The sequence below is a fragment of the Pristiophorus japonicus genome, chromosome 11 (genome assembly GCF_044704955.1).
Source record: "Pristiophorus japonicus isolate sPriJap1 chromosome 11, sPriJap1.hap1, whole genome shotgun sequence".
NCBI lineage: Eukaryota > Metazoa > Chordata > Chondrichthyes > Pristiophoridae > Pristiophorus > Pristiophorus japonicus.
This window is the reverse complement of record NC_091987.1, coordinates 189,562,158-189,850,515: the sequence shown is the minus strand read 5'-3', so window position 1 is coordinate 189,850,515 and position 288,358 is coordinate 189,562,158. Positions and strand designations below refer to the sequence as shown.

The 288,358-nt window shown below is 45.2% G+C and overlaps 1 protein-coding gene across 1 annotated transcript; it reads left to right on the top strand.

Annotated features, from left to right (window-relative positions):
* The first annotated feature begins 62,353 nt into the window (after positions 1 to 62,353).
* LOC139275894 (galactosylgalactosylxylosylprotein 3-beta-glucuronosyltransferase 1) lies at positions 62,354 to 271,981 on the top strand. Its single transcript, XM_070893118.1, has 5 exons — positions 62,354 to 62,555; positions 245,796 to 245,938; positions 250,581 to 251,095; positions 258,653 to 258,949; positions 271,895 to 271,981. The coding sequence occupies exons 2-5, from the start codon at positions 245,827 to 245,829 to the stop codon at positions 271,979 to 271,981; spliced, it is 1,011 nt and encodes a 336-aa protein (XP_070749219.1). The 5' UTR covers positions 62,354 to 62,555; positions 245,796 to 245,826.
* Positions 271,982 to 288,358: the final 16,377 nt, after the last annotated feature.

Here is a 288,358-nt window from a genome sequence, read left to right as displayed (position 1 = left end):
GTTGTTAGCCTGGTCGAGGACACTAATGTTGGTGCGCCTGTCCTCCCAGGGGATTTGCAGGATCTTGCGGAGACATTGTTGGTGATATATCTCCAGCGATTTGAGGTGCCTTCTATACATCGTCCATGTCTCAGATCCATACAGGAAGGTGGGTATTACTACAGCCCTGTAGACCATGAGCTTGGAGTGCCTGGTCTTCAAACACTCTTTTCCTCAGACGGCTGAAGGCTGCACTGACATACTGGAGGCGATGTTGAATCTCCGCATCATTGTCTGTCTTTGTTGATAAGAAGCTCCCGAGATATGGGAAATGGTCCACGTTGACGGTCGATGGTGCGTCCTCCTCCATTTCGGATGCCCCCAAAAGTTTGTCAACATCCTTCGCCTGCTTCACGATGACATGCAGGCTGTGATCCTTACCAACAGATCCATTACAGACCCAATTTATGTCTGGACCAGGGTCAAACAGGGCTGCGTCATCGCTCCAACCCTCTTCTCAATCTTCCTCGTCGCCATGCTCCACCTCACAGTCAACAAGCTCCCCGCTGGAGTGGAACTAAACTACAGAACCAATGGGAAGCTGTTTAACCTACGCCGCCTCCAGGCCAGGTCCAAGATCACCCCAACCTCTGTCGTTGAGCTGCAGAATGCAGACGACGCCTGCGTCTGCGCACATTCAGAGGCTGAATGTATTCACTGAGGCATCTGAAAGCATGGGACTTACGCTTAACATCCGTAAGACAAAGATCCTCCACCAGCCTGTCATCGCTGCACAGCACTGCTCTCCAATCATCAAGATTCACAGCACGGCCCTCGACAACGTGGACCATTTCTGGCTCATTATTGATTGACTCGCCCCCATGTCCAATTCCATAGAGACTGGAATGCCGTTGAATTTAACTTTTAACATTATCGGAGGGCTTTTGGTGGTGAAGGTGCGTATCGCATATACTTCCTCTTCATCCTCAGGTTGAGTTGCCTCTCCTGCTCGTTCAGCGTGATCCTCGCTGGATCGGTCATCCTCTCCTGACACTGCCACGTGGTGAGTCACAGGTCATTTGCACATTCGCTGGAGGTGCCCCATTGTTCCACTGCCCTTGCACACATAGTGCTTGAATCGACATTGATGGGCTCTATGACTGCCCCCGCAGCGCCAACATGGTGTTAATGGATACACATTCACACTTCTGAGTCACCCTAGGTCTGGCCTCTGCGGTCGTGTAGGCCCTGCCATGTACAGTTCTGCCTGATGAAAGCATTATTTTAAGCACAGTACTTGCCGGTGAGCTTCGATTCTGTGAAGATATCTGTTTCATGTTGTCGCTCGTGGATATGAAAGTCTGGGCTATCATGATGGCCTTGCTCAGATCGAGGGATTCGGCAGACAGCAGTTTGCGAAGAATGACCTCGAATGATTCTAAGCACCAAAAAGTCCTGCAACATTTCCCCCAAAGCACTGTCCCGCAAGGCGTCTTAGGTCGGCGACAAAGCTCGCCACGTTCTGGCCCTCGGACCGATGGTGCATGAAGCAATATCTGGCCATTAAGATGCTCTCCTTTGGCTTGAGGTGTTACCTAACCAGCATACACAGCTCTGTGTAAGTCTTGTCCGTTGGTTTGCCCGGTGCCAGCAGATTTTTGAGGAGGCCATTTATCGAAGACCCACCTACAGTGAGAAGAATCGCCCTGCGCTTGACCGCTGTCTCAGCCTTGTCCAGTTTGTTGGCCATGAAGTACTGGTCGAGACACTCAATGAAGGCTTCCCAATCATCACCCTCAACAAATCTCTCAATGGCAGCCATTACCACGTGAAAGTTCGTGATCCGTTACTCGTCGCCAATTGTTATGTTCAGAATAACTCCACAAGACTGTATTGTAAGCTCAAACTGTTGTGACCTTGGTCTCCTTATTCAGACTCTAGAGTGAGGAAGTAGAGTGGTAGATTACCTTTTATATCTGTTTGCCCAGGGTGCACAGGTGACCCTTACGTCTCCCACAGGTGTGCCCCTTGGTAGCAAGTCTTACATATTGGTGAGGTTTACATACATACATAACAAGCACCATTCTGTTCATCACATTCCTGATGCCTGGACAATAGTTAATGACAAGCAATCCCAGATATACCAAAGTGGTTAGATATAATGAATGGACTTCTCAGACAGGGCTCGTTCTACAATTCACAGATCCCTCGTGATTAACATCCTGGGGATCTTTTAAAAGTCATAGGGCTGGATTTTCCCCCATAGGTTTGATTGACAGCAATGTCAGAGGTGGAGATGTGAGTTAGATCTGAGAGGAGTCTTGGCACAATCCTTTGCAGTCACTTTGACAAACAGTTCGGTAGTCAGGAGTTTATATTTGTGGGCTTATACTTGGCAACCTACATTCAGCTCACCATTCAATCTGAGGCTGTCAGGAGTAAGAAGCTGTGTGATAGATTATATCAATATAAAAAGTAATGTTTGTCCTTAAAGGGTCAATTTCATGTTAAGGGTTAGTGCAGAAGTATCTTTACTGTCATAACATTTTGAGAAGAATTGTACAGTTTGTAATGACTGTAAATGTACTGTTTGTACTAACAACTGTTCATTTACCTATTTAATATTCAATACATATATCTGTTGGTTTATAGCCTTGTGAGGTTGAGGAATGCATGTGACATATTGCAGTAAGTCCGACAGTAACAAGGATTGCAAAAGCCAAATACTGCAGATGCTGGAATCTGAAATAAAACAGAAAATGTTGGAAATCTCAGCGGGTCAGGTGATAAATGCTACCTGACCCACTGAGATTAGTAATAACAGTTAACTGTTCGATCTCTGGATCACTCCGCATTTACCACTATTCGAGAGCTGAAGGTACAGTCTGGATCACAAGGGGTGTGAGGTTCGCTTAAGTGAGTGGTTTGGTCAGGGATGCTGATCCTGAGGACAATAAAGAGTAAAGAGCTAAAAAAAAAAGGCAGCTTTAGAATTAATGTACAAGCCCCTTTGTGTAATGTACATATACTGATTTGCACTTGTTGTTAAAACCTAATGTGACATCGAAAGTTTGCATTCAATAAATACTGTTATATTGGCTAAAGTTACAATAATGTATGCACCTGTGAGTATGCTCAGAGGTTTGTAGAGCTGTTGGCAAGTTGTGGCCAAGTGATTAAGGTGGTGGACTAGAAATCCATTGGGATTTCCCCATGCAGGTTCAAATCCTGCTGACTACGGTTAACATTAGAAATAGGAGCAGCAATAGACTATTTAAACAATTGATCCTGCTCCTCCATTCAATCTGATCATGGGCTCTGCTCCCCATATCCTTTTAACCAGGAGAGTTGTTGATTCCCGCTTAGGGAGGGTGGTCAGACGTTGGTGTGCGTCGGCACCCAGCTAGTGACTTTCCATCTACAGACCCTGCAGAGATACCTTTTCGTTGAGCCCCCTTCTCGGTGCTGTGCACTGGCGACGTATTTCTTCCGCCAGCTGTACAGCCTCAATTACGACACGCAGCTCCTGTTTGTGAGCCTGGGGGGCGTCAGGACCACCATGCAGGGGCTGCCTGTCTTTTACCAGGAACTCATCAGGGTCTGGAACAGAGTCTCCACCAAGCGCAGCTCTCCACCGGCTGGAGTGGCGGCTGTCCTGCAGGAGCTGCTGCTCAGGAATCCGTACCTCCACGACCGAGGTATTAGGTGGCAGTCGGACGAGAGGGCTGTGGCTGGCGAGGTGACCAGGGTCAAGGACCTGCTCGATGGCGGAGGAGCGGGCTGGATGGCGCCAGACATGCTGGCACGGCGCCTAAATTCGGCCGACGTCCGCCGCGCGGCTGATGCCATCGAGTCGCTAAAAACTGCGCTGGGCCCTGACTCCGTTAGGTGTGTCGAGGAGGCTCAGGCACGTGGGGCGATCCATCCGAACTGACCCCCGTCCAATGGAATTCCTCATCGGCGCCAAACCCCGGAACATCCCTCGGGAACCGGCGCCTCACAACTTGAACTGTCTCGGGGAAATCCCCTCCGTGCTTTTCAGTTCTGCGCAGAGGGGTTTCCTGTACCGGCTGCTCCTGCACACTCTCAACCTTGCCATCCTCGTCTGCCGTCCGGACACGCCATGGCGTACCACCTTGCCGTCCGGAGTGTCATGTAGCTTACATTATTATATATAACTGTATCCTAACATGCTATACATGACTATAATAAGATATGACCTGTAACTACCAGCATACCTTACCATCAGGGGTGCACTTGCAAGAGACAGGTATATAAGGGCAGGTCTCAGGCAAGTGCAGCATTCCAGAGCTGTGAAATAAAGGTGCAGGTCCAGAGTGACCTTGACTTCACTACATGCCTCGTGTGAATCTGTACTGAGGGGACAGGACTTTACAGTGGCGATGAGGATGGGATTACAGAATCCACAGAATGGCGAACAACGGAGCAGATGAAAAGTACAATGCGGGAGACAATTGGGAGGACTTTATAGAAAGGTTCCAGCAAAGCTTTGTAACCAAAGACTGGTTAGGCGACAATAAGGCAGACAAGAGAAGAGCCCATCTCTTGACCAGCTGTGGCTCGAAAACATACGCTTTAATGAAGGATCTGTTGGCACCCGAGAAACCAGCAAGCAAGTCATTTGAAGAATTGAGCACACTGGTAAGAGACCACCTGAAGCCAGCGAGCAGCCTACACATGGCCAGACACAGGTTCTATAACTACAGACGCTGTGTGGGCCAGAGCATACCCGACTTCGTGGCGGAACTTCGGAGGTTGACTAGTTTATGTGAGTTCTCCGATGAACTGAGGAGAGAAATGCTGAGAGACTTTTTTATTGAAGGAATAGGCCACGCAGGAATATTCCGAAAACTCATAGAGACCAAGAACCTGAACTTAGAGGCAGCAGCACTGGTTGCACAGACATTCTTGGTAGCGGAAGAAGAAACGAGGTCGATTTACAATGCAGGTACGACAACTAACTAAATATTGGAACAAGAAGTTCACAGCACTAAACAAGCTGCTACCCCCACACACAGACAAAACCGGGAGAACAGGTTCTCGACAGCAGGCAGAAGCCATCAAGGGTCACAGAAACGGCCGTTCACACTCATCAACCCACAATGCGAGCAATCAACTACAAACTGAGAGAAGCTCAAGAGAGATCAGCCAGACGCAGCTCATTCTTTGGGAACACTTTGAACAATGGAACAGGTCTGTGCTGGAGGTGTGGGGGTGGGCACTCGGCAAGGGGATATCAATTTCAGCAGGCTGTTTGCAGAAATTGTGAATATACAGGGCATTTGGCCCACATGTGCAAAAAAAATGGCAGCTCGGCTGGTATACGAATCGGATGGATCGGAAAGCGGACCAGAAGATGGTGGGGACAGTACCCGAGACACTGGTGTACAGCGGGTCAACACGATCAATGGCCGCTGCTCCTACAACAGGACGCCTCCTATAATGATGAGGGTCCTATTCAACGGGATATCTGTCAACATGGAGCTGGATATGGCAGCGAGTCAATCTCTCATGGGCGCTCAACAATTTGAACAACTGTGGCCGCATAAAAGAGACAGACCAAAACTCACAAGGGTCGACACCACACTAAGGACCTATACCAAAAAAATCGTACCAGTCCTCAGCAGCGCCATGCTCTCTGTCACACACAAAGGGACAGTGAACTGACTTCCCCTGTGGATTGTCCCCGGAGACCCCCCAGCACTGCTGGGGAGAAGCTGGCTGGTAAAACTAAACTGGAAATGGGATGATGTCCATGCCATGTCATTAGAGGAACGGACCTCCTGCTCAACAGTTATAAAGCGATTTGAACATCTCTTTCAGCCAGGTGTGGGCACTTTCAAAGGGGCCAAAGTCAAAATCTACATCACACAGGATGCTAGACCGGTCCATCACAAGGCCAGAGCTGTACCCTATGTGATGAGGGAAAAGATTGAACACAAATTAGACAGGCTTCTGCGGGAAGGCATTATATCGCCTGTGGAATTTAGCGACTGGGCAAGTCCCATCGTCCCAGTCATGAAGCCTGATGGATCCGTACGAATCTGTGGGGACTACAAATCTAACATAAACAGAGTCTCCCTACAGGACCAGTACCCACTGCCCAGAGCGGAGGACTTATTTGCCATTTTGGCTGGAGGGAAACTTTTCTTAAAATTAGACCTCACATCTGCGTATATGACGCAAGAATTGACCGAGGAATCCAAGCTACTCACCACCATCAACACACATTGAGGCCTTTTCATGTACAATCGATGCCCATTCAGCATCAGGTCGGCAGCTGCCATATTCCAGCGCAACATGAAGAGTATGCTCAAGTCCATCCCAGGGACAGTTGTATTTCAAGACGGCATACTTATCACGGGCAGGGACACTGACTCCCATCTCCGTAATTTGGAGGAAGTACTAAAGCGGTTGGATCGGGTAGGCCTTGGAGTCAAGAAATCCAAGTGCCTGTTTCTCGCACTCGAGGTTGAATTTTTGGGCAGAAGGATTGCCGCTGTTGGAATCCGCCCAACAGCGTCCAAAACAGAAGCAATTCGCCTGGCACCCAAGCCCCGGAATGTCTCAGAACTGCGCGCCTTTCTCGGGCTACTCAATTACTTTGGGAACTGTATGCAGAACTTAAGCATGCTGCTGGAGCCTCTCCACGTGCTACTCAGAAAGGGGTGCGATTGGTTTTGGGGGGACGCCCAGGAACGCGCCTTCAATAAGGCACGCAACCTTCTGTGTACCAAAAGTGTTTTGACTTTCTTTGACCCAGGTAAAAAGCTAGTTCTCACATGCGATGCATCAGCGTATGGGGTCGGGTGCGTTTTGCAACATGTTAATAGTGCGGGCAAATTACAACCCATAGCTTATGCCTCCAGGTCACTTTCGCGGGTGGAACGCGGGTACGGAATGGTAGAGAAGGAGGCGCTCGCGTGCGTGTACGGTGTCAAAAAGATGCACCAATACCTTTTCGGGGCCAAGTTCGCATTAGAAACTGACCACAAGTCCCTCACGTCCCTCCTATCCGAGAGCAAGGCAATAAACGCCAACGCCTCGGCGCGAATTCAACAGTGGGCACTCATGCTGGCGTCCTACGACTATACTATAAGGCATAGACCAGGCACAGACAACTGTACCAACGCATTCAGCAGGCTACCCCTGGCGACCACGGACAGGACTGTGAGATAGTCATGACAATCAATGCCTTTGAGTCCACAGGTTCGCCCATGACGGCTCGCCAAATGAGAAACTGGATGGCCAGCGACCCCACGTTATCCTAAGTAAAAAGATGTGTCCTAACTGGTGACTGGGCAGAGGCTCACGATGCCTTCCCCGAGGAATTAAAATCCTTTCACAGGCGCATGCATGAGCTATCACTGATGTGGGGCAGCCGAGTAGTCATGCATCTGCGAGGCAGAGAGGCATTTGTCCGGGAGCTCCACTGCGAGCACCCGGGGATCATTCTCATGAAGGCCATAGCCAGATCCCATGTCTGGTGGCCTGGTATTGACGCGGATCTGGAGCACTGCGTCTGAAGGTGCACCATTTGTGCCCAACTCAGCAATGCCCCCAGGGAGGCTCCACTGAGCCCCTGGCCCTGGCCTACCAAACCGTGGTCGCGGGTGCACGTAGACTATGCGGGCCCATTCATGGGCAAAATGTTCCTCGTAGTTGTAGATGCATTGTCAAAGTGGATCGAATGCACCATTTTAAACTCGAGCACAATCTCCACCACTGTGGAGAGCCTCGCAACCATGTTTGCAATGCACAGAATCCCTGACATATTGGTCAGTGACAATGGTCCGTGCTTCACCAGCGCAGAATTCCAAGACTTTATAATTGACCACGGCATAAATCACATCAAGACGGCACCGTTCAAGCCGGCCTCCAACGGCCAGGCGGAGAGAGCAGTGCAAATCATTAAACAACGCATGCTTAAAATCCAAGGTCCCACGCTGCAGGGTCGCCTGTCGCAACTGCTGCTGGCATACAGATCTCGTCCGCACTCATTGACTGGGATTCCCCCCGCGCAACTGTTGATGAAAAGGACTTTAAAAACAAGGTTCACATTAATCATAGAAACATAGAAACATAGAAAATAGGTGCAGGAGTAGGCCATTCGGTGAGTTCATGGCTGAACATGCAACTTCAGTACCCCATTCCTGCTTTCTCACCATACCCCTTGATTCCCCTAGTAGTAAGGACTCCATCTAACTCCTTTTTGAATATATTTAGTGAATTGGCCTCAACAACTTTCTGTGGTAGAGAATTCCACAGGTTCACCACTCTCTGGGTGAAGAAATTCCTCCTCATCTCGGTCCTAAATGGCTTACCCTTTATCCTTAGACTGTGTCCCCTGGTTCTGGACTTCCCCAACATTGGGAACATTCTTCCTGCATCTAACCTGTCTAACCCCGTCAGAATTTTAAACGTTTCTATGAGGTCCCCTCTCATTCTTCTGAACTCCAGTGAATACAAGCCCAGTTGATCCAGTCTTTCTTGATAGGTCAGTCCCGCCATCCCGGGAATCAGTCTGGTGAACCTTCGCTGCACACCCTCAATAGCAAGAATGTCCTTCCTCAGGTCAGGAGACCAAAACTGTACACAATGCTCCAGGTGTGGCCTCACCAAGGCCCTGTACAACTGTAGCAACACCTCCCTGCCCCTGTACTCAAATCCCCTCGCTATGAAGGCCAACATGCCATTTGCTTTCTTAACCGCCTGCTGTATCTGCATGCCAACCTTCAATGACTGATGTACCATGACACCCAGGTCTCGTTGCACCTCCCCTTTTCCTAATCTGTCACCATTCAGATAATAGTCTGTCTCTCTGTTTTTACCACCAAAGTGGATAACCTCACATTTATCCACATTATACTTCATCTGCCATGCATTTGCCCACTCACCTAACCAAGTCGCTCTGCAGCCTCATAGCATCCTCCTCGCAGCTCACACTGTCACCCAACTTAGTGTCATCCGCAAATTTGGAGATACTACATTTAATCCCCTCGTCTAAATCATTAATATACAGTGTAAACAGCTGGGGCCCCAGCACAGAACCTTGCGGTACCCCACTAGTCACTGCCTGCCATTCTGAAAAGTCCCCATTTACTCCTACTCTTTGCTTCCTGTCTGACAACCAGTTCTCAATCCATGTCAGCACACTACCCCCAATCCCATGTGCTTTAACTTTGCACATTAATCTCTTGTGTGGGACCTTGTCGAAAGCCTTCTGAAAGTCCAAATATACCACATCAACTGGTTCTCCCTTGTCCACTCTACTGGAAACATCCTCAAAAAATTCCAGAAGATTTGTCAAGCATGATTTCCCTTTACAAATCTATGCTGACTTGGACCTATCATATCACCTCTTTCCAAATGCACCGCTATGACATCCTTAACAATTGATTCCATCATTTTACCCACTACCGATGTCAGGCTGACCGGTCTATAATTCCCTGTTATCTCTCTCCCTCCTTTTTTAAAAAGTGGGGTTACATTGGCTACCCTCCACTCCATAGGAACTGATCCAGAGTCAATGGAATGTTGGAAAATGACTGTCAATGCATCCACTATTTCCAAGGCCATCTCCTTAAGTACTCTGGGATGCAGTCCATCAGGCCCTGGGGATTTATCGGCCTTCAATCCCATCAATTTCCCCAACACAATTTCCCGACTAATAAGGATTTCCCTCAGTTCCTCCTCCTTACTAGACCCTCCGACCCCTTTTATATCCGGAAGGTTGTTTGTGTCCTCCTCAGTGAATACCGAACCAAAGTACTTGTTCAATTGGTCCGCCATTTCTTTGTTCCCCGTTATGACTTCCCCTGATTCTGACTGCAGGGGACCTACGTTTGTCTTTACTAACCTTTTTCTCTTTACATATCTATAGAAACTTTTGCAATCCGTCTTAATGTTCCCTGCAAGCTTCTTCTCGTACTCCATTTTCCCTGCCCTAATCAAACCCTTTGTCCTCCTCTGCTGAGTTCTAACTTTCTCCCAGTCCCCGGGTTCGCTGCTATTTCTGGCCAATTTGTATGCCACTTCCTTGGCTTTAATACTATCCCTGATTTCCCTTGATAGCCACGGTTGAGCCACCTTCCCTTTTTTATTTTTACGCCAGACAGGATTGTACAATTGTTGTAGTTCATCCATGCGGTCTCTAAATGTCTGCCATTGCCCATCCACAGTCAACCCCTTCAGTATCATTCGCCAATCTATTCTAGCCAATTCATGCCTCATACCTTCAAAGTTACCCTTCTTTAAGTTCTGGACCATGGTCTCTGAATTAACTGTTTCATTCTCCATCCTAATGCAGAATTCCACCATATTATGGTCACTCTTCCCCAAGGGGTCTCGCACAACGAGATTGCTAATTAATCCTCTCTCATTACACAACACCCAGTCTAAGATGGCCTCCCCCCTAGTTGGTTCCTCGACATATTGGTCTAAGAAACCATCCCTTATGCACTCCAGGAAATCCTCCCCCACCGTATTGCTTCCAGTTTGGTTAGCCCAATCTATGTGCATATTAAAGTCACCCATTATAACTGCTGCACCTTTATTGCACGCACCCCTAATTTCATGTTTGATGCCCTCCCCAACATCACTACTACTGTTTGGAGGTCTGTACACAACTCCCACTAACGTTTTTTGCCCTTTGGTATTCTGCAGCTCTACCCATATAGATTCCACATCATCCAAGCTAATGTCCTTCCGAACTATTGCCTTAATTTCCTCCTTAACCAGCAATGCTACCCCACCTCCTTTTCCTTTTATTCTATCTTTCCTGAATGTTGAATATCCCTGGATGTTGAGTTCCCAGCCCTGATCATCCTGGAGCCACGTCTCCGTAATCCCAATCACATCTTATTTGTAAACATCTATTTGCACAGTTAATTCATCCACCTTATTGCGGATACTCCTTGCATTAAGACACAAAGCCTTCAGGCTTGTTTCTTTTTAACACCCTTTGTCCTTTTAGAATTTTGCTGTACAGTGGCCCTTTTTGTTCTTTGCCTTGGGTTTCTCTGCCCTCCACTTTTCCTCATCTCCTTTCTGTCTTTTGCTTTTGCCTCCTTTTTGTTTCCCTCTGTCTCCCTGCATTGGTTCCCATCCCCCTGCCATATTAGTTTAAATCCTCCCCAACAGCACTAGCAAACACTCCCCCTAGGACATTGGTTCCAGTCCTGCCCAGGTGCAGACCGTCCGGTTTGTACTGGTCCCACCTCCCCCAGAACCGGTTCCAATGCACCAGGAATTTGAATCCCTCCCTGCTGCACCACTGCTCAAGCCACGTATTCATCTGCGCTATCCTGCGATTCCTACTCTGACTATCACGTGGCACTGGTAGCAATACCGAGATTACTACTTTTGAGGTCCTACTTTTTAATTTAGCTCCTAGCTCCTTAAATTCGTTTCATAGGACCTCATCCCTTTTTTTACCTATGTCGTTGGTACCAATGTGCACCACAACAACTGGCTGATCTCCCTCCCTTTTTAGAATGTCCTGCACCCGCTCTGAGACATTCTTGACCCTTGCAACAGGGAGGCAACATACCATCCTGGAGTCTCGGTTGTGGCCGCAGAAACGCCTATCTATTCCCTTTACAATTGAATCCCCTATCACTATTGCTCTCCCACTCTTTTTCCTGCCCTCCTGTGCAACAGAGCCAGCCACGGTGCCATGAACTTGGCTGCTGCTGCCCTCCCCTGATGAGTCATCCCCCTCAACAGTACCCAAAGCAGTGTATCTGTTTTGCAAGGGGATGACCACAGGGGACTCCTGCACTACCTTCCTTGCACTACTCTTCCTGCTGGTCTTCCATTCCCTAGCTGGCTGTGGACCCTTCTCCTGCGGTAAGACCAACTCGCTACACGTGATACTCACGTCATTCTCAGCATCGTGGATGCTCCAGAGTGAATCCACCCTCAGCTCCAACTCCGCAACGCAGACCGTCAGGAGCTTGAGGTGGATACACTTCCTGCAGATATAGTCGTCAGAGACACTGGTGTCGTCCCTGAGTTCCCACATGGTACAGAAGGAGCATAACACCCGACCGAGCTCCCCTGCCATGAATTATCCCTTAGATAGACTTAAATTGGCAACAACAATGTTAAAAGTTACTCACTGTTACAGAAGAGAAAAAAGAAAAGCTACTCACCAATCACCAGCCAATCACTTCCCCTCTTGGCTGTGACGTCACCTTTTGATTTCTTTCTACTTCTTTTTTGCCTTCTCTCCCCGCTGCAGCTGCACAGGTACACCTCTCGCTGCCGCTGGGCCGTTATAGGCCTCACCAACCACGCACTCCCGCCTCTCTGACTGCCGCCGCCTCTCGCTGCCTCCTTTATAGGCCTCACCAACGCCAGGAACTCCCGCCTCTCGGACTGCTGCCGCCTCTCGCTGCCGCTGGGCCTTTATAGGCCTCACCAACCACGCACTCCCGCCTCTCTGACTGCCGCCGCCTCTCGCTGCCAGACATGGCATGCACGAAATCGTTGAGGCAAAGCGCCGTAAGCTGACTGAGTGCCATGACAGAAATTCGAGGGGGAGATGGAATGAGATAGGGGACAAAGTGTTTGTACTAAACTATGGCAGGGGTCCCAAATGGCTTGCAGGGACAGTAACGGGCAAGGAAGGAAACAGGCTACTGCTAGTACAAATGGACAATGGCAAAACCTGCTGGGGGCATGTAGACCAAGTCAAAAGCAGATTTACCAACAACACTGCAGAACCAGAGGCAGACTACAATGTGGAACTCGCACCACACCTGGTGGACAGACAGAGGGAACAACCTGAGGAAAGGCCAATCCCAACAGACAGCTCAGGTGAGTCAACAACAATCACACCAATCGAAACAGACAGCCCAGGCGAGATACCAGCAACCACACCCAAAGAAAAACAGACACCAAGGCAAACAACTGAACCACAACTCAGACGCTCCACGCGAGAGCGTAGACCACCTGAGAGACTGAACCTATAAAGATAATCAGACCTTGGGAGAGCGTGATGTCATGTATCTTACATTATTATATATAACTGTATCCTAACATGCTATACATGACTGTAATAAGATATGACCTGTAACCACCAGCATACCTTACCACCAGGGGTGCACTTGCAAGAGACAGGTATATAAGGGCAGGTCTCAGGCAAGTGCAGCATTCGAGAGCTGTGAAATAAAGGTGCAGGTCCAGAGTGACCTTGACTTCACTGCATGCCTCGTGTGAATCTGTACTAAGGGGACAGGACTTTACACCAAGGAGGCAGGGGTCCCCGATGGAGTGCACTCTACACGGGAGTCCTCCCACTATTTATCGGGGACTTGGCCTGAAGGGTGGTGCATGGAGCAGTCCCGTGCAATAAATTTTTAAGCCGGTTCACGGGCTCCCAGGCCGCCTGCAATTTCTGCGGTCTGGAAGAATCCATGTTCCACGTTTTTATTGAATGTATGAGGTTGCAGCCCCTGTTCCATTATTTAAAGGGGCTGCTCCTCAATTTCTGGCTGCACTTCAGTCCCACACTCCTGATCTTTGGGCACCCTGTGCGGAGGGGAGCGGGTAGGTCCGAGGGCCTCCTTATAGGACTGCTCCTGGGCACTGCCAAGGGTGCCATCAGCCGGTCCAGGCAGCGGGCAGTCGAGGGGGTCGTTCAACCTGACTGCCTGCCTCTCTTCCACGCGTACATCCGGGCCAGGGTGTCCTTAGAGATGGAGCACGTGGTGTCCACCGGTACGCTCGCGAACTTCCGCGAGAGGTGGGCGCCGGAGGGACTGGAGTGCATCGTTACCCCCGGCAATCAAATTTTAATTTGATTTTATATGTTTTAAAGTTTCATTTGTTTTAATTGCCGGTTTTAGTGTCCCCCTCTCCTTTTATAGGGGGCACTTGTAAAATACAAAAATCACAAAAAAAAACTAAAAAAATAAATAAATAAAGAGGGCAGTTAAAAGTGTCTGGAGTGTCCCCCAGATCGGGGGGCACTTGATCTAATGTTTATTTTGTCCCCCCAAAAGAGTTGTAGAGCTGTTGGCAAGTTGTGGCTGAGTGGTTAAGGTGGTAGACTAGAGATCCATTGGGATTTCCCCATGCAGGTTCAAATCCTGCTGACTACGGTTAACATTAGAAATAGGAGCAGGAATAGACTATTTAAACAATTGATCCTGCTCCTCCATTCAATCTGGTCATGGGCTCTGCTCCCCATATCCTTTTAACCAGTAGAGTTGTTGATTCCCGCTTAGGGAGGGCGGTCAGATGTTGGTGTGCGTCGGCACCCAGCTCGTGACTTTCCATCTACAGACCCTGCAGAGATACCTTTACGTCGAGCCTCCTCCTCGGTGCCGTGCACTGGCGACGTATTTCTTCCGCCAGCTGTACAGCCTCAATTACAACACGCAGCTCCTGTTTGTGAGCCTGGGGGCGTCAGGACCACCCTGCAGGGACTGCCTGTCTTTTACCAGGAACTCATCAGGGTCTGGAACAGAGTCTCCACCAAGCACAGCTCTCCACCGGCTGGAGTGGCGGCTGTCTTGCAGGAGCCGCTGCTCAGGAATCCGTACCTCCGCGACCGAGGTTTTAGGTGGCAGTCGGACGAGAGGGCTGTGGCTGGCGAGGTGACCAGGGTCAGGGACCTGCTCGATGGCGGAGGAGCGGGCTGGATGGCGCTAGACACGCTGGCACGGCGCCTAAATTCGGCCGGCGTCCGCCGCGCGGCCGATGCCATCGTGTCGCTAAAAACTGCGCTGGGCCCTGACTCCATTGGTGTGTCGAGGAGACTCCAGTACGTGGGGAGACCCCATCCGAACTGACCCCCGTTCAATGGAATTCCTCATCGGCGCCAAGCCCCGCAACCTCCCGCGGGAGACGATGCCTCACAACTTGAGCCGCCTCGGGGAAATCCCCTCCGTGCCTTTCAGTTCTGTGCGGAGGGGTTTCCTGTACGGGCTGCTCCTGCACACTCTCAACCTTGCCATCCTCATCTGCCATCCGGGCACACCATGGTGCACCATCTTGCCGTCGGGGGTCCCCAATGGAGTGCACTCTACGCGGGAGTTCTCCCACTATTTATCGGGTACTTGGCCTGGAGGATGGTGCACGGAGCAGTCCTGTGCAACAAATTTTTAAGTCGGTTCACGGGCTCCCAGGCCGCCTGCAATATCTGCGGTCTAGAAGAGTCCGTGTTCCATGTTTTCATCGAATGTGCAAGGTTGCAGCCCCTTTTCCATTATTTGAAGGTGCTTGGCCTCAATTTCTGGTTGCACTTCAGTCCCACACTCCTGATCTTTGGGCACCTTGTGCTGAGGGGAGCGAATAGGTCCAAAGACCTCCTCCTAGGACTGCTCCTGGGCACGGCCAAGGGTGCCATCAGCCGGTCCAGACAGCGGGCGGTCGAGGGGGTCTGCCTCTCTTCCATGGTTACATCCGAGCCAGGGTGTCCCTGAAGATGGAGCACGCGGTGTCCACCGGTACGCTCGCGGCCTTCCGCGAGAGGTGGGCGCCGGAGGGACTGGAGTGCATCATCACCCCCGGCGACCAAATTTTAATTTGATTTTATATGTTTTAAAGTTTAATTTGTTTTATTGCCGGGTGTTAGTGTCCCCTCTCTCCTTTCATAGGGGGCACTTGTATATATTTGTGGTTTTAGTGCCAAAAAAAAGCACAAAAATAAAACACAAAAAAAAACAAACCAAAAACAAAAGGCACTTGTAAACTGTTTGGAGTGTCCCTAAAGGGGGCACTTGATTTAATTGTTTATTTTTGTTCACAACAAAAGAGTTGTAGAGTTGTAGACTCCCGCTTCGGGAGAGCGGTCAGGCGTTGGTGTGCGTCGGCACCCAGCTTGCGACTTTCCATCTTCAGACCCTGCAGAGATACCTTTACGTTGAGCCCCCTCCTAGGTGCTGTGCGTTGGCGACGTATTTCTTCCGCCTGCAGTACAGTCTCAATTACGACAGGCAGCTCCTATTTGTGAGCCTGGGGGGCGTCAGGATCGCCGTGCAGGGGCTGCATGTCTTTTACCAGGAACTCATCAGGGTCTGGAACAAAGTCACCACCAAGCGCAGCTCTCCACCGTCTGGAGTGGCGGCTGTCCTGCAGGAGACGGTGCTCAGGATTCCGTACCTCCACGACCGCGGTTTTAGGTGGCAGGCGGATGAGAGGGCTGTGGCTGGCGAAGTGACCAGGGTCAGGGACCTGCTCGATGGCGGAGGAGCGGGCTGGATAGCGCCAGATGTGCTGGCACGGCGCCTAAACTGGGCCGACGTCCGCCGCCCAGCCGAAGCCATCAAGTTGCTAAAAACAGCTCTGGGCCCTGACTACGTTAGGTGTGTCGAGGAGGCTCAAGCACGTGGGGAGATCCCGTCCGAACTGACCCCCGTCCGGACGGAATTCTTCATCGGCACCAAGCCCCGAAACCTCCCTCGGGAGCCGGCGCCTCACAGCTTGAGCCGCCTCGGGGAAATCACCTCCGTTCCTTGCAGATCTGTGCGGGCTGCTACCTGCACACTCTCAACCTTGCCATCCTCATCTGCCATCCGGGCACACCATGGTGCACCATCTTGCCATCCGGAGGAGGCGGGGGTCCCCAGTGGAGTGCACTCTATGCGGGAGTCCTCCCACTATTTATCGGGGACTTGGCCTGGAGGGTGGTGCACGGAGCAGTCCTGTGCAACAAATTTTTAAGTCAGTTCACGGGCTCCCTGGCCGCCTGCAATTTCTGCGGTCTGGAAGATTCCGTGTTCCATGTTTTTATTGAATGCACGAGGTTGCAGCCCCTGTTCCAGTATTTAAAGGGGCTGCTCCTCAAATTCTGGTTGCACTTCAGTCCCACACTCCTGATCTTTGGGCATCCTGTGCGGAGAGGAGCGGGTAGGTCGGAAGGCCTTCTCGTAGGACTGCTCCTGGGCATGGCCAAGGGGGCCATCAGCCAGTCCAGGCAGCGGACGGTCGAGGGGGTCGTTCAGGCGAACTGCCTGCCTCTCTTCCGCGCTTACATCTGAGCCAGGGTGTCCCTGGAGGTGGAGCACGCAGTGTCCACCGGTACGCTTGTGGTCTTCCGCGAGAGGTAGGCGCCGGAGGGACTGGAGTGCATCATCACCACCGGTAACCAAATTTTAATTTGATTTTAATACTAAAGTTTAATTTGTTTATTGTGCCGGTTTTAGTGCCCCCCCTCCTTTTAGCCAGGGGGCACTTGTATAATTTCTGTCCTTAGTGCCCTCCCCCCCAAAAAAACAAGGGGGCATTTGAAAAGTTTTTGAAGTGTGCCCCCCTCCCCCTTTAATCAGGGGGTACTTGATTAATGTATACAACTAAAATAGTTGTAGAGCTGTTGAGTTGTGAGTGGCTTAGCCAGTCACGTGATGTTCACAAGACTCAATAAAACTCCAGCCAGTTGGGTTCAGGAGATCCACGGTGAGGCAGGTTGTTGTGAGCCTTGTAGATGAACTGGTAATGTGTAGTGTGATTGTTAAACCTTTGCTAATAAACCAACTAGTTCTCAATAGCAATGTGTTGCTGTGAAATCTTAAGCAAAGAACCCATGAAACCAATACATTACAGTTACCAGCTATTAGATTGGAGTTATACTCCAACAATTAGGAAGCCCAGACTGTGTGCAAGAGCTTACTCGAGGGGTATCATACATAGAAACATAGAAACATAGAAAATAGGTGCAGGAGCAGGCCATTCAGCCCTTCTAGCCTGCACCGCCATTCAATGAGTTCATGGCTGAACATGAAACTTCAGTACCCCCTTCCTGCTTTCTCGCCATAACCCTTGATCCCCCGAGTAGTAAGGACTTCATCTAACTCCCTTTTGAATATATTTAGTGAATTGGCCTCAACTACTTTCTGTGGTAGAGAATTCCACAGGTTCACCACTCTCTGGGTGAAGAAGTTTCTCCTCATCTCGGTCCTAAATGGCTTACCCCTTATCCTCAGACTGTGACCCCTGGTTCTGGACTTCCCCAACATTGGGAACATTCTTTCTGCATCTAACCTGTCTAAACCCGTCAGAATTTTAAACGTTTCTATGAGGTCCCCTCTCATTCTTCTGAACTCCAGTGAATACAAGCCCAATTGATCCAATCTTTCTTGATAGGTCAGTCCCGCCATCCCGGGAATCAGTCTGGTGAACCTTCGCTGCACTCCCTCAATAGCAAGAATGTCCTTCCTCAAGTTAGGAGACCAAAACTGTACACAATACTCCAGGTGTGGCCTCACCAAGGCCCTGTACAACTGTAGCAACACCTCCCTGCCCCTGTATTCAAATCCCCTCGCTATGAAGGCCAACATGCCATTTGCTTTCTTAACCGCCTGCTGTACCTGCATGCCAACCTTCAATGACTGATGTACCATGACACCCAGGTCTCGTTGCACCTTCCCTTTTCCTAATCTGTCACCATTCAGAAAATAGTCTGTCTCTCTGTTTTTACCACCAAAGTGGATAACCTCACATTTATCCACATTATACTTCATCTGCCATGCATTTGCCCACTCACCTAACCTATCCAAGTCACTCTGCAGCCTAATAGCATCCTCCTCGCAGCTCACACTGCCACCCAACTTAGTATCATCCGCAAATTTGGAGATACTGCATTTAATCCCCTCGTCTAAATCATTAATGTACAATGTAAACAGCTGGGGCCCCAGCACAGAACCTTGCGGCACTCCACTAGTCACTGCCTGCCATCCTGCCATACCCGTTTACTCCTACTCTTTGCTTCCTGTCTGACAACCAGTTCTCAATCCACGTCAGCACACTACCCCCAATCCCATGTGCTTTAACTTTGCACATTAATCTCTTGTGTGGGACCTTGTCGAAAGCCTTCTGAAAGTCCAAATATACCACATCAACTGGTTCTCCTTTGTCCACTTTACTGGAAACATCCTCAAAAAATTCCAGAAGATTTGTCAAGCATGATTTCCCTTTCACAAATCCATGCTGACTTGGACCTATCATGTCACCATTTTCCAGATGCACTGCTATGACATCCTTAATAATTGATTCCATCATTTTACCCACTACTGAGGTCAGGCTGACCGGTCTATAATTCCCTGTTTTCTCTCTCCCTCCTTTTTTAAAAAGTGGGGTTACATTGGCTACCCTCCACTCCATAGGAACTGATCCAGAGTCAATGGAATGTTGGAAAATGACTGTCAATGCATCCGCTATTTCCAAGGCCACCTCCTTAAGTACTCTAGGATGCAGGCCATCAGGCCCTGGGGATTTATCTGCCTTCAATCCCATCAATTTCCCCAACACAATTTCCCGACTAATAAAGATTTCCCTCAGTTCCTCTTCCTTACTAGACCCTCTGACCCCTTTTATATCCGGAAGGTTGTTTGTATCCTCCTTAGTGAATACCGAACCAAAGTACTTGTTCAATTGATCCGCCATTTCTTTGTTCCCTGTTATGACTTCCCCTGATTCTGACTGCAGGGGACCTACGTTTGTCTTCACCAACCTTTTTCTCTTTACATACCTATAGAAACTTTTGCAATCCGCCTTAATGTTCCCTGCAAGCTTCTTCTCGTACTCCATTTTCCCTGTCCTAATCAAACCCTTTGTCCTCCTCTGCTGAGTTCTAAATTTCTCCCAGTCCCCAGGTTCGCTGCTATTTCTGGCCAATTTGTATGCCACTTCCTTGGCTTCAATACTATCCCTGATTTCCCTAGATAGCCACGGTTGAGCCACCTTCCCCTTTTTATTTTTACGCCAGACAGGAATGTACAATTGTTGTACTTCATCCATGCGGTCTCTAAATGTCTGCCATTGCCCATCCACAGTCAACCCCCTAAGTATCATTCGCCAATCTATCCTAGCCAATTCTCGCCTCATACCTTCAAAGTTACCCTTCTTTAAGTTCTGGACCATGGTCTCTGAATTTACTGTTTCATTCTCCATCCTAATGCAGAATTCCACCATATTATGGTCACTCTTCCCCAAGGGGCCTCGCACAATGAGATTGCTAATTAATCCTCTCTCATTACACAACACCCAGTCTAAGATGGCCTCCCCCCTAGTTGGTTCCTCGACATATTGGTCTAAGAAACCATCCCTTATGCACTCCAGGAAATCCTCCCCCACCGTATTGCTTCCAGTTTGGTTAGCCCAATCTATGTGCATATTAAAGTCACCCATTATAACTGCTGCACCTTTATTGCACGCACCCCTAATTTCATGTTTGATGCCCTCCCCAACATCACTACTACTGTTTGGAGGTCTGTACACAACTCCCACTAACGTTTTTTGCCCTTTGGTATTCTGCAGCTCTACCCATATAGATTCCACATCATCCAAGCTAATGTCCTTCCGAACTATTGCCTTAATTTCCTCCTTAACCAGCAATGCTACCCCACCTCCTTTTCCTTTTATTCTATCTTTCCTGAATGTTGAATATCCCTGGATGTTGAGTTCCCAGCCCTGATCATCCTGGAGCCACGTCTCCGTAATCCCAATCACATCTTATTTGTAAACATCTATTTGCACAGTTAATTCATCCACCTTATTGCGGATACTCCTTGCATTAAGACACAAAGCCTTCAGGCTTGTTTCTTTTTAACACCCTTTGTCCTTTTAGAATTTTGCTGTACAGTGGCCCTTTTTGTTCTTTGCCTTGGGTTTCTCTGCCCTCCACTTTTCCTCATCTCCTTTCTGTCTTTTGCTTTTGCCTCCTTTTTGTTTCCCTCTGTCTCCCTGCATTGGTTCCCATCCCCCTGCCATATTAGTTTAAATCCTCCCCAACAGCACTAGCAAACACTCCCCCTAGGACATTGGTTCCAGTCCTGCCCAGGTGCAGACCGTCCGGTTTGTACTGGTCCCACCTCCCCCAGAACCGGTTCCAATGCACCAGGAATTTGAATCCCTCCCTGCTGCACCACTGCTCAAGCCACGTATTCATCTGCGCTATCCTGCGATTCCTACTCTGACTATCACGTGGCACTGGTAGCAATACCGAGATTACTACTTTTGAGGTCCTACTTTTTAATTTAGCTCCTAGCTCCTTAAATTCGTTTCATAGGACCTCATCCCTTTTTTTACCTATGTCGTTGGTACCAATGTGCACCACAACAACTGGCTGATCTCCCTCCCTTTTTAGAATGTCCTGCACCCGCTCTGAGACATTCTTGACCCTTGCAACAGGGAGGCAACATACCATCCTGGAGTCTCGGTTGTGGCCGCAGAAACGCCTATCTATTCCCTTTACAATTGAATCCCCTATCACTATTGCTCTCCCACTCTTTTTCCTGCCCTCCTGTGCAACAGAGCCAGCCACGGTGCCATGAACTTGGCTGCTGCTGCCCTCCCCTGATGAGTCATCCCCCTCAACAGTACCCAAAGCAGTGTATCTGTTTTGCAAGGGGATGACCACAGGGGACTCCTGCACTACCTTCCTTGCACTACTCTTCCTGCTGGTCTTCCATTCCCTAGCTGGCTGTGGACCCTTCTCCTGCGGTAAGACCAACTCGCTACACGTGATACTCACGTCATTCTCAGCATCGTGGATGCTCCAGAGTGAATCCACCCTCAGCTCCAACTCCGCAACGCAGACCGTCAGGAGCTTGAGGTGGATACACTTCCTGCAGATATAGTCGTCAGAGACACTGGTGTCGTCCCTGAGTTCCCACATGGTACAGAAGGAGCATAACACCCGACCGAGCTCCCCTGCCATGAATTATCCCTTAGATAGACTTAAATTGGCAACAACAATGTTAAAAGTTACTCACTGTTACAGAAGAGAAAAAAGAAAAGCTACTCACCAATCACCAGCCAATCACTTCCCCTCTTGGCTGTGACGTCACCTTTTGATTTCTTTCTACTTCTTTTTTGCCTTCTCTCCCCGCTGCAGCTGCACAGGTACACCTCTCGCTGCCGCTGGGCCGTTATAGGCCTCACCAACCACGCACTCCCGCCTCTCTGACTGCCGCCGCCTCTCGCTGCCTCCTTTATAGGCCTCACCAACGCCAGGAACTCCCGCCTCTCGGACTGCTGCCGCCTCTCGCTGCCGCTGGGCCTTTATAGGCCTCACCAACCACGCACTCCCGCCTCTCTGACTGCCGCCGCCTCTCGCTGCCAGACATGGCATGCACGAAATCGTTGAGGCAAAGCGCCGTAAGCTGACTGAGTGCCATGACAGAAATTCGAGGGGGAGATGGAATGAGATAGGGGACAAAGTGTTTGTACTAAACTATGGCAGGGGTCCCAAATGGCTTGCAGGGACAGTAACGGGCAAGGAAGGAAACAGGCTACTGCTAGTACAAATGGACAATGGCAAAACCTGCTGGGGGCATGTAGACCAAGTCAAAAGCAGATTTACCAACAACACTGCAGAACCAGAGGCAGACTACAATGTGGAACTCGCACCACACCTGGTGGACAGACAGAGGGAACAACCTGAGGAAAGGCCAATCCCAACAGACAGCTCAGGTGAGTCAACAACAATCACACCAATCGAAACAGACAGCCCAGGCGAGATACCAGCAACCACACCCAAAGAAAAACAGACACCAAGGCAAACAACTGAACCACAACTCAGACGCTCCACGCGAGAGCGTAGACCACCTGAGAGACTGAACCTATAAAGATAATCAGACCTTGGGAGAGCGTGATGTCATGTATCTTACATTATTATATATAACTGTATCCTAACATGCTATACATGACTGTAATAAGATATGACCTGTAACCACCAGCATACCTTACCACCAGGGGTGCACTTGCAAGAGACAGGTATATAAGGGCAGGTCTCAGGCAAGTGCAGCATTCGAGAGCTGTGAAATAAAGGTGCAGGTCCAGAGTGACCTTGACTTCACTGCATGCCTCGTGTGAATCTGTACTAAGGGGACAGGACTTTACACCAAGGAGGCAGGGGTCCCCGATGGAGTGCACTCTACACGGGAGTCCTCCCACTATTTATCGGGGACTTGGCCTGAAGGGTGGTGCATGGAGCAGTCCCGTGCAATAAATTTTTAAGCCGGTTCACGGGCTCCCAGGCCGCCTGCAATTTCTGCGGTCTGGAAGAATCCATGTTCCACGTTTTTATTGAATGTATGAGGTTGCAGCCCCTGTTCCATTATTTAAAGGGGCTGCTCCTCAATTTCTGGCTGCACTTCAGTCCCACACTCCTGATCTTTGGGCACCCTGTGCGGAGGGGAGCGGGTAGGTCCGAGGGCCTCCTTATAGGACTGCTCCTGGGCACTGCCAAGGGTGCCATCAGCCGGTCCAGGCAGCGGGCAGTCGAGGGGGTCGTTCAACCTGACTGCCTGCCTCTCTTCCACGCGTACATCCGGGCCAGGGTGTCCTTAGAGATGGAGCACGTGGTGTCCACCGGTACGCTCGCGAACTTCCGCGAGAGGTGGGCGCCGGAGGGACTGGAGTGCATCGTTACCCCCGGCAATCAAATTTTAATTTGATTTTATATGTTTTAAAGTTTCATTTGTTTTAATTGCCGGTTTTAGTGTCCCCCTCTCCTTTTATAGGGGGCACTTGTAAAATACAAAAATCACAAAAAAAAACTAAAAAAATAAATAAATAAAGAGGGCAGTTAAAAGTGTCTGGAGTGTCCCCCAGATCGGGGGGCACTTGATCTAATGTTTATTTTGTCCCCCCAAAAGAGTTGTAGAGCTGTTGGCAAGTTGTGGCTGAGTGGTTAAGGTGGTAGACTAGAGATCCATTGGGATTTCCCCATGCAGGTTCAAATCCTGCTGACTACGGTTAACATTAGAAATAGGAGCAGGAATAGACTATTTAAACAATTGATCCTGCTCCTCCATTCAATCTGGTCATGGGCTCTGCTCCCCATATCCTTTTAACCAGTAGAGTTGTTGATTCCCGCTTAGGGAGGGCGGTCAGATGTTGGTGTGCGTCGGCACCCAGCTCGTGACTTTCCATCTACAGACCCTGCAGAGATACCTTTACGTCGAGCCTCCTCCTCGGTGCCGTGCACTGGCGACGTATTTCTTCCGCCAGCTGTACAGCCTCAATTACAACACGCAGCTCCTGTTTGTGAGCCTGGGGGCGTCAGGACCACCCTGCAGGGACTGCCTGTCTTTTACCAGGAACTCATCAGGGTCTGGAACAGAGTCTCCACCAAGCACAGCTCTCCACCGGCTGGAGTGGCGGCTGTCTTGCAGGAGCCGCTGCTCAGGAATCCGTACCTCCGCGACCGAGGTTTTAGGTGGCAGTCGGACGAGAGGGCTGTGGCTGGCGAGGTGACCAGGGTCAGGGACCTGCTCGATGGCGGAGGAGCGGGCTGGATGGCGCTAGACACGCTGGCACGGCGCCTAAATTCGGCCGGCGTCCGCCGCGCGGCCGATGCCATCGTGTCGCTAAAAACTGCGCTGGGCCCTGACTCCATTGGTGTGTCGAGGAGACTCCAGTACGTGGGGAGACCCCATCCGAACTGACCCCCGTTCAATGGAATTCCTCATCGGCGCCAAGCCCCGCAACCTCCCGCGGGAGACGATGCCTCACAACTTGAGCCGCCTCGGGGAAATCCCCTCCGTGCCTTTCAGTTCTGTGCGGAGGGGTTTCCTGTACGGGCTGCTCCTGCACACTCTCAACCTTGCCATCCTCATCTGCCATCCGGGCACACCATGGTGCACCATCTTGCCGTCGGGGGTCCCCAATGGAGTGCACTCTACGCGGGAGTTCTCCCACTATTTATCGGGTACTTGGCCTGGAGGATGGTGCACGGAGCAGTCCTGTGCAACAAATTTTTAAGTCGGTTCACGGGCTCCCAGGCCGCCTGCAATATCTGCGGTCTAGAAGAGTCCGTGTTCCATGTTTTCATCGAATGTGCAAGGTTGCAGCCCCTTTTCCATTATTTGAAGGTGCTTGGCCTCAATTTCTGGTTGCACTTCAGTCCCACACTCCTGATCTTTGGGCACCTTGTGCTGAGGGGAGCGAATAGGTCCAAAGACCTCCTCCTAGGACTGCTCCTGGGCACGGCCAAGGGTGCCATCAGCCGGTCCAGACAGCGGGCGGTCGAGGGGGTCTGCCTCTCTTCCATGGTTACATCCGAGCCAGGGTGTCCCTGAAGATGGAGCACGCGGTGTCCACCGGTACGCTCGCGGCCTTCCGCGAGAGGTGGGCGCCGGAGGGACTGGAGTGCATCATCACCCCCGGCGACCAAATTTTAATTTGATTTTATATGTTTTAAAGTTTAATTTGTTTTATTGCCGGGTGTTAGTGTCCCCTCTCTCCTTTCATAGGGGGCACTTGTATATATTTGTGGTTTTAGTGCCAAAAAAAAGCACAAAAATAAAACACAAAAAAAAACAAACCAAAAACAAAAGGCACTTGTAAACTGTTTGGAGTGTCCCTAAAGGGGGCACTTGATTTAATTGTTTATTTTTGTTCACAACAAAAGAGTTGTAGAGTTGTAGACTCCCGCTTCGGGAGAGCGGTCAGGCGTTGGTGTGCGTCGGCACCCAGCTTGCGACTTTCCATCTTCAGACCCTGCAGAGATACCTTTACGTTGAGCCCCCTCCTAGGTGCTGTGCGTTGGCGACGTATTTCTTCCGCCTGCAGTACAGTCTCAATTACGACAGGCAGCTCCTATTTGTGAGCCTGGGGGGCGTCAGGATCGCCGTGCAGGGGCTGCATGTCTTTTACCAGGAACTCATCAGGGTCTGGAACAAAGTCACCACCAAGCGCAGCTCTCCACCGTCTGGAGTGGCGGCTGTCCTGCAGGAGACGGTGCTCAGGATTCCGTACCTCCACGACCGCGGTTTTAGGTGGCAGGCGGATGAGAGGGCTGTGGCTGGCGAAGTGACCAGGGTCAGGGACCTGCTCGATGGCGGAGGAGCGGGCTGGATAGCGCCAGATGTGCTGGCACGGCGCCTAAACTGGGCCGACGTCCGCCGCCCAGCCGAAGCCATCAAGTTGCTAAAAACAGCTCTGGGCCCTGACTACGTTAGGTGCGTCGAGGAGGCTCAAGCACGTGGGGAGATCCCGTCCGAACTGACCCCCGTCCGGACGGAATTCTTCATCGGCACCAAGCCCCGAAACCTCCCTCGGGAGCCGGCGCCTCACAGCTTGAGCCGCCTCGGGGAAATCACCTCCGTTCCTTGCAGATCTGTGCGGGCTGCTACCTGCACACTCTCAACCTTGCCATCCTCATCTGCCATCCGGGCACACCATGGTGCACCATCTTGCCATCCGGAGGAGGCGGGGGTCCCCAGTGGAGTGCACTCTATGCGGGAGTCCTCCCACTATTTATCGGGGACTTGGCCTGGAGGGTGGTGCACGGAGCAGTCCTGTGCAACAAATTTTTAAGTCAGTTCACGGGCTCCCTGGCCGCCTGCAATTTCTGCGGTCTGGAAGATTCCGTGTTCCATGTTTTTATTGAATGCACGAGGTTGCAGCCCCTGTTCCAGTATTTAAAGGGGCTGCTCCTCAAATTCTGGTTGCACTTCAGTCCCACACTCCTGATCTTTGGGCATCCTGTGCGGAGAGGAGCGGGTAGGTCGGAAGGCCTTCTCGTAGGACTGCTCCTGGGCACGGCCAAGGGGGCCATCAGCCAGTCCAGGCAGCGGGCGGTCGAGGGGGTCGTTCAGGCGAACTGCCTGCCTCTCTTCCGCGCTTACATCTGAGCCAGGGTGTCCCTGGAGGTGGAGCACGCAGTGTCCACCGGTACGCTTGTGGTCTTCCGCGAGAGGTAGGCGCCGGAGGGACTGGAGTGCATCATCACCACCGGTAACCAAATTTTAATTTGATTTTAATACTAAAGTTTAATTTGTTTATTGTGCCGGTTTTAGTGCCCCCCCCTCCTTTTAGCCAGGGGGCACTTGTATAATTTCTGTCCTTAGTGCCCTCCCCCCCAAAAAAACAAGGGGGCATTTGAAAAGTTTTTGAAGTGTGCCCCCCTCCCCCTTTAATCAGGGGGTACTTGATTAATGTATACAACTAAAATAGTTGTAGAGCTGTTGAGTTGTGAGTGGCTTAGCCAGTCACGTGATGTTCACAAGACTCAATAAAACTCCAGCCAGTTGGGTTCAGGAGATCCACGGTGAGGCAGGTTGTTGTGAGCCTTGTAGATGAACTGGTAATGTGTAGTGTGATTGTTAAACCTTTGCTAATAAACCAACTAGTTCTCAATAGCAATGTGTTGCTGTGAAATCTTAAGCAAAGAACCCATGAAACCAATACATTACAGTTACCAGCTATTAGATTGGAGTTATACTCCAACAATTAGGAAGCCCAGACTGTGATACTCGAGGGGTATCATACATTTACTTTGAAATTTAACTGTCAACCTAATCTGCCACTTTCATCTTGCTGCACTCTCCAAACTCCTTGACATCAATACAAAAGTTGCAATTTAATAGTGCCTTAATTTTTTAAGTGAAAAAAATCATGCTAACTATTTTAGTAGAAGGTTCTCCACAAGTAGTCCTTAATGAACTAGGCTTGTCTTAAAATAACCTCCTCAAAACTATTATAGATCCAGCTGAGAGCTTTGTCATTTTAAAAGAAAATTATGCAGAATTCTTTCAGTTGAATTGTAAATCCAACAGACTTTATATCGCAATCTCATTGTTGAGTTTTATTTAACATAGCAGCTAAAAATGCCACAAAGTTAATAATAATTAGCAATATATCAGCAAACTTTTGGAGACTGAACGCACTGTAAGAAAATGTCACACAGGTCGATCTTCAGCTATCATCATTGTAGATAATGCTTCATGTAATGTAGTAAATATTGATCATACAACCGAACTACATCATACATGAGCTAAAGCAATCTGATACTGGCATTAGGTGCAAAATGAGAATGTTTCAATTACACTGTGCAATTGGCTCCCTTAGTGAGCACATGTACTTTCAATGCTTTCATTGTAGCTCTTATAGCTCATTCAAGCACTGTGATATTGTCTTCCATTATGCAAGGTGGACTGTATGATTTATGTGAGACCTGCTCCATTTTGTTGAATCATAATTTATCTAAAGTGGGTTTCTCATTACACTCATAACCCACCACAACTGACACCAAAATGCCACAGTAGACAATGCAATGAATAATACAAATATGAGTTTGCTGTATAAAGTCATGAATTGATAACCAATTTCTTAAAGGAATTTGACATCTCACCCCAAAACAAATGCATCATTTATGAGGGTTCCACAAAGCATGTTAATAACAGGAACAGTATCATCTCTCTCTCGCTCTCTCTCTCCCTCCCTCACTCTCTCTCCTTCATAACATACACACACTTTGAAAAAGACGAAAAAGATGTAATTAATTGGAAACCTGTTGAACTATGAAAATGGCCATTTAGACACTTAAAATTTAATGAAAACTTGACTAGCAATAAAATAGATCACTATAACACAAAAAGCATCAGAATGAATAGCACCATTCAGCTAAATGGTTTGGAATCAGATTGGCTTGATCACACAACCTAATGGCAAAAAGATGTCGGGATGATTTGATTTGTGATTCAACCATGTCAGCCAAGATTATAACCTTGTGCCTTCCAAGTTGCTAAAGGAGGGAAAATAATGATGACAGATGTCAGGTACGCTTAAAGTTCAACGTATATAACAAGTCATAATCTCAGTGGGGGAGGTTATCAGTTGGCAAATCTCATTCCTTAAAGATTCATCTGGAAAGGACTCTGAATTTCAATGGATAACTTAGAGAACATTTCTGCTGGTTTCTTAGCTGCATTGTAAACATAAAGGGAAGATTTTCGCCACTTGCTATTGCTAGCAAAATCAGTAAACCCGTTCTTTTAAAACACTTTAAGATCTTGCCAGAAAGAATAAACATAGGAAATCTTGCTGTATTGCAAACAAATAGCAACTGGAGAAAATCTCCCCCCTTGCTTTGTTCATGTTAAAAAGCTTTCAAGATTAGACTGGATTTCGTTTTCAGATGCAAGGACCTCTCTCCACATCAATGAAGAACTATAATGTACAAAATAGAAGATAGGGAATGTGAAGTACAAAGAATCTCCTATAATTCTACTGGTCAGAAAAATATATGCTATTTGTAAGTGCACAGAATATAAAACGATTAGCACTCAGCAGAACAGAATGTTAAAGTATAGGACTCAGTAAAAGGGCAAAAGATAATAATTCTTCTCGAATAGAAATCAAAAACTTTTTGTACTGACAATAGACACCAAAACTGAATTATGCATCCATGGGGTCTATCTTATCAAGCCGACTTCAAAATCAGTACCTTCATATCCTTAATAACTATACAACCTGACGGAATTTGGCAATATTAATTAACCCAGGAGCTTTAAGAATTGGTAGATTGCATTTGTAAACCTAGGAATATTAGAGTCGATTCTTGTATCCACTGCCTGAGCAATAATCTGGTGGGACGGATTGCCTGTCCCTTATAGAAGCCGACTAATTCTATTGAAATCAGTGGAATTAAAATCAAATGGGTTCCATAAAGGACATGTAATCAACCCCATGAGATTACTGCCCAAAGGGTGAAGCTGAAAAATCTATCCCCACAGAGAGGGAACTATGCCGACTGTAAGGTAATGTGCCGAAAATTACGAACTCATCGGGTCCGTACGGAGTGCGCACCGACCCGGCGAGGCCTTGCAAAAGCTGGTTTTCGGGGTGAGGTGCGCATGCACCGAAAACCAGCTTTTCCGATCTGTCAAGATTTCTCTTGACAGATCCTCCACATCTCTGGGAGAAGGACGTCCGCGGGGGGGAGATTGGGCTATTTGCCCAACACATGCCCAGCGAACGTCCTTCAAACATTTACGCTTGGTAAAAGCAGGCACATAACTTACTTTTTCCAGCTTAAGTGTTTTAAAACATATAAAAATTAAATGTAATCAAACATTTTTATGATAAACCCTGTCCATTAAGGTAAGTTTCTTGTTTTAGGGGGTTATTTTCATTGATAGTAATCGGAACTATCTGGTGGGACGGATTGCCTGTCCCTTATAGAAGCCGACTAATTCTATTGAAATCAGTGGAATTAAAATCAAATGGGTTCCATAAAGGACATGTAATCAACCCCATGAGATTACTGCCCAAAGGGTGAAGCTGAAAAATCTATCCCCACAGAGAGGGAACTATGCCGACTGTAAGGTAATGTGCCGAAAATTACGAACTCATCGGGTCCGTACGGAGTGCGCACCGACCCGGCGAGGCCTTGCAAAAGCTGGTTTTCGGGGTGAGGTGCGCATGCCCACGTGACTCCAGCATTTTCGTGCATATGGGGAAGTCACCTCCTCATACACGGCGCATCGAATGAAGGCCTCCCACCGGAATCAAAGGCACCTCTGGGGCCACCAAAACGTTCACAAAAAAAGTTGGGGTCAGAGGTGTTAGTCCGAAGGAAGCCTCTGACTGGAATTTTCCCCCCGATATTAAAACCTATAGTGCAGAGACCTTGGCACCATATATGGTTTAGTGTTGAAAAGACAGCAGTGTCAATGATTTGAAAGAAAAAGAAAGACTTGCATTTATATAGTGCCTTTAGAAGCTCAGGATGTCCTAAAGTGCTTTACAGCCAATGAAGTACTTTTGTAGTGTAGTCACTGTTGTAATGTAGGAAATGTGGCAGCTAATTTGCGCGCAGCAAACTCCCTCAAACTTCAGTGTGATAATGACCTGATAATCTGTTTTGGTTATGTTGATTGAGGGATAAATATTGGCCAAGACACCGGGGATAACTCCCCTGCTCTTCGTCGAAATAGCGCCACGGGATTTTTATGTCCACCTGAGAGTCAGACGGGGCCTCGGTTAATGTCTCATCCGAAAAATGGCACCTCTAACAGTGCAACACTCTCTCCGCACTGCACTGGAGTGCCAGCCTAAAATTTTGTGCTCAAGTCTCTGAAGTGGGACTTGAACCCACAACCTTCTGACTCAGAGGTGAGTTGAGGGTACAAATGTTGGCTTGATCCAATGAATTTTCCAACATTCCATTGACTCTGGATCAGTTCCTATGGAGTGGAGGGTAGCCAATGTAACCCCACTTTTTAAAAAAGAAGGGAGAGAGAAAACAGGGAATTATAGACCGGTCAGCCTGACATCGGTAGTGGGTAAAATGATGGAATCAATTATTAAGGATGTCATAGCAGTGCATTTGGAAAGAGGTGACATGATAGGTCCAAGTCAGCATGGATTTGTGAAAGGGAAATCATGCTTGACAAATCTTCTGGAATTTTTTGAGGATGTTTCCAGTAGAGTGGATAAGGGAGAACCAGTTGATGTGGTATATTTGGACTTTCAGAAGGCGTTCGACAAGGTCCCACACAAGAGATTGATGTGCAAAGTTAGAGCACATGGGATTGGGGGTAGTGTACTGACATGGATTGAGAACTGGTTGTCAGACAGGAAGCAAAGAGTAGGAGTAAATGGGTACTTTTCAGAATGGCAGGCAGTGACTAGTGGGGTACCGCAAGGTTCTGTGCTGGGGCCCCAGCTGTTTACACTGTACATTAATGATTTAGATGAGGGGATTAAATGTAGTATCTCCAAATTTGCGGATGACACTAAGTTGGGTGGCAGTGTGAGCTGCGAGGAGGATGCTGTGAGGCTGCAGAGCGACTTGGATAGGTTAGGTGAGTGGGCAAATGCATGGCAGATGAAGTATAATGTGGATAAATGTGAGGTTATCCACTTTGGTGGTAAAAACAGAGAGACAGACTATTATCTGAATGGTGACAGATTAGGAAAAGGGGAGGTGCAAAGAGACCTGGGTGTCATGGTACATCAGTCATTGAAGGTTGGCATGCAGGTGCAGCAGGCGGTTAAGAAAGCAAATGGCATGTTGGCCTTCATAGCAAGGGGATTTGAGTACAGGGGCAGGGAGGTGTTGCTACAGTTGTACAGGGCCTTGGTGAGGCCACACCTGGAGTATTGTGTACAGTTTTGGTCTCCTAACCTGAGGAAGGACATTCTTGCTATTGAGGGAGTGCAGCGAAGGTTCACCAGACTGATTCCCGGGATGGCGGGACTGACCTATCAAGAAAGACTGGATCAACTGGGCTTGTATTCACTGCAGTTCAGAAGAATGAGAGGGGACCTCATAGAAACATTTAAAATTCTGACGGGGTTAGACAGGTTAGATGCAGGAAGAATGTTCCCAATGTTGGGGAAGTCCAGAACTAGAGGTCACAGTCTAAGGATAAGGGGTAAGCCATTTAGGACCGAGATGCGGAGGAACTTCTTCACCCAGAGAGTGGTGAACCTGTGGAATTCTCTACCACAGAAAGTTGTTGAGGCCAATTCACTAAATATATTCAAAAAGGAGTTAGATGAGGTCCTTACTACTAGGGGGATCAAGGGGTATGGCGAGAAAGCAAGAATGGGGTACTGAAGTTGAATGTTCAGCCATGAACTCATTGAATGGCGGTGCAGGCTAGAAGGGCCGAATGGCCTACTCCTGCACCTATTTTCTATGTTTCTATGTTTCTATGATCCATCTGAAAAGACTTCAGAGGAGCCTAGTTTTAGTAAGACTGAGAAAGTTGGCATACTTAGGCTGAAAAAGTTAGACAGCCCCACTGAGAGTTGGATGTTACTAACTGCTTGGATTCTAAATTCAAGTATTTAGAATTTAGGAATAACCATTTGGGCAAATAATTCTAACAGTCTTATTTCAAGCTGAATTTAAGAAGCTAGGAGTTAAATTAAAAAATAGGACCTCAAAGGTAGTAATCTCAGGATTGCCACGTGCTACTCAGAGTAGGTATTGCAGGATAGTTCAGATGAATACGTGGCTTGAGGAATGGTGCAAGGAGGAGGGATTCAAATTCCTGGGGCATTGGAACCAATTCTGGGGGAGGTGGGACAAGTACAAACAGGACAGTCTGCACCTGGGCAGGACCGGAACCCATGTCCTAGATGGAGTGTTTGTTAGTGCTGTTGGGGAGGGTTTAAACTAATATGGCGGGGGGATGGGAACCTATGCAGGGAGACACAGGGAAGTAAAAAGGGGGCAGAAGCAAAAGATAGAAAGGAGAAAAGCAAGAGTGGAGGACAGAGAAATCAAGGGCAAAAATCAAAAAGGACCACATTACAACATAATTCTAAAAGGACAAAGAGTGTTAAAAAAACAAGCCTGAAGTTTCTGAGTCTCAATGCGAGGAGCATTCATAATAAGGTGGACGAGTTAATTGCGCAGATAGCTGTTAACGGATATGATGTAATTGGGATTACAGAGACATGGCTCCAGGGTAACCAAGGATGGAAACTCAACATCCAGGGGTATTCAATATTCAGGAAGGATAGACAGGAAGGAAAAGAAGGTGGGGTAGCATTAATGGTTAAAGAGGAGGTTAACGCAATAGTAAGGAAGGATATTAGCTTGGATGATGTGGAGTCTATATGGGTATAGCTGCAAAACACCAAAGGGCAGAAAACATTAGTGGGGGTTGTGTACAGACCACCAAACAGTAGTAGGGAGATTGGGGATGGCATCAAACAGGAAATTAGGGACATGTGCAATAAGGGTACAGCAGTTATCATGGGTGACTTTAACCTACATATTGATTGGTCAAACCAAAGTTGTAGCAATACTGTGGAGGAGGATTTCCTGGAGTTTATAAAGGATGGTTTTCTAGACCAATATGTCGAGGAACTAACTAGAGAGCAGGCCATCCTAGACTGGGTCTTGTGTAATGAGAGAGGATTAATTAGCAATCTGGTCATGCGTGGTCCCTTGGGGAAGAGTGACCATAATATGGTAGAATTCTTCATTAAGATGGAGAGCGACACAGTTAATTCAGAGACTAGGGTCCTGAACTTAAAGAAAGGAAACTTCGATGGTATGAGACGTGCTTTGGCTGGGATAGACTGGCGAATGATACTTAAAGGGTTGACGGTGGATAGGCAATGGCAGACAGTTAAAGATCACATGGATGAATTACAATTATTGTACATCCCTGTCTGGCGTAAAAATAAAACAGGAAAGGTGGCTCAACCGTGGCTAACAAGGGAAATTAGGGATAGTGTTAAATCCAAGGAAGAGGCATATAAATTGGCCAGAAAAAGCAGCAAACCTGAGGACTGGGAGAAATTTAGAATTCAGCAGAGGATGACTAAGGGTTTAATTAAGAGGGGGAAAATAGAGTATGAGAGTAAGCTTGCACGGAACATAAAAACTGACTGAAAAAGCTTCTATAAATATGTTGTTATATATGTAAACCTGTAAATACCTTATTTAACCAACAGAGGGCTCATCCCCTGGAGTCCCAAGGGATCCCACAATCTCTTGGGAGCACCTGTACTTAAGGAGGCCTCACAGGCTGCAGAGGCACTCTGGAGAACTGTAATAAAAGACTAAGGTCACACTTTACTTTGAGCTCACAGTATCTGGTCAGACTCTTTATTCCTACACTACAACTGGCGACGAGATACAGATGATGTACCCCACAGCAACGATGCAAAGAACAGTCGGCATCCTGGACAAATTTTCAGAGGGAGATGATTGAGAAACCTTCGTGGAGCGACTCGACCAATACTTCGTGGTCAATGAGTTGGAAGGAGAAGCGAACACTGCCAAACAAAGGGCGATTCTCCTCACCATTTGCGGGGCACCAACGTATGGCCTCATGAAAAATTTGCTTGCTCCAGCGAAACCCACAGAGAAATCGTAAGCTGATTTGTGCACACTTGTCTGGGAGCATCTTAACCCGAATGAAAGCGTTCTGATGCTGAGGTACCGGTTCTACATGTGCAAGAGGTCTGAAGGGCAGGAAGTGGCGAGCTATGTCACCGAGCTAAAACGCCTTGCAGGACATTGCGAATTTGAAGGACATTTGGAGCACATGCTCAGGGACTTCTTTATACTTGGCAATGGCCATGAAGTAATACTTCCCAAACTTTTGACTGTCGAGAACCCAACCTTGAGTAAAGCCATAGTGACAGCCCAGGCGTTCATCGCCACCAGTGACAATACCAAACAAATCTATCAGCACACGAGTGCTGCTACAAGTACTGTGAACAAAGTAATGTTGTTTTCGAATCGTAACGTACAGGGCAGGCCTCAAATGCCTGCAGCTGCACATCCACAGATGTCTCAGAGTCCACCATCAAGGGTGGTGAATGCTAGGCCATTAAAACCTTGTTGGCATTGCGGGGGTGATCATCGTTTCCGTTCATGCCATTTGCAAGGACTGTGGAACAGTGGGACATCTCCAAAGTATGTGCAGGTGAGCTGCAAACCCTGCTAATCCTGCAAACCACCATGTTGCAGAGGAGAACAGATCCACAGCAGATCACAATGAACCAGAGCCTCAGACTGAGGAAGCAGAGGTACATGGGGTACACCCATTTACCACAAAGTTTCCCCCGATAATGTTGAATGTTGAATTAAATGGACTCCTGGTGTCAATGGAGCTGGACACGGGTGCGAGCCCGTCCATTATGAGCAAAAACACTTTCGATAAGTTGTGGTGCAGCAAGGCCTCAAGGCCAGTCCTGACTCCCATTCGTACTAAACTGAGAATGTATACAAAGGAACTGATTCCCGTAATCGGCAGTGCTACTGTAAAGGTCTCCTACGATGAAGCGGTGCACAAGTTAGCACTCTGGGTGGTACCGGGCGATCGCCCCATGCTGCTTGGCAGGAGCTGGCTGGGGAAGATACGCTGGAACTGGGATGACGTCCGAGTGCTTTCACCCGTCGATGACACTTCGTGTGCCTAGGTCCTAAACATGTTCCCCTCGCTGTTCGAACCAGGCAATGGGAAGTTCCAAGGAGCAAAAGTGCAGATCCACCTAATTCTGGGGGCACAACCCATCCATCACAAGGCGAGAGCAGTATCGTACATGATGAGAGAAGGGTGGAGATCGAGCTGGACCGGCTGCAACGAGAGGGCATCATTTCGCCGATCGAATTCAACGAGTGGGCCAGTCCGATTGTTCCAGTCCTCAAGAGAGAGACGGCATCGTCAGAATTTGTGGTAATTACAAAGTAACTATCAATCGTTTCTCCCTGCAGGATCAATGCCCTGCAGGATCAATACCAAAGGCAGATGACATTTTTGCGATGCTGGCGGGAGAAAAGACGTTCACGAAGCTGGACCTGACGTCAGCCCACATGACGCAGGAGCTGGAGGAATCATTGAAGGGCCTCACCTGCATCAACACGCACAAAGGTCTCTTCATTTAGAACAGATGCCCGTTTGGGATTCGATCAGCCGCAGTGATATTCCGGAGAAACATGGAAAGCTTACTGAAGACAGTCCCGCGCACCGTGGTCTTCCAGGACAACATTTTGGTTACGGGTTGGAACACAGTCGAGCATCTGCAGAACCTGGAGGAGGTTCTTAGTCAGCTTAATCGCGTGGGGTTCAGGTTAAAATGTCGAAATGCGTTTTCCTAATGTCTGAAGTGGAATTCCTGCGGAAAAGAATCACGGCAGACGGCATCAGGCCCACCGATTTGAAGATGGAGGCAATCGAGAATGCACCGAGGCCACAGAACGTGACGGAGCTGCGGTCGTTTCCAGGACTCCTGAACTACTTTGGTAACTTCTTACCGGGTCTCAGCACCCTGTTAGTACCACTGTACACCTTACTGCATAAAGGAGACGAATGGGTATGGTGTAAAATCCAAGAAAATGTCTTTGTAAAAGCTAGAAAACTGTTATGCTCAAACAAATTGCTTGTGTTGTATGATCCATGTAACCATTTGGTACTAGCATGTGATGCGTCGTCATATGGTGTCGAGTGTGTATTGCAACAAGCTAATAAAATTGGGAAATTGCAACTGGTTGCTTATGCATCCAGAAGTCTGTCTGAGGCTGAGAGGGCCTACAGCATTATTGAAAAAGAAGCGTTAGCTTGTGTTTATGGGGTAAAGAAAATGCATCAATATCTGTTTGGGCTCAAATTTGAATTGGAAATTGACCATAAGCCGCTGATATCCCTCTTTTCTGAAAGTAAGGGGTTAAATACGAATGCATCGGACTGCATCCAGTGATGGCCGCTCACGTTGTCCGCATACAACTACGCCATCCGTCACAGGCCAGGCACAGAAAACTGTGCCGATGCTCTCAGTAGGCTGCCATTGCCCACCACGGGGGTGGAAATGGCACAGCCCGCAGATTTAGTTATGGTAATGGAAGCATTCGAGAGTGAGCAATCACCTATTACCGCCCGACAGATTAGAACCTGGACGAGCCAGGACCCTTATTGTCCTTAGTAAAAAACTGTGTGCTTCACGGGAGCTGGTCTAGTGTCCCATTAGAAATGCAGGAAGAATTTCTGCTGCGCAAAGATGAAATGTCTATACAGACAGACTGCCTCCTGTGGGGTAATCGGGTCGTGCTACCAAAAAAGGGCAGGGCATTTCATTAGTGATCTCCACAGTACCCACCCAGGCATTGTAATGATGAAAGCGATAGCCAGATCCTACGTGTGGTGGCCTGGTATCGATGCAGACTTAGAGTACTGCGTGCACAAAAGTAACACATGTTCACAATTAAGCAATGCATCCAGGGACTAAGTTTATGGTCTTGGCCCTCCAAACCGTGGTCTAGGGTCCATGTCGACCATGCAGACCTGTTCTTGGGAAAAATGTTCCCAGTGATTGTAGATGCATACTGCAAATGGATTGAATGTGAGATAATGTCGGCAAGCATGTCCACTGCCACCACTGAAAGCCTGCACGGCCTGCCGATAGTCCTTGTGAGTGACAATGGGCCATGCTTCACCAGTGCCGAGTTCAAAGAATTCATGACCCGCAAAATGTCACATCTGCCCCGTTCGAACCAGCATCCAATAGTCAGGCAGAAAGAACAGTGCAAACAATCAAGCAGAGCTTGAAGAGGGTAACTGAAGGCTCACTGCAGACTCGCCTATCCCAAGTCCTGCGTAGTTACCGCACGAGACCCCACTCATTCACTGGGATTCCACCCGCTGAACTGCTCATGAAAAGGGCACTTAAGACAAGGCTCTCGTTAGTCCACCCTGATCTACACGAACAAGTAGAGAGCAGGCGGCTTCAACAAAGTACAAATCATGATAGCGCAAATGTGTCACGCGAAATTGAGATTAATGATCCTGTATTTGTGTTGAACTATGGACAAGGTCCCAAGTGGCTTCCCGGCACCATCGTGGTCACTAAGGAAGACACAAATAACCTCCCGAAAATTCTAGGGGACCGAGGGTCGAGCGGGAAGGAGGAATTGAGGGAAATCCTTATTAATCAGGAAATGGTATTAGGGAAACTGATGGGACTGAAGGCCGATAAATCCCCAGGGCCTGATAGTCTGCACCCTTAAGGAAGTGGCCCTAGAAATAGTAGATGCATTGCTGGTCGTTTTCCAAAATTCCATGGACTTTGGATCAGTACCTATGGATTGGAGGGTAGCTAATGTGACCCCACTTTTTAAAAAAGGAGGGAGAGAGAAAACAGGGAATTATAGACCGGTTAGCCTGACATCGATGGTGGGGAAAATGCTGGAATCAATTATTAAAAATTAATAGCTGCGCATTTGGAAAGCAGTCACCGGATCAGTCCAAGTCAACAGAGATTTATGAAAGGGAAATCATGCTTGACAAATCTTCTAGAGTTTTTTGAGGATGTAACTAGTAGAGTCGATAAGGGAGCACCAGTGGATGTGGTGTATTTGGACTTTCAAAAGGCTTTTGACAAGGTCGCACACAACAGATTAATGTGCAAAATTAAGGCACATGGTATTGGGGGTAATGTATTGACGTGGATAGAGAACTGGTTGGCAGACAGGAAACAAAGAGTGGGAATAAATGGGTCTTTTTCAGAATGGCAGGCAGTGACTAGTTGGGTGCCGCATGGTTCAGTGCTGGGACCCCAGCTATTTATAATATACATTAATGATTTAGATGAAGGGATTGAATGTAATATCTCCAAGTTTGCAGATGACACTAAGCTGGGTGGCAGTGTGAGCTGTGAGGAGAATGCTAAGAGGCTGCAGGGTGACTTGGACAGGTTAGGTGAATGGACAAATGCATGGCAGATGCAGTATAATGTGGATAAATGTGAGGTTATCTACTGTGGTGGCAAAAACAAGAAGGCAGATTATTATCTGAATGGTGACAGATTAGTAAAAGGGGAGGTGCAATGAGACCTGGTTGGCATGGTACATCAGTCACTGAAGGCAGGCATGCAGGTACAGCAGGCAATAAAGAAAGCAAATGGCATGCTGGCCTTCATAGCGAGAGGATTTGAGTATAGGAGCAGGGAGGTCTTACAGCAGTTGAACAGGGCCTTGGTGAGAGCACACCTTGAGTATTATGTAGTTTGGTCTCCTAATCAGAGGACGTACATGCTTGCTATTGAGGGAGTGCAGCGAAGTTTCACCAGACTAATTCCCGGGATGGCAGGACTGACATATGAAGAAAGACTGGATCGGCTAGGCTTATACTCATTGGAATTTAGAAGAATGAGAGGGGATCTCGTAGAAACATGTAAAATTCTGATGGGACTGGACAGGTTAGATGCAGGAAGAATGTTCATGATCTTAGGGAAATTCAGAACCAGGGGTCACAGTTTAAGGATAAGCCATATAGGACCGAGATGAGAAGAAACTTTTTCATCCAGAGAGTGGTGAACCTGTGGAATTCTCTACCACAGAAAGTTGTAGAGTCCAGTTCATTGGATATATTCAAGAGGGAGTTAGATGTGGCCCTTATGGCTGAAGGGATCAGTGGGTATGGAGAGAAGGCAGGAATGGGGTACTGAAGTTGCATGATCAGCCATGATCATATTGAATGGCGGTGCAGGCTCGAAGGGCCGAATGGCCGACTCCTGCACCTATTTTCTATGTTTCTATTCCTTTCTGCCTTCCATTCATTTTGTTGCTAACAAATCAGTCGGCAAAAAGCTCCTGAAATCCATTATTTGTGAATGCAAACCTTCTCCACCCTGGGACCAGTCAGCTTTCTATTGTGACAACTTTTTAACAGCATTCAATTCCAATCATGTTTAGTTTGATCAAAGACTCTACGAGTTTTTAATGTTGCAAATCATTGGTCTGGGCTGCCAATAATAGTTGTCCTGTTTTAAAATTCTCAACCATGCTTTCAAAGCTCTCCATGGCCTCGCTCCTACCAATCTCTGTAACCTCCTCCAGCCCTACAACTCCCCACGGCCTCCAAACACCTCCAATTCTGGCCTCCTGTGCATCTCCGATTTTCATCACTCCACCATTGGCAGCCGTGCCCTCAGCTGCCTAGGCCCCAAGTTCTGGAACTCCCTCCTTAAAGCTCTCCGCCTCGCTACCTCTCTTTTGTCCTTTAAGACACTCCTTAAAATCTACCTCTTTGACCAAGCTTCTGGTCACCTGTCCTAATATCTTCTTACGTGGCTCGGTGTCAAATATTGTTTGATGACACTCCTATTAAGTGTCTTGGAAAGTTTACTACATTGAAAGCGCAATATAAATGTACGTTGTTGTTGCTGTTGTCCTAGTACATCTGCACTGCTCCACTTAATAATTCTCATATTGTTCCTCTTTTCAGGAATTGCAAAAATTAATAGTTGAAATAAAATGTCATCCAACTTGGTAATGTCTATTGAGATAATATTCTGAGACCATTTATCTCATTTTCTTTCTTTTTCTAAATCCAGATATTCTGACATAACCTTCCTTAATGTATCTTGAGATGGGACCATCTCTGACTTTTCATCTTGAGATTCGTGTAATAGGCTTTAGGATCGAAGTGAGCAATTAGCAATCTGAAATGAATGAATCCATTGGGAGGTGTGAGTAGGCAGTACATCTGGGAGTGGCTGAGAGTTGTCAGCTCAGTGACAGTTGTCCCTCGGGTATTTGTGAAGAATGAGAACTGGGTCTTGAAGTCACAGAAGTAATCAGTGCAAATTGAAATGGTCCCATCACCGTGACAGAAATGGGAAATCTTCATACCTACGCAAGTTATTCCAACTGTACGAAGTAAAAGGAATGTGGTCTCGATTCAAATCTATGTATAGATCTTTGTAAACTGCATGGTAAGCATTGTAGCCCTTAGTCATTAAAAGTAGGGCAACCAGAGGGAATCCTTCCTTGAAGTTGCTAAGTAGAACTGTTGTGTAATTCACAGACAATTGAATGCAAGGTCAGCATTTAATGTAACAGTTATGTTTCTTTACCTTGCAATTCATGACTTACGAAGACATGGGGCTAGATTTTACACTTTTGTGCAGATCGCCCAAAAATGGGCGGTATTTACGGCGTGGGTGGTAAAAATGGGTTTTCAGATCGCCGGCTTGTCGCCCATTCTCAAAACCCCCTAGTCTCCATTTTAAAAATTGGGCGTTACCACAAGCAATCTGAAATGGGCGACAGCGTTAAATCTCTCTGACCTTCTGCCGTAAAGTGTCACCGTCTTTAGCAACGGCATGGCAACGCTCGTTTCCCATTCAGGAGTCAGGGGTTATCATTACATGCGCAAAAGAGAAAACGGAGTGAGAGGGAGCAGAGAGGGACTGAAAGCGTGTGTGGCTGTGGTGAGTGCTTGTTTGGTTGTTGTGGGAGGCACGAGCGAGATTCATCAGCAGCAAAAAGCCTACTAAGCACCAAGAGCATAGTTGGCACCGAGTTTTTGTCCAACAAATAAGATATAACATGGAAGGGATGGAAGAGGCCCTGGAGCTGGTAGCCAGGAGCACTGGTGGCAGAGGGCTCCCAGTGGTCCCAGAGCACCGCACTGCATCCCAAGGTGCTGCACCCCCATTGCCAATCACACATGAGAGCCAGCAGCAACATATTGCTTCTGGCTCGGAGCACGTTCCCACCTCGGGACCGTTCTCTCCCGTATCTGTCCAAACAGCGCTTCGGCCGACATCCCGCCACCCCCCCCCCCCCCAATGAAGCATCGCCTAAGGAGCTCCTCGGCCAGGCAGCTTGGAGTCAGGAGGGGAAGAGGTAGACATGGGGAGGAGAAGCGGGGGGGAAGAGTTGGTTTTTACAGAAATACTTATGATTTCAGACAAATGTTCAGTTTAAATGTTTTTTATTTAAAAAACCTTGTTGCGCATTGGCTCAGATTGCTGCACCGTTACACCCTGGTAATTCCTTAACATCAAAGGGTATAATCACACTTAACTTCAATCAACTTAAACTTTAACTGTCACCAAGGTGATGTCCATCATTGATGTATGACCTGCACACCCAGCCTTATAAATAACACCAAAGTTCTTTCAAGCAAAGCGCTCATTGATGAGCTCCTGATGTAAGGCTCTTGCAGCTATGATGCCACCACGGGCCCTTTCATGCGGTCTACAGGGGGGCGGGGGCATGGCTTCAGCAAAAGCCTGATTATCTGGGCCGATGTCAGCGACCACCTCCTCGTCCTCCTCTCCCTCTCTCTGCTGAGGTGGACTGTCAGACTCATCAGACAATTCTTGTCCCCTCCTGATAGCCAAGTTGTGCAGCATGGAGCACACCACCACGAATAGAGCTACCTGCTCAGGGTGGTATTGGAGCTCGCCTCCTGAGTGGTCCAGGCATCTGAAACGCTCCTTAAGCACTCCAATGGTTTTCTCCACAATATTGCGAGTGGCTCTGCGGCTCTTGTTGTATCGCCTCTCGGCTTCGGTTTGGGTGTCACGCAGTGGGGTCATCAGCCAGATGGCGAGGCCATATCCTTTGTCCCCAAGCATCCAGCATTGAACTTGTGGCTGATTGTTAAACAAGTCAGATACAGTGCTCTCACACAGGATGTGAGCATCATGGATGCTGCCTGGAAATTTAGCATTCACTGCCATAATAATTTGCTGGTGGTTGACAATGAGTTGCACATTCAGGGAGTGGAATCCCTTGCAGTTCCTGAAAACCTCAGCATCCTGAAAAGATGCCTGCATTGCGATGTGCATACAGTCTATTGCTCCCTGCACCTTGGGGAAGTTAGCAATTCGGTAGAATCCTAAAGCCCTCTCAGTCTGAACCTCCCTGGTCATAGGGAAGCTGATAAAGTCCATCCTGCATGCGTACAGAGCTTCAATGACCTGTCTAATGCAGCAATGTGTGGCATGCTGAGACAGACTGTAAACATCGCCAGCTGAGGCCTGAAAAGAACCTAACACATAGAACGACAGTGCGGCGGTGACTTTGACCTCGACGGATAGTACTGATGCTGCTGGCAGGCTGCAGATCTCCCCTTATGAGCTGGCATACCTCAGTGATAACCTCTTTGGGGAAGTCCAGTCTCTGAAGGCAGGTGATGTCGGGCAAGTTGAGGTAAGACTGCTTCTCCCTGTACTTGTGGGGGGTGTAACATCTGGTTCTCCTCATCAGTTTGGCACGTGTTACATTGGACACATAATGCTGTGGAGCATACCTTCTGCTATCTCGAGTCTGTAGCATGTAATTGGTCATCAAGAAAGGGTGAGAAAGGACAGGCCCCATTCCAATAACAATCTGTTTTCCACCGATTGGTCACAAAGAATGAATGTCCCGACGAAGACACCTATTAAATTCCAATCGTTCACAGTATGATAAAAATGTTTGTTCAGATGTTCATCATCAATTCCAAAGACCTCCAGAGTACATCCGAACTCCCCCGAGGTTGAAGCAGAGCAGCCTTTTAAATGATGCGACATGTGATTTAGAACATGGCGTCCATACAGCTATGATTCGTTCAGAACAGTTCCACTTTTTCTGGGCGTTTTTTTTGGGTGAGCGATATTGTGGGCGAAATGTGTGCGAGGTGGTGAAAGTGACACTGGGCGATCTCCTGGGCCTTAGTTTCGGCAAATGTGATCTTCATGACAAAATAAAGTGGGCGGCTGGTATTATTGAATCTCGCCGTTAATTACATGCGGAAAGTAACACTGGGCGAAATTATGGGCATTGGTTTCACCCATTCTGATGATTCTGCCCCAAAAATGTGGGCGGGCGGTATTATCTTTTCCCGGTGTTACACACATGGGGAAAGTAACGCTCGGTGATAAGTGTCCGAAAAATGGGCGTCAGTTTCCATTTTGTGGCTAACTGGGCAATATCTGGGCGTTATACGTCATTTCAGCATTAAAATGGACATTAAGTGGGCGTTATGCATGTAAAAAAAGTGGAAAATCTAGCCCCATGTCTCTGTAGCATATAGGAGGATGGATATCACTAATGCTCTGCAGACCATGAGCTTTGTGACAGTTTTAAGGTTCTGGTCTTCAAAAATTCTCTTCCTTAGATGACCAAAGGCTGCGCTGGCACACTGAAGGCGGTGTTGGACCTTGTCATCGATGTCTGCTCTTGTTGATAGTAGGCTCCCGAGGTATGAAATGGTCCACGTTGTCCAAGGCCTTATTGTGGATTTTGATAATCAGGGGGCAGTGCTGTGTGACCGAGTAAGGTTGCTGAAAGACAGACAGACAGACAGACAGACTGCTCTTTCTCTCTTTCTCTCTTATTCTCTTACTCTATTACTTTCTTACTCTCTCTCACAACCACCGAACGTCTCAAAGCACTTTACAACCAATGAAGCACTTTTGAAGTAAAAACAGAAAATGCTGGAAATCTCAGTGGTCAAGAACATAAGAAATAGGAGCAAGAGTAGGCCAGTTGGCCCCTCGAGCCTGCTCCGCCATTTAATATGATCATGGCTGATCTGATCATGGTCTCAGTTCCACTTCCCTGCCCGGTCCCCATAACCCTTGACTCCCTTATCGCTCAAAAATCTGCCTATCTCTGCCTTAAATATATTCAATGACCCAGCCTCCACAGCTCTCTGAGGCAGAGAATTCCACAGATTGTGGAGAGAAAAGCAGCTCATACAGATGCTGCCTGACCCGCTGAGATTTCCAGCATTTTCGGTTTTTATCTCAGATTCCAGCATCCGCAGTATTTTGCTTTAGTAGTTTTAAAGCGTAGTCACTGTTGTAATGTGGGAAATGTGGCAACCAGTTTGCGCACAGCAAGCTCCCACAATGTGATAATGACCAGATAATCTGGTTTTGTTATATTGATTGAGGGATAAATATTAGCCCAGGACACCGGGGATAACTCCCTTGCTTGTCTTCAAAATAGTGCCTTGGGATCTTTTATGTTCACCTGAGAAAGCAGACGGGACCTCGATTTAACGACTCATCCAAAAGATGGCACCTCTGACAGTGCAGCACTCCCTCAGCACTGCACTGGAGTTTCAGCCTAGATTTATGTGCTCAAGTTCCTGGAGTGGGATTTGAACCCACAACCTTCTGTCTCAGAGGTGAGTGTGCTACTCACTGAGGATGCATGATATCCCCATTCTCATATTGCCTTCCTTCTGTTCCCTCTCACCTTATGCACTACCTCTAGATAGTCCATTACAGCTTCACTAGCCACTCATGCAGGAGAAGAGAGTGCCCAATAATAGGGAGAGGACCAGGTCCAGTGGAGGACCACGCCATCCATGTTGTGACCCTTACCCAGGCAAAGCAACAAGCACTGGAGATTAGTGGGGCATCCAGCATTGGAGATGGGGTGATTGGTGCTTTTCATTTGTACCCCTTCATCTACCACACGCAACCGGAGCGCCCATCAAGACCACAACCAGTATGGTCAAGCATTTCATGTGTTCCGATCCAGCTTCTCATTTCCATCCTAACTCTTCCCCCTTTCTTCTTCCCTCTAGGTCTTTCTCATCACCAAAACCAACTGCTGCCTCCCGCGGAAGAAGGCACCTCAGAGGAAGACATCCACCCTGAGGATCCAGCGTCATGTGTCACATCCGGAGATTGGCACTCTGCGTGGGGTTGAGAGCAAGGGAGAGGGGCCTGTGTCTGGTGAGTCACACAGCACGAGTGAGCAGGAGTGGATAGTGAGCGTCTGCTTTACCTTGGAGAAAATGGTGGACCGAATATATACAGACTTTCAAAGCATTACTCGTGTCCTGCAATGTGCTCTCCCGCAGTTCAGTGGAACTGTATAGGAGAGAGATTAGCATCATGTGCACAATACATGCTGCCCTCTTGGCATTCTTGCCGTTTTCATCTGCCCTCAAAGAAAGGGACCATCTGTTCCTGTCAAATAGTATTCATGTGACCTACCTGATGCACATGTGGCTTTCATACCTAGAATCATAGAATAGTACAGCACAGAAGGAAGTCATTGGGCCCATCGATTTTGCACCAGCTCTTTCGAAGAGCAATCCCGTTAATCCGACTCTCCTGCTCTTTCCCCATATCTTAAAAGAGCTGTTATGTTTTGCCCTGTTGGTGCATTGCAGTGTTTTACTTGGAGCTGGTGTACTTAGTTACCACCTTTGTCCCTTCTTGCATGGCGTGCTTGGCCAGCTCTCCGGGCAGCAGTGGGCAGCCTCACTGATGCCCCTCCCGGCCTACGAACCCCCCCCCCAACCCCCCACTCCCTCCACCATTGTACTTTCCGCTCCCCGGCTGTGGCCTACCAATGCAGGTCTCTTCAGCCCAACAGCCGGGCTGCCTCTCAATCTGGCTGGCTGACAGCTGGGAAACAGAGAAAAGAAATTGAAATGAGGTCCTCGCCATTAGATTCGGCAGGACCTCCGGGAAACCTCCGGGTTTCCCAGCTGCCCCAACAACCCCCACCCCCCCTTTATCTCTCCTCTCCTCCCTGGAAATATCGTGGCCAAAGTATCTATTTCGGATTATTTCATGTTCAGGTTCAGTAAAGAATAAAGTAGTTCAGTTCACGCCACACCTCGCCATATTTTCGCACTATCAAAGTAGATGTCAAAGTTAGAGCTACTGTATCAAAAGCCAATGTTTGAAGTATATATGTTAGTTTTTACACATGTTTCAGTGAGATGGAGGCATCTGAGATGTTACAACACTGTGCTCCTGCCGGTCAACCCCAGCCACGGACAACATGATAGGGAATACCAGTGCACTCCCCCTACTCAATCTCCTGTCCATCACTTGGTTCCTGGCTGTCTGATGGTACGGCATTAGGGTTTGGGTTGGGTGGGATGTTAAAATATTAAAAATTTCAAACGTAACCCCAACCCGCCTCGAACCCACGTCCAGTTTTAACAGAGGTGGAACAAGGGGCGGACGACCAATCTGATCTCAGGAGGTGGGTCGGATGTTAAAACCTTTTGAGGAGGCTGTGTGCCTTCATTTTAACAAGTTTTTTATTTTTAACCACTGTCAGATGGGTTTCCCGGGACTCGAGAAACCCGACAGGTAAAGGGAGACGAGAAGGGTTGGATCCTTAAGGTAAGTGCCTTCACAGCACTGCTTGTGGGCCTGAAGGAGCAGGAGTGTTTAGCCCCAGCCCAACAAGCGTATCCTGTAAAACACCTTCACGATTTCCCCCCGACTCCTCCCCTGATATTTCTCGACCACCACCCCCCATCCGATCTCCCCCCTCCCGCAATCTGTCAACTACCCCACTCCCCCACTACCATCTCCCCCTACCACTAAACCTACCTTCTCTTCGCTTGTGGCCTTTTCCAGAGCCTTCCACATCCGACAGGCAGCCAATCCTATCAATCAGGCTGGCTGTCGGGCTGGGAACCTGGGGAAAACAATTCACACACACCCAGGATGTTAAAACTTCACAGCATTCGGGTAAACCCATACTTCCAGGTTACTCTTCCCCCCCCCCCCCGCCCTGAACAGAAAGAAAGAAAATAAAACTTGCATTGAGATAGCACCTTTCATGACCAATGGACATCTCAAAACACTGTACAGCCAATGAAATACTTTTGGAGTGCAGTCACTGTTGTAAACCGAGAAACACGGCAGCCAATTTGCGCACAGAAAGCTCCCGCAAACAGCAATGTGACAATCTGTTTATGTTATGTTGATTGAGGGATAAATATTGGCCAGGACACCAGGGATAACTCCCCTGCTCTTCTTCATAAATGGAATCTATTACATCCACCTGAGAGAGTAGACGGGACCTCGGTTTAACATCTCATCTGAAAGACGGCACCTCCGACAGTGCAGCACTCCCTCAGCATTGCGCTGGAGAGTCAGCCTAGAGTTATATGCTCAAGAACCACAGTAAATATCGGTGGCATTGTCTCTGTGGTCTTGTGAGAGGAAATATTTGTTGGTAATCTTGGCGGGTTAATCAATGCAAGGCATTTCAGTGCACATTCCCTGCTGGCTTAGATAAACCTATTTTCCCAGGTAACTGTGTTTTCCCAGTGCTCTAGGAAGGCTTGTGGTTCTATGATCACATTTTTAGTTTTGCCTTTATGAAGACCCGCACTTCTGATCCTCAAAGCTGAAGGTATAATCTCCGAATCCTTGTGATAGGTCCTTACTATACAGTATAAATGCACGCGAGGCCCATGCTTGAGAGAAGGTCAGTCTGTGACCTGTCCTTTATTCCTTAGCACTCAAGTGATGAAGGTGGGTGGAGCTTCCCCTTTTGTACCTGAAGGTCCAGGTTAGGAGTGTCTCCCATCTAGTGGTCATTGTTCTCACAGTGTACAACTTAGGTCAGATTATACATGAGTTACAATGCTGGTTGAATACATGACATCACCTCCCCCACAAAGTCTTAATGGGATCACAGGTTGAGTCTCTCTGGTGGTTTACGCTATCTTGTAGAGCACCTGAGTTGGGGCTCCAGTTGTTGGGTGCTGGCCTGAGTGTCTGCTGTTTGCGGTGCCTCAGGCCTATCCAGACTGCCCACAGTGACTGGGCTCTCCTCCCTTTGGTTCCGGTGTTCGGTCACCTGTGGAGGAGTGAACTCTACATCGTGTTCTTCCTCTGCTTCTTCTATGGGGTTGCTGAACCTCCTTTTTGTTTGATCCACGTGTTTGCGGCAGAATTGTCCATTGGTAAGTTTAACTACCAGAATCCTATTTCCCTCTTTGGCAATGACAGTGCCTGCGAGCCATTTGGGCCCTGCAGCGTAGTTGAGGACAAAAACAGGATAATTTACATCAATACATCGTGCCCTCGCATTCCCGTCATGGTAGTCATATTGTGGCTGGCACCTGCTCTCGACAATTTCTTTCATGGTGGGGTGTATAAGGGATAGCCGGGTTTTGAACGTCCTTTTCATTAGCAGCTCTGCGGGTGGAACCCCTGTGAGCGAGTGTGGTCGGGATCTATAGGCCAACAGGAGGAATGATAAGCATCTTTGTAGGAAACCCCCTTGGATTCTGAGCATCCCCTGTTTGATTATCTGCACTGCTTGTTCTGCCTGGCCGTTTGAGGCCGGCTTGAACGGTGCCATTCTGACATGGTTAATTCCATGCCTGCCATGAAGTCCTGGAATTCAGTGCTTGTGAAGCACGGACCATTGTCGCTGACCAAGACGTCCGGTAGACCGTGGGCGGCGAACATTGCCCGTAGGCTTTCTACTGTGGCAGAGGATGTGCTTGAATTTAAAATATCACACTCGATCCATTTGGAGTAGGCGTCTACTACAACCAAAAACATTTTTCCCATGAAAGGACCTGCGTAGTCCACATGGATGCGTGACCAAGGCTTGGCGGGCCATGGCCAGGGGCTAAGGGGGGCTTCCCTGGGCGCATTGCCCAGCTAGGCACACGTGTTGCACCTGCGAACACAAAGTTCCAGGTCTGCATCTATCCCTGGCGACCAAATGTGTGACCTGGCAATTGCCTTCATCATGACAATGCCCGGGTGCTCATTGTGGAGTTCTCTGATGAACACCTCTCTGCCCATCTGGGGCATGACTACGCAGTTTCCCCACAGTAGGCAATCGGCCTGAATCGAGAGTTCATCCCTGCGCCTGTGAAATGGTTTAAATTCTTCAGGGCGTGCCCTGTACGTGGCTGCCCAGTCCCCATTCAGGACACATTTCTTGACTAGAGACAATAGCGGGTCTCTATTTGTCCAGACTTTAATCTGACGGGCTGTCACGGGTGAGCCTTCACTTCCGAAAGCTTCAACAGCCATGACCATCTCAGCAGCATGCTCGGTAGTCCCTTCAGTGGTGGCTAGTGGGAGCCTGCTGAGTGCATCGGCGCAGTTTTCGGTGCCCGGTCTGTGCCGAATTGTATAGTCATAGGCGGCTAACGTGAGTGCCCACCTCTGTATGCGGGCCGATGCGTTTGCATTTATGGCCTTGTTGTCGGCCAAAATGGACGTTAGGGGTTTGTGATCTGTTTCCAGCTCAAATTTCCTGCCAAACAGGTACTGGTGCATTTTCTTTACAGCATATACACATGCGAGCGCCTCCTTTTCTATCATCCCGTAACCCCTTTCTGCCTGGGACAGACTCCTGGAGGCATCAGCTACCGGCTGTAACTGACCCTTGACATTGACATGCTGCAACACACACCCGACACCATAGGATGACGTATTGCACGTTAACACAAGCTTCTTACATTGGTCGTATAGTGTTAACAGATTGTTGGAACATAACAAATTGCGTGCTCTATTAAAAGCCCTTTCCTGGCTGTCCCCCCAGACCCATTCACGACCTTTGCGAAGGAGCACGTGTAGCGGCTCTAGCAACGTGCTCAATTTGGGAAGAAAGTTACCAAAAAATTCAGGAGCCCCAGGAACGAACGCAGCTCTGTCGTGTTACGGGGTCTGGGTGCTCTCTGGATCGCTTCCGTCTTGGACGCAGTAGGGCTGATCCCGTCTGCTGCCACCCTCATCCCCAGGAATTCTACCTCTGGAGCTAGGAAGACGCACTTCGCCTTTTTCAGTCGCAGCTCTACCCAGTCCAGTCTGCGTAGCACCTTCTCCAGGTTGTGGAGGTGTTCTTCAGTACCGTAACCCATGATGAGGATGTCGTCCTGAAAAACCACCGTCCCTGGAATTGACTTGAGGATGCTTTCCATATTTCGTTGGAAGATCACGGTGGCCGAGCGAATCCCGAACGGACATCTGTTGTACTTAAACAACCCCTTGTGTGTCGTGATGGTGGCCAGCTTTTTCGACTCACTCGCCAGCTCCTGGGTCATGTAAGCTGAGGTCAGGTCCAATTTTGAAAAAAGTTTCCACTGGATAGCGTCACAAAGAGGTCCTCCGCTCTCGGTAGCGGGTACTGGTCTTGGAGTGACACCTGATTGATGGTGACCTTGTAATCACCACATATCCTGACCGACCCATCCGCCTTGAGCACCGGTACAATCGGGCTCGCCCAGTCACTGAATTCGACTGGAGAGATGATGCCTTCCCTCAGCAGGCGGTCCAATTCGCCTTCTATCTTTTCCCGCATCACGTACGGCACCGCTCTGGCCTTGTGGTGTACTGGCCTGGCGTCCGGGTTTATGTGAATCACTACCTTGTCCCCCACAAAAGTGCCGATGCCGGGTTAAAATAATGAGTCAAATTTGTCCAGGATCTGTGAGCATGATACTCGCTCCACAGAGGAAATTGCATTGACATTGTCCCATTTCCAGTTCATGATAGCAAGCCAACTCCGCCCCAATAGTGCGGGACCGTCCCCTGGGACAATCCAGAGTGGCAACCTGTTCTCCGAATCTTTGTGGGTCACAACTACAGTGGCGCTGCCTAGCACCGGAATGATCTGCTTTGTGTAAGTCCGTAGCTGTGCGTCAATCGGCGATAATTTTGGCCTCCTGGCCTTGGACGCCCACAACTTTTCGAACTGTTTGATACCCATCAGGGACTGGCTGGCCCCCGTGTCTAGCTCCATTGATACTGGGATTCCATTGAGGAGCACTTTCATCATTATCGGTGGCTTCCTGGTGTATGAACTGTATACATGCTCCATATGAACTCGCTGAACTTCAGCTTCCAGCGATTTCCCCCAGCGTTCATTTCTGCAATTTCTGCAGGTATTTTGCTCATCTCTGCAAACTCCGGCTGAGTGTGTGCCTCCACGCCTCCAACATGAGCTGTTGTTGGAAACAAAAGGTCCCTTGCCAGTCGATCGCCCCTGACTGCCCCTGTGACTGTCCTTGAATGCATCATTAACAGGTGTTGATGGCCCCATCACTGGCCGCATTGTCCCTTGCAATGGCGTGAATCGCCGTCCAACTTGCCATTGTCTCTGTCGAACTCCCCCTCTGGGTTCGACTACATGTTGGGGCATGCCCGATTGCCCTTGTCTGCCTGGAGAACTGTGTGCTGCTTTAACAATGTTGAATCTCTGTCCCAACCATTCCTTAACACAGTACCTCTCGTCTGTTCTGCTGGTGGCCATGCTCGCGTGGTTTAAATCCTAGTTTCTCGTCGCCATTGATAGGTCCTTACTATACAGTATAAATGCACGCGAGGCCCACAGAAACATAGAAACATAGAAAATAGGTGCAGGAGTAGGCCATTCGGCCCTTCTAGCCTGCACCGCCATTCAATGAGTTCATGGCTGAACATGCAACTTCAGTACCCCATTCCTGCTTTCTCGCCATACCCCTTGATCCCCCTAGTAGTAAGGACCTCATCTAACTCCTTTTTGAATATATTTAGTGAATTGGCCTCAACAACTTTCTGTGGTAGAGAATTCCACAGGTTCACCACTCTCTGGGTGAAGAAGTTCCTCCGCATCTCGGTCCTAAATGGCTTACCCCTTATCCTTAGACTGTGACCTCTGGTTCTGGACTTCCCCAACATTGGGAACATTCTTCCTGCATCTAACCTGTCTAACCCCGTCAGAATTTTAAACGTTTCTATGAGGTCCCCTCTCATTCTTCTGAACTCCAGTGAATACAAGCCCAGTTGATCCAGTCTTTCTTGATAGGTCAGTCCCGCCATCCCGGGAATCAGTCTGGTGAACCTTCGCTGCACTCCCTCAATAGCAAGAATGTCCTTCCTCAGGTTAGGAGACCAAAACTGTACACAATACTCCAGGTGTGGCCTCACCAATGCCCTGTACAACTGTAGCAACACCTCCCTGCCCCTGTACTCAAATCCCCTTGCTATGAAGGCCAACATGCCATTTGCTTTCTTAACCGCCTGCTGCACCTGCATGCCAACCTTCAATGACTGATGTACCATGACACCCAGGTCTCTTTGCACCTCCCCTTTTCCTAATCTGTCACCATTCAGATAATAGTCTGTCTCTCTGTTTTTACCACCAAAGTGGATAACCTCACATTTATCCACATTATACTTCATCTGCCATGCATTTGCCCACGCACCTAACCTATCCAAGTCGCTCTGCAGCCTCACAGCATCCTCCTCGCAGCTCACACTGCCACCCAACTTAGTGTCATCCGCAAATTTGGAGATACTACATTTAATCCCCTCATCTAAATCATTAATGTACAGTGTAAACAGCTGGGGCCCCAGCACAGAACCTTGCGGTACCCCACTAGTCACTGCCTGCCATTCTGAAAAGTACCCATTTACTCCTACTCTTTGCTTCCTGTCTGACAACCAGTTCTCAATCCATGTCAGTACACTACCCCCAATCCCATGTGCTCTAACTTTGCACATCAATCTCTTGTGTGGGACCTTGTCGAACGCCTTCTGAAAGTCCAAATATACCACATCAACTGGTTCTCCCTTATCCACTCTACTGGAAACATCCTCAAAAAATTCCAGAAGATTTGTCAAGCATGATTTCCCTTTCACAAATCCATGCTGACTTGGACCTATCATGTCACCTCTTTCCAAATGCACTGCTATGATATCCTTAATAATTGATTCCATCATTTTACCCACTACCGATGTCAGGCTGACCGGTCTATAATTCCCTGTTTTCTCTCTCCCTCCTTTTTTAAAAAGTGGGGTTACATTGGCTACCCTCCACTCCATAGGAACTGATCCAGAGTCAATGGAATGTTGGAAAATGACTGTCAACGCATCCACTATTTCCACGGCCACCTCCTTAAGTACTCTGGGATGCAGTTCATCAGGCCCTGGGGATTTATCGGCCTTCAATCCCATCAATTTCCCCAACACAATTTCCCGGCTAATAAGGATTTCCCTCAGTTCCTCCTCCTTACTAGACCCCCCGACCCCTTTTATAACCGGAAGGTTGTTCGTGTCCTCCTTCGTGAATACCGAACCAAAGTACTTGTTCAATTGGTCCGCCATTTCTTTGTTCCCCGTTATGACTTCCCCTGATTCTGACTGCAGGGGACCTACGTTTGTCTTTACTAACCTTTTTCTCTTTACATATCTATAGAAACTTTTGCAATCCGTCTTAATGTACCCTGCAAGCTTCTTCTCATACTCCATTTTCCCTGCCCTAATCAAACCCTTTGTCCTCCTCTGCTGAGTTCTAAATTTCTCCCAGTCCCCAGGTTCGCTGCTATTTCTGGCCAATTTGTATGCCACTTCCTTGGCTTTAATACTATCCCTGATTTCCCTAGATAGCCACGGTTGAGCCACCTTCCCTTTTTTATTTCTATGCCAGACAGGAATGTACAATTGTTGTAGTTCATCCATGCGGTCTCTATATGTCTGCCATTGCCCATCCACAGTCAACCCCTTAAGTATCATTCGCCAATCCATCCCAGCCAATTCACGCCTCATACCTTCAAAGTTAGCCTTCTTTAAGTTCTGGACCATGGTCTCTGAATTAACTGTTTCATTCTCCATCCCAATGCAAAATTCCACCATATTATGGTCACTCTTCCCCAAGGGGCCTCGCACAACGAGATTGCTAATTAATCCTCTCTCATTACATAACACCCAGTCTAAGATGGCCTCCCCCCTAGTTGGTTCCTCGACATATTGGTCTAAAAAACCATCCCTTATGCACTCCAGAAAATCCTCCTCCACCGTATTGCTTCCAGTTTGGTTAGCCCAATCTATGTGCATATTAAAGTCACCCATTATAACTGCTGCACCTTTATTGCACGCACCCCTAATTTCCTGTTTGATCCCCTCCCCAACATCACTACTACTGTTTGGAGGTCTGTACACAACTCCCACTAACGTTTTTTGCCCTTTGGTGTTTTGCAGCTCTACCCATATAGATTCCACATCATCCAAGCTAATGTCCTTCCTAACTATTGCCTTAATCTCCTCCTTAACCAGCAATGCTACCCCACCTCCTTTTCCTTTTATTCTATCCTTCCTGAATGTTGAATACCCCTGGATGTTGAGTTCCCAGCCCTGCTCATCCTGGAGCCACGTCTCCGTAATCCCAATCACATCATATTTGTTAACATCTATTTGCACAGTTAATTCATCCACCTTATTGTGGATACTCCTTGCATTAAGACACAAAGCCTTTAGGCTTGTTTTTTTAACACCCTCTGTCCTTTTAGAATTTTGCTGTACAATGGCCCTTTTTGTTCTTTGCCTTGGGTTTCTCTGCCCTCCACTTTTCCTCATCTCCTTTCTTTCTTTTGTTTTTGCCTCCTTTTTGTTTCCCTCTATCTCCCTGCATTGGTTCCCATCCCCCTGCCATATTAGTTTAACTCCTCCCCAACAGCATTAGCAAACACTCCCCCGAGGACATTGGTTCCGATTCTGCCCAGGTGCAGACCGTCCGGATTGTACTGGTCCCACCTCCCCCAGAACCGGTTCCAATGCCCCAGGAATTTGAATCCCTCCCTGCTGCACCATTGCTCAAGCCACATATTCATCTGAGCTATCCTGCGATTCCTACTCTGACTAGCACGTGGCACTGGTAGCAATCCTGAGATTACTACTTTTGAGGTCCTACTTTTTAATTTAGCTCCTAGCTCCTTAAATTCATTTCGTAGGAACTCATCCCTTTTTTTACCTATGTCATTGGTACCAACGTGCACCACGACAACTGGCTGTTCTCCCTCCCTTTTTAGAATGTCCTGCACCCACTCCGAGACATCCTTGACCCTTGCACCAGGGAGGCAACATACCATCCTGGAGTCTCGGTTGCGGCCGCAGAAACGCCTATCTATTCCCCTTACAATTGAATCCCCTATCACTATCGCTCGCCCATTCTTTTTCCTGCCCTCCTGTGCAACAGAGCCAGCCATGGTGCCATGAACTTGGCTGCTGCTGCCCGCTCCTGATGAGTCATCCCCCTCAACAGCACTCAAAGCAGTGTATCTGTTTTGCAGTGGGATGACCACAGGGGACCCCTGCACTACCTTCCTTGCACTACTCTTCCTGCTGGTCTTCCATTCCCTCGCTGGCTGTGGACCCTTCTCCTGCGGTAAGACCAACTCGCTACACGTGATACTCACATCATTCTCAGCATCATGGATGCTCCAGAGTGAATCCACCTTCAGCTCCAACTCCGCAACGCGGACCGTCAGTAGCCGGAGGTGGACACACTTCCCGCACATGTAGTCGTCAGGGACACTGGTGTTGTCCCCGTGTTCCCACATGGTACAGGAGGAGCATATCACGTGACCGAGCTGTCCTGCCATGACTTAACCCTTAGATACACTTAAATTGCCGACAACAATGTTAAAAGTTACTGACTAATAAAGAAAAAGAAAAACTACTCACCAATCAGCAGCTAATCATTTACCACGTTGGCTGTGACGTCACCTTTTGATTTCTTTCTACTTCTTTTTTGACTTCTCTCAGCTGGAGCTGCACAAGTACGCCTCTCTCAACTCCCGCCTCTCTCGACGCTCCCCGGACTGCTGAGCCTTTTATAGGTCGCTGCCTCTCTCGACTCCCGCCTCTCTCGACGCTCCCCGGACTGCTGAGCCTTTTATAGGCCGCTGTCTCTCTCGACTCCCGCCTCTCTCGACGCTCCCCGGACTGCTGAGCCTTTTATAGGCCGCTGCCTCTCTCGACTCCCGCCTCTCTCGACGCTCCCCGGACTGCTGAGCCTTTTATAGGCCGCTGCCTCTCTCGACTCCCGCCTCTCTCGAAGCTCCCCGGACTGCTGAGCCTTTTATAGGCCGCTGCCTCTCTCGACTCCTGCCTCTCTCGACGCTCCCCGGACTGCTGAGCCTTTTATAGGTCGCTGCCTCTCTCGACTCCCGCCTCTCTCGACGCTCCCCGGACTGCTGAGCCTTTTATAGGCCGCTGCCTCTCTCGACTCCCGCCTCTCTCGACGCTCCCCGGACTGCTGAGCCTTTTATAGGCCGCTGCCTCTCTCGACTCCCGCCTCTCTCGACGCTCCCCGGACTGCTGAGCCTTTTATAGGTCGCTGCCTCTCTCAACTCCCGCCTCTCTCGACGCTCCCCGGACTGCTGAGCCTTTTATAGGCCGCTGCCTCTCTCGACTCCCGCCTGTCTCGACGCTCCCCGGACTGCTGAGCCTTTTATAGGCCGCTGCCTCTCTTGACTCCCGCCTCTCTCGACGCTCCCCGGACTGCTGAGCCTTTTATAGGTCGCTGCCTCTCTCGACTCCCGCCTCTCTCGACGCTCCCGGACTGCTGAGCCTTTTACAGGCCGCAGCCTCTCGCAACTCCCGCGTCTCTCGACGCTCCCCGGACTGCTGAGCCCATGCTTGAGAGAAGGTCAGTCTGTGACCTGTCCTTTATTCCTTAGCACTCAAGTGATGAAGGTGGGTGGAGCTTCCCCTTTTGTACCTGAAGGTCCAGGTTAGGAGTGTCTCCCACCTAGCGGTCATTGTTCTCACAGTGTACAACTTAGGTCAGATTATACATGGGTTACAATGCTGGTTGAATACATGGCACCTTGAATACTCATCCTTTGCCATTGCCATGTGTGAGATGAGGTAGAAACAGCAGAAACCTGCGTTTTATGGTCTCATTTGTAACACATAGGTAGAAAACTGCAATCCATGGCAATAATTCTGTTTGTTGTTCACTGAATAATTCCATGCAGACATCGGTCAAGGCCAAAATTTTAAATGGGCATTCACCAGAAAAATCAAGGAAACATGCAGGGAAAATAATTAAATATAAAAGATAAAGATTGATTAGATTTATTCAGCATAAAATTACAAATTGGAAAATATGAGTTGAAAATATGACAAGTCATATAAAAATCTTTCAACCAAAGAAAGAGGCCATTGTGATTTTGATTTTTTTTTTAATGTTGCAGTCTTTATTTTCAAACCAACATTGCTCAAGGCAATGTGTGATAAGGGCACCAATACAGTTTTGGTGCACACTTCATTACTCTTGTGGCATAGTACGCTCATTATCACACCGTATAATCCATTATTATCTAATTATCTGTACTCTGATGAATCAGGCATCTTCTGTCACAGTGAACATAGTTTCTAACTTGTTAAGTCTCTTGCTGTGTAATTCTGCAGTTGTACAAAGGTTGTAAATAGGTCCCACAATGAAACAGTGCAGGCAAAAACAATCGGACATAAAGGTAAGATCTGGTCCTTTCAGTTCATGGGCCAGGAGGCAGGACTGGAGAATTTTAGCTATGAGGAAAGATTGGATAGGCTGGGGTTGCTTTCTTTGCAACAGAGGAGGCTGAGTGGAGATTTAATTGAGGTGTATAAAATTAGGAAGGGCCGAGATGAAATGGATAAGAAGGACCTAAGGATAAGGGGTAAGCCATTTAGGACTGAGATGGGGAGAAGCTTCTTCACTTAGAGAGTTGTTAACCTGTGGAATTCCCTACTGCAGAGAGTTGTTGAGGCCAGTTTGTTGGATATATTCAAGAGGGAGTTAGATGTGGCCCTTACAGCTAAAGGGATCAAGGGGTATGGAGAGAAAGCAGGAAAGGTCAGCCATGATCTTATTGAATGGTGATGCAGGCTCAAAGGGCTGAATGGCCTACTCCTGCACCTATTTTCTATGTTTCTATGTTTCTATGACCTATTTCCCTTAGCAGAGAGGTCTTCCAGGGGGCATGGATTTAAAGTAATTTACTTCCTGAAAGAGTGGAAGAGGCAGAAACCCTCATCATATTTAAAAAGTACTTGGATATGCACTTGGACCAAGAGCTGGAAAGTGAGATCTCTGTTTTTCAGCCAGCGCAAACATGATGGACCGAATGGCCTCCTTCTATGATTCTATGATAAACATCTCAAGCAAACATTTTCTCTGTAACATGAGACCTTATTTTATACTGCTGCAGATAATGATGCATTAGATAGGCTTGCTAGCTGCCAATCCAATAATTACCCATTTTACCTTTCAATTGCTATCACTAACAGGTAGAAGATCACATAGCACATGTTCACCCGAACAGGAAAATCTCAGAGGAACTGCCTTATATGAGCCATATATTAGTGAGTGTTCCAGATCAGAGGCTATGGTTAATCACCGAATGCTATCTAGTGAGAAGCTATTCTACTTTTTAATTAGCAAACATTTAATGATTTGACTATTAAAAAAACGACACTCCCAGACAATCATACATCTTTTCTATTTGATAAAAATAGCATTGAGAATATTTGAATTATTGTTGAATCAGAGACGTTACCAGAATGAGGCCATTTGGCACATTGTGCCTGTGTCAGTATTCTGTATCAGAGTTATCTATCTAAACGCCATTTCTCTGCTTTTCTTCATAACCTTTGGTATTTTTCTTTTTCAGGCATTTACCTACTTCAGTCTTAAATGTGATTGTCACTGCTTCTTCAGCCAGTCGTTCCATATACTAATAACCGTCTGTGTGAAAAAAATTCTTCTAACCTACCTTTTCTGATTCTATTAGTAATTGTACATTTATGGGCCCTTGTTGCCAATTCACCAACCACTGGAAATAATCTTTCATTATTTACCCACTCAAACACTTTCACTTAATTGCCAAATTCTCTGGTAATATCCCCTTGACCTTCTCTGCTCCAGAAAATACATCTCTAGTAATTAAATCTCTCATCATAACTATATCCTCTTATCCCTGATATCATCTTACTGAATCTACGTTGCAGTTTCTCCATGGCTCCAATATCCTTTGTACATTCACATGTCTGGACACAGTATTACAGGCCTGGCCTAAACGGTGTTTTGCACAGGTTCATGGGCACCTTCTAGCTTTTATACCTAACATCCCTATCTATAAAATCCAGAAGGCCAATTGCCTTTTGTTCAACCATAATATGTCACACCGGTGATGCGCCATTATTTTCGGAATTGAACAGGAATGTTTAATCTCTATTGGGCTGAATCCTGGTGCCGAATTTCAACTTCGACCTCAGAGGAGGCTCATTTGTAGGTTATTGGAACCTTGCATAACATTATCCGTGTGGCGCGCTTTTGAGTACAGTAACAATGCCACAAGCGTCAAATAGCTAAACTTCATTAAAAAGCTACGATGTGAATATTGACCAAATGTTTGTGCTGCTTGATGTGGAACTGGGCCATTCAGGCCAAGCAGGCTGCAGGTTCAAACCTCGGTCTGTATTGAGTGAGTTGATATCGATTCAGAAAACAATAGGGGCCACTACACACCCTGGTCTAAAGGGAATTGAAAATTCATCAGGGTTCCAGTCTGAACAGGATCCAGTGACCCCTGCTGGCCAGTACCTGTGTGTCACTGTGGGGTGAAGGTAGGTCCAGGTTCAGGTGTGATGCTTCTCTGTGTCATAACCTTCACACAACCGCACACACACCCCGATACACATATCCTAACACACACCCTAACACACACCCTCACACACACACACCCTGATATACACACACCCCGATACACATACACCCCGATACACACACCCTCACACATACCCTAACACACACCCTGATACACACATCCTCACACACACACCGATACACACACGCTGATACACACACCCTCACACACATCCCGATACACATACCTTCACACATACCCTAACACACACCTTGATACACACACGCTGATACACACCCTCACACACACACACGCTGATGCACACACCCTCACACACACCCTGTTACACACAACCTGATACACACCCTAACACACACACACACACCCTCACCCTAACACACACACCCTGATACACACACCCTAACACACACATCCTCACACACACACCCTGATACACACACCCTGATACTCACACCCTAACATAGATACCCTGATACACACACCCAGTACACACACCCTCACACACACCCTCACACACACCCTGATACACACACCTTCATACATACACCCTAAAACTCACCCTGATACTCACATCCTCACACACACCCAGATACACAAACCTTCATACACACACCCTTACACACACCCTAACACAAACACCCTGATACACACACCCTCACACACATACCCTCACACATACATCCTGATGCACACACACCCTAAAACTCATACCCTGATACACACACACCCTCACAAACACATCCTCACAAACGCACCCTGATATACACGCCCTGATACACACACCCTCACACACACACCCTCACACACACACCCTCACACACACCCTGATACACACAACCTCACACCCTAACACACACGTGCTAACACACACACCCTAACACATACACACCCTCACACACACTCTGATACACACAACCTCACACCCTAACACACGTGCTAATACACAAACCCTCACACACACACACTCAGATACACACACCCTAACACACACACAAGCTAAAACACACAACCTAACACATACCCTCACACACACCCTAACACACACACACCCTGATACACACACACACCCTCATACACATACCTTGATTACACACACCCTTACACACACCCTCACACACACCCTCACATACACACACTGATACATACACCCTCACACACGCCTTGAAACACACACCCTCACACACACACTGATACACACTCACACCCTCACACAAGCGCCCTAACACACACATACCCTAATACACAGACCTTCACACACACCGTCACACACCCACCCTGATACACACACCCTGATGCACACATACCCTGATGCACACACCCTCACAAATGCACAACCTCACTCACAGCCTCACATGCATACTGCTCACTGTCCAGTGTCACGAATGAAGAACTCTGATTTGGACAAGATACCACAGCATTGCTGGCACTTTCTGCCACTTGTATGTCACTGGCTTCAGAAAATGTGAGGAGACAATTGGAGCAAAAAAAATTAAATTTTACTGACCCATATAAAAAAAGTACTGAATCGCAACTTATGTATGTGTGAGATGGAGAGACAGAGAGGCAGAAAGAGAGAGAGATCACCAGTTGTACTGAAGTTTTAATTCTAGGGTTTTTCAAGTGTTAATCAAACTCCTCAACAGTGCATTTGAGCACTCCTAATGTTCGAATTTCAAATACCGTTATAGTAAATATGGAATATTTGCATCTGTGTAATTCAGAACGCAAAAATATTAAAAGCAATTATATGGCAAAATCATAATACCATGTGAATGTTTTCAGTTTACAGTCACCATTTGGCTATTTCAAAAAAAAATAGCTGAAATGTTACAGTGTTCAATAAAGCTGCAGGGTCAGACATCTCATTGTTGCTTCTGCAAGAAAGAAGCACAATTTGTGGATTTATATTGCAACTAGCTGGACTATTTCCTGTTAGGTGGCAGGAACCATTCTTTCTCGGGGATAATTGAGCAAGACTTCACTGATTTGCATGCAGCTGTTACTGTGAGGGTACTCGCAGCCCACCCTGGCCAGTGCTTCCCTTTGGTACAGACCATTCGCAGAATAAGTCCCATGCCCCCGTGGGGGTGGGCTCTCGGGGTACCAGGACTGGTTTCTCTATTCAAAAACACACAGATGTTACTCCACGCTTCAGATCATTTTCGCTGCTGCTGAGCACTCTCATTCGTGGTGTCGTCTTGAAGGAACTGTAGGGTGGCTGGGTTTATGTAGAGCTGTGTTTTTTTCATGAGCTGCATTAACTTGGGGGACTGTCAGCAGCTGCAGGATTAGATAAAGGGATGCTTTGAATTCTGCTTCTGTGCTTAAAGAAAGGATTATGACTGAATGGAAGTCAGTTATCAGCATGTGGTGGGAATCTCAGACCATTCACTCTCCAGACCTGAGGTACCTCATTCTCTTTCAAAGTCTGTGCGATTTGTATACCATTTATGAGGCTCCTTGTGCAGTTATAGAGCAGTGCTATTAGACGCTTAAATAAGTCTTTCAGTCAAATGTCTGCAGTATATATTGCCACAGATATGTGTTTTGTACGAATGCAGCTCATCGCTAATCCTTAACTCTTTGAGGACAGAATCGCATTTCTCCTTTTTATTTCTAAGCAGAAAATGCAGCTTTTGCTATATTGTGCAAAAATGCGATCTTTGTAAAATAACAGTGCTTCTCACTAAAGGACAAAGAGAACACAACACAGTATAGACGACGCGCCTCAGAGGAAAATCTGATTTGGTCTAATTTTTGAGGATAGTGCAGAAATGCCGCTTGCAGCTATCAAACGGTTAACAAATTCCCCCCGCACATTTTTGATGAGGCGCGGAAACAAGTGCTAATTCCAGGGTTCTTAGTTTTCACACAGGATTGTAAAGTTGAAATGTTCTGAGAATGATGCTTGAGAATGAGCCGCAGTGTTTTGTTTGCAATGGAAGGGGCACGGAGTGAAAACAAGAGCTCTCTTTCAGCGTGAGGTCCTTTCTATTAGCTGATTTTAATGGGCAGCAAGGGAGTCACCAATGCTTCCGAGTGCTGAAACCACAAATACCCCGGTCGCCAGTACCAAATATCTCGGGCTTATTGTTTGATATCTTCTTCACATAAAAGCCTTTTCTCGAGAACGGGCGAGATGATCACCATGAGGTTTAACCTTTTCAGCACCGTCTTTTCTGCTACAACTTTCCGAAATACATTCATGACGAATTTTGGATCGAATCGGTAGAATTGACTGCAGTCACTTTTGTGATTTTTTTTTAACACTGGTCCAAAAATGGCAGTGTGGCTTTCATGGTTTGTGTATCTATTTTGTTTCAAGCAGCTGATTGTGGAACCAATGCACTCACTTGCCTTAGTCTATCAGCATCATTATCAGATTAGAGCAATGATTGAGATATATTACAGTATGAGGTTGCAGAGCATCTGGATACTCTTAATTGCCAATAGCCAGTGCCACAGTTATCAGCCAGTGACCTGTAATGTGGTATTGTACAGTCATTATGGGCAGCTGTCGTCCCATTTCAATTCATGGTCGGATATCTATTGCTTGATTTTGGGGACGCAGCTTGGTTTTTACTTCAGGTTAGCATTAGTACCTCCCAATGGTTCATCCTTGTCAATTGAAGGGTCCCCATGTGATCGTGGGGCACACGGGCGTGCCTGTGAAGTTTCATTTTCCCCGCTTCTCCTCATTTGGTTGTTGTCAGTAACAGCTGTGGCTCAGTGGGTAGTGCGTTCGCCTCTGAGTCAGAAGGTTGTGGGTCCAAGTCTCATGTGGGCACTAAAACCTAGGCGTACACTCCAGTGCAGTGCCGAGGGAGTGCTGCATTGTTGGAGATGCCGTCTTTTGGATGAGGTGTTAAACTGAGGCCTCGTCTGCTCTCAGGTGGATGTAAAAGATCCCATGGCACTATTTCGAAGAATAGCAGGGGAGTTATCCTTGGTGTCCTGGCCAACATAACCAAAAAACTGATTATCTGGTCATTATCACATTGCTGTTTGTGGGAGCTTGCTTGTGTGCAAATTGGCTGCCGCGTTTCCTACATAACAACAGTGACCACACTCCAAAAGTACTTTATTGGCTGTAAAGTGCTTTGAGACGTCCGGTGGTCGTGAAAAGTGCTATATAAATCCAAGTCCAGTTGTTTATGTGTTGTATACAACTCGTTTGTAAATCACCAAATGTTGTCCACATGAAAAGTATTTTTTTAACAGTATAAGAAAAGACTGAGCCAGCAGTGCCCTGGTGGGGTTTTCTTCAAACACAAGTTGATAGGTAAGTGGGTAGATAGGGGGAAACATCCATTAATATTTGATAACTATGGAGATATTTAACAGTTGAAGCAATATTCGTTTGTATTTGGTTCTCGAACAGTTTGAATAATTGTCCACACACATAGCTTAGCATCAGCCACATTACTCTTGTACTGTGTAGATTATACACTGTTGTTCAGTCAGCATTTCATATGTAATCAATGATTAACATACACATGGACCTATAATATAAATTATTTAATCAATAACCTATTCTGTTACGGCAACTAATGGTAAAAAAAATTGCTACAATCTCGACTTGATTTTTTTTTAAAGCTATTCATGAAAATAATTGGTTGCAAGTTAATTCCTACCAAACTATATTTATATCACATATATAGCACTTTCGCAAAGCGCATTGAGTAGAAGAGAATGAAAGGATCTGGTATAATACATAACATAAATTTTTGGATGAACAGTTGATATCTCAGTTAGAAGCCCTACGTTTCTGTAATTGATAATAGAAGTAGAAATATAACCAATAAATGCAATCAAAACGGTGCCAAATTATGGACTAGTTTAAACAGAACTATTAAAGGAAATCTGAACCATTGCCTATTCTTGTAGCTAGTAAGACTAAGCTTAGTTCCGAGACAGTGACAGATGAAGATTAGTTCTGCTGATTTACTTTTTAATTTATCCTGTTAAGTGAATTATTGGTTGACAGAGGGCACTCATTGTCTTACAATTAGGCCTTGACACAGGAAGCAGTGAGGGTAGTTTGACACTAATTTTCCAATCATGTCAATAGAAACTGGATTGTCTGAAAATCCCAGTGACGTGCCCAGCCTATTATAAGCGTTAACTGTGAAGATATGTGGCTATAAAGAAACATCAACTCTGAATGTACAGCCATTGTAATAGCCCCACATCTTTCATCCGAAGAAATCGTAGCAAAGATTAAGATAGCATCAAGTTACCAGTGATCAGTTTGCCCTTTTGTCGAGTAGTTGCAACTCTACTGAGCCAAGCAGCATACTGTGCTACAGTACATGCTATGTAGCATCTTGTTAAAACTGAACATTGTATTAGTTGCTTTGAATTGTTGACACTGATATTAATTTGCTCAAGTCATGGATTTTAAACCTTGGTTTGAAGAATATACTATTGACTTCTATTTCAATGTGCATTGCTACCCCAGCATAATGTTTCCATTGATTTCCCATTCCATATTAATTCACTCCTAATGTAATGTCCCAGTTTCAGATCTCAGTGCCCTGCCACTCCTTTTATTCCTTACAGATTTTAAATACAGGACCACATTCTCCGCTGTTAATTTGATCCCACAGAGATGCTGACGTATGCTGGGGTCCAGCTCCATGAGGATGGGACAGCCCTCCCATTGCCTCACCCAGTTGGCCTCCCTCCACAGATGAGCCTGCACGGTAAGAGGGTGAAAATGGTCAACAGCAGTAAACGCAAACAGGCTGTTAGCAAATCGGCAGTCCCTTATACGCCGCGCCCAGTGACGCCCATGGAACGAAAATCAGTGTAAAACCGGCGGCCACGTCGCTGTCGGGATGTTTCACGCCGCGTTGATCAGTTTCATCCCCTAACTATCAGTAGGTTATTCAGCCATGTGAGGATCACAGCCCAAGCACAATTCCATCCTCAGCCAACAGTGAGATGTGCGTACGTTCCCGAGGGACCACTGACAGTGAAGAGGTGCAGAAATCGTTGCTGATTTTCCACTCCGTCGCCCAGAGACGCTGAAGTGAATCATAGCACCCTCGTCATATATCAATATTTAACCAGAATCAGTGAAAATATTTGTGTCAGGTTATGGTTATATTTTATTCACAAAATAGTTAGAATTGCTGCCTGTAGTATGGCATGGAACTAGCAATCTAACATTTTTCATAGAATATTGGTCACCTATGCCATTAAATTCATTAAACTTTTTTGTCTCACTAAGCCAGTGATTAAAATAAGAAAGGATCCCTGGTTTCTTTATTCCAACATCTGATTTGCAAACTTTTTAATATATATATGTTGATTTGCTGTGAGTAAAGTTTCAATTGCTTCTGGCTGTTCCGTCTGGTATTACACTGTGTAATGGGGAGAGTTATTAAAAGGGTTTATGGTATATTCCTGCCTCCATTGGTTGTAAATTTGTTATTTTCTGCTCATTTCTTTATCTCCAGATTTCCTCCTTTTATCTTAGGCTGCTTTGCCATTGAACCGCTTCCTTCAGCGTGCGTTTGAATCATAGAGATCTCTATCGCTCAAATCATTGCTGCTCAGGGGTTAGGTGACGTGAGACACAGTTGGAACAGTGAGCCGAACAGGAATGTTTCTTTACCCTCCTCTCTGCTGCATAGTCTCGGAGATGGACTGCCTCATTTTTACCTGCTGTTCCGTTTGAGCTTTCCAGCTGTTCTAAGCTCATCTAACCAACCCAGCCAAAAAAACACCAGTGAGCCTCAGGACTCAGATTGGTGACCTTCTCCTGAACATTCGGGTGTCTAACTGCAACCATACATTAAATACATTTGCATTAGTAGTTATTCTTGAAGTCTGTTTCTGATGGAACAAGTACCAGCTCATTTATCTTTGATGTGATGCTTGGTGCAGTCATGTCGGGTTAGATCATACTGGTATTAGTGTGACGGCACCATTTGTAATGTTGGCTATTATCGCACTTAAATAGGACAAAGGCAGTACCTGCACATTAGACTTGCAATCTTCATTGTGTGCTAATGTGTGCTTTATCCATATCAGCCGTGGCACTGTTGGTAACACCCTCGTCTCTGAGTCAGAAGGTTGTAGGTTCAAGTCCCACTCCAGACACTTGAGCACAAAAATCTAGGCTGACACTCCAGTGCAGTACTGAGGGAGTGTTGTAATGTTGGAGGTGCTGCCTTTCAGATGAGACATTAAACCGAGGCCCCATATGCCCTCTCAGGTAAAAGATCCCATGGCATTATTTTGAAGGAGAGCAGGGAAGTTAATTCTGGACCCCTGACCAATATTTATCCCTCAATCAACATCAGTAAAACAGATTACCTGGTCATTATTACATTGTTGTTTGTGGGAGCTTGCTGTGCGCAAATTGTTTGCCGTGTTTCCTACATTACAGCAGTGACTACACTCCAGATGATCTTCTTTGGCTGTAAAGTGCTTTGAGGCGTCCTGAGGTCATGAAAGACGCTATAGAAATGCAAGTCTTTCTATCTTTTCTTTTAGTAAACATATCTTTTTCATATGGCCACTCAAATATAAAGGAATGGGATTGGCGGAGGACGAATGGGGGAGTGTGGGTGACAAAGCTGTACACGGGAAGCCTGAGAGCAATGAGGAGTCAGGTGATACATTTAACCCCCAGTTTGTCATAGTAGGATTCTGATTCAGCACCAGGATATGAGTTATCTGAGAGAGTGACATGGATCTTGATGACACCACCACTGGTTCAGTACTCAGTCATTTTTGCTGCTTGGCATGGTAAGCAGAGTTAACATCTACAGTCAGGGTAGCTGCAAGTATACAACTGGTCTCAGTGCTCCGCCCTCCGGATAAGGGAGTTGACACAGAACAAGGTGCTCACTCCTGATAGTATCCAATGGCACAGCTAGAAAAGCAAGCGTGATTGGATGTCAGCTCGGGCTAGGGCCATGCTTGATCAGGATTCCTCCCATAGTCAAATATCTTGGCAACAACAATTTGTATTTATAATAAAGCCTTTAACAAAGTGAAATATCCTAAGGTGCTTAACAGGAGTGTTATCAAACAAAATTTAACACTGACCCACATAAGGAGATATTAGGGCAGATGACCAAAAGCTTGGTCAAAGAGGCAGGTTTTAAGGAATGTCTTAAAGGAGGAAAGAGAGATGGTGAGGTTTAGAGAGGGAATTCCAGAGCTTAGGGTCTTGGCAGCTGAAGACATGGCCACCAATGGTGGAGCAATTAAAATCGCTTATGGCCAAGAGGCCAGAATTGGAGAAGCGCAAATATCTCAGAGGGTTGTGGGGCTGGAGGAGATAGGGAGGGGTGAGACAATGGACAGATTTGAAAACAAGGATGAAAATTTTAAAATCGAGGCGTTGTTCAACTGGGAGCCAATGTAGGTCAGCGAGCACAGGGGTGAAGGGTGAATGGGACTTGGTGCGAGTTAGAACACAGGCAGAAAAGTTTTGTCTGAGCTTAAAGTTATGGAGGGTGAAAGATGGGAGGCCAGCCAGGAGAGCATTGGAATACTCCAGCTTAGATGTAACAAAGGCATGGATGAGGCTTTCAGCAGCAGATGAGCTGAGGTGGGACTGAGTTGGGCGATATTACGGAGGGGGAAATAGGATGTTTTAGTGATGGAAAGGAGTTGTGGTCAGAAGCTCATCACAGGGTCAAATACGACACCAAGGTTACTAACCGTCTGGTTCCGCCTCAGACAGTTGCCAAGGAGAAAGATCAGACAGTTGCCAAGGAACAGAGTTTATGGCGGGGACCAAAGAAAATGACGTCGGTCTTGCCAGTATTTAGTTGGAGGAAATTTCTGCTCATCCAGTCTGAGATGTGTTTAGAGACAGTGGAGGGCTTGAGAGAAGTAGTGATGAGGTGGAGCTGTGTGTCGTCAGCGTACACTGTGTTTTCGGATGATGTCACCGAGGGGCAGCGTGTAGATGAGAAATAGGAGTAGGCCAAGGATAGATCCTTGGGGAAAACCAGAGGCAATGATGCGGGAGTGGGACGAGAAGCCATTTCAGTTGATTTTCTGGCTACTATTAGATGGATGAATGAAACCAGGCGAGTGCAGTCCCACCCAGCTGGACGACGGAGGAGAGGCGTTGGAGGAGGACGGTGTGGTCAACCGTGTCAAAAGCTGCAAACAGGTCGAGAAGGATGAGGAGGGATAGTTTACCATGGTCACAGTCACATAGGATATCATTTTTGACTTTGATAAGAGCCGTTTCGTTTCCATGGCAAGAAACCTGATTGGAGGGGATCAAACATGGAGTTCCGGGAACTATGGGTACGGATTTGGGAGGAGACAACACGTTAAGACCTAGAAATTATTGTTGACAATATTAATGGACAAATATGTATTTAATTCATGCGCTACTCTTCTTTCTGCTATTGTTTTATCAATTGTGTTAATGCTTCCACTAATATCTTGCGTATCGAGGCTTCACTGTCTAGACTTACACATGAAGAACGGTCACAAGGATGAAGTGGCAGGGGTTGTTAATTCCTCTGAAACTGTACCCCAGGATGAGTCGGTGCTTTGAGCAGAAGAGTGAAAGGGGAATAAAACTGGAAAGATAAATAAGGGGTATAGAAATTGAAGCTTGGTTTAATAATTCCATTGCAATTAGTACTTTCCCATGGCCTTTTCCATTTTTTACACCCTTTAGGGGAAATTATTTATAGCAAAATTGTAAATGGATCTCTATAAATGTTTCAGATTTCACCAAGGATCATCATTATCATCATCATAGGCAATCCCTCGGAATCGAGGAAGACTTGCTATCACTCTTAGAATGAGTCCTTAGGTGGCTGAACAGTCCAATACGAGAGCCACAGTCTCTGCCACAGGTGGGACAGGGTAAGGGAGGGTGGGACAGGTTTACCGCACGTTCGTTCCGCTGCCTGCACTTGCTTTCTGCATGCTTTCGGCGGTGAGACTTGAGGCGCTCAGCGCCCTCCCAGATGCACTTCCTCAACTTAGGGCGGTCTTTGGCCAAGGACTTCCAGGTGTCAGTGGGAATGTTGCACTTTATCCTGGAGGCTTTGAGGGTGTCCTTGTAACGTTTCCTCTGTCCACCTTTGGCTCGTTTGCCATGAAGTTGTTCCGAGTAGAGCGCTTGCTTTGGGAGTCTCGTGTCTGGCATGCGAACAATGTGGCCTGCCCAGCGGAGCTGATCAAGTGTGGTCAGTGCTGCAATGCTGGGGATATTGGCCTGGACGAGGACCCTAATGTTGGGGTGTCTATCCTCCCAGGGGATTTGTAGGATCTTGCGGAGGCATCATTGGTGGTATTTCTCTCGCGACTTGAGTTGTCTACTGTACATGGTCCATGTCTCTGAGCCTACAAATAGTTCAGAGAGGAAATCCTTCATCTTTGTTTCTTTTCTGTAAGGAAAATATCTTAATTAAAAAATGTTTTAAAATATCCTTAAATATTGTGCAAATAAAATGCAAAGCTCCTAAACTAAAAATTGTACAAATACAGTGTATTCAAATATCAATGTGTGTGAGCAATGTACAGTAAAAGTATCGGACAGTACAACATTGACAAATAGCTGAGATTACCTGCTAACGTAACAAAGTAAAGCGAATCAAACCTCGCTGCAATGTTTTACTACAAACGTCTGACAGATTAAGTGCAGCGCAGTATAATACAGGGTTATATTACTGATGAGGAAGGATATTGCCAGACATGTAATACTGTAGGCATCTGGGAATATCCCTGTGGGAGTTTAAGCTGCACCTGAACAGAATTGATGATAATGTAGAATTCAGCCCAGTCCCACATTGGAACAAAGAACACTCCAAACTGCAGAATTAAATCTGTGGGCAGAATTTCAAGTGACTGGAGGGAGCAGAAAGCTCACAGACTGACAGAGTGACGTGTGGCGAATTTTGCAAGAGAGATTGTGGCAGGATCTGGAGATCCTATACTGTTTAGTTTTTCTGGCTTCAGAAATGAAACAAAAAATTAAATAGCTGCTCTCAGTACTTGGACTCACAGTCTGTGCACTGACATTCATTCTCTGTTTAAGCTTCTAAACTCTGTAATCATCATTTTTCCAAATTGAGTTCAGAAATATTTACTGTTTGTTATCTCAAAAGATGCCAATTATTACGTGAAAAGTCCATTTGAAACCCAGGTTTACGCTATTTAACAGAAATTTACAGATCGCTTTTTAAACAGCGTATAATGTTGCTCTCTTTGTTACAGTAGTGATGATATACAGAGGAATCCTGCTAATACACCAGGTTGTGATGGACCAGCTGTTTATACCAGACTTGCATGTAACAAGAGCAATTACACCAGAGCTGAGCAAGTGTATGTCACAAGAAAATTGGAAGCAGCCAATAGAAACTCCTCGCAGAGCCTCCTGGAACTGACAGAAATTGCTTGCACAGTATCAAGTCCATATACAGATGTGTAAGACTATATCAACACACAACTGTTTACATCGCAACCATGGTCCAATGAGCTTCCCAGGTTGTATTCCAGTGGTGAAGTGTGCTCTGTCCCAGCAACGGTGCTGAGAAAATCAACATTGTTACAATGGTTACCGCCTGCGCTTAGACCGAGGATTAGCTTTCCCTCATGCATCAGAGATTACTAATCATTTTTCAGCACTTAATGGCCGAGAAGTTCGCCTCGAGCGATGTCGCAACTCAGGCGGTATTCATCATCATCATCATCATCATCATAGGCAGTCCCTCGAAGCGAGGATGATTTCCTTCTAAGCCAAAAAGGGATGGGTTCACGGGTGTTTCAATGTTCCAGATCCCTAACTAAAATTTCAGATCCCGAACTACATCCTGAAGGGTGGAAGATGCCTGTGCGTGGATCTTTATAACGTGTGATGGCCGTTGCACACCAGCCACCACACGGGCTTGACAGAGCTAGGTCTTGGTCCAGTGGCAAGGATTACCCAAGACGACTGGAGACCAGCTCTGTTGCACGGACCGAGTGTGCACACATATCGCAGTGTGGGCTGGCCCGTGCTGCCCCTGGACCCTCACCGCTTCTGGGCCCCAGACTCTCACCTCTCCTGGGCCCCAGTCACTTCCCTCTGCAAACTCTTGCCACTCCTTTGCCCCTCCTGCTGTGCCTGCCCACACTGCAATCAACGACCTGGCTTTGTAGCCATCGCCCTCCTGCAGCAGCACGCGCTGCTCCCTGCAGTGGTATGCCCCCACATGCTGCTCCCTCCAATGGCTGGCCTGCTGATGGTCTTGCAGTCCAGGACCGAGCCGATTTCCGGGCCGGGCCATCGCACGCTGCTCCCCACCAATGGCCTGGCCTGTTGATGGTCTGTGAGCGGTATTGGATGGGCCGCTGTTATACCCTGCGACTGATATTCAGTTCCATGGCAGCCGATCCGATACCATCCGTTTTATGCAAGCGCCTGAGATGAATTTCTCAGCCAATGTTTTCAGTGACAATATTCCTGATTAATGAAGTTCGAATACTTGATGGCTTGGAGGTGTTAGCCATGACTCAGTTGGCAGCACTCGTACCTTTGAGTCAGAAGTATGTGCTTTCCAACCCCACTTCAGAGACCTGAGCACAAAATCTAGGCTGGCACTCCAAAACAAAAAGAAAGACTTGCATTCATATAGCGCCTTTCACAACCACCAGACATCTCAAAGCACTTTACAGCTAATGAAGTACTTTTTGGAGTGTAGTCACTGTTCTAATGCGGGAAACAAATCAGCCAATTTGCGCACAGCAAGCTTCCACAAACAGCAATGTGATAATGGCCAAATAATCTGTTTTGTGATGTTGATTGAGGGATAAATATTGGTCAGGACACTGGGAATAGCAATGCTGCTCTTCTTCGAAATAGTACCCTGGGATCTTTGCCGTCCACCTGAGAGGACAGATGGGACCTCGGTTTAACATCCAAAAGCAGACACTGTGCTCCAGTGCAATACTGAGGGAGTGCTGCAGTGTCGGAGGTGCAGTCTTTCGGATGAGATGTTAAACTGAGGCCCCGCCTGTTCTCTCAGCTGAACGTAAAAGATGCCATGGCACTATTTTGAAGACAGGGGCGTTCTCCCTGGTTTCCTGGTCAATATTTATCGCTCAACCAGCATCACGAAAACAGATTATCTGGTCATTATATCGTTGCTGTTTGTGGGCGCTTGCTGTGCTCAAATTTGCTGACACGTTTCTTACATTATAATAGTGACTACACTTCAAAAGTACCTCATTGACTGTAAGGTTCTTTGAGACATCCTGAAGTTGTGAAAAGTGTTATATAATTGCAAGTCTTACTTTCGTCCTTTTTTCTTTTAATGCGCTGCAATTCCTGCCGAACAGAGCGGGAAGATTCCTCTTCTGATCTGCAGTGCATTGAGTCGCAGCATGGGTGGTAGCAGAGACTTCTCTATTTGCCTCAGAGCCCAGGAATAGAGGAAAACCTCCAGCCAGGAGTCACACTCGGGATCTGCTTTATTAACAGTCTTCCATCTGCTGGAGAATGCATGAGTTTGGATATTAGTTGATGTTATGTATCTGCCCCCTTGTAACCTGTATTACAGTACCACCAGAGGGCCTATCTGTTGGAGTCCCAAGGGATTCCAGCATCCTTTTGGAGCACGGTATATAAGCAGGCCACCCAAGAGGTACCTACACTCTGGAGTCTCATTAAAGGAGCTAAGGTCACACTTGCTCTTTGTACACAGTACTCAGTTTCAGCCTTTATTGTGAGCTTATCAATTGGCGACGAGGAAATGAACAACCGCGTGAAAATGCAAAGAACAGTTGGTATCCTGGAGAAGTTCTCAGAAAGCGACAATTGGGAGGCCTTCGTGGAGAGACTCGACCAATACTTTGTGGCCAACGAGCTGGAAGGGGACGAGAACATTGCCAAATGAAGGGCGATCCTCCTTACCTTCTGTGGGGCAACAACCTTTGGCCTCAAGAAGACTCTCCTAGCTCCGGCAAAACCAACAGCTAAAACCTATGAAGAATTGTGTATGCTGGTCCGGGAGCACCTAAATCCTAAGGAAAGCGTTTTGATGGCGAGATATCGGTTCAATACATGTCAACGGTCGGAGGGCCAGGAAGTGGCGAGCTATGTCGCCGAACTAAGGTGCCTTGCAGGGCGTTGTGAATTTGAGGGATTCCTGGAACAAATGCTTAGAGACTTTTTTGTACTGGGCATTGGCCATGAGGCAAACCTTTGCAAACTGTTAACCACTGAAACTCCGAATCTAAGTAAAGCCTTAACGCTAGCCCAGGCATTTATGTCCACCAGCGACAACACCGAACTGATTTCGCAGAATAAAGAAGTTTCAGCCAGTACTGTGAAAAAGTAACGTTGTTTTCGAGCAGGAATATACATGGCAGAACATACACGCCGGCTGCTGCTGCCTGACCTCAGATGACCCACAGTCCGCCATCAATCATTAATGTGAGGCAGTTAACACCTTGTTGGCGCTGTGGAGGTGATCATCGGCCCCATCAATGCCGCTTCAAGCACTATGCGTGCAACGGTTGCAGAACAATGGGACACCTCCAGCGAATGTGCAGGTGAGCTGCAAACCCTGCAAACCCTGCAAACCACCACGTTGCAGAGGAAGATCGATCCACTGTGGATCAGACTGAATCGGAGACTCGAACCGAGGAGGCAGAAGTGTACGGGGTAACACACATTCACCACGAAATGTCCACCAATAATGTTGAAAGTTGAACTGAATGGAATTCCAGTATCGATGGAACTGGACACGGGTGCGAGTTAGTCCATAATGAGTAAAAAGGCCTTTGACAGGTTGTGGTGTAACAACGCACACAGGCCCAAGCTCAGCCCCAATCATACCAAACTAAGGAATTACACCAAGGAACTAATCCCTGTAATTGGCAGTGCAGAAATCAAAGTCTCCTATGATGGAGCAGTACACGAACTCCCGCTGTGGATTGTGCCAGTGGATGGCCCCACATTGTTTGGCATAAGCTGGCTGGGAAAAATCCGCTGGTACTGGGACGACATCCAAGCGCTCTTGTCCGTCGATGACGCTTCATGTGCCCAGGTTCTGAGCAAGTTTCCATCGTTGTTCGAGCCAGGTATTTCTCGGGGGTGAAAGTACAGATCCATTTGGTTCCCAGTACGCGACCCATCCACCACAAGGCAAGGGCGGTACCGTATATGATGCGTGAGAAAGTGGAAATTAAGCTGGACAGGCTGCAGCGAGAAGGCATCATCACGCCAGTGGAATTCAATGAATGGGCTAGTCCGATTGCCCCGGTACTTAAAGAGGACGGCACGGTCAGAATTTGTGGGGACTATAAAGTAATGATTAACTGTTTTTCGCTACTGGACCAATACCCGCTACTCAAGGCAGACGATCTATTTGCAACCCTAGCTGGAGGGAAGATGTTCACCAAGCTGGACCTGACCTCGGCCTACATGACGCAGGAGCTGGAGGAGTCTTTGAAAGGCCTCACCTGCATCAACACGCACAAAGGTCTGTTCATCTATAACAGATGCCCATTTGAGATTCAGTCGGCCGCGGCAATCTTCCAACGGAACATGGAGAGCCTGCTAAAGTCGGTTCCTCGCGCCGTGGTTTTCCAGGACGACATACTGGTTATAGCTCGGGACACCATTAAACACTTGCAGAACCTGGAAGAGGTTCTTAGTCAGTTGGATCGTGTGGGGCTCAGGTTGAAACGCTTGAAGTGTGTTTTCCTGGTGCAGGAGGTCGAGTTCTTGGGAAGAAGAATCACAGCAGATGGCATCAGACCCACCGACGCCAAGACGGAGGCCATCAAGAACGCGCCGAGACCACAAAACGTGACGGAGCTGCGATCGTTCCTGGGATTCTTTAAATATTTTGGTGATTTCCTACCTGGGTTAAGCACCCTGCATGAGCTACTGCGCAAGGGAGACGACTGGGTATGGGGGGAATTCACAAGAGGCTGCCTTTAAGAAAGCCAGAAATCTGTTGTGTTCAAACAAACTGCTTGTCCTGTATAACCCTTGTAAAAGATTAGTGCTGGCTTGTGATGCGTCGTCATACGGGGTCGGGTGTGTGTTACAACAGGCTAACGAATCGGGGATTTTGCAACCGGTCGCTTTCACGTCTAGGAGTTTGTCCAAGGCCAAAAGGGCCTACAGCATGATTGAAAAAGAGGCTCTGGCGTGCGTTTATGGGGTAAAACAAAATGCACCAGTACTTATTTGGCCTCAAGTTTGAGCTTGAAACTGACCACAAGCCGCTCATATCGCTGTTCTCTCAGAGCAAAGAGATTAACACCAATGCTTCTGCCCGCATCCAAAGATGGGCGCTCACGCTGTCGGCATACAACTATGTAATTCACCACAGACCGGGCACAGAGGACTGCGCAGCTGCTCTCAGTCAGCTGCCATTCCCACCACCGGAGTGGAAATGGCAGAGCCAGCGGACTTGCTCATGGCAATGGATGCATTCGAGAACGAAAAGACCCCCGTCACGGCCCGCCAGATCAGGACCTGGACCAGCCAGGATCCTTTACTGTTCTTGGCAAAAAAACTGTGTCCTTCATGGGAGCTGGTCCAGCGACCCAGCAGAGATGCAGGAGGCGATTAAGCCGTTCCACAGGCGCAAAGACGAAATGTTCCTGTTGTGAGGCAATCTCGTGGTCTTTTCCAAGAAAGGCAGAGATACGTTCATTTGTGAACTGCACATCACCCACCCAGGCATTGTAATGATGAAAGCCATAGCCAGATCCCATGTGTGGTGACCTGGCATCGACTCAGATTTAGAGTCATGCATGCGCCAGTGCAACTCTTGCTCTCAGCTGAGCAATGCACCAAGAGAGGCACCGCTAAGTTTGTGGTCGGGGCCCTCCAAACTGTGGTCGAGGATCCACGTGGACTATGCGGGCCCATTTCTCGGCAAAATGTTTTTGGTTGACGTGGACGCTTACTCAAAATGGATTGAATGTGCAATAATGTCTGTAAGCACGTCCACGGCCACCATCGAAAGCTGCCAAGCACAGCCTGCCTGATGTCCTGGTCAGTGACAATGGGCCGTGTTTCACTAGTGCTGAATTCAAGGAATTCATGACCCGCAATGGGATCAAGCATGTCACATCTGCCCCGTTCAAACCCGTATCCAACGGCCAGGCAGAACGGGCAGTTCAGACCATCAAGCAAAGCTTGAAACGTGTGTCGGAAGGCTCCTTGCAAACCCGGCTGTCCCGAGTGCTGCTCAGCTACTGCACCAGACCCCACTCACTCACCGGAGTTCCCCTAGCTGAGCTGCTCATGAAAAGGGCGCTCAAAACATGGCTCACTCTTGTCCACCCTGATCTCCATGATCACGTGGAGGGCAGGCGGCATCAACAAAGTGTGAACTATGACCGCGCAAATTTGTCACGCGATATTGAGATCAATGATCCTGTGTTTGTACTCAATTATGGAAATGGTCCCAAATGGCTCGCTGGTCACAGCCAAAGAGGGAAATAGGCAGTCAGTCGAGGAGGCGGGAGCTCGGAGCAGCGCGAGTCCGGGGTCGGCGAGAGGCCTATAAAGGCCAGCGGGAGTCGAGCAGTTCGAGCAGTCAGTCGAGGAGGCGGGAGCTCGGAGCAGCGCGAGTCCGGGGTCGGCGAGAGGCCTATAAAGGCCAGCGGGAGTCGAGCAGTTCGAGCAGTCAGTCGAGGAGGCGGGAGCTCGGAGCAGCGCGAGTCCGGGGTCGGCGAGAGGCCTATAAAGGCCAGCGGGAGTCGAGCAGTTCGAGCAGTCAGTCGAGGAGGCGGGAGCTCGGAGCAGCGCGAGTCCGGGGTCGGCGAGAGGCGTGCCGGTGCAGCTACAGGGAGAAGGCAAAGATACAAAGGTGACGTCACAGCCTAGGGGGTAAGTGATTGGCTGGTGATTGGTGAGTAGTTTTTCTTTTTCTTCTTATATTGGTCAGTAACTTTTAACATTGTTATTACCAGTTTAAGTGTATCTAAGGGTTAAGACATGGCAGGAGAGCTCGGTCGGGTGTTATGCTCCTCCTGTACCATGTGGGAACTCAGGGACACTTCCGGTGTCCCTGACGACTACGTGTGCGGGAAGTGTGTCCACCTCCGGCTCCTGACGGTCCGCGTTGCGGAATTGGAGCTGAGGGTGGATTTACTCTGGAGCATCCACGATGCTGAGAATGACGTGAGTAGCACGTGTAGGGAGTTGGTCTTACCGCAGGGAAAGGGTCCACAGCCAGATATGGAATGGAAGACCAGCAGGAAGAGTAGTGCAAGGAAGGTAGTGCAGGGGTCACCTGTGGTCATCCCCCTGCAAAACAGATACACCGCTTTGGGTACTGTTGAGGGGAATGACTCATCAGGGGAGGGCAGCAGCAGCCAAGTTCATGGCACCGTGGCTGGCTCTGCTGCACAGGAGGGCAAGAAAAAGAGTGGGAGAGCGATAGTGATAGGGGATTCAATTGTGAGGGGAATAGATAGGCGTTTCTGCGGCCGCAACCGAGACTCCAGGATGGTATGTTGCCTCCCTGGTGCAAGGGTCAAGGATGTCTCGGAGCGGGTGCAGGACATTCTGAAATGGGAGGGAGAACAGCCAGTTGTCGTGGTGCACATTGGTACCAACGACATAGGTAAAAAAAGGGATGAGGTCCTACGAAACGAATTTAAGGAGCTAGGAGCTAAATTAAAAAGTAGGACCTCAAAAGTAGTAATCTCGGGATTGCTACCAGTGCCACGTGATAGTCAGAGTAGGAATCGCAGGATAGCGCAGATGAATACGTGGCTTGAGCAGTGGTGCAGCAGGGAGGGATTCAAATTCCTGGGGCATTGGAACCGGTTCTGGGGGAGGTGGGACCAGTACAAACCGGACGGTCTGCACCTGGGCAGGACCGGAACCAATGTCCTAGGGGGAGTGTTTGCTAGTGCTGTTGGGGAGGATTTAAACTAATATGGCAGGGGGATGGGAACCAATGCAGGGAGACAGAGGGAAACAAAAAGGAGACAAAAGCAAAAGACAGAAAGGAGATGAGGAAAAGTGGAGGGCAGAGAAACCCAAGGCAAAGAACAAAAAGGGCCACTGTACAGCAAAATTCTAAAAGGACAAAGGGTGTTAATAAAACAAGCCTGAAGGCTTTGTGTCTTAATGCAAGGAGTATCCGCAATAAGGTGGATGAATTAATTGTGCAAATAGATGTTAACAAATATGATGTGATTGGGATTACGGAGACGTGGCTCCAGGATGATCAGGGCTGGGAACTCAACATTCAGGGGTATTCAACATTCAGGAAGGATAGAATAAAAGGAAAAGGAGGTGGGGTAGCATTGCTGGTTAAAGAGGAGATTAATGCAATAGTTAGGAAAGACATTAGCTTGGATGATGTGGAATCTATATGGGTAGAGCTGCAGAACACCAAAGGGCAAAAAACGTTAGTAGGAGTTGTGTACAGACCTCCAAACAGTAATAGGGATGTTGGGGAGGGCATCAAACAGGAAATTAGGGGTGCATGCAATAAAGGTGTGGCAGTTATAATGGGTGACTTTAATATGCACATAGATTGGGCTAGCCAAACTGGAAGCAATACGGTGGAGGAGGATTTCCTGGAGTGCATAAGGGATGGTTTTCTAGACCAATATGTTGAGGAACCAACTAAGGGGGAGGCCATCTTAGACTGGGTGTTGTGTAATGAGAGAGGATTAATTAGCAATCTTATTGTGCGAGGCCCCTTGGGGAAGAGTGACCATAATATGGTGGAATTCTGCATTAGGATGGAGAATGAAACAGTAATTTCAGAGACCATGGTCCAGAACTTAAAGAAGGGTAACTTTGAAGGTATGAGGCGTGAATTGGCTAGGATAGATTGGCGAATGATACTTAGGGGGTTGACTGTGGATGGGCAATGGCAGACATTTAGAGACCGCATGGATGAATTACAACAATTGTACATTCCTGTCTGGCGTAAAAATAAAAAAGGGAAGGTGGCTCAACCGTGGCTATCTAGGGAAATCAGGGATAGTATTAAAGCCAAGGAAGTGGCATACAAATTGGCCAGAAATAGCAGCGAACCTGGGGACTGGGAGAAATTTAGAACTCAGCAGAGGAGGACAAAGGGTTTGATTAGGGCAGGGAAAATGGAGTACGAGAAGAAGCTTGCAGGGAACATTAAGGCGGATTGCAAAAGTTTCTATAGGTATGTAAAGAGAAAAAGGTTGGTGAAGACAAACGTAGGTCCCCTGCAGTCAGAATCAGGGGAAGTCATAACGGGGAACAAAGAAATGGCAGACCAATTGAACAAGTACTTTGGTTCGGTATTCACTAAGGAGGATACAAACAACCTTCCGGATATAAAAGGGGTCAGAGGGTCTAGTAAGGAGGGGGAACTGAGGGAAATCTTTACTAGTCGGGAAATTGTGTTGGGGAAATTGATGGGATTGAAGGCCGATAAATCCCCAGGGCCTGATGGACTGCATCCTAGAGTACTTAAGGAGGTGGCCTTGGAAATAGCGGATGCATTGACAGTCATTTTCCAACATTCCATTGACTCTGGATCAGTTCCTATGGAGTGGAGGGTAGCCAATGTAACCCCACTTTTTAAAAAAGGAGGGAGAGAGAAAACAGGGAATTATAGACCGGTCAGCCTGACCTCAGTCGTGGGTAAAATGATGGAATCAATTATTAAGGATGTCATAGCAGTGCATCTGGAAAATGGTGATATGATAGGTCCAAGTCAGCATGGATTTGTGAAAGGGAAATCATGCTTGACAAATCTTCTGGAATTTTTTGAGGATGTTTCCAGTAAAGTGGACAAAGGAGAACCAGTTGATGTGGTATATTTGGACTTTCAGAAGGCTTTCCACAAGGTCCCACACAAGAGATTAATGTGCAAAGTTAAAGCACATGGGATTGGGGGTAGTGTGCTGACATGGATTGAGAACTGGTTGTCAGACAGGAAGCAAAGAGTAGGAGTAAACGGGTACTTTTCAGAATGGCAGGCAGTGACTAGTGGAGTGCCGCAAGGTTCTGTGCTGGGGCCCCAGCTGTTTACATTGTACATTAATGATTTAGACGAGGGGATTAAATGCAGTATCTCCAAATTTGCGGATGATACTAAGTTGGGTGGCAGTGTGAGCTGCGAGGAGGATGCTATTAGGCTGCAGAGTGACTTGGATAGGTTAGGTGAGTGGGCAAATGCATGGCAGATGAAGTATAATGTGGATAAATGTGAGGTTATCCACTTTGGTGGTAAAAACAGAGAGACAGACTATTATCTGAATGGTGACAGATTAGGAAAAGGGAAGGTGCAACGAGACCTGGGTGTCATGGTACATCAGTCATTGAAGGTTAGCATGCAGGTACAGCAGGCGGTTAAGAAAGCAAATGGCATGTTGGCCTTCATAGCGAGGGGATTTGAGTACAGGGGCAGGGAGGTGTTGCTACAGTTGTACAGGGCCTTGGTGAGGCCACACCTGGAGTATTGTGTACAGTTTTGGTCTCCTAACTTGAGGAAGGACATTCTTGCTATTGAGGGAGTGCAGCGAAGGTTCACCAGACTGATTCCCGGGATGGCGGGACTGACCTATCAAGAAAGATTGGATCAACTGGGCTTGTATTCACTGGAGTTCAGAAGAATGAGAGGGGACCTCATAGAAACGTTTAAAATTCTGACGGGTTTAGACAGGTTAGATGCAGAAAGAATGTTCCCAATGTTGGGGAAGTCCAGAACCAGGGGTCACAGTCTGAGGATAAGGGGTAAGCCATTTAGGACCGAGATGAGGAGAAACTTCTTCACCCAGAGAGTGGTGAACCTGTGGAATTCTCTACCACAGAAAGTAGTTGAGGCCAATTCACTAAATATATTCAAAAGGGAGTTAGATGAAGTCCTTACTACTCGGGGGATCAAGGGTTATGGCGAGAAAGCAGGAAGGGGGTACTGAAGTTTCATGTTCAGCCATGAACTCATTGAATGGCGGTGCAGGCTAGAAGGGCTGAATGGCCTGCTCCTGCACCTATTTTCTATGTTTCTATGTTTCTATGTTTCAGGCCAAATTGGCCAATGGACTAACATACAGAAAATATTTGGACCAAATCAAATTGCAGTTCACCAACAGCTATGAACAAACCGAAGAAGACACCACCAACTTTGACCCTCCAACACACACACACACACACAAGTGGCAACTGACATCATGGTTAATCACGAAGCCATACTCACCATCCCCAGCAGCCCGGCAAGGCCAGCTGCCCAACAGCCCAGTGAAGAACTAACCAACTCACCCACACCCACATTTGTACCGAGGCGATCGACAAGGGAGCGAAAAGCCCCAGATCATCTCACCTTGTAAATAAGTGTACTATTGACTTCACGGGGGTGTGATGTTATGTATTTAACCTCTTGAACCTGTATTACACTACCACCAGAGGGCCTACCTATTGGAGTCCCAAGAGATCCCAGCATTCCTTGAGAGCATGGTATATAAGCAGGCCATCCACGAGGTACCTGCACTCTGGAGTCTCATTAAAGGAGCTAAGATCACACTTGCTCATTGTACACAGTACTCAGTTTCATCCTTTATTGTGAGCTTATCAGTTGAAGTCAGGGGTATGGGGTATATCACAGTGTTACAGTGAGGGTTGTTGGATATATCAAAAGTGTTACAGTGAGCGGCGTGGGGTATATCAGAGGGTTACAGTGAGGGTTGTGGGGTATATCAGAGGGTTACAGTGAGGAGTGTGGGTATATCAGTATGTTACAGTGAGGGGTGTCGGGTATATCAAAGCATTACAATGAGGAGTGTGGGGTATATCTGTATTACAGTGAGGGGTGTGGGATATATAGTGTATTACAGTGAGGGGTGTTGGGTATATCAGTGTGTTACAGTGAAGGGTGTTGGGTATATTAATATATTACAGTGAGGGGTGTGCAGTATATCAGTGTTACAGTGAGGGGTGTGGGCTATATAGTGTATTACAATGAGGAGTGGGGTATATCAGAGTTTTACAGTGAGGGGTGTGGGGTGTATAGTGTATTACAGTGAGGAATGTGGGGTGTATCAGAGCGTTACAGTAAGGGGTGTGGGATATATAATGAATTACAGTGAGGGGTGTTGGGTATATCAGAGTATTACAATGAGTGGTGTGGGGTATATCAGTGTGTTACAGTGAGGGGTGTTGTATATATCAGTATTACAGTGAGGAGCGTGGGGTATATAGTGTATTACAGTGAGAAGTGTGAGGTATATCAGATATTACAATGAGGGGTGTGGGATATATAGTGTATTACAGTGAGGGGTGTGGGATATATAATGTGTTACAGTGAGGAGTGTGAGGTATATCAGATATTACAGTGAAGGGTGTGGGGTATTACATCTCATTGTCAGCAGGAGAGAAAAAGGGAGAAAACTGCAGCGCAAACAATCTGGGTATTGTGATTTAAGTAGTAAATGTTTGCATTAGATATTGTTGAAAAGGCGGATGGCAGAGTGACTAAACAGCTATGGTTTTGTGCTTCATATCATGTGTGAAGACCACTGGGGCCTCACTTGACAATTTTGTTATGACAATTTTGAGTAAATGACACATTTCATGCACGCTCCCACTCAGCCAAAACTTTATGTGCAATAATTAACCGTTTTTCTCAAACTCGATGGGAATTGAAAAAAAACAAAGGTTTTTTTTAAAAATCGCTGTTTAAAAACTCCCACGGAATCAACTGGAAAAATCAGACTCCAGTTGTTCAATTTCAAAATCATGCGAAATTAGTGCTGCATGAATTGAAAAGGTCATAACTGAAGACACTCACAACTCATGGCTCAGTACAGATTCGAGCAGGTGTAACTGCCTCTGGTTTTATTAATGGGCTTCAATATGAATGGTAATCTGATGAAAAGCTAGTCTGTCCTCCTTCAGATACGGCAGAACTGCCGGCAGACAAAGAGCAGCTCTGTACTCCTCCTGCATTGTTTGTGGTCACTTAACAGACCTTTTGGTGTGTTGGCTTTTCTCCAAACTGCTTTCAGTTCCTCCCCCCACCCCCACAAACCCCCACACATTTCTACTGTTGCAGTAACGATTAAAGCTGAGATCCTTGTGAGATGACTACAAATATGACTTTTTCCAGTCTTGCAATTATGATTACGCCTTTATCGATGCCAACGCAGGCAAGAAGGACAAAGCATTGCAAAGCCACACACGCATTACAGTTCTGTTACTGTAAAACTCATGTTGCCATTGCTGGATCTAATATCTGGAGAGCTTCTTAATATTATCAAGGGGATTGTTATATCTATAGGTAATTCATTCCCAAGCATGCCCAGATTAGAAAGACAAGTGTGACACATACATGAATGAGCGATCCATTTCTTCCCAATTAGAAATAAGGGTGGCAAGTTTCATACAGTTTACAAACATACATACGAGAAAGGGTAAAAAAAAAACTTAAAGGCACTTTGTCTAAATGCACGTAGCATTTGTAACAAGATAGATGAGTTGATGGCATAAATTGAGACACATGGGTAGGATCTGATAGCCATTACAGAGACGTGGTTGCAAGGTGACCAGGACTGGGAATTAAATATTCAGGGGTACTTGACAATCCGGGAGGACAGACAGAAAGGAAAAGGAGGTGGGGTAGCTCTATTGATAAAGGATGAAATCACTGCAATAGTAAGAAACATAGAAACATAGAAAATAGGTGCAGGAGCAGGCCATTCAGCCCTTCTAGCCTGCACCGCCATTCAACGAGTTCATGGCTGAACATGAAACTTCAGTACCCACTTCCTGCTTTCACGCCATACCCCTTGATCCCCCGAGTAGTAAGGACTTCATCTAACTCCCTTTTGAATATATTTAGTGAATTGGCCTCAACTACTTCCTGTGGTAGAGAATTCCACAGGTTCACCACTCTCTGGGTGAAGAAGTTTCTCCTTATCTCGGTCCTAAATGGCTTACCCCTTATCCTTAGACTGTGACCCCTGGTTCTGGATTTCCCCAACATTGGGAACATTCTTCCTGCATCCAACCTGTCCAAACCCGTCAGAATCTTAAACGTTTCTATGAGGTCCCCTCTCACTCTTCTGAACTCCAGTGAATACAAGTCCAGTTGATTCAGTCTTTCTTGATAGGTCAGTCCCACCATCCCGGGAATCAGTCTGGTGAATCTTCGCTGCACTCCCTCAACAGCAAGTATGTCCTTCCTCAAGTTAGGAGACCAAAACTGTACACAATACTCCAGGTGTGGCCTCACCAAGGCCCTGTACAACTGTAGCAACACCTCCCTGCCCCTGTACTCAAATCCCCTCGCTATGAAGGCCAACATGCCATTTGCTTTCTTAACCGCCTGCTGTACCTGCATGCCAACCTTCAATGACTGATGTACCATGACACCCAGGTCTCGTTGCACCTTCCCTTTTCCTAATCTGTCACCATTTAGATAATAGTCTGTCTCTCTGTTTTTACCACCAAAGTGGATAACCTCACATTTATCCACATTATACTTCATCTGCCACGCATTTGCCCACTCACCTAACCTATCCAAGTCACTCTGTAGCCTCATAGCATCCTCCTCGCAGCTCACACTGCCACCCAACTTAGTGTCATCCGCAAATTTGGAGATACTACATTTAATCCCTTCGTCTAAATCATTAATGTATAATGTAAACAGCTGGGGCCCCAGCACAGAACCCTGCGGTACCCCACTAGTCACTGCCTGCCATTCCGAAAAGTACCCATTTACTCCTACTCTTTGCTTCCTGTCTGACAACCAGTTCTCAATCCACGTCAGCACACTACCCCCAATCCCATGTGCTTTAACTTTGCACATTAATCTCCTGTGTGGGACCTTGTCGAAAGCCTTCTGAAAGTCCAAATATACCACATCAACTGGTACTCCTTTGTCCACTTTATTGGAAACATCCTCAAAAAATTCCAGAAGATTTGTCAAGCATGATCTCCCTTTTACAAATCCATGCTGACTTGGACCTATCATGTCACCATTTTCCAAATGCGCTGCTATGACATCCTTAATAATTGATTCCATCATTTTACCCACTACTGAGGTCAGGCTGACCGGTCTATAATTCCCTGCTTTCTCTCTCCCTCCTTTTTTAAAAAGTGGGGTTACATTGGCTACCCTCCACTCGATAGGAACTGATCCAGAGTCAATGGAATGTTGGAAAATGACTGCCAATGCATCCGCTATTTCCAAGGCCACCTCCTTAAGTACTCTAGGATGCAGTCCATCAGGCCCTGGGGATTTATCGGCCTTCAATCCCATCAATTTCCCCAACACAATTTCCCGACTAATAAAGATTTCCCTCAGTTCCTCCTCCTTAATAGACCCTCTGACCACTTTTATATCCGGAAGGTTGTTTGTGTCCTCCTTAGTGAATACTGAACCAAAGTACTTGTTCAATTGGTCTGCCATTTCTTTGTTCCCCGTTATGACTTCCCCTGATTCTGACTGCAGGGGACCTACGTTTGTCTTTACTAACCTCTTTCTCTTTACATACCTATAGAAACTTTTGCAATCCGCCTTAATGTTCCCTGCAAGCTTCTTCTCGTACTCCATTTTCCCAACCCTAATCAAACCCTTTGTCCTCCTCTGCTGAGTTCTAAATTTCTCCCAGTCCCCAGGTTCGCTGCTATTTCTGGCCAATTTGTATGCCACTTCCTTGGCTTTAATACTATCCCTGATTTCCCTAGATAGCCACGGTTGAGCCACCTTCCCTTTTTTATTTTTACGCCAGACAGGAATGTACAATTGTTGTAATTCATCCATGCGTTCTCTAAATGTCTGCCATTGCCCATCCACAGTCAACCCCTTAAGTATCATTAGCCAATCTATCTTAGCCAATTCATGCCTCATACCTTCAAAGTTACCCTTCTTTAAGTTCTGGACCATGGTCTCTGAATTAACTGTTTCATTCTCCATCCTAATGCAGAATTCCACCATATTATGGTCACTCTTCCCCAAGGGGCCTCGCACAATGAGATTGCTAATTAATCCTCTCTCATTACACAACACCCAGTCTAAGATGGCCTCCCCCCTAGTTGGTTCCTCGACATATTGGTCTAGAAAACCATCCCTTATGCATTCCAGGAAATCCTCCTCCACCGTATTGCTTCCAGTTTGGCTAGCCCAATCTATGTGCATATTAAAGTCACCCATTATAACTGCTGCACCTTTATTGCATGCACTCCTAATTTCCTGTTTGATGCCCTCCCCAACATCACTACTACTGTTTGGAGGTCTGTACACAACTCCCACTAACGATTTTTGCCCTTTAGTGTTCTGCAGCTCTACCCATATAGATTCCACATCATCCAAGCTAATGTCTTTCCTAACTATTGCATTAATCTCCTCTTTAACCAGCAATGCTACCCCACCTCCTTTTCCTTTTATTCTATTCTTCCTGAATGTTGAATACCCCTGGATGTTGAGTTCCCAGCCCTGATCATCCTGGAGCCACGTCTCCGTAATCCCAATCACATCATATTTGTTAACATCTATTTGCACAATTAATTCATCCACCTTATTGCGGATACTCCTTGCATTAAGACACAAAGCCTTCAGGCTTGTTTTTTTAACACCCTTTGTCCTTTTAGAATTTTGCTGTACAGTGGCCCTTTTTGTTCTTTGCCTTGGGTTTCTCTGCCCTCCACTTTTCCTCATCTCCTTTCTGTCTTTTGCTTTTGCCTCCTTTTTGTCTCCCTCTGTCTCCCTGTATAGGTTCCCATCCCCCTGCCATATTAGTTTAACTCCTCCCCAACAGCACTAGCAAACACTCCCCCTAGGACATTGGTTCCGGACCTGCCCAGGTGCAGACCGTCCGGTTTGTACTGGTCCCACCTCCCCCAGAACCGGTTCCAATGCCCCAAGAATTTGAATCCCTCCCTGCTGCACCACTGCTCAAGCCATGTATTCATCTGCGCTATCCTGCGATTCCTACTCTGACTAGCACGTGGCACTGGTAGCAATCCCGAGATTACTACTTTTGAGGTCCTACTTTTTAATTTAGCTCCTAGCTCCTTAAATTCTTTTCGTAGGACCTCATCCCTTTTTTTACCTATGTCGTTGGTACCAATGTGCACCACGACAACTGGCTGTTCTCCCTCCCATTTCAGAATGTCCTGCACCCGCTCCGAGACATCCTTGACCCTTGCACCAGATAAGAAATGATATTGACTCAAATGATAAGGGTGTTGAAACAGTTTGGGTGGAGATAAGGAACAATAAGGGGAAAAAGTCACTGGTGGGCATAGTCTATAGTTCCCCTAACAGTAGCAACTCTGTTGGCCGGAGCATAAACCAGGAAATAGTGGGGGCTTGTAAAAAGGGAACAGCAATAATCATGGGTGATTTTAACCTCCATATTGATTGGACAAATCAAATTGGTCAGAATAGCCTTGAGGAGGAGTTCATAGAGTGCGCAAGGGACGGGTTCCTTGAGCAGTATGTAACAGAACCAACCAGTGGGCAGGCTATCTTAGATCTGGTCCTGTGTAATGAGAAAGGATTAGTAAACAATCTCTAGTGAAGGATCCCCTCGGAATAAGTGATCATAGCATGATTAAATTTCAAATTCAAATGGAGGGTGAGAAAATTGGATCTCTAACCAGCGAACTAAGCTTAAATAAAGGAGATTGTGAAGATATGAGAGCAGAGTTGGGTAAAGTGGACTGGGAAAATAGATTAACGTGTAGGACGGTTGATGAACAATGATGTACATTTAAGGAGATATTTCACAACTCTCAAGAAAAATATATTCCAGTGAGGAGGAAAGGGTGTAAGAGAAAAGATAGCCATCCGTGGCTAACTAAAGAAATAAAGGAAGGTATCCAATTAAAAACAAGGGCATACAAAGTGGCCAAAACTAGTGGGAGGACAGATGACTGGGACACTTTTAAAATCCAGCAAAGAACGACTAAAAAAATGATTAAGAAAGGGAAGATAGACGATGAAAGTAAACTAGCGCAAAATATAAAAATAGCTAGCAAGAGTTCCTATAGGTATATAAAAAGGAAAAGGGTGGCTAAAGTAAATGTTGGTGCCTTAGAGGATGAGACCAAGGAATTAGTGATGGGGAACATGAAGATGGCAGAAACTCTGACCAATTATTTTGTATCAGTCTTTAGGGTAGAGGACACTAACAATATTCCGACAGAGGGGCTAGAGGGGGGAGAGGAACTTAACACAATCACAATCACTAAGAAGATGGTACTCAGTAAGAGAATGGGACTAAAAGCAGATAAATCCCCTGGACCTGATGGCTTGCATCCTAGGGTCTTAAGAGAAGTAGCGGCAGGGATTGTGGATGCATTGGTTGTAATTTACCAAAATTCCCTGGATTCTGGGGAGGTCCCAGCAGATTGGAAAACTGCAAATGTAACGTCCCTATTTAAAAAAGGATGCAGACAAAAAGCAGGAAACTATAGACCAGTTAGCCTAACATCTGTGGTCGGGAAAATGTTGGAGTCCAATATTAAAGAAGCAGCAGCAGGACATTTGGAAAAGCAAAATTCGGTCAGGCAGAGTCAGCGTGGATTTATGAAGGGGAATTCATGTTTGACAAATTTGCTGGAGTTCTTTGAGGATGTAATGAACAGGATGGATAAAAACCAGTGGATGTGGTATATTTGGACTTCCAGAAAGCATTTGACAAGGTGCCACATACAAGGTTACTGCACAAGATAAAAGTTCACAGGGTTGGGGTAATATATTAGCATGGATAGAGGATTAGCTAACTAACAGAGAACAGAGAGTCGGGATAAATGGTTCATTCTCTGGTTGGCAACCAGTAACTAGTGGGGTGCCACAGGAATCAGTGCTGGGACCCCAACTATTTACAATCTATATTAATGACTTGGAAAAAGGGACTGAGGGTAACGTAGCCAAGTTTGCTGATGATACAAAGATGGGAGGAAAAGCAATGTGTGAGGAGGACACAAAACATCTGCAAAAGGACATAGACAGGTAAGTGAGTGGGCAAAAATTTGGCAGATGGAGTATAATGTTGGAAAATGTGAGGTCATGCACTTTGGCAGAAAAAATCAAAGAACAAGCTGTTATTTAAATGGAGAAAGATTGCAAAGTGCAACAGTACAGCGTGACCTGGGGGTACTTGTGCATGAAACACAAAAGGATAGTATGCAGGTACAGCAAGTGATCAGGAAGGCCAATGGTATCTTGGCCTTTATTGCAAAGGGGATGGAGTATAATAGCAGGGAAGTCTTACTGCATCTCTATAAGGTATTGGTGAGGCCACACCTGTAATATTGCGTGCAGTTTTGGTTTCCATATTTACGAAAGGATATACTTGCTTTGGAGGCAGTTCAGAGAAGGTTCACGAGGTTGATTCTTGGATGAGGGGTTGACTTATGGAAAGGTTGAGTAGGTTGGGCCTCTATTCATTGGAATTCAGAAGAATGAGAGGTGATCTTATCAAAACATATAAGATTATGAGGGGGCTTGTCAAGGTAGATACATAGAGGATGTTTCCACTGATAGGGGAGACTAGAATTAGAGGGTACGATCTTAGAATAAGGGGCTGCCCATTTTAAACAGATGAGAAGAAATTTCTTCTCTCAGAGGGTTGTAAATCTGTGGAATTCACTGCCTCAGATAGCTGTGGAAGCTGGGTCATTAAATAAATTTAAGACAGAAATGGACAATTTCTTAAACGATAAGGGGATAAGGGGTTATGGGGAGCGGGCAGGGAAGTGGAGCTGAATCCATGATCAGATCAGCCATGATTTTATTGAATGGCGGAGCAGGCTCGAGGGGCAGTATGGCCTACTTACTCCTGTTCCTATTTCTTATGTTCTTATTGGCAGGCAGGTAAAGATCAGCTGGCTCATCGAGCCTGCCCCACACCATGATGCCCGATCCATCATGGTGAAACACCTCTTTCCTCCCCTCCGCCTCCCACCCGCCCCCGCAACAATGCAATCTCCTAGGAGAGGCAAAGAAAAACATAAAAAAACCTAAGGCCAATAGGGAAAAAATTACTCAGAAAAATTCCTCTCCGACCCGCTCAGGCTTGTGTTCGTTCACCATAACTTAAGCAAGAGATTGCAAAAAATTGAGGAACCATCAACACGAGGGCTGCAAAGGTTCAAGAATGGGTGATACATGTGGCATTAGCAGCATCATCCACCTCCTGAATTTAAGAGGCTAAAACCACTCATTTTTTTGAACAAAATGCAGCTGTTCCTGACTGTAGTCTGAAAGCTCAGCTGACCGAGTGTAAATCTTCATCTGAACTGTCAAATATTTCGTAATCCCTCAATTGGCTGTGGTTGAAAGCGACATAAATTAGTTCGCTAAAATTGACACTTCAATATTCTCCCCCTGAATACACCAGACACATTTGTAAAAGATTGCTTCCAGAACTGTTTTATTTTCTTAGAGACCCTTGTAGCTATGCAAATCCCTGTGTCGAGATCATAGAAGACACTAGGATGAGTAAGCTGCATTGAGGTTTTAAAAGCATTAAAGAAGAGTTTTTTTGTTATGCCAATTGGTTTTCTAATTTTTTTAATTCTGGATATATGAGCATCACCAGCAAGGTGAGCAAATATTGGCCATCCCCAGTTGCCCCTGAGAAGGTGGTGGTGGTGGTGAACTTCTTGAATCGCTGCAGCCCGTGTGGTGAAGGCGCTCCCACAGTGCTGTTAGCAAGGGAGTTTCAGGATTTTGACCCAGCGACGATAAAGGAACGGCGATATATTTCCAAGTCAGGATGATGTGTAACTTGGAGGGAACTTGGAGGTGGTGGTGCTCCCATGCACCTGTTGTTGCTCTTGTCCTTCAAGGTGGTGGAGGTCCCGGGTTTGGGATGTGCTTTTGAAGAAGCCTTGGCAAGTTGCTGCCATATATAATGTAGATAGTACACACTGCAGCTGATGTTGTGACTGGTATTTGTATTTTATGGTAATGCACTGGACGCCCTGAATTTCCATGGGACTAACATTGTTCTCCCGCCATTTACATTGTTTCCTTGGAGTTTCTCATGGTCTCTCGGAATAGTTACTACAGGAGACCAAAGGTAACACCATGGAATTTCACCACCAGAATTTTTACTTATATTTGTGAATTACAGGATCGTGATTTTTTTTAACCAATTTCAGATGGTTGGGGTCTGGGGTTTTTTTAAGAGCCATTAAAAATCAGCTATTTGGAAAGCGGAAGTTGCAGACACATCTCAACTAAAACAACAAAACCCTGCATTTATATTGTGCCTTTAATACACTAAATATCCCAAGTGTGGCGGCCCCGACCTGCGAGAGACCATCAGTGGCAGGTCGGGGCCATAAAAGGAGCGGGGAACGGCAGCTCGGGAGCAGCGTGGCGGCGTACTACTGCAAGGTACAGCGCAAGCTCGTGCAGTAGGGCGACAGCAGCGAAGAGTGATGTCATCAAGGTCCAGGTCGGTGATTGGAGGGTGGACAGGTACAGCAGGAGCGGCGAGGTCGGGGCGAAGGAGCGGTGAGAGAATGTAGAGGGATATGATCAGGACCTGGGAGAGGCGTGAGTTAAGGGCCAGAGAGACGGGGGCCCAGGGGCAGCACGGGCCAGCCCACAGTGTGCGTGCACTAGGCCCGTGTAGCAGAGCAGGTCGCCAGTCGTCTTGGGTAATCCTAGCCACTCGACCAAGATCTAGCTCTGTCAAGCCCATGTGGTGGCTGGTGTGCAATGACCACCACACGTTAAAAAATCCACACACAGGCATCTTCCACCTTTCAAGATGTAGTTCGGGATCTAGAATATTAGGTCCTTCATTGAAACACCTGTGAACTCATCCCTTTTTGTCGTGGAAGCAAGTCATCCTCGTTTCGAGGGATTGCCTATGATGATGATCCCAAGGAGCTTCACAGGGGAAAAACAGATACATGTAAGAAGAGGAGCTCGGAGAAACGTTTGAAAGCATGTTGGAAGACATGGATTTTAAGGAGGTGGAGGAGTTTAGGGAGAGGATTCCAGGGATTAGAGCTGAGACACCTGAAGGCTCTGCCACTGATGGTGAAGAAGAGGGTGGAGGAATTCACAGGGGTCCAAGTTAGAGGACCAAAGATCATAGGTTGGGACGTTGAGAGCTGAAAGAGTTTGCAGTGGAAGGGCGAGGTGAGAGATTTTGAAAGAAAAATTTGTATTTATTTAGGGTCCTCAGAATGTGCCAAACTGTTTTAGAGGCAATAATTTATTTTTGATGTGCATTCATTGTAGGCAAACACCAGACATTTTGTGCACAGCGAAGTCCCACAAACAGCAAACGAATGAATGACCAGATAATCTGTTTCTGTGGTGTTATTTGAGAGAGATATGGTGACCAGGACACTAGGAGAACTCCCAGCTCTTCTTCAAATAGTGTCATGCGATTGTTTATGTCAATCTGAACAGGCTGATTGAGCCTCAGTTTAACAACATTTCCCTCAGTACTGCACTGAAGTAGCAGGAGAGATGATGGGCCCCAAAACTTTCTGACTTAGAAGCAAGGCTGCTAACAACTGAACCAAGCTGACACTCAACTAGGAAGTGGATTTTGAGATCAATGCATTGAAGGGGAGGAAGCTAATGGGGATCAGGAAGCACAGAAGTAATGGGCAAACAGGACTGAATATACAACAACAACTCGAACGGAAACATAGTGGTTAAATTATGGGACGAGTAACCAAGAGGCTTGGACTAATAATCCAGAGACATGAATTCCAATCCCTCCTTAGCAGCTGTGGAATTTAAATGCAGTTTAAAAAAAAATTGAAATAAAAAAATTTGGATTAAAAAAAGCCAGTGTCAGTAATGGTGACCATGAAACTACCGGATTGTTGTAAAAACCCATCTGGTTCACGAATGTCCTTTCGGGAAGGAAATCTGCTGTCCTTACCGAGACTGGCCTATATGTGACTCCAGACCCACAGCATTGTGGTTGACTCTTAACTGCCCTCTGAACTGGCCTAGCGAGCCACTCAGTTGTAACAAATCGTTACAGAAAACAATAATAAAAATAAAACCGGACGGATCATCCAGCATCGACTTCGGCACCGGCTTCGGACACGACAACGGCACACTCAGCCCAGACGACCCTGCAAAGTCCTCCTTACCGACATCTGGGGACTTGTGCCAAAATTGGGAGAGCTGTCCCACAGACTAGTCAAGCAATAGCCTCACAGATTCATACCTTTCAGCCAAGGCGGCAGCACAGTGAGATACAGTCAGGACGGAGTGGTCCTGGGGGTCCTCAACATTGACTCCGGACCCCATGAAGTCTCATGGCTTCAGGTCAAGCATGGGCAAGGAAACCTCGCGCTGATTATCACCTACTGCCCTCCTTCAGCTGATGAACCAGTACTCCTCCATGTTGAACACCACTTAGAAGAAGCACTGATGATAGCAAGGGCACAGAATGTACTCTGCGTAGGGGACTTCAATGTCCATCACCAAGAGTGGCTCGACAGTACCACTACTGACCGAGCTGGCCGAGTCCTGAAGGACATATCTGCCAAACTGAGCCTGCTGCAGGTGGAGAGAGAACCAACACGAGGGAAAAACCTATTTGATCTCATCCTCACCAATCTACCTGTCGCAGATGCATCTGTTCATGACAGCATTGGTAGCAATGATCACCGCACAGTCATTGTGTAGACGAAGTCCCGTCTTAAGACTGAAGACACCCTCTATCATGTTGTGTGGCACTACCGCTGTGCTAAATAGGATAGATTCAGAACAGATCTAGCAGCTCAAAACTGGGCATCCATGAGGCGCTGTGGACCATCAGCAGCAGCAGTACTCCACCACAATCTGTAACCTCATGGCCCGGCATATCCCTCACTCTACCATTACCATCAAGCTCGGGGACCAACTCTGGTTCAATGAGGAGTGCAGAAGAGCATGCCAGGAGCAGCACCAGGCCTGCCTAAAAATGAGGTACCAACCGGGGGAAGCTACAACACAGGACTACATGCATGCTAAGCAACAAAAGCAGCATGCTATAAACAGAGCTGAGCAATCCCACAATCAACAGATCAGATCAAAGCTCTGCAGTCCTGCCACATCCAGTCACGAATGGTGGCGAACAATTAAACAACTAACGGGAGGAGGAGGCTCCATGAATATCCCCATCCTCAATGATGGCAGAGTCCAGCATGCAAGTGCAAAAGACAAGGCAAGCACCTTCAGCCAGAAATGCCGAGTGGATGATCCATATTGGCCTCCTCCTGAGGTCCCCAACATCACAGATGCCAGTCTTGAGCCAATTCAATTCACTCCACGTGATATCAAGAAACGGTTGAGCGCACTGGAGACAGCAAAGGTGTGGGCCCCGACAACATCCCAGCTGCCGTGCTGAAGACTTGTGCTCCAGAACTAGCCGCGCCACTAGCCAAGCTGTTCCAGTATAGTGACAACACTGGCATCTAACCGACAATGTGGAAAAGTGCACATGCATGTCCTGTCCTCAAAAAGCAGGACATCCAATCTGGCCAATTACCACCCCATCAGTCTACTCTCAATCATCTGCAAAGAGATAGAAGGTGTCGTCAACAGTGCTATCAAATGTCCATGCCAGCATGCAGCAAGACCTGGATGATAGTAAGAATTGGGCTGATGAGTGGTAAGTAACATTCGCGCCACACAAGTGCCAGGCAATGACCATCTCCAACAAGCGAGAGTCTAATCACCTCCCCTTGATATTCAACGGCATTACCATCGCCAAATGCCCCACCCTCAATTTCCTGGGGGTCACCATTAATCAGAAACTTAACTGGACCAGCCACATAAATCTTGTGGCAACAAGAGCAGGTCAGAGGCTGGGCATTCTGCAGCGAGTGTCTCGCCTCCTGACTCCCCAAAGCCTTTCCACCATCTATAAGACACAAGTCAGGAGTATGATGGCCTGGATGAATGCAGCTCCAACAACACTCAAGAAGCTCGACACCATCCAGGACAAAGCAGCCCGCTTGATTGGCACCTCATCCACCACCTTAAACATTCACTCCCTCCACCACCGGTGCACCATGGCTGCAGTGTGTACCATCTACAAGATGCACTGCAGCAACTCGCCAAGGCTTCTTCGGCAGCACCTCCCAAACCTGCAACCTCTACCATCTAGAAGGACAAGGGCAGCAGATGCATCAGAACACCATCACCTGCAAGTTCCTTTCCAAGTTACACATTATCCTGATTGGCAGTATATCGTCATTCATTCATCGTCGCTGGGTCAAAATCCTGGCACTCCCTCCATAACAACACTGTGGGAGTACCTTCATCACACGGACTGCAGCGGTTCAAGAAGGCGGCTCACCACCACCTTCTCAAGGGCAATTAGGGACGGGCAATAAACGCTGGCCTTACCAGCGACGCCCACATCCCGGAACAAACTTTTTAAAACTCGCTTGCCTACAGTTCCTTAATTTCAGGAAAGCATCCCAAGGTGCTTCTCAGGAGCATAATCAGAGAAAAACTGATGGAGATATTAGATGGGGTGATTAAAATCTTCATCAAAGAGGTAGTTTTAAGAAGTATTTAAATGAGGAGAGAGAAGTGGAAGTGAAGAGGTTTAGGGTGGGAATTTTTGAGTCAAGGGCCTAGACAGCTAAAGGCAATGCTGGAGTGAAGGAAATCTGGGAGGCACAAGAAGCCAATAGTGGGATGAAGGAAGTGGGGGATGCATAAGAGGTTAGAGTTGGAGGAACACTGAGTTCTAGAAGGGTTCAAGGGCTGGAGGAGGTTACAGAGATAGGGAGGGGTGGGACCATAGAGGAATTTGAAGAGGATGAGAATTTTTAAATTGAAGCGTTGGAAACCAATGTAGGTCAGCAAGCATAGGGTGATGGGTGAATGGGACTTGGTGCGGGTTAGAATATAGGCAGCAGATGTGCTCAGTTTATAGAGGGTGGAAGATGGGAGGTCAGCCAGGAAAGCATTGGAATAGGTGTCTGGAGGTAAAAAGCATGAGCAGATGGGCTGAGGCAGAGGATGTTCACCTCAACTCAGCTTGCGCTCGTTCCTCTGTGTTCACTGTCCTCCTGTTGTCCCTTAGACTCTGCCTCCATATAAACTCTCCTGCTCGTATTTAAGGCCATCCCCTCAACCTTGCCATCTCACGTGTCCTCTCTATTACCATCATCTCAGTCACCTCAGAGGTTGAAGTAGGTGGTCCTTGGGTTGGAGAGGATATGGGGTCAGAAGTTCAACACAATGTCAAATAGGACACAAATGGTCTGGTTCAGCCTGAGACAGTGGCTGAGGAGGGGGAGGTGGAATCGATGGGTGAGGGAACAGAGTTTCTGGTGGAGGCCAAAATGGAGAAATTTGGTCGTGCCTCTATTCCTCTCTTGTGGAGTTGTCCCGGACGGAGCAGTCAATGTTGCACCAGCAAATGGACTCCATCAGCTGCCACAAAATTCAGCATCTGGTCCAGGAGTTTGGAGCGGTGCGCTAAGGGAGGCGTTACACACCTCCTTTAGGGCGCTAGGCCGGCTGAGCAAGTGAAAATCCCAAGTTAAATAGCCAGCCTCGGAGCGCCCTAACAGAGGCTTCGGTGGGAAAAAAAACCTGAAAAAAACACCAAAACCATTACCAATACATAGCTCACGCCAGCACAACATAAATCGCAAAAAAAAACAATCGCACTTACCTGAGGTCGACACTCCTTACCTCACTGCGGCCACTACAGCTCGGAATGCCTGTTTTCCCAGCCATTCCCAGCAGGGCACTCTATGGAGCACTATAGGTATTACCGCAGCCAAAAACTGAGCTGGTGTCACAACCAGGGTCATTGCGCACTGGCTTGCCACTTCCGGGCGGTACTGCTCCGCGCTCTGCTGAAACCGGAACCTAATGCGCTGGAAGCTGGCCACCCGCCCAGACGTGCTTACTGCTGCCATTGCTGTCCCTCCGGGGCGCTAACCAGGGGTGACAGAAGACCGAAAATCTAGACCAGAGGCTTTGGTTTTCCTAATGTTTAGACTGGAAATTGCGGCTCATCCAGACAGGATGTCGGTTACGCAGTCTAACAGCACAGAGGTGGTGACTGGGTCGAGAGAGGTGGGTGAGATAGAGCTGGTGTCATTAGTCTACACCGTTCAACCAGATGTCATGTCTTCCGAAGATGTCGCCGGCAGCATGTAAATGAGACATAAAAGGGAGCCAAGAATAGATCCTTGGAGGATTCTAGAAATAATGGTGTGGGATGGGAGGAGAATACGCTGCAGGAGATTCTCTGTTTATGCCTGGATAGGTAAAAGTGGAACCAGGTGTGGGAAATCCCACTGAGCTGGACAATGAAGGAGAAGTGTTGCAGGAGGATGACTTGGCCAACAGTGTCAAAGGCTGCAGAAAGGTCAAGAGGAATGAGGAGTGATAGTGCACCATGGTCACAGTCATGGAAGCTGTCATTTGTGACTTTTATCAGAGCGGATTCAGTGCTGTGGCAAATACATCTAATTGGAAAAGTTCAAATATGGTTTTACGGAAAAGATAGTAAAGAATTCGGGAGGCGACAATGCATTCAAGGACTTTGGAGATGAAATGGAGGTTAGCGATGGGGTGGTACTTTACAAGGACAGAGGGATCAATGGTGAGTTTTTTGATGGGGTGGTGTGATTGTTGCAGATTTGAAAGGTAGGGGGACAGTACCTGTGGAAAGGGAACCATTTACAATGTCAGCTAACATGGGAGCCAGGAAGGGAAGTTGAATGTCCAGCAGTTTAGTGGGAATAGGATCGAGGGAGCAGGAAGTGGATCTCATTGATAAGATGAGCTTGGAAAGAGCACGAGGGAGATAGGAGGAAAACTAGGGAAAGAGGTGGGGTCAGGACTAGAGCAGGGGGGAACTGTTGTGGGAAGCTTGGCTTGGTGGCTAAGGGGAATGGAAGGTTGAGGAAAAGTCAGCTGAATAGATGGTCTCCATTTTAGTAACAAAGTAGTCCATGAACTCTTCATCGCTAGAGGTGAGGGTGGAGAAGCCATGAAAGATGGGTGTTGTACAAGGGGGGCCAGAGTTGGAAGGAGTTAGCGTTTAACTGGGGACAATGGAATCGGACACAGAGTGATTCGGCAAATCGACAACTGCAGGAGTATTGTAGAAAACAGATGCCAAAGGCTAGACAATTGGGAGTTTGAAATTGCCATTGTAAATGACATGGGGGAGATTATTTTCCAGGAGTGGATACAGAAGGAAGTGGGGTTAAAAGAGGGAAGGGGGAAGTGAGTTGTGAGGGATACAAGGAAGTCATCAGAGATGGCCTCGTCTGTGACTGAGATGATAATAGAGAGTCCACGTGAGATAGTAATGTCGAGGGGGGTGGCCTTGAATATGGATAGGAGACTTTATATGGAGGCAAAGGTTGGGGAAAACAGGATGGTGAACCCAAAGGAGTGAGAGGAAGGTGAGTTGAGATGGAGGTTGAAATCAACTAGGATGTGGAATCACTCAGTGCAGAAGCTGAGGGAGCAAAGGAATAAAATAGGATTTTGTCCCAACAATTGCCAAAGACTGTAAATTTACGGAAATATAACTTGGAAAGGATTATTAGATCTGAATTCTTCAAGAAGAATTAGTGAACTATTGACCAGGAAATTCCTTAGAGCTGCTCCCACTCCAGGGGTATGACTTTGCCACAACTTCAGCGGACATCGCGTTTAATTGCTTATGGGATGTCTGCTGCATTTCCGATGAAGTAATGCAGCGGGGCAGGAGCAGCTCTGAGGACATTTCCGGTCACTATATATATTTAAGTATACAGATTTATATTTAATTGTTACACAAGTCATTGCTCTTAATCTTTAACACATTAGTTTTAGATCTGTAATAAATACAGTGAAGCTTTGTGTGAATGATAACTGAAAAACTGATTATTTTGGAGGCCTCTAATAATGAATTGTTAACTACCACAGTAACATTTCTAGCTGTTCCATGAGGGCTTCCGACAGGAGATAGGTAAAACTCTGAAAATGGCCATTTGCCCCGTCTCTACAGGGTTCCCGCTAATCTTCTGCCAAAAGATGGCAGTAGGTTGTGAGAACCCTGACAAAATTCTAGACCTTCATGTTTTGGACAGGTAAATGTATTTATTGGGGTAGAATTTGCGGTCGGAGGCTTCCTGCGGGCAGATGTCTCCGATCTGCAAAAACTCTAGGAAATTACCTGGTAGCCCGGGAGGTTTGTAGACTTGCACTCCTGGGCCTCTCCGGGTACACGCAGGTAGAGGCCCATCTACCCCAGGGCCGCAGGTGGTTCGCAAGCACTCCTGATATCACATGGGCTGGCCCAACCAATAAAAGAAGGGAATTCTTATTCATACTTATAGGGAGCTGCAGAACTCTCCATAAGTATGAATGGGGATCACTTAAAAAATACGCAAACATAAAAAATCATTTTTTTTAAATGACACATTTAAAATTAGTTAAAAATCCCATTTAATTAAATATTTAAAAAAAAAAATTATTTTTTGGAGAAATTCTTTTTATATGTTTTAACAGGGCTAAAAATAAACTTATCTTATTGGACAGGGTTTTTAATGTATAAATGAGTGATAAAATGTAATTTTTCTATTTTTAAAAACTCTAACACTGGTAAGAGCAGGCCTCACGCCTGCTTTTACCAGGTGTAAGAATTTCAAGGGCATTCGATGGGCAGATGTTGGGCAAATAGCGAATGCCCTTTTCTTTCAGATTCGTACCATCTGTCAAAAGAATTCTGGATCAATCACAAGTTTGGGGTTTCAGCGCATGCGCAGTACATGCCTAAACCCAGAACTTGCTGGGCCACTAAGGGCACGTGTGCACCTCGTACACACCCGTAGGGGCTGCAAATTCAGCCCCATTGTCTTCTCCCTTCTTTATGTCTTCCTGGGCCATATACTATTCCCAGGCCAAGAGGGTCGGCAGACAACGGGTCATGCGCACATGAGCTGCCCACTAAGAGGCGCTGGAGAGCAGCCTGGAGTGGCTCAGCAGGGCATTCCGTGCAACCATAGAAGGGCCAGAGCTGAGATGAAGTGTGGAAGCACCAGTGGAATATTTGCAGTTCCTACACCCGCTTTTGTTATGATTGGCCCTTTTCTCTCAAGTAGTATCGATTTTTAGACAGTGTCATACAGTGGGCAAGCAGCCACTTGGAGCTGGATTCATGACCGATGCAACTTGTTTTAAATGGAAAACATTTTATTCACACCTCTATTAAATCTCATTACAGCATACAGCACTGCCAATGGCAATCCGCTTTTAATTTCACTTTAGACTGCTCATTAGAAGGTAGTTGACTCACTCTCTGGGAAACACTTGCTCCCACTGCTGAGTGCCTCCTCCATATGATGTTTCTAAAATTGGGAATAAACTATATGGGGCTAGTAAGGAGGCCTGCATCCTTTGAGTCTATGATGCAGTGCGCCAGTATGCTACATCATCTGGTTACCAATCCTTATAAATTTAAGAACAAATATTTTTCATATTCACTTTTAAAATTGTCAGCCAAGATGAAAAAACACACATGGAAAATTGATAGCACATCATGTTACAGGTGTGTTACAGGTCACAGGTCAACGTAGCCTTGAAACCTTGTCTGGCACCTGTTTTCTGGATAACCATGTACATGACAAGGGTTATTGAGACAGCTCTAGGTGGAAGTGAGGTGGCTAACCCATGGTAAGGAGGACAAAAAATTACAGAGCATTTGAATTTCAGAAATTCCAATCAGTTAGCTTCAACCACTTTGCCTGCAGTGGAGATTGGCTGGTCATTCCAGCCCATGTTTGCATCCTATCTATAGCGCAGTGCAGGAGAATCCCCTTATGTAATTGGTAAGGGGAGAGGTGAGCCTGTGGCCCCCTGCAGTTCAAGATAATTGTCAATCAACGTTCTACATAAGAACTTAAGAAATAGGAGCAGGAGTAGGCCATACGGCCCCTTGAGCTGCTCTGCCATTTTATACGATCATGGCTGATCCGATCATGGACTCAGGTCCACTTCCCTGACCGCTCCCCATAACCCCATATTCCTTATCAGTTAAGAAACTGTCTATCTGTCTTAAATCCATTCAATGTCCCAGCTTCCACAGCACTCTGAGACAGTGAATTCCACAGATTTACAACCCTCTGAGAGAAGAAATTCCTCCTCATCTCGGTTTTAAATGGGCGGCCCCTTATTCTAAGATTATGCCCCCTAGTTCTAGTCTCCCCTATCAGTGAAAACATCCTCTCTGCATCCACCTTGAAAGTCCCCTCATAATCTTATAAGTTTCGATAAGATCACCTCTCATTCTTCTGAATTCCAATGAGTAGAGGCCCAAACTACTCAACCTTTCCTCATAAGTCAACCCCTCATCTCCGGAATCAACCTAGTGAACCTTCTCTGAACCACTTCCAAAGCAAGTATATCCTTCCTTAAATATGGAAACCAATGCAGTATTCCAAGTGAGCCTTCATAATACCCTGTATAACTGTAGCAAGACTTTCTTGCTTTTATACTCCAAACCCTTAGCAATAAAGGTCAAGATTCCATTTGCCTTCCTGATCACTTGCTGTACCTGCATACTAACCTTTTGTGGTTCATGCACAAGTACCTCTAGGTCCTGCTGTTCTGCAACACTTTCCAATAATTCTTCATTCAAATAATAACTTGCACTTTGTTTTTTTTCTGCCAAAGTGCATAACCTCACATGTTCCACCATTATACTCCATCTGCCAAATTTTTGCCCATTCACTTAGCCTGTCTATATGTCCTTTTGCAGATTTTTTGTGTCCTCCTCACACACTGCTTTTCCTCCCACCTTTGTATAGTCCTCAAGGTTGAACCTTTGGGGATGAATTTTTCCAGGGGTTCTCCCACTCTTCCGCTGGAATGATGTTTACGCTGGGTTCTTTGGCCACTTCCATGGCTCTTCCGCCAAAGTTACATTGAACGAGCGATCTCCTGTGAAAAAGCAAACCCCTTTGACTTTGCAAATATACAAATATTTTACATGACAGGAAGCCAAAAAGGCATAGAGATAACCTGACCTTATGTATTTGGTCTACAAATGCTGTCAGCTAGAGCATCTGCATCTATTATAAGATGGAGACTTGTTTACCTGATGTACTATCAATAAAGTTTACACTGTGTATATACTATGCTGGCACCACTAGAGGGTGCAACTGGTGGAGACCGGGGTTTCCTGCCCTGGTGGCACAGGCTTTATAAAAGGGTAGCCACCATACAGCTGCCTCACTCTGGAGTTACGAATAAAGGACCAAGGTCACTACAGTTTGAGTACAACACATTGCCTTGTGGAGTCATTCATAGGTACATTACAGACATAACAAATGGCGACGAGAATACGGACTTTCATGCGATTATGGCTACCTTTGGCACACTAAAAGACTTCGAAGAGGGTGATGATTGGGATGACTTCATGGAAAGACTCGAGCTATATTTCATGGCAAACGACCTGGCAGGGGAGATGTACGCATCGACGGAGAATCGCAAGGCTATACTGCTGACCAGTTGTGGGCCTGAGGTCTACCGTCTCGTCAGGGACTTGCTGACACCCAGAAGGCCAAGGATAAGACATACGATGAGCTGACTGAACTAATTCGCGACCAACTAAAATCAAAAGAGAGCATCCTCATGGCCAGGCATAGATTCTACACGCACCGCAGACCTGAGGGCCAGGAGATTGCAAAATATGCTGCTGACCTCAGGAGACTATGTTTCTATGTTTCTATGGCCACGAGGGCCTCCTTCACAAGCTATTATCTGCCGACACCACAGTCAACCTGCAGAAGGCCATCAGCATAAGTCAGGCGATCATAACCTCGACCTCCAGCACCAAGCAAATTATTCATCCTGTGGATTCAAACCTGGCAAGTACTGTACACAGAATGGTGCCTTTCACAGGCAAGACTGTAGAACGTGGCTCTGCCCGGGGCAGAGAGCACAGACCTCAGGTTTCCAGAACTCAGAGTCCACTGAGGGGTGCTAATCGAGTAGCACCAGGCTGGCGTTGCGGAGGAAACCATAGAGCTCACCAGTGTCGGTTTGCTGAGTATGTATGCTAAGCCTGTAACATAAAGGGCTATCTCCAGCGTATGTGTAAAAGAAATACGACTCACCGTCTAGCAGAAGAGTTGGTAGATGACTTTGAATCCAGCGGGTAGTATGATGATTTGGCCAGAGAGGCAGCTCAGCCCCAAGAAAAAATGTATGGAGTGTATATCTGCACCACCGATTGTCCTCCAGTGACGATGGAAGTCGAGATAAACGGCGTTCCAGTCTTCATGGAAGTGGAAACGGGAGCGAGCCAGTCTGTGATGAGCCAGGATGCCTTTGAGAGGCTATGGAATGAAAAACGACCCGAGCTGGTTCCAGTACAGGAAAAGTTGCGCACCGACACTAAGGAGCTGATTTCAGTGTAATCCATAATGGCGTGGTGCACAAGTTACCTCTGTGAATTGTTGCAGGTGATGGTCCAACGCTACTCGGAAGAAGTTGGATGGGGAAGATCCAGTGGAAATGGTAAGACCTCTTCAGTCCAGCAATCAATGTCCCCCGTACTCAGAGGCAGAGCAAAACCTCACCTTCGCTTGGGCCAGGCACCAGAGAACAGACCAATGAGGCACCTGAGGCACAGACCGTCCATCACGACTGCATGGCAATGATCCGACCGGAACGACCTAAAAATACCTTCCCGGCTCCAGTGGCAGGACTCCTGGGGAGCAAGATCAAATTCACAGGCACTCTTCCAGCTTTTGTGGCAGAATCGAGGGAGAGAAGGATCAAGGAAGTCGACCTCGAGGACCGAGGCAAGATGGCGTCCCTGCTGCAGCGAGGTGCAGCATGGCTGAAAAGAAAGATGATCGCGGCCAAATTACGAGGCGCAACGCTGAGGGACCAACACGTGGTGTCTAACAAAGGATTTTATTGGGGTAAAGCCAGCAGGGTTCTCTTAAATGAGACCTGCAACCAACTGAACTTAAAGAGACATTGTATTCATGGCAATCAATGTAACAAACCGATTAAGATTGTAAACAAAATGTTGTTGAGATGTAGGTACTATTCCTAATGTAAAGAACAAAATATTGTTGCAAGATGTCGGGAATAGAGTGTCCCCAAAAGTAGCAAGCAAGCGACCTCAGGAAGGTGAAGGCATTCATCCTGATACCCTGCCCCAGGTCTATCCCACGCTGCAGGCACCCGATGGCACTATTCGCCATGGACCTGAAAACAAAAACGGCACCAATACGCACAGTCGGTCGCCGTTAACCACCATCCGGGTGGAGATGGCGCAGCCCCCAAACCCAGTCAGTACCTCGGCCATGTCCGCGAGCGAAAGGTCAGAACAAACGAGTTCCCCAAACGGGACCTGGAACAGCCAGGTTCCCAACACTGTCAGAGAGCAGGGAGAAGATTCTGCAGCCCTCAAAGGAGGACAGGGAGGCCACATACATCTGTGGCTCTGCCCATCACTAGGCAACAGCAAAGGCCCTGAGTCCTGACAAGGTGAGCAAACCAAGCCCACCCCGCTAGCAGGGGGCGCAGCACCGCCATCAGACGACTAGAACCCCATTCGGTTGCTCTGGAACCAGCGTCCTCGCATACCTGTACTGCTACTTCAGTACTGACCATGACTGAACCATGAATGCAATCTACCCAATCCTGGTGCATGACCATAAAACGTAACGAATGTATGTCACTGAACCAAGGTGTCACGATACAAACTGTTTTTTTTCTTCCTTTTTACTTGCACTGTGTCTGATCTCGTATGTTAATGTAACGGGCCAGCTGCATGATCTTGCTGTGGGGGGAAGGTAAATGGATGTATGTAGCCATGGACACACACATGGATCACACCCAGAACTCACTGGAACCTCCACTGCATCATTGAACCATCCAAACTGGTAACCACCACCCAACGTTGTGACAAAAGGACTTGGGGGTTAACAGGAAGAGAGCCAAGCCAAAGCACAGCCAAGGTGCAAGGGCTATTGGCACTTAAGTCTGGGGAGAGCTAAGCCAGAGCACATAGTACAAAGGTAATTGGCACAAAGGACTTGGGGGAGAGTGATGTTATATATGCAGACTCTCTGTGCAGTCACTGTATAGTTGCATAAGATGGAGACTTGTTTACCTGATGTACTATCGATAAGGTTGACAATGTGTATATACTATGCTGGCACCACTAGAGGGTGCAACTGGTGGAAACTGGGATTTCCTGCCCTGGTGGCAGGGGCTGTATAACAGTGTAGCCACCATGCGGCTGCCTCACTCTGGAGTTACGAATAAAGGACCAAGGTCACTACACATTGCCTCGTGGAGTCATTCATAGGTACATTACAGACATAACAACATCCAATATATTGATATATATATATGTATGTACTATGATATTAGCATTCTAATAAATTCTAAAAGATGTCGGAACAAGTAAAACATGTTAACCTACAGTGTCCTACATGCCCTCTGCAGCTTTCGGTACAGACCTTTTATCTGTCCAAAAACATCTGCAGAAGATAATTTCAATGCATTCCAAATCCTTAATATAACTGGAAGTGGAAGAATTTACAGAGCTGTACAGCAGGTCTTCATTGACACTGACTGTAATCTTGTTACATATAGTATTTCATTCTAGTAAAAGAATGCTGTCGTACCCTCTAAAGGTCAGTATTGTTCAGTGATGCAGGTTTAGCGAGTGTAAATGCAGATAACATTATCAAAACAGGCTTCTATGCTGCAAACCACAAACAAAATCTAGTACTCCAAGGATCCCCCTGGACTATATTAGATTTCTTTCTGCCACATACTGCTAGTTTGACTGTCATTTCAGTGCTGAATCATTAAACAGCAAAGAGAGGCTCAGCCACATAAACCTAACAGAATGTGAGGCTTGAGAACGTTACAAATTGTCCTAATCTTTGACAACTCCCATCTGTGGACTTAAAATCCTTGAGCAGATGCTGGATAAATTACACTGTCGTCTGGCTGGAAGCCTGAGAATACACCAAGCAGCGTGCAGATTACCCGTGACACAAGCTGCGGCTCAAGGCCACTGACACGGAGCTGTACTTCAGAACAGCTTTCCGGAGACAGTGGCAGGATGGTTGCCTCCTTCGGGACACAGTTAACCCTAACGCCATGGCTACTGTCACGGAACAAAGACTCGGTCTCCTAAGTGTAAAGGCAGCGATTTAGTGTCTGGGGCAGATGGGGTTGGAGGCAGCGGGTGGGGGAGCGCGGATCATTCTATAAATCAATGCCGGTAACTACCACAGACTGTGCAAACGTTGGAGAAAAAAAAGCTCAGCTTCCCCAATTAATGAAGAAAATAAATTGAGCCATTCCATTCCTGCCTTGTAAAAAATAAATAATATTCCAGGGCTACTGTCAGTCGCTTGATGTATTTTCAAGCAGGCTAAGTTCCTGGAAGAGCTGGAATAGCGGCTGCATTGAAAATATGGCAGCCCACGGCCTACAGTGGGACATTTATGTGATTTAAATGTTTATGATGCATTTATCTTGCTTAAATTTATTATTTATAGCTTAATTTCAAGTTGAAATGGTTGGGTGAGCAGAGACAATTGGAGATGCAAAGATGTCATTACAGCATTGATCATTCGACATACACTGTTGTTTCCAGACCTTCTCTAGCTTTCTTGCAAGACACAACGTCCTCTGGGTTTAGTCTGCTTTCTAGTTGAATTAGTTGGAATTGGACAATATTCTAAATCTCAATCCAATCTGGATTCATCCAGCCATCGTCATCAGTAAACAAGTGTTCCGTTGTCTGTTTTTTATCTTGTCACCTAATCATTGTGAGAATTTGTTCAAGTGCATTCAGTCTCAACTCTCAGAGCAAGTAATACAGGCGAAAAGCTTTACAAACTTATTTTACAAATGACGTTTCTTCTGTTTTTAACTTATTTTATAACACGTTGCATTCTTTCTTTATCTGTAAAATATCGCAATCATTTTTGGTGTAAAAAATCCTGTGTTATTGTTCATAAAATCTGATATTTAGGAGCACTTTTTTAGGATGTTTTCAGGGACAGGAGAGCCTGAACCTATTGCAGCTTCAATGTGAAGATAATATGGACAGTAACATAAGAATTTTTAGGTACAGGGAAAGTATATTAGGCCCAAACCCATTTTTTGTAGATGAACTCTGCAGACCCACTCTCCTACCACACCCCTTAATTCCATCTCTCTGGAAACACATCAAATGACTTATTCACCCTATTTATATGGTCTGCTTTCCTTGGGAACTTGCTCTGCAATTCCAGCACCCTTTGGGTGAGAAGGTTTCACTTGACTTTCCATTTTTTTCCCAACTTGAACCCATGTGCCATGTTATTTCAACCCATTGGTTTAACAGTTTATATACTTCAATTTTGTTTCTTTCTTAATCTTGAAAACTTCAATCAAGTCATCTCAAAATCTCCTCTTTCCAAAGATAACGAGGTAGAATGTCATCTTGCCGGTCATGCAAAATGGGTGTTTTCGGATCGGCGGCCCATTATACGCACCGTCTGATTTTCAGTACCATTGATTGCAATGGAACTGAATATTGGGCGGGGCGTATAAAAGGCGGCCAATGCGATATTGCCCGTTTGGTGCAAGAGCCCAAGCAAATTTCTACTCCACTAAGTCCAACTTCCTTAAACTTTCCCCGTAACTTAAATTCTTGATACCTGGAATCATCCTTACTGCTCACCTCTGTACCATCTCAAAGGTAATACTATTCTTCCTGTCAGTAACTGGCTGGAATTGCACACGGTTCTCTGGATGGTTCTGACTGATGCCTTATGCAGGAACAATACACACTCTTTAGATATGTATTCACTCCCTCTGCTACTACAACCCAGCACCTTATTTGCAGCCATACCCCATGCCAAAGGGGAATCAAGAGATATGGGGATCGGGTGGGGAAGTGGAGTTCAGGTCGAAGATCAGCCATGATCTTATTGAATGGCAGATCAGGCTCAAAGGGCCGTATAGCCTACTCCTGCTCCTATTTCTTATGTTCTTATGTTCAAAAGTTTGCAAGATTTATTTATTATAATCGCTAGATGCGAGGAGTATTCGTAATAAGGTGGACGAATTAACTGCACAAGCAGCAATTAATGAATATGATATAATTGGCATCACGGAGACATGGCTCCAGGGTAACCAAGGCTGGGAACTCAACATTCAAGGGTATTCAACATTCAGGAAGGATAGACAGGAATGAAAAGGTGGTGGGGTAGCGTTGCTGGTTAAAGAGGAAATTAACGCAATAGTAAGGAAGGACATTAGCTTTGATGATGTGGAATCTGAATGGGTGGAGCTGCGGAATACCAAGGGGCAGCAACGCCGGTGGGAGTTGTGTACAGACCACCAAACAGTAGTAGTGAGGTTGGGGACAGCATCAAACAAGAAATTAGGGAGGCGTGCAATAAAGGTACACCAGTTATCATGGGTGACTTTAATCTACATATTGATTGGGCAAACCAAACTGATAGCAATACGGTGAAAGATGATTTTCTGGAGTGTATTAGGGATGGTTTTCTAGACCAATATGTCGAGGAACCAACTAGAGGGCTGGCCATCCTAGACTGGGTGATGTGTAATGAAAAAGGACTAATTAGCAATCTTGTTGTGCGAGACCCCTTGGAGAAGAGTGACCATAATATGGTAGAATTCTTTATTAAGATGGAGATTGACACAGTTAATTCAGAGATTAGGGTCCTGAATTTAAGGAAAGGTAACTTCGATGGTATGAGATGTGAATTGTCGAGAATAGACTGGCAAATAATACTTAAAGGGTTGACGGTGGATAGACAATGGCAAATATTTAAAGATCACATGGATGAGCTTCAACAATTGTACATCCCTGTTTGGAGTAAAAATAAAACGGGGAAGGTGGCTCAACTGTGGCTAACAAGGGAAATTAAGGATAGTGTTAAATCCAAGGAAGAGGCATATAAATTGGCCAGAAAAAGCAGCAAACCTGAGGACTGGGAGAAATTTAGAATTCAGCAGAGGAGGAAAAGGGTTTAATTAGGAGGGGAAAATAGAGTATGAGAGGAAGCTTGCTGGGAACATAAAAACTGACTGCAAAAGATTCTATAGATATGTGAAGAGAAAAAGATTAGTGAAGACAAACAGGTCACTTGCAGTCAGATGCAGATGAATTTATAATGGAGAACAAACAAGTGGCAGACCACTTGAGCAAATACTTTGGTTCTGTCTTCATGAAGGAAGACACAAATAACCTTCCGGAAGTACTAGGGGACCGAAGGTCTAGTGAGAAGGAGGAACTGAAGGATATCCTTATTAGGCGGGAAATTGTGTTAGGGAAATTGATGGGATTGAAGGCCGATAAATCCCCGGGGCCTGATAGTCTGCATCCCAGAGTACTTAAGGAAGTGGCCCTAGAAATAGTGGATGCATTGGTGATCATTTTCCAACAGTCTATTGACTCTGGATCAGTCCCTATGGACTGGAGGGTAGCTAATGTAACACCACGTTTTAAAAAAGGAGGGAGAGAGAAAACAGGTAATTATAGACCGGTTAGCCTGACAACAGTAGCGGGGAAAATGTTGGAATCAATTATTAAAGATGAAATAGCAGCGCATTTGGAAAGCAGTGACAGGATCGGTTCTAGTCAGCATGGATTTATGAAAGGGAAATCATGCTTGACAAATCTTCTGGAATTTTTTGAGGATGTAACTAGTAGAGTGGACAAGGGAGAACCATGGATGTGGTGTATTTGGACTTACAAAAGGCTTTTGACAAGGTCCCACACAAGAGATTGGTGTGCAAAATTAAAGCACATGGTATTGGGGGTAATATACTGATGTGGATAGAGAACTGGTTGGCAGACAGGAAGCAGAGAGTCAGGATAAACGAATACTTTTCAGAATGGCAGGCAGTGACTAGTGGGGTGCCCCAGGGCTCAGTGCTGGGACTCCAGCTACTTACAATATACATTAATGATTTAGATGAAGGAATTGAGTGTAATATCTCCAAGTTTGCAGATGACACTAAGCTGGGTAGCGGTGTGAGCTGTGAGGAGGACGCAGGGTGACTTGGACAGATTAGTGAGTGGCCAAATGCATGGCAGATGCAGTATAATGTGGATAAATGTGAGGTTATCCACTTTGGGGGCAAAAACACAAAGGCAGAATATTATCTGAATGGCAGCAGATTAGGAAAAGGGGAGGTGCAACGAGACCTGGGTGTCATGGTACATCAGACATCAAAAGTTGGCATGCAGGTACAGCAGGCAGTGAAGAAGGCAAATGGTATGTTGGCCTTCATAGCTAGGGGATTTGAGTATAGGAGCAGGGAGGTTTAACTGCAGTTGTACAGGGCCTTGGTGAGGCCTCACCTGGAAATATTGTGTTCAGTTTTGGTCTTCTAATCTGAGGAAGGGCGTTCTTGCTATTGAGGGAGTGCAGCGAAGGTTCACCAGACTGATTCCCGGGATAGCTGGACTGACATATGAGGAGAGACTGGATCGACTGGGCCTATATTCACTGGAGTTTAGAAGGATGAGAGGGGATCTCATAGAAACATATAAAATTCTGATGGGACTGGACAGTTAGATGCAGGAAGAATGTTCCCGATGTTGGGGAAGTCTACCAGGGGACAGTGTCTAAGGATAAGGGGTAAGCCATTTAGGACTGAGATGAGGAGAAACTTTATCACTCAGAGAGTTGTTAACCTGTGGAATTCCCGACTGCAGCGAGTTGTTGATGCCAGTTCATTGGATATCTTCAAGATGGAGTTAGATATGGCCCTTATGGCTAAAGGGATGAAGGGGTATGGAGAGAAAGCAGGAAAGAGGTACTGAGGTGAAAGATCAGCCATGATCTTATTGAATGGTGGTGCAGGCTCAAAGGGCCGAATGGCCTACTCCTGCACCTATTTTCTATGTTTCTATGTTTCTATGTTAGATATTTTTCATAATCAGCTAACCGTACCATTTTTCCTTTTAACACATACTCCTTTTGATTCTTTCTTCCCATACTGATTATTTTATAGTGATCTGCATTGTATTGAATTTCCCATCTCGTTGTCACAGTTACCTAAAAGATCTGAAGCTTTCCGAATCTAGTTGTACAATTCTTTGCGCTGCTTCCTATTTCAGTATTGGCTGTAAACATGGAGATTTAACACACTGTATCTTCATCCATGGCACGAATGGGGAATAAAAGTAATGAGGGTTCTAAGACCAATACCAATAGCAAGGTGTTCCAGGTCTTAACTTCTCTCCAACCTGAAAAAATCCCTTTATCTGGAAACCCTCCATACCCTCTTCACCAGACAATCTTCCAGCCAGTGCAGTGCTTTACGTAATATTCTATGGTTCCTTACGTTTGGCAAATATAGAACTCTTAAAAGCATCTGAAAATCCAAATATATATCAACTGCATCCTCTGTCCATCAAATCAGTAATGGCTTCAAAAAAGCTCCAACAGGCTAACTGAGCATTATTTCCATTTCCTGAATCCATTCTGACTGTCCTTGAACATAGTGACTCTTAAAACTCAAATAACCATATTGCGTGGGTCCTCAAATCTGGGTATCCAATTCAGGCATGTTTAAGTTCCATAATTGAGCTTTATCCTGGCACTAGGCTTCAGAGCTTGTTAAACGTCCCAGCTCTCTTTGTTCTACCTGTATGTAATTTGTATCACATTACTTCCACTAATTGAAAAAGGTGGGCTGGGATTGTTAATTTTACATTTTGACAGGCAATATTGCTTGTTTTGATATGATATACTATATGTTCATTAGTTAATAGCAAGTCATGAATTAAAATTAAAAACACCTCTGTCATAATTTTTCACAACAAAACTTCCTGTTCAGCAGACAATTAATTAATGTTTGCATCTTTAATTTCCTTAAAGGTGAGCAGGGAACAGATTCTTCATGTTTGTCATCATTCTTTGCAACTATCAATTTGAAAAGGGGAAGATTCTTATTTAAAACATTATCACTTAACTGGTTTCTCAAACTGTTCCCCGATGGCTCAGCTGGTAGGATGCATTGCTCAGTGAGAAACTGAGCATTACTAGACCATGAAAATTCCAGGTTCTGTCCCTAGCCTCTGCTGAGTCTCATTGATGAACAGAAAATTGCAGGCTGGTGTAATGTATGCACCTGTGAGTATGCTCACAGGTTTGTAGAGCTGTTGCGTCCCGTGCAATCATTTTTTTAAGTCAGTTCACGGACTCCCAGGCCGCCTGCAATTTCTGCGGTCTGGAGGAGTCCGTTTTTCACATATATGTTCAATGTGTGAGGTTACAGCCTCTCTTCCATTATTTGAAGGGGTTGCTCCTCAAATTCTGGTTGCACTTCAGTCCTATGCTCCTGTTCTTTGGGCATCCTATGCGGAGGGGAATGGGCAGGTAGACCTGGCCTCCTCGTAGGACTGCTCCTGGGCATGGCCAAGGTGGCCATCAACCAGTCCAGGTAGTGGACGGTCGAGGGGGTCGTTCAACCCGACTGCCTGCCTCTCTTCAACGGGTACTTTTGAGCCAGGGTGTCCCTGGAGATGGAGCACCCGGTGTCCACCAGTACGCTCGTGGCCTTCTGCGAGAGGTGGGCGCCGGAGGGACCAGAATGCATCATTACCTCTGGCAACCAAATTTTAATTTGATATGTTTAATGTCTAAAATTTAACTTGTTCACTTGTCGGTTTTGGTGCCCCTTTAATAAGGGGGTATTTGATTTACAGGTGCAACTAAAATAGTTGTAGAGCTGTTGCATTGTGAGCCATTCACATGATGTTCACGAAACTCAATAAAACCCCAGTCAGTTGGGTCTAGGTCATCCATGATGAGGTATGCAGTTGTGAGCCTAGTGGATGAACTAGTAATGTGTAGTGTGATTGTTAAACCTTTGTAAATAAACCAACTAGTTCTTAATTACAATATGTTGCTATGAATTCCGAAGCAAAGAACCCATGAAGCAAATACATTACAGCTGGGAGCCTTCAATGCATTCCCAGTGAGTACTGTCCTCTGCTGGGAGCACCAAAGCCCTGAGTTTGTGTTCAGGACAGGCAGAAAGAAAATGAGGCAAAAAGCAGAAGTAATAACTGGGTGCCTTTCAATTAACCTGTAAGGGGTAATTTTATGCAGGGGACCTTGCTGGCAGTGAGCACAGTAGTGCAGAGGGAATTACAATATTGTAGCCCTGATTTTTGAACCCAGCACCAGAGTATTGCAATAATGTACTAGATCTGTGCTCATGTGGATTCATAAATTGAACGATATATCTGAAGTGAAGTGTATTGTATTATACATTAAAACACAGGAAGCTGTAACATTTCGCATATTCCACAACCATCATTGCACATGCAAAATTCTCCAGTCTCTGTCGATATATGTCAATGCATCCTAAAGTTTATTATTAAACAGTAGTATTCTGCAAAAGAGGTAGCATGTTTCAATATAAAGGTGAAGGACCACAGTGCTGGTCTTTGTACTTGACTGTCTATTATTTGCATTGCTGGTAATATCAGGTTGCATCAAGTCAAGTGTTGCATGGCTCAGGTAAAATCACTACTTATGTCCTGGGAGTGTCCATTAACCACAAATTCAAAATAGAACTCTGTTTCCACCCTACCTTCTACTTCATCAATGTGCCATTGTCCACTGACCCTTGTCCCTAATTTGGTAATAAGAGGCAGGGAACAGGAGACGCTTAGGGAATTGGAGTAACTCCAAAGAGATCAAGGGCTGGGTTTAGTTGGTATGAAATTCTGACCAGGAATAAAAGCTGGTCCTTGGACAGTGAATAAAAAGATAGAGTTAGTTCTGTAGTTTAGTGAAGGCTAAATGCTTCATTATGCTAGATAAACAATGATCTGGTTTCGCTATCCAGTTCAGTGAGTTTTTCCAAATAGAAGAAGTAGTCAGCTGATTCACCCGCAGTATAGATTACATCCAATAATTTCTCAGTAAAAGGTGGGAGCCGCCAATACTTTAAGTTATTAAATTATTAAAGCTCCCTTACTTCTCAATTAAAGTCTTATTGGTCCAAATTTTGCATTACTAGTAATGGTGAGGCTAACAGGGCTCACCGTTATTATGGAGTAAATTGAACAGCAATTTCTGGCGCATGCACATGCATATTTAAATGCAGAAATCCAGAAGTTGGTGTCAGAGATACTCCACTCCTCCATAGGGCGCACTATTCCAGACGCTGCATTGAAAGACGTGCAATGGCATGACTTGGGGTACTTGCCATTAGTCTCCCAATAAAGGCGCCATAAAAAGCTAGGGCCAGTGCATTTAGGAATAAATGAATTTTTAACAGCGTGATAATTGATAATTACTGTCAAACAACCTCTCTGACCTTGAAAATTGAATTCTACAAGTGTGAAGTCTCATTTCTTCAAAAGTTAATTAGTATTTGTGATTTATAGAAAATAAAATATTACTTTTCCTGTCTCTTTTGTATCTTAATCCCATCTGTCTTTCCTAATCTTTAGTTCGCTTTCTGTATGTGATTTAAAACAAATTTAAACTTCCTGCTTTATACTTCCTGGTTTGGACTCTGTGTTTCTCTGTGAGGATTCTTCAATCTGACTGGTTGAAAGGTTTTGTTGGTTCTTCATCTGCTCACCGACGTCACAGATCCCCTGTAGAGGACGCCGTGCTGGATCAGGTGCAGGATTGGAGCAAGTCTCTGCTCTAAAGCCCACAAAAACTTTGTGGGCAGCTGTCAGTGAGGTGAATAGAGAGTGCCGCAAAATGCAGGCCAAAAGTTCTTAAGCTGTGGATGCCCAGTCGTTGAGTATATTCAAGACAGAGGTTGATAAATTTTTGGGAACAAAGGGAATTAAGGGATATGGGGATAGTGCGGGAAGATAGAGTTGAGGTAGAAGATCAACCATGATCTTGTTGGATGGCAGAGCAGGCTCGAAGGGCCAAATGGCCTACTCCAGCTCTTATTTCTTATGTTCTTAAAATTTCTGCATCAAATCTCTTCCCCTGTTGTTCATATTTATACATTTCCTACCTCATGTTGTCAAGTTTGATTGTATAAATCTCTTGCTGCTGAACTGTGAACTTAATCAATTTGCAGCTAATTAAATCTTATCTTATGAGAAAGATGCACTTAACACTTTTTGTGACTCTCTTTCTCATTATGTGCTTATCAAACAAATTTGAATCATACATATTTGCAGCATCCTAGATTATTAAATGTAATAATACGGCACATCATTCAATAATGTCATGTGGCGGTATCTGTCTCTTCCTAGGACTATCTCCTCCAGGACTCTGAAGCATCGACTGAGCAGTTCAAGCACACAAAAGGGAATCTTAGCAGATGCTGCTTAAAGTCATTCCTTAAAAAAATTATATAGCGCCAACCCATTGTTGGGTCCTGTACTGGAAACACACGCGTTTCTGCTTGCGATTCTCAATATTGCCAATTTCTGGCAATCTTTGCCCTATCAGCAGGAGGTGCAAAAAGAGGCCATCCATTTGTTTCAAGAACATCCTAATGATCTGCTTAAGAGACGCAAAGCCAGAGTTCCAGAACTAAGTTACATGCCTAACCTTTTGGTGTAGCCCAGGGGGATTTCAGGGGAATAAAAATGGAAAACGAAAAGGCAAAATGAAAAATAAAAATTAAGGCTCATTTAGGGAAAAAAATTGCTCAAGTGATGATATTATGCACCTCACGTCTGATGGTTGTCACAGAAATTGAGTCTGTCCCACTTGAGAGTTGCAGACAAGTCTCTTGCCAATGAAAATGTCTTGCAAAAGCATAAACTATGTACCCAATTGCTCAGAATGGCATGACAAGCTATAAAGGTTACTTTGTTACCGTTCAATCCTAAACAGCACAAATGTGCAACTAAACAATTATCGTAGAGAAAGAGTATCGAGAAGTAAATTACCCTCTACCATTCCATTTCTTATCCAATGTAATTCACCAAACATTGGGCTCAATTTTGCCCAAGCCCATTTGCTGGTGTATTGCCAGAGTTATGCCTGTTTCTTTAGGTCAGAAATGCGGCGGAAATAATTTGCCAAAGTTTTCCCGATCTATAATTCGAATTTGGTGATGCGCAGCGTGTCCAGTCGCCTCGGGGGGGTGGAGCAGGATGACAGCGTCGAAAAACAATGCCACACGTTCTGTCGTTGCAATGGACGCACATGCACAGTACAGCTCCGAGTTGGCAATCAGCCATTTTTAAAGAGCCAGTTGTGAGTGTGAGAGCATTGGAAAAATTGGAGCTGTAGCAGTACAAGATGCAACGCGGTGCAAGGACCAAGAATTTCTTACAGGAAGAAATGGAGGCACTAGTTACTGTGATTGAGAACAGATGGCAGGAGCTGGACACCAGCAGAGGTCACATACAAGGTCCACCCAAAGAAATGAAGAAACGTTGGAAGCAAGTTGCAGAAGATTACTGTGCAATGGTGACCACCGCGAGATCTGGAGGCTAGTGTAAAAAGAAGTGGCAGGACCCCTTGGTCAAGTTGTTAGTGTAAGTAATATTTTCATTTATTCAATGCAATTGCAATTGTAAATGTGACCAGCTGTATATGTCCCACCTAGCAGAAAGACACCCTCTCCAAAAAGTTATATTTTCATCTTTGCAGAGGAAAGTGGCACACAACAAACGAGAAAGAACCCGAACAGGAGGAGGCGCGGCAAATCTGCATCCACTGACACCATTGGATGAGAGGGTCACTGCTTTGATGGGTCCTGCCTGGAGAAAAGCAATCACCACTGCACAAGCTGGGCCCACACTCAAGGGAGAGGGTAAGACCTGCACATTCCACAATCTGGCTTTGTTAACTGTTAAGTACTGCGCGGGCTAGCTATGCTTCGCTTTCTGGGGATGTGTCCATCGGCTATACTTCAGTTGATGCAATGTGCTATCATTCATCATGGTTCTTCAAATCAGCCTGCTGCCTGCGCTGTGTGAGCCTACTCATGCCACACATCCTGCCCCCTTATCTGCTGCTAATCATTTGTCTGTGTTCTGTTATATTTTGCAGAACTTGAGGCCGACCCTGACGATGTAGAAGAAAATTCAGACGAGGACCAGCCTGAACAGGATAACATTTTCGAATCCAACCCTCCAGACCAAGAACATGGAGGTGAGGGGGAGGGGGAGGGGATGGAGCTCGATGAATCCCCCATTGTTTTACTGACTTTGGAGGAGATGCTGCTCATGGAAGTGACAGCCCCTTCCGTGACTAGTGGTTTGAGTATTGGTGGGGCATTCCATGGTTTCAAACTGTCCGAAGGTGCGGGTCCCAGAGGTGGGGTGCAGCGAGGCACACCCAGGACCCTACCTTCCGAGGTTGCGGGTCCCACCAGTGTGGAGGAGGGGAAGGAGAGCTCGACCGCGCTCTCCTGAGGTGCAGGATGTAACAGATGTGGCTCAGATGATATCATTGAGCGCGGAGAGCATTGACCTTACCTGATCACTCCTGGACGCCATCGGTGGGGTGAATAATGAAGTAGTGGGACTGTCGGGAAAAGTAACAGCAATGACCCGAGAAATGGGAAAGATGTCCAGAACCATCATTGAGGGTATAGTGACCATGAGGGAGGGAATGTCAGAGATAGTGCAAATACTGTCACTGACCGTGAGGGAGGGAATGTTGCAGGTCGTTAGACACTATCAGCGCGCATGAGGGACGGCATGTTGGAGTTAGCTGCTGCAATAAGGGAACACGCCCAGACCCCGTGCCCATTGACAGAATCAACTCCACTCCCGCTCCAATCCCCAGACCAGCCTCTGAAGAGCCCAAAGCCAGGCCCTCCAACTTGCCGCCTGGGCCCTCCAACTTGCCGACTGCCGCTAACGCCCCCCACCTTCTTCAACAGGTGTGCAATACCCGAGATCTTAGACAGAATAAGCTTGGTACCAAGCCCAGAAACACTGCGCCACCACCTGTGGGCAGGGGTGGAGTCACCAAGAACAAGCGCGGCGGGCAGTCTTAGAATAAGGTGGAGGAGAGAATTGTGCAGCCTTTCTTTGCTGCTGCTGTTGTTATTATTATTGTTGTTACTGTTGTAACTATTCTCAAATTAAAAGTTTTTGTAAGTTATGTAAATTTACAAGTTTAAAAGTTTGTAAGTGATCTTAAAGTTTTTAAGTGATCTTAAAGAGTGATCTTTAAGTAAAGTTTGTTACAAAAATAATTTTATTAAAGTTAAGTACAAAAGAACTGTTGAACTTGTTAAACTTTTGAATAAAATATATTTTACATTAAAACTGAATCATTTCCATTATTTGTTCAATTCTTAACATAACTTTTGGAACTGAAGAAGAATCATTTCCATTATTTGTTCGATTATTAAAACAACCTTTGAAGTAAACAAGAATAATTTCCATCATTTGTTCCATTAACACAACACAACATTACAGAACCGCTCCAAACAGTAAACATGTCCATGTGGAGTAGGTGTCGCTGAACCTTCAGGCAGCAGTAAAGCGTTCACGGATGAGCTGCTGGCACAAGGTGTGAGCAATCGTTAAAGGGGCACGATGGCCCGCCCTCCTCCACCATTGTGCTCCGTCCTCAGGCACTTACATGCTTCCTCATCCTCATCATCCTCCTCCTCCTGCTCGTCACCTGCATCTTCCACATCATTATCATAAGAACATAAGAACATAAGAATTAGGAACAGGAGTAGGCCATCTAGCCCCTCGAGCCTGCTCCGCCATTCAACAAGATCATGGCTGATCTGGCCCTGGACTCAGCTCCATTTACCCGCCCGCTCCCCATATCATCAGCCACTCTCATCGCAGGTGCTGCTGCCTCATGATGGTTAAGTTATGCAGCATGCAGCACACAACAGTGAACTGACCGACAATCTCAGTGAAGTACAGCAAGTAGCCGTCGGAATGGTCCAGGCATTGGAAATGCTGTTTCAAGATGATAATTGTCCTCTCTATGTTGTATTCACAGTCAGCTTCCGTCCAGGTTACGTGTAGGGCATCATGAGCCAGGTGGCGAGGCCGTACCCTTTGCCTCCCAGTAGCCATCTCTATCCTTTTGGCTGCTGCTGCTGAAACATAGCAGATATAGTGCTCTTGCGTAGGATGAATGCATCATGGGTGCCCCCAGGGTATCTTGCATTGACTGACATGATACAATGCATGTCATCACACATGAGCTGTACATTAATGGAGTGGAAGCCTTTTCTGTTCCTATACATCTTGGAATCCTCCAAAAGTGCTCGCAAGGCCACGTGGGTACATTCAATACAGCCCTGTAGCCCTTTGAGAAGCCAGCAAACCTGGAGAAGCCCACAGCTCTCTCATGGATTGCTTGGGCAGTCATGGGGAACTTTATGTAGTCATTCCTCCGCACATACAGTGCAACTGTCACCTGGTGAATGTTGACATGTGTTGCATGTTGAGAGATGGCGCACACATCCTCAGTTGTAGCTTGAAATGATCTGGGGGCATAGAATGAAAGTGCAGCTGTAACCTTCACTTCAACTGACAAAGCAGTCCTTCTGATGTTTCTAGGTTGCAGGTTTGCTTTGACCAACTCACAGATCTCAGTTAGAACTTCTTTGCGGAAACACAGCCTTCTGACACAGTCTGCCTCACTCAGGTGCATGTATGAATGCCTGTTTCGATATACCCGAGGTGGTTAAGGCCTCCTGCCCAGCACCCTACGGGCTCTGATATTCCTGATGCGATGACATCGCCTCAATTGTCTCCTACGTAACACCATGATGCGAAAGGCTCGCACAAGGTATGGCATTGTCAGTATTGCCCCCAGACTTAAATTTTACCTTTGCAAGAAGCTCAAAACGGTTGGAAAGCACGCAGGACAGGTTCACAGTTCTTGCTCACGAAGGTTTGTATGGATCGGCCACACCCAAGGTCTTGTGGCTTCTCCTCTCTTCCCCACCCCCCCACTCCCCTTTAACTAATTGCAGTCTTGGGACTTCTCCCCTTCCCTCCCCCACTCCTCCCACACCCCCCGCCCCCCAACTCATTGCAGAAGCCCTCCGATCGGCACCTCGCTCCCTCTCCTGCCCCTCACCTCCCGAACTTGTTTACCAACCGAGCCCTGAGCCCCTGTGTCCGGGTGCAGGGCCAGTATTGCCGGCCAGAGCTACAACCTTCCAGCCCTGCTTCAAGATGTTCGGTGGTGGGGTGCGAGTGAGAAAAAAAGAGAACTTCTGAAATCCAACAAGCTTCCATTTACTACATTGACAGGTAAAAAATTTTGAACTTTATTATTGATTTTTACAGTGTTCTTGACTCCCTCCAAAATCTTCAATTAAAAACAATGGCGTCTTTCAGTGCTGATTTGTCAATGTGCGCTGGCTTTCTTAAGTGCCCAGAAGGCTTTTCGGGAGTGGCCAGATACGCCGACCTAGGAGGAAAATATTTTGTCCAAACTGCAAAAAATTATAAAAACCGGCACAGACATGACGTCAAGAAAAACTGGCCTAGAAAAATCATAACTGTCAGTTACGCTGGTGTAGATCGCAGGGGGAAACTTTGAAAAAAATAAACACACCAAAAAAAACGGCACTGCCAAAAAAACGCTGTAAATGATCCGGGAAAATTGAGTCCATTGAATTGTTCAATAAACAACATCATCATCATAGGCAGTTCCTCGAAATCGAGGAAGACTTGCTTCCACTCCAAAAATGAGTTCTTAGGTCTCTGTCACAAGTGGGACAGACAGTCGTTGAAGGAAAGTGTAGTTGGGACTGGTTTGCCGCATGCTTTTTCCGCTGCCTGCGCTTGGCTTCTGCATGCTCTTGGCGATGAGACTCAAAGTGCTCAGTGCCCTCCCGGATGCAGTTCCTCATTTCCTCCATTCAGGGCGGTCTTTGGCCAGGGACTCCCAGGTGTCGGTGGGGTTGTTGCACTTTATCAAGGAGGCTTTGAAACATTTCCTCTGCCCACCTTGGGCCTGCCTGCCGTGTAGGAGATCCGAGTAGAGCGCTTACTTTGGGAGTCTTGTGAACAATGTGGCCTGCCCAGCAGAGCTGGTTGAGTGTGGTTAGTGCCTCGATACTGGGGATGTTGGCCTAGTCAAGGACACGAACATTGGTGCGTCTGTCCTCCCAGGGAATCTGCTGTATATGGTCCATGTCTCTGAGCCATATAGGAGGGCGGGTATCACTACAGCCCTGTAGACCATGAGCTTGGTGGCATATTTGAGGTCCTGATCTTCAAACACTCTTTTCCTCAGGCAGCCGAAGGCGCACTGGAGGCGGTGTTGAATCTCGTCGTCGATGTCTGCCCTTGCTGATAATAGGCTCCCGAGGTATGGAAAGTGGTCCACGTTGTCCAGAGCCACGCCGTGGATCTTGATGACTGGGGGCAGTGCTATGTGGCAGGGACAGGCTGGTGGAGGACCTTTGTCTTATGGATGTTTAGTGCAAGGCCCATGCTTTCGTACACCTCAGTGAAGATGTTGACTATGACTTGGAGTTCAGTCTCTGTATGTGCACAGACACATGCGTCGTCCGCGTACTGTAGTTTGACGACAGAGGTTGGGACGGTCTGGGATCTGGCTTGGAGACGATGAAGGTTGAACAGGTTCCCACTGGTTCTGTAGTTTAGTTCCACTCCAGCGGGGAGCATGTTGAGTGTGAGGTGGAGCATTGCAGCGAGGAAGATTGAGAAGAGGGTTGGTGCGATGGCGCAGCCCTGCTTGACCCCTGTCCAGATGTGGATTGGGTCTGTAATGGATCTGTTGGTCAGGATCACAGCCTGCATGTCGTCATGGAGCAGGCGGAGGACGGTGATGAACTTTTGGGGGCAGCCGAAACGGAGGAGGATGCTGTATAGCCCCTCACAGTTGACAGTGACAATAAACAGTATAATGTTCAACAACATATTAAATATTTTTAAAGAGTAGTGACAAATATGACATCGATCTGTTCCAATTTAATGAGCCGCTATTCTGATTGATTTCTGGCTGTGGCCTACATTCACCATTGCAGATTAAATTAAACAATAAGCAAAAGATGTGAGAGCTTAGAACATTTTGAGTTGATCTCCATCGCCTGCATCATATAATTTACAAAAGAAAATCCATTCACTGTCCCCTACATTAGAAAGTTGGGTGCACAGTCTCCCATACATGCCAGCAGTGCACTTTATGCCATTGTTTGCCTACACAGACGTACTTCCAATATTGGGAAAGCTCCATCGCAACAATTGTGATATCTTGAGACACAGTAGACACAGAGAACCACACAACATGGCTCCCGAGTAAGAACGCGTGTAGCCCATGACTTTATTATTGTTACATCAGTTGACCACTAGGTGGCTCTACAACAACAATCTTGTTCCTTTGCTGTGTCGATGTTGTCCTGTGGCTGAATCTCCCCTCCACCAAAGAAACCAGCATGTTATGGAACCACTTTCATTGAAAACAGTTTGCAATATAAAGAAGGCATTAGTGATTTTTTTTATTCGTTCATGGGATGTGGGCGTCGCTGGCAAGGCCAGCATTTATTGCAATTGACTAATTATAAAAAAATGTTTAACCATAGTCTTACCGTGACATAAATCTCCTCGCATCAATTCAGATCTATTAATCTATCACAGATTCTACTCAATAATTATTTAACTGCCTTGAGTTCCTTGCCTTTAATATATAAATTATGGATGGGGTGATAGTAATTAATGAGGTTGTAATTGTGCTTCATAGGCTGCGATAGTGTCATATAGAGCAATGTTTTAACAAGATTACATTATAGCCTTTTACTTACCCACTGCAATTTTTATATCATATTTATTTGAAATGTAAGTCCACTTTAACTTAGCTTTGGAATGACAAACAACTTGTTTACTAATACAAAAGCAAAATACTGCAGATGCTGGAACCCGAAATAAAAACAGAAAATGCTGGAAATACTCAGCAGGTCAGGCAGCATCTGTGGCGAGAGAAACAGAGTTAACGTTTCAGGTTGGTAACCCTTTGTCAGAACTGGAAAAAGTTAGAGATGTAACGGGTTTTTAAGCAAGGGATAGGGGATGGGGAGGAAAGAACAAAAGGGAAGGTCTGTGATAGGGCAGAAGGCAGAAGAGATTAAGAGACAAAAGGAGGGATGGTGCAAGGCAAAATGAGATGGTCATGGGATAAGGTAAGAAACAAAAGATGAGTCTAGATAGGGCCTAAATGGAGACGGCATCTTCCCCTTCGCTCCCCTTTCAAGATTCCGAAAGGACCGCTCCCTCCACGATACCCTGGTTCATTCCTCAATCACCCCCAGCACCTCCTCCCCTTCCCACGGCATCTTTCTGTGCAAGCGCAGGAGATGCAACACCTGCCCTTTCACCTCCTCCCTTACTACTTTCCAAGGCCCCAAACACTCCTTCCAGGTGAAACGTCTTTCAGTTTAGTATACTGTATTTGCTGCTCATGATGCAATCTCCTCTACATTGGGGAGACCAAATGCAGATTGGGTGACCACTTTGCAGAACACCTCCATTCAGTCCGTAAGCATGACCCTGAGCTTCCGGTCGCCTGTCACTTTAATTCTCCACTCCCACTCTGATCTCTCCATCCTCGGCCTCCGATATTGTTCCAATGAAGCTCAACGCAAGCTCGAGGAACAGCACCTCATCTTTCTTTAAGGCACTTTACAGCCTTCTGGACTCAACATCGAGTTCAACAATTTCAGACCATAACCTCTGCCCCTATTTTTTTCTGTTTTTTCTCTTTCCCATGACAGCTGTTGATGATTCTGTCATCTCCATTTACACCCTATCTGGACTCATCATTTGTTTGTTAACTTGTCCCATTACCATCTCATTTTGCCTTGCATCATCATCCCTTTTGTCTCTTAATCTTTTCTGCCTTCCGCCCTATCACAGACTTTCCCTTTTGTTCTTTCCTCCCCTCCCCTCTTTCTCTGCCTTTGCACCTACTTAAAAACCTGTCGCATCTCTAAATTTTTCCAGTTCTGACGAAGGGTCATCGACCTGAAACGTTAACTCTGTTTCTCTCTCCACAGATGCTGCCTGACCTGCTGAGTATTTCCAGCACTTTCTGTTTTGAATAATTTTACTATACTCTCCTGTGGACCATGTGACAGGATCCTTCTGCATTGATGTCATCCCAACAACATCTTGCAACCTAGAATCAATGACCCAGAAATGTGAGGCGTCTCATGCCGAGCGGCGTTAATTAGATTTTGTTCCTCATCCTTCAGATCATATTGCTTTTGTGCTGTAAATTGCTGGAAATGTGAATTGATAACAGCACTGTGAGGTCAACAGGATATCTGGGACCTCCTGATCGTCGGCTTGATTAAATCTATCTCCTTAATCTTAAATATAAAGATATAAAAAGAAACAAAGTGAATGCTGGAGACGGAAATAGGGTGAATCAATTAGAGAGTCAAATTAGATGCATAAAGAAAATGAAAGGAAGATTGGATTAAGAGTGTGAGAGACAAAAAAAGAGACAGAAAGGAAAAGTAAGAATTTAAAATTTAAAATTAAAAAAATACCTCTAAGAACAATTTACTGCCTGCAGGAGTGAGACTCCACTACTTCATTTGTTCCCTTTCTGGGCCGGAGAGGTTGAGTTTCAGGTCAGGACCATAAATCACATCATTAACAGGGTCGTTACAGCATGAATTAGCAGTTCTAAAAGTTGTTGGCAAGATTCATTTATAGTTATGGTGCAAATGCAGGAATTTTTTGACACTCACAGGGAGGTTGATGATGAGGCTAACGGTGGAGCGATGCAAATCATCCAGCAATTTTTGGCGACTTGCAACTTAATGCGTATCTCTTCCTTGCCTCAAAGTGTTGGGATTTTAAACGCATTAATAATGCTGTGAACTCACCATTATTTTTCCAGCAATTTTTGGGTCATTATTATTTCAACTCTGTTATTAGCATTGAATTCATTTTGCTGAAACCAGGGTTCATTGTGAAAAAGATGATTAAAAATAGATTTAAAACCTATCTTTTCATCTCAGGATTCAGATTATTTATGAAGTCATCTGACTCCTAATTAAATGACAACCATATTATTCTCTCATAACCATCCATAGTTCTGTACAATGGGGACAATTGTTCCGATGACAGGAAAGGTAATAAAATGGAGCTGAAGTGACATTGACTGAAGACACTGAGAGACTACTGTGCTGAATAATGTCACAGGAGGATTCAACATGTAGACTAATGTATGTTTGAGAGTGAGTAACAGGGCCATAATTTAATCGAGAGCTGCAAGAGATGTTATGAGAGCTTGAGCTGTTTGTGTTTGTTACATAATCCAGGGACTAAATTGCAACAAACACTGTCTGTGTTACTTCCGTCTAATTTACTGCCGATATCATTCAATAAATCTGCAGTGATCTTATTACAGTCGTTAATCCTTAAGGATGGACATTGTCATACATTACCTGCATGGAAAACCTTGGCTTTTGGCATCCGTCTTAATACCGGAGCTTGACTAAAATAAAAGAGAGTGAAAATCAAATGAATTAGTCCTGGCCATTGCACAGTATATTCTACAGAATCAGTAGGTAATTGGGAATTGCTTTCAGATCGCATCTCATCTTGAGCCACATGCTTATTAAAGATAAAAAAAAAAGGCTTGCATTTTTGCAGCACTTTATCACATCTCTCAACAACACCTCAAAGTGTTTAAGATATAAGAGCAGAGTTTATGAATGAGTGCTCCCTGTGCAGAGCTTTGTGCGAGAGGAGTGAGTAATGAGGATTTAGGCATCAAGATTAATTCCCAAATTCCCGATATATGTGTTCCCGTCACACAAAACTCTGAGCCACCAATGCTAATTTGTAAAGTCTACCCCTTAATGAATTATTTTTGAGATGCAGTAACTGTTCGTCTTTAGGCAGGCATGGCATGGCAGCCATGTATCACACAGTAAGATCCCACAAATAGTAAAGCGATCATTTATCAGTTTTTTTTTTCATATGGTGGTTAGTTGAAAATTATGAGGACAGGTTGCATAAGCTTGGCTTGTATCCCCTTGAATTTAAAATATATTGGCATGGATAGAGAATAGGCTAATGAACAAAAAACAGAGTGTAGGGATAAATGGTTCATTCTCGGGTTGGCAATCAGTAACAGGTGGGGTGCCGCAGGGATCAGTGCTGGCAGCCCAATTATTTACAATCTATATTAACGACTTGGAGGAGTGTAACGTAGCCAAGTTTGCCGACGATACAAAGATGGGAGGAAAAGCAATGTGTGAGGCGAATACAAAAAATCTGCAAAAGAACATAGACAGGTTAAGCAAGTGGGCAACAATTTGGCAGATGGAGTATAATGTTGGAAAGTGTGAGGTCATGCACTTTAGCAGGAAAAATCAAAGAGCAAGTTATTTTTTAAATGGAGAAAGATTGCAAAGTGCCGCAATACAGCGGGACCTGGGGGTACTTGTGCATGAAACACAGAAGGTTAATATGCAGGTACAGCAAGTGATCAGGAAGGCCAATGGAATCTTGGCCTTGCTTTGGAGGCAGTTCAGAGAAGGTTCACAAGATTGATTCCAGAGATGAGGGGGTTGAGACTTATGAGGAAAGGTTGAGTAGGTTGGGCCTCTACTCATTGGAGTTCAGAAGGATAAGAGGTGATCTTATCAAAACGTATTAGATTATGAGGGGGCTTGACCAGGTGGATGCAGAGAGGATGTTTCCACTGATAGGGGAGACTAGAACTAGGGGGCATAATCTTAGAATAAGGGGCCGCCCATTTAAAACTGAGATGAGGAAAAAAAAGGGCTGTAAATCTGTGGAATTTGCTGCCTCAGAGAGCTGTGGAAGCTGAGACATCGAATAAATTTAAGACAGAAATAGACAGTTCCTTAAACGATAAGGGAATAAGGGGTTATGGAGAGCGGGCAGGGAAGTGGACCTGAGTCCATGATCGGATCAGCCATGATCGTATTAAATGGCGGAGCAGGCTCGAGTGGCCGTATGGCCTACTCCTGCTCCTATTTCTTATGTTCTTATGTTCTTATGTTCTTATTGAGGGGTGATCTGATCGAGGTGTTTAATGTGTTAAATGGATTTGATAGGGTCGATATGGAGAGGCTATTGGTGAGGGAATCAAGACCAAGGGGACATAATCTTAAAATTAGAACTGGGCCATTCAGGAGCTAATCAGAAAGCACTTTTCCACAGAAAAGATAGTAGAAATCTAGAATTCTCTCCTCTAAAAGACTGTAGATGCTGAGACAATTGGAGTTTTCAAGACTGAGATAGATTGATTTTTGTTAAGTAACGGTATCAAGGGATATGGACCCAGGCAGGTAAATGGAGCTGAGCTGCAGATCAACCATGATCTTATTGAATGACGAAGCAGGCTCGAGGGGCTGAATGGCCTACTCCTATTCCTATGGTAACAGGCTCAAGGGGCTGAATGGCCTCCTCCTGTTCCTATGGTAACAGGCTCGAGGGGCTGAATGGCCTCCTCCTGTTCTTATGGTAACAGGCTCGAGGGGCTGAATGGCCTCCTCCTGTTCCTATGGTAACAGGCTCGAGGGGCTGAATGGCCTACTCCTTCTTATGGTAACAGACTCGAGGGGCTGAATGGCCTTCTCCTGTTCCTAATGTTCCTATGTTCCAGTGAAAGAAAAATTTTAACTGGGACACTGGGAGAAGTCTTCACTCTTCCTGGCTCAAGCCCAAGCTTTATTCTTGTCGTTAATGGTACCTGCATCCTTCATGAGATTACTGTTTGGCAATGGTTCCTTAATATCCATTCTGTCCACTCACTTTCAGTTATGTGTTATTTTTTACAATATGTATTCTAAACTGACTTTTCCCCTTAGTGTATTGTAGTATCGAGGATAGGTTCTGAACTGTGGATTCACAGTTAAATTGAGTTATTCAATTGACAGTTGGTTACATTAGCGCAGACATTCTATTGATTAAATAGTCTGACTGGCTGTTACGACATAATGAAGTTATTGTTTTTGCAGCTGTAAAGCAGAATTATTAGCAATTTAGGAAGTTCAGTATGTATCGCGTATCTTAAATGGCACAGCTTCGAAAACCACAGTGGTACAATATTCTAAAACCATCAGCATCCATTTACACTGTTCCCACGCTACGGATTATTGGTGCCTGCGTGTGAAATGTGAGTGCTTGACTCTAACTAGGCACGGGGTACTCATTAACTTTTTTACTGAGGGACATATTAAAATGTGAGGACTTAATCAAGCTGCACTCCACAAATCCACAAGAAAGATTGAATTCTTCTGATGCCTGCAGGTTTCCCAGCAACACAGCCCTCAGCGTTAACACTTAAACACATGCTTTGAGACAGTGCTTGACAATTTTTACCTTCCTCATCTGAGAGATGGTTGAAAGTTGGTAAGCCTCTGGGGTTTACACGCTGTCGTTTGTCCGCGGGAATGGGCTTGAGTACAGGTCAAACAAAAAGAAAGAAAAAAAGGCTTGCATTTATATAGCGCCTTTCATGGCCACCGGATGTCACAAAGTGCTTTGCAACCAATGACATACTATTGGAGTGTAGTCACTGTTGTAATGTGGAAACGCGACAGCCAATTTGCTACAAACTCCTACAAACAGCAATGTGATAATGACCAGATAATCTGTTTTGTTGTTATGTTGATCGAGGGATAAATATTGGCCAGGACACTGGGGATAGCTCCCCTGCTCTTCTTCGAAATAGTGCCATGGGATCTTTTACATCCACCTGAGAGGGCAGATGAGGCCTCGGTTTAACGTCTCATCCGAAAGACGGCACCTCCCAAAGTGCAGCACTCCCTCAGCACTGCACTGGAGTGTCAGCCGAGATTTCTTATGTGCTCAATTTCCTCGGGCTGAAATGAAATATTGCTGTTCATGTAAGGGTCCTACATGAAATCAATAGTTTGGATGGTCTTAATCTAGTACCTAATGGGCACTGGAACGCTCACAAAATTGTCAATAGTTTAGCACAAATTGCCACAAAATAAGTAAATTCATTCGAAGTTAAGCTTAACTACGGTGGGAAATAAAAATGGAACAGTGCATGGAGAGTAGGGGGTGTAATTTCTGAAGTTATGTTAAGACTATTTGGGAAGAGTAAGGGAGCTTTAATCAGCGTCTGTCTATGCTATATCGACTGTGCATACTTGATTCTGCTAGCGAGTGCTACTGGTGGTAAAGTCTCTGGGCTCCCAGTATTGTGATCCCTCATCCTGATACCGCCAAACAATGACAGCCAATAATAAGGTGGTACCACTGTCTACTTTAAAGGTTTCCTTTTCCTTTCAACTTCCTTCTTTCCTCCAATTTTCTTTACGTATTCACTGCATCTTATTCTGTAACAGCCCATTTCATAATTGCAAACTCACAGTAATGACAGATCATTTATTTGGGAGAGTTGAGTGAGGTTAGAAGCTGTAACAACACAGCTGGAATGATTTATAATCATGATTGAACTCTGTGATGAGATTAATTCCTATCTATTTGTTAATATGTTTAAAATATGGTATGGATTATGGGGCAGTTTTATTTTGTTTTGACTTTTTTTATTATGGTGGATGTAAACATGTAGCTGATACACTCTGATGTTCTCGCTGAAGCATTAAAAATTCTATATGTATCCAGGAGGATCCCAGATCATCTAAATTAAGTGTGCTGGATCCAAATTCCTGGTGTTGTAGCTGCCCTCTCTGAGTATTTTTACATTGCCGCTAAGTTGGGGTCACAGAACAATGATTTTGACCCCCGCATTTACACTGCTAAAACTGGCTTCCTTATCCCAACTGCCAATTTATAAGAACATAAGAAATAGGAGCAGGAGTAGGCCATTTGGCCCCTCGAGCCTGCTCCGCCATTCAATAAGATCATGGCTGATCTGACCATGGGCTCAGCTCCACTTCCCTGCCCGTTTCCCATAACCCTTTATTCCCCTATCGCACAAAAATCTGTCTATCTCCGCCTTAAATATATTCAATGACTCAGCCGCCACAGCTTTCTGGCGCAGAGAATTCCACAGATTTACAATCCTCTGAGAGAAGAAATTCCTCCTCATCTCAGTTTTAAATGGCCGACCTCTTATTCTGAGACTATGCCCCCTAGTTTTAGTTTCCCCTATGAGTGGAAATATCCTCTCTGCATCCACCTTGTCGAGCCCCCTCATCATCTTATTTGTTTCGATAAGATCACCTCTCATTCTTCTAAACTCCAATGAGTATAGGCCCAACCTACTCAACCTATCCTCATAGGTCAACCCCCCTCATCTCCGGAATCAACTTAGTGAACCTTCTCTAAACAGCCTCCAATGCAAGTATATCCTTCTTTAAATACGGAGACCAAAACTGTATGTAGTACTCTAGGTGTGGCCTCACCAATACCCTGTACAGTTGTAGCAGGACTTCTCTGCTTTTATACTTTATCCCCCTTGCAATAAAGGCCACCATTCCATTTGCCTTCCTGATTACTTGCTGTACCTGCATACTAACTTTTTGTGTTTCATGCACAAGGACCCCCAGGTCTCTCTGTACTGCAGCACTTTGCACTTTTTCTCCATTTAAATTATAATTTGCTTCTCTATTTTTTCTGCCAAAGTGGATAGCCTCATTTCCCACATTATCTCCATCTGCCAAATTTTTGCCCACTCATTTAGCCTGTCTATATCCCTTTGCAGATTTCTTGTGTCCTCCTCACAATTTGCACTCCCACCCATCTTTGTATCATCAGCAAACTTGGCTACATTACACTTGGTCCCTTCATCCAAGTCATTAACATAGATTGTAAATAGTTGAGGCCCCAGCACCGATCCCTGCAGCACCCCACTAGTTACTGTTTGCCAACCGGAATAAACCCATGTGTTTCCGGTTCTGCCACTACGATAAGGGAGTTTGTTTTAGCAGTGTAAATGAAAGGAGTTTGTGCACGTACGTTGCCTTACTATAAGCCAAACAATATAAAAGCATCTAGGAGAAGCTCAGTTGTGGTGTTTCCAGTCAACATCGAGAATCAGGATCAAGCACCATCTGGCATTCTCCTGGTACTTCAAGAAAGACTTGTAGTTTATTGCAACTCATCATCTCTCAGAAATATCTCAAATTTCTCACTGAGACGTGGCCTCTGAGTTTGAAGGTTGTGGGCTCCCATTCCTGTGACTTGAACACAAAAATCTAGGTTGACAATCCAGTGCAGTAATGAGGAAATGCTGCGCTCTCAGATGTGCCATCTTTCGGATGAGATGTTAAACTGAGGCCCTGATTGCTCTCTCAAGTGAACATAAAAGGTCGCATGGCGCTATTTCGAAGTAAAGGATTAATCCCCGGTGTTCTGGCCAATATTCATCCCTCAATCAACGTCACTAAACAGATTATTTTGTTATTATCACATTGCTGTTAGTGGGAGCTTGCAATGTGCAAATTGACTGCCGCATTTCCTACATTACAACAGTGACTACACTTCAAAAGTATTTCATTGGCTGTAAAGTGTTTTAGGATGTCCTGAGGTCATGAAAGGCGCTATATAAATGCAAGTCTTTCTTTTTTAAAGCACTTCAAATTGAATCAATTATTTTGAAGTGGAGTAATTATAGTTATGTAGGTAAACATTGCAGTGAATTTGCCCACAGCTCGATTCCACAAAACAGCAATTGGATGAATGACCAGTTAATCAGCTTTAGGTGATCTTGGTTAAGAGAAGGACATTGGCCAAGACACCAGGAAAACTCCTCACTCTGAAACTAGTGCCATGGAATCTTTAAGTTCCACTGGAACATGCAGACAAAGCCTTGGTTTAACGTTTCATCCATCAGTGTAGCACTCCCTCAGTACTGCACTGAAGTGTCAGCATAGAGTATGTGCTCTGGGTCTGGAGTGGGGCATGTACCCACTAACCTTCCGAGTGCTACCATCTAAGCTAAGCTGGTACTCATAGGGTACCTTAAGGCATGCAATTAGAACATAATCAGTACAAGCCTAGCAAGAAACAATAATGTCATATTGGTTATCAGAATGTAGCTGTTATTATCTGATATAGTATATGTTTCTATGTTGAGCTACTTCAACCAGCCACAGCTAAGCTGAATCTAACACACTTAACGGGGGTTAACCCAATTATGTGGTACAAGGTTAATCCATGCCCGTTTATTGTGATGCAGGCGGCATGTTAAATTTGTGCTGCCTGCTGTTTTACTCAGCAGGGGGCCCAATATCACGAGTGGCTAGCACTACTTAAAGGCAGCCTGCACGTCTTAATGGGGAGATGCACCTTGTTGCCCATTCTTAACCCCTTGTGCCTGTAAAGAAACCAGCCCAATTTCCACCAGTATTTTAAATGGAGGGAAATTGGAGGTGTTACTTTGCAGCCGTGCACTCTGATCTGGTCGATTTTTTAATATTCACTTCATCGAGGAGATCCTGTGTCCTGGGCAGAGACCAAGGAAAATCTCCCCTTAGAACACTTCAAATATTTTCTCAGCTGTTTCCCAGAGCTCGGCAGTCTATCCTTCTCACTTCTTTATTTTATCTTCTCACAATGTATCTGCTTCCCATTTTCCCTGATTACTTTGGGTTTTTTTAAACATTTTTTTGTTTCTAGTCTGGAGCTGCACTCTGTCTGGTTTTGATGATAGTCTGGTTTTTGAGTTAACTGGGCAAACATTTGGAAAATGTAAACCAGACACCAGGCGTCTGATTTTAAAAATAGGACTCCCTCATTTCCTACCCATACTATTGTAAGAGGCTTTAATTATTGAGTGTTTCATTTTTATATTGATTTTCAGTAGCAGCAAACAAAACTTCAGAGAGTAGATTTTGTTGATTAGCTGTTGGAGGATGATTGGAAAATTAGCCAAACAGGCCTTAGATTAAGTCTTGTGCCTGATTCCTTTGGTTATATAAAATAGTGTCAGCTGTGGCTCAGTGGGAAGCACTCTGGCCTCTGGAGGTTGTGGGTTCAAGTCCACTCCAGGGACTTGAGCACAAAAAAATCTAGGCTGACGCTCCAGTGCAGTGCTGAGGGAGCTGTTGTTTGGATGAGACGTTACACCGAGGCCTTGTCTGTTCTTTCAAGTGGACATAAAAGATCCCATGGTGCTATTTCGAATAAGAGCAAGGGAGTTCTCCCCACTGTCCTGGCCAATATTTATCCCTCAATCAACATAACAAAAAAACAGATTATCTGGTCATTATCACATTGCTGTTTATGGGAGCTTGCTCTGCGCATTTCCCACATTACAACAGTGACTAAACGCCAAATGTACTTCATTGGCTGTAAAGTGCGTTGAGATGTTCAGTGGCCGTGAAAGGCGCTATATAAATGCAAGTCATTCTTTTCTTTCTTTATGGTTTCCCATCTGGCTACATTTTTGTGTCCTATCTCACTTACATGTCACAATCTCAATAAGGTGCCGGAAGTCTAGCAAAAATATTTCAATCAATACCCGCTGCAATTTTACTACCTTCGCAGCAGTATTGTGCTTTTATCCTTCAAAGCCCATTTTGAATGGCACAAGGGAAGATCCATGTGTGATGGGAGATCTTACAGAGGAACAACCTTTGTATGCTTCTTGTTGGTTGCAATGCTTACCGTACCTTTTTGGTATTGGGTTGTGTTGATTAGAGATTTCCTCAATAATTCCAAAATAATTATTAAAAATATAATTATTTTTGGATGGGCCATTTAAATTATTAATTACATTTGTTTTTTATAGTTCCCGTAAAAGAACAGTGTCCACCATTGTCAACTATGTCACAAGAAACAGGACAAAAAAGTGAAGCATGTACAGGACTTCAGAGCAACAGGAACAGACGAAAAAATGTCTTCCAGTCCTAACTTTCATGGTAGCCGAGGGCACCACAAGACATCCAGCTCCAAGCGGCAGAGCTTGTTTCCAATTGAGAGCTCTATTCTGTTCTTCTGTGTTGTTCCCAGAAATCTTCTAAAAGTAAATTTCTAAATTTAGTATTTGTATTTTAACAATCAATCTGCTTTATTCCAACATTCTCTTACTGACATCAAAACTGAATGGTGATTTGAACACAAGAACAATTGAGAAATTATGAGCTTTCTTGGGATCACCTGATAGTTGACCTTTGACCCATGCCATACGAGGGGCCGTTTTGTGAATCTGCGGCAGCAGTGGGGATCACAAGTGCACATTGGAAAATCACAGGCTCACTGGTCACGATCTTCCGATCATTGGCATTGGGCAAGGTTCCCATGATGCCAACCTGTGCTCCGATAATTACCCCAAGCTGTCAGTGCGCGACTAGAACTATTTTTATTTATGTTTTTGACAGCACTTGCCTATTTTTCAAAGCTTGTGTTTATCACAACACTTTTTAAACATAAAATGATTTCCAAATTTACCTATATCTCAAATCAATCAGTAGATTTTAGATTGGTAAAGCAGACCGGCCTATTACACACTCTCGTTCTGTCCACCGATGATGGGGTTGATAAAGGACATCAAACATGGAGTTTCAAAGGATTAATGATCAGCAAATCCTAGGAATTACAGCACAGGAAGAGGCCATTCAGCCCATCATGCCTGTGCCACATTTAGCTGTTCAACAGGGACTATCTAGTTAATCCCTTTTTCCTAACCTCTATTATTTTATATTTTTCCTTTTCAATTACGAACTCCTTTTCCTTTTAAATGATATTCCTATATCTGCGTCGATAGCCACTTGTAATAAAGCATTCTCTGCTCTAATAACCTTTTCTGAAAAAATGCTGTTCTCATTGTGTGTTCATTTTGGATCTATGCTCCCCGTGTTACTGATTTGCAAGCCATTGGAAACATTCTTTCACTATTGACCCTCTCAAAACCTTTCATGAATTTGAAAACCTAAATATCAGATCTTCACTTAACCTTTTCTGTAAAAGTGAAAAAAGCGTTTTTTCATTACTATAACTTCTAATTCTAGTGCATCTTTGCTGTGTGCTTCCCATGGCTCTAATATCCTTCCTATAATGGGGTCACTCAATGACAATCAATAATTGCAGTGGTAGTCGACCCACTTTTTGACCTAATTTCCAGGTTCCTCAGCTGCCTTTCCAGCCTTTGTGTTTTCCATACCTATTTTCAACCTCCTGATCACAATCAATTGAATTTCAATGTTTCTCCAAACTCCTAGCATTAGTTCCAATGACAAATTTGCGCCTCTCTATCTTCAACAATATAGCAGTCTTCGTCTGGAACTACTTGCATCTTCCCTAGAAAAAAACTTCTATTCAGAAGGGAACCAAATAAATCGCCAAATTTGCCAGTAAAGTGATGGCGATGTGGAAAATATATTATCTCACTTCAGTTTGCGAAAGAAAGTCGGTACTAATTGAACTGAAGCCGAGAGGCTAAGTGTAGCATGTCTCCTGTGTCTTCTCAGTTACATACATTTTTGGTTGCAGGATCATTTTGTGCTAGGCAGACAATATTGCGTCTGTTTTTCCAACAGTTGGGATACTTAATGTTACCCGAGGAGAGCAGCTTCAATTTCACTGCACAACTTTTAGGGAAGTTCAATTTTAAAAAAATCAACACTTCTTTCTTCAATTCCCTTTGGGTCTTCTTTGGGTTGGTTTCAGGCTTCTCAAATATTTTAACTCCTGAGTTCTAAGTTTGGTTTGAAATGTCCCACTGCACATATTTTCCATGAATAAAATTTGAAGGTGGTTCAGTTGGAAAAAACCAGTGTGGTACTGAGCCACGCAAACCAGGAAGGCCCGGTTCAATCCCTGTCGACCGGGGCTCAGTCGGTCAGATTATTGTGGGTTTAAGTCCCACTCCACCGACTTGACTAGGCTGATACTCCCGTGCAGTACTGAGGGAGTGCTACACTGTCGGAGGCACCATCTTTTGGATGGAACGGTAAACCGAGACCCTGTCTGGATGTAAAAGATCCCACCGCATCATTCGAAGAAGAGTAGGGGCGTTCACTCTGGTGTCCTGGCCAAAATATATCCCTCAACTAACATTGCTGTTTGTGGGACCTTTCTGTGCACAAATAGACTGCTGCATTTCATACATTACAACACTTCATAAATACTTCATTGGCTGTAAAACACTGTGGGCATTCTGCAGTCGCAAAAGGCACTGTATAACTGAAGTTTCTTTCATGCCTTTCTTTCTTTCCTTTCGTTCTCTCTTTTCTTTCTTTCTCTCTCTCTCTTACCTTCTTTCTTTCATTCTATTTTTTTCCTTCTTTCTTTTCTTTTGTTCTTTCTTTCATTCTTTCATTCTTTCTTTCTTCCTTTCTTCTCAGTCTAATGATTGGTCTTAGCATCCCAGGGCTTGGGAGGGGAACAATATACTGCTGGAAAGTACAATGTGTGGACACTGGGCGACAAGAAAATTGGGCGTGACCACAATGAACATCATTGCTGAATATCTGGAATGCGCTCTGTCAACTCAACTACAGCACTGATAGCAACCCACATCCATGGACTAATACCCCAGAATGAGTCAGGACTTCAGGAGAGGAGAGAAGATAATTGGGAGGGTAGGGAATTTTTTTTTTAAAAGCTGGAAAAACTTATTTTTCTATCAGCATGGGACGGTGTTGAGCAGAGGTTGGGCAGGTTCTCCATCGTGAGGGCAAAGTGAAGTGTCATTCATCCTGGATCAGGTTGAACATTGCTAGTTGTAGGTTAATGCTCTCCCAGTGGAGATCTACAGCATACCCTCTATGAATCAGCAGGTGAATGGTACAGGGACACTGACATGGGGGGAGGAGAATTATTTTCTCGTTTACATTATCAAATAATTTCTAACGTCAATACAGAAACGTCTCATCAGAATTCAGAGTCACTTACCGGTAGAGATCCACATAAAGCAAACTACTTGTTGCACATCCTTCACATGTTTGGTGTAAAGGCAGCAATTAAGCAATTGAAAAGATCATTTATCTGTCTCTCATTCATTGAGACCACTCAAAAAACATTGTAACTGCAGATTGTGAAGGATCTCTCTGTAACCATTCTGTGATTCTGTAAAATTGCAGGGCTATGGGGAAAGGGCGGGACAGTGGAACCAGCTGAGAGTCGGAGTGCGCTCGACGGGCCAAATGGCCGCCTTCTGTGCTGTAACCATTCTATGATTCTATGATATTTGTGCTTATTATGGTAGATCAAGTACTCATAGCACTTATGTAATTCTATATCTGAAATGTAATATTTTAATTTTTCTGGTCGCCATCAATTGTGCCTTAAGTACCTGGTTCGCTTTGCTAATGTTTTGTATTAGTGACTGCAGGTTCTGACAATGTAGTTAATACAAAGCATTTTCTGCAAGATATATGTGTGGTCCATTTTTTTAATATGATTTTGAGATGAGAAATGTCTCTTTAACCTCCATCTGACTTCTGGGTGTCTGGTAAAATATCGATCCTCTCAGGAGGCATTTGATCCTTTGACCTGGCAGGCTTGTCCTCGGTGCAAATCGAGAGAAGCGACTGTGGTCCTTGGTTACTGGATCTCTCTCTTTTATTGTGAATTTTGTGTTCACTGGGGTGATGCTTCTCTAGGAAGATGGAATATTGCGCACCCAATATCAATGTCATTATCATCATAGGCAGTCCCTCGAAATCGAGGAAGACTTGCTTCCACTCCAAAAGTGAGTTCTCAGGTGACTGTACAGTCCAATATGGGAATTACAGTCTTTGTTACAGGTGGTACAGACAGTCGTTGGGGAAAGGGTGGGTGGGGAGTCTGGTTTGCCGCACGCTCCTTCCGCTGCCTGCGTTTGTTTCTGCATGCTCTCGGCGATGAGACTTGAGGTGCTCAGCGCCCTCAGCACTAAATAATCACAGGGCAGGTATAACATGGTTCAATGTAGTTTCCTCTACTCTGCCCCAGCAATGTGCTTCAGCCCCGTATTCAGAGATCTCCCACTTCCCCAGTGTGCTATTTTTCCATTTCTCACACCAAACATTTAGTCTTTCTTAGTGATACTGTAGGCACTGTAGGCCCATATCCACTAGCAACAAGAATGGGGCCCCCGCAGCCATCAGGTAGATGAAACTTTTATCCTATCAGCCTGAGATAGATTTGAGCCCAGCTTCTAGAGGTAAAAGACCAGAACTTAGCACAGTAGGCCCACTGCCCAACTGAAATTGTATGTAACTTGTGCGGAGTATTGCCATAGAATCCTTTCGAAAACATGTTCCAGTATAAGGGTAAATTCAGCAAACCCATACTCCCAATTTGGAGCTTGACGAGGGCATGGTTTGTAGATTCACTGTTAAGTTGTGTGACCCTTTCTGTGATGTGTTCCTCCGTCGAGCGTTGTCCCCTGCTGGGACTGCGGAATTGCTGAATTGAACCGATATAGTGATTATGGACAATGTAAAAGAGGATGAGACTAAAACATAGAAGATACTGCTTTTTAATGAGGTAACCAAAGTTCAGACTGGAGCAAAGATGTATCCAAACTCATTCAAAGGTCAGTCAATTCCATTCACTTTATCACATGAACTTCAATGCTTGAGTGAGAGCAGTAATATTTTACGTTACCTCTAAAAATATATTCAAATTGTAGTTTTCATTTCAAGTACATTGCGAATAAAGAAATTTGGATGTTCAGTGCTTTGGCCTTATTTTGTTCCTGTGATATTCAGACTACATTTATATCATCTATCAGGGATGAAAAAGCACTGAGGAAATACTGAAGTAATCTGCTATTTATCATCTTTGAGTGTTGGACTCTTGACGAGCAAACCCCAGGTTTCAACTGACATTGTGTATCCCCAAGAGTTAGTCGTGACAAGGTCACTTACAAGAGTAAGGGAAGGAAACTTCCACATGGAAAACCTGCTCAGCTCTCTAAGCTTGAAGCTGATATAGCCACATATGTACTATGTTGCTTGTTAGATGATAATTGTACCATACATGCTCGAGGACTGGAAACAGTTCCAGTGCTCCCAATTCCTATTCTGTACTTTCTAATGCTTTCTCTATATTACCACTCCATAAATCAAAACAAATGAAGATACAATCAGGGAATGGTGAATACCATAAGTATTTACAAACAATAAAAAATGCACCTTTGTTATACAAAAGCAAAATACTGCGGATGCTGGAGTCTGAAATACAAACAGAGAATGCTGGGAATCTCAGCTGGTGATATTTTGATGACATTTGTCTTTGTTACTCAGAAAGTAATTTTTAACCCCTGAAGAAGAGATTTCACAGAGCTCTGGTGTGTTGTTTGTTGCTTTGCTTCCGGTCTGTCTTCTGCGAGGTTCTGCAGTATTCAAGAGGTGTAGGATGCATGCTTAGGGCACAAAATATATAATGGCATTTTCAAGTCGTCTGATGTGTGCAACCTAATTGGCATTAATTAGAGTGATATCCTTAGAATAATGTAACCTGATCCAGCCTGATTTTGATGTCAACATTTTTTTATTCACGATAACTATCTCATTAATATGTGAATGATCTTTTAGTTATAAATGAATTGGTTTGTCTCACGACTGCTGTGATTACTATACATTGGATGTAACTTTCCATTTTTGTGTACTCGTGAGCTGAGAATTGGGTTCTGACTCCTCGTTGCTCCAATTATGACCTGAACGTCACTGTGATATTTTGTACTTAAATCCTGTGTTAACCTCATATTTACTCCAAAATATACAAAGCAGTTAAACAGGCCTTTGCTTTGCCAATCTCCTTTTTGACTATTTTGCTCTCACCGGTCTTATTTTCTGCTTTGCTTCACGACCAAATCACTTATAGTTGGTGGTCTGGTTTCTGAAAGCCGTTCTGTGAAGAATCTAAAACCGTTAAGAACTGCAAAGGCAAAAATGCTGCTGTGACACAGAGGTCAGGATACAAGTGTAACTCTCCTTCTGTCCCGATAAAAAGAGAGAGAAACATTTAGAATGAACTAGCTCACCACAGGGGCAGCCATTGGCATGTGGCCAGCACACATAGCATAAACTGTTGGAAGCCATATATACAGCAGGCCATGCTAGTGCATTATATGGGGCATCAACAGTGACTTGTGAGTAGGTTACCTGACAGTTCCTGCTAAAAAAACCAATGAAGAAAATCAGAATTTTGCCGCGAGTAATAATGCAGTTCACTTGTTCGGGACATGGAATACTTTGTTAGGCTGTTTTGCTCTTCCTGTTAGAAGTGAGACTATCTTTTGCAAATTGTGTGGTAATTGCTAAAAGAGTGATTTAATGAGGTAACTGCTGAGAAACCTCGTTCACCTGATTTATGGCAGTGTGAGGAACGCTGCAACGAGTCGCGCTTCGAGATTGCTTTAGCTATCAGTGTGTGCGCACAGTGATCAATACTAATCCACTGATCCGATCAGGGCCTTGTCTAAAGGTTAGTTGCCTCTTATTGATTGCTGAATTGAGGTGAAAGTGCATGACAGATATAGTTATTAAGACACTTGTGGAAGTGCTCAGATTGTAACCATGTGTATTCCTTTTAAATACCTCCATTCTACATTTAGCACAACTATTTATACTGAATTCATCCACGTTGTAAGTGTAGTGCCGTGATAAGCTGCAGAAGGGAGAAAGCACACATAGTAAGGATCCTCAAACGTGTAGATGTTAAAAAAGCCAGAAAAGATCTTGATGTTGTTCTGAAAGAACTGGGAGGTGCGAGGAGGGGAAAGCGAATGTCAGCTATTAATTATTAGAAAGAGGAAGAAAGGTTTGTTTGTTTTTTATCCCTAATTATTCAGCTAAAAGGTAGTCATATGTATCATAGAGCAAGGCGGGCCATCAACAGCATTAACTTGTATTTATTTGTATGCCGATCCCTCGGGGTTTCTGTTATCTGGCACCAAATCATCAGAGGAGAGATAATGTAGAAATTTCAGAGGGACACCAAAGTGGCTTTGTAATGGATGCCACATAAGCCATTAAGACGCTCAAGTTTTGTTTAAGCAGGGCATCCATTTCCTTCTGAATAGAAGAGGTCTTTTGGAAAATGTCAGCAACCTGAAACTAAAAGCGTTGAATAAAAGCAACTAGCCCGCAATCCCGAGGTGGAAAGAATTACAACATTCAGGGCCTGAACATCCCAGACTTTGTGCAAAAGACAAATTTGAACACTTTCTCAACTGGAGGAGACACTCTTGGTAATGCAGTCCTCAGGAGCAAAGCAAAAACGAAGGTCTATTATATGGCCTCTCTATTAGTGAGAGAGCCAACAATAAATACAGAAAACTAGATGGTTGTCAGGGAGTTACTTGGCGGTAATTCAATTGAGCTGTTCTGAGGATCTTATAAATTGAGGTTTATGATCGACAGTAGATCTGTGAAAGATTAAATTACGGCTTTGAATATTTGTGATATTTATTTTATATGGGCTAACGTTTTTTTTTCAAAAAGCTTCAACTAAGTTCCAAATGGATGTGAGTCCACAGTACAAAAGTACCCCTGGTTAGGTACTAATTGCAACAAAATCGTCAATCTCTCAAAAAGGCCAGAAAGATGCCTTGGGAAGCGGAAACATTGACACGAGGGCAAGGGTATCTACTCTCCATAGCCCGCTTGAAGCATTGGATGGTAATTATAGCGGTAACATTTTGCTCTGGCAGCAGCAGATTGGCTGCCCATTACACATGCCATCCGTCTTCAGATGAGACGTTAAACCGAGGCCCCGTCTGGCCTCAGGTGGACATAAAAGATCCCATGACACTATTTCGAAGAAGAGCAGGGGCGTTAGCTCCAGTCTCCCGGACAATATTTATCCCTCACTCAACATAACAAAAACAGATTATCTGGTCATTATCACATTGCTGTTTGTGGGAGCTTGCTGTGCGCAAGTTGGCTGCCTTGTTTCCCATTACAACAATGACTACACTTCAAAAAGCACTTCATTGGCTGTAAAGCACTTTGGGACGTCCAATGTTTGTGAAAGATGCTATATAGATGCATTTATTTTCTTTCCATTGAAGTCAGTGATAAGGAATATCGGGCAGGGTGTTTAACAAGCACTTGATCCACTTCCGACAGATTTGCACCCTGCCAAAGTTGAATTTTACCCCTATTAAATACATATCTCCATTAATTTGCATACATTTCTAGCTGCTGCTGACAGTTTTTGGTACACTGCTTTAGGATTTATCCACCAATGAGTCAGTTACCATAAAACCAACCCTTTCCAAGCCTCCAGGCCCACAGAATTCCAACAGGGTAAAGCAACACATAAGAAATATAAGCGCAAATAAAACTGAGTATCCTGGCATCGAAGTCCCCAACCTCAGCTATATGCAAATTAATGAAGACATGGATTTAAACTTGATACGTGGCTCCCAAGGCTCCATAGTCTAAAAAGGTTGGACATCCCTATCCTACTGCAGTGGGAATTGTTCCACTTTGCAAACTAGTCATCCTTTGTCTCTTTAAGTGCACTTACCAATTTCCTTGCCGTAGGCTGCAGTTTGGATACGCTTACGTTACATAGAATTACACAGAATGTACAGCACAGAAACAGGCCATTCAGCCCAACTGGTCAATGTTGTTGTTTGTGCTCCACAAGAGCCTCCTCCCATTCTGCATCACCGAACCCTATCAGCATATCGTTCTATTACCTTCTCCCTCTGGTACTAGTCTAACTTTCTCTTAAATGCATCTCTGCTATTCGCCTGAACTACTCCATGTGGTAGCCAGTTCCACATTCTACCCACTCTCTGGGTGAAGAAGTTTCTCCTGAATTCCTTACATATACCCTTGCAGTGAAGGATGTTCTGTTCAGACTTGGAGTAAGGCACTTCGTTAGAACAGAGTCAGGGAGCGTTACTCTGACGCTCATTCCCTGGGAATGCTGCAGTGGTAATACTGGGTGATAAATTGGCAAAAGCATTCCACTGCCAACACTGACGTCCTTCACCTTGATCACCACTGAATTCACCCTAAAATACCAGAAAGTGTGGTCCAAGCTAAAAGATTGAAATTGACGCAACCTCTATGAAGCTCTACACCATAATTGCTGATTCCTAAATATATATCAGAAATGGTGGTATATCAGGAAGCCTTATATGGATACGGGATATGGCTGTCAGTGAGTTACAACATAATAATTAAATCACTGGGTTTTGATAACAACATGAAACAAGAGAGCTGTTATTTGTATTATTTAAACAAAGTGAATTTTGGCTTTTAAAATAAATGCTATTTATCACAGCCAGTTTGTTTATAAGTGCTCATGGGATAGCAGGTTAATGTCAATACTAAATTATGCAAAAAAATTAACTGTTATGAGGAAAGACACAAAAAACATGGGGGATGTTGAAATTCGATTTAGGCGGGCACAAGCCAGGCATAATCTGGAGTTCCACAGCAAAAAAACAATCAGAAGATCTGCAGCACAACAAAGAAACACATTGATAGTGTAATTCTCCTGCCCACCTACTGGGGCCAGGGCATGGTACATCATGGGGACATGAACCTAAAAGGAAAGAGGTCAAAAAACAGGAAGGGAAACAAGACATTGTGAATAATGTGCCTTCCACTGACTGGACTGCAGAGGCTGAGCTTTCTGAAGAAAAAGGCAATTGTCTTTGTTAATTGTAATGTAGATTTATTTTGGACGTAACTTGCCATTGTCAAGAGTTTATACTTTGCAATGTATGAACTCTTTCAGGATAAGACATTACACTTTTGAAAATAGATGCAGAATAAATGAGATGCTGTTATTTTTAACTATTATTTAAATTGGTGTGTCATCTGACCATATGCAAAACAAACACAATTTAATCACATTATCAGCACCATTTAAAATAACTGCAAATCACTATACTAATTACAGAGTATTATTTTCAAAATATGTAAATAATATTTGTAAATAGCTGTAATACAGAGTGAGTGCATTTCCGTTAACTACAGAAATTTATTTTTTATTAACTGATATCCAAAATGAGATACTGTAAAACTGGTGCTGTAGTTCTGAAGGTCTAAGGAGATGACACATCCAAAATGTAATAAAAATCACAAGCCTTGTGATTGTGACAGAGGCTATTACTGTAAATAGGTTAATCAATATTTACAGCATAGTTTTTCTTTATTTGTAACACTACATTATACAGTTTGACTACTTGAGGTGACACTGAATGCAGGTTAAGCAGGAAGGGGCAGATTATGTTGGATCAGATGTTACTGTTCAACTTAATGCTTTCTAGTTCCATACTTACCAACATCATAAAGACCCACCTTGGGCGCAACATTCAACGCAGGACAAAATGTGTTCCTGGATTCCTTACGATGAATGGTGGCCCAACTCACCCAATGAATGTTTATGAAATTAAGTTCAATGTCACAGTCTAATTATGAAAGAAGAAAATGAGAAAAAATCGTGAGCACATTGTTTTTTAAATAAACTGATAAGGAGTTACAAAATTAAAACTAGCCAGCACAGGCTCGATGGGCCAAATGGCCTCCTTGTGTGCTGCAACCATTAAATTCAGCCGATGGGGACTGCATGGAATGTTCAAGAGCAATATGTAGCAAGGATCAAGTGAGGTAGAATGCAGCGACCCTTGGAAAGAATGAAACATTTGAGAAATAGGAAAATTCCTCATTGTCATCTTCAAATCCCTCCATGGCCTTGACCCATGAAACCTTGGTAACCTCCTCCAGCCTTACATCCCCTCCAGTCATCCAGCTGCAGTCTTTTGTGATCTTGTGACAGTTATATTTTTTGGATACCTTTTTATTTTCTGAAACAACTGTTACAGGTTGGCACATTCTACTCTTCCATTTCCTTCTTTACCAATCCAGCATCCTGTGCCTGAGACAACACAGATAGACAACCCACTTCCTGGTCTCTTGCAATGTTGCTCTGTAACCAGCTTCCAGTTGCTGCAGAAACAAATGTGAGGCAAAATAACTCATCCACTGATTTTCCCTGTCACTTGATAGAGAAGAACTAGGCTCCTTCAAGAAGTGGTTTAGATCATCGTGTGACTCATGAAGGGGTTGTCTTATGAAGAAAGGTTGAGCAGGTTGAGCTTATACTCATTGGCGTTTAGAAGAATGAGAGGTAATCTTATTGAAACATACTTGACAGGTAGATGCAGAGAGGATGTTTCCCCTCGTGGGGGAATCTAGAACTAGGGAGCATAGTTTCAGAATAGGGGGTCGCCCACTTAAAACAGAAATGAGGAGGAATTTCTTCTCTCAGCGGGTCCTGAATCTTTGGCATTCTCTGTCCCAGAGAGCTGTGGAGGCTGGGTCATTGACTGTATTTAAGGTGGAAATAGAATGATTTTTCAATGATAAGGGAGTCTAGGGTTATGGGGAGCAGGCAGGGAAGTGGAGCTGAGGCCAAGATCAGATCAAGCATGACCTTACTGAATGACGGAGCAGGCTCAAGGGGCCAAATGGCCTACTCCTGCTCCTATTTCTTATGTTTTTATGTTCATGGGCATAAATCCATGTAGTAGTCAGTCGGAATTCTCTGCCCCATAGTGCTGTGAATGCTCGGTCGTTGAGGATATTCAAGGCAGAGAAGGATAGATTTTTGGATTCTAAAGGAATCGAGGAATATGGAGATAGGGCAGGAGAGTGGAGTTGAGGTCGAAGATCAGCCATGGTCATACAGAATGGTGGAGCAGGCTCTAGGGGCCGTATGGCCAACTCCTGCTCCTATTTCTTATGTTCTTATGTTCTTCACTTTATTGGTCCCTGTATGTTATTGTAACGGACTGAGTGCAGCAGTGGAATTTTTCTTTGATTTTGCTTTCAGTCATCTTCAGCAGCTGCCATCTAAATTAAAATTGCACAAAGTGGCGAGACAAATATCCAGTACATAATTACCATTCTGGTGAAGGGCATGTGGAAGGATAACTCATAGCTGACCTGTATCACAACTGTTTTGAAAGAAAATGTTGCTGATCTAATGAATGTTATTTTTCCTGGTGCACTGTTAAGTACCTTCTCCTCCTCTAGGGCTTTTCCTATTAAAATGAATTAGCATTTTCCAGATAGAAGATATGTTCACTCGATTAATGGATTGCGAAGATAAAATGAGAAATTTAAAGACCACATTAATGTAAAGGCAGTTTCGACATTCAATCCCAATGTTAAAGCTACGAATATGGGGCCCAATTTTGGCTATGACTTGCATCAATTTTTTTGGAGTAAGTTGTTTTTTTCTGGCATAAGTTTAAAAAATGCCATTTTCCCCCCAAAATTTGCTCCATAGTAAGTCAGTTAGGTATGATTTTTTTTTAGTTCCGTTTTTTTTTTCAAAAGGGGGCGTTCCCAGACACTTATGCCAGTTTTGGCCATTTATGCCACTTTGGCCAGCAAAAACGTACTCCAAATCGACTTAGGTCAGCGTATGTGGCCAGCTCTGAAAAACATTGCGGGCAGTTAAGAAATTGGCGCAGGTTAGTACATTTAAAGCACCAAGGCTTACAAAGCACTAAACAAAGCACAAAAAGTAATGAGCAATCAATCAAAAACAAATAAAAAAATAGAAGTCCTACCTTTATGCCAGAATCAAGTTTTTTTTAAAGTCCCCCCCCCCCCATCAAAACACTCTTTCTCCCTCCCCCCCAAAACACTCTTTCTCCCCCCCCCCCACCCTGCCCAAACTCTCCTCCTCCACGCCCCTGCCCCCCCCCCCCACCCCAATCAAAACTCTCAAGCACAACCATCAATAAATAAAAAATGAAACTGAAGTCCTACCTCGGCCCGGGAACTCGGCCGGCCGGCTGGTGGGGGAGGCCATTCAGCCGGGGATAGGGTGCGGCGAAGATTGGGGCATCCCTTCGGCCAGGGATAGGGGCTGCGAGCATCGGGTCCTGCTCACAGCCCGCAGGACACACTGGGAGGGCGAGGAGCATGCGTGTAGACTTCACTGTGCATGCGCGCAGCTGCCAGCAGTGCTTTCTGCGCTGGCCTGTTGCTCCCCCCCCCCCCCCACCCTCTTCACTAGCTACATCACGCTGGGACACCGGAGAGTCAGAAGAGCACCAGGATGGGGCCCCTTTTTTTTCGGTGCCGTTTCCAGCACGCAAAGTTGGCGCATTTAAGGTAAGTGCACCGAAAAAAGGGCTTGGGGACAATTGGACCCATGGAAAGACCAATTTATTGGGAATTTTATATTAGAAAATAATTACTTATAAAAAAAGTCAACGAGAACACTTCTCAATCTTTTGTCTATAAATTGGGCTCTTTGGGTGTGAGCATGTAAATGCTGAAGTGCTTGTTAAAGAAAAGCAAGACTTGCATTTATATAGCGCCTTTTACACCCACCGGACATCTCAAAGCACTTTACAGCCAACGAAATACTTTTGGAGTGTAGTCACTGTTGTAATGTAGGAAACGCAGCAGCCAATTTGCGCACAGCAAGCTCCCACAAACAGCAATGTGATAATGACCAGATAATCTGTTTTTGTGATGTTGATTGAGGGATAAATATTGGCCAGGACACCAGGGAGAATTGCCCTGCTCTCCTTCAAAATAGTGCAGTGGAATCTTTTACATCTACCTGAGAGAGCAGACAGGGCCTCGGTTTAATGTCTCATCCAAAAGACAGCACCTCCGACAGTGCAGCGCTCCCTCAGTCCTACCCTGGCGTGCCAGCCTAGATTTTTGTGCTTAAGTCCCTTGAACCCACAACCTTCTGACTCAGCGTCAAGAGTGCTACCCACTGAGCCACAGCTGACAGTAGCTGAAATTAAAGTAGTGTTCAAAGGAATTTCAAGTACGCTGATATTCACAGATAAAATAATTATACAGAACCTTTCACATCCTCGGGATGTTCCACAGCAGTTAACAGCCATTGAATTACTTTTGAAGTGCAGTCACTTGTTTTGGAGACATAAAACCATCGCTAATTTGTGCACCGCAAGATCCTACACACAGCGGTGAGATAAATGGCCCAGTTAATCTGTTGTGATGGTGTTGGATGAGAGTGCAATGTTGGCCACGACACTGGGAGAACTCCCTTGCTCTTATTCAAGTGGTGCCATGGGACCGTTGACATCCACCTCAACGGGCAGACAGACATTGGGTTTAGCAAGCGACGGCACCTCTGACAGTGAAACACCCTCTCAATACTGTACTGAAATATCAGTTTAAATATGTACCTGCAGCGTGGCTTCAATGCACAAACTTCTGACTCAGAAGCAAGAGTGCTACTTTTGAGTATAGCTAAAACTTGCGGGGGGGGGGGGGTGGGGGGGGATTTCAACTCCTCCCATCCGTTGCAAACCAGACATGTGAGAAGTTAAAAAGGAAGGGGTTAACTTCCTGCTCTGTGTGGAGTTTAATGCTGCAGTGAATGAGATGTCTGTCCAAACCAAGCAGGAATCGCATACATGTACGCAGATCAGGGGACTATTACGTCAATAGGACATGATGACCTTTTTAACGGTGGTCTGAGTGCGGTACTTCATTCCGTGAGAGCTGTTCTTCCGACTGTAGGGACTGCAAACAAGTAAGTGTTTAACTTTCCTTTGCGGGAGTGCTCCACTGGGTCCCACAATGTAGGTCAGGCTCTGCCAATCGCTTTCAATCTGTGTCCTCTGGTTCTCGACCCTTCTGCCAATAGAAACAGTTTCTCTCTACCTACTTTGTCCCCATCTCCCCACCCCTCCACCCCATGCCATCCTCCACCCCACGCCATCCCCCATCCACGCCAACCCCCCACCCCCCCCCTCACCACCAGCACCCGCCCGCCAGTTCCATTACTTGCCCTTTCTCCGTAGCACTGCAATCTTTTCCTTCAGGTACTTATCCAATTCCCTTTTGAAAGCCGTGATTGAGTCTGCCTCCACCACCCTCTCAGGCAGTGCATTCCGGATCCTAACCACTCGCTGTGTAAAAAAGTTTTTTCTTATGTCGCCTTTGGCTAGTCTGCCAATCGCTTTCAATCTGTGTCCTCTGGTTCTCGACCCTTCCGCCAATAGAAACAGTTTCTCTCTACCTACTTTCTCCAGACCCCTCATGATTTTGAACACCTCGATCCAATCTGCTCTCAATCCTCTCTGCTCTAAGGCTCTGCTGTGTTCAATTCTGCTCCCCGTCGGGGAATTGAACCTCGGCCTCCCGCAGGACAGGCGGGAATACTCACCACCGTGGGTTGCCTCTCTGCCCCACGAGATTTTAACCGGCAGACCTCGGGCCAGCTGCCTCTGCCTACCCGTTTCAGGTGGGCAGCTCGCTGGCGGGTTGTAAACAAGGCCCGACATTTTAAAACAGCGGTGGCTTCACGCTGCCGCTCCCGAGTGTGCTGCCCGCTTGCTGAGCCGATTTCCCAGCTGGAGGTGGGGGGGGTGAGGGGGATGATTTTAAGGTATTTACCTCTCAATGTGTCTCCAACAGTGTCCCTGAAGATCGACAGCCCATCTGGTGCACTCCCACTGTAACTGGTGTAAGAGTGTGACGGAAGGGCAAATAATGAGTCGTGAACCATGATACGCTTTGTTCTGGCCTAGCAGGGAGATTTGGGCTGACCTTGTGGGGAAGGTGCCTCTGATTCCTCAATCACCAAGGCCATCAGTGTGAGGGGGGTGGGGAGGGAATGGGCGGAAACTCCTGATGCCAGAAGTCTCTAGTTTCCCAGCCCTCATTCGGACATGGAATAGGCCAACTAAGAGCAGAAGTGGAGCACCTCTGAAGGTCCAGGTTCCTAGAGACAGCTTACTGATATCCTTTGTTGGAAGTGGAGGGCTGTAAAGTCGTCAGCCCTCTATGAGGCCACTGTATGGCCAGACTTTCCAGCCTCTTTTGTGTGCACACCCACTGTAACTGCAGCAGGAGTGTGACGGAAGTGCTAAAAATTAGTTCAGAACCAGGAAACGCTGTGTCCTGGCCTAGCATCCATGATATGTCCATAGAGGCTCAGATGCCCATTCAAAACAGGGCGCCTTCCCCAGAGCCCACAAACTTTGGCAGGGTTCAGTAATGACTATCCTGAGTGGGCATATCTCTGCTCTTGGGCGACTCCCCATTGATTTTTGGGGCTATTTATTTTCACCTTAAAGTTTAACACAGGAACAACCTTAATTTAAAAAAAATGCGGTTTTGAATCACAGTAAATGTATTTATTTTTATTTATTCATTCGCTGGATGTGGGCATCGCTGGCAAGGCCAACATTTATTGCCCATCCCTAATTGCCCGAGAGAAGGTGGTGGTGAGCCACCTTCTTGAACTGCTGCAGTCCGTGTGGTGAAAGTACTCCCAGCGTGTTGGCTTTGTCGTAGCGGTTTGCTGCAACTGAGTGGCTTGCTCGGCCATAGCTGTGGGTCTGGAGTTAAATGTAGGCCAGACCGGGTAAGAACGGCAGATTTCCGTCCCTGAAGGGCATGAGTGAACCAGTTAGGTTTTTGCAACAATCCAGTAATTTCCTGGTCACCATTACTGATACTAGCTTTTTCATTCCACATTTATTTAATTAACTGAATTTAAATTCCCCCAGCTGCCATGGTGGAATGCAATAAACCAAATTATTGAAGAGGAAAGAAGTAAATTTGGAGGGAAACATTTTTTTTCTTATGAGCGTGTCAGAACATTGCCTGCCAGGCCAGGCTGACGTCAGAAAGTTAGAGGTCGAATGTGACAAAGGCCCACGCACTAATCCAGCAATTTATTCCTTCCACATATTAGATACTAAAAAACATCCCATTGATTTATAAATAAGCAACGGTGTACCAGAGCAAAACTGACTGATGTAATTCTGTTCAATACCACTTTAACACTGGCACTGAGGTGACCCTTTGAGCAACTTGGAAGTCAATCCAATGTGAGGGTATCTGAGCCTCCCAATCTTACCGCAGCAAATCAAATGTCATGCTTGTCTGGTATCGACAAGTGAATGAGATGCATTTCACACAAATGTTATTTAAATTTATTTAAAAATGTCTTAAGACCACTGTGAAATTAATAGTCACAATTTGATTTTTTATACTGCAATATCCCTGCATTATTCATTCCAAGCATTGCTTTTGAGAATTGCAATTACATCCTCTGTGCAGATCGGCAAAAACATATTGTCTCGTGTGGCTGTGACTAACTCATCACTTTGAATTAATGCTGAAGATTGTAAATTATTGTGTGTATGTGAGTGAAACAAAGCTGGTAGTGCTGGGAATAGCAACACAGCTGATGCCCTCTTAGCAGGTCAGTCTGAAGGATGGGTCACCAGACTGAGTCCAGTTGTCCTGCCGTGTCCAATTTTTCCATATGCCCAATCTTTCACTCAGAGTTTCAGCCACTAACTTTTCCCTTTGATCCTTGCAGCTTTTTCTTGTCTTGTTTAGCATTATTTTCTGCTTGAATTTGTTTCATTTCACCCCTCCTCTCTTGCTGCCTGTGAGTCAGGCGGTGTCGTTCCAGGGGGCCTTTGGTAGTTGTTCTACTTCACATGTCATACAGGCGGTGAGTGTCGGCAATGTATGTGATTGTGATTAGCAGCACAACTGAACCCGATGTCTTCTCACAGAGCAGAGAAGGTTGAGAGGAAATTTGCTAGAGGTGTTCAAAATCATGAGGGGTCTGGACACAGTAGATAGAGAGAAACTGTTCCCATTGGCGGAAGGGTCGCGAACCAGAGGACACAGATTTAAGATGATTGGCAGAAGATCCAAAGGAACGACATGAGGAAAATCTTTTTTACGCGACGAGTGGCTAGGATCTGGAATGCTCTAGCTGAAAACGTGATGGAGGCAGACTCAATCATGGCTTTCAAAAGGGAATTGATAAGCATCTGAAGGAAATCATAATTGCAGGGCTACGGGGAAAGGGCAGGGGAATGGGACTAGTTGAAGTGCTCTTGCAGAGAGCTGGCATGGGCTCTACGGGTTGAATGGTCTCCTTCCATGCTGTAACTATTCGATGATTCTATGTCTTCACATGTTCACTCCAAGAGTCATCGGACAGCAATCAGGGATCCTGGCCAATACTTTCGCTCAGAGTCTGGAGATGCTCCGGCCTGTCGGGGGACAAAATGGAATACATCTCGCATGTTTTCTGGGATCTGGGCGTTGCTAGCAAGGCTAACATTTATTGCCCATCCCTAATTGCCCTCAAGAAGGTGGTGGTGAGCCGCCTTCTTGAATCGCTGCAGTCCCGTGTGATGAAGGTACTGATACAGTGCTACTGGGGAGGGAGTTCCAGAATTTTGACCCAGCGACGATGAAGGAACAGCGATGTATTTCCAAGTCAGGACGGTGTGTGATTTGCAGGAGAACTTGGAGGTGATGGTGCTCCCATCCGCCTGCTGTCCTTGTCCTGCTTGATGATAGAGGTCTGGGGTTTGGGAAGTACTGTCCCAAGCGGGTACCACAAAGTTGAATTCAGCATTGAGGCATTCTGCGGTAAAAGGGCGCTGGAATTGCACGCCACACCCTATTGGTCCAAGCGTTCGATGGGCATCCCTCGTGGCATCAGTTAAATATGGTAATAAGGCTCCTGCTTCTGAATCAGGGCCCTTTTGTACAAAATTGGTGTTTATGCGCACCTGAAACGTCCCTTCCTTAACCCAGCCAGCAAATCACGGTGAGAACAATCGGCAAACAGCTATCAGAGGCAGTATTTATCGTGATTCTCACTTACCATAAGATAAGTTTACGGTTAGGCATTGTAGGCTTCTGGAGTGCTTTTGAGCCAAGGTTTTGGCAAGTGTTTGCCTGTTAAATACTTTTGCAAAGTATGTTTGTGAAGCGCAAGGACTGTTTCAGAGAATTTGCTTGTTGTGATTTACTGAACATGGTGAGCTTTACCTTGAGGCTCTAAAATCAGGAGTTGGAGCAGCAGCAGCAAGGAAGGCAGCAAGGGCCTGCACTGGAAGCCGAAGGAGACAAGGGCACAGGAGGCCTTACAGCGTGCGGGTCTTCAGGAACAGAACATTGTACCTGAACCTCACAGAGGAGTAGTGTGTGAGGCGGCTGCATTTCCACAGGGAGACTCACGTACTTGTATTATCCATTGCAGCACGTGTTGGAGTCCAACACCAGGGGTGCATTTTGCAGTGAAGGTCACCATGGCTGGAAGGTTTTATGCTTCGGGCTGCTTCCAAACTGCTTCTGGTGACATCAGCAACATCAGTCAGTTTGCCGCAGACGGGTTCATCACGAATGTATTTGCTTCATGGGTACTTTGTATAGGAATGCATAGCAACACATTGCTATTAAGAACTAGTTGGTTTATTAGCAAAAGGTTTAACAATCACACTACATATTATCAGTTCATCCACCAGGCTCACAATCCTGCCTTGTCAAGGATCCCCCGAACACAATTGGCTGGGGTTTTATTGAGTCTTAGAAACATCACCTGACTGTCCAAGCCACTCCCAACTCAACAGCTCTACAACTATTTTAGTTGATCTGTAAATCAAATGCTCCCTTGTTAAAAGGGCACTAAAAACCGACAAATAAACAAATTAAACTTTTGACATTAAACGGATCAAATTAAAATTTGGTTACCGGGGGTGATGATGCACTGCAGTCCCTCCGGTGCCCACCTCTCGCAGAAGGCCGCGCGCATACCGGTGGATCAACAGCTCTACAAACCTGTGAGCATACTCACAGGTGTAATATTACAGCCACCTTCCCCATGGAGGCTGACAAGCAGGAAGAAAGAGCGCTGGGATTTGCCTGCATTGCTGAACTCCCACGGGCCCAAGGCACCATAGACTGTTCACACACACCTGTGCGCTCCCCACCTTGAACCAGCGGTTACTCAACAGGAAGGGCTTCCATTCACCCAATGTTCAACTTGTTTCTTAGCACCGGCAACGACACATGCAGGTCAGTGCCCGGTTTCCTGGCAGAGGTTGTGAGGCTTGCACACTGCGTCAGCCCCTCTATTCCACCCAAATATAACGTGAGCCATGCAGCAACAAGGGTTCCGATTGAGGAGACCTTTGGTGCCCTGAAACAATGGTTGTTCTGCCTGGGCAGCTCAGGAGAGGTCCTTCAGTACAGCCCAGAACGAGTGTCAAGATTTATTACTGTTTGCTGCCTGTTCCGCAATCTTACTATCTGAAGTGGAGTTGCCAGGGAGCTTCCTGAGAATGAAGAAGTGGAGCAAGAAGATGATGATGGGGATGTGGAGCCAGACAGTGCAGAAGAAGAGAACTGCCCATCAGTACAGTGAGCTGCCAGAGCTGTAAGGCAGCAAATTATTGAGATTCTCCAGAACAATCCCTCTCCTGCCTAGAGCACCACCATTTGCTCCTTCTATTTGACCCAGTCCTGACATTCACTATATCAATGTCCTCAAACAGGACAACAGTACAGCAAATGCGCTAAAAGCAATTTCTACCCTGTAATGTCTCCCCTTGCCTGCTGGATTGAGATCAGCTACTGTGGTACACAGTGGATTGAACCTGGGACCTCTGGTCTCTATAGTCTCCGAGTCTTGGCATAAGGGTCTCACATAGCCAGCAGTGACCCTGAAGTAAACTTGGCAGTTTCAGTACGAACATCTGTTGCCCTAGCACCCCACTAAAACCAAAATAAAAGCAGTTTACACCATATGAGTCAGATTCAGTAAATTAGCAGATGAATCAAAGACTTTTGGAATACTAAGTGCAGCATTAACTCAGAGAGTCGCAATGATCTATCTATTGATTCTGACACTCTGATAGGTGATTGATTGACATCCTGTCATGTTAAAGAGCATCTGAAGGGGATGACGTTGGTAGGAGCTGTCAATCATCAAATTTGAACGTATAATGGTGAGCCAATCAAAATGATGTTTTTTCCCATATTTATGGTTGATTGTACTTAAGAAATTATGTTTAAAGCTTCAACTGTAGGATTGAAAACAAATAACAAGGAATAGAAGACATTAGCAGAGAAAATGCAATTAAAAACAAGGATTATCTAGCAGGTAGGATTCTCCCCTTTTCAAGAGGGCAGGAGGTTAGAGGTCGTGAACTTGTCCACAGCTACCGCGAGTGCCACTCTGACTGGCTGACTAGAAATGCACTCCATGGAATGGTGTTTTCCCCTTCACACTGGGGTTGTCCATTGTAGGGGAGGACGAAAACCCCCTCATTTTACCCAGAAGGAAAGGGGCTGTGGGATCAGTCTGTGCTGTGAATTGAAACCGATGGAAGGAAAACTTTGGGACACAAATGGAGACCCCCCCGTGTTTGGACTCATCGGAAAGGGAATTTAATTTGGAACTATCTACCAGAAAGTTTGAAATCCTAAAGTGCACATGGAAGAAACTATGAACTTTAATCGAATTTGGGATTTTTTTAAAGGTCTGCAAGAAAAGGGGTGGAGTCAATATCAAAAGGGCCAGTTTGGACATTGGAACTAATCAAATTGTCTGGGAACTGTATACCCTCGAAACTTGCCCTTTGAAAACATTAAGCATTTAAACAATGCCACATACATATTCCAACACCTTTTTCATCAGGCATAGAAATATCTGGCTCAGGCCAGACTAGCACAATGGCTACAGGAGGCCAATGCAATCAACACCCACTCAAACCTTGAGTAGGTTAAGATCAGTGGGGAAAAAAACCTAAAAACCTCAAACTGTTGCATTTTTCAAAATCAAAAGTCCACCAATGAGAAGAATCGACTTCAGCAGGAGAGGCGGACTGGATAATCTGGCTATAAAAAAGGGGTTTCTGACGTAGTGAAAGAGAGGAGTGATGATTTTCCCTGCCCTGGTGATTCAACAACCACAACCACAGGCCTCTCGACACTGAAGGAAAACCATCGTCCGAAGACACCAAAGATAGAAGAAACAAACCACCAGACTGCGGAAGGCACAGTAGTGAGTATAACCTCTGGTCCCCAGAACTCCCAACTCAGTTAGGCCAGGAAAGGTGGGAGGTTGGGCATTGTACTGCTAAACTGGTGTAAAGATTTTCATTGTGTCCGTTTAGTGGGATTTAGGGGGATTGTTTTGTTGGTGTATTGCTGTTTGTTGAGTTACACCTTGCCAAATAAATTGGAAGCCTAAAGTTTCTCTTGGAATCACCTTATCTCAGTTCTATTGTATTACATCTCCTGATCGTGAGTCTTATGTCAGAACCGTGTAAGGGAAGCTAGGAGCGCCTCGAAAACGCTCAACTGTGTGTCACAGGCTAGGGAAGAAGGGGTTAGGAGTGTTTGACACTCACAGGTGCCTCACAGGCTAGGCATAAGCTGTGGGGACGCACGAGTCTCAAAACCCCCTTCATAAGCTGTGGACACAGTCTCTCCAGGGGTGCTCTTGCAGCACTCAGGGTACCTCACAGGCCAGGCATAAGCTGTGAGGGCAGAAGCCCAGAGAGAGACACCCAAGGCACAACAACAACCCTGTGAAAACCCCTTACACCATTGCCTTGCATTGCCCCATCCAAAGGATTGGCAGATGATGATGATTGTCTATTGAGGCTGAGGTCAATCTCGCAAGCCTCTTGCCGAAGCAATTCGATGACATCAGCGAAAACACCCAATCTGGCATTCTAAGTTCCACTTTAAAGGTCAATTAAAAAACAATATTACATTACCTCAAATGATACTGTGATCACTACATTAAAAAGATGGGGCCAGAATTTTCTGTCACCGGCGAGACTTGCCCTCGCCCATTTAATTTCCACGCGCTTCTACATGGCTGCAAGTGGGACATCGAAATGGCACGGCACCCTCTACAGGGCATCTGAGATCTGTGTGCACAGGGCAAGCAACTGAGTATCTCCTGAACCAATCAGATTGAAGAGCAGCGCAGAGTCTGAACCAGGAAGTGTAAGTTGGCTTAGTAAATTCAATGTCGAATCAGGTACAGAAAGTGAAATAAAAAGAGGGAAAAAATGATTGGAAAGAGAGAGATAAAAGAAAGAGAGATATTTTTTTTTTATTTTCTTTTTTTTAAATCTCCCAACAACAATTAAAATCTGAAGGGATGAGGATCCACACTTGTAAAAGTTAATTTTTAGTGCCAGAGAGATTGTTTGGCAATAATTAAGACTCCCTATGTAAACTAGAGGTGATCCAAAACTCGGTTGCCTAAATTTTAACGCACCAAGTCCATCACCCCTGTGCTCGCTGACCTTCAATGGCTTCCGGTTAAGCAACGCCTCAATTTCAAAATTCTCATCCTTATTTTCAAACCCCTCCATGGCCTCACCCCTCCCTATCTCTGTAATCTCCTCCAGTCTCACAGCCTCCCGAGATGTCTGCGCTCCTCTAATTCTGCCCTCTTGAGTATCCCTGATTATAATCGCTCAACCATTGGTGGCCATGTCTTCTGTTACCTAGGCCCCAAGCTCCGGAACTCCCTGCCTAAACCTTTCCACCTCTCTACCTCTCTTTCCTTCTTCAAGACGTTCCTTAAAACCTACCTTTTTGACCAACCTTTTGGTCACCTGCGCTAATTTCTATTTATGTGGCTCGGTATCAATTTTTAAAATCTCATAATACACCTGTGAAGCCCTTGGGATGTTTCACTACGTTAAAGGTGCTATATAAATATAAGTTGTTGTTGTTGTAAGTACAGAAACCTCACACCGCTAAATACATTTGAATGGGGAGCCAGGGGCGAGATGCCATTTTCCCATAGCTTGCGATTTTACAGCACATCTGCGCATGTTGGTCATTGCTGTTCGATTTGCGCATAAATAACAATAAGCACCGTTAGCCTCACCGTTAATTTTACAGCAAATTCTGTACCATTAACTTTACTTTAAATTTTACAACAGCAGTTAAAATGGGAAAATCTAAGGACATTTTTAGATGAAAAATCAAGAGATATTTAAAAGCTCTTAGAAAGCCTGGACTATTTGGAGGAAATGAAAGAGTTACAAGAAGAAAGTATGTCATGCTTATTGATGCTTGTACTCAGGTTTAATCCCCTGTTTTATGACAGTTCAGAATGCTTTTTAGCTCTTTTAGCATTGCATTTAATCTGGTACTTTTGAAATAGAGCATTTTTTTCATAGCATAAAGAATCTCAGAGAAAATAAAAAGTCCACTGTTGTCCTTTAAAGCCCAAGGAAATGGTTTGTGCATACTGTAAGATTTTTTTACTGGAATTACCTACCCTAGCATTTTAGAAATTCTGCTCCATCATTCCGGCAGCTATTATATTGCACATTTTTGACGAGAAGCTATTATATTATTTTGCATTAACTTTTCCTCCCCCAACCAAGTCCCGATCTATGTGGTGCAATCAAAGCAGGCTGATGTGAAGATTTTCAGATCTCATTAGTTCCAACGTATGGAAGAGAAATTGAATTTTAGACTTCAATCCAACTCTTAGCTGGTAATCGATCTGAAATTCTCTGGCCCACTTTTACATGTTTCGGTTCCTAATCTGCTTTGCCAGGCATAAAGACAACAGATGCTTGCAATGATTCTGGGAGGGATGGCAGCTTTTCACGGTGCACAAGGACCATAAATCTTCCTTTGTATTGAAAGCCTAGCTGTTTGCGAATGTGAATATCACCAGGAAAATGCAGCATCAGCCAACCCATTTCTTCTGACGGCAAGCTGGGACAAAGCGGGAAATATTTTGCATCGCTTGATTTTGGTGACAATATGGTTTCGGTGAGGTGCAGGGTGGTGGAGGGGGGGAGGGGGGAAGGTCGTTCTCTAGAGAGTTTCCCCCCCCCGCCCCCCCACCCCCTCCACAGCTGCAGTTTGTATTGTAATTAACAGAACAATCTTCCAACATGCATTTGATGGCAGGATTTTTTTTTTTTAATTATTTTTTACGTATGAAAAGACAAGCTTCAAAGTGAAATATTTTCAGCTTTATTTCAGCCAGGAGCAAGCAGTGTGACATCAGGGTCTGGTGACACAAATTCGCCAGTGATCTCCGCGTAGCAATCAATGGCTGCGGTCAGTGATTGACAAGCAGCCACTTTGAAACTTTTTTCTCTCTCTCTTTGTGCAGATGAGGTGACACAATCAAATTGATTTAAAGTTTGAAGCAATTCCTTTGTGTCATATATAATACATGCTGTTTGTAGCCACCAGATGGTGTCATTGTTGGAGGCCACTGAGCAGCACGCACATGGTGCTGCTCTGGTATAAAAGGCCAGCCATTTTGTGAGTCAGGCACTTTGGGCCTAAATAAAGCTTAAACAGTACTCGGTTTGAACCTTTATTGCATACATAACACTTTGCTTTAGATCCCCGGGCTTCAGGTGGGTGAGGAGAGCAAAGGCTCCGAACTGGTGCTAATGTTTCGAGAAACAATCCTTGACACCCTCTGGGTAGAATGTACTCTTGCCACAACACTGTGCAATCAAAATAATAATAATAACTTATTTATTTAGCGCCTTTAACATAGTAAAATGTCCCAAGGCACTTCACAGAAGTGTCACAAGACAAAACAGATAAATTTGAGCCACAAAAGAAGAAATTAAGGCCGATGACCAAATGCTTGTTCAAAGAGGTAGTTTTTAAGGCGCATATTAAAGGAGGAAAGAGAGGTAGAGAGGCGGAGAGGTGAAGGGAGGGAGTTCCAGAGCTTAGGGTCCAAACAGCTGAAGGCGCGTGTAAAGTCCTTACTCTACAGTATGAAACCACACGAGGCACATTCTGGGGACAAGATCACTCTGTGACCTTAACTCTTTATTCACATGACTCCAAAGATGATGACCCTGCATGGGACCTTGCTTTTTATACCTGTGTGATCAGGTAAGGAGTGTCTCCCACAAGTTCACCCCTTGTGGTCAAGGTGTGCATCTAGGTTGAGTGCATACAGTAATACAGCGGTGTTACATTGTGGTTACATACATGACATCACCTCCCCCCACCGCCCCCCCCCCCAAAGTCTTATTGGGATCATAGGTTTAGTCTTTCAGGTGGTCTACGCTCCCTCGTGGAGTGCCGCAATTGGGGCTCTGGTTATTGGACACTGACGTGAGTGTCTGTCACCTGTGGTGATTCTGGCCTGTCCGGGTTGACCGCAGGGACTGTGCATTCTTCTGATTGCTCTTGTTGCTCGTTCACTGGCGGTGTTGTGAGCTCCATTTCGTGGTCTTCTTCAGGTTCCTCCGTGTCGACGCTCAACCTTTTTTTTACTTGGTCCAGATGCTTATGGCATATCTGACCATTATTGAGTTTTACCACGATGACCCTATTCCCCTCTTTGCCAATTACAGTGCCCTCAAGCCATTTGGGCCACATGGCCTGATTGAGGACGAATACAGGATAATTTATTTCTATACATCTCCCCGTCGAATTACGGTCATGGTACTCATTTTGTGGCTTGTGCTTGCCCTCAACTATGTCGGTCAGGACTGGGTGAATGAGGGACAACTGAGTTTTGAGTGTCCGTTTCATTAGTAGCTCTGCGGGCAGGAGCCCCATGAGCGAGTGCAGTCAGGATCTATAGACCAGCAGGAGGCGCGATAGGTGGCATTGTAGGGAGGGTCCGTGAATCCTGAGCATACCTTGCTTAATGATTTGGACCGCACGTTCCGCCTGGCCATTGGAGGCCGGCTTGAACGGCGCAGTCCTGACGTGGTTGATGCCATTGCCCGACATAAACTCTCAGAATTCGTAGCTTGTAAAACATGGGCCATTATCACTAACCAGGATGTCAGGCAAGCCATGGGTTGCAAAGATCGCACGTAGGCTTTCCACGGTGGTGGATGACATGCATGAATTCAGAATGATGCACTCGATCCATTTTGAGTACGCATCTACCACAATAAGGAACATCTTACCCATGAACAGGCCCGCGTAGTCAACATGAATACGTGACCATGGCCTGATGGGCCAGGGCCACGGGCTGAGCGGGGCCTCCCTGGGGGCATTACCCGGCTGGGCACATGTCATGCACCTGCGAACACAGTGTTCCAGGTCTGAATCAATACCAGGCCACCAAACGTGTGGCCGGGCAATGGCCTTCATCAGCACAATGCCTGGGTTCTCGCTGTGGAGTTCTCTGATGAATGCCTCCCTGCCCTTCTGGGGCATAACTACCCGACTGCCCCATAGTAGGCAGTCGGCTTGGATGGAGAGCTCATCCATCGGTCTGTGGAACGGTCTGACCTCCTCAGGGCATGCTCCGTGTGCCAAATCCCCAATCAGGACACATTTCTTAATCATGGATAGAAGGGGATCAATTTTTTACAGGGGTTGTACAGGGTCAACAACTTGTTTGAACTAAGTAGGTTTCGCGCCCGATCAAAAGCCTGTTCCTGACAGCCCCTCCAAAACCAATCGCAACCCTTACGCAGGAGCACGTGTATCGGCTCCAACAATGTGCTCAAGTTCGGCAGAAAGTTCCTGAAATAGTTCAACAGTCCCAGGAATGAACGCAACTCCGATGTGTTGCAGGGCCTGGGTTCTCGTCGAATCGCCTCTGTTTTGAATTCGGTGGGCCGAATCCCATCTTCAGCAACTCTCCTGCCCAGAAACTCAACCTCAGGAGCTAAGAACACACATTTAGACTTCTTGAGTCGCAGGCCTACCTGGTCCAGTCGGCGTAGCACCTCCTCCAGGTTGTGGAGGTGTTCCTCGGTGTCTCGACCCGTGCTGAGGATATCGTCCTAGAATACGATCGTTCCAGGAATGGATTTAAGCAGGCTTTCCATGTTTCGTTGAAAAATCGCGGCCGCTGATCGAATGCCAAACGGGCACCTGTTATAAACGAACAGTCCCTTATGCGTGGTGATGGTGGTCAATCGTTTAGATTCGTCGGCCAGTTCCTGGGTCATATAGGCTGAAATGAGGTCCAACTTGTTGAACAGCTTGTTGCCTGTCAGGGTGGTGAAGAGGTCATCCGCTCTCGGGAGCGAGTCTTGATCTTGTAGGGACACCCGATTGATGGTGGCCTTGTAGTTGCCACAGATCCTGACAGAGCCATCCGCTTTTAGGATGGGAATGATGGGGCTCGCCCAGTCGCTGAATTCAACCGGCGAGATGATGCCCTCTCTCAACAGCCGGTCCAGTTCGCTCTCGATCTTTTCCCGCATCACATACGGCACCGCTCTGGCTTTGTGGTGCACTGGCCTGGCATCCGGGGTGATGTGTGTCACTACTTTAGTGCCTTTGAAAGTCCCGACGCCAGATTGGAATAGTGAATCGAATTGTTGTAGGACTTGTGAGCACGAACTTCGTTCCACAGATGACATTGCGTGAACATCCCCCCCATTTCCAGTTCATCTCAGCTAACCAGCTCCTCCCCAACAGTGCGGGACCATTGCCCGGGACAATCCAGAGCGGCAGCCGATTCACTAACCCATTGTGTGTGACAGCTAACATTGCACTGCCTAGCACCGGAATGATTTCTTTAGTGTAAGTCCATAATTGTGTCTCAATACGTGCTAATTTGGATCTACTGACTTTAAGTGGCATAGCTTCTCAAATTGCTGAATGCCCATGAGTGACTGGCTGGCCCTAGTATCCAGCTCCATGCGTACTGGGATACCGTTTGATAAAACTCTCATCATCATTGGTGTCGTTTTGGTGTATGAACTGTGAATATTCACCACATGGACCCGCTGAACCTCGGCGTCCATCGATTTGCCCCAAAAGTCATCCAGCCTCAAAGAACCCTCTTCTGGTCCATCCGCCGCATATATTAGTCTGGTTGCAGACTTCCTGCGCATTCGAGCTAAGTGGCCACTGAGATTGCAGTTCCTGCAGACACACTGTTGAAATCTGCAAGATCTAGCTGACTGTTTTGCCCCACACCTCCAGCATGAGTTAAAGTTTCCATTGTTGGGAACAAAGGGGCTATGGCCAGGCATTCCGCACTGACTGTCCCTTTGACTTCTCTTAAGTACCCTGTTAGTGGGTGTCAATGGCCCCATCCCGGGCCGCATTGTCCACTGTGATGGCGTGAATGTCCATTCAGCCAGCCATTGTCTCTGTTGAAGTCCTAGTCTGGGGTCTATTGCTGCCTGGGGAGTGTCGGACTGCCCCTGCGGGGCTCTGAGTCGCATTGATGATGTTGACTCCCTGATCCATCGCCGTGTTAGAGGCAGAATTGCTTATATTATTTTCGTCTCTTCCTCCCCCGCCAAGAAAGTTTGAGTTATCAACGTCTCCGCTTCCAAGGTCAAATCATTGGTCTCAATTAATTTGCGGAAAATTCCTGCATGACCGATGCCCTCGATAAAGAAGTCCCTTAGCATCTCCACCCTACAGGCGTCTGTGAACTTACAGAGGCTGGCCAAACACCGGAGGTCCGCTACAAAGTCCGGCATGCTCTGTCCTTCACGATGTCGGTGGGTGTAGAATCTGTGTCGGGCCATATATATGCTACTCGCCGGTTTGAGGTGCTGTCCGATCAATTTGCTAAGTTCTTCAAAGGTTTTGTCCGACGGCTTTTCGGGTGCTAGTAAGTCCTTCATGAGCGCGTAAGTCTTTGGTCCTCAGCTGGTCAAAAGATGAGCCCTTCGCTTGTCGACCGCTGCATCCCCCAGCCATTGTTTTGTAACGAAGCTTTGCTGAAGCCTCTTGACAAAATCATCCCAGTCTTCCCCAACACAGTACCATTCCTCTGTGCTACCGGTGGCCATTCTCGTGGGTCGTGAATTCCCGTTTCTCGTCGCCAATGTAAAGTCCTTACTCGACAGTATGAAACCACACGAGGCACATTCTGGGGTCAAGGTCACTCTGTGACCGTAACTCTTTATTCACTGGACTCCAAAGACGATGACCCTGCATGGGACCTCCCTTTTTATACCTGTGTGATCAGGTAAGGAGTGTCTCCCACAAGTTCACCCCTTGTGGTCAAGGTGTGCATCTAGATTGAGTGTACAGTAATACAGTGGTGTTACATTGTGGTTACATACATGACAGCGCGGCCACCGATGGTTGAGCAGTTATAATGAAGGATGTTCAAGAGGGCAGAAAAAGTACAAGAGCTTCATCAAATATATGCGCGAATGCAAAGCAATGAAAATATTTCATTCATTTTGAAGTGAATTGATGCTGGCCTAAAGGACCTTTTTTGCGTAAAGGTATTAAGTAAAAGTGCTGCTGCATTCTGTAATTTCCCTTTCAAAGCAAGTTGCATCAAAAAGTCAGTAAATCATCTTTGTGTGGACGGAGGATGACTATCGGAGTGAAGGAGCTAAATAATAAAAATAAGAAGAAATATTTAGACATTGATTTTGCTCCAGCACTTTTCAATCTACTGCAGCTATTGCTTCCAGTAATATCGGCTTAACTCAAAAGCCAGGACTTATCTTTCACACACAGTCGCTTAAGAAAATAGATGCATTCAGTGTGTGAAATTAATAGAGAGATTGTTGCTCCTGAAAGAATGATATCTTGCGGAGTTCTTTCAAATGGCAGCTGCCCATTACCCGCCTGAAAAATGGGTGAGCGGCAGAGGAACATCTGGCGGGGACCTTGGGCACCCACTCGCCCGCCTGATTTCATTTTCAGATAGGCCTTTAAATGGATGCCCAACGCTCCATCCCAAAACAGGCGTTTGTTTAAATATATAAATCAGTGTCCTGCGCTGATTGTAGGACTCCGGTTGCAATTGCTATGGAGAAATGTTAGTCCCACTTTCTCCAGGTGCTGAGAGGCCTGACCAGTGACCAGTGACCCTTAAAGGGCCCACGAGAGGCTGCTCCAAAAATGGCAACTGTTTCATTTGTTTAAAAGATTTTGTTTGGGGCCAAGAGTAGCATTCATGCTCATCCTTAGTCCCTCAAAATTCATCCGACCCATTGCCAACCCATTCTTGCCCCCCCCCCCCATCCCCCCTCCGCCCCCCCCCCCCCCCCACCACAACATCTGCTCCCCCTCAACAGGCCCCACCTGCTAGCTAACTCTGTGCCAATTTGAGCAGCTTTACAAGCGCCGAGCTGCAGTTTGGCACCCACAGCTTACCGGAAACATTTTAAATGAGGCACAAACCAAAATGGTTCGGGCTTCCCAACTCTGGCTTTGTGCAGGCCCATTTTGGGCCCACGCTGAAAATCTTCCCCTTTTTTTAAAAATTGAGAAACATTGGTGAAAGTCTAGGCCCATCGTGCAGGCCGGCGCCAACATTGAAAACAGCAGGAGAGTAAATAAGGTCAATGAAGAATCTATCGTTAGGTGGCACCAGGTTTGCATTTTAAAAGCCTGTACATTGTAGGAGGGAAAAAGGCTGAGTGAAAGTTACAGTCCAATCCAATATTTAAGGATTGCATGCAATTTTTACTGCTCCACCTGCAGTGAAAGCAGTTTCATGATTTGTTGAATGAGGCCTATTGAATATAATAGTATCTACACCGAATTGTGGCCTAGCAACCTCCCACAGTTACACTGGGACACACAGGAGCACATCCTTGGTTATTGATCCACCTGTACCCAAACAACTTTAAAAACGTTCACAAGCACGGATGATCAACAGGGCTTTTATGAACAATGTGTTTGAGCTTCCACCCTTTTACAGCAAAGCAGATGGTGTGTGTAAGGAGAGTTGCTGATGCTCTTTTCTCATTCACGTTACCTTGTAGTATATTCTTACCACGCAAAGAAAAGCTTGAAGAATGTAGAAAGAAGGATTGACTTGGGGATGGTGTGGGGAGAAGTTCCTGAGGGCCTGAGAAATAATAAATTAGATTATGAGATGACATATTAAGTCTTGATTGTCACATGGTGAGAAGTCAGGATGGGGAAAGACCATGTAGATGGTGCAATTGCAGTTTAGGAGGAAAAAAGAGAAACGTTCAGCTTTCATCTGTATCTTACCCAGGAGAGTAAGTGAATAGTTAGGAGAACCTCCTCAGTTAATGGACAATTCGATTCTTAGCTTGATCCAGGCTGGAAAAAAGATCCTAGCAGAAAGGATAAATTGGACTGCAGAAAATAAAACAAGTAAAGGGGTAGATATAATAGTAACCTAAAGATAAGAAAAGGAAGGGATGAGCAAAGATTAGAGTACAGAGATAAAAATCACTTCGGGACCAGAAAGAATTATAGGAAGTAAAAATAAAAATACCTGAAAAAATAAAGCAGGAGTAATGAAAAATAAGAGCATATTAAATTGCCTGTATGGGAATGTACAGATCATCAGCAACAAAATGGAGGAATTGGAGGCAATAATTAGAAGTGAGGAAAAGATGTAATAGTGATAACAGAAGCATGGCTGGAGACAGGATAGGAATGGCAGTTAAATACTAAAGGCTATACTGTAATTTGAAACAATAGGGAAGGAAGAAGGGGTGGTGGGCAATGTTCCCTCGAATGTTTTGGGGGGTGCACTGCCCCTTCAACTGTCTGCACTGCCCCTTTAAAAAACATTGAGCTGGGAACGCGGGAACTCCAGTGCGTGTCCGCACAGCTTAAAGGGAACAGCGGCAGTGGGGAAGTTGCAATAATCAGATTGGTAGTCGCAAGAAGGGACAGAACTGACAAAGATAGAAACAGAATCCACATAGATTGAGATAAAAGACAGGAAGGGACCGGTGACACTGTTAGGGGTATGCTCCATCAAGATCCAGGTCGGTGATTGGAGCGTGGGCAGATACAGCAGGAGCGGCGAGAGACTATGGAACGATGTGATCGGGGCCCAGGAGAGGCGTGAGTTCGGGGCCAGGGGCCCAGGGGCAGCACGGCCAGCCCACACTGCGAAATGTGTGCGCACTAGGCCCGTGCAGCAGAGCAGGTCTCCAGTTGCCTTGGATAACCACTGGACCAAGACCTAGCTCTGTCAAGCCCGTGTGATGGCTGGGGTGCAACGGCCACCCCACGTTAAAAAAATCCACGCACAGGCATCTTCCACCCTTCACGATGTAGTCCGGGATCTGGACTATTAGGTCCTTCATTGAAACACCTGTGAACTCATCCTTTTTTGGCATGGAAGCAAGTCATCCTCGATACGAGGGACTGCCTATAATGATGATGATGCTACAGACCACCAAATAGTGGAGAGAGGTGAATGTAAGAATTTAAAAAACCAGAATGATAATCATGGAGGATTTCAGCTTTCCCTGAGAGGAGTGCTTAGAGGGAGTGAATGGGGAGAAGGGGGTGGAGTATTTACAGTGTAATTTGAGGCAAGGTATGAGAGCAGATTAAGTTGTTTCTGCCATTTGCAAGCATCGTGCCTGGAGAATTCCCATTGTCTTACATCATCTACAGGCCTGAACCGTAGCTACTTAGAAATTGCAAAGGTCACTATGATTTTTACAAATCAGGATTTATATACTTTTTTCTGAAAAGTTCCAAAAATACGATCTTCCCATAAAAGCTTTTCTATTGAGGTTACTTTACAGTTTGAGACAGGATCGATTTGATGAATGTTACCCTCCTTCAATAGGCATTGGTAAAAGGTCCTCTGCTTTTCAAGCTCCTGGCTTTGTTAATTATTCTTGGCCCGGGATAAAGAACAGAGTTATCTTTCTTCTTCCTTGTTGTTTGATCTTTATTACATAACCCTACAGGGCCAGCTCAAATTAAAATCAAGCCACTTCAAAATGTCAGAATGCAATTGGCATTCACCTAGCGACTACTAGAAGAAGTTGAATTCTGTGATTTAGTGTGATTTGTGTCTGTCTCTGAATCAATAAAGAGAAATAGAAGTGATGGCATCAATGCTACATAGCTAGACTGAAATAGCAGACTGAAGAAGTACAATTTGTCAGGTTCAGTATGTTGTGACAAAAGAATAATGTCATCCACCAATTATTTATCTAAAACTGGTATACTTTATTTAAGTACCAGCACTTGCAGTTAAGGGTAATACAATCAGGAAGATGTTCTTATTCAGATGTATATTTTAAACTCATTTATTCTGTGGCATAAAATTGATGGTAACACTGATCCTCTTAGCTTTAACAAAGCTTTATTTGGCTGCTGTCCTTTCCATTGACATTTTGTCTTGAAAATTCTCCCTCCCTATTTTCTCCCTCCTCTCTTGAAGGTGCTGACTCATGCTGGACTATAATCTGATGCACATGCAGAAGCCATCTTTTGGTAGTTTGTCCATGTAGCCATCCTTCCTGTGTGAGCCCAGCTAGTCAACCGTACAGCTATAATAGCTGAGCTCAATCCTGTCCTTATCTTTTAGCCACCAAGGACAGGATTCACGGGATAGCACTGAGGAGTGTGATCTGTGGATGATCTTCCTCCTCTTTTAGCATTTATCTTCAATCTCCCTTGCTGAGATCACTTAACTCAAGATAGACTGGGAATTGAGCATAGTATCTTCTGGTCTGTACTGCACGATTCCACAATAAGCAGTATATTTACCAACCGAGCCAACAAAGGAGACTAATACCTTCTGAGTCAGAAGGTTGTGGGTTCAAGTCTCACTTCAGGAACTTGAGCACATAAATCTAGGCTGACAATCCAGTGCAGTGCTGAGGGAGTGCTGCACTGCCGGAGGTGCCGTCTTTTGGAAGAGACTTTGAAGCAAGGCCCCGTCTGCTCTCTCAGGTGGACATAAAATATCTCATGGCGCTACTTCGAAAAAGAGCAGGGAAGTTATCCCCGCTGTCCTGGCCAATATTTATTCCTCAATCATCATAGCAAAACAGATTATCTGGTCATTATCACATTGCTGTTTGTGGGAGCTTGCTTGTGCGCAAATTGGCTGCTGCGTTTCCTACATTACAACAGTGACTACACTTCAAAAGTACTTCATTGCCTGCAAGCGCTTTGAGGCACCCGGTAGTCGTGAAAGGTGCTATACACATGCAAGTCTTTCTTTCCTTCCATCCTTTCATCCTTCCTTCCTTCCTTCCTTCCTTCCTTTCTTCTCTGCATTGTTTCATCCTACAGCCTGTCCCATTGCTGAGCCATGGGAAGAATCTTCAACCACTGCCCGAGAGGGGCATGAAGTTGGCAGTGCCACTGTGCCATCCGACTAAAGCCGCTGTTGGGAGGTCTGAATCAATTTCAGGCTGGTGCCTCACTTGAATTCAGCCGATGAGCTGCGGGCTCCAAACGGACGCTCCCATGCAGCTTGCTGGTGGCGGGAGGGTGGAAAATCAGCCAGCTGCTATGCTGAGCCAGCCGGCAGGTTGGGTTGGGAAGGGGGATGGAGCCAATCCTAGAGGAGGGAATCACGGGCCAGCAGGGAGCGGCGGTATTTCTGATCAAGCCAGAAGGAGCACACTGTGGGGCCCATAAATATAACATTTGGAAAGTTTGAGGCCTTTTTGTGGAGTGGCCACTCTTTAAGGACAACTGGTTAGGCTGCTCATCGCTTCGTGCAAATGTACGGATAATGTACCACGCACGCTCCATCCATTTGTACTTCAAAATTACAATTGAGGTCCGACAATGGCGTAGGACCTCGATTTGCATATTTAGACAGAGGGGGGGGAGGGAAGGAGGACAGAGAGGAAGGGGGGAGGGGAGGAGGGGGAGGGGGGATGGGGGGGAGAGGGAGTGGGGGGGGGAAACAGCAGGCCCACCTGAAAATTGCATCAAACGGGTCGTGATTCGAATGGGAAGCTGAGGTGGCCCTCCTTTCAATTTTCAACTGCAAACAACCTGTTGTTCAGGGGAGAAATGGGCAGCTGGCAATTGAAAATCACCCCCGTTTTAACTAAGCAAAACCTCACTGGATTAATGGGTATGATTACCCATGGGTATGAATTCAGCATGGCGGCCCCGATCTGCAAGGACCATCAGCAGGGCGGGGCCTTCAAAGGAGCAGCGTGGCAGCGTACCACTTAAGATGCAGCGCGAGCCGGTTCAGGAGGACGACGGCTGTGAAGCAGGCGACTAGATTGGACGTCACCAAGGTCCAGGTTGCTGATTGGAGCGTTGGCAGGTACAGCAGGAGCGGCGAGGTCGGGGCGAAGGAGCGGCAAGAGATTGTAGAGCGACGTGATCGGGGCCCAGGAGAGGCGTGAGTTCGGAGCCCCGGAGAGGCGAGGGCACAGGGGCAGCACGGGCCAGCCCACACTGCGATATGTGTGTACACTAGGTCCGTGCAGCAGAGCTGGTTTCCAGTCGTCTTGGTTAACCCTTGCCACTGGACCAAGACCTAGCTCTGTCAAGCCCGTGTGGTGGCTGGTGTGCAATGGCTATCCCACGTTAAAAAAATCCACACACAAGCATCTTTCACCCTTCAGCATGTAGTTCGGGACCTGGAAAATTAGGTCCTTCATTGAAACACCTCCGAACTCATCCCTTTTTGGTGTGGAAGTAAGTCATCCTCGATACGAGGGACCACCTATAATGATGATGAGTGCACCCAAAACCAGTTGACAATTTTCTTCCTAGCATTTTATTAATATATTGCAATGTGATTCATGACACAATTGTCAGGAAACATCATATCATCACAAAAATATTAATGGTTCGCTTCTGTATTCTGATCACACTCTTTTGGAAATATTATTGGTTCCACTCAGAGTTTATGATAAAAGACAGTAATTAGTTGATGTGATATTTTACTTTAATGACATGTTTATGTCGAATTTTTTCTCATGCTGTGTATTAGTATCACCAACATAATTTAAAACTTTATTTTGGTATTTTCCCGTGTTACTTCCAAATATTTTCTCCAGGCCAAATCGAGAGGCAAAGTCTAACAATAAATTACACGGGCAACACATGTTAATGAAGTTTTACTAATAAATGCTGTCAATATGGGATAATTAGTCATTACTGTGCACAAAATGTAGAAGGAATCATTCACTTCAAATGCTAAGCGTGGTTCATAGGAAAAAAACCCTGCATAGAAAGATTTTTTTTCTTTAACTTGAGAAGAGTTTTTTAACAATAAGGGAGTCAAGAGTTATGGGAAGCTGGCAGGGAAGTGGAGTTGAGGCCAGAATCGGATCAATCATAATCTTATTGAATGGCAGAGCAGGCTCTAGGGGCCAAATGGCCTACTGCTGCTCCAAGTTCTTATGTTCTTATGTTCTTATGTTCTTATGCAAGAGTCAATAAATCAAAGCTGAAGTGATTCGAAGAGAAGACAAGATGAATCAAAAAGTAACTCTAAACCTGGGTTTTAAAAGTGAGGAAGATTGCACAAGAAAGGTATGGCTGATGGAGATAAAGAGTTCCATAGTTTGAGGTACTGGGAAAGAATAAGTTAGAGCAGAAGTAGGTCCTGATTTTCCAGTGAGGATACAGGGAAGAGGGAGAGGGCATAGAATGAAGTAATTGCAGCTGAGGATAAATGGGAGAATAATCCTCACCAGTATTTATCTCAAGGGTTGTCATGAATGAGATAATCATTATATATTTGGCATTGAACTCTTATTGATGTTGGCATGATACACTCTACATGATACCTAAACAAGCAATGAGGCTTTCCTGTGATCATGCAGGAAATTATAACCCATGGGTGAAACACTAGTGGTACTCGTCCAACGGGAAATAAAAAATAGAAGTTGAACTAGTAGTTAATGAAAATTTAATACCTGTTGTCATCAATGGGACAGATTTTACCAGTAGCACTGGAATCCAATTGCTTTCAAAGGGGGTTGTCTTGAATGGTCATGGCAGGCATCCAACTTCAATTAAACCTTGCTACAACATCAATATGAGGTTCTAAGCTGTGGCGGTAGATATCAGAAGACAGTACAAGAGTAATGAAGTAAGTAAAGGTCTCAGAAAATGAACTGTACCTTCCCAAAGGAGCTCTAGCTTTAGGAGAAGAAAAAGAGTTTGGGAAAAAAAAATGTTTTATATCTGCTATGAGATGAGAAAATCAGAAAGACGTCCAATACTCTATGCACAAATGTGGAATAATGGGTGAAAGATCATTGCTATCATCGCCCCTAAAAAAACTCATTAATCACAGAAAGAAAAAAAATGATTCTGGCATGATTGTTGACTGCAAATTAGTTGCTAAAAGATTTCCGTTGATGAGGGCGGCATAATTAAAATCTAACGGATGCAGCATTCATCATATTAATATGCAATTTCAGGTTGTTGTCATAGACTCATTGAAATGCGGAAAGGAGCATATTATCCCTTTATCTACTGAGCTGTGAAGATTGCCAACATTTTGTCCGCTTGCCATCTTTCATCAACAAGATGAATATCCCCATCCTGGCCACTAGTCTTCAGTGCTGCCCTGAAAACTGCTCTGCAAGAATGCATACGTTTAACAAGAAACAAGAGAAAGCTCATACGATTCTTCAAAAGAAGCTATTTCATTCTGAGGAGCAGCAAGGAAAACTTGTGAGACAACATTCTAAAAGTGTTTACTCGCCCTTGTGGACAGATTCCAGTTCTCTCATTACAGTATCGTGCTGTTTGGGATTTTCTTTCTGCTTTTGCTTCCGTGAATCATTTTTTGATGGCCAATAAATGCAACCAATAGCTTAAACTAAACAGTGTGATTCAGTGTTGTGATATTTCTCATTGACTGAATTGGCAGCAGGCGTAGTATTTTCCAGTAAGCAATTTACCCCGATTGGGGTTAATTGTTGGACATGAGCTACAGTAACTCAATACAATAAGAGAATAAGAAGATTGTAGGTGGTGCAGTTTGTTTACGCAAACTGACATCAAGCTGTTTACAGCAAGAAAGGATGCTGACAAATAAAGCTTGAACTAGAGCTCATTAGTAATACAAAATATTATCAGCAATATTCTTCCCTGCTGGAGAATTTATGCTCTGTAAATATTAACAGAAATGGTATTTTTTTTTTATATTAAATTGTTTTCTAAACTAGTACAAGCAACTCTCGATTATCCGTACACGGATCCAACGGAAAACCGTTGTAACGGGATTTAAAATTCTGTTGCTAACAAGTGAAAAGACAGCCCCAAATAATTTGGAAAAATCACCTTCCAAACACTGTGCTCATTTGTATTTGCTCATTCTCTCTCACACACAATCTCTCTCTCTCTCTCTCACACTCGCACATTCTCTCTCCCTGGCTGAAGGGACCCCGTACCAGCCGCTTCTGTCCCCGGCCGAAGGGACCCCATACCGGCCACTTCTATCCCGGGCCGAAAGGATTCTGCACCGGCCCGGGCCAAAAGGACTCTGCACCAGATTCGGGGGGACTCCGGGACGACCTTTCAAAGGGTCTCTCTCACACACTCTCTCTCTCTCTCACTCACCTTCCTCTGCCCTTGCTTTGCTGGTGTGTGTTTGTGTGTGTGCACGCTGCTGCAGCCGCTGTCTCTCGCGGCCGCCGCTGATGTTGGGAATGGGGACAGTGCCGGCACCAGGTTCCAAGCACAGACTTTAATCTGAAGACTGCTAACTTCACCAGCGTACCAGCAAAGCAGGCACATGCATGCTGGTAATGTCCATCTTTTGTTAATGTTTCTTTTAACTTTTCAATGTGAACTCGCCCTAAAGATTGTATTTATTCCTTAAAGTTTTAACTTTAAAATGTAGACTCACCCTAACGGAAAAATCGTTTACCCGGAATAGCCCAATCCCTGAGGGACCCGGATAATCGAGAGTTGCCTGTGTTAATAAATGTTTCCATCCTTTTTAACCACTTACTCCACTTAGGACAGATTTAGAATTGATTCCAATATCGAAGCTTTGAGGGCCGAAATTCAGGGTCTCAAAGAGATCCGTTAATGCCCGTTTGCAGCGGTCATTCCGAAAAATTGAATGGCCACCGCTTTGGGGTCAACAGGCTGACCCGACCTAAATTTAGGTTGTGGATTCTTCGGCCTGGACCCCATACCACTCAAGTGGTATCACCACCAATAAAGTAATAAAAAAACAATGAAAAATACTTACCTATCCATTTTCAGCTCCGTCCATGGATCCCCCGCCACGCGGTGCCGCTGACAGGTTTCTCTCTCGATGCACCCTCTCTGCACTGAGTGCGTCCCGGCAGCGCGGCAGCCCTTAAAGGGGAGGGCCTACTGCCTCGGCCACAGTGTAAAAATCTTTGCTGGCCGACTTGCCGATCAGCCGGCAAAATACTGGCCCCGGGTTCGGCAGAGTCGCCAACGGGCAGCCTGGCACCCCCTCTTGGATGCCAGGCCACTGGCCCAGCCAAAGCCCTCCCTGTTGGCAACCTGGCCAAACCCAGGGGCATAATTGTCGGGCCGACCCGGCAGTCGGACGACAATAAAAAAATAAGATGGCGGCAGCAGCAGTGCGTTCTCCCCATTAATGGGAGCCGCACCGCCATTTCAGAGGGCCAGAGCCTCACTGCACCATCTGAAAGAAGCAGCTTTTGGCACCGCCCGGCGGGAGGAAGATTTCGCCGTTTGGGGGAAACATCGGTGGTGCGTGCTCTGATGACGCACTTAGGATGGATCGGCAGCAGCAGAGCTGGTGAATAAAACTAGGGCTAGGCCAAACCAAACCAACTTAAGGTCCAAAAAATGTACTATCACTCAACCTTATTGAAGGCTTCCTCAGAAACCAAGGTGGTAGCCAGAGGGGAGTAATTAAGATTTAAGATATTGTCGTGTTTGCAAACTTCCGAAAGAGATTTTCTTAAAAAAGCCGGTTTGGTCTTTATGTATCCATTGTTAAAGCTTCTGATCCAGTATTGCTTCATAAATATCATGAATATCACATCTCTTTTCTCAGAGCGATCTGGGAGAGGGAGTAACCTTGGACCATATTTTCCCTCCCTTCACAATTGGTATTTGGTCGTATTTGACTCCATAAAATTCAATTGATTTTGATTGGTGTTATAAATGTTAATAGTTGAATTCCATTTTGGCCAAAAGAACCAGAAATGATTAAATTATTTCATGATTAATAATGCCCTTCTGGGTCAGAGACGAGGTCCAAAAGTGAAAGATGAAATTGTGTGCATCATTATTGCTGTTCCCACTCAATATCAACTGAAGTTGAATGGGCCTGGCCTATTGAGTATTTCTGCCACATTTTAAAATCATCCCCTTGTACAAACTAGATCCCTTTAACTACAGCCTTAGCTGAGTCTACGACTGTATTCAGTCTTTGTTCCTGTACCCCGCGAGGTCTTTGTGTGTATTCTCCGCAGATCCTTGACTCAATCTGGATAAATGCAAGGATACTGCCCTTCATTCATCAAACAAGTAAAGCAATCCTCCTTGCCCCTGTATTTGAGAAACCAATATTGAGGAGACCTCCATAAATCTTCTGTTTTCAATCCCTCACAGACACACTACAGAATCACCATAGAGACACTGCAGAATTAGCATGGAATCACAATAGAAGCATTACAGAAATACTGTAGCGTCGCTATGGAAACACTGCAGCAGTACAGACTTCCCAGAAATATTTCCCTTTATCTTTTAGTCCCCCTTCGAAGAGAATCATGTTCAGTTCACTGTCGTGGTTAATGACTGAGAATTAGGTTTACTCTGACCTCCTGGTAGATTTTTGAACAGGTCTGCAAATTCCTTGGCAGGAATGCTGACTACTGATTTAGTTGATGGCAAAGTCTTGGCTAAGGTTTGTAAGAACACACATGAACCAGTGTCTCATCACCACCCCAAAGCAGTGTTCTGTAAAGCAGTGTTGTGTATCTGTAAAGCATGCATTCCCATGTTCCGCCACCAGGGAGCGCATCCCTTAAAGTCCCAAGGGATCCCAACATCCCTTCGGAGCACTGTATATAAGCCGGCTCCTAAGGCCTGTTCCTCACTCTGGAGTGTCTTAATAAAGACTGAGGTCACTGTTACTTTAACCTCCCTGTGTGCAGCCTCATCATTTGTGTTAGGAACACAATAACTGCCGATGAGTATACGAATCCAACGCAAAGATGTAGCAAACTGTGGGCATCCTGAAGAAGTTCTCGGAGGGTGAGGACTCGGAAGCCTATGTCGAACGGCTAGACCAGTATTTTGTAGCCAACGAGCTGGACGGAGAAGGAAACACTGCAAAAAGGAGAGCGGTCCTCCTCACGGTCTGCGGGGCACCGACCTACAGCCTCATGAAGAATCTTCTGGCTCCGGTGAAAGCCACAGATAAGTCATATAGGAGCTGTGTACACTGGTTCAGGAGCATCTTAACCCGAGGGAGAGCGTGCTGATGGCGAGGTATCGGTTCTACATGTGCCAGCGATCTGAAGGTCAGGAAGTGGCGAGCTATGTCGCTGAGCTAAGGCGACTTGCAGGACAATGTGAGTTTGATTGCTACTGGAGCAGATGCTCAGAAACTTTTTGTACTGGGCATTGGCCATGAGACCATTCTACGAAAACTTTTGACTGTAGAGACACCAACCCTCAGTAAGGCCATTGCAATAGCACAGGCGTTTATGTCCACCAGTGATACCACCAAACAAATCTCTCAGCACACAAGTGCTAGCAATGTTCATAAATTAATGGAACTGTGTTTGCGAGCAGAAATGTACAGGGCAGAAACCACATGTCTGCAACTGCCAGCAGCCCTTAGGTGTCTCAGAGTCCCCAACAAAGGATGAATGCAAGGCAATTCACACCTTGTTGGCGTTGTGGAGGCTTCCATTCAGCTTTTTCATGCCGCTTCAAAGGATATGTTTGCAAGAGCTGTGGAACAATGGGGTACCTCCAATGAGCTTGCAGACGAGTTGCAAGCTCTGCAAAACCTGCTAACAACCAAGAGGAAGATCGGTCCATGGTGAATCAAAGCAATTTCGAGCCTCAGAGAGAGGAGGCAGATGTTGAAGTACATGAGGTGCACACATTTTCGACAAAATGTCCACCTATAATGCTAAATGTAAAATTGAATGGCTTAGCTGTAGCCATGGAACTGGACACAGGCGCTTGCCAATCCATCATGAGTAAAAAGATGTTTGAGAGACTGTGGTGCAACAAGGCAATCAGACCAGCCCTGAGCCCCAGCCACACGAAACTGAGAATGTACACCAAAGAGCTCATCACTGAACTGGGCAGCGCCATGGTCAAGTTCACCTACGAGGGCACGGTGCATGAACTGCCAGTCTGAATTGTCCCGGGCAATGGCCCCACACTGCTTGGAAGGAGCTGGCTGGGCAAAATCTGCTGGAACTGGGATGACATCCGAGCGCTATCACATGTTGATGAGCCCTCATGGACCCAGCTTCTTAACAAATTTCCTTCCCTTTTTGAGCCAGGCATTGGAAACTTTTCCGGGGCGAAGGTGCGGATCCACTTGGTCCCAGAGGCACGACTCATTCACCACAAGGCGCGAGCGGTACCTCACATGATGAGGGAGAGAGTGGAAATCGAGCTGGACAGGCTGCAACGTGAGGGCATCATCTCCCCAGTGGAATTCAGTGAGTGGGCCAGCCCAATTGTTCTAATACTCAAAAGTGATGGCACGGTCAGGATTTGCGGCGATTATAAAGTCACTATTAATCGTTTCTTGCTACAGGATCAATGCCTGCTACCTAAGGCAGACAACCTATTTGCAATGCTGACAGGAGGCAAGACGTTCACCAAGCTCGACCTGACTTCGGCCTACATGACGCAGGAGCTGGCGGAGTCTCACCTGCATCAACACGCACAAGGGACTGTTCATCTACAACAGATGCCCGTTTGGAATTCGGTCGGCTGCAGCGATCTTCCAGAGAAACATGGAGAGCCTACTCAAGTCGGTACCACGCATGGTGGTTTTTCAGGACGACATATTAGTCATGGGTCGGGACACCGTCGAGCACCTACAAAACCTGGAGCTGGTCCTCCAGCGACTGGATCACAAAGGGCTGCAGCTGAAGAGGTCGAAATGCGTCTTCATGGCAACAGAAGTGGAGTTTTTGGGGAGAAAGATCGCGGCAGACGGCATTCGGCCCAAAGACGCCAAGACAGAGGCTATCAAGAACGCGCCCAGGCACAGAACGTCACGGAGCTGCGGTCGTTCCTGGAACTCCTCAACTATTTTGGTAACTTCCGACTGGGGTTAAGCTCCTACATGTGTTATTGCGTAAAGGTGAGAACTGGGTATGGGGAAAAAAACAAGTAATTGCCTTTGAGAAAGCCAGAAACATTTTATGCTCCAACAAGCTACTTGCATTGTATAACCCGTGTAAAAGACTTGTGCTAGCATGTGATGCGTCGTTGTACGGAGTCGGGTGTGTATTATAACAAGCTAATGTTGCGGGGAAGTTGCAACCTGTCGCCTATCCCTCCAGGAGCTTGTTTAAGGCTGAGAGGGCCGACAGCATGATTGAGAAAGAGGCATTAGCGTGTGTGTTCGGGGTAAAGAAAATGCATCAGTACTTGTTTGGACTCAAATTTGAGCTGGAAACCGATCACAAGCCCCTCATATCCAAGTTCGCTGAAAACAAGGGGATAAATACTAATGCCTCAGCCCGCATACAAAGATGGGCACTCGCGCTATCAGCGTATAACTATACCATACGCCACAGGCCAGGCACCGAGAACTGTGCGGATGCTCTCAGTCGGCTACCATTGCCCACCACGGGGGTGGAAATGGCACAGCCTGCAAACTTGTTGATGGTGGCGCAGCCTGCAGACTTGTTCATGGTCATGGAAGCGTTTGAAAATGATAAATCACCTGTCACGGCCCGCCAGATTAGGACTTGGACCAGCCAATATCCTCTGCTGTCTGGAAGCGTTTGAAAATGATAAATCACCTGTCACGGCCCGCCAGATTAGGACTTGGACCAGCCAATATCCTCTGCTGTCCCTAGTAAAAAACTGTGTACTGCATGAGAGCTGGGCCAGCATCCCTGTTGAAATGCAAGAGCTAATCAAGCCGTTCCAGCAGTGAAAGGATGAGCTGTCCATTCAGGCAGACTGCCTGTTGTTGGGTAACCGTGTAGTGCTACCCAAAAAGTGCAGGGGGACGTTCATCTCTGATCTCCACAGCACACACCCGGGTATAGTAATGATGAAAGCGATAGCCAGATCCCACGTTTGGTGGCCCGGTATCGAGTCTGACTTAGAGTCCTGTGTACGGCAATGCAGCGTGTGTGCTCAGTTGAGCAACGTGCCCAGAGAGGCACCACTAAGTTTGTGTTCCTGGCCCTCCAGCCCATGGTCGAGGATCCATGACGACTATGCAGGCCCGTTTCTCGGTAAAATGTTCCTGGTGGTGGTGGATGCTTTTTCAAAATGGATTGAATGTGAAATAATGTCGGGAAGCACCGCCACCACCACCATTGAAAGTCTGAGGGACATTTTTGCCACCCATGGCCTGCCTGACATACTGGTCAGTGACAACGGGCTATATTTCACCAGTGCCGAATTTAAAGAATTCATGACCCGCAATGGGATCAAACATTTCAGCTCGGCCCCGTTTAAACCAGCCTCCAATGGGCAGGCAGAGCAGGCAGTACAACCAATCAAACAGAGTCTTAAATGAGTAACAGAAGGCTCACTCCAAACCCGCCTGTCCCGAGTACTGCTCAGCTACCGCACAAGACCCCACTCGCTCACAGGGGTGCCCCCAGCTGAGCTACTCATGAAAAGGACACTTAAAACCAGACTCTCGCTGGTTCACCCCAACCTGCATGATCAGGTAGAGAGCAGGAGGCAGCAACAAAATGTAAATGATGATCGCGCCACTATGTCAAGGGAAATTGATCTGAATGACCTTGTGTTTATGCTAAACTATGGACATGGTCCCAAGTGGATCGCGAGCACGGTGATAGCTAAAGAAGGGAGTAGGGTGTTTGTAGTCAAACTAGACAATGGACAAATTTGCAGAAAGCAGCTGGACCAAACGAGGCTGCGATTCACAGACTGCCCTGAACAACCCACAGCAGACACCATCTTTTTTGAGCCCACAACACACACCCAAAGGATCAACAACACCACCCCAGGCCAGGAAATTGAACCCATCACGCCCAACAGCCCAGCAAGGCCAGGCTCACCCAGCAGCCCTGCAGGGCCAACAACACGCCAGCCCAGCGAGGGCACAGCCAACACACCAGAACAGACATTTGTACCGAGGCAGTCCACCAGGGAAAGAAAGGCTCCCGACCGCCTCACCATGTAAATAGTTTTCACTTTGACCTTGGGGGGGGGAGTGATGTTGTGTATCTGCAAAGCATGCACTCCCATGTTCCGCCACCCCTGCGCATCCCCTGAGGTCCCAAGGGATCCCAGCATCCCTTGGGAGCATTGTATATAAGCCGGCCCCTAAGGTCTGTTCCTCACTCTGGAGTGTCTTAATAAAGACTGAGGTCACTGTTACTTTAACCTCCCTGTGTGCAGTCTCATCTGTGTTAGGAACACAATAGAATTCAGTTTGACATTTTTGCACCTTTCAAGGAAGGATCCATAAAGATCATAATATAAGCTTTACTGTACCTCAACTTTCTTTAGTTTGGAATCTAAGAAGCAGACTTTATTCACAGAGCAAAGGAAATGAAAATAATTGCATTGGGATAGTCATTGCATGCTAGCTTGGGCTATAATATTTAGTGCACTGTATTGATGACTATTAGAAGTTCACCCAGGAGGTTCAGCAGTATAGGTTTTCTTTTCCAGGAACGATTGTGTTGGTCCCTTCTCTACTGCACTATAATCCAATGATTCTTGAATGTTTACGGAACCTGAGGCTGTGGGGTATTGAAGAACTGAGCATTAGCCGAGGATTACCGTGTGTGTTGCTTCGCTTCAACATCCAGAAACAAGTCAAATTCCAACCTCTGTTGAATCTGCAGTGTTGCGCACAGACAGAATGCTCAACTGGCATCAGCTGAACCTCTGAGTCCTCCCCAAAGTCTGAAATTAAAGGTCTCCGCAAATATTCCAATGCATTTCTGGTATTTAGGAGAGATTTCATCAATCACACTGTTAAAGCACAATGGATATTGAGGGAATCAAGGGATGTGGGGACAGTGCAGGAAAGTGGAGTTGAGGTCGAAGATCAGCCATGATCTTATTGAATGGCGGAGCAGACTCGGGGGGCCGAATGGCCTACTCCTGTTCCTAATTCTTATGTTCTTATGTTCTTCTGACTCTTAAGATCTTTATTGATGTTTGTATGTAAAAGATGGTAGAACTTTGCACTAGAAGTACAACACTTCCTGGCTCAGGTCTACGATTACTGTCCTCTTGATCTCTGCTTGCTGAGACCCTCCATAAGTTGGGCCACTATCATTCCTGCCAGATTGCTTTCATTTGAGCCACACAATGACCCATTTTTGCTCTGATTTCCTTTGGTCTGAAGTTCCCCTTGTTTCACAGATTAGGTTTGAAAATATTACGGCAGAATTTCCCCCTATTGATTATGATTGGTAGATAAATCCCGGTCTATTTTCTGTCGCTCCACTGTTCTCTCATGGCAATGTCTGTACCTGGCCTGTATCTTTGAGGCCACCACACAAATAGGCAAATTCAGACAATTGTAGCTGCTTGTAAATTTCAACCTCCAGGTCAAAAGAATCTAGCATTGATTTGTTTATTTTCTCTGATTAAGATTGTTTGCCATCTGTAACAACACTTTGACCTTCTGAAGTGTGACATATCTGTCAATGTTTCAATAATTCCAATCAGTGGACCTTGTCCCCAACCCTTTCATTAATATGCCCTTGTAGAGTTACATAACCTATGGATTAACAATTACCCTGCTGTAATCTGTTTACAGAATGAAATGGAGTTTCTCACCATGTTACCATAATCACTTAGGCATGTCAGATATTAAGCACAAGACTGCAATGGTATTTTTAGTTTTGAAAGTTACCGCCCTGGTTATTGGTAGAGAAAATTCCATAGTTTTCACCTTCTCATACCCCCTTTAGTTTTCATGTAACTATTAGTTGTTGTGATCTGAATGTGCTGCCTGAAAGGGTGGTGGGAGCAGGTTCAACATTGACGTTCAATAGGGAATTGGATATATAATTGAAATGGAAACATTTTCAGAGCTGTTAGCAAAGAAGGGGAGTGGGACTGGTTCGTTAGCTCTTTCAAGGAGGCAGCACGGGTACAATAGGCTGAATTGCTTCCTTGAGTGCTTTATGATTCTATTGAAACACTTCCTTCATGTAACGTTTAAAAATGAGCCTTCTAAACGCTTCTTCACCAGAATTCAAGATTTTCAAATAAACTTAGTGACATTCAGACATACAATTTGAGAAATGTTGAAATATACAAATAAAATACTTTTTATTGAATGTGGAGCAAGACAAGTTTAAATATGATCAAACTGACAGAAAATATATCTGTGAAGATTTGCTCAATTTAGAGGTTTGGAGACAAACAGTCCATTGGGTGAGGTATAGCCAAATATGCACAGTGGAATCACAATTAACTCATTCAGATTATAGAACCCCTTTGCTATTTACACTGATGAAGTCATTAGCAATTTAAATCAATGGTCCAATCTGATCTGGGATCAAAAGGCACCATCTGGTTTTTAAAATTAAATTGAAATAAGGAAATTCATGCATTTGGAGCATTGAGAGAAACACCAATAGTCGGTGTAATATAAGGGGAACACTGAATAAAGCTCCTTTGTATTGTCCAAAACTAGAAAGGCAAATTGTTGGTATGGAAAACTAAAATTAAATAATAATAATACAAAAGCAAAGTACTGCAGATGCTGGAATCTGAAATAAAAACAGAAAATGCTGGAAATCTCAGTAGGTCAGGCAGCATCTGTGGAGAGAGAAACAGAGTTAACGATTCCGGTCTGTGACCCTTCGTCAGAACTGGAAAAGGTTAGAGATGTAACAGAGTCTTAAGGAAGTGCAGGGGCAGTAAGAGGAGGGGGAGGGGAGGAAAGAACAAAAGGGAAGTATGTGATAAGGTGGAAGGCAAAAGAGATTTAAGAGACAAAAGGGGCGATGGGCAAAAATGAGATGGTAATGGCACAAGTTAAGAAACAAAAGATGCGTCTAGATGGGGTGTGAGTGGCGGAATCATCACCGGCTGCCATGGGACAGAGAAAAAAAGGGGGGTTTCTTTTATAAATAATAATAATACTTACAATTTATGGAGTACCTTGCAAGTCATTGGGCCCAAGTTTCGGGCCGCACCTAGAACAGTGCAGCCCCGACCTGGACGCCCGTTTTTCGCGCCAGAAAGTGCGCCTAAAAAATACTTACCGATTCTCCGGCTCCCTACAGGTACTCTGGAGCTGGGCGTGGCGCAGCATGAGCTGTGGGGGGCGGAGCCAGGTCCCTGCACTGACGCGCTACAGTGGGCGCGCATGTGCAGTAGCTCCAGGCACCTGAAACTGTGTGGCAGGGGCCTGAAGCACGCAGCCCCTAGCCCTGGCCGAATGGCCTCACTGGGGCTGCATGGATCAGGCTGCACCTCCCTCGCCCAGCTCCTGCTTCCTCCCGACCCGACCCGACTCCCCCCACCCAGCCCCGGACCCGACCCCCGCTCCCCCCCCCACCCCTGCCGGACCCAACCCGACCCAACCCAACCCGGCTCCCCCCCGTCCCCCAGACCAAACCCGACCCCGGACCTGACCCCCCCCTTCCCCCCGCCCCCGGACCCGACCCAACCCGACCTGAACAGACTCCTACACCCCGCCACCCCCCTCCCCGCCCCCGGACATGACCCGACCCCTGGCCACCTACCTTTAAATCAAGTCTTGGGCCTGGCCGGTCCCGGCCCGTTCAGCCTCCCTCTCCTCTCTCTCCTCCTCCCCCTCCCTCCCTCCCTCCCTTCTCCCCCTCCCTTCTCTCCCTCCCTTCTCCCCCTCCCTCCCCTCGTTCCCTTCTTCCCTCCCTTCTCCCCCTCCCTCCCTCCCTCCCTCCCTTCTCCCCCTCCCTTCCTCCCTCCCTTCTCCCCCACCCTCCCTCCCTTCTCCCCCTCCCTCCTTCCTTTCTCCCCCTCCCTTCTCCCCTCCCTTCCTTCTCCCCCTCCCTCCCTCCCTTCTCCCCCTCCCTCCCTCTCTTCTCTCCCTCCCTCTCCCCCTTCCTCCCTCTCACCCTCCCTCCTATCCCTCCCTCCCCTCCATCCCCTCTCCCCCTCCCTCCCTTCTCCTCCTCCCTCCTCCCCCTCCCTTCTCCCCCTCCCTCCTCCTCCTCCCTTCTCCCCCTCCCTTCTCCCCCTCCCTCCCTTCTCCTCCCCTCTCCCCATCCCTCCCTCCCCACCTCTCCCACTCCCTCTCCCCCTCCCCCTCCCCCTCCTTCCCTCTCTCCCTCTCTTCTCCCCCTCCCTCCCTCCCCCCCTTCACCCCCTCCCTCCCTTCTCTCGCTCCCTCTCCCCCTTCCTCCCTCTCGCCCTCCCTCTCGCCCTCCCTCCACTCCCTCCCCTCCCTCCCCTCTCCCCCTCCCTCCCTTCTCCCCCACTTCTCCCCCTCACTCCCTTCTCCCCCTCCCTTCTCTCCCCCTCTCCCTCCCCCCTCTCCCCCTGCCCCTCCCTCTCTCTGCCCTCTCTCCACCCCCCTCCTCCCCCTCCCCTCCCTCTTTCCTCCCTCTCCCTCCCTCCCTCTCTCTTTTCTCCCCCTCCCTCCCTCTCCCACCCCCCCACCCCACCCCACTCCTCCCCCTCCCCTCGCTGTCAGAAACACTGACACTGACAGACAGAGAGTGAGAGAGACACACACAGACAGACAATGAGATAGAGACACACTGAGAGGGGGGCCCCGTCCCAGCACGCTGTTGGAGGGCTCCCGGTGCTGCAGTCGGTAAGTAGAAAATGTTTTATTCATTGGTTTTTAATTTTTTTTTATTTTTATTAATTTTTTTTGATTGATTTATTGGTTGATTTATTGATGTATTTATAATTTATTATTGATGATGGCTCTTTATTTGTAAAACTGAAGTGTTTAATGTTTGTAAACTTCCCTTTAAACCCCAGCACCCCCCCCCATTCCCTACGCCTGATTTGTAACCTACGCATGATTTTCTAAGTGTAGGCAAGGTTTTTCTGAGTGTACAAAAATCTACACTTACTCCATTTTAAGTTAGTTTGGAGTAAGTTTTCACTACCTAAACTTTAAAAACAGGTGTAAGTGGCCGGACATGCCCCCTTTTGAAAAAAAAATTCTGTTCCAAAGTGAAACTGTTCTAACTGACTAGAACTGGAGCATACTAAATGCCGAGAATTGCAATTTCTAAGATAATCCATTCTAAATCAGTTGCTCCAAAAAAACAGGAGCAACTCAGGCCGAAACTTGGCCCCATTGTGTTAAAGTATTTTAGGCAAATAATTACTTTTTGAAATGCAGTGATTGTTAAAGAAAGAACTTCCATTTATATAGCACCTTTCACATCCTCAAATCAAAAGTGACTACAAAGCCAATGGAGTACTTTTGAAGTATAGTCACTATTGCAATATTGGGAAACACAGCATCCAATTTACACACAGCAAGGTCCCACAAACAGAAATCAGAAACATTATCTTTTGTGTTCATGAATGGGCATTGCCCAGGGGAATAGTGTGGAAAATCAGCACATTTAGACCTTCTGTAGAATAATTCAACTGGATCTTAAGATGAAATCATTTTAAAGGGGAGATTTTCCATGCCTTCTGTTTTAATGGATGGGAAGTGTCTGGCAGTGTGTTGTGATATTCCAACATATACTGATGCAATTCATTTCGCTCCACCACCCTTTCTATATCTGTCACGTCAATGAGGCCTGACTATTCTAACACTATCAAACCACAGAAGCAAAATTGTTGTTTTTTCCTGGGACCCAAGTTGGAGTTGTTATTGGCAGAAAAACATTGGGCAGTAAGTGTTCAAACATTTACAAATCACCCCAGACTGGTGTAACATCACCTCCCACTGATGTAACAGAACTCGGATATTTAGTATATTGCATTCGAAGAAAACAGAGACTGCCTAAAAGGTGAGCACACTTCTATCATTTCCAACTCCCTTCCTTGCATTGACATTCACACAAACAAACAAACAAACATACACACATACATATCAATAAATGCTAGACTCAGCATTGCTGCTCTAGGGTACCCAAAAATACTAGGGGCATTGCCGTTGCAGCAAAGCCTTCCTGTTGGGTTAGCTGAAAACACGTTACCTGTGATGCTGCAAGTGGCACATGTGTCCAGTGTTACATTCTGTATTGCCAGATTTATTTCATTCGTGTTAGAACTCTAGCGAACAAACTGTCAAACCAAATAACCCATAATATGTTGTTAATAGTGTAATGCCCCTTAATAGTAGTAGCATTTTGATGATTAAATACTATTTGTGTAAACTATTCAGATGTTAATTCAAAATGACAAGATACTCAGGAAAATTGCAATTATTCCGTAAACCTCAGCACCTCTAATAATTAGATTCAATTTGTTCCTCATCTGATCGGTCTCTGGTGTTAGTATACTTTGTCAATGTGCAAACCTATTTTCTCATAATCTACCATGAAAATGAGTTATTTTAATCTGTTAAATATCAGACACCTTGCCGGCTTCTAATGTGCAATTTGCTTCTATCACGTTTCACCTGCTTCAATCATTTCTTGCTTCTAATAATGCCGGTTATTAAAATGGCGCTCCCCATTGGCTCAGTGGGTCAATTCGTCACATAGTTTGTTAAGGAGCTTATAGACCTGGAAAGGTCACTGGTTCAGTTCCCGACCTTAGTTGCATTGTTCAATATAGTAGATGATGTGCCCATTTGACTCAACTGGCAGCACTCTCACCTGAGGCAAAAGGTTGTGAGTTGAACTCACATTCCAGGACTCAAGCCCATAATCCAGACTAATATTCTGCACAATACAGAGGGAGAACTGCATTGTTGGAGGTGCTGTCCTTCAGATGAGATGTTAAAACAAGGTTATGTTTGCCTGTTTATCTGGATGTAAAAGATCCTACGACATTATATGACGAAGACCAAGGAGCTCCCTTGGTATCCTGGCCAACATTCTTTCTTTGAACTAAAACAGATTACCTGATCCTTAAATCTTTAGATGCTTGTGATTGCTGTGTGCAGTCCAGCTGTCCAAGTGCCCACATAACAGTGACTAAACCTCAAAAGTAAATTAATTGCTGTGAAGGACTTTGGGGTGCCCTGACAATGTGAAAGGCACAGCATAAATGCCTGTTTATTCTTTTTCGAGTAGAGGTAATTGTTTGCCCTAGCTAAGCAAAAGAAAATATCCTGCTCCTGGTTCCTGCACTGTTGCTGAAATTCCACCTGTGCCATATTTGGCTGAGGACAGGATCAGACTCACCTGTGATGCCCCTACAGGTAGATAATCTGCCGGAACTCACCGAGGTAGAAATCGGCATTGGGCAGCAGCGCAAAATGCAAAGTGGCGAATCAGCAGTCTGTTTGTCCCTGGTTTTCGTTTCCTATTGGCTGCTTTGCACTGCCAGCCAAGATGAATGTATACCCAACTGTACCTATTCATACATGAAAAGCAGTTCCTTGGGCGATGGCCAAAGCGTTGGCACTCATGGAATCATACTTCAGCATACCTTAGTGGGGTAGATTTTCAACTTGATGCCCGAGTGTAAAACTGGTGTTGTGGATTGATCGCATGTTCTAGAAATCGCCCCATTTTCATTTCTATTCATTTGCATTGAAAATCGCCCAAGTGTTTTCACGAGAATAGGGGCAAATTTTCGTAATGAAAATATAACAATAGGATTATATAGGTAGTTACAGACATCTGTACATAATCCAATCAAGTGTCCAAATTGATGACCTAGCCCACAACAACACACATGGAGTGTTTTATCTTCATCGGCTGACCTGCATTTAATTTACCAGCAGGTTTTATTGTTACCATTTGAATTGGTACTGTACATTGAATTCATGTTGAATCTCCATTTCTTGCCCTTGCAGTGGTTCGTCCTGTTGATATGAAGGTTTTCTGCTCTGTGATTTAGGGCAGGAGGTCAAAGGGTATTACTGACTTTATGATGCAGGACATTAAGTTAGATTGGATCAGGTTCTGCTGTGCCGCCCATTTTTCCACAATGTAAGTTGTCTTGCAAAAGATATTTCTCATTGCTTAGGCTAGCACAGAGCCTAAATGCCCATGGTTGCCAGCACAATGTGTTTTATGGTCTCAGCCGTGCTGTCAAAGTGAAGCAGTGAGTGAATGGCTAGAGCTTTCTGACACTGGAGGGGAAATTGTAGGACGAGCAACAAAGGGCTACTCTCATATACCCCCTTGTGGCCTGTCATGGAACAGCATCAAGTGAGCAATAGGAACGATGTCAGCCATGTAAAGAAGTGGCCCTAGAAATAGTAAATGCATTGGCGGTCATTTTCCAAATTGCCATGGACTCTGGATCAGTACCTATGGATTGGAGGGTAGCTAATGTAACCCCACTTTTTAAAAAGGAGGGAGAGAGAAAACAGGGAATTATAGACCGGTTAGCCTGACATCGGTGGTGGGGAAAATGCTGGAATCAATTATTAAAGATGTAATAGCAGCGCATTTGGAAAGCAGTGACAGAATCGGTCCAAGTCAGCATGGATTTATGAAAGGGAAATCATGCTTGACAAATCTTCTAGAATTTTTTGAGGATGTAACTAGTTGAGTGGATAAGGCAGAACCAGTGGATGTGGTGTGTTTGAACTTTCAAAAGGCTTTTGACAAGGTCCCACACAAGAGATTAGTGTGCAAAATTAAGGCACATGGCATTGGGGGTAATGTATTGATGTGGATAGAGAACGGGTTGGCAGATAGGAAGCAAAGAGTGGGAATAAATGGGCCCTTTTCAGAATGGCAGTCAGTGACTAGTGGGGTACTGCAAGGTTCAGTGCTTGGGCCCCAGCTATTTACAATATACATTAATGATTTAGACGAAGGAATTGAATGTAATATCTCCAAGTTTGCAGATGACACTAAGCTGGGTGGCAGTGTGAGCTGTGAGGAGGATGCTAAGAGGCTGCAGGGTTACTTGGACAGGTTAGGTGAATGGGAAAATGCTTGGTAGATGCAGTATAATGTGGATAAATGTGAGGTTATCCACTTTGGTGGCAAAAACAGGAAGGCAGATTATTATCTGAATGGTGACAGAGTAGTAAAAGGGGAGGTGCAAAGAGACCTGGGTGTCATAGTACATCAGTCACTGAAGGTAGGCATGCAGGTACAGCAGGCAGTAAAGAAAGTGAATCGCATGCTGGCCTTCATAGTGAGAGGATTTGCATATAGGAGCAGGGAGGTCTTACTGCAGTTGTACAGGGCCTTGGTGAGACCACACCTTGAGTATTGTGTGCAGTTTTAGTCTCCGAATCTGAGGAAGGATTTGCTTGCTATTGAGAGAGTGCAACAAAGGTTCAGCAAACTAATTCCTGGGATGGCAGGACTGACATATGAAGAAAGACTGGATCGGCTAGGCTTATACTCACTGGAATTTAGAAGAATGAGAGGGGATCTTATAGAAACATATAAAATTCTGATGGGACTGGACAGGTTAGATGCAGGAAGAATGTTCCCGATGTTGGGGAAGTCCAGATCCAGGGACAGTCTAAGGATAAGGGGTAAGGCATATAAGACCGAGATGAGGAGAAACTTTTTCACCCAGAGAGTGGTGAACCTGTGGACTTCTCTACCACAGAAAGTTGTTGAGTCCAGTTCGTTGGATATATTCAAGAGGGAGTTAGATGTGGCCCTCACCGCTAAAAGGATCAAGGGGTATGGAGAGAAGGTGGGAATGGGGTACTGAAGTTGCATGACCAGCCATATTGAATGGTGGTGCAGGCTCGAAGGGCCGAATGGCCTACTCCTGCACCTATTTTCCATGTTTCTATGTTTCTATGTACAGGTGGTCAGAAAGAGGCAGGGATACTTCAAAAGGAAAAGGGAAGAAAATGAGAAATTCCTCACATAGTATTACATATTATTTACAAACTGGCCATTCGGCCCAACAGGTTCATGTTGGTGTTTATGCTCCTCATGAGCCTCCAACCCATCTTCATCAAACCCCATCAACATGTCCTTCTATGACTTTTTCCCTCATATGTTTATCTAGCTTCCCCTTAAATATATCTATGCTAGTCACCCAACTACTCCAAGTTCCACATTCTATCCCCTCTCTGGGTAAAGAAGTTTCTACTGAATTCTCTATTGGATTTATTAGTGTCTATCTTATATTAATGGTCCCTGGTTGTGGTCTACGTGCGAGTAGAAACATCTTCTTTCTCAAATCCTTTCATAATCTTAACGACCTCTATCAAGTCACCGCTCAGTCTTCTATTTTATAGCCTGTTCAATCTTTCCTGATAGTTATAGCCTCACAATTCTAGTATCACTCTGGTAAATATGTTTTGTACCTTCTCCACTGCCTCTATATCTTTTTTATAATATGGAGATCAGAACTGTTCACAGTACTACAAGTTAAACATAATGTATCTGCTTTTCAATTCTATCCACCTAGAAATGAACCCCAGTACTTTTGTATTTTTATGGCCTTATTAATCTGCGTCACTACTTATAGTGATTTGTGTATCTGTACTCCCAATTCCTTCTGCTTCTCTACCCCATTTAAACACATATTTTCCAAGGAGTATGTAGCCTCCTTATTCTCCCTACCATAATGTACCACCTCACAGTTATCTATATTGAAGTTCATTTGCCAATTACATGTCCATTCTACCAGTTTATTAATGTCTTCCTGTATTTTGTCACAGTTGTCCTCTGTATTAAATACACCCCTCCCCCCAATTTGTTGTGCTCCACAAATTTTGAAATTATACATTTAATTCCCGAGCTCACATCATTTATGTAAATGGTGAACAACAGTGGTCCCAGAACCGATCCTTATGGAACACCATTTCCCACCTTTTGCCAATCTGAGTAACTTCCTTTAACCCCTTCTCTCTGCTTTCTATTTTGTATCCAGCTTGCTAACCATTCTGTGACTTAATCCCTGACTCCATATTTTCTGACCTTAGTCATAAATATACTATGTGGTATCTTATCGAAGGTCTTTTGAAAATCCAAATATATTACATCTACTACATTACCCTTATCTACCCTTTCTCTTACTTTTTCAAATAATTCAATGTGGTTGGGCAAGCATGACGGTCCCTTTTGAAATCTATGCTGACTACTCTATTATTATATTTTCAGTTTCTAGATGTTTTTCTGTTGCATCTTTAAGTAAAGATTCCATTACCTTTCCTTCCACCTTGTAAACTAATTGTTCTATAGTTCCCTAGACTTGTTCTACCTCCAAATCACATTAGCTGTCCACAAGTCCTCTGGCACTATTTCATTTTCTAATTAATTTTCATTTACATATAATAGTGCCTCTGTTATCTCTTCCCTAACTGTTTTTAATATGCGCAGATACAATCAATCCGCACAAGGAGTTTTATTCTCTCTAAGTTTATCAATTATCTCCTCCTTTCTATCTTAAATGTCTTTAGATAATCTTTGATTGCTTCTTCTAATGCCATGTCCACCATGTTGATCTCCCTGGTCATCATCACAGGCAGTCCCTCGGAATCGAGGAAGACTTGCTTCCACTCCCGAAGTGAGTTCTTTGGTGGCTGAACAGTCCAATACGAGAGCCACAGACTCTGTCACAGGTGGGACAGATAGTCGTTGAGGGAAGGGGTGGATGGGACTAGTTTGCCGCACTCTCTTTCCGCTGTCTGCTCTCGGCGATGAGACTCGAGGTGATCAGTGCCCTCTCGGATGCACTTAGGATGGTCTTGGACCAGGGACTCCCAGGTGACAGTGAGGATGTTGCACTTTATCAGGGAGGCTTTGAGGGTGTCCTTGTAACGGTTCCGCTGCCCACCTTTGGCTCGTTTGCCGTGAAGGAGCTCCAGGTAGAGCACTTGCTTTGGGAGTCTCGTGTCTGGCATGCGGACAATGTGGCCTGCCCAGCGGAGCTGATCGAGTGTGGTCAGTGCTTCAATGCTGGGGATGTTAGCCTGAGTGGGGATGCTGATGTTGGTGCGCCTGTCCTCCCAGGGGATTTGTAGGATCTTGCGGAGACATCATTGGTGATATTTCTCCAGCAACTTGAGGTGTCTACTGTACATGGTCCACGTCTCTGAGCCATGCAGGAGGGCGGGTATTACTACATCCCTGTAGACCATGGTCTCCCTGGTAAATACCAAGGCAAAGTAATTATTTAATATTTCTGCCATTTCTCTGTCATTACCGATGCGTTTATTGTGGTTGTTCTAAGTGGCTCTATCCCTCTCCTAAATATTCTTTTGTTATTTATGTGTCCGTAGAATATTTTACAATTTTTAAAAATATTCCTTGATAATTTAATTTTGTAGTTTCTCCTTGCCTTCCTAATTGGTATTTTTTTATTTCATCATAAATAGCTTTTTGTCAGCCACTTCTTTGATGTCTATGTATTTAGTGTATGCCTTTTTCTTTAGTTTCAGTTTTGCCTTTACTTCTTTATTCTTCCATGATATGTCATTACTGTCTAGTTTATTCTTGCATTTTAGTGGGATATATTCCTCCTGGGCTCTAAGGATCACTATTTAAATGTATCTAACTGCTGTTCTATTTCTTTGTCAGTCATTTTTTTTCAGTTTATTTTCCCTAGTTCCATTCTCATTCCCCAAAAACCAGCTTTTATTCAATTTATTACTTTGCTATTTGTCTTACTTATGTTCTTGATGAACTTGAGATGCTGAATGCCCTCCAGGTCTCCATAACTAGTGCCTGTGAAGAGACACTTGGTTACTCAACCAGAAAACACCAGGACTGGTTTGATGAAAATGATCAGGAGATTCAAGAACTTAAAGATTGTAAGCACAGAGCATTTCTGAGCCTCAAGCAACAACCCAACTCGGGAGCTGCAAAGCAACGTTACAGATGGCTCAAGGCTAAGGTCCAACAAAAAACCCGGGACCTAAAGAACAGGTGGTGGATGGAGAAAGCACAAGAGCTACAACAACTGGCCGACAGCCACGATATGCGAGGATTCTTCATTGCAGTCAAGGCCACCTACGGTCCAAACTCCCAAGGCCCCACCCCACTCCTGGCCAAGAACGAGGAAACACTCATCAAGGACACCGAGGCTGTCAGGGCCCGGTGGAAGGAGCACTTTTAAGATCTCCTCAATCGAGGCTCTGCCTTTGACTCAAGTGTTCTCAACTCCATCCCGCAGCACGCGACCCACAACCACCTCAGTGAAATCCCAACACTGCACGAGGTGGGAAAAGCCATAAAACAGCTCAAGAATAACAAGGCTACGGGAGCGGATAGAATTCCTGTTGAGGCGCTAAAGTATGGTGGAGAGCCGCTGTTAGCGCGGATACATGACCTCATCTCTCTCATTTGGAGGAAGGAGAGCATGCCGGGAGATCTCAGAGATGCAGTGATCGTGACCATCTTTAAAAAGGGGGACATGTCCAACTGCGGCAACTACAGGGGAATCTCCCTGCTATCAGCCACTGGGAAGGTTGTCGCTAGAGTTTTCCTCAACCGTCTTCTCCCTGTGGCCGAGGAGCTCCTCCCGGAATCACAGTGTGGATTTCGTCCCTTACGGTGCACAACGGACATGATCTTTGCAGTGCGTCAGTTGCAGAAAAAATGCAGGGAGCAGTGCCAGCCCTTATACATGGCCTTTTTCGATCTTACAAAGACCTTTGACATTGTCATTTGTGAGGGCTTATGGAGCATCCTCCTCCGTTTTGGATGCCCCCAATGTCATGTATTTCACCATCTTGCAATGACAATAGTTATGTAACTGTAACTCATGCACACTGTACCTGTACCCTTAAAATGCACACCCTGACCACAGGGGGTGAGCTTGTGGGAGACACTCCTCACCTGGGTTTCCAGGTTTAAAAGGGGAAGTCCCACCCAGGGTCAGCACTCTTTGGTCCTGGGAATAAAGTGAAAGTCACAGAGTGACCGTGTCTGATATATACACGCCTCGTGTGAGTTTGTAACAAGGTGCAGAGACACTACATCTGGCGACGAGAAACGGGAATCACTGAACCACGAGGATGGCCACCGGTGGCACAGAGGAATGCTACTGTGTGGGTGAGGACTGGGACGACTTTGTGGAAAGACTCCAGCAGAGCTTTGTCACAAAGGACTGGCTGGAAGAGACAGCGATTGACAAACGGAGGGCGCATCTACCAGCTGTGGTCCACAGACGTATGCGCTGATGAAAGACCTGCTCACACCCCAAAAGCCAGCAGACAAGTCCTTCGAAGAGCTCAGCCAGCTGATCAGTGAGCATCTCAAGCCGGCAAGTAGCATACACATGGCCCGGCACCGATTCTATTCTCACCGGCGTCAGGAGAGTCAAAACGTCTCGCACTTTGTGGCGGAACTGCGGCGTTTGGCCAGTCTCTGTAAGTTCTCCGATGCCTGCAGGAGGGAGATGTTAAGGGACTTTTTCATCGAGGGCATTAATCATGCCGGCTTTTTCAGGAAGCTTATAAAGACCAAGGACCTGACATTAGAAGGGGCGGCGCTGATAGCTCAGACCTTTATGGCAGGGGAAGAGGAGACCCAGCTAATTTACGCACGCAGCCCTGGCTTTAACGTTGCGATGAACCAGGGAGTCAATGTTATAAAAGTAATACAGAACCCCGCAGGCAAGCAAGGGCAATTCGACACCGCCCAAGCAGGCAGGCAAGGGCAATTCGACACCGTCCAGGCAGCAACAAGCTCCAGGGTGGGCCCGCAACAGGGACAATGGAAAGGGGATCGGCAATTCACGCCATCAAGAGGAACAATGCATCCCGTGATGGGACCATTCAGAGTGCTTAGAAACAGCCAAACGGGCCATCAGAGAGGAATGCGTGGGAATAGTCCTTTTGTTAACAGCAATCTTAGCTCATGTTGGAGGTGCGGGGGTAGAAGCTGCAGGTTCCAGCTTTACACCTGTGGGATTTGTAATGTCAGTGGACACTTGGCCAGGATGTGCAAAAAGGCTATAGCGAGGCTAGTCTGCGAGACAGAGGAACGAGACGAGAGGTCTGTAATGCAGGATGAGGCCTGGGGAACAACCACGGATGCTGAAGTTCAGAGAGTTCATGTGGCTGACCGCCACAGCTCATACACTAAAACGCCACCCATGATGATGAAAGTCTTACTGAATGGCATCCCAGTGCACATGGAGCTGGATACGGGAGCTAGCCAGTCACTAATGAGCGCCCAACAATTTGAGAGACTATGGCCACACAGAGCTAGCAGGCCCAAACTGGAACGCATTGAGACGCAGCTACGTACGTACACCAAAGAGATCATCCCAGTGCTGGGCAGTGCAAACTTGGTGGTAACACATAATGGATTACAGAACCGGCTGCCATTCTGGATTGTTCCGGGAAATGGCCCCGCCCTTTTGGGGAGGAGTTGGCTAGCTGAGATGAATTGGAAATGGGGGAATGTGCACGCCATTTCACTTGTGGAGCAAAGTTCATGCTCGCAGGTATTGCAAAAATTTGAGTCACTCTTTCAACCCCATGTCGGAACATTCAAGGGCACTAAAGTAGTGATACGCATCACTCCGGACGCCAGACCAGTGCACCACAAAGCCAGAGCGGTGCCATACGTGATGTGTGAGAAAATTGAAAGTGAACTGGACAGGCTGCTCAGAGAGGGCATAATTTCAGCCGTTTAATTCAGCGACTGGGCAAGTCCCATCGTTCCCGTCCTCAAAGCAGATGGCTCGGTCAGGATTTGTGGCGACTACAAAGCCACCATCAACCGAGTGTCGCTGCAAGAGCAATATCCGCTTCCGAGAGCGGAGGACCTCTTTGCCACGCTGGCAGGTGGAAAGCTGTTCACGAAGCTGGACCTCACTTTGGCCTACATGACTTAGGAAATGGCGGAAGATTCCAAGCTTCTGACCACCATCACGACGCACAAAGGATTATTTGTCTACAATAGGTGTCCGTTTGGCATTCATTCAGAAGCGGCTATCTTTCAGTGAAACATGGAAAGCTTGCTCAAGTCCATTCCAAGACGACATCCTTCTAACGGGTCGAGACACCGAGGAACACCTCCGCAACCTGGAAGAGGTGCTACGCCGATTGGATCGGGTAGGCTTGCAGCTGAAAAAGGCCAAGTGTGTGTTTTTGGTCCCAGAGGTCGAGTTCCTGGGCAGGAGGGTTGCCGCAGACGGGATCCGGCCCACTGAATCAAAAACTGAGGCGATTCGCCGGGTGCCCAGGCCCGGCAACACGTCGGAGTTGCGATCATTCCTGGGACTTTTGAACTATTTTGGAAACTTTCTGCCGAACTTAAGCACATTGGTGGAGCCGTTAACATGCTCCTCCGTAAAGGTTGTGAATGGTTTTGGGGGGACTGTCAAGAACGGGCTTTCAATAAGGCGAGGAACCTGATGTGTTCCAACAAACTGTTGACTTTGTATGACCCCTGTAAAAAACTGGTTTTAACATGCGATGCATCATCCTACGGGGTTGGGTGTGTATTGCAGCAGGGTAACGATGACGGCCGACTCCAACCGGTGGCTTACGCCTCCAGGTCGCTCTCCCAGGCAGAGCGTGGATACGGCATGGTCGAGAAGGAGGCACTCGCGTGTGTGTACGGTGTGAAAAAGATGCACCAGTATCTTTTCGGTAGACAGTTCGAGCTAGAGACGGACCACAAGCCGTTAACATCCCTGTTGTCCGACAGCAAGGCTGTCAATGCTAACACGTCAGCTCGCATACAGCGATGGGCCCTCACGCTGGCTGCGTATGACTACACCATACGGCACCAGCCAGGCACTGAAAGTTGCACTGACGCACTCAGCAGGCTCCCAATGGCCACCACCAAGGGGGCGTCGGAGCAGAGCGCTGAGATGGTCATGGCCGTTGAGGCTTTTGACACTGCGGGCTCCCCCATCACAGCCCGACAGATAAAACTCTGGACCAACAGGGACCCCCTCCTATCCATGTTAAAGAAATGTGTCCTGACTGGGAATTGGGCGCCCACACACAGGGCGTGCCCTGAGGAAGTCAAGCCATTTCAGAGACGGATGGACGAACTCTCCATCCAAGCCTGTTATGGGGCAGCCGGGTAGTCATGCCCCAGAAAGGAAGGGAAGCGTTCATCAGGGAACTCCACAGCGAGCACCCTGGCATCGTGTTAATGAAGGACATTGCCCGGTCATTGACTCAGACCTGGAACACTGGGTTCGCAGGTACACGACGTGTGCCCAGCTGGACAATGCTCCCAGCGAGGCTCCACTCAGCCCGTGGCCCTGGCCCACCAGGCCATGTCACGCATTCACGTAGACTATGGCTGGCCCGTTCATGGGGAAAATGTTCCTGATCGTTGTCGATGCATACTCGAAGTGGATCGAGTACATTACATTCAAATCGTGCACGACATCCATCACAGTGGAGAGTCTGTGTACGGTTTCCGCGACCCACAGCATGCCGGACATCCTGGTCAGCGACAATGGCCCGTGTTTTACCAGCCATGAATTCCAGGAGTTTATGTCGGGCAATGGGATCAAGCACGTCTGAACAGCGGCGTTCAAGCCGGCTTCCAATGGCCAGGCGGAACGGGCGATCCAAGTCATAAAGCAGGGCATGCTACGCATCCAAGGACCCTCCCTTCAGTACCACCTATCGCGTTTCCTGCTGGCCTACAGGTCCCTGCAGCACTCGCTCACAGGAGTCCCGCCAGTGGAACTCCTCATGAAACGCACGCTCAAGACGCGGCTGTCCCTCATTCACCCAGACCTGACAGACATTGTTGAGGGCAAGCGCCAGTCTCAAACCGAGCTCCATGATCGAGGCTCAAGGGGGAGGTGTACAGAAATAGATGACCCGGTATTTGTTCTTAACAATGCTTTGGGACCCAAATGGCTTGAGGGTACCGTAATTGGCAAAGAAGGAAACAGGGTCATGGTGGTCAGACTAAACAATGGGCAGATATGCCACAAACACTTGGACCAAGTAAAGACAAGGTTCAGCATAGACACGGAGGAACCGGAAGAAGAGCATAGAAAATAGGTGCAGGAGCAGGCCATTCAGCCCTTCTAGCCTGCACCGCCATTCAACGAGTTCATGGCTGAACATGAAACTTCAGTACCCCCTTCCTGCTTTCTCACCATAACCCTTGATCCCCCGAGTAGTAAGGACTTCATGAGATATAGCACCCACACCACTGCCAGCGTACGAGCAACAAAGACAGCCTTCAGCATGCACAGTCCCTGCGGCCAGCCCGGACAGGCGGAATCACCTCAAGTGACAGAGACGCGTGCTGAGGCTCAGCCACCAGAGCCACAGCTGCGGCGCTCCACGAGAGAGCGTCGACCACCCGATAGACTTAACCTCTGAAACTAAAAGACTTAAGGGAGAAGGTGATGTCATGTATTTCACCATCTTGCAATGACAATAGTTATGTAGCTGTAACTCATGCACACTGTACCTGTACCCTTGAAATGCACACCCTGACCACAGTGGATGAGCTTGCAGGAGACACTCCTCACCTGGGTTTCCAGGTATAAAAGGTGAGGTCCCACCCAGGGTTAGCACTCTTTGGTCCTGGGAATAAAGTGAAGGTCATAGAGTGACCGTATCTGATATATACATGCCTCGTGTGAGTTTGTAACAAGGTACAGAGACACTGCATCCAAATGTTTGTCAACATCCTTCGCCTGCTCCATGACGACATACAGGCCGTGATCCTTACCAACGGTTCCATTACAGACCCAATCCATGTCCGGACCAGGGTCAAACAGGGCTGCGTCATCACTCAAACTCTCTTCTCAATCTACCTCGCTGCCATGCTCCACCTCACAGTCAAGAAGCTCCCCGCTGGAGTGGAACTAAACTACAGAACCACTGGGAAGTTGTTTAACCTATGCCGCCTCCAGGCCAGGTCCAAGATCACCCCAACCTCTGTCGTTGAGCTGCAGTACGTGGATGACATCTGCGTCTGCGCACATTCTGAGGCTGAACTCCAGGATATAGTTGATGTATTTACCAAGGCATATGAAAGCATGGGCCTTACGCTTAACATCCACAAGACAAAGATCCTCCACCAGCCTGTCCCCGCCACACAGCACTGCCCCCTGGTCATCAAGATTCACGGCGCCACCCTCGACAACTTCCCATACCTCGAGAGCCTCTTATCAACAAAGGCAGACATTGATGCGGAGATTCAACAACACCTCCAGTGCACTAGTGCAGCCTTTGGCCACCTGAGGAAAAGAGTGGTTGAAGACCAGGCCCTCAAATCTACCACCAAGCTCTTGGTCTACAGGGCTGTAGTAATATCCGCCCTCCTGTATGGATCATAGGCATGGACGATGTACAGAAGACACCTCAAGTCGCTGGAGATATATCACCAACAATGTCTCCACAAGATCCTGCAAATCCCCTGGGAGGACATGCGCACCAACATCAGTGTCCTCGCCCAGGCTAACATCCCCAGCATTGAAGCATTGACCACACTCGATCAACCTCGCTGGGCAGGCCACATAGTTCGCATGCCAGACACGAGACTCCCTAAGCAAGTGCTCTATGCAGAACTCCTTCATGGAAAATGAGCCAAAGGTGGGCAGCAGAAAAGTTACAAAGACACCTTCAGAGCCTCCCTGGTAAAATGCGACATCACCACTGACACCTGGGAGTCCCTGGCCGAAGACCGCCCTAGACCCATCCGGGAGGGTGTTGAGCTCTCCGAGTCTCAACGCCGTGAGTATGAAGAGGTCAGGCGCAGGCAGCAAATGTCTGTCACACCTGTGACAGGGTCTGTGGATCTCGTATTGGACTGTTCAGCCACCAAAGGACTCACTTTAGGAGTGGAAGCAAGTCTTCCTCAATTCCGAGGGACTGCCTATACTGATGACTTAGGTCCTTCTCAATCTTTATCTTAAACTTTATTGTGGTATGATCATTATTGCCTAGATGTTCCCCTATGTTTACTTCTCTTATCTGTTCTGGTTCATTTCCCATTACTAAATCTAACATTGCTCCATTTTTGGGGGCCTTTTACATAATGAGTAGGAAAGGAGTCCTGCACACATTGTAAAACCTCTATTTCCTGTACCCATTTCGCTACCTCTTCATACCAGTTTATTTGGGGGTAGTTAAACTCTCCCATGATTACTATTCAATGTCCTTTATTTATTTCACATATTTGCTTACATATTTCTTCCTCCACCTCCTTTCTACTAATATATTCTGATGAGCGTGATCGATCCATTCTTATCTTTTATTTCAGCCCATATGAATTCTGTTTCTAACCTTCTGGTATTTATATCCCTATTTTCTATTGTCATTATGTTATCTCTAATTAGCACAGCTACCCCACCTCGCTTCTGCCTTCGCTATTCTTGCTGATTATGTTAAAACCTGCAATATTTAGTTGCCAGCCCTGTTCTTCATGTGCCCATGTTTCAGTTACTCTTATTACATTTGGTTCTTCGCTATGGATTACAAAAATGAATTGTACGTTAGGGTTTTAAATGAAATTATATTCTCACTTTCTTCTTCTTAGCCACCCAGTATCTCTGGAGGCACTAAATCATATAATTTACACCTAATGGTGCTGGAAATAGGAGACCAGCTACCAATGCTATGATGTGATATTATTTGATTTAGCACAGAGCTTCGCATGACCAGAGCAAATATCAGAAACTTAAGCACAGAAGTCAGCATGCCCAATCCATGACTTGCACAATTTTCCATCCAGTATCAGCTGTGGCTCAGTGGGTAGCACACTTGCCTTTGATGTCAGAAGGTTGTGAGTTCAAGTCCCATTCCAGGAACTTGAGCACGTAAATCTAAGCTGATACTCCAGATGAGTACTGCACTGTTGGAGGTGCTGTCTTTCAGATGAGATGTTAAACTGTGGCCCTGTTTGCTCTATTGCACTATTTTGAAGAAGAGCAGGGGAGTTATCCCTGGTCTCCTGGCCAATATTTATCCCTCAATCAACATAACAAAAACAGATTATCTGGTCATTCCCACATTGCTGTTTTTGGGAGCTTGCTGTGCGCAAATTGGCTGCCGCGTTTCTCACATTACAATAGTGACTACACTTCAAAAAGTACGTCATATTTGCTGTGAAGTGCTTTGAGACGTCTGGTGGTTGTGAAAGGCGCTATATAAATGTAAGACTTTCTTTTATAGCTTTTCCATTTGTTGAGAAGTGATTGCTGCAGCCTCCAGTGAATTAGTTCCATATCTGGGCCATTGCGAGTCTGGCAGTTCTCAGACCCTCAAAAGTATTAACAATGGGAAGTGAGAACTGGCATCGTGCTGCAATGCATTGGAGCATCAACAGCTGTTGCCACGGATACTGGAGGACATGGGTCCAATCTCCTACTTCCCAATCCCTGATCTAAGTCGCACTGCCATGAGGAGATGCCAGGTTGATGTCAGCTTCCTCCCTGTGGCAGAGCTGAGGACATCTGTATGAGATTCATCCCCAGGCTGCTTTCACACACCTACTGGCAGCCAACGCAGAGATACAATGGCAGAGACCGGAGAGCAGAGGAAGGGAGGGAAAAAAGAGTCAGAAAAGAAAAGTAAGAAAAAAGTTAAGATTAAAAATTTGACATTTTTCAAATCCCCCTGCTAAAAATTCTAAACCTGAAGTAATAGTTAATTTTCAGTGCCAGAGAGGTTGATTGGGAATAATTAAGAATTATCACGTTGTTAAAAGACTACTTAGGCTACTAATTACTAGCTGTAAATATTTGTGGTGTGTTTAGTTCAACCACACAAACATAGCAACTTCATGACAGTCAATGCATGTCAATGGTGATCCAGACAGCAGAATGTCATTTTCGCATAACTAGTGGCGGAGCAGCACGACTCAGACAGCAACTTTTGCATATTCGCAGTTATCCTGCCCCTCGCCTGAAGTGGCTGTACCATTTACGCAGAATTAACGGCGAGTACCGTTCGCAGTACCGTTACTTTGGCTGCAAAATCTGGCCCAGTGTTCTTATCACATGGCTTCAATGTGGTGAGAGGCGCCGCAGGAACAGAATGCGCGTGCAGAAGTTGCTCTTGAGATCATTAAGTTGGGCTCCAGTGACATCATTAATGAGGAATGTTGTACGCAACATGCTGTCTCCTCAGTGATGAATTTTGCTTCCCATTCATGATTCCATAGGGGTGGAACTTTATAAAGGCACTGCAGAATGATTTGGTACAGACACATGAGTGGGATTATTGGGTAATTATTCAATATTTTATGTTCTCAGCACAAAGCTTTGCATGATTGGATTCTATTATGCTCATAATAAAGGATGAAACTGAGTAATGAGTAAGTGTGACTTTAGCTACTTTAATTAGACTCCAGAGTGCAGGTACCGCATGGGTGGCCTGCTTATATACAGTGCTCCCAAGGGATGCTGGGATCCCTTGGGACTCCAACAGATAGGCCCTCTGGTGGTGGTATGAGACAGGTTGCCAAGGGCTAAATACATAACATCACTCCCTCGTAAAGTCAATAGTACACTTATTTACAGGGTGAGATGATCTGAGGCTTTTCGTTCCCTTGTCGATCGTCTTGGTACAAATGCAAGGTGTTGGTGAGTTGGTTGGTTCTTCACTGGGCTGCTGGACAACTGGCCTTGCCGGGCTGCTGGGGATGGTGAGTTCGGCTTCGTGGTTAACCGTGATGTCGGTTGCCACTTGTGTGTGTGTTGGAGGGTCGAAGTTGCTGGTGTCCTCTTCAGGTTGCTCGTAGCTGTTAGTGAACCACAATTTGATTTGGTCCAAATGAGTTCTGCATGTTAGTCCATTGGCCAATTTGACCTAAAACATCCTACTCCCTTCTTTGGCTATGACCGTGCCAGTGAGCCATTTGGGACCATGTCCATAATTGAGTACAAACACAGGATCATTGACCTCAATATCGCGTGACAAATTTGCGCGATCCTGGTACATGTTTTGTTGGTGCCGCCTACCCTCGACGTGATCATGGAGATCAGGGTGGATAAGAGAGAACCTTGTTTTGAGCACCCTTTTCATGAGCAGCTCAGCTAGGGGAACCCCGGTGAGCAAGTGGGGTCTGGTGCGGTAGCTGAACAGAACTCGGGACAGTCGGGTCTGCAGGGAGCCTTCCGACAGGCGTTTCAAGCTTTGCTTGATGGTCTGAACTGCCCGTTCTGCCTGACCATTGGGTGCGGGCTTGATCCCATTGAGGGCAGATGTGACTTGCTTGATCCCATTGAGGGTCATGAATTCCTTGAATTCAGTACTGGTGAAACACGGCCCATTGTCGCTGACTAGGACATCAGGCAGGTGTGAGGCAAACATGGCTCGTAGGCTTTCGATGGTGGCGCTGGACGTGCGCTATTACACATTCAATCCATTTTGAATAAGCATCCACAATAACCAAGAACATTTTGTCTAGAAATGGGCCCGCATAGTCAACATGGTCCCTAGACCACGGTTTGGAGGGCCACGACCACAAACTTAGCGGTGCCTCTCTGGGTGACTGGCGCACGCATGACTCTTAATCTAAGTCGATGCCGGACCACCACACATGGGATCTGGCTATGGCTTTCATCATTACAATACCTGGGTGGGTGCTGTGTAGGTCACGTATGAACGTTTCTCTGCCTTTCTGGACAAGACCACGCGATTACACCACAAAAGACAGTCCGCCTGTAAGGACATTTCGTCTTTGTACCTGTGGAACGGCTTAATCTCTTCCTGCATCTCCGCTGGGACGCTGGACCAGCTCCCATGGAGAACACAGTTTTTTTACCAGGGACAGTAAAGGATCCTGGCTGCTCCAGGTCCTGATCTGGCGGGCCGCAACGGGTGACTTTTCGTTTTCGAATGCATCCATCACCATGAGCAAGTCTGCAAGCTGTGCCATTTCCACCCCGGTGATGGGCAATGATAGCTGACTGAGAGCATCAGTGCAGTTCTCTGTGCCCAGTCTGTGGCGGATTACATAGTTGTATGCCGACAGCGTGAGTGGCCATCTTTGGATGTGGGCAGAGCATTGGTGTGAATCCTTTTGCTCTCTGAGAATAGCGATATGAGCGGCTTATGGTCAGTTTAAAGCTCAAACTTGAGACCAAACAAATACTGGTGCATTTTTTTCACCCCGCAAATGCACACCTGAGCTTCTTTTTCAATCATGCTGTAGGCCCTTTCGGCCTTGGACAGACTCCTGGATGCATAGGCGACCAGTTGCAAAATCCCCGATTCGTTAGCCTGTTGTAACACACACCCGACCCCGTATGACGACGCATCGCAAGCTAGCACTAATTGTTTACATGGGTTATACAGAGCAAGCAGTTTGTTTGAACATAACAGATTTCTGGCTTTCTCAAAGGCAGCCTCTTGTGAATTCCCCCATACCCAGTCGTTTCCCTTGCGCAGTAGCATATGTATGTAGGGGTTCTAGCAAGGTGCTTAACCCGGGTAGGAAATTACCGAAGTAGTTGAGGAGGCCCAGGAACGACCACAGCTCCGTTACATTCTGTAGTTTCGGTACATTCTTGATGGCCTCTGTCTTGGCGTTGGTGGGTCTGATGCTATCTGCTGTGATTCTTCTTCCCAAGAGCTCGACCTCTGGCGCAAGGAAAACACACTTCGAGCGTTTCAGCCTGAGTCCCACGCGATCTAGCCGACCTAGAACCTCTTCCAGATTCTTCAAGTGTTCGATGGTGTCCCGACCTGTGATCAGTATGTCGTCCTGGAAAACCATGGTGCATGGAACCAACTTTAGCAGGCTCTCCATGTTCCGTTGGATAATTGCCACGGCTGACCGAATCCCGAACATGCATCTGTTATAGATGAAGAGACCTTTGTGCGTGTTGATGCACGTGAGGCCTTTTGAAGATTCCTCCAGCTCCTGCAAGATGTAGGCCGAGGTCAGATCCAACTTGGTGAATGTCTTTCCTCCAGCCAGGGTCGCAAATAGGTCGTCTGCCTTGGGTAGCGGGTACTGATCCTGTAGCGAAAAACGGTTAATCGTTACTTTATGGTCCCCACAAATTCTGACCGTGCCGTCACCTTTGAGTACCAGGACAATCGGACTGGCCCACTCTTTGAATTCCACCGGCGCGATGATGCCTTCTCACTGCAACCTGTCCAGCTCAATTTCCACTTTCTCTCGCATCATATACGCTACCACCCTTGCCTTGTGGTGGATGGGTCGTGTACCGGGAATCAAATGGATCTGCAGTTTCGCCCTCGGGAAACTTCCATTGCCTGGCTCGAACAACGATGGAAATCTGCTCAGAACCTGGGCACATGAGGCGTCATCGAGGGACAAAAGTGCTCGGATGTCGTCCCAGTTCCAGCGGATTTTTCCCAGCCAGCTTCTGCCGAACAGTGTGGGGCCATCCCCTGGTACGATCCATCGTGGGCGTTCATGCACTGCTCCATCATAGGAGACTTTGACTTCTGCGCTGCCAATTACAGGGATCAGTTCTTTGGTGTAAGTTCTTAGCTTGGTATGAATGGGGCTGAGCTTGGGCCTGTGTGCCTTGTTGCATCACAGTCTGTTGAAGGCCTTTTTGCTCATTTTGGACTGACCCGCACCCGTGTCCAGTTCCATGGATACTGGAGTTCCATTGAGTTCAACTTTTAACATTATTGGTGGACATTTTGTGGTAAGGGTGTGTACCCTGTACACTTCTGCCTCCTCGGTTCGAGTCTCTAGTTCAGCCTGATATACCGTGGATCGATCTTCCTCTGCAACCTGGTAGTTTGCAGGGTTTGCAGCTCGCCTGCACATTCGCTGGAGGTGTCCCGTTGTTCTGCAGCCGTTGCACACATAGTGCTTGAAGCGGCATTGATTGGCCTGATGATCACCTCCACAACGCCAACAAGGTGTTAACTGCCTCGCGTTAATGATTGATGGCGGACTCTGGGTCATCTGAGGTCGTGCAGCAGCTGGCGTGTACGTTCTGCCTTGTATATTCCTACTCGAAAACGACGTTACTTTGTGCACAGTACTGGCCGAAACCTCTTTATGCTGTGAAATTTGTTTGGTGTTATCGTTGGTGGACATCAATGCCTGGGCTATCGTTATGGCTTTGCTCAGATTCAGTGTTTCAACAGTCAATAGTTTGCGAAGGACTACCTCATGGCCAATGCCAAGCACAAAAAAGTCTCTCAGCATTTGTTTAAGGCATCCACCAAATTCGCAATGTCCTGCAAGGCGCCTTAGTTCGGCGACGTAGCTCGCCACTTCCTGGCCCTCTGACCGTTGACACGTGTAGAACCGATACCTCGCCATCAAAACACTTTCCTTCGGATTTAGGTGTTCCCGGACCAGCATACACAATTCTTCATAGGATTTGGTTGTTGGTTTTACCGGAGCTAGAAGATTCTTCATGAGGACTTAGGTTGTTGCCCCACAGACGGTGAGGAGGATCGCCCTTCGTTTGGCAGCGTTCTCGTCCCCTTCCAGAGCTTGTTGGCAACGAAGTATTGGTCGCGTCTCTCCACAAAGGCCTCTCAATCGTCCCCTTCTGAGAACTTCTCCAGGATACCAACTGTTCTTTGCATTTTCACGTGGTTGTTCATTACCTCGTCGCCAATTATTACGCTCATAATAAAGGATGAAACTGAGTACTGTAAGCAATGAGTAAGTGTGACCTTAGCTCCTTTAATTAGACTCCAGAGTGCAGGTACCGCATGGGTGGCCTGCTTATATACAGTGCTCCCAAGGGATGCTGGGATCCCTTGGGACTCCAACAGGTAGGCCCTCTGGTGGTGGTGTGATACAGGTTGCCAAGGGTTAAATACATAACAGATTCCATATTGGAAATTCAGGGACAGAGGTTAGCAAACCCAATACACAGCTCGCATGACTGTCTATCCATCACCAGAAGTTGTAAATTGTAAAATGTATCCCTATATTTCTTCTGTATTGGTGATAAATGTGCAAATTCGCGTGTTGTGAGTCACCAAGAATTTTTAGGACCCAAAGTGTTTCACAGGCAGCAAAGTACTTTTGGAGTGTAGTCATTTTTGCAATGGAGAGAAACAGCAGCCAACCTACACACAGCAAAATCTCACAAACAGAAAAATAAGTGACCAGATAATCTGCTTTAATCACACTTGGAGAACTCCCCTGTGATTCTTTTACATAGTGCCATGAGATCTTTTACATCCATCTGAGAGGGCAGAAGGGGCCTCGGTTTAACATCTGAACCAAAAGAGGACAACTCCGATAGTGTAGCACTCCCTCAGTACTGCACTGAAGTGTCAGCCTAGATTATGTGGTCAAGTCTCTGGAGTAAAGTTTGAACAAATGACCATCTGACTCAGAGGCGAGAGTTTTAGCAACTGAGGCAATGTTTACATTGCAGTTAATGGTCTAAGACCAATAGCTGCAATGAATGCTTCCAGGCGGACATTGTTTTGGTTATATTCCTGGCTGTGACTGGAATTCTCTTTCTCCAGAAGCACACGTGCATTTATACCTCAATGCATGTGCAGAGCCATTAAAATCTGATATTGTGGCTATGTTTAGAAATTGCTCTGATCATTTTTTAACCAGGTCTGACTGGCACTGGAGTTGTGTTTTTGGCGCCCCTCAAAATTCAACTCAACAGTAGCCTTTGCTGCAGCTTAGAGAGAGAGCCACAGCTGCAGGCATGAGACTGTTGCCGAGCGATAGAATAGAGCGGCAACCAAGTCCCAGTCTGTTGGCTGCTGATACCAAGGTGGCTCTGCTGTGTGGGAGGTTGATCCGTGTGTTATTCCACAGTGCCATCATATTCCACATAGCTCAGCCCTGCAAAGGTGTGCAACCAGGTTTCAGCTGATCATTACTGGCCCTGCGTGTGCCAGATTTATGCTTCATGGTAGCCGTAGGTACCCTTGCAACAGATGCCGGAGCAGTGCACCTGCCTCTCTGCTGACACAGACCCCGCGAAGACAATTCTCCCCTCTCACTGCCAAGGAGGTGTGCTGTGGCCTGCAGCAATGGTTGGTGAATATTTTGGTACCAATCAGGGAATGCTGGCTCTTCGTTTTTCTGGGATGCCTTCTTTCACATAAAGCATGACATGTTATGATTGGGGTACTTCTGAAGAACCATCCAGCTCAACCATTAAGTGTCAGCTGTGGCTCAGTGGGTAGCACTCTTGTCGTTGAGTCAGAAAGTGGTGGGTTCAAGTACCACTCCAGGGCCTTGAGCACAAAAAAATTCAGGCTGACACTGCTATGCAGTGCCGAGGGTGTGCTGCACTGTCGGAGGTGCCGTCTTTCGGATGAAACATTAAACCGAGGTCCTGTCTGTTCTTTCAAGTGGACCTAAAAGATCCCATGACACTATTTCGAAGAGCAGTGGAGTTATCCCCGGTGTCCTGACCAATATTTATCCTCAATCAACATCACAAAAAACAAATTATCTGGTCATTATCACATTGCTGTTTATGGGAGCTTGCTTGTGTGCAAATTGGCTGCTGCGTTTCCTACATTACAACAGTGAGACTTTGAGACATTCGGTGGTTGTGAATGGCACTATATAAATCCAAGTCTTTCTTTATTAGTTCATGTATTAGCCATTGGGGGTGTCTGGTGTTACAACCGTCTAAGGGACAACGATCTTACACCAATACTGCATGTGCCACAGTGACTAATTTCATGTTTGTTTACAGAAGCATGTAGTTACTGGTGAGATAGCACTGAGCAGCATGCTATTCCTCCATAGATCCTTCTCTTCTTGTGCAAACATCAGCATAGAGGATTGCCATTGGGAAACCCACTGCTGTCATAAATAATTAGTGACAATTGATTCATGAGAACTGAAGTGCCAACAGAAAAAATAAATAAATAAATCAAAAATAGCTCTGAGTAACTTAAAAATACAGCTTTGCATCCCTTACCTACAAAACCAACAACAATAACATCAATTTGCATTTATATAGTACCTTTAACATAGTAATGGATATGCACTTGAAGTGCCGTAACCTACAAGGCTACGGACCAAGAGCTGGAAAGTGGGATTAGGCTAGATAGCTCATTGTTGGCCGGCGCAGACACGATGGACCGAAATGGCCTCCTTCCGTTTATTGTGTCTGTAAGCACTCTAGTAATGACTCCACAAGGTAAGGTATTGCACTTGAACTGTGGTGACCTTAGTCCATTTATTACAGCTCCTGAGTGAGGGTACAGCATGGTGAGCTCCCTTTTATACCTGGTTACCTGCAGTGTACAGGTGACCCCTAGGTCTCCACCAGTTGCACCCTCTGGTGGTACAGGCATACTGTATACAGTGTGAAGATACATTCAGTGGTCTTATGTAACTGTGCATTGAGTGTACAGGGTATATACATATATATACACAACACCGTTCTGTAAATTTCTATGATTCTTTGACTCTAAAACATCCCAAGGTGCTTCACAGAAGCATTATCAGACAGAATTTGACGCCAAGCCACATAAGGAGATATTGACCAAAAGTGGTAGGTTTTAAGGAATGTCCTAAAGGAAGAGAGAGATATAGGGAGGCAGAAAGGTTTACGGAAGGAATTCCAGAGCTTGGGGCCGAGGCAGCTGAAGACACGGTCACCAATGGTGGAGTGATTAAAATCGGGAATGTGCAAGTGGGCAGAATTGGAGGAGCACAGAGATCTCGGAGGACTGCAGGGCTGGAGGAGATTACAGAGGTAGGAAGGGATGAGGCCATGGAAATGTTTGAAAACAAGGATGAGAATTTAAAAATCAAGGTATTGCCGGAACAGGAGCCTATGTAGGTCAGGATACAGGTAGCCGAGTTCTGGATGAGCTTACATTTATACTCCCACATGATTGTCAGTCTCTAGCAGCCCTGAGTGCCAAGTGTCCTGGGCATGAGTTGCAATTGGAATATGCATGCCCGAACATCAAGCAATTGCATGCAGGATTTCCCCGACCCCTTTTACATAGTTCGCCGATGCTCCTGTCTGTTTTAAATTCAAGTTTCCATCACCCTCCCCTCCCCCTGCTTCCACTTCTCCCCCACTAGAAATTGGCGTGGGGTGAAGAATAAATGGAGACCAGTCAGGATTAATCTTTGGTGCATTTCCTGCTCCGTTCCATTCTGTCCGCACACATTGTTGGGGTGTAATTGAGGTGAAACTGTCCCTTTTGGGCCCGCCATGGTCTCCAGTGTGTTTACTTTCCAGTCACAATGTTCTCGGAATAAATTAACAATTTGTAATCTCCTACATTTCAAGTCTTTTAGTTGGTTTGATACACAGCATAAGAATTAAGAAAAACAATGCACTATTGATAAGGATTCCCATAACAAAAGATAGCGAGGGACGGGGATCAGAGCTCCTCATCAGATTTTTAGATCTTGTCCGTACCTATTTCCAATAAACTGCTCAAATTGAATTCCCCTCTTGATTTTTAATGGGCTGAGAAACTCTTTGTGCTATTTAATTCCCTGTAATTTATGCAGCAAGATAATTTATAAAAAGTGCTGAAGGCCAAGAGATCTAAAGGCTAGATATGATATTGCTCGGCATTATATTGCTGAGGCATTGCAGTGTTTAAATTCAATGTAATCACCAATGGCAGATCGGGTCTCCGACTCCCTGGAGGCCTGCTGTACAGAAACTAAATAAAAATTAAACTTGTGTGTGAGACGCACAAATAAGTGCACTTGATCTCACCAACATATATAATTTATAATGTAATTTTAAATGTTCTTTGGGAGAAGATGAAATGTTGGACAGAAATCAAATGGATGTTCAATTCTCTACGTTCTGTCTCATATGTCAAGATGTTCCCTTATCTGTTGTGTGGTTTGGGGCTATTAACTAAACGCTTTTGCGTTATATTAATTATATGAAAGAACTGCATAAGCATTTTTTGGAAAAGTTTTAATGACTTCTTACTTTAAATACAGTGGCCATCAGTTGATTCTTTAGTAAATTAGCGCATAGAAAAATTAATTTTAAAAAGAGATAGAACTTTGAAGTTGTATTTTCAAAAGAGAAAAATATGTTTTTATTATACTGCAAGTTTGCCATTAGTACCTGCTTTAGAGCGGTGGGAGCAGGGGGTTATACTGCCAACCGTGCTGCACTATACATCATGGGCCACCCCGACCTGTGTGAGAATACCACCGCAGGTCGGGACTATAAATAGAGCTGGAGCGCCGGGCCCTGGAACATCGTGGGTGAAAGTGTGGCGAATGAGGGTACGGGGCCCAGAAGAGCCGAGGGCCCAGAGGCAGCACGGGCCAGCCCACACTGCGATATGTGCGCACTGGGTTTGTGCAGCAGATCAGGTCTCCAGTCGTTCTGGTTCAACTCTTGCCATTGGATAAAGGCCTAGCTCTGCCGAGCCCGTGTGGTGGCTGATGTGCAACGGTTGCCACACGTTTAAAAAAATCCACGCACAGACATCTTCAACCCTCTCATTTGGAGTTCAGGACTGGAACATCGGGTTCTTCATTGAAACATCTATGAACGCTGTTGGAAGCAAGTCATCCTCGATCGAGGGACCGCCTATGATGACTGTACTTGGAGAAAGTAGTGGTGTGAGCAAAGATACATGACCTCATCTGCTCACTGGTTAGAATATCAATAACATTTGAAATGTAATTAAGAAGACAATTCTCCTATTAGTTACTCTTTAACTAATATCAGAAACGTAAACATTGTGCGGTTACTTGGCATTAGATGCAATTATACTGTAGCTGCTATTTGTGATATATTCTTACATCACTGAGAAACACACTACACACAAGATAGCTCTCAACACAGAAACCTGTCATCATATGACTTTGCCACATGGTCCTTTATTATTTACATCAGTAGTTGCAGTACATCAGTAGTCCACTAGGTGGAGCAGTAGTCCACTAGGGGGACTTCTATTACACTATTGACTATCTTCTCAAAGTTGTCTGACACCACTTGCCAAAATTCAGATTGCATTGAGATTAGCAACCTGAAACTAGAGTAATACTGCATTGCACTGACATAGAAACTACAGTATTACTGACCTATTAGAAAACAATTCAAACCTTCAAACTGAACCGTGTTCTTGTCCTTGCACTTTATGTGCTTAGAATTCATCCTTTTTCAGGGGTATAAGGATTGAATTTTACATTCATCGAGGTGAGGGAGGTTAATGCTGGGGAACACACAATATTTAGACATTTTGTACCACGAGTCCACGTCAAACGCTTACAGGTTTAGATATACCACAGGTGAAATTCTTTCTACTCCATGCCAAGAATGTACCTCAACCCAACATCATCCGATCACTGCCACAACTTTATTTGTAGAATATAACATTGGCTCTAATTGCCATAGATGTTTTAGCGAAGGAGATTGGCACCTTGTCTGCCTTGCTTTAGTCTCTTACAACCCACTTGTCACATAGATAAGAGTGCTTGACATTTAAATGAATCGAGTTGGAATGTCTTTGTGAGTGATTCTTGCTTTTAACCTTTACATTGCTGGCATCATTCATGATATTTTCATAGAATCATAGAACAGTTTCAGCACGGAAGGCGGCCATTCGGCCTGTCGAGCCCATGCTGGCTCTCTGTAAGAGCACCTCAGCTAGTCCCACTCTCCCGCCCTTTCCACGTAGCCATGCAAATGTTTTTCCTTCAGGTACTTATCCTACTCCCTTTTGAAAGTAGTGATTGCGTCTGACTTCACTACCCTTTGAGGCAGTGCATTCCAGATCCTATCCACTTGCTAAAAAAAAGTTTTTTCTTATATTGCCTTTGGTTCTTTTGCCAATTCTAATTAATTGTAATATAATCCCACATATAACATTAAAACATCTAGTTCACAATTTGAATATTTCCTTTACATCACAATGAAAAATTTTGAACTTTAAGAACAACAGACATCTTATAATAATAGCAATACTAATCCCAGGGCTAGAAATGTATCTGCTTACCGCCACGCCATTGCACCATGAAATGGCGAAAAATTGTGGCCGCCTCTCTTTTGCCAGCTGGTGGCGTGACCCGTGGCAGCCGCCATTTTCCTTCTTCCCTTTGCGTTGCCAGTAACTGGCAGCGGCTGGGAAAAAAATGGCGGCGTGGTGACGTCAATCAGCCTGCAACATCGACTTAATATCACCACTCCGAACTTCGACCCTACCGCTGATAGGTCCTAAGCACGCCAAGTAACCCAGTTATACCTTCCAGGCAAGCAGGCTGAGAGTGGCGATGTCAGCTCCTCTTAAAGGGACACACACATCTTTCAGGTAAGTTCGAATTACAGCTTTTGGACTGGGATTTTTTTGATTTTATTGAAGTAGTGGCTTGCTGCTATAGATGTTAAAAGTTTTTTAAGTATGTAGGGAGCACTGCTGGATGCTTGCAAGGCCTCGAATGGTAAAGGAAGACCTCTGAGAAGACAGAAAATGCTGCAAATACTCAGCCGGAGAGAGAAACAAAGTTCATGTCTCAGGTTGAGATGTTGCCTGACCAGCTGAGTATTTCTAGCATTTTATGCTGTAATTTCAGATTCAAAGCCTCTGTTCGCAGCAGGAAGAGGGCACAGCAGGAAGAGGAAGAAGCCGAAGTGACGGAAGCAGAAGGAAGGCAACTCAGACAGCCTTTTCTGGTTGCGATATCCGGAATGGAATCATCTGCCTGCGGTACCAGTGACCACAACCCAATTCTCCTTTCCACATTTGTCCCACACCTTACCTTCGCTCTGTTACTGACTATCACAGCATCCTCTTGGCCACGATGCTGAAATAAAAGCCTCCACAAAGCAAAGCTTCCAATCTAACTTTATACATCTATCCAGTCAATATGACATCAAGAAATCAACTCATCACTCTTATGAATTGTCTTGTGTGAGCCGTTACCCATCCTACTGATGTCACGCTGTGCTACCCCAGTGGCTGCAGCATGGCTGCTGGAAGGCGGCTGAATTTCAGTGAAGGACACGGCAAATGGCTGGTCGACCTTGAGGAGCTGATGGCTGGGAGTGTCAAATCAAGTGACGGTGTTTCATACTATTATTATTGTTCACTTTCCTCTCCCTCTTCTTGGTCAACCACTGGCTGTTACAGGCTGCATTTCTTGGATGTGTGAAATGAGGAAGGCACAAGGGTGGAGTTGTGATGAGAGGAGGGCAGAAAAGCAACAAGTGAATGCGAGGAGGAAGATATCGCGTGAGGATATAATCATATTCAATCATAAGGGGAATAGATAGGCGTTTCTGCGGCCGCAATCGAGACTCCAGGATGGTATGTTGCCTCCCTGGTGCAAGGGTCAAGGATGTCTCCGAGTGAGTGCAGGACATTCTGAAAAGGGAGGGAGAACAGCCAGTTGTCGTGGTGCACATTGGTACCAATGACATAGGTAAAAAAAAAGGGATAAGGTCCTACGAGACGAATTTAAGGAGCTAGGAGTTAAATTACAAAGTAGGACCTCAAAAGTAGTAAACTCGGGATTGCTACCAGTGCCACGTGATAGTCAGAGTAGGAATCACAGGATAGCACAGATGAATACGTGGCTTGAGCAGTGGTGCAGCAGGGAGGGATTCAAATTCGTGGGGCATTGGAACAGGTTGTGAGGGATGATATTGGCTCCAATGAACAAAATGTTGAATCATTGTGGGTGGAGATTAGAGATAGTAAGGGGAAAAAGTCACTGGTCGGTGTAGTTTATAGGTCCTCAAATAATAACTTCATGGTTGGGCGGGCAATAATCAAGGGAATAATGGAGGCATGTGAAAAAGGAACGGCAGTAGTTATGGGGGATTTTAACCTACATATCGATTGGTCAAATCAAATCGCAGGGGGTAGCCTGGAGGAGGAATTCATAGAATGCATACGGGATTGTTTCTTAGAACAGTATGTAACAGAGCCTACAAGGGAGCAAGCCATTTTGGATCTGGTCCTGTGTAACGAGACAGGAAAAATAAACGATCTTCTCGTAAAAGATCCTCTCGGAATGAGTGATCACAATATGGTTGAATTTGTAATACAGATTGAGGATGAGGAAGTTGTGTCAGAAACGAGCATATTATGCTTAAACAAAGGGGACTACAGTGGGATGAGGGCAGAGTTGGCTAAAGTAGATGGAAACTAGGACTAAACGGTGGCACAATTGAGGAACAGTGGAGGACTTTTAAGGAGCTCTTTCATAATGCGCAACAAAAATATATTCCAGTGAAAAAGAAGGGCGGCAAGAGAAGAGATAACCAGCCGTGGATAACCAAGGAAATAAAGGAAAGTATCAAATCAAAGACCAATGCGTATAAGGTGGACAAGGTTAGTGGGAAACTAGAGGATTGGGAAGATTTTAAGCAACAGCAAAGAATGACTAAAAAAGCAATAAAGAAAGGGAAGATAGATTACGAAGGTAAACTTGCACAAAACATAAAAACAGATAGTAAAAGCTTTTACAGATATATAAAACGGAAAAGAGTGACTAAAGTAAATGTTGGTCCCTTAGAAGATGAAAAGGGGGATTTAATAATGGGAAATGTGGAAATGGCTGAGACCTTAAACAATTATTTTGCTTCGGTCTTCACAGTGGAAGACACAAAAACCATGACAAAAATTGCTGGTCATAGGAATGTGGGAAGGGAGGACCTTGAGATGATCACTATCACTAGGGAGGTAGTGCTGGACAGACTAATGGGATTGAAGGTAAACAAGTCCCCTGGTCCTGATGAAATGCATCCCAGGGTATTAAAAGAGATGGCGGAAGTTATAGCAGATGCATTTGTTATAATCTACCAAAATTCTCTTGACTCTGGGGAGATACCAGTGGATTGGAGAGCAGCTAATGTAACGCCTCTGTTTAAAAAAGGGGGCAGGCAAAAGGCAGGTAACTATAGGCCGGTTAGTTTAACATCTGTAGTGGGGAAAATGCTTGAAACTATCATTAAGGAAGAAATAGCGGGACATCTGGATAGGAATAGTGCAATCAAGCAGACGCAGCATGGATTCATGAAAGGGAAATCATGTTTAACTAACTTACTGGAATTCTTTGAGGATATAACGAGCGTGGTGGATAGAGGTGTACCGATGGATGTGGTGTATTTGGATTTCCAAAAGGCAATCGATAAGGTGCCACACAAAAGATTACTGCAGAAGATAAAGGTACGCGGAGTCAGAGGAAATGTATTAGCATGGATAGAGAATTGGCTGGCGAACAGAAAGCAGAGAGTCGGGATAAATGGGTCCTTTTCCGGTTGGAAATCAGTGGTTAGTGGTGTGCCACAGGGATCAGTACTGGGACCACAACTGTTTACAATATACATAGATGACCTAGAAGAGGGAACAGGGTGTAGTGCAACAAAATTTGCAGATGACACTAAGATTAGTGGGAAAGCGGGTTATGTAGAGGACTCAGAGAGGCTGCAAGGAGATTTGGATAGGTTAAGCGAATGGGCTAAGGTTTGGCAGATGGAATACAATGTCGGAAAGTGTGAGGTCATCCACCTTGGGAAAAAAAACAGTAAAAGGGAATATTATTTGAATGGGGAGAAATTACAACATGCTGTGGTGCAGAGGGACCTGGGGGTCCTTGTGCATGAATCTCAAAAGGTTAGTTTGCAGGTGCAGCAGGTAATCAGGAAGGCAAATGGAATGTTGGCCTTCATTGCGAAAGGGATGGAGTACAAAAGCAGGGAGGTGTTGCTGCAACTGTATAAGGTATTGGTAAGGCCGCACCTGGAGTACTGCGTGCAGTTTTGGTCACCTGACTTCAGGAAGGATATACTAGCTTTGGAAGGGGTACAGAGACGATTCACTAGGCTGATTCGAGAAATGAGGGGGTTAACTTATGATGATAGATTGAGTAGACTGGGTCTTTACTCCTTGGAGTTCAGAAGGATGAGGGGTGATCTTATAGAAACATTTAAAATCATGAAAGGGATAGACAAGATAGAGGCAGAGAGGTTGTTTCCATTGGTGGGGGAGACTAGAACTAGGGGGCACAGCCTCAAAATACGGAGGAGCCAATTTAAAACCGAGTTGAGAAAGAATTTCTTCTCCCAGAGGGTTGTGAATCTGTGGAATTCTCTGCCCAAGGAAGCAGTTGAGGCTAGCTCATTGAATGTTTTCAAGTCACAGATAGATAGATTTTTAAGCAATAAGGGAATTAAGGGTTACGGGGAGAGGGCGGGTAAGTGGAGCTGAGTCCACGACCAGATCAGCCATGATCTTATTGAATGGCGGAGCAGGCTCGAGGGGCTAGATGGCCTACTCCTGTTCCTAATTCTTATGTTCTTATGTTCTTATGATACCAGCATCTTGTATTTTTTCAGCCCCGCCGCTGGCCAAGGGCTCAGTTCTGCTCCTGCCAAGAATGGTCTGCACCATCTCCTCCAAGGGGGTGAGGTGAGGCTAGGAATGAGAGATGTGCCTCATGTTTGGTGCAGATGGTTGGTAGGTGCATGATGGTGGTGGTGGTGGTGGGGGTGGGGGGGGGAGTCACCTTCTAAGGATTAAGGGGTAAGTCATTTAGGACCGAGATTAGGAGAAATTTCTTCGCTCAGAGAATTGTGAACCTGTGGAATTCTCTACCACAGAAAGTTGTTGAGGTTAGTTCGTTAGATATATTCAAAAGGGATCAAGGGGTATGGAGAGAAGGCAGGAATGGGGTACTGAAGTTGCATGATCAGCCATGATCATATTGAATGGTGATGCAGGCTCGAAGGACTGAATGGCCTACTCCTGCACCTATTTTCTATGTTTCTATGAGTCATGTATTGAGCAGTGTGTGAGGCTAGTGGTGCAGTTGGTGGGAGATGACTTTTGAAGATGCATTCACTGACCTTGACCACTGGCCTGAGGTCATGAAGCTTCTTTGGGCACTAGAGCCAGTTTCGTCCTTGGTGATCTAATCCCACATCCTTCTTTCTGGAGGGCCTCCTGACGCTTGTGAGTACAGGAACTCTTTTGCACTGTTGACCCCAGCACAAAGCTGGAGTGTTGTGTGTGAGGACCTTGCTGACCCTTCCCTGACTTGCTGAGCCATTTGTGTTAGCGCTGAAACACTTTTACCTTTCCTTCCAGTGTGGAAGACAATTCAGTTTTAAGAGCTCAAAACTTCCATTTGGGAATTATTTTGAAAGTTCATGTTTTGTTGAAAGGCAGTAAGGGCTGAAAAATGCATTCTTTCACTTGTTTTTCATTTGTATTAGTTTTGAATGCATTGCCCTTCTAATTCAAAGCCCCTTTAATTGCCCACAATGCCTTGCAAACCCCACAGCCTCGCTGCCACAGGCTGTAAGAAGCAGCAACGTCGACTGTGGACGGTAACTTCGAGTCAGAGGTTTCCATGAATGCCACTAGGAGGACATTGCATGGGTAAGTTAGTGCTGCGCTCCACATCACCAACACCCAGAGCCAATTTTTCAATGGTAGCGCTGCGGCCATTTTCAGCAGCCATTAACTTGAGTTGCCGGACAATTCTGTTGCTGCGCACAATTTTTCCTCGCCCCCAAATTTTAACAAAGTTCTCAGGAACACAGACTAACAGACACTCAGGTCGTGATGCCATATTATGATTGATTAGTCACCACAGCGTAATAACTATTCTCAATAATTGACATTCCCCCATCCGCCCCACCCCAAACCCCATTTTCATTGCAGGAGTACAGTCTTTTAATAGGTGGAACTATTAAATGATTGTTCATCAAGTACAGCAACTAGAAAGGAAGAACTTGCCTTTATATAGCACCTTTCATGACTTTGGGTCATCCCAAAGCGCTTGGCAGCCTTTTGAAGTGTAGTCACTGTCGTAATATCGGAGCATGGCAGCCAATTTGCACACAGCAAGGTCCCACAAACAGCAATTTAATAATGACAAGCTAATCTGTTTTAGTGATGTTGGTCGAGGGGTAAATATTGGCCAGGTCACTGGGGAGAACTCCCCTGCTCTTCAAATAGTGCCGTGGACACTACATGCACCTGAGAGGGCAGACGGGGCCTTAGTTTAACATCTCATGTGAAAGACAGCACCTCCGACAGTGCAGCGCTCTCTCAGTACTGCACTGGAGTGTCAGCCTAGATTATATGTTCAAGTCTCTGGAGTGGGACCTACACCCTGCTGGCTCAGAAGCGAGATTGTTACCACGGCTCCATGGCTGACGGTAAGATAAAAGGGGACAATCTTTTCGATAACTTGTTACTGGTAAATAACACAACTGACAGATTCCCGACTGAAATAAATCAATCTTGACAGCTATAAAGCTGCCACAAAATTAATAAGTAAGACTTGAACAAGATCTTTTCTGTTTATTTTGGTATTAGATTCATTCGTGGCCGGAGACTTCAGGACCCCAGGCCCTACATTATTTAAAATTCAGCAAGCTTTTTTTTGGAAATCAATTATGAAGCCCCGGGCTTTGAGTGGCCTAAGATCTCTTTTACTCCCTCCAATTATCTCCGTTTCTTTGGCAGAGATGTTGAACCTTACCTTTGGGTCCGTGTCTAATTGATCATTCTTCATGTGCGAGGGCTCGACCCAAGCTCGACCCTTTCCTCACCTGATCACTGCACATGCACACTATGTGGCAGAAGTTGTTGCTCCTGGCCTGGGCACTGAGGCCAATTGTAACATCCTTGTCACTGGCTTGCCTGCCGTCAACTAACTCGCCACACACCAAGGGTTAGACATGGATCTCCCTGATCTTTATGGCTCAGTACCGTCATGAATGTGCAATCTGCCCAGTGCACTATCAGTGAAACAGCATAATCATCATAGGCAGTCCTTCGGAATCGAGGAAGACTTGCTTCCACTCTTAAAATGAGTCCTTAGGTGATTGAACAGTCCAATACGAGAACCACAGTCCCTGTCATAGGTGGGACAGATAGTCGTTGAGGGAAAGGGTGGGTGGGACTGGTTTGCTGCACGCTCTTTCCGCTGCCTGTGCTTGATTTCTGCATGCTCGCGGCAATGAGACTCGAGGTGCTCAGCGCCCTCCCGGATGCACTTCCTCCACTTAGGGCGGAGAAGCAGAGAAGGTTGAGAGGAGCTTTGATAGAGATGTTCAAAATCATGAGGTGTCGAGACAGAGTAGATAGAGAGAAACTGTTCCCATTGTTGTGATTGGCAGAAGAACCAAAAGCGACATGAGGAAAAACTTTTCACGCAGCGAGTGGTTAGGATCTGGAGTGTACTGCCTGATAGGGTGCTAGAGGCAGACTCAATTGTGGCTTTCAAAAAGGAATTGGATAAGAACCTGAAGGAAAAACAATTGCAGGGCTACGGGAAAAGGGCGGGGGAGTGGGACGGGCACGGGCTCGATCGGACGAATGGCCTTTTCTGTGCTGTAAAATTCTATAATTCCATTATTCTATGTATCCAAAACAAGCTTTATAATTTTCCATGAATAAATCTTGATTTTAGCCCCATATATACTATGAAAGAAAGCAAAAGAGAAAGATAGAAAAATAGAAAGAAAAGAATAAAAGTACAGTATAGACAAAAATGTTTCATACCATTCATAGAAATAAACATTACTCCCAGTCTCTGCCCTACACACAGTGCTATTATAGTATCTAAGATAGGTTCAGTTGTACTCCACATCTTTTCTCAGTGCTGCTTCACGTCAGTATTGTGTGTGTGCATGTGTCTATGTATGTGTGTGTGTGGTGTGTGTGTGTGTGTATGTGTGCATGTCTGTGTGTGTATCTGTGTGCGCATGTGAGTATGTGTGTGCATATATGTATGTGTGTATGCATGTTTATGCATGTATGTGTTTGTGTGTATGTATGTGCATGTGTATATATGTATGTGCATGTATGTATATGTGTGTGTAAGTGTGTGTGTGTATGTGGTGTGTGTGTGCCTGTGTGTATAAGTGTGTGTCTGCCCTCAGAAGAATACGTCCATTAGGTTCTCCATCTGGTGGACAAAATGAAAAGCAGCATAACCTGTCCGCAGAGGATGGATGACTATGAATGTAAATCAAGACTGGGGTTTAAACTTACACTCTCTGAATTGGAGTTCAACATATTACTGTTAAACATCTCTACCTAATATCATCTTGGGGCATCATCACTTCAGGGACTGCAGCAGTTGAAGAATAAGGCCCACCACTCATTCAGGTCAATAAACGCAGTCTTGCCAGCAAATTAGAACAAAGACCTTTATGTCGCATCAACTTTTCAAAGACAAATGTTTGTGTTTGTTGTGATACAGTGAAACTGTACAAAAAGATAAATTTCTGCAAGCACAGAGACTCCGCGAGCAAAGGCAAAGTATTATCTTGTGATATATTTTCAGACTTTGGGAATACAGATACCACAAGGGTCTTGTGTGTGGAAAGGAAAAGCATATCATTTGTAATCTGTTACCTAAAAGACATCAGGGTTTTGACACATCAAGTATGGTAGTTTTGTTGTGTGATGAAATATAAAATGTTGTTTGTGGGTAGAAAATCAGGAAAAACAGATTTCATTGATAAAGTGCACAACAGAGAAATGTAACAGAAAATCTTTGGATTTATGTTGACTATGTTCATTATGTGATCTGTCTAACATGCAAGACTGATGACTACCTTTATAATCTTCAATTAGGGTTGGCAACTATAGTTGGAGACATTCCAGGAGAGTTCATCACAAGATTTCCCATCTCCAGCCGTCCCCTCCCCATGCGCCCAACACGCCCATCCTCACTGCACACCATCCACTCACACCAATTGGAAATCAAATAGACGCTTTGTTACCGATTGGATGATTCTTGGCTGTCAGTCAAACAGTCCTTTTTCCCATTTCCCATGTTTTATTTTATGCCCCAGTCATTTTTCTCCCAGGTTGCTTGCATCAATGAGCGGAAGATTAAGCTTTAATTTAAGCTGGAGCCTCCAGGACAATCCAAGAGGGCTGGCAGCCCTATCTTCAAGAAACGTTTCAAAGACCCCGATCAATCTTATTTAATCCCTCCGCCACCTGAATTCACAACATGATCTCTAGGCGCTGAAAAACTCTGCACCAAGACGACTAAAACTAATGGACGGAAAGTCATGCGAAGCACATCCCAGAATTCTCAATGTGCACTCCTGATGGACGAAGTTCTGCGCTGGGAACAATAAAGACAAAAATATATCCCGCCTTGTCTGACAGCACCTGCACTGTTTGGTTCCACAAGCACAAATTTCCCAAGTTGAACTTAAATTATGTGAATTTAAGGACAGAAAAAAGCACGGAGCAGGTACCAAATGTGTTCTTCTCATAGGCAATGTATAGTCCACTCTCACAGACTCAACCTGACACATTTAATCAGGAAAGGCCCTCGAATGTGACCCCTGACTATTGTGCCATCCTTTGCTGCAGTCACTTGACATCCCATGTCGAGCCAGATACTGCACGTCCTTGTGTAACCACTCCTCCAGCAACCTAACTGTAATATAACTAATTAAAATCAGGAATTGACACCAGAAATGTCAAAAATCAGCAATGTTTTAAATATATTCATCCATCTGTGCATGGAATATGCAAAGCTAAATGATATTTTTTGTATATCTTTGGTGCATTTATGCTGCATGTTTAGTGTTGGAACAAGGTTTAAATATAGAGTCAGGCCCCAATCTGACTCTGTTAAACAGTGGCATGGTCGTCTCTGGAGACGATAATCTCCCTTTAGTTAGATGTGGCCCTTATGGCTCAAGGGATCAAGGGGTATGGAGAGAAAGCAGGAAAGGGGTACTGAGGTGCATGATCAGCCATGATCTTATTGAATGGTGGTGCAGGCTCGAAGGGCCGAATGGAACACTCCTGCACCTATTTTCTATATTTCTATATCGCTTCGGAAGGTAAATACAAATGCCATGTCAAGCCTGCTTTACAAAATGCTCGGGGCTCCATTGGACGTTTTTAAACCCACCTGCTGTTACGTTAAGTATTTGGAGAGATGGACTTCTCACCTCCGTACACTCTACACGTTTAAATTTTAACTGCTGGGCTAGGGATTCTGTGCATGTATGCAGGCACACATATGTTGTGCAGGATAATGGGAGTTCCAGTCAGGCAGAATATATGTGGGCTCCTGCCTGCCTGAAGCCCCTACAGCAGCTACCAATGGGCTGGCCGGTTGCTGTGGTAAAATACAGCCCCAGTCAACACACCAGCTCTACAATTTTGCAATAAATATCTCAGTTCCCATCTCTTGGATTCTAATCTTTATTTTGTCTGTATGCTATATGCATGCATAAACAGCAGATGATAATGGAATGTTTAGTGTGCTTAGTTTATAATAATTACTCTTGTCGAGCATAATCAACTTAGAAAAAAATAATTATGCAGAATAACCTAGTAGTGTCTTTGATTGAAGTTGAAGCTAGCCGTGTGTTGTTGATATATATACACTAGAGTCCATCCTTACTGCTGTCTTTGGCAGCCATACAAAAAGCTTCTTGTGGCAAAGGGCTAGTTAGAGAATGGGTGCTTTTCTTGATTTAGTGAGGGACCCACATGCAAACTGTGTTAGACGAGAGCGACCATGGTATATCAGAGTGTCGTTATGAGAGGAGAGAGTATTAATTCTTTCATAACCCAGTTAGTTCTGGTCATGATGCTGCACTCAGAATATTACTGAAGTTTGTGCTTGGAATTTCTAATTAGGCGCAATGTGTTCGTTTTCCAAAATGTTAACTGGATATGGGGGAGATAATTCACAATTCATTTTCCACAATTTGGACTCTCCCTATAGTACGTTAGCCAATGTCCTCATCGTCATTACTATCAGCTGGTATGATATGGAATACTGATTTTTTTTTTTTAAAGCTCATATATCTATGGTGGATGCATTGGTTGTAATCTACCAAAAGTCCCTGGATTCTGGGGAGGTCCCAGTGAATTGGAAAACCACAAATGTAACGCCCCTATTTAAAAAAGGAGGCAGATAGAAAGCAGTAAACTATAGACCAGTTAGCCTAACATCTGTCATTGGTAAAATGCTGGAGTCCATTATTGAGGAAGCAGTAGCAGGACATTTGAAAAAGCATCAAGCAGAGTCAGCATAGTTTTATGAAAGGGAAATCAGGTTTGACAAATTTGCTGGAGTTCTTTGAGGATGTAATGAGCAGGATGGATAAGGGGCAACCAGTGGATGTGGTGTATTTAGATTTCCAGAAGGCATTCGATAAGGTGCCACATAAAAGGTTCCTGCACAAGATAAAAGCTCACGGGGTTGAGGGTAATATATTAGCATGGATAGAGGATTGGCTAACTAACAGAAAACAGAGAATCGGGATAAATGGGTTATTTTCCGGTTGGCAAACAGTAACTAGTGAGGTGCCGCAGGAATCGGTGCTGGGGCCTCAACTATTTACAATCTCTATTATTGACTTGGATGAAGGGACCGAGTGTAATGTAGCCAAGTTTACTGATGATACAAAGATGGGTGGGAAAGCAAATTTTGAGGAAGACACAAAAAATCTGCAAAGGGATGTAGACAGGCTAAGTGAGTGGGCAAAAATTTGGCAGATGCAGTATAATGTGGGAAAATGTGAGTTAATCCACTTTGCAGAAAAAATAGAAAAGTAAATTATAATTTAAATTGAGAAAAATTGCAAAGTACTGCAGTTCAAAGGGACCTGGGGATCCTTGTGCATGAAACACAAAAAGTTAGTAAGCAGGTACAGCAAGTAATCAGGAACACAAATGGAATGTTGGCCTTTATTGCAAGGGGGATAGAGTATAAAAGCAGAGAAGTCCTGCTACAGCTATACAGGGTATTGGTGAGGCCACACCTAGAGTACTGTGTACAGTTTTGGTCTCCATATTTAAGGAAGGATATACTTGCATTGTAGGCTGTTCAGAGAAGGTTCACTAGGTTGATTCCGGAGATGAGGGGGGTTGACTTATGAAGATAGGTTAAGTAGGTTGGGCCTATAATCATTGGAGTTCAGAAGAATGAGAGGTGATCTTATCGAAATATATAAGATAATGAGGGGTTTCGAAAGGTGGATGCAGAGAGGATATTTCTATTGATAGGGGAAACTAAAACTAGGGGGCATAGAATAAGGGGCCGCCCATTTAAAACTGAGATGAGGAGGAATTTCCTCTCTCAGAGGGTTGTAAATCTGTGGAATTCTCTGCTCCAGAGAGCTGTGGAGGCTGAGTCATTGAATATGTTTAAGGCGGAGATAGACAGATTTTTGAGTGATAAGGGAGTGAAGGGTTATGGGGAGTGGGCAGGGAAGTGGAGCTGAGTCCATGATCAGATCAGCTATGATCTTATTGAATGGCAGAGCAGGCTTGAGGGGCCAAATGGCCTATTCCTGTTCCTATTTCTTATGTTCCTATGATCTTAAATACATTACAACTTGGTTAGTTTTACGATTTAACGTTCTCAGATCCTGGGCTCAACATAGTGACCAATATCTATTGGTAGAACCATCAAGCTCATGGTGCAAGTTGCATCAGCTGGACATGCAAATTTTGGAGGAAGCTGGTACAGACCATTATACATATAAAGTAACCAATTATAGTTGGAGTAACTGAATAACCATTATTCAATATGCCTCTGCCATTGTTAGGTTATGTATAATAAGGGCCATGGTGCAACTCAACTAATGTTGACCATATACAAGCTAGCTTGGTCAAGTATAGCCCCATATACACAATAACTTGATCCAGGAAATAAAACGGGCAATGCCAGCATCAATAAAGAGAAATGATAGGTTAATATTTCACATATAAAGCATCTGTATGAAACTGTTAACTTGCCTTTTCTCTTCACACATTTACAGTGTTTTTATTTCAGAATACCAGCATTTGCAGTTTTTGTTTATCCAGGGTATTGGTTGAAAAAAACTACAAGAACATATTGTAGGCTGTTCTAATGCTGTGTCTTAAAAGTCGGTTCTGAAAGTAAAGCAATTTTTAGGCCTATTTTAAAATGAATTGTGACTTGATTGTGGTTTAATTAAATGGCTATTAATCAATGGGACTTGCTTTCCAATAAAAGCACAAAGATGCAGTGAGTGAAGAATTCAACTGTCTGGTGCAGGAACTAGACTCTCATTTTATGACAGATCTGTTCATTACTTTTATCTTGCCATTACTTATTCAGGATTATATAGTGTCACAAACGGCATCGAGTAATGCGGCCATATTCCTCCCTGATAACAACATGCATTCGACAGCATCCCACCTCTCCATTGGCCAGCAGTGTGCAGAATATTAACAGCAGGGATGATGTCCACTTCAATACTATTTTGAGATTTTTTTTCATTCAGTGGTTGTAACATTAAGTCACCAGATGTTAGTGACTGGGAAAGGAAGAGCTTATCAGAAAAGGTATTAGATATTGACCTCATTTAAAATTTGAATCTATTAAATTTTGATTGCAATCCATGCCTTTATGCAATTTTAAATTCTAATACGTAAGATTCTTTTTCTTCCCTTTTGTTCCCCAAAAGATAAACGTGTTCCATGTTACTCTCTCCTCACAGCCTGTTCATTTTCATTATACCGTTCTTGGTTACCATAGTTCCATTTATGTTAAAGGCTACCTGAGCGATAAAGATCTAAAAGGAAATGGAAGTAAATAGTGAATTCCACATTATGAGCACAAGCCTTACAAGTACAGATCATGCCCTCCCAGTACGACAGAGGGCCATTCAGCCCATCTTGCCTGTGCTGGTTTGTTGAAAGAGCTCTCCAATTAGTCCTACACCCCCACTCTTTCCCCATAGGCCTGTAATTTTTTCCCCTTCAAGTAGTTAACCAATTCCTTTTTGAAAGTAACTACTGAATCTGCTTCCACCGCCCTTTCAGGCCGTACATTTCAGATCACAACAGCACGCTTCATAAAAAACATTCTCCTCATCTCGCCTCTGGTTCCTTTGCCAATTATCTTAAAAAGTGCTGGAAGATTTATACACATTTCCAATATTTTAAAAAACTGCCAAAAAGGATTAGGGAGTTCTTAACATAAATTCTGATATTATTCAGGGACTTTAATAAACCCTTGCACATTTCCTACGCCCCATCTAGCCTAAACTTCTGCCAGAGTCATCTCAAAAGACCCCCCTGAGATCTTTTGCATTGAACAAAAAGCAAAACACTGCAGATGATGGAAACAAAACCAGAAATTGCTGGATTAACTCAAACATCGAACAGTCTCTGTGGAGAGAAGAGACAAGTTAACAATGCGACAGCAAAATACTGCGGATGCTGGAATCGGAAATAAATGCAGAAAATGCTGGAAATTTCAGCAGGTCAAAAAACATCTGTGGAGGGAGAGAGAGTTAAGGGTTCAGGTCTGTGTCCCTTTGTCAGACCTGAAACGTTAACTCTGTTTCTCACCACAAATTCTGCTTGACCTGCTGGGATTTCCAGAATTTTCTGTTTTTATTTAAGTTAACAGTTCGGGTGTGAACCCTTATGCAGCATGGAGGCCCCGATCTGCGGGAGAACACCAGCGGCAGGTCGGGGCCATAAAAGGAGCTGCAAGCAGAGGCCTGGAGCAGCGTGGAGGCAGGCCACCTCAGGGAGCAGCACGAGCGTCGCCAAGGGCCAGGTGGGTGATTGGTGAGTGGACAGGTACAGCAGGAGCGGCGAGGTCGGGGCGAAGGAGCGGCGAGAGACTGTGGAGGGATGTGATCGGGCCCCAGGGGAGGCGTGAGTTCGGGGCCAGGGGCCCAGGGATAGCACGGTCCAAGCCACACTGCGATATGTGTGTGCGCTAGGTCCGTGCAGCAGAGCTGGTCTCCAGTCGTCTTGGGTAATCCTTGCCACTGGACCAAGACCTAGCTCTGTCAAGCCCGTGTGGTGGCCGGGGTGATACGGCCACCACACGTTAAAAAAATCCACACACAGGCATCTTCCACCCTTCAGGATGTAGTTCAACACCTGGAATTTTAGGTTCTTCATTGGAACACTTGTGAACTTATCCTGTTTTGGCGTGGAAGCAAGTCATCCTCATTCGAGGGACCGCTAAGATGATGATGATGATGACGATGAACCCTTATCCATTGAGACCATTGTGAAAAATTCATTCATATATCCCAGAAGAAATCCATACTTTTTTGGTGACCAGACCCCCTCCCTCACCCGGAAAAATTATACAGGATAGTTTCTTGACTTTTCTTTTAGGGCCTCGGTGAGAGGGGCTGGATTTGTGTAGGGACAATTTTTTTCAAAGATTTATGAGGAAAAGATCCAGAGAGAAGGCCCTGGAATGTGATCCGTGCCCAAGTTGCTTCTCTTGAGTCATCAGGATGTGACTGGCACGTTGGGGGTCACCAGTCCTTCCCCATCGGATGGTGCGTTGGCTGTGAAGAGGAGGAACGTCGACTGGCAGGGTCACTGGCACTGGGCCATGGTGAGTCCAGGGGGGGATGGGGGGGAGATCGGGATGGGGTGGAGATGGGTGATGGCCAGCAGCAGCCTACAGTTTTAATGTGGAACCAGGAGGAACATTCAGGAATGTAATTTATTTTTTTAATTACCTTTTGGTGGCAGCGTCCAACGGTTTTTCTGCTGTGGTCCGGTACGATCCACTATGGGCAAGTGCCCTAAAAACAACGTTAGATCCTGGATTTGCATAGCAAATGGGCCTAGTGCTGGTTTCAGGTGTGTGCCCTGGATGACTTTGGGGTGCCCTAATGGACGTCTATGCGGCGCTCTCCCAGCGTGGAATGAGTGTGTGCAATATTGGACCATTCGGCATCCATTTTCACCCTCCCCCCCAAAAAAAAGGCGATCCAATTTCTAGGCCAAGAATTTAAAGAAAACCTTGTACAAATATTGCAGAACAGTCACGTTACAAGAGAGAATAATAAGTGATTGAACATTGAGAAGGTGATTAACAGAAGGAGACAAGCTATGAAAGGTATTTCAAGATTTGCAGGTCAGATTGAACATTTGTCGAGCTGTATTCTAGAATATATTATGCAGTTTCCTACGTATCGGTTGAAAGCATCAAAGCCACGAAGAAGTGAGTGATATTTTGAAATGTGAGAGGAATAATCCTATTATAGTGTTCATATAAAACCTCCAGTATATTGCTTCTCTGTAGTCTGTCATATGCACAATGATTCTACTCTTATACACAGGAAACATGATAATATGCAGGGGACTGAATTCTAACTTGTGTCACGGGACAGGAAATATCAGCGTTGGGTGGTAATGTGCATTCATGCAAGTGTATAAGAAGTGAACATTAATGCTAAGAGATGCTGTTACTGAAATTTTTCTTCGGGATTGATGTGGCATTAAAAGATTGGAAAATAGCCAATGCTATTCCACAGTTTTAAAAAAGAATGCACGGGGAATGATAGACCTGTGCTTTCTCCTTCGGCAGGACTTGGCACTTGGAACTCCTGCTCACTGCCGCGAGCCTGTTTCTATTAATTATTGCTAAAGATGTTTTATAAATAATATTTTTATTCAAGTTCATCTTTTAATTTTGTGTGATGATGTGATACAGACGTACATGATGTTACTGATAAGTGTAGTGTACAACAATTCATTGGCTACAACACAGTTTGTTAATTAGCCTTTGACAACTTTGCAATACACTTCTTTACACTTTTGCAATACACTTTTTTGGGTTTTATGCTGCACTTAAGTTTGAGGTGTGGAATTAATTATAGATATGGTGATACGTCCATGATTGACGCAGGTATCGATCCTTTGGGCTCATTTGACAGCTGTGTGTGTCAATGAAAGATACCACTGCATCACAGGGAAAAAGCACTGATGGCATCTCCTGAAAGCACAGGCCATTGTCCAGAGAGTACACAGGCTGTAGTAATGGAAATCCCGAGTGCAGTTTTTTCAGTTCTTTGGATGTGCCAGCACATCCATTAGTTTGGTCACAAAAATGGCAAGGTTCAATGGAGTACATAATGAAGAAATTGGAACTCTTTGAATTGTTTGTTGTGTTTGCTTGGGAGAAGGTGCCTCTTTCTGGGTGGATTTTTATGTTGCATGAGAGTGTTGCCATGGGGACTAGCTTTTAGCCAGAGTTGCATAAAGAGCCATTTTTGGCAGGATGAAAAGTAATATGCTATCGTTTGCTTCATATGCAGGAACATTAAGTGTGGCTGAATAACCCAGTTTCAGCTCAGATGCCACAGAGAGGATTTGCTGAAATCACACCTTCTGACAAAATTCCTACAGAGGCCATTTCATAAGACACTGGTTGGCGGAACTATTCTGTTGGCTGCTAAAAATTACGTGAACTAATGGAAGATTAAGGAAAGAAAGTTACTTTCCTAAGAGCTTTCCTTTGAGCCTGATAGAGAATTCTGTCCTATTCGCTAGTCTCAAACGATAATGTACATTTGAATAAAATGACCCTGGGGTGGGAGGGGATGGACTTCCTCACACACTATCTAATGAAGTTGTAAAATCATTTTTATAAGAACAGAATTGTAATTGCACAGTGTAGGGAGGAAATTGTGCCCACAGGAAAGATGGCAATTTGGAATTGTACTGCTCCTGTTGTTTTAGGTAACTAGTATCGGTCTGGTGGTAGATTTGAGGGTCTGGTCTTCAAACACTCTTTTCCTCAGATGGCCGAAGGCTGCACTGGCGCGCTGGAGGTGATGTTGAATCTCCGCATCAATGTCTGCCTTTGTTGATAAGATGCTCCTGAGATATGGGAAATGGTCCACGTTGTCGAGGGCTGCGCATGATTGGAGGGGAGTGTTGTGTGGTGGGGACAGGCTGGTGGAGGACCTTTGTCTTACGGATGTTAAGCGTAAGGCCCAGGATATAGTCAATGTATTCACTGAGGCATATGAGTCAATGTATTCACTGAGGTGTATTCACTGGGCCTCAGTGAATACATTGACTATATCCTAGAGTTCAGCTTCAGAATGTGTGCAGGCATTGTCCGTGTACTGCAGCTCAACGACAGAGGTTGGGGTGATCTTGGACCTGGCCTGGAGGCGGCGTGGGTTAAACAGCTTTCCACTGGTTCTGCACCCGCCCTCCTGTATGGATCTGAGGCATGGACAATGTATGGAAGACACCTCAAGTCGCTGGAGATATGTCACCAACGATGTCTCCGCAAGATCCTGCAAATCCCCTGGGAGGACAGGTGCACCAACATCAGTGTCCTCATCCAGGCTAACATCCCCAGTATTGAAGCACTGACCACACTCGATCAGTTTCGCTGGGCAGGCCACATAGTTCGCATGCCAGATACGAGACTCCCGAAGCAAATGCTTTATGCGGAGCTCTTTCATGGTAAACAACCAAAGGTGGACAGCGGAAACGTTACAAGGACACCCTCAAAGCCTCCCTGGTAAAGTGCGACATCACCACTGACACCTGGGAGACCCTAGCCGAAGACCGCCCGAGGTGGAGAAAGTGCATCCGGGAGGGCGTTGAGCTATTCGAGTCTCAACGCCGCGAGCGTGAAGAGGTCAAGCGCAGACAGCCAAAGGAGCGTGCGGCAAACCAGCCCCACCCACCTCTTCTCTCGACGAATGTCTGTCCCACCTGTAACAGGGTCTGTGGCTCTCGTATTGAACTGTCCAGCCACCAAAGAACTCACTTTGGGAGTGGAAGCAAGTCTCCTCAATTCTGAGGGACTGCCTATGATGATGATCGGTCTGCATTTTCCCCACTGTATTTTTTGCAAACGCTGTTTTTTTGAGAGCAGACTAAAATCTGCAAGTTTCGCCAAAGTTTTTGTGCCACACTAAAGTGCTTACGTCCGATTTTTTTAGTTCCTGATTTTTTGACATCACTGGGGACAGAACCTGCCGGGTGCGCCATTTCTGGCCATTTAAGCGAATTTGGCCAAGTAGGATATTTTCAAAATTAGTGCAGTGCACCGTTCTGAAAAACCTTACCTACACTTAAGAAAATCGGCGCAGAGAAGACACCATTGTTTTAGCGGAGCTGAAGACACAGCTCCGAGGGCGGGGGTTCTTTTGGCCCAGAATTGCAGCGACACTGTAGAGATGAAATAAATCCATAAATACTATTAATAGCTGTTACAAAAACTCTTGAAGGACTGGAGACATTGTTCACAGAACCCTGGGTCTGAACTCATGATCATTTTTAAGTGTTGCATCTGATAGGAGAATTGATAAAGTTTGCGCAGCATTTCTCTACATATCATTCATAAGCTCCTGGTTTCATATATTGAGATTTCAGTCTGTTGTCCCAAGTCTCACTGAGTGATTTATTTTACAAAGGGGAAATGCTTTATTTGTGCCTCAGCCCTTCAGTGTGTCCCTCGTTGCCCTGGCAACCTCAGTTTTTCGGCGCAGAGCTTAAACACCACCCACAGAGCTTAAGGACAATCTGCGTCGTTCCAAAATGAAAGGTTATGCTGGCGAAAATTGCAACTTTTTTTTTGGCGCAGTCGGGCCACTAAAAAATTGGACGTACCTCCACAACTGTGCCAAAAAAGTCCACGTGGTGGAATTTTGGGCCCATCGTGTCTGATCTGTGAAAGCTTCTGAGAATGAGGAAGGTTTGTGTTTGGACATTGAACGAGGACAGGTTTAGGCTCAGCTGTGATTAAATAGCTCAATGTTTAAATATTCCCCCGGCATTCACTGTCCAGGTTCATACATGAAGATGGGGGCTAGCCAGCGTGCAATTATAGAATCGCAGAATAATTGAATGGTTACAGCACAGAAGAAGGCCATTTGGCCCATCGAGCCCGTGCCGCCTTTCTGCAAGAGCACTTCAGCTCGTCCCACTCCCCTGCCCTTTCCCCGTAGCATTACCATCTTTTTTCCTTCAGGTACTTATCCAATTACCTTTTCAAAGCCATGGTTGAATCTGCCTCCACCACCTTTTCAGGCAGTACATTCTAACCACTCGCTGTGTAAAAAGGTTTTTCCTCATGTCGCATTTGGATCTTCTACCAATCACCATAAATCTGTGTCCTCTGCTTCTCAACCCTTCCACCAATGGGAACAGTTTCTCTCTATCTACTCTGTCCAGACTCTGTTCATGATTTTGAACACTTCTATCAAATGTCCTCTCAATCTTCTCCGCTCTAAGGAGAACAACCCCAGCTTCTCCAGACTATCCACGTAATTGAAGTCCCTCACCCAAAGTTAGCGGCAGGCACTAATGATTTAAAACTCCGATAAAATTCGCCGTTTGCACTCCAGTAATGAAGTGGAGCGCTAAATCAAGTGTTCCATTTCCTTCTTGGAGCACTAACAGCAGCAGGCGGGCCGGATACCTCACTGGGCCATGCAGCCCTGCCGCGTTCAATGGCACCTTCCCTCCCTTAAAGGGAAGGGCCAATCTCTGCAGGCTCCGCAATATAAAAGGTACATACCTGGACTATCAAGGGAGCGGTGAACCCGCGCAATCAGCCCGACACTCGAGCAGAGTGCTGGGCTGAACGATCGCAGGAAGGAACCCATGAAAACAACAAGAAAGGTGAGGTTTTTTTTACTTATCTCGGCCACATCGCCTTTAAGCACCATCCCAGTAACAACCGGCCGCCCGATTCACGCTTTCGCCTGGCGCTGCTGAAGGAGCGGAAGTTAATTTCGGGACAAAGCACGCTCCAGGGCGATGCACACAGTGATGATGTCATGATCTCCGGGAGCAGCAGATCGAGGCACCACGCCGCAGACCGCCGCTAAACTCCCGCCCAATATGGCAAGAGTTGATGTGAGCGCCGTGCCTGGTCGCAAAGGCATTTGTGCCCCGTTAGCGCCTCCCGGGGGACTAACGGGAGGCGCAAATGCACCCAATTTCTCCCCCTCTGCCTCTATTTATGAAGCTCTGGATCCAGTATGCTTTTGTAACTGCTTTCTCAACCTGCCCTGCCACCTTCAATGATTTGTGCACATATACCCCCCAGTATCTCTGTTCCTGCAACCCCTTTAGAATTGTACCCTTTGGTTTATATTGCGCCTCTTCATTTTTCCCACCAAAATATATCACTTCGCACTTTTCTGCGTTAAATTTCATCTGCCACATGTCCGCCCATTCCACCAGCCTGTCTATGTCTACTTGAAGCCTATCACTATCCTCCTCACTGTTCACTATACTTCCAAGTTTTGTGTCATCTGCAAATTTTGAAAGAAAAGCAGTGGTCCTAGTACCGACCCCTGGGGAACACCACTGTATACCTTCCTCCAGTCTGAAAAACAACCGTTCACCACTACTCTCTGTTTCCTGTCACTTAGCCAATTTCGTATCCAGGCTGCCACTGTCCCTTTTATTCCATGGGCTTCAACTTTGCTGGCAAGCCTATTATCAAACGTCTTTTGGAAGTCGATATACACCACATCAACCGCATTGCCCTCATCAACCCTCTCTGTTACCTCATCTGGAATGCACTGCCTGAGAGGGTGGTGGAGGCAGACTCAATCGTGGCTTTCAAAAGGGAATTGGATAAGTAACTGAAAGAAAAATGTTTCAGGGCTATGGGAAAAGAGTGGGGGAGTGGGACTAGCTGAGGTGCTCTTGCAGAGAGCTGGAATGGGCTCGACGGGCTGAATGGCCTTCTTCTGTGCTCTAACCATTTTATGATTCTATGAAACAGAGAACATTTCGACCATATCACACTGCACTTCGACTTGATCGCATCAAAAAAAATATTCCACACTGTCCCCATTCGCAGGCGAAATATTTACCTTTCTGCTCAGCCATTTCACCGAATCTGACAGAGTCCAGCTTAAGGAAAAAGGACTTGGACGCTGTCTGCACATCTCTGTCTCGCAGTAAATCTCCTTGACCTGACACCAGGCCATGTATTTTTCACCCTAGCTGGACAGCAAGCCAGTGGTTTGGCCCCTTATTCTCTCTCTGTCTCCAGATTGGCCAGTAGGGCTGCCAATTAAACTGCCTACTGCCCCTCTGGGTAGAGGCCCCTCCTGCTGTTTCTCAAGTTAATAATATCACCCAGACATAATGAGCAACGACTGCTCAGAGAAAATAATTTAAATCAGCATAATCACCCAATCTCTTATCTGGGATGAGTTAATGACTTACTGTCTCAGAGGGGAATGATACACAAGTAGCACCGTTCCACAAACTGAGTCTTCTAGCTTTACCTGCACATCTTCCAGGCTTTCTGTTGAGAGCACGTAACTCCTTGAGAACAACATTTCACTTGAAAGTAACATTTTATTATCAATCAGACCAAGTCTGTTCAGTCTTTGCCGATTGTTACAACCTTTCAGTTTTGGTATCATCCAACGTGCAACAAAGATTTACAAGGATGCTACCAGAACCGAGAGCTTATAATGATCAGGAAACACTGACCAGGCTAGAGCTCCTTTCTCTAGAAAAGAGATGGCTGAGGTTTTTTAGAGGTTTTTTAAATTATGAAGTGGTTTGATATTTTATATTTTAAATGCTCCATCATTGATGGCCGTGTCTTCAGCTACCTAGGTCCTGCCACTGAAGCACTGACCACACTCGACCAGCTATGTTGGGCAGGCCACCATTGTCCGCTGCGAGGAGGATGCTATAAGGCTGCAGAGTGACTTGGATAGTTTAGGTGAGTGGGCAAATGCATGGCGGATGAAGTATAATGTGGATAAATGTGAGGTTATCCACTTTAGTGGTAAAAACAGAGAGACAGACTATTATCTGAATGGTGACAGATTAGGAAAAGGGGAGGTGCAACGAGACCTGGGTGTCATGGTACATCAGTCATTGAAGGTTGGCATGCAGGTACAGAAGGCGGTTAAGAAAGCAAATGGCATGTTGGCCTTCATAGCGAGGGGATTTGAGTACAGGGGCAGGGAGGTGTTGCTACAGTTGTACAGGGCCTTGGTGAGGCCACACCTGGAGTATTGTGTACAGTTTTGGTCTCCTAATTTGAGGAAGGACATGCTTGCTATTGAGGGAGTGCAGCGAAGGTTCACCAGACTGATTCCCGGGATGGCGGGACTGACATATCAAGAAAGACTGGATCAACTGGGCTTGTATTCACTGGAGTTCAGAAGAATGAGAGGGGATTTCATGGAAACGTTTAAAATTCTGACGAGTTTAGACAGGTTAGATGCAGGAAGAATGTTCCCAATGTTGGGGAAGTCCAGAACCAGGGGTCACAGTCTAAGGATAAGGGTAAGCCATTTAGGACCGAGATGAGGAAAAACTTCTTCACCCAGAGAGTGGTGAACCTGTGGAATTCTCTACCACAGAAAGTTGTTGAGGCCAATTCACGAAATATATTCAAAAAGGAGTTAGATGTAGTCCTTACTACTAGGGGGATCAAGGGGTATGGCGAGAAAGCAGGAATGGGGTACTGAAGTTGCATGTTCAGCCATGAACTCATTGAATGGCGGTGTAGGCTCGAAGGGCTGAATGGCCTACTCCTGCACCTATTTTCTATGTTTCTATGTTTCTATGGCTGATCTTCTACCTCAACTCCACTTTCCTGCCATCTACCCATATCGAGGGAGAGAGGAAGGAAGGAAGGATGGATTTATATAGCGCCTTTCATGACCACCAGCCATCTCAAAGCGCTTTTCAGTCAATTCAGTACTTTTGGAGTGTAGCCACTATCGTAATGTAGGAAACGCGGAAGCAAATTTATGCACAAGCAAGCTCCCACAAACAGCTATGTGATAATGATCAGATAATCTGTTTTTGTTATGTTGATTGAGTGATAAATATTGGCAAGGACAGTAGAGACAACTCCCCTGCTCTTCTTCAAAATAATGTCATGGGATCTTTTACGTCCACCTGAGAGCAGACAAGTCTTGATTTAATGTCTCATTCGTAATGTTGTATTGTTGTAAATAGGAACACGAGTGGCCCCTTGAGCCTGCTCCGCCTTTCAGTAAGATCATGGCTGATCTTCTACCTCAACTCCACTTTCCAGCCCTCTCCCCATATCCCTTCATTCCCTTAGTGTCCAAATATTAAAGTGTTTCTTCATTCATGTTATATTTGAGGGTTCTCATTGGGGTCAAAATGGCTGACATTTTTTCCGACACAAAAAAGGAAATTGGAAAAATGTGCAAAAAGGACAAATGTTATCGGGCATGTGGAGAGCGCAGGGCAATGGAACCCTTCCAAGGAGTTGTGACAAGAGTGATGGACCGAGTGACCTCGTCCTGTACAGTACAGACTTACACTTACAATACCAGCCACTAGACACAGATTGGGAGCAGGAAACAAGTCAATTTTTCCTCTCCCTAGCTGTGGTATATTTCATAAAGATTGTTCTAAAAAGAATTGCTCTTGTCATTCTCAGAGGACAAGACTATTCAAAATTCTAGTGCTGTTGATGGAGATGTAAAAAATGTTTTATTTTTGAGAGGTATAATAAAGCATGAGTTTCACTTTTCTTCATCAATCGTTACAGATGAGATGGAATACAAGGATAAGCTGGTGAAACAGTACATTGCTAATATAGTTTGAAGCACAGGTTAAACACTGCGCTCCCGCATATATCTCAGTGTATGAGCCTTGCCGTTATAAATCTGGAATCCTGTGCACAATATAAAATGCTAGTTTTTCTTTCAGTCATAAATGGACTTCTGCAGATGAGTAATGTGATCCTACAGAGTGGTGGTGTTAGCATCTGTGCTCTGTGTGGACTGCGATCTGAGAGGCGGGACTAAGTCGGGGTGTGCGGACGGAGGTTGTGGGGGGGAGGAGGTGAAAATACATTCCTGCTTCCAGAAGTGTCGGCATCTGAAAAAATTGTTATGCTGCATAATCTGGTTAACTGAACTCTTCATGACTCGGAAAGCTGTGCTGATGCTACAGGATGTGATTGGCGATAAAGGGGCCTTCCCTTCCCTGGCGTAACTGCAAAAGGCGGAAAATCCCAGTCCCTCTTCCCACCATTTCCCGTCCATTCATTTTAATGCCTGTAGTTTTCCTAAATGCACTCCCGGCATTGGAGGCGCCACATCTGGAGTGCGCATCTAAAATATCGCCTCGTTCCCTGCATTAACATCATGGCAGTTTTGGGCTGAAGTTCAGAACTCACTTTTGGATTATGTTTTCCCCGACCCCTCCTTATTCTACATAAGTTTGCTTTTGATCGGCCTTCAGTTAGACCTTAATAAGCAAAAGGTTATTCTCCATTAAAGTCCATGGATGGATTTAGAAACATAGAAAGTAGGTGCAGGAGTAGGCCATTCGGCTCTTCGAGCCTGCAACACCATTCAATATGATCATGGTGGATCATTCACCTCAGTACCCCATTCCTGCTTTCTCTCCATACCCCTTGATCCCTTTAGTCATAAGGGCCACAGCTAACTCCCTTTTGAATGTATCCAACGAACTGGCCTCCACAACTTTCTGTGGTAGAGAATTCCACAGGTTCACAATTCTCTGAGTGAAGAAGTTTCTCCTCATCTTGGTCCTAAATGGCTTACCCCTTATCCTTAGACTGTGACCCCTGGTTCTGGACTTCCCCAACATCGGGAACATTCTTCCTGCATCTAACCTGTCCAATCCCGTCAGAATTTTATATGTTTCTATGAGATCCCCTCTCATTCTTCTAAATTCCAGTGAATATAAGCCTAGTCGATCCAGTCTTTCTTTATATGTCAGTCCTGCCATACTGGGAATCATTCTGGTGAACCTTCGCTGCACTCCCTCAATAGCAAGAATGTCCTTCCTCAGATTAGGAGACCAAAACTGTACACAATATTCAAGATGTGGCCTCACCAAGGCCCTGTACAACTGCAGTAAGATCTCCCTGCTCCTCTACTCAAATCCTCTCGCTATGAAGGGCAACATGCCATTTGCCTTCTTCACCGCCTGCTGTACCTGCATGCCAACTTTCAATGACTGATGAACCATGACACCCAGGTCTCGTTGCACCTCCCCTTTTCCTAATCTGTCACCATTCAGATAATATTCTGCCTTCGTGTTTTTGCCACCAAAGTAGATAACTTCACATTTATCTACATTATACTGCATCTGCCAATCATTTGCCCACTCACCTAACCTGTCCAAGTCATCCTGCAGTCTCTTAGCATCGTCCTCACAGCTCACACTGCCACCCCGCTTAGTGTCATCTGCAAACTTGGAGATATTACATTTAATTCCTTCGTCTAAATCATTAATGCATATTATAAATAGCTGAGGTCCCAGCACTGAAGATTGCGGTACCCCACTATTCACTGTCTGCCATTCTGAAAAGAACACGCTATTCCTACTTTTTGCTTTCTGCCTGCCAAGCAGTTCTCTATCCACGTCAATACATTACCCCCCAATACCATGTGCTTTAATTTTGCACACTAATCTCTTTTGAGGGACATTGTCAAAAGCATTTTGAAAGTCAAATGCACCACATCCACTGGTTCTTCCTTGTCCATTCTACTCGTTACATCCTCAAAAAATTCTAGAAGATTTGTCAAGCATGATTTCCCCTTCATAAATCCATGCTGACTTGGACCGATCCTGTCACTGCTTTCCAAATGCGCTGCTATTTCATCTTTAATAATTGATTCTAACATTTTCCCCACTACCATTGTCAGGCTATAATTACCTGTTTTCTCTCTCCCTTCTTTTTTTAAAAGTGGTGTTACATTAGCTACCCTTCAATCCATATGAACTGATCCAGAGTCTATAGACTGTTGGAAAATGACTACCAATGCATCCACTATTTCTCGGGCCACTTCCTTAAGTACTCTGGGATGCAGACTATCAGGCCCTGGGGATTTATCGGCCTTCAATCCCATCCATTTCCCGAACACAATTTACTGACTAATAAGGATTTCCTTCAGTTCCTCCTTCTCACTAGACCCTCGGTCCCCTAGTATTTCCGGAAGGTTATTTGTGTCTTCCTTAGTGAAGACAGAACCAAAGTATTTGTTCAATTGGTCTGCCATTTTTATGTTCCCCATTATAAATTCACCTGATTCTGACTGCAAGGGACCTACATTTGTCTCCATTAATCTTTTTCTCTTCACGTATTATAGAAGCTTTTGCAGTCAGTTTTTATGTTCCCTGCAAGCTTACTCTCATACTCTATTTTCCCCCTTCTAATTAAACCCTTTCTCCTCCTCTGCTGAATTCTAAATTTCCCCCAGTTCTCAGGTTTGCTGCTTTTTCTGACCAATTTATATGCCTCTTCCTTGGATTTAACACTATCCCTAATTTTCCTTGTTAGCCACGGTTGAGCCACCTTTCTCATTTTATTTTTACGCCAGACAGGGATGTACAATTTTTGAAGTTCATCCATGTGATCTTTAAATGTCTTCCATTGCCTATCCACCGTCAACCCTTCAAGTATCATTCGACAGTCTATTTTAGCCAATTCACGTCTCATACCATCGAAGTTACCTTTCTTTAAGTTCAGGACCGTAGTCTCTGATTTAACTGTGTTACTCTCCATCATAATGAAGAATTCTACCATATTATGGTCACTCTTCCCCAAGGGGCCTCGCACAATAAGATTGCTAATTAATCCCCTCTCATTACACAACACCCAGTCTAGGATGGCCAGCTCTCTAGTTGGTTCCTCGACATATTGGTCTAGAAAACCATCCTTATACACTCCAGGAAATCCTCCTCCACCATATTGCTACCAGTTTAGTTAGCCCAATCTATATGTAGATTTGAGTGTGGGAGCGAGATTCGAACAAATGGATGAAAAGTCTGTTACTGCTTTCGGGAAGAATAGCTACTTACAGACCATTACTTTTTCATCCAAATTGTCATACTGAGGAAAGTAGTCCCCTCAGTCACCACAGATCTGTCCCGATGGAGCAAATGGTCTCAGCTGGACCTCAGTAAAAAAAAAGTAGAAGAGTTCAGATCTCAATTGGGTCAGATCTTGCTGGAGCGAGATATCTCATGGCGTACGCCGTTAGCTAAACTTTTTCCTGCACACTTCAGCTCAAAAATATTTTGCGGCGTAACTTGCTGGAAGTGTGCGCTGATAATGGCGTGGTGAGGACAATGGGGCATCGGGGACCTCAGTGAATAACGAGACTGACAGCGTATCCCCTTAACCAATGAGATGTAAGGATTGAGAAATAAACAGGGAACCAACTGAGAAGAAGGGCAAATTAAAGTCCAATCAAGTACAAAAAGAGAAATAAAGAGAGGGAAGAGACAGAAAGGAAAATTAAGAACTTATTTTTTTTAACAATCTCTAACAGCAATTTACCACAATTATTGTTCAATTTCTGGACCAGAGAGGTTGATTGGCATCACATTAACGATTATCACATTGCTAAAAATATACTTACGCTGTTGATTGCCAGACTTACATTTCTGTGGTGAGTTAAATGGGCAATTAATGTGCAAATCAGCAAGTTCTTAAAAATAATATGGAGGCTAAGGGCAGGTTGCTGTTTTTGCAAGCAAATGGCGGAGTGTCGTAAATCGATCGACAATTTCTGGAGATTAGCAACTCACGCCGTATCTCTTATTCCCCAAATTTGCTGGCCGATTTGTGCGCTGATAACGGTGTCTTGTCTTTAATGCACCATTATTTTTCCAGCAAGATCCAGCCCAATATAATGAGAACATAAGAACATAATTTGGAGCAGGAGTAGGCCATTTGGGCCCTTGAACCTACTCCGTTTTTCAATGAGATCATTGCTGATCATCTGCCTCAACTCCACTTTCCTGCACCATCCCTATAATCCCTTGATTCTTTTAATATCCCAAATCTATCTTAAATATACTCAACGACTGAGCCTCCACAGCCCTCTGGGGTAGAGAATTTCAGAGATTCACAACCCTCTAGATGAAGAAACTTCTCATCTCATTCCTAAATGGCTCACCCCTTATTCTAAGACTGTGCTCCTTGGTTCTAGACTCCCCAGCCAGGGGAAACATCCTCTCTGCATCTACCCTGTCAATCCCTGTAAGAATTTTGTCGGATTCTTTTGTCAGGCCATGAGTTTGTAACAAAGTTGCACTGTATCTTTTTTAAAAGTACTGCACAATATGAACCGTAAAAGCTGGAAATTCAGCATCTAACCCTATTGATTCATAGGGTGTGAACTCTCATCATGCTTTTGCCAGTTTTCACACTGCTTTTCCTCAAGGTGCTGGGGTACAGTCTAACACAGCAGTAGCAGCAGGCCTTTTCTACTTCACACCAGTGGCCATTCTTGACGAGTGAGCATAGGCAGTGAGTGCTAGCAGGCCATTCATCTGTGGAAGGCATTACGTTTGAGTCCGACTTTGTCTTGACCGGACAGCCATCATGCAACCTTTCCAAGTTGAGCCGATTGGATAGCAATCAGGAGTGGCTGATTTTCTCTCTCCCTAGCATTGCTCACTGTGACCATTAGAATCATCGACACAGCCTGACTGTGTGTAATAGCTAAAATAAACTGCATGTTAATTCAGTTGCTTGGATCCGCCCCCTAATGATTGGTTCACTCGGTGTCTTCAATCCATGGGCAGAAGCCACCTAATGTTGAATTAAAACCAAACCAGAAAATGCAACATGCCATTAACTTTCACTCTCTGCCAATTTCCAGCTATTTTCTAATCAGTACTAAGCCAGCATAACAATTAGCAGTGTTCAGACAATACCCATCCTGACCTGTGCCTTAATTGTACAATAATAAGACTCAGTTAAGATTTATAACAGACGAGTTTCCCAAACCAGCATTCCCTGCTGTCGGTATAGAATGGTTTCAGCACGGAAGAAGGCCATTCGGCCTGTCGAGCCCATTCCGGCTCTCTGTAAGAGCACCTCAGTTAGTCCCACTCTCCTGCCCTTTCCCCGTAGTCCTGCAAATTTTCTTCTTTCAGGTACTTATCCAACTCCCTTTTGTAAGCGGCGATTGAGTCTGCCTCCACCATCCTTTCAGGCAGTGCATGCAAGATCCTAACCATCGCTGCATAAAAAAGCTTTTTCTTATGTCGCCTTTGGTTCTTTTGCCAATCCCCTTAAATATGTTTCCTCTGGTTCTCGACCCTTCCGCCAATGGGAACATTTTCACTCTATCTGCTCTGTCCAGACTCCTCATGATTTTGAACACTTCAGGTAGTTTTAAGATGTGGATATGCTTCCATTGTGAACTAGATTAAAACTTGTCTGTTGAAAATATTAACTGAGTCTTATTATTGTATACAAACGCAAAATACTGCGGATGCTGGAATCTGAAATAAAAACAGAAAGTGCTGGAAATCTCAGCAGGGCAGGCGGCATTTATGGAGAGAGAAACAGAGTTAACGTTTTGGGTCTGTGACCCTTCGTCAGAACTGGAAAAGTTCGAGATTTAACAGATTCTTAAGGAAGTGGGGGGCAGTGAGAGGGGAAGGAGAGGAAATAACAGAAGGGAAGGTCTGTGATAGGGTGGAAGGCAGAAGAAATTCAGAGACAAAAGGGATGATGATCAAAAATGAGATGGTAATGGCACAAGTTAAGAAACAAAAGATGAGTCTAGATGGGGTGTGAGTGGGAATCATCACCGGCTGCCATGGGACAGAGAAAAAAAGGCGGGGGGGGGGGGGGGTTGTAAAAAAAAAAAAGGAGGGAAGGGAAAAGAAATATGGGCAGAGGTTATGGTTTGAAATTGTTGAACTCAATGTTCAGTTCAGAAGGCTGTTCAGTGCCTAGACGATAGATGAGGTGCTGTTCTTCGAGCTTGCGTTGAGCTTCATTGGTATATGTTCTGTTGTGCAACTGTTCCAAAATGTACACTTTAATTTATCTGTGCTTTTGTAACCTTATAATCAGAGAGAAAGGTTTTTATATTTGCTTAAAGAATAGCATGTCTTTGTATTAAATTTTCATCATATCTATTAACTGACTTCTACAATCACATCAAACAACCCTTTTTAAAGTTCTGAGTGTGTTTGCCGATCGCTCTGTGTTTGTATGTGTGTGTGCGAGTGTGTGCAAGTGCGTTGGTTGGCTCAGGGTTATAAGTGGGTGAGTGAGAATTCGGGAATCTGGGGCTCGATTTGACATTTCTCCTTTATAACCTTACAGTACGCAATGAAAAGTAATTCAGACACTTCTTCAAAAGCTTTCCAAAATATAACAAACCAAAATTCCCTGATGTCTGTGGGCTATTGTTAAGAACGTCCTGAAATCGCATCTATCTGGAGCACACTGGATTGAAATCTGCACGTTGTGTATAACACATGGAAGGATGAATTCCCCTGTGTGCTTTGTGCTTTAATATGATAAATCTGCTCTTTATGAAAGCTCATAGTGTTCAAAGGAATCTCCCTATGCCTAATGTAATTTTGACAATTACCGGCCAGTTATACCAAACAGTTGCATTGATGCGAAGAACAAACCTGCGTGGAGTAATTCAGGTGTGAAGTCACCCAGAGTGTCTTCTGGCAGAAATTGGGAAGGTCACCTCCAAATATTAGTCTTGCCTCACTTGGAAATCACACCTGCTACAGTATAACTGCAGCCCGCTGTGAAGTGCTAAGGTTCGCAGCTGGTTCAGTGAATTGGTCAGTGATTTACCTCACTGTATGATAGCAGTAGCAAACAGGCAGCCCTGAGTGTAACTGGCAGACAGCCCTGAATACCATACAGTGGGACAGAGGCAAGACATTCAACGACCCCACTGTTGGTTGAGTTCTCCAATTGATCAGTCTGCCCACGTCAACCGGTAATACACATGGGCATCCATTAGTGTCGCTTAGTCTTATCGCTTTGAAACTGTGAAAGATCAGACTTTAGTTTATGAAAACCCACACAGTTGGTCTGCGCTGCTGCCAAGTGTGTTATATGTAACACTGTGACAACTCAGTCATATGTGAAAGTATCGTGTCCAGCCAATCAGCGCATTATATTTTACACAGACTTATTAAAACATTTCAGAATCTTAAGAATCAGAAATGAATCGGTCTAAACAGTGAATTTGATTTTTTACCCTAATTAAGTTGATTTTATGCATAGCCATGATGACAGCAGCTATAATGTATTATTTAATGAGATGTAATTTATTTTACACTAGTTGACAATATTAGCCCATTGCATTCTAATTCCTGCAATAACCATTATGTTGTACGTATTGTATATATGTTACCTCACCCAAACAATTAGGAAAAATAACATTCAAGTACTCTTTTTAAATCATTTATTTATAATCACATCACGAGAATCCCAGATTAAAAAGGGAGAGATATTATTTTAATCTCAGGACACTGTCTCTCCTGAGTTAGGATATCATTCCTGCACTGGTTTTGGTTTGGAATTTACAGGGGCTGACTGTAAATCTGAGGCACTTTCCCCAGATTGACACAGCATTGCTGACTTGAGAGGTCAAGTCAGGAAGCATCTCCCAGGGCTTTGTCACTGCTTCTCTGTAGTGATTGCTAGGAATGCTTAGAGTTGTTCTTCCTCTGATTTCCCTTTGGCCTAAACTCTCGGTTTGCATGAGGCAGCACAGCTTAACTTAGGAATTCCGCACATGGAGAAGTGTGGGTGGAAGACTATGTCCCACCACGCCACCAGTGTTTTCCCCCAAACTGGACACCATAGGATCGTCTGCACGCAAAGTCTTACATTAAAGAGTGGATAAAGTAGAAATATCTTGTGCACCATGTGTAGAACATTTTGATCTCTGTCTGTTGAATGCACTGTAGTTCTGAACCTTGTGGGGTTTGTGGTAGGTGATGAAGAAATGTAGGACCAGCCCTGGAGATGCCGAAGAGACGAGACATCCTCGCCATTGTGTTGATTGTTTTACCCTGGACTCTGCTTATTACAGTCTGGCACCAAAACACCGTCTCACCTCTGCTGGCCCTGCGAAAGGGTAAGTGACAACCAGGCTTACTGACTCACCGAAATGGCTGTTCATCGTTTTAAAAAATAATTCTTAAACGAAACATGAAGCGAGATGTTCCACAATGTCCTCTAGATGTAGGAATCTGGAAAAGAATGAGTCTAGAGATGCGATATGAGAAGGCAAAGAGTTAACATGTTTGTATGACATTCCTCTGTCTACTATTTTAAAAGAGACATTAATCGCATAACTTAATATTCCCGCTAAATTAGCAGATAGAGAAACGTCCTACAAATGCTAATATTGCAGCGCCATTTCTAGGTAATGCAGAAGAATCAATAACTAGGATTTTTGTTTAGATTAAAAAGTGAAACAATTAAAGGAGCCTTTCTAAACTGAAATGGATACAGGAATGTAATTAGGTTTTGTATGGCTATTTTGCTTTAAATAAATTATTTTCAATTGTTTTGACTTATTTTCTTAAGTATAATCTAGCGGGCAGATTTTCGGCTTTACTGCCTGGTCGTTAAGCATTGCCTCTGTGGAGCGTAAGGAGGAAAATTGGTCACATCCCAGTAAAAGGACCCATCTGATTTTCCGTCCGTTTAAATAAATGGAAGAAATATCAGAGCGGTCCTGTAACGGTTGTGAGATCCTCCCCACTGGACTTTTGTCTTTGTGCTCCGTCCAAGACGCAGGAAAGCTGAAAGTATCAGGCACATGACAGATTACTAAAAGGATAGATTGTGGCGAATATGAATAAGGAAACAGTAACTGACTGAGAAAGGATAGTATTGGAGAGCGAGTGCAACAGGAAACATTGGAAAATTAATAACAGATCTTCAGTTGTGTGACAGAATTAATTAGAAAATTAATCAGTCAAACATTCACAACAGAAAGAAACAAGAAAGCAGCATGATCGAAAGTCTGTTACATTAGAGATTATTAAAACATACGAACAGATGAACGGGGGCAGCTGGGGCCCATCATCCTGTCCTATACCCACATGGTGTAACTTCTGCTCACCATCATTCTCATCCCCTTCCACCAGCCACGGAATCTCCAAGGAGAAACAAAAATTCATAGAAAAAGAATCTTACATCTATTTAGGAAGTTGTGGCAGATGATTGGGAGAACTCCTGCTGATGCTCAATCCCAGTGTTCTATATGAGGCCAGACTGAGGCCTCATACAGGGGCAGAATAGTATTTCCTGTTTGCTATTAAATTGTCTTGGAAATACTTTCTAACATTTCACCTACTTTTGCTATAGCCCCACATCACAGGCTGTGGACCTTCAATAACATGTGCACTATAACGCCCAGCTCATGAGAACATAAGAAGTAGGAGTAAAGCATTTAGCGCTTCCAACCTGCTCCTTCATTCAATAAGATCTTCTACCTCAACTCCACCTTCCTGCACTATCCCCATATCTCTTGATTCCCTTAATATCCAAAAATCTATCGATCTCTGTTTCGAATATACTCAATGGCTGAGCATTCACAGCCCTCTGCAGTAGAGAATTCCAAAGATTCACCACCCTCTGAGTGAAGAAGTTTCTCCTCATCTCTGTCCTAAATGGCCGAACCCTTATTCTGAGACTGTGCCCCCGAGTTCTAGACTCCCCAGCCAGAGGAAACATCCTCACAGCATCTACCCTGTCAAGCCCTGTAAAAATGTTATATGCTTCAATGAGATCGTCTCTCATTCTTCTAAATTCTAACTCCTTCTCCCATTCAGCAGGCTTGGTACTCAACTATTATGGTGTACATGTTCTTTGTATTGCCCCTACACAGTGTATATTGCTATATCTATCTATACTAAACAACATCTGCTGGATTTGGGTCCATTCCCCCGATGCACCTAGATCTGCCTGCAACCTATTTTTTCAGGCCCTTACACCTGCATGTAACTTTGTATCATCTGCAAACTTGTGAACAGTTCTCTGGACACTGTCATCCAGATCACTGATAAAGACAAAGAGCATCAGCCATAATAATAATCCCTGTGGGGCTCCACTCGTGACCAGTCGCCGCACAGAACCATTGAGAATCCAACCAGTTCCTTATCCAACCCGCAAATCTGCCATAGGATTCAACCTTATTTATAAGCCTTAAAGTAATGAAGATTGACCTGGTCTAAGACTTTATGGGACCCACACATTGCTTACAATTTAGAGATACAATTAAAGCTTACCATACAACCCGAGTGTAGTTTATACAATGTTACAGGGCCAAATATTGCCACAATATTTACAGGACATCCTTTGACTTCTCAGTTACTGTCCCTCTATGATCCTGCTTGCTCAAGTTGTGCTCCTTCAATATACACACGCACATACCTAATAAGGAAATCATATTTAATTTTTCAATAAATCTCAGTCTCTCTCACCTGGTGTTGGATGAAAATTAGTTCATTATCCTGCACAAAAACAGCCTGAATCTGGCTTCGGCGCACCTTTTGATTTTACTGCCATATGACTATCAATTATTTTGTAATTTCACTCAGGAATATTGATTATGTCATAGATACAACCAGATTAATCCAGTTTTAGTCAGCCTCTTAAATGGAGATAATGATCAAATCTAATTTCAATTACTCTCTTTTCAAGCCTAATTTTAAGTGAATGTAAATCCGATATTCGAAGATCAAGTTTGCAGTATGAAAAATTTACAATAATCATGATATTCATTTGAATTGACCCTTCAACTGATAAAAGTATTACATTACCAGGAGCAATATTGGATTGCTAGATACTGGACCTGTTCTGGTCAGTCACAACCCAACAGTTGGGAAATGCACTTTGTACAAAGTCCCATTGTTAGACAGCACATGTGAGGTAAAAGGTAGGAATTCATACCTGCTAAGGACAGTGTGGCTCAGGCATAAAATAATGGAAGCTCCCATGCATACACTTTGCATGGTTGAAGCTGGACAAGTTGTATGATTGTCACAGAGCAGTAGTGTTAGTGATGGAGGACCTCTATCATTTTTATTCAGTCTTTTGGACACATATAACACCTGAACAAATATGTTTTCTTGTAAAAGCGTGTTAATTATCCTCAGCAAATGGGATACTCCATATATTCACACAAGTTAAATGTATCTGTGTTTTTTTAAACAAGTAATATTTTTCTGCCTCCTTTTTCAGTATACGCAAGCCATCCACAGTCCTTGACCAAGGGGTTAGAGAACGTGACCCCTCATGTTTGCTAATGATAATCTGTAATTAGGCTTCGTTAGATACACAAAACCCAGGTTGACTTGTCCTCAGATTTTTTTCATACCCAACTTCATTTGGAATAGCACTGTATCTCCACTGTTCCTTCCCTTGAAAGCGAGACTGAAGTCGGATGCTAGCTAGGAGCAGAATTGTGATTGTGAATCCAGGTCCCTGCACTCTGTGGTGCCCTCATTTACCTTTTACACTTCTGAACTGTAAATGTATTGGACACATCGGGCTGGATTTTCGCAAAGTTTGCGATCGGGTTTTCGCCGCGATTTGACCCTCCCTGGCGAAAAGCTGGTCGCAAAGCCCGGACGGGATCCTCAGCTCGTTGTTTGCGGTGGCAATGGGACGTACCGCCAGGGAGAGGAGCGCCGACGTGCAACGCCGCAAATTGCGTTACCGCCGGACTTTCGTCTCTCTCCCAACCCATACGCCGTGCCCAGAATAGCGACAGGTCAAACCTGTCGGTGCAGCCCTGCCAGCAGTGGTAAGTATGAAAACCTGAAAAAAAGATATGTTAAAGTTTTTTTTCAGCGATTCGATAAATAAGTGTCTTGGAAATGTTTTCTGAATGCTTTTTGGAACTTTAAAAATTTCCCCCTCCCAAGGCCTCTCTCGCAGTGCTCCCGGCCTCGGACTAAATTTGGTGAAACGTGCGTTTTTGCACTGCAAATCCTCGTGCAACGCCCCCCTTACTGATGCATCCCTGGTGCAAACGCAATACCCAAATGTTCGGCCTAAAATCAGTAGCGCAGTGAAAATGGTAAGTTTCACGTATCGCTACCGTTTTCGACGAAAAATCCCGAAAGTTGAAAATCAGGCGCATCATTGTGTTTCAGCTTGGCTCAGTTGGCAGCACTCCTGCCTTTGGGTCAGAAGGTTATGCATTCAGCCCCGCACCAGCACTTGAGCATGTAATCTGAGCTGGCACTGCAGTGCAGTGCTGACTGAGTGCTGCACTGCCGGGAGCGCCATCCTTTGGCTAAGTCATTAAGGCAAGGTCCAGCCTGATTGGTTGGGTAGATGTTAAAGATCCTATAGCATTATTATAAGAAGAGTATGGAGTTCTCCTGGTGTACAGGCCAATATCACCAAACCATAATGTTATTCATTTCATTCCAATCATCCTTTTGTTTGTGTAGAATAGCTACTGCTATTAGCAGTTGCATTCCAAAAGTAATTCATTTGATGAAGTATTTTGATTTGTTTTGATCTGATAATATGCTATATAAATGCAAGCGTGATCATTATATATTATATCACATTGCCTAGAAACATGGTACAGAGACATGACAGGATGTGAAGCGCCATCTAGTGATGGAGTTGGAGCTCCCCTTTACTGGTAGCAATTATCAATAACAAATCAAGGCCCAGAATGTACTCAGTCACTGTAAATTTTAGAAAAGCAAAACTAAGTTGATGAACTTTTGTAATTTTCCTTTCAGATGATGGGAGTGAGAATGGCAACCGCCGAGATCTTGGTCAGTCATCAGACTCCAAGGAATATTGTCCGTCAGATAAGGATATTGTGGAGGTGATCAGGACAGAGTATGTTTATACACGGCCTCCTCCCTGGTCAGACATCCTCCCCACAATTCACGTCATCACTCCAACTTACAGCAGGCCTGTACAGAAGGCAGAACTGACGAGGGTTGCGAACACCCTGCTCCACGTGCCCAACCTTCACTGGATAGTGGTGGAGGACGCACAGAGAAGAACGACACTGGTGACCCGACTCCTCAAGGAGACGGGCCTGAACTACACGCACTTGAATGTAGAGACACCACGCAGTTACAAGCTAAGGGGGGACATTCGGGACCCTCGATTCCCGCGTGGCACCATGCAAAGAAACCTGGCACTGAGATGGCTGCGGGAAATGTTCAATTTAAACAACACGCAGCAAGGGATCATATATTTTGCAGATGATGACAACACATACAGTTTAGAGCTGTTTGAAGAGGTAGGTTATAACTCGTAACAATGGGTGATGGTGATTGGAGTAGATGGCAAGGTTGTGTCCAGAACAATGGGTTCACATAGTGTCTCAGAGGCCTTTTCAGGAGTGGTGGGGGTCTGGAACTCACTGCCTGAAAGGGTGGTAGAGGCAGAAACACTCACCACATTTTAAAAAGTACTTGGATATGCACTTGAAGTGCCGTAACCTACAGGGCTACAGACCAAGAGCTGGAAAATGGGACTGGGCTGGGTAGCTCTTTGTTGGCAGGCGCAGACATGATGGGCTGAAATGCTGTCAATTTCTACGACTGATTCTATGATTCAAACCATGGGGCAGAAATAAGGTCATTTAAGAAGACCACCTGAACCCTCAGGTTACAGCTTTTAACATCCTGCTCTCTGATCTCTCACGTAACGTACATTGCATACATTTGGAATCTCTATTTATTCACACACTCTCAGCTGCATACATCAACTGTACAAATAGCATATGTCTCTTGTGTAAATGAGGTAGTTATCCTGTGTAAATAGCATTCTCCTGTGTATACACTCAGGGGGGGTAATTTCAGGAGCTAGTGGCAACGAATTTTGTATCAGAAATCATGGGCATGATGCCTGCAATATCTCAATATTAGGACAAGGTTGTGTACCGCCTGTGCATATCTAAAAAATTACTCCCCACTTTACACAAACACCATTGTTATATGTCTCCATACAGTATTCAGTTGCTTTAAAAAGCACATTGCTAACCAGGTAACGTAGTTTACTTGGATTTCCAAAAGGCAGCCAGCAAAGTTCCTCACGTGAGACTAGTTGGGAGTGTCAATGCTTATGAATAAATTATAATTTATCTAGATGGACTGAGAACTGGTTGACAGCAGAAGACAAAGGGTGATGAAAAATGGGAAAATAGCTAATAGTATGCCACAGAGATCTGTCCTAAGTCTTTTGATCATGGTATTTGTGAATGATACGGAACAAGGTATGGGTAGGATAATTTTACTAAGTTTGCAGATAAGACAAAACTATGCGGATGGGTAACAAGAAGAAAGAAGACTGGTTCTCTTCAGAGAGACTTGGCTCAATGATATAGAGGGTCGAGGTAATATGGATAAACATCGACAATACGTATGTGATCAAAAAGCAGTACATGTGTCGAACATGGAAGAGTGTCCACCGATCGAGTCTGGAAATATGTAGTCAGTGTGAAGCAATTATCAATTAACTAGATTGGGTTCTTGGTGCATCTGCAGGGCATTGGATTACAGGTCAGAACAAGTCATGCTAATATTGTACAGATCGAGGCCAGCCCTGGGGTAAAATATGTGGATTTAGTTACACTGTCCCATAAAGGATAGAGCTTAATTTTAAAGGGAAGAATAGCAAGAAAAGCTCAAACCATTAAACTTAAATTTTTGCGGAGAAAAGGCTGAAGGGAGACATGTCATAGCCTTCCAAATAGTGGATGCTTAGAGTAAATCATTTTAACTTGGACAATGAGCAATGGACGAGAGGATGCAAGTATAACATTCACAATCCTTGGAGGTTTACCACCCCGCTCCCCCATTAGTTTGATACAAATTTGCTGCATCTGCTCATACTTTCCTGTTAAATATTAATAAACTGTTATTTTTCTCCTACAATCTGCAGACTTTTAATATGCCAGCCTGGCATAAACTACACATTATTTATTGATTTAGCTAATCTGACCTATTTATTTTAATCTTGGTAATACCCTCCACTTTGTCTTTGATGCTCTCCCAGGTTTCTCAATGAAAGGACAAGCTGCCTGTTTTTCCGATAAAACCCTTGAGTTGTGTACATGTAAGGTCATTATGGAAAACCCTCTGGGCCCACTGAGTTCCAAGCCCAATTCCTGATCTGTGCTCCCAGCACACAAAGCTTCGTAAAATCAATCTTCTGACTCCACCTTAACATTGCAGAATCTGGCAGCTACGTTGCAATTGAAATTCTAAAAGCCCTCCAGTATGTTTCCTGCAGAATGGCTGTGCATTGGTCCATTACAGCCGACTTTTAAATATCTGTATTTTATGATGACACGCAGAAGTGTTTTACCTCAAAAGAACAGAGGAAGTCAGTGATAATGCTCGCGGGCTAGTTTTTACAAGTACATTTACTTTCAGTACTACATGGGCCATTATGCCCCAACTTAAAAAAACAATATTCAGCCCATTAGGATTGTTAGAATATGTAATATAGTTTGCATAAATCACAATGCTTTATAGCCCATAGTGACAGAGTAATGATAAATATGGTAATGAGACAGTGACAAATGAAATATATTCCCATCATTTGTCTTTCATTAATATTGCACTTAACTTTGCATCTTCGACAGATTATTAAGAGTCTGGTTGTTAGAGCTGACCTTTCTACTGTTCTCACTTTTTTTTTGACAATACGCGTTAAAATATTCATTAATATAAGGAATCCTCAACAACAACAAAATGGAGGCGCTTTATCTGTAGCACCTTATGCTAAATAGCTAGTCTGTGAAACTCCACAATCAACTGCCGAAAGATCTTGAAGCAGAGCATCACTCAGGCAGTTAGAGCGAAAACATTAGCAGAAAGAAAGAAGTGTCGGTCCTGTGGTTATGTGGGTGAAGAGAGCGGCCAATTTGCGCACAGCAAATTTCACAAGCAGGAAATGAAATGGATGATGGGTTCATTTGGTTTTTGGTGATGTTGACTGAGGAAGGAATGTTGGCTAGAGCACCAGAGGAACTCTATACCCTTCTACAGAACCGAGCCAAGGTAGCTCTTCTACAGCATCCTGAACAGACAGGCGTGACTTTAGTTTAACCTCTCAGCTGAAAGACAGCGGAGGTGAAATTGCTCCTGGGGAAGGTAGTGCAAAATGGGCGACGGCGAATCAGCAGCCTATTTTACACCCTGTCTGATTTTGTTTTCCACTGACTTTAATGGAAACAAACATCGGGCGGGGTGTAAAACAGACTGTCGAAGCACTGTTACCATTTTACCCTATGAAGACCAGTTTCACCTCTAGCACATCTGACAATATGGCTATCCCTCTGTGGCATTGGAGTGTCAACCAAGATCATGTGCTCAAATCCTGATTTGTGATCTGTATGTTCATCATTGTCTTACATTGTTAGGGTGATGTGCCTATGCCCAGCCTTTGAGAGTATCAGTTGTGAAGCATGTTAGTTTGGATTGGATAGTTACAGTTTTTCTGAAGACACCCCCAACTGTGCTTGGAGATCGAGGGGTAGATTTTGGCCTGGGCCCCTTTTGCGAACCCAGAGGCTCTGAGGATCGATGGAAATGCTTCCTCTGAGCTGCGGCACTGGTTGGGCTTCCAATGGCAGCTCGCTCGAGCGAAGCCATCAACGTCAGTACTGTCACAACCTTTTGTTTTAGAAAGTGGGTTTACTTCACTTTTGCCTGGAAAAATATGAGTGACTCATGCAGCTGGATCAAAAATTCTGTCTGTTCCTAATGCAGTCTTAGAACATATCAAGCATATCAACCTTTTTGTTATACACACCTCTAAATAAAAAAGATGCAAACACATTTCTGTTTTCATCAGAAATGGTCTTGTATATCTGTATTATTAAGGGTTTGAGCTTAACTTTGATATTATGCTGTCACAAAATGTGAATTAACTCAGGTTACAGTTTTTTTGATCATATCTGTGATATATTCTTATGACATCGCTAAGAAGCACATTACACAAGATGGCTCTTACACAGAAACTGTCATCATGTGACTTTGCCACATGACCCTTTTATTGTATTTACATCAGTAGTTGCATTACCACAGCAGTCCACAAGGTGGAGCAGTAGTCCACTAGGAGGAGCTCTATTACAATACCCATGACTATAATCCCACTGACAAGCAGTGGGATGGAGAAAGTAGGGAGGAACATCCCAAGGGTAGACTGAATGGTGTGTTTCATACCACAGGCTTTGTCCAACATTACACGGATGAAGTACTACAATTGGCGCTTCAAGGGATCCACAGTGGTTCATTGGCAGTTCTTTGGTCACTTGATGCCAGTCTTGATCTTTATAAAAGGCCAGCACACTGTTCTGAGAATAATCCGTGCAGCAATTGGCTGACCCTTCAACTAATTTTGAACACACTTTCTTGCTCCAATTGTTTCTCCAGTAATGAAGCGCTGCTTCTTCCCGCTCTGAAAAAGTCATTGTGCTTGTTTTACACCAAATGCATAAATTCCATGGACAATTCATTCAAAGCCTCGTGTAAAACAATCCAGATTCTAAAAATATTATTGCATCGTATTTTGGGATTGTGGGCAAAACACATAAAACCCAAGATCTGTCCTCAGTCCCAAATCAACAGTGCAGAAATCTGTTTTTAATCCTTCAAAATGCCACCATGGCAGTTTTATGCTGACCTCGGTTCCTGTTTGTTCAGCTGTGTAAAGTTAATAGAAATATCCATTAAATATTCTACAATTCTGTAAATGTTTTCGATACATTTAGCAGTATGATATCTTTAGCAAATGTTGTTAGTGCAGCATATGCCCCCACATGGAGCCCTAGACTCTTCAATCTGGATCGTCAACAATCAGTGTTTAAATCCACAACTGCACGCTGAGAATCTTTTCTGCACTTCATTTTCTGCTGAATTGTGAAAAATTTCTACCAAAACTAAAGCAATGGGAGGGGTTGGGAAAGGAACCTCAACTAAAAAGTGAGACGGTTCCTCATCACTCTCTTGCCCTGTAGCTGACTGAATACAGTACAGACACCCCTTCCAGATTGGACAATTAATTGTTTGCTATGGAAGCTGATGATCCCTATACTGAGCATTAAAAATAATTTTTAAATATTCACTCGTCAGATTGTGGAGCTTAAAAACCATCAAACATCTTCAGCTCCTCAGATACTTGAGTGAGTAAATGCACGATGTGGTGTGACATTTAGCCACATTGGCCAGGAGGTTCCACGGCTATCAGTGGGGACACCTGAATTACTCTCGATGTTGCAGGCTTGAAAGTCAGTAAGGTTTCGCTCTCCTGATCACTGTCCATCAGCTTCTCTTCCTCTCAGGTAGTCCCTCGGAGTCGAGGATGACTTACTGATCTAAGTGCATACACGTGCTCACATTGTGCGAGAACAAAGACGGGGTCAGTTACAATGACTCCCACTGTTGAGAAGCCTGTCCATACTTAATGTCTCACTCATGAAGAATGGCCATTTGGATGATGCCAGCAGCACCCTTACAACATTACCCAGCAAGCAACAGCATCCTCCGAGCTGTATTCCCGCAAGGATCAGCACCCTTACAGCACTACCCCAGTAATGAGCAGCATCTTCAGAGCTGTAGTCCAGCAAGGAGCAGCATCCTTAGAGCTGTAGCCCAGCAAGAAGCAGCACCCTTACAGTACTACCCCAGCAAGGTTCAGCACCCTTAGAGCTGTACCCCAGAAAGGATCAGCACATTCAGAGAAGCTTGATGAACAATGATGGACAGGTAAAGACCATCTGGTCCATCAAGCCTATCCCACACAATTTCGCTACCTTCTGTACCACAATATATACACTCTCCATCCAACCCAAAACCATGTGATCCCCTGGAAGAGGCAAAACACCAGATAAAACCCCAAACCAATTTGGGGTGGGGGAAATCTGGGAATTCCTCTCCGACCCATCTAGGTGAACGAAACTAGTCCAGGCGATCACTCCGGGCCTGAATTCCCTGCAGTATCTACCTTCTGTAAGAGGTGATCTCCTCCCCAACCAGAAACCGGTCTAGCTCTCACTTGAAGGAATTCAGCGAATCAGCATCCACCGCAGAGGTCCACTATTGTCTGGGAAAAGAACCACCTCCTGACATCTAACCTAGATTTGGCCCTATATAGCTTAAAATTGTGACTCCCTGGTCCTCCCTAACCTATTTCATTGTAATAAAGATTGAGAGAATAATATGAAGAGATAAAATTTTTAAATTTTGAAAACGGAATCAAATGTGAGCTCAGGCAGCAAGTAATCCATTTTCTTGGCACATTTTTACAGATTTCCATATAGATTTAGACAAAAAAATCAACACTGTGATTTTAACTCTTCGTCTGAGGTGGAGCAGGGAAACTGTGACCTCTATGAAGAGGAAATGTTTACGAGTTATAGAAAAACAAATGGGATATTCCAAAATACTACATTGACTGCTTCACGTAGAGGCACTTACCGTATGTGTGTTCCGCTATTACTGGCATACCATATAGTCACTGATACTGCCACGAATGAACTCCTGGCTGGCCTCCCATGTTCTATCCTCTGTAAACTTGAGGTTATCCAATATCCCACTGCCCGTGTCCTAACAAGCACCAAGTACCGTTCACCCATCACGCCTGTGCTCATTGACCTACATTGGCTTCTGGTTAAGCAACGCCTCGATTTTAAAATTCTCATCCTTGTTTTCAAACCACTCCATGGCCTCGCCCCTCCTTATCTCTGCAATCTCCTCTCGCCCCACAAAATATCTGTGATCCTCTAATTCTAGCCTCTTGAGCATCCCTGATTTTAATCGTGCAACTATGCCTTCTGTTGCCAAGGTCCATAGCTCCGGAATTCCCTCCCTAAACCTCGCTGCCTTCTTTAAGACACTACTTAAAACCTTCCTCTTTGATAAAGCTTTTGGTCATCTGCCTTAATATCTCCTTATGTGGCTCGGTGTCAAAATTTGTTTGCTAAACGTTCTGGTGAAGTGCCTTGGAAAGTTTTACTACGTTAAAAGTGCTATATAAATACAAGTTGTTGTTGTTGTTGTCACTCTCTGGAGTTTAGAAGAATGAGCGGCGATCTCATTGAAACATACAAGATTCTGAAGGGGATTGACAGGGTAGATGCTGAGAGGTTGTTTCCCCTGGCTGGAGTGTATACAACGAGGGGGCACAGTCTCAGGATAAGGGGTAGGCCATTTAAGACAGAGATGAGGAGGAATTTCTTCACTCAGAGGGTTGCGAATCTTTGGAATTCTCTACCCTAGAGGGCTGTGGATGCTGAGTCTCTGAATATACTGAAGGCTGAGATAGATAGATTTGTTTGAGTCTCGGGGAATCAAGGGATATGGAGATCGGGCAGGAAAGTTGGGTTGAGGTCGATGATCAGCCATGATAGTGAATGGCAGAGCAGGCTCGAGGGGCTGTATGGCCTAATCCTGCTCCTATTTCTTATGTTCATTTTGTTCCCCCTTTTTGGTTGGAGAAGCCAGAGTTTTGGACTTGCATTGTTTAGATACAACTGAGCTGTTGGACATCCATTGAACTTGAAAACTGAAAATATCTACTGACATTGTGTTTCTGGGTGGCTGGCTCCAATCACGAGTAGATACAGCGTATCCACAGGAGAATGTTCTGACCTCTGGACTAGGTCTTGCGTTTATGCTGATTAAATGGAGATTTAATATTTGATGGGAGTTTGTAATAGTGTGTTAAATCCTGTTAAAATACACAAAGGACTAATCCTTTAGATGCATTTATATGGTAATACTGTTGATTTGATTTAAATGAATAGAACATGCTGCTACTCATTTTATTTTTCACTTTCCATTAGATGCGCATTACAAGGAGGGTCTCAGTCTGGCCTGTTGCCTTTGTGGGTGGACTCCGATATGAATCCCCGAAAGTGAATGCAGCGGGAAAAGTTTACGGATGGAAAACAGTATTTGATCCACACAGACCATTCGCCATAGATATGGCAGGGTTTGCAATAAACCTTCGGTTAATTCTGCAGAGACCTCAAGCTTACTTCAAGCTGCGTGGAGTCAAGGGGGGCTATCAAGAAAGTAGCCTCCTACGAGAGTTAGTGACACTCAATGACCTGGAACCTAAAGCAGCCAATTGCACTAAGGTAGACCTTACGTATAAATCGCACTTACGGCAGGAACTTGACAACAAAATGTTATGTTTGACAAGGGAAAAACTTGATTTATACAGCACCTTTCTTGTCCTCCAACGTCCCAATTACAGCCAATTAATTACTTCTTGAAGTAGAGTCACTGTTTTGTAGGCAAACACAGCAACCGATTTGCACAGCAAGGTCCCACAAACAGCATGGTGATAAATGGCCAGTTAGTTTGATTTTTGAAGTGTTAACTGAGGGATAAATGTTGGACAGAACACTGGGAGAATTCTCCTGTTGTTCTTCAAGTATTGACATGGAACTTTTATATCCATTCACCTGAGAGAGCAGACTGAGCCTTGGTTTAACATCTCATCTGAAGATAGTAGAGTTTTGGCCGCAATCGGCGATCCAGGCTCAAATCATGCCCAAAATTGCACTAGTTTTGAGAAGTGTTTTTTGCTTCAAGCTTCTGCTCAAACCATTTGCATATCACAGATTGTAAAATTTGCCATGAACTAGCGCAATCAGCCAGTGTTTTCAAACGTAAGTTTTTTTTAAAATTTGCTTTCAATAATATACCTTGATATATTCAAGTGTGGTACTTTGGTGCTGTTTCATTAATACAACCTGAAAATGGGTTTCTCACAAAAAAATAAGCATTTTTAATCAGAATATCCAGTCCACCACCTGAGAGAAACCCGATTTTAAATAACTTTAAAAAAAAAACTATACAGAAACATTTGTTAATTATGTTGCTGTACAATAGTCAGTTTCTTAGTAAATTTAAAAAAGATGTTCAAAAGCTTTTAAAACGTGCCTATTGCACCCAAAAGAACCAGCTTTAGAGCCTTCTTGAAGGCCCGCAAATGAGCGCAATTAGCGGAAACTCCCAATAGTGATTATTTCACTCTGGGGACGTGGCCACTTCTGTGGGAGGCGCTAGCTTCGAGCATGTTTTTTAAACTGGAGCGAAAGATCGCAAGAACTCGATTTACGCTGGACATGATTTGCTCTTGAAATTCTGAAAGAGCAAATTATATCCAGCGTAAATTGAGTTTTTACAATCTTTTGTGCTGGTTTTGCTGATTTTGGCCTAATTACACTGAAAAAATAGCACAACCTCGTGGGATGACCAGGTCAGCAGCTCCAACAATACCATACCATACTCTCTCAGTACTGCACTGAGGCACGAGTGATGCCACTGAGCCAAGGCTGAACCAATGTCATTTTCTCCTTCACTCAGAAAGCACTGAAATTCTAGTGTCTAGAAAATGTAGTGTTAATGCATGCTATCATGAGGGGTTTATGGAGATAGTAATTCTCATGATTGCCCCATAAGTTAACTAGTATGTTATAATTAGATAGCAATTAATGTACTTCAGATACCTCATATCATTTTTAATAGTATTAAATTATTTCCCATGCGATGTTAGCTAATAAATCTTTCATGCAAATTACATTTAATCTCATGTAAAACTGAAAAGCCTTAACTGCCAAGTAATCTAAAGAATTTTAACTACCTATATTACCTGCCCCCACCATACATGTGACTCCTTTGAGTACAGAGGCTATTTTTAGTTGGGCTCAGAAAACAGGAAGATTATCGGCCATATATAAAATCTACAAACAAGTGGGTCCTCCTTTTTAAGCCCGATTGTGATCCCTTTCCTAAGTTGGCTGCCAGATGGTAAGAGGGAGAAATGTGAGATGGTTCACAATCTCATCCCTCTTCCGCCTAATGGAATAATGGACTGGTCTCTGCTTTGCTGTGTTTGGAGATGGGGCAGAAGTAAAATAGCTGGCTGCCATTTTCTTCATCGTGTACTGCCATTGACCTCATGATGGTATCGAGGAGACGTGGCACCTCAACTTTGACAGGATTTGAGCAACTGTAATAAAAAAAAGGGGGGATGTTCATCAACACAACATTATTTCAAATTACAGAATTCCCTGAATAAGCGAAAAGGATAAAGTCATCTTTTATTGATGCAAAAATGCTACAGCAGTTTGTGAGGCGCATGAAGGCAGACATTGCCTGCCATCAATCTCGCTGTGTAATTTTGACATTACAATCTCAAAGCATTTTGCAAGAGCAAAATTATTGGGTAAAAAGGAAACCGTTTTTCAGAAAATGCAATAGAAAAATTGCTGTTTTTAATAAAATCACTAAAACACGGTTATCAATTGCTCCATCATTTTCCTGAAGTTAAGGAGATGATTACAGGCAAACACTGGAGTGCTTTAAAGTTAGGAAGGTCAATTACATGGTTTATTCGCTTTGCCATTCCATTGTCTTTATTGAAAAACTCTTGTTGCTGCAATAAGTGGCTCCTGACAAGTCAAGCTAAAAGCTTACTTGTTCAAAATTAGATTTTTTCCTGTAATAATTTTCTTACGGCTATATCATGCCAGGTCTGCCATGCGTATTTTTTTTTACCAATTAGTGGCTTACTGAGTGGCTAATAAAGGATGAGATCAGTGCATTAGTGAGAAATGATATTGGCTCAGAAGATCAAGATGTTGAATCAGTTTGGGTGGAGATAAGGAATAATAAGGGGAAAAAGTCACTGGTGGGCATAGTCTATAGGCCCCCTAACAGTAGCTACACTGTTGGATGGAGTAAAAATCAAACAATAATAGAGGCTTGTAAAAAAGGAACGGCAATAATCATGGGCGATTTTAACCTTCATATTGATTGGACAAAGCAAATTGGCCAGGGTAGCCTTCAGAAAGAGTTCGTAGAATGTATCTGGGATTGTTTCCTTGAACAGTATGTTGCAGAACCAACTAGGGAGCAGGCTATCTTAGATTTGGTACTGTGTAATGAGACAAGATTAATAAACAATCTCCTAGTAAAGCATCCTCTAGAAATGAGTGATCATAGCATGGATGAATTTCAAATTCAATTGGAGGGTGAGAAAGGTCGATCTCTAACCAGTGTACTAAGCTTAAATAAAGGAGACTACAAAGGTATGAAGGCAGAGTTGGTTAAAGTGGACTGGGAAAATAGATTAAAGAGTGGGGTGGCTGATGAGCTGTGGCAAACATCTAAGGAGATATTTCATAACTCTCAACAAAAATATATTCCAATGAGAAGGAAAGACTGTAAGAGAAGGGATAACCATCCGTGGCTAACTAGGGAAATAGAAGATGATATCAAATTGAAATCAAGGGCATACCAAGTGGCCAAGACTAGTGGGAGGCCAGAGGATTGGGAAACTTTTAAAAGCCAGCAAAGAATGACTAAAAAAATAATAAAGAGGGGGATGATAGATTATGAAAGTAAACTAGCACGCAATATAAAAACAGATAGTAAGAATTTCTACAGGTACATAAAAAGGAAAAGAGTGGCTAAAGTAAATGTTGGTCCCTTAGAGGATGAGACTGGGGAATTAATAATGGGGAACAGGGAAATGGCAGAGACTTTGAACAAATATTTTATATTGGTCTTCACAGTAGAAGACACTAAAAACATCCCAATAGTGGATAATCAAGGGGCGATAGGGAGGGAGGAACTAAAAACAATCACTATCACTAAAGAAGTAGTACTCAGTAAAATAATGGGACTAAAGGTGGACAAGTCTCCTGGACCTGATGGCTTGCATCCTCGGGTCGTAAAAGAAGTGACTGCAGAGATAGTGGATGCATTGGTTGTAATCTACCAAAATTCCCTAGATTCTGGGGAGGTCCCAGTGGATTAGAAAACCACAAATGTAACGCCACTATTTAAAAAAGGAGGCAGACAGAAAGCAGGAAACTACAGACCAGTTAGCATAACATCTGTCGTTGGTAAAATGCTGGAGTCCATTATTAAGGAAACAGTAGCAGGACATTAGGAAAAGCATAATTCAATCAAGCAGAGTCAACATGGTTTTATGAAAGGGAAATCATGTTTGACAAATTTGCTGGAGTTTTTGAGGATATAACGAGCAGGGTGGATAAGGGGGAACCAGTGAATGTATTTGGATTTCCAGAAAGCATTCAATAAGGTGCCACATAAAAGGTTACTGCACAAGCTAAAAGTTCACGGAGTTGGGGGTAATATATTAGCATGGATGGAGGATTGGCTAACTAACAGAAAACAGAGAGTCAGGATAAATGGGTCATTTTCCGGTTAGCAACCAGTAACTAGTGGGGTGCCATAGGGATCAATACTGGGGCTTCAACTATTTACAATCTATATTAATGACTTGGATGAAGGTACCAAGTACAATATAGCCAAGTTTGCTGATGATACAAAGATGGGTGGGAAAGCAAATTGTGAGAAGTACACAACAAATCGACAAAAGGATATAGACAGGCTAAGTGAGTGGGCAAAAATTTGGCAGATGGAGTATAATGTGGGAAAATGTAAGGTTATCCACTTTGGCGGAAAAAATAGAAAAGATAATTATTATTTTAATGGAGAAAAATTTCAAAATGCTGCAGTACAGAGGGAACTTGTGCATGAAACACAAAAAGTTAGTATGCAGGTACAGCAAGTAATCAGGAAGGCAAATGGAATGATGGCGTTTATTGCAAGGGGGATAGAGTATAAAAGCAGAGAAGTCCTGCAAGTACAGGATATTGGTGAGGCCACATCTAGAGTACTGCATTCAGTTTTGGTCTCCGTATTTAAGGAAGGATATACTTGCATTGGAAGCAGTTCAGAGAAGGTTCACTTGGTTGATTCCGGAGATGAGGGGGTTGACTTATGAAGGTAGGTTGGGCCTATACTCATTGGCGTTCAGAAGAATGAGAGGTGATCTTATCGAAACATATAAGATAATGAGGGGTCTTGACAAGGTGGATGCAGAGAGGATATTTCTGCTCATAGGGGTAACTAAAATTAGGGGGTGTAGTCTCAGAATAAGGGGCCTCACATTTAAAACTGAGATGAGGAGGAATTTCTTCTCTCAGAGGGTTATAAATCTGTGGAATTCTCTGCCCCGGAGAGCTGTGGAGGCTGGGTTATTGAATATATTTAAGGCGATGATCGACAGATTTTTGAGCGATAAGGGAATAAAGGGTTATGGGGAGCGGGCAGGGAAGTGGAGCTGAGTCCATGATCAGATCAGCCATGATCTTATTAAGTGGCGGAGCAGGCTCGAGGGACCAAAATGGCCTACCCCGCTCCTATTTCTTATGAGGCTGTGTTTGGAATGATATTTGTACCTCCAGCGACCACAGTCTGCTTTAGATGTTGTTTTTTATTTTTCTTACGTGTGAAGCACATAAAACTGGCAGCAGGCTGATATTAAGACAGAACAAAGTCCAACAGGGAAGGGTAACCCCTAAGGCACAATACAGTGGTGAAAATAGGCATGTGTGTTATACAGTCCTGCTACTGAAGCAACAGAGAAGACCTTGAGAACACAAGAGATTCCATTGCTGAATTTGTCTCACTTCTGACTCAGCTTGTGAAGCAATGTTTCAGGCATTGCATAAGGACATTCTGCTGGGCCTTTGTGGAAGGTTTCCCAGTTTGAATAAAGCCTAAGTGAAGAGTCAAGGTCCATTGTGTGGAACAAGACGGGAAAGAGTAATATTTGTGTGATGCATATTGACACTGAGATACATATCAAACAAATACTGAAAGCCAATACATCAAGGTGCATTGACAGTAGCAACAAATGTAGTGTAACAAGCACATAAGATTAATAAATCTCCATCATGTATTTCAAAAGTTGTCCTTCATACTTCAAGATGTTACACTCCAGACATCATTCTTCAGAGTTTAAAAAGATACTGCACATATAGAATTGTACCCCAAAAGAGATCAGTGTCCCAACAAATAAAGCAGTCCATCCCTGTGAATGTTCAAGGGGGTCAAACCGCATTTACAAACTGCCTGTGCCTGCGACATCTATTAAAGTGTCGCCTCTTTGAAAATATTTGAAGCACTCCGCTGGTTAAGACAGGAATTAGCTGAGCCACACAGAAAAGGTAGGTCTTGTACCTGTATGGTATTGTATTAGCAGCTGAGCAGCTGAGAATACAGCAAGGTCAACAATTGGCTCCAGTTGGCAGTGGTTCTCAAACTATTTTGGTTGAAGGACCTCTTTTCAAATGGATCCATAATCACGAACTCACCCATCGAAATGATTATTGCCCCCTTGTATTGATACTGTACCAGGATCTTCTGACAATGAATTGCAATATAGCCATGGTGACATTTATACAAACGGGAAGCCCTCAAGTATGTATGTATACACTGATAGTGATTTTACAGCATTGATTTTTTTAAATTACAAATGCATTGGTTATTTAGTGTATTCAAGTGCTACCCAGATTATGATGTCAGATTTGTTCCTTGGCCAGCCCTTGATTGTAGACAGATAGATCTAATGCAATGTATGTCCGACTGTTAGTTCTGGCCGTATCCCAAAGCTGTTGCAGCCCTTGGTAGTCAGGATGGGATCTTTGTTTGTAGTCGGCTGGTTCCTTCCCAAATAGCCAGGCCCTGCTCCTGATCATTGGGCTAGAACCTCCACTTTTGTGGTTATCGCCCAAAAATGGGTGATATTTCTGGTGTGGGCGTTAAAAAAGGGTTTTCAGATCACTGGTTTCTCGCCCATTCGCAAAGCACCTAGTCTCCAGTTTTGAAAATGGGCATTATCGCAAGCGATATAAAATGGGCGGTAGCGTTACATTTTTTTGACCTTCTGCCGTAAAGTGTGGCCATCCTTAGCAACGGCACGGCAACGCTCGATTCCCGTAATTCAGGAGGTCAAGGATCATCATGACATGCGCAGAAGAGGAGACAGAGAGAGAGAGAGCTCAGAGGCACTGAAGGCGTGTCTAGGTGTGGTATGGCTGCTTTGGGAGGAAGGAGAGAGTCTTTAGAGCTTCACAGCAAGTAGGCAAACAAAAATTAGCTGTTACCAGCCACGTATTTGCCCGAATTTGGCCTATAATGGAGAGAGAGGAGGAGGCATCACAGCACGCTGTGGAGACTGACGCTGGAGAGAGCAGTGAGGTGAGAAATGAGCACATTGGAGGGCACAAAAGAGCCAGGAGGTTCTCGGTCGAGGCAAATGTCTCCCTCCTGCAGGAGGTCGAGTCACGCTGGCACCAAGATGATGGGCACCATTGATGTCTGAGCTGCACACACACAGCAGTGTGTCAGCATTGTCACTCACATCAATGCTTTTTCAGGCAAATCGTTAAGATATCAGCTCCTCACGTAAGAGTCTTGCAGCTATGTAGCGCTTTCCTGCGGTCTGGAGGGGGTCGAGGGCATAGCCAGCCTGATTGTCTGGCCCTAGGTCAGCATCCATCCTCTCGTCGTCCTCTTCCTCTCTCTCCTGAGGTGGAGCATCAGTGCCTTCTGGCAATTCTTGGCACCTCTTGATAGCTAGATTGTGCAGCATGGAGCACACGACCACGAATTTAGCTACTTGCTCAGGGTTGTATCGTAGCTACCCTCCTGAGTGGTCAAGACATCTGAAGCGCTGCTTAAGCACAGTTATTGTTTGGCGGCCCCATTGCATTGAAAGTATAATAGCGATTGATCAGAAGCAATGATTTCCTCACTAAAATGCACCTGGAGTAATGCCCCAATAGTCCAGAATCTGAAAATATGTCTGTTGAGATGTTCACTTCACCTGAGAAGAACTCCAGAGTCAATGCAAACTCCCCCGAAGTTGAGGCAGCCTTTTGAATGAAGCAACCTGCGATTTTAAAAATGCCAGCCATACCGCTGGTGTTCGTTCAGAACAGTTCCACTTTTAATGGACGTTTTTTTGGGCGAGTGATATTGTGGACGATATGTGTGTGCGAGGTGGTGAAAGTGACAGTGGGTGGTCTCCTGGGCATTAGTTTCACCAGATGTGCTCTTTAACGACAAAAAAAAGTGGCCAGGCGGTATTATTGATTCTCAGCATTAATTCTGTGCGGAAAGTAACGCTGGGCGATATTATGGGCGTTGATTTCGGCCATTCTGCTGATTCCGTCCCAAAAAAGTGGGCGGGCGGTATTATTTTTTCCTGGCATTGAGCACATGGGGAAAATAACGCTCGGCGATAACTTCCCGAAAAATGCCCACCAGTTTCCATTTTGTGCCAAAATGGGCGATAGATGGGCGTTATACGTCATTTCAGCGGTAAAATGGGCGTTAAGTGAGCGTTAAGCAGGCAAAAAAAGTGGCGGTTCTAGCCCATTATCTTTTTATATGAAAAAAACGGCTGTCTCCTGTAAACTTGATGTTGGCTGGCAGCACTGCAAATCGGTGGTAAAATTAGCTGAAAGCAGCGATCATTCGAAACTCCAAGGGCTTCTTTACATTTTAAATCCTTGCGTCACTTTCTCTAAGTGAGTAAAATTATTCACAAATGGTTACATTCACGGTCAGATGGACACTGTTTACGGCTTGTCAGTGAAGCTTATAATGTGAGCGAGCAGTTGCAACATGGTCAAGAGAGGTTTCAAAAGTGAGATAAACCAGTTCTATCAGCAAGTATATTCAGTCTCGCCCTGCGCTTTTTCACCTCCGACTCCAGTTGTTGGCGATGACATTGTGGCTGCCACTGGCCCGCAGTCTTTTGCCCTCCCTCCCTCTCTTCCTCTTCCTGCAGAGCCCAGCCATTGCCACCCCATCCAGCAGCACCCAGCTGCTCTGTACCGACTCGCTCTCCATCACCGGTTGGGCTATTTTCCGCAGACCCTCTGGACAGTCTCTACAGACCCTCGGGAGTCCGCGGAACCCGGTTTAGGGAGCGGGAAGTTGGCCGGGATTCCCATCATCATCCATGGGAAACTTCAGCATATTAGTAATGTTACTGGACTAGTAATCCGGAGACACGAGTTTAAATCCCACCATAGCAGCTGGGGCCATTTAAAATCAGTTCAGTAAATCTGGAATAAAAAGCTAGTATCGGTAATGGTGACCATCAAACTACTGGATTGTCATAAAAAAATAACATCTGGTTCACTAATGTCCTTTAGGGAAGAAAATCTGATGTCCTTACCCGGTCTGGCTATATGTGATTCGAGACCCACAGCAATGTGGTTGATTCTTAACTGCCCTCTGAAATGACTATTTAAGGGCAATTAGCGATGGGCAATAAATGCAGGCCTGGCCAGAGATGCCCAGATTCGGTGAATGAATAAAAAAAAACACCACTTGATGGAAGAGCTCTTTTGAGAACATTGGGTGAGGTCTGGCAGTGAGTCTCCCTATAGCCGCCCTAAGTGGAGGAAGTGCTTCCGGGAGGGTGCTGAGCACCTCGAGTCTCATCGCCGAGAGCATGCAGAAACCAAGCACAGGTAGCGGAAAGAGCATGCGGCAAACCAGTCCCACCCTCCCTTATCCTCAACGACTACCTGTCCCACCTGTGACAGGGACTGTGTTTCTCGTATTGGACTGTTCAGCCGCCTAAGGACTCATTTTAAGAGTGGAAGCAAGTCTTCCTCGATTCCGAGGGACTGCCTATGATGATGATGAGCTGAGTAGGTATAACTTCACAAATGAAGAATGGTGCTTTGACCGAGGGTGCCCTGCTCATTGAGAACCCAGCACAAAATCAGTGCCAAAGGAAGGAAGGGAAAAACTGATGGAAAAAGGAGAGAAAAAAAACATTGAAATGCAGTATCTCAGAGCGATTCCATGGTGCCACATGTGGGTATATCCACAAATCTACCACAAGAGCAACTTTCATTTTTATAGCTCCCCACATAGTCAGTGCAGCCAGAAAGAATCCTTTCTCTGGTATGTGTTGTGATTTAAACCCAGCTCGCCTCACAATTGCTCATGCACAGAACAGAATTATTGAAGGTTGGTAAAAAAAAAAGCACAGGAAAGAGATTATGCTGGTGTTGGGGAAAGATGAACTGTGGTAAATGAGTTATCTATTTTAAAGATTTATGTAAAACACTGTGCGGTAAAATTCAATTTCTGCAGCTCACATCTGCGTTATAATTTTCAGCAGAACACTGTGGTGATTCATGCTGCCACTTTGAAGTATTAAATACACAATATAAATCAAAGCAACATGGACTCAGTATAATCAACCATCTCTTCTCCAGCAAACGACAACTCTTTCCTTGCTCACTTTTCTGCAGCAACAATTCCTTCAAAGTTTGTGGCAATTTTGTTCCAATTATGTGCATAAAAACTACCGAAAGCCGCTAGCTTCAAGATTCAGGTGCCTGGGAGGTTTCTGTCGCCTCGCACTATAATTTGTCAAAGTGACAATGTCCAGACTCTGGTGGCAGGCACACTATGAGAAAGAAAAAAAAATACTATGCATGTTCCTGATGAGTACACAGCTATTTATTTCAGCTAGAGTCCATTGACTTGAGTGTATTTTAAAATCGGTGTTATTTGAGGTCGTGATCATGCTTCAATATTAAGTCTCAAGTTTTCCTTTTATTTGTTGTAGTGTTTCATATTTAAAACATTTTCATAACGAAATTCATACTTATTTACGGAAAACTGTGGTAATAAACAGCTTGTGAAAGAGAAAGACATCGTCATGTTTTGGAGGGGCTCATTTACTCGAACTGTTCTGATGAAGGGTTCCCCACAAATTGTCAACTGGTCTTCTCTCTTTCAGATGCTGACTGACCTGCCATAAATTTATAGCTTTTGCAGTTTTTATTTATTCATATCTAGTTTCTGTTAACTGCCAGCCTTTTTCCAGCAAAAGCAGTGAGACTAATACAGAGACAAATCTATGTCTCACTCCTTAGGGTTAATTAAGTGGGAGTTTGGAAAATTGAGGCCTTTATATTGGGCATATCATGTATCTCAGTTTTGTTTTGCATCTCCTTGATGTTATCTAGCAGCTTGTTACATGTTCATCCAGCAAATTGTATGGGATTAAAACAACTATGTTATTTTCCTCTTTAATCTTTTCCCCTCTGTTAGGTTCCTCCTGACCCTTGATGTCACACACATTTCCTGTAATGATGTAATATTAATATTTAGAAATACTCCTTTACTTCAGTGTTCTGTTTTATTTGGGCCAAAGGGGACAGGGGTCCCACCAGAACAGCTCCGAGTATCCCCCTGAAAGGACAAAAAAAACTTGCATTTATATAGCGCCTTTCATGACCTCAGGATGTCCCAAAGCGCTTTACAGCCAAAGAAGTATTTTTTGAAGTGTAGTCACTGTTGTAATGTAGGAAACATCAACGTCACTAATGGAGCATTCAAATTAAAAATGTTCGGTAGTGACTTTAAATGGCAGTTTAGTAATTGTCAATGCCCTGTGGCACCCACCGATCACTGATGCCCTGTGGCACCCACCGATCACTGATGCCCTGTGGCACCCACCGGTCACTGATGCCCTGTGGCGCCCACCAGTCACTGATGCCCTGTGGCACCCACCAGTCGCTGAATGCTTCAAGTGAACTGATGAATGCTGCATGTTCGTATTCCATGGTCGCCCTGGGGCAGTGGTAAAGACTGAGACCTGGCTAAGCAGTTGGAGCACAAGCACAAAAATTGTACCCTCCTCCCCTCCCCAACTGAAAAATATCCCAACTTTTCACCTGCGGTGGTCGATTTAGATAGCAAATTGATCATTTTGCCTGTTCAACCATTGGTGGCCGTGCCTTCTGTTGCCCATGCCCTAAGCTCTGGAATTCTCTGCCTAAACCTCTCTACCCTCCTTCAAGACGCTCCTTAAAACACAATAATCAAGCTTTTGGTCACCTGCCCTAATTTCTCCTTATGCAGCTTGTGGTCAAATTTTTTATCTCATAACACTCCTGTGAAGCACCTGGGAACATTTCACTACATTAAAGGTGCTATATAAATACAAGTTGTTATTGTTGCTAAACAGTTCATATCCTGTGATGCCTACCAATTGTAGAAGGCTTGAAGCAAACCTATGGATAAAATATGGCTGTAATCTGTTAAATATATATACTGGAGACAATCCTTTAACAATCAGTATCTGACAATTAATTTAATCAACTGTTTTGAAGCAGTCTAGTGCAGACAGAGGACTAAAGATGCGTTTTTGTCACTGGAGGCCAAGAGCTGCTAAATGCTGCTGCATCTTTAGTTGTTTCAAAACATGAATAAAGTTATTCCTTTATTGAATTACAAAGACTGCTGAAATGAGTTCAAAAAAGGAATTTACTTTCCCCAGCTGAGAGGACAGATTAACAATCTCCTACTAGGCCTCTGCATGTGGCAATCTGCTAGAAGATCATAAGAGTTCATTGGTTTAGAATTTGTCCCTCTAGGAGTTCAGAGAAAGGGGTTGGCCAATATGTGATACCTCGTTTGAATGCCCAGCCAAGTACAAGAACCCATAACCTACCGCTGTGAAGCATATCGCGTTAGTACAGCAAACGACTGCACCAAATCACTAATAATGTCTTCGAAGGCAACTTACCTAATTGGATCTCAATAAGTATCATGCAGGTCCTGATGATGCTAGATTATTGAATAACTCGCATCCTATTATCACATCATAGGGTTGGCAACCAGAAGACATAGATCTAAGATAATTGGCAAAAAAAATCAGGAGGGGAAATGAGGCAAAAAAAAAATGATGCAGCGAGTTGTTGTGACTTGGAATGCACTGCCTGGAAGGGTGGTGGAAGCAGATTCAATAGTGATTTTCAAAAAAGGATTTGGATACTTATTTGAAAAGTCAACATTTTCAGAGTTGTGGGAAAAGAGTAGGGAGTGGGACTAATTGGATAGCTCCTTCAAAGAGCTGATATAGACACGATGGACTGCATGATTCTATTGTCTTTGTTTTTTGAAAATACAAATGAAATCTCATTTTCACTGGATCCCTGATGACCAGAAACTTGTACAATGTATCGTAGAGCAGTTACACAAGGTTGTTTCTGTAATCTAGACTATTGGCACACCTCAATGGTTCTGCATTGTTTTGAATAGGAACAGAGATCAAACTCAGTGCTTTGAAGGTAGAATTTCCATTGGGTATTATTTTACTATGGAACCTATCGTATTCTTATCTTTGCCTTTTCTTTTTTTGCTCACAGATACTAGTTTGGCACACACGGACTGAGAAACCCGTGCTGGTGAATGAAGGCAAAAAAGGCTTCACAGATCCAAACATGGAAATATAAATGCACAGGTAAATATAAAGAATGTCAGCATGAAGTGCACTGCAGCACATATTTTCCTAGAATACTGTATTATTGAGATACTGGAGTGAGACACATATAATTGCAAATCAAGAATAGTTAGGATCACCACATTTGCCCAAGTCCAAAAGACCAGGGGGCAGGATAGGGGTAGGATAAAAGATGGAAACATCGTAGAACGATGCAGCACATTAGGAGGCCATTCAGGCCATCGTGCCTGTACTGGTTCTGGTTCTTTGAAGCACGAGCCTAAATTTTCCAAGTTCACATCGACGGGAAAGAAAGTTAGCCGCCGTAACGCACGTCTCAGTAAACCGCAGTACGTTGCCTGTGATTTTCCAATATGCAGAGGCTAAATTGTAATCAGGAAATTTAAGCCGGGGTTTGAGTTCTGAAATTTGCTTTCCCAGTGATTGAACATTTCTTAAAAACTGCAGCAGTAAGGAGTGTCTTTGCATCAGGAGCACTGAAGTAAATGGGAAAACTGAAATGTCTATTTTAAAATCAGATTTTGGAGCCTGTCGTATACTTTAGAAATATGCATAGTGGCTGTTTAAAAACTGAAATATTTGGCAGAAGGACATTGCAGAAACTATTGTTCCTATTTACTTGGTTAATACATGAGAGTTCTTTTTGCCTTTGACCATAGTCTTGGATATAAGAGGTAATTTTGTGAAGCCACACTGTTGGTGGGAATGTGGGTCAAAGATAGTGTTGTGCTGCTAATTCGACAGCCTGTGCTCATGGCTCGCAAGGAGTTGCACCAGCAACAGAGCCTTGCAAATTACCCCGATAATGTGGCATTTGGTTTGTGAATTGCAGGTGATGCCCTGAAATTCATTTCTCATTATATTGCAACCATGGTTAAAGTTGGTCTCTATGACTATTTATCAGGTAACAATGTCTTTCCCAGTCCTCAGGGAAGGTACATCCAGGTCGTTGCTTGGGGCAGGCATGAATGTTTCAGCCACCTCGCCTGCTAGAGAGGGCTCAGACAGGAAGGACCAATTTGCAGCGCATTGCTAACGGGATCAGAGGCTGCTTCCCTCGCTTACAGGGAAGGGCCAATGATGGTGCACAACCTACTTGCCAACAATTCTGCGTTGCAAGGTGACCATTGCAGCCCCGAACACTCTCACAAAGTGGAGGGCTTGGACATCTTGCAGCAGTGAAACAGCGAACACTTTCAGCATGCACCAGACAGGTGCAAATAATAAAAGTTGGCCTTCGAGAAAACCATGCCCTTAAATTAGCGCTCTCCAAGCGAATAGCCGAGTTGACAACGCCTCTTTTTCCTGCCGTTGTTCATACCTGGAGATGCAGCAGGGGGCGGGGGGCAATTTCACATACAGGGCGGCAATGGGGAGCTGCGCACTTTATGACATCACGATCTGTGAGGCGCTAGAGGCCCAGGATGTAAGAGTTATCGCCAGCGCTAAACCGGCACAGAAGTTCGCGGGAATCACTACATTCGCCGTGCCAGTCGCTAATCCCTTAGTGCCCCATTAGCGCCCCCCGTCCCCAGCTGCTAACAGGAGGCAGTAAGCAGCTGAATTTCTCCCGATTGGACCCTGGCTGTTGAAGACTCTGACACCAGCTTGCGGGGGTAAAGGAAAGGGCTGGAAAATGCAGAGAAGCACATGTTATGGGGAATAGGATATCGGGCTCGAGGAAAGTGCAGAGATTGGGTGGGGCACAGAGGGAATTAAGGCTGAGCATGATGGTTTAAATTTGATGCATTGAAGGATGGAAGTTATTTAGGTAAGCGAGGACAAGGCCAATGGGTGAGTGGGACTTGCTGAGGACAGGATGCTTGACACTAAATGAATGTTTGTTGCTCAATATTTCAACAACTCTCCATTTGTATTACATCTTCCATAAGAGTGGCATGAAATGTAACATTTTTGTTCATTTATATTTACTCTATGATAAAAACATCAACATACTTATACAAAATAATTAAAGCATGTTCACAAACATTTGCGTTCAATTTATGTGACATTTTTTTTCTTGCAGACAAATTGACCTTAAATCTGGCCACAAGCTGATTTCTCTGTTTCTTCACCACACGTACAATGGATAAAATGGTAGTGGTTTTATTTTTAGCAAAAGCAAAAATGTCAGATTATGTACCTAATGTGACTGGACAAAGAGCAGGACATGTTACCAGATAATTAAACTGGACAAAGCACAGAAGAGATTCCTGAGAAACGAACCATAATAATTGAAATAGAGATTGAGTTCTGTGATTTCCTTTGGCAAGGCTCTATGACTAACAATTGAGGAAGATAGGTTCCTTTGTATGTGTGAGTATATGCCCACAAAGATGGCTCCGTTGCAATGCATTCTGTTGCATGGGAAAAGGAGGATGCATGCACTCAGTGTGACTACCAAACCAGAAATAAATACTGGCCTTGAAGGCTTCCTTCAAGCTACTGGAAAGCTGTGAAAAAGATTGGGCTGTAATAGTGAGTTACCACAATGAACCTTTTCTACCATTTACCTGAAGAGCCCTAAGGAATGGAATGCTCTGGTTTACATACCTCGTGAGCCTGCACCTATTTGTTCATTCTTTACATGTCTGCGTATTGTAATCCACCTTCATGTAGACCACATGGACATTGACTCAAAGTCTCCATGAAGTGTGTAACATTGTCAACTTGTAGTGTTCATCCCCTACTTGCAAGGGCTCTTTCATCAGCAGGCACACGCTTAGTTATCAAGGCTCTTATTTCTTCAGCTTGGTTCCAGTAGTTACATATTCATACTTGGATGATCACTGCAGTTTGAGAGGTGCCTGTGTGAACCTTGCAGGTATAGTTAACTGGGCCAGATTAGAAAACGAGAAAACAGGTAACATACAAGGGCGAATTGTTCAGCTCAACTGGGACACCATGGAAGGCTACATTCAAAGGAATGCATCAAAGATGCTACATTTATAGATGAAGGCCATGCCTACCAGCACTCCTGGCTGGCCTCCCACATTCTACCTTATGTAAACTAGAGCTGATCCAAAGCTCGGCTGCCCATGTCCTAACTCGCACCAAGTCCCGCTTACCCATCACCCCTGTGCTCACTGACCTACATTGGATTCCGGTTAGGAAACACCTCGATTTCAAAATTCTCATCCTTATTTTCAAATCTCTCCATGGCCTCGCCCCTTCCTATCTCTGTAATTTCCTCCAGCACCACAACACCACCCCCCTGCCGGGAGATATCGGCGCTCCTCTAAGTCTGCCCTCTTGAGCACCTCTGATTATAATTGCTCAACCATTGGTGGCCGTGCCTTCTGTTGCCTAGGCCCCAAACACTGGAACTCCCTGGCTAAACCTCTCCACCCTCTCTACCTCTCGTTCCTCCTTCAAGATGCTCCTTAAAACATACCTCTTTGACTAAGCTTATGGTCACCTGTGCTAATTTCTACTTAGGTGGCTCGGTGTCAAATTTTTAGCTCATAATACCTGTACTCCTGTGAAAGGCCTTGGGACATTTCACTACGTTAAAGGCGTTATATAAATACATGTAGTTGTTGATACATGTACACACATAGAGCAATGCTATATATTAAGTGGACCCAACTAGTGTTATGTCACCACCTTTTTGCTGCCAATTTGAGTGCTCGGCTCCCTGCCATTGTCAATAAGAAAATTATGGAACAGAATCGGTAATCTGCTTCTTGTCTTTTGTTGCTTATGTGCACAAGACAAGATTTCAGCAAATTCAGCATTAGTTAGATCATATCTCTTGTATATATGGAACGATGGATGATACAGGAACTGCAAAGGTCATCCCACTTCAGTACAAAATGATCCTAATCTGAGGTTACAGTATATTCACTTGGCAGAGAGGAACTCAGAATTACATCTAACCTATGATTAAATAATAATGAAAAAATGCTGGAAATAGCCAGGCAATCAGAAACAGGAAGAAAAGGTTAATGCTCGAAGCATGGTCTTGGAACCAGATCCAATAAACAGTCCTACCTGAAATGTTAACCCATTCATTTCTCCTTAGACACTGATCGACCTGCTGGATAGAGCAGCAGTTTCTGTTTTTATTTCAGGTTTCTATCATTCCTTATAAACCTGGGGTGGGGTTCGGGTTGCAACAATCGAGGAACAGTTTTTCATTCCTCCACCACTGGTTCCCTCACATTCACGAGCACAAATTGCAGCAACATTTTGTTTTGCTCTTTACAAAGTCCAGTTCCTTCCGTCCCTATTACATTGAATGCAGAGCATCTCATTCAGTGAACTCCTATGTTAGGTTGCGACATCACTACGCCTGTTAGTTGGCATGACAGTCAGTAAATGTCGCCTGGTTTGGCGGGGTTGGCCTAGCAAGACACGTATCAGAAGGTTCACACAGGTCATCTCAGAATCGTTCATTTTGGTGGCATGCTGTAGCATTTTTGTGTCCTGTTGTCCCAACAATATCAGTGAATTTAATCATGCATAAGGTACCCTCTAACAGAGTGCAGCAAATGGGGCCAGGGTCAAAATCAATGCAAATGTGGTTAGATCAAATACTTCTGTGAAAATTTAATTTGAGGCTCTAAACTTTAGTTCTGGCCCAAGTCCATGGAATTCTGAAAATGGATTCTGGATGAGATAAGGACCCTCAGATATCTTAACACTAAGCAACACTTTACGATATTAGTAATTAATGATTTTGTATGAAATTCCATTGTCCTCTATTTTAATGAGGGTGATAATTTGTCAGCAATAATGCACAGTGCAATTTTAGCCCCCTCATGTCTAACTGATTGCACGTAGTGCCATATTTGCACTGTTTGCTTATGTGGACTATGGATTTGGAATTGGTAGGTTATCCCTATTCATTCGGAAGTTCATCCTGCCTCAGTAATCCTGGAGCACTACTTATGGAGAGTCCAGGTAAAAGTAATAGAAGGAAGGAAAGATCCATCATTAAATACTTCTTCAAATGAATACAACAGCTTCTCTGCACCGAGCCAGTATCCAAGATAAAGCATTCTCAGTATACCATGTTTTGCAGCAAGATTGAGCACAATTCACCAGCAGAATAAATCAGTTCAGGTCCAAGAGTGCAGACTGTTCCAATTACATATCCATATTACGAATCTATTTCAACGTATGGAGGCCAAAGGCATCTTGTGTCAGCTTGGCTTCATTGCAATACTGAGGGAGCGTTGCACTGTTAAAGGTGCTGTTTTTTTGGATAAGATGTTAAGCCAACGTCCCTTCTTCCTCTTCCAGTGGCTTATATGGATGTTAACAATCCTATGCTGCTATTCGAGGAGGAGAATATTCTCCTTCAAGCAGCGCCACCCAAAACAGATTAATTGGTCATCCATTTCATTTCATAGGTTCGCAAAATGGCTGCCATGTTCACCTACCTAACAGCGATTGCACTTCAAACTCATTCAGTGTGTTTGAGGATGTTCCTAAGGAATGTGGTAAGGAGCTTTCCAGCATTATAAATCCTTTCATGTTCTTCCTTTTATAGGGCAGTTATAGTGTACATTTAACGGATAATTTCAATCTTGTGCTCCAGGTGTGGTGCCTCAGCTGGTGGTAGGGCCCATCAGAAATGATGGTTTCTGATAGCACCATTAAAGTTAGAAAGATCACATGCCGCCCGTACCTATATTTCCAATCTGCTATCCTGGCAGGCTGGGTCCCTACTGGGAGTGCAGAGTTGGAAAAGCAGCCCTCAGAATGTCACCATGAACCAGTTTTGGTTTGCAGCAATACAAGATTGGTAGTATGACTGAAGCTAACCCTGTGTTAGTTCGGCCTTCGGTCTTAGGGGTGAAATCATCTGGCCAGGCTTCACACCAACGGTTTAAGATTACACTGGACTGTGATTACAATTTATTATATTACAGGGCTCCTCATGGGCATTAAAACTTTCATTGTCCAGTTTGCAAAGCTCCATCGATGAAGGACCTTCCTCCCAATAAGGCACTGCTGTTTTGAAACAGAACATTTTAAACTCTCCCTTTGCACTTATAACAAGGTATGCCAGAGGCTGTGTGATCTCAGCAGCACACACAAATGTTTCATCATGACTGTTGTGACTCAGAAATATGGATATTTTTAGGATATGCAAATGCCCAAAGTTCATTCCTGAAAAACAAGACGTCTCAGCCCATTCAAAGTAATAAACAATAAGCAAGGGCACAGAGGTCCTTGAACCTCATATTGTTTTACCACAAACTTGGAGATTTGAGTTTCTCAAATATCCAGTTGTGCCCTTCCAGGCTCATGCGAGATGAACTACAGCAAAGCCTTTTCATAGTGTCATCTCTGGGGGCTCTTCAAGAAATGTGTTATATGCATTATGCAGACAGTCATAACCAATTCCCATTAAACCAGACAGCCTTACATTGTACTTTAATATCCCGTTGTTGAATGAAGTAGGTCTCATGAAGGTTCAGCTGTATATGTGCAGTCACTAATATTTAAGCAATAGTGGAGAACAGGGAAGCCGTTTGTGCTGACACATGGAATATTTGCTGTCATTTATATGTCTCAGCATTTCCTAACTGCTCCGTTAAATTTTGTTACACTGGGGCTTTTTTCATAAGTCTTTTACTACTTCGTAGAAGATAAATTATTTTCCATGGGCAGAATTTTTTTTCTTTTTTAATTCGTTCAAGGGATATGGGTGTCACTGGCAAGGCCAGCATTTATTGCCCATCCCTAATTGCCCTTGAGAAGGTGGTGGTGAGCCGCCTGCTTGAACCGCTGCAGTCCGTGTGGTGATGGTACTCCCACGGTGCTGTTAGAGAGTTCCAAGATTTTGACCCAGTGACGATGAAGAAACGCTGATATATTTCCAAGTCGGTATGGTGCGTGACTTGGAGGAAACCTTGGAAGTGGTGGTGTTCCCATGCGCCTGTTGCCCTTGTCCTTCTAGGTGGTAGAGGTTGTGGGTTTGGGAGGCGCTGCCAAAGAATCCTTGGCGAGTTGTTGCAGTGCATCTTATGGATGGTACACACTGCAGCCACGGTGCGCCGGTGGTGGAGGGAGTGAATGTTGAAGTGGATGGGGTGCCAATGAAGCAGGCTGCTTTGTCTTGGATAGTGTCGAGCTTCTGGAGTGCTGTGAGAGTTGTACTCATCCAGGCAAGTGAAGAGTATTCCATCACACTCCTGACTTGTGTCTTGTAGATGATGGAAAGGCTCTGGGGAGTCAGGAGGTGAGCCACTCGCCACAGAATACCCAGCCTCTGATGGGTCAGTCAGTAAATGCTCTTGTTGTCACAGTATTTACGTGGCTGAAGAAGTGAAAAAATGTAAAAGAAATGACACTCCCAGAAAACATCTACTACCCCTCTGTTGAAGGGAGTTAAAGGGGCTGAAGTAGCTGTAGTAAACTGTTGTAAAACATATAAATATCCATTAAATCTTCTGTTCGGTGGAGAGAAGTGCCTGGATGGACCAGTGGCTTCATCTCCCCACCGGTGTAATAAACCGTTTTGATGTATGGAAACGACCCAGAGTGACGAGTGATTCTTCCAGAAAACATTTGCGCTTACACCATCCCCCACCCACCTATGGATCAGTCAGTAAATGCATCCCATGTTATGGCTTTAAGCTATATTGAGCATGAAGGGTGAAGGTTTGATCCCTGGTACATGCCTGAGTTAACCACTCTCACTCAGGATAGCATTAATCAAAAAGGCTTCAGGCAGAGAAGGAGGCCATTCGGCCCATCCTGTCTGTGCATTGGCAGTGTTACTTTTGACTTCAGCAACCCTTTGGGAAAGGAAAAATAAATCCAGCTAGAATGACCATTACCCATCACTCCCCTGTGATCCCACGGATGTTAACTGAGGACAGGGTAGGTTTTGGCGTTGAGGCCTCGTATTCAAACAACCATTAATCCTCACACTTGAGGAACTGACATTTGGTCAAGGTACCAGAGCACTGCCAACTTTGAAACTGTACCCTTGCAAGTGACCTCCCCTTCAGCAAAGGAGCAGTAACAGGAGAAAATCAGAGGAAATATTGAGAGGAAAAATAAATCTATGGAAGAGATAATGGGGATTGGTAGAATAAAACCAATAAAGGGGTTTGATTATCATAACTGTAGCACTGGAAGAGTACGTTATACCATTTCAAATCAGGAATGCTTCAACCTACATAATGAGCTTGAAGGAGATCTGTTGTCTTAATCTGGTCTGGCCTAGATGTGACTCCAGTCACACAATAATATGGCTGACTCTTAACTGCCCTCTGAAGTGGCCCACCAAGTCACTCAGTTGGGCCTCCACCACCTTGTCGGGGCAACTAGAGATGGCATTAGATGCTGACCTTGCCAGCAACACCCACACGGCGAGAATTTTGTTTTAAATCTAGTACTTGTCCATTGTTAATTTCACTGGAAAAAGATATGTTTGGATGAATTTCATTATAAATTCCTCCCCTCAAAAAGAACATTCTTGAACTAGGACACAATATTAAGAACAGGCATGTCTAGCATAAATAAGTAAATCACTAACAGAAAATACCCCTTAAAGAGAGACGTCCTAAATCAGTACCTCATCTCCACTAGACAAGATGGTGTCATTCTTCATTGCCGCTCATTATTCTCGCCAAGTAATCCATAGCTGTCTGTATCTTTCTGAGGATCAATTATGCAGTAACATACTAACTGGAGGAGCATCTTAAATGTATTACATTGACTGAAGGGGCTGTGGTGGGTGACAGGAAATTAATTACATTGGCCTGTATGATCTTTGAATTATGCAAATAATTAGGACTGGCAAACATCTTGTGTCATGACTGGAATCTGTATGTGGGTAGAGCCTCAAGATGGGACATTACAGTAACTGATGTTTACACACCTCATGGGGAGTTGGAGCCGCATCTGGACAAACAGACCATGCTGCAGATAATACTGCGGCATCAAATTTGAAAATGTGAAGCACAATTTTACTAGACGTAATCCTCAGCACTTGACAAATTACAGCTTTCTCTTCTATCCTCTTAGAACTGATAGCACAGCTGAATAATTCCTTCTCGTTTTATATGCTTTCTGTAGAATTAACTGAAGTTATCTAATACAACTGCTGTTTGCTAACATCTGCTGTTTAATTTATTTCTATTTATAATTTAAGAAAATTGTTTAATGGAATCCTTTTTTTAAAAAAAATGAGTAATACGATATTTTACCTTGTGATTCAAACCTGTGCTTGAAAATATATGCAGCCCCTGTGACGGGGGCAGAGATGATTAAGTTGCTGACTATGTTGTGCTGCTGTATTGAAAAACTCCAGAGAAAGTGAGGCAAGTATAATTAAGACAAGTATCGAAAGCTAACTGTTAGCCTCGCTTCTGCATTGTTTCATTACCCTGAAATAATCCACAGCATCACTGGACAACAACCCTGCAAACAAAGGATCATAACAACCCAACAATCTCTCAACGTTTCATCAAAAGGACAAAAGAAATCAAAAGGGAGAATTCGCAGTCGCTAGTGGTTTCTAAAAGATATTTCTTTCCTGTTGATCTGAAATGTATTTATATTAATAGAATCTGCTGAATTGCCAATCCGCACATAATGTTATCTATTTAAAAGCAGTCTTCTAAGTTTATAGTTGTTTTCTAGGTAACAAGTTGATGTCTTATCAAAAGCACCAAAATAGTTCCATCGTCATAACTAATGTGTTGGATTTGCAGTCTGTCGAATAGCAAAGGTGGTGTTACCTTTTACCAGGAACAGAGCTGACCCTGTGATAGAGCACACGTTAGTGCCAGTGACAGCTGACTGTGACAGTACACACGTTAGCACCAATGACAGAGCTCACCCTGTGATTGGTGCTAACGTGTGCACTATGACAGAGCTGACCATGTGATAGTGCACACGTTAGCACCAATGACAGAGCTGACTCAAGTGTACACGTTAGTACCAGTGACATCGAGATACAGTTAGTTGCTGTTTGAATAACATTAGTGCCAGTTTACCAATCACCCTTACCCAATGGAGGTTCTTTCGCTGCTTAGTCCAGAGTGGCTTTATACAACTAGCGTCGTTATTTACCTTTTTCCTTTCCCAGTCAGACGCAGTTATGATACAATGATACAAACAAAAGCAGGTTAGAACAGGAATAAATACACAGTAGTGTCCGTTAGCAAAAGTGAATTTGGAAAAGTGACTGCTGACCATTCAGTTATCAAGAAGACTAATCAAGTATTTGGCTATTTGACAGCACTTGATCATTAGTTGAGGAAAAAGCTATTTTAACTCCGTGCAACTCTTTGGTAAGACTAGACTTCGAATACAGTGCGCAGTTCTGGATACCCACCTTTGAATGAGGTATTGGCAAAGGTTTATAAAAGAGATAGCAAGCTGATTCCAGGAACAGAGAGCTCAAATCCACGAGGAGAGACTCACAACACTAGATTTATTATTGCAATGAAAGAAGACGGAGAGGAGGTCTGATCAAAGTATCTCAAAGTGTGGTTAGTGTAGAATTAAGCAGGGTATTTGACTCTGACTGCAGGACAGGGTGGTGGTGGGGAAACAAGTAGAAAACAAATGGAACTAAAGACTATTTCTCCCCAGAGTGATGGATGTGTGCAATAGACTCCCAGCTGAATAAGAACATAACACAAGGACCAAGGAAAGGTCATTTGCTCCATTGAAGCTCAGCCCTCTCAACTCTGTTGTTGACTACCTCCTTAGGGGGAAAAAGCTAAATACAGAAGAGATAGAATTATAGAGATCATACCACAGAGGGGTGTTTTTTGCACATCACGCACATGCCTGTGCTGGACCTTTAACCGGCGTGATCTGCTCTAATCCCATTGCCCTGTCCTTTTCCCCCATAGACAGAAGCTCCAATATGCTGTTGGGACCAGGGATGGGTCAGTGTAGAATGCAACTGGTCAGAGTTCTAAATGTGTGTTATGAAGCTGGATTGACATTCTGTGTGATTACTTCCAAGTGTCAGTGAGCAATCTCACAGTCCCATTCATTTACAGGATTGCCTGCAGTCCGTTACCGCCCCGGTGAGATGGAGCGGGTTGGTTAGAATCCACGGCAGGACAGATGGTAGGTGTGTGGAGAGAATGGGCGTGATAAGGACCTTTACTTGTATTTTATTCAAACGTTAAGTAAAGCAGCTTAGTCACTTAGTGTACAGCCCAGATCAGACACCATTCTGCAGGCCAATACATGCTTCATATAACATAGGATCACATGTTCGATCACCAGTCTCACGCTGCGTGTGACAGGACTGATATATTTGACAAAAATAGAAAATGCTGGAAATGCACAGCAGTTAAATCAGGAGCTAAGAAACAAAAATTACCACTATTCCGCGAGCATTTATACAAGAGCTACATTAAAGGATGACCTCATGTTTGCTCAGTCTCAGCTATATTCAAGGTGGAGGGGTTCAATTCTTACATGCAGCAGAGATTCATTATTGTGGTGATCCCTATTATATTACACATGGGGTTGGCATTAGCAGAGCATCGCATGCAACATATAACTTCATTGACCTCATTGTTCAAAATTGCGCAGGGTTATAGTTGGCTGAACAAAGAGGCAGATTCCTGCACTGCACTACTGCCATTCTCCTTAACACAGTGACTGCATTTCTGTTTACACGTTACACAAATCCAGGATCACACTCACCCACTTTTCAAATTTCAGTCCAGACTACAGGAGTTGTGTGTCTGCATTGAGACAGATTTTGAAAAATGATGCTCCCGTGCCCCTTCCAGCTGGTAGTTTCAGAGCACGATTCACTGTTTGATGGTGTTAGACTTCAGATTTGGCACTTTAATGGCTGAATTAGTCATAAAAAGTTCTTACCTCCATTCTGAAGACGTGCAGTGCAAACCAATTCAAACATTCGGTGCTTTTTGTACTCAGTGCTGGATTATGAGAAGCAGAGTACAGGAGTGTAAAAGTAAACTTCAGGACAAATGTCACTGGATAGGACTTTGTAAAAAAAAAGGTACATAAACAGGTGTATTTTTTTGTGCTACCTATCCAAGTCACAAAACATATACATTACATGACAATACAAGAGACTCAAGTACATCTGCCGTGTTCTGGGGAGGATTTTTTGGCACCTTTCTCATAATCCTAGACAAATTGCAAACCTTAAGATCCAAGCTTGGTGTTGTCTATCACTACCTCCTGTACCATGGGCTTTGCCCCCTTACCTAGGCTCTCAATAAATATAACAGAGTTATGAATCGGCTAGTGAACTGGGAACTTTAATTTATATTCCATATTTACAATGTGCACATGTTTGCCTCTGCACAAGTCACACAGCCACAGCCTGTTTTGCAGTCACTATCAGAGTAAGGCGCTCAGCTGTAACAAAGTGAACTTGTAGTAATGAACAACGCATGTAAGATGTACCCTCCTTCCTAAAAGCAAAAAATCCTCAATAAAGGAATTCCCCAGTCATTCACGCTCATTTTAAACCTTTAGATCTGAGCATCAGATAGGATTCCATTGAAAAATATGAACCTTGTGTTTTGAAGAACTTGAAATTAATAATCAAAGTTTGTTACAGTATGAAACTTTTTCAAAACGGATACACTAAAAGTGTGTCTCTTTTATTTGGCTTTTGCTGAAAGATCTTTAAGTTCCCCCGTTGGAATTCCAGTGGTTGTTTCACTGTCTAAGCTGCTTTACTTTAAGCCAGTACAGAGCTCTGCAGCAGTGTTACCCTGGATTCCTTTTTAAAACAGCCGCTTTCAAACAACTTTTCCGCCTGATGCACTTCTTTGAGCTGAATTCTGGTCATTTATTTTTGCTAAAGGCTCTGCTATTAAATCACTGATTACTTGATTTTAAGGTTTTTTTTCCAAGTTGGCTTGAAGTTATCACGAGGGCTGAAAAGGGAAACTGCAGCTGTCTTATTGAAAGCCAGGAGGCCGGTGTTGCCATTTGCTATTCAGATCACCAGGTGGCAGAGTAGGAATACAGTTTTGTGAGACTGGGCAAAAAAAATATGCACAAAATCAAAGACGAGAATGTAGAACTACTGAACAGACCACAACCTGGTAACATTATAAATCAACATCTTGGGAAGGCTTTTCTTTAATGCTAAATCCAAATGCCTGAGACAGACACTGATCACTGCCTTCAGCGCTGGCACATGTGGCCAATCCCGAGAGTACCGTTGATAAATGATTCACTCCTTCTCTCGACCCAGGCTGCCAAAACTGTTTTTTTTCCTAAACAGTCTTAAATTCGTAAAGATAATGCCAAGAAGGCTGTCCTAACATCGGAATGATTTTTCTTTCTCGCTGTATAATAAATGTATTTGATTTCTTTCTATAGATCGTAACATTTTCAGTCTCTGTGGCGGTTGCACTTTTGTTTTGCATGTTAATGTACTGTTGATTGCACACAATCCCTCATAATGTCATTTTAGTAAAAGAGAACCCTAAATAAAAAAATATGACGAAATACGGATGTCTGCTGTGGTTGTTGAACAGGGCTGATGTGTAGTGACTTGCTCTTTATAGAGAACATCAACCTATGTATCAAATGTGTCATCATCATCATCATCATAGACAGTCCCTCCGGATCGAAGAAGACTTGCTTCCATTCTTAGCATGAGTTCTTAGGTGACTGAACAGTCCAGTACGAGAACCACAGTTTCTGTCACAGGTGGGACAGATAGTCGTTGAGGATGGGCAGGGAGCCTGGTTTGCCGCACTCTCCTTCCGCTGCCTGCGTTTGATTTCTGCATGCTCTCGGCGACGATACTCGAGGAGCTCAGCGCCCTCCCGAATGCACTTCCTCCACTTAGGGCGGTCTATGGCCAAGGACTCCCAGGTGTCAGTGGGGATGTCGCACGTTATCAGGGAGGCTTTGAGGGTGTCCTTGTAACGTTTCCTCTGCCCGCCTTTGGCTCGTTTGCCGTGGACGAGTTCCGAGTAGAGCACTTGCTTTGGGAGTCTCGTGTCTGGCATGCGAACTATGTGGCCTGCCCAGGGGAGCTGATCAAGTGTGGTCAGTGCTTCAATGCTGGGGATGTTGGCCTGGTCGAGGACGCTAATGTTTGTGCGTCTGTTCTCCCAGGGGATTTGTAGGATCTTGCAGAGACATATCATATACACACGGGGGCCCAATTTCCAGAGTACTACGCATCAGCATCAACAGGGTTTTTCCATTAAAACATTTTTTTTTTGCAGAAGCCAAACTTTTTTTCTGCTATTTATTGGTTTCATTAGGCATGGCGAATTGTCGGGTCCAATCCATTGTTGGCACTCTTATCTTTGGCTCAACAGTTGCTGGCTTGATCCCTTTATCAGCAGGTCACATTTTCAGAGGAGAGTCCCTTCGGATGAGATATTAAACCAAGGCCCTTATCTGCTGGCGTAGGTGACATTAAAGATTCAAAGAGCAGAGGTTACGGAGTTGCAATGGATTCGGGCACCGTTTGCTTCCAATTGCCCATCCTGAAGCCACCTCAACCTCGGGGACCCCAGACGTACCTTCCACTCACCCAAGTACAATATCGTTACAAATTGGTTACTAGACAACTGACCACAGCAGATGTGAACTGTGGCTAAGTGGACTGCATATCCCTCGAGCTCCTTATGGCTAGCAGGATGAGCAGTTTAACTCACCACAAATTGTGAGCGTATCACCACCACTTGTTGGGGCAAAGCTTCCACAGTAGCCGTTTGCTTCGGTGTAACCCAATCAGAGGAGACACTGAACTCTGGCTGTACCAACACATATTTTCATAATCAGCCTTAAGGTAATGCCCTCCAGCTGTCAGCCCAAGTCTCAGGGCATCCTCATTAACTGGGCAATGGACATTTAAAAAAAATCATTCATAGGATGTGGGCATCGCTGGCAAGGCCAACATTTATTGCCCATCCCTAAATGCCCTGGAGAAGGTGGCGGTGAGCCGTCGTCTTGAACCGCTGTAGTTCGTGTGGTGAAGGTACTCCCAGTGACTTTCTCTTAGTGGTTTGGTGCAACTGAGTGGCTTGCTAGGCCATTTCAGAGGGCAGTTGAGAGTCAAATACGTTGCTGTGGATCTGGAGTCTCTCACAGAGCAGATCGGGTAAGGGTAGCAGATTTGCTTTCTGAAGGACATTAGATGGGATTTTGAGATAAATCGGGTAGTTTCATGGTCACCATTACTGACACTAGCTTTTTATTCCAGATTTATTTAATTAACTGAATTTACATTCCCCAGCTGCCGTGGTGGGATTTGAACTCCTGTCTCCAGATCGTTAGTCCAGGCCTCTGGATTACCCGTCCAGTGACATAACCACTATGCTTACTTTCAGACGTAAAGAACTGCACAGGTCAGTGCGTCAGCTTGTCAATGTGTTAAGCTGCCATGATCTATATGCCCAAGTATACCCACCAACCCACAAATAACCTACCTTTGCTGTTCTCCACATACAACATGGTATACTCTTAGAAGTGCTCTTTAATGACCATGAAAAGGTCAGTGCCAGTTCATTAGTAACAATTAGCAATGGTCTGAGAGTTCTTCTAAATAACTAATTTTATAGACATCATCTAAAGCAATCTGCTTGAAACAGGCTCAGCTTTGTATCTCATAATACCCCTATGAAGCACCTTGGGATGTTTCACTACGTTAAAAAGGTGCTATATAAATAAAAGTTGTTGTTGTTATAGATACTGCTTTCAGGAATTGGTGGCTAATTTTGTTGGAGATCTCGCCTAATCAGCTGATAGAGCAGATTATGGTCGACGAACCAATGAATCTTCTCTTTGGGGACAGATTGAATACTATAAGGACAGGATGATGGTGGCACTGAAGTTCAGAATTCCAATTAGATGGTGTTATCAGGAGACACTTGGAGGGTAGATGCTTGCTTACAGTAAGAAAGCGACATTGAAGGGCAGTCTCTGGCCTCTCCCGCTCCCCCTTGTGGCTAGATAGTGAATGGCACTGGAGCCCCCCAGGCTGCAGCAATTCAACTCTCGAACCTTTACTTCTTACTCTCTGGTTTGCCCCATCTTAACTTCATAGGTCTGAAGGTTTGGAAAGTGCTGTTTGTAGAGTTTTGCCTCACGAGTGGATAAATCCCAAGTTAGAACTTTTAGATCTGTTCGTACCAGCAGCTGGAGATAAGCAAATTAATGGGATGGTGGAGATAAACTCCAGATGTGGCCTTCAACCCACAAAGAGAAGTGGCTTCCACATTCCTGCCATAGGAGGTGAACAGTTTGATGACCACCTTATTTCTTTCTGTGGAATCAATAAAGATCTTAAGAGTCAAAAGAACATAAAAACTAAGAGCAGGAGTAGGCCATTTGGTTCCTCGAGCCTTATCCACCATTCAATATCACGGCTGATCTGATCTTGGCCTCAACTCCACTTCTCTGCCCTCTCCCAATA

Excerpts from the sequence above, each read along its gene's own strand:
- LOC139275894 (XM_070893118.1), top strand. The coding sequence starts at position 245,827 with ATGCCGAAGAGACGAGACATCCTCGCCATTGTGTTGATTGTTTTACCC. Across the intron at positions 251,096-258,652 it reads GTTTAGAGCTGTTTGAAGAG|ATGCGCATTACAAGGAGGGT; the intron begins GTAGGTTATAAC and ends ACTTTCCATTAG. Across the intron at positions 258,950-271,894 it reads AAGCAGCCAATTGCACTAAG|ATACTAGTTTGGCACACACG; the intron begins GTAGACCTTACG and ends TTTTGCTCACAG.